General features: G+C 42.6%; 9 protein-coding genes across 13 annotated transcripts; 5 read left to right on the plus strand and 4 right to left on the minus strand.

The window, feature by feature from the left end:
- Positions 1 to 31803: 31803 nt before the first annotated feature.
- Positions 31804 to 78197, minus strand: LOC138592494 (hyccin 2-like). 2 transcript variants are annotated; one of them, XM_069663315.1, is made up of 13 exons: positions 78059 to 78197; positions 63267 to 63351; positions 57993 to 58070; positions 54383 to 54484; positions 52983 to 53162; positions 50427 to 50507; positions 47432 to 47547; positions 44496 to 44591; positions 43574 to 43690; positions 41280 to 41367; positions 41025 to 41181; positions 38852 to 39034; positions 31804 to 36153 (listed from the first exon to the last, which is right to left on the minus strand). In XM_069663315.1, the coding sequence occupies exons 3-13, from the start codon at positions 58041 to 58043 to the stop codon at positions 35471 to 35473; spliced, it is 1854 nt and encodes a 617-aa protein (XP_069519416.1). In that variant the 5' UTR covers positions 58044 to 58070; positions 63267 to 63351; positions 78059 to 78197; the 3' UTR covers positions 31804 to 35470. The 2 variants fall into 2 exon arrangements, with proteins under 2 accessions (XP_069519416.1, XP_069519415.1); XM_069663314.1 differs by lacking the exon at positions 38852 to 39034.
- Positions 78198 to 79206: 1009 nt separating this feature from the next.
- Positions 79207 to 84887, plus strand: LOC138592479 (CASP8 and FADD-like apoptosis regulator). The gene is made up of 10 exons (XM_069663298.1): positions 79207 to 79430; positions 79554 to 79849; positions 79932 to 80037; positions 80144 to 80279; positions 81295 to 81341; positions 81431 to 81500; positions 81679 to 81728; positions 81818 to 81896; positions 83186 to 83681; positions 83778 to 84887. Exons 2-10 carry the CDS (start codon positions 79557 to 79559, stop codon positions 83905 to 83907), a joined length of 1407 nt encoding a protein of 468 aa, XP_069519399.1. The 5' UTR covers positions 79207 to 79430; positions 79554 to 79556; the 3' UTR covers positions 83908 to 84887.
- Positions 84888 to 85987: 1100 nt separating this feature from the next.
- dip2a (disco-interacting protein 2 homolog A) lies at positions 85988 to 170648 on the plus strand. 2 transcript variants are annotated; one of them, XM_069662671.1, is made up of 39 exons: positions 85988 to 86463; positions 131909 to 131980; positions 137050 to 137169; positions 137254 to 137373; positions 142646 to 142918; positions 144039 to 144176; positions 148487 to 148606; positions 149664 to 149861; positions 150598 to 150689; positions 150912 to 151022; positions 151830 to 151953; positions 152041 to 152150; positions 152255 to 152357; positions 153384 to 153448; positions 154745 to 154838; positions 155356 to 155475; positions 155642 to 155756; positions 156225 to 156364; positions 157317 to 157453; positions 157591 to 157671; positions 159467 to 159594; positions 159704 to 159818; positions 159953 to 160154; positions 160269 to 160369; positions 160967 to 161047; positions 161382 to 161499; positions 161617 to 161738; positions 161882 to 161993; positions 162079 to 162188; positions 162291 to 162421; positions 162574 to 162742; positions 163034 to 163204; positions 164481 to 164510; positions 165606 to 165667; positions 165850 to 165907; positions 166029 to 166103; positions 168010 to 168184; positions 168295 to 168418; positions 168573 to 170648. In XM_069662671.1, the coding sequence occupies exons 1-39, from the start codon at positions 86340 to 86342 to the stop codon at positions 168823 to 168825; spliced, it is 4794 nt and encodes a 1597-aa protein (XP_069518772.1). In that variant the 5' UTR covers positions 85988 to 86339; the 3' UTR covers positions 168826 to 170648. The 2 variants fall into 2 exon arrangements, with proteins under 2 accessions (XP_069518772.1, XP_069518771.1); XM_069662670.1 differs by lacking the exon at positions 164481 to 164510.
- Positions 170649 to 171675: 1027 nt separating this feature from the next.
- On the minus strand, positions 171676 to 188011 carry sacs2 (sacsin molecular chaperone 2). Its single transcript, XM_069663376.1, has 7 exons — positions 187983 to 188011; positions 187553 to 187640; positions 186317 to 186428; positions 185890 to 186036; positions 184355 to 185786; positions 183568 to 183656; positions 171676 to 183459 (listed from the first exon to the last, which is right to left on the minus strand). Exons 1-7 carry the CDS (start codon positions 188009 to 188011, stop codon positions 172448 to 172450), a joined length of 12909 nt encoding a protein of 4302 aa, XP_069519477.1. The 3' UTR covers positions 171676 to 172447.
- A 2757-nt stretch (positions 188012 to 190768) lies between these two features.
- Positions 190769 to 194202, plus strand: LOC138592927 (zinc finger protein 436). Of its 3 annotated transcripts, none has more exons than XM_069663826.1 (2): positions 190769 to 190831; positions 191662 to 194202. In XM_069663826.1, exon 2 carries the CDS (start codon positions 191729 to 191731, stop codon positions 192761 to 192763), a length of 1035 nt encoding a protein of 344 aa, XP_069519927.1. In that variant the 5' UTR covers positions 190769 to 190831; positions 191662 to 191728; the 3' UTR covers positions 192764 to 194202. The 3 variants fall into 3 exon arrangements, with proteins under 3 accessions (XP_069519927.1, XP_069519925.1, XP_069519926.1); XM_069663824.1 differs by lacking the exon at positions 190769 to 190831 and adding an exon at positions 191194 to 191323; XM_069663825.1 differs by lacking the exon at positions 190769 to 190831 and adding an exon at positions 191194 to 191323 and having other exon boundaries at positions 191668 to 194202.
- On the minus strand, positions 192789 to 198601 carry prmt2 (protein arginine methyltransferase 2). Its single transcript, XM_069663823.1, has 9 exons — positions 198515 to 198601; positions 198237 to 198425; positions 197627 to 197788; positions 197032 to 197196; positions 196739 to 196914; positions 194543 to 194672; positions 194235 to 194371; positions 193813 to 193987; positions 192789 to 193656 (listed from the first exon to the last, which is right to left on the minus strand). Exons 1-9 carry the CDS (start codon positions 198599 to 198601, stop codon positions 193624 to 193626), a joined length of 1254 nt encoding a protein of 417 aa, XP_069519924.1. The 3' UTR covers positions 192789 to 193623.
- An 804-nt stretch (positions 198602 to 199405) lies between these two features.
- Positions 199406 to 203171, minus strand: ercc1 (excision repair cross-complementation group 1). Its single transcript, XM_069663564.1, has 9 exons — positions 202724 to 203171; positions 202087 to 202509; positions 201804 to 201907; positions 201473 to 201572; positions 200546 to 200622; positions 200114 to 200213; positions 199944 to 200015; positions 199682 to 199750; positions 199406 to 199590 (listed from the first exon to the last, which is right to left on the minus strand). The coding sequence occupies exons 1-9, from the start codon at positions 202781 to 202783 to the stop codon at positions 199528 to 199530; spliced, it is 1068 nt and encodes a 355-aa protein (XP_069519665.1). The 5' UTR covers positions 202784 to 203171; the 3' UTR covers positions 199406 to 199527.
- Positions 203172 to 203931: 760 nt separating this feature from the next.
- Positions 203932 to 217341, plus strand: sona (SON DNA and RNA binding protein a). Its single transcript, XM_069663618.1, has 10 exons — positions 203932 to 204053; positions 209017 to 209109; positions 209460 to 209667; positions 209952 to 210013; positions 210121 to 211959; positions 212155 to 212545; positions 212762 to 213264; positions 213458 to 213945; positions 214068 to 214160; positions 215266 to 217341. Exons 2-9 carry the CDS (start codon positions 209082 to 209084, stop codon positions 214140 to 214142), a joined length of 3594 nt encoding a protein of 1197 aa, XP_069519719.1. The 5' UTR covers positions 203932 to 204053; positions 209017 to 209081; the 3' UTR covers positions 214143 to 214160; positions 215266 to 217341.
- A 26742-nt stretch (positions 217342 to 244083) lies between these two features.
- Positions 244084 to 265750, plus strand: LOC138592182 (neuroligin-4, X-linked-like). Its single transcript, XM_069662872.1, has 9 exons — positions 244084 to 244128; positions 245354 to 246288; positions 246925 to 247077; positions 252182 to 252367; positions 252910 to 253360; positions 253907 to 254120; positions 254540 to 254664; positions 259342 to 259951; positions 262916 to 265750. Exons 2-9 carry the CDS (start codon positions 245838 to 245840, stop codon positions 263321 to 263323), a joined length of 2598 nt encoding a protein of 865 aa, XP_069518973.1. The 5' UTR covers positions 244084 to 244128; positions 245354 to 245837; the 3' UTR covers positions 263324 to 265750.
- Positions 265751 to 288358: the final 22608 nt, after the last annotated feature.

Consider the following 288358-nt stretch of genomic DNA (forward strand, 5'->3'; position numbering starts at 1 on the left):
CATAATGGAAGTAAAGCATAATAAACATTACTTTATGTGAGTAAAAAGACAAAGGCAATTATAGAATGCAAGGTTTTATTGAACAACGTGAATAAGAAAAAATACAAAACTATATGAACTGCTGGACTCGGATGAGATCGTCACAGCAGGTCCACGTGCCCTCCGACCTCTGGCTCTTGTTGAGGATCTTGAGGCAGCTTGTCTGCTGGTTCCGGGCCTCTCCTCTCCTCGCAGATTCCCCACTCTGCATCACCCCACGGCCCTGCTGCTCCTATCCTGGCAGCCCCTGGAAGGACCTGCCCTTCTCGGGGCTCTTGCACCTCCTGTGCTGGTTCCTGCTGTAGGCTGCTGCTGTCGGCCCCTGCCTCTGAAGATCCGGAACGTAGTCGGGATCTCCAACCACACTCTCCTCCAAGAAGCACCATAATTTAAAAAAAGAAAGAGCCTTTTACTTTGTGACTATATAACATAAAGTTAAAAGAAAAAAATGTTGAAGCTAAACGTCTGAACGAGAGCTAAAGTTAGCTACCGTTAGCTGACAAAACAGGTTCTCAACAAAGTTAACCTGTAAACAAAACTGCTTCAACTGCTCCTAATTTTATGACAAACGTTACCGGGACAATTCAGGCAAGGTAAGACGTTATGACAGCAAGAAAATATTAATTCTGCCGAAAAACAATGCATTTGACTGTAAACAGGCGATGAAATGCTATAATTACGATAGTAACGTTGGTAGTTCGTCAGACAACAAAATGTAACTAAATGTTACGAGGGAGGGAATTTTATTTTATACCACATGCAGAATTGAATATTATTTAATTACTGTTGGTTAGTTTTCACTTACCTGTGCCTCTGACTCTTTAAATTAGAGTGTGAGGGATCTGTAAAATATTTCGAATTTCTTCCAAACAAATTGCTCCTCAGCCCACAATTTTCACTCCACACACATAATTCTACCCTCAAAATGTTGGAAATCTTCTCCTCTAAGCAAAGTTAAGACAAACGGATTAACAGTTTTGGCACAATGAGCTTCAAAGCGACAGGAGCGTCAAAAAACTCTCCATCTACCGTAATTTTAAACTTGACTTCAACTTCCTCGGACAAACCACTTAGGAGCACTTTTGTATTTCGCTGTGGGGTCCACATATTTAGCATCACAGACATTAAAAAATTATGGTGGCCCTGAAGTGCAAATCACAACGGTAAAACAGAAAACACAACGGCAAATCAGAAAACACAACGACAAATCAGAAAACATGACGGAAAAACAGCAAACACAACGGCAAAACAGAAAACACGACGGCAAACCAGAAAACACGACGGCAAAACAGAAAACAAAACGGCAAATCAGAAAACACGACAGCAAAACAGAAAACACGACGGCAACACAGCAAACACGACGGAAAAACTGCAAACACGACGGCAAATCAGAAAACACGACGGCAAATCAGAAAACCCAACGATATTAACCAAACCGGAAAAGGTAGGTACCCTCGGGCGACATGAAACGTTGCTGATTGGTCCGTCCTTTGAACCGGAAGGACATGGTTTACATGTTATGAAAATATGAGCGCCGCCAGTGACAACGTACTCGCTGCTATTAAAGTTTACTTTGATGCAGGACATAGATATGATGTGATACTGGATACGCTGTCGACAATTCACAACATAAACATGAGAACTCTTTGCCACAGTTTTGGCAATACATCGCGGCGTGTTCCTTTCTTTCTGTTTGACTGGCGGTGTCGTCCTTCCGGTTCAAAGGACGGACCAGTCAAATCAGCGACAATTCATGTCGCACGAGGGTATCTACCTTTTCCGGTTTGGTTAATGCCATTGTTTTCTGATTTGCGGTTGTGTTTTCTCTTTTGCGGTTGTGTTTTCTGTTTTGCCGTTGTGTTTTCTGATTTGCCGTTGTGTTTGCTGTTTGCGGTTGTGTTTTCTGATTTGCCGTTGTGTTTTCTGTTTTGCGGTTGTGTTTTCTGATTTTCCGTTGTATTTTCTCATTTGCGGTTGTGTTTTCTGATTTGCCGTCGTGTTTTCTGATTTGCCGTTGTGTTTTTGGATTTGTTGTTGTGTTTTCTGATTTTCCGTTGTATTTTCTCATTTGCGGTTGTGTTTTCTGATTTGCCTTTGTGTTTTCTCTTTTGCAGTTGTGTTTTCTGATTTGCCGTCGTGTTTTCTGATTTGCCGTTGTGTTTTTGGATTTGTTGTTGTGTTTTCTGATTTACCGTTGTGTTTTCTCCTTTACCGTTGTGTTTTCTGTTTTACCGTTGTGTTTTCGGATTTGCCGTTGTGTTTTCTGATTTGCCATTGTTTTCTCTTTTGCCGTTGTGTTTTCTGATTTGCCGTTGTGTTTTCTCTTTTGCCTTTGTGTTTTCTCTTTTGCCGTGATTTGCACTTCAGGGCCACCGTAGATACTTATTACTTTTGCCCTTTAAAATGAGCACTGTTTAGAGGCAAATTTTCAGCTTTTGCTCACTTAAATCTACTGTTTTAACTGGCTAGGCTGTTTGACTGCTTGTATCTCTCTCCAGCTGTCTGTCTCTCTTTCTTTTCTCTCTCTTTTCGTTTGTTTCTTTCTCTCTCTTTCTGTATCTCTGTTTCTCTCCCTATATCTTTCTGTCTCTCTTTCTCTCCCTTTTTCTGTTTCTCTTTCTGTCTCTATCTGTTTCTCTCCCTATCTTTTTCTGTCTCTCTTTCTTTCTCCCCCTCTCTTTCTTTCTCTTTTCCCTAATTCTCTCTCCACCACTTTCAGCTTCATTTTCCTCCCTTTCAGCTTCGTCTTCCTCATTTCAGCTTCATTTTCCTTACTTTCAGCTTCTCTTCCTTACTTTCCGCTTCAACTTCCTCACCTTCAGCTTCTTCTCTCCTTTATCTTAATTTTCCTCATCTTCAGCTTCCTTTTCTTCAACTTTCAGCTTTTACGTTCTCACCTACAGCTCACTCATAATCACCTTCTGCTTACTCTTCGTCACCTCCAGTTAAAATCCAGCAAAAATATCAATAAATATATACACGTACATCACCATGGTAACCTCTGGTGTCAGGGCACACAGCTGATTGAGATTTTTTTCACTCTCTCTGTCGCATAGAAACAGACACAGCAAGTTTACCTTTATACATTTGACTTATACTCTGTTTTAAAACCTTTATGCTGACTTTATACGGCAGCTTAGCTTATTTTATATTTTTGTCTGTCCTTCTAATAGGCAAATTAAATTCCAGTTTAAAGTTCTACCATTTCTTGTGTGTAGAGCAGGTTTAAAATAACTCAAAATGTATCCAAACAAATTGCTCCTGAGCCCACAATTTTCACTCCACACACATCATTTTACCCTCAAATGTAGGAACTCTTCTCCTCTACCACTGAAAAAATTTGAAGTAAAACAGATTAACAATTTTGGCACAATGAGCTCTAAAGCAACAGGAGTGCTGAAAAACTCTCCATCTGCCACAATGTTAAATTTGACTTCAACTTCCTTGGTATACCACTTTGTTGCACTTTTGTATTTAGCTGTGGGATCCACATTTCTAGCATCACAGACATAAAAAAACCCCCACATCTACATGTTCAGCAGACTCGCTACATGCTCACAGTATCATTCTTTTGCTGATACTCATTACTTTTGCCCCTTAAGCATTAGCACTGTTTAGAGGCATGTTTTCAGTTTTTGCTCACTTAAATCTACCGTTTTAGCTGCCTAGGCTGTTTGACTGCTGATTGCTTGTATCTCTCTCCAGCTGTCTGTCTGTCTCCTCTTTCTTTCTCTCTCTCTTTCTCTCCCTATCTCTTTCTGTCTCTCTTTCTTTCTCCCCCTCTCTTTCTTTCTCTCTATTCCCCACTTCTTCCTCACCTTCAGCTATTTCCTCACCTTCAACTACTTCTTCCTCACCTTCAGCTACTTCCACACCTTCAGCTAATTCTTCCACACCTTCCTCTCTTTCCGCTTCCTCCTCATCACTTTTAACTACATTTTCCTCCATTTCAACTTGATTTTCCTCAACCTCTGCTTCTATTGCCTCACTTTCAGCTTCTTCTTCTGCACCTTCAGCTCCCTCTTCTACAGCTTCTGCTTCTTCTTCCTGACTTTGAGCTTAATTTTCCTCACATTCTGCCTAATCGTCCTCACCTTTTAGATATTTTCAACAGCTTTCTGCAGTTTATTTCACATTCCTGCATTTTCCGCAGTGTTTTGCATTTTCAGCAGTTTTTTGCAATTGCATTTCAGCCTTCAGCTTCAGCATTCCCACACATTTTCTGCAAGGAAATGCAATTTTTCTAGTTCCGTTGTTATTCTTTTATTATTCTGTACGTTTTTTGGACTTCTTTTAAAATGTTCAGCTTTTTAAGGACATTCCGGCAACTACTTTTCACATTTTTTGACTTTTATACTTTTTCAAATATTCAGCTTTTTCAACATTTTTTGTACAATGAAAACAGATGGGAAAAATCTTCAACTTCACTTCAACTCATTCAACTTTGTAATGCTACAACTTCAGCATACTTTCACTCACAGACTTCATTTTTGCCTTAAAATGTTCACAATTTGTTCTACTATTTTACTTTTATTCAGCTTTTTGCTCTCTTTTACAGTTTTTGAATCATCACTGTTTAGGTTTTATGCTGTTTTTAGCCTTTTTCAGATTTTAACATTTGTGTGTATTGCGCGGAATGTTCAGGGCTAGAGTGGAAGATTTAAAAATTAGAGTGCGAGGGATCTTAAATATTTCAAATTTCTTCCAGACAAATTGCTCCTCAGCCCACAATTTTCACTCCACACACATAATTTTACCCTCAAAATGTTGGAAATCTTCTCCTCTACCACTGATTAGGTTTTGGTCTTTCATCTTGTCCTCATCTCTCTCGTCACGGGCCTGTTCCCTCAGCTGACTCTGGCTCTCCGGGCTCATCATCCTGGGGCTGTCCAACATCTTGTCTGGCCTACGCTCCTCTGGGGGGGGGGTCCTTCCATTTCAGGTCCTTTTCCTGCAGTTAAGACCTGCTAAAGAAAATAAAAATCCAACAGAATCCTATCCACATTTTATGAATGAAATACTGTAGGAATCAAATTCACTAGGAAGGAATTAATCACTTCAAAGAGACGCTCCTACCTGACGAATGAACCCAGACTCCACTCTGATGAACCACATGTAGTGGACTTAACTTATACTTACTTAACTAATACTAACAAAACTTATAGTAACTTAAACTTAACTTATACTAACTTAACTAATACTAACAAAACTTATAGTAACTTAAATTTAACTTATACTAACTTAACTTGTATTAACGTAACTTATAACTTAAATTAACTTATACTAACTTAACTTATATTAACGTAACTTATAGTAACTTAAATTTAACTTATACTAACTTAAAGGTGTAACGAGTAGGATTCTTCTTTCTGTGGAACAGGTAGGTGCTTCTGGTAGGACAAGCTAACTGGCGGTTAGCATGCTAGCGCAAAAGGTAACCGTGATGCTGTCGGTGTTAGCTCGGCGGGGTGGGCGTGTTCTCGCACGAGAGAGTGAGAGTGAGCTTCTGGTGACAAAGAGCCCAGGAGGAGGGGCCCAGTTTGAATGTGTTGTTGATAAAATGCAAGAACAAATCCTACTTATTATACCTTTAACTTAACTTAACTTATACTAACTTAACCTATTATATCTTGTCTATATATGTGAAGGCACTTAGCTCTTCAGAGGACGCTTCAGTGGAGGGGGTCCCTCTGCCTCCCCAGCAGGTCGCTTGCGTCCGGAGCCTCCATGCTGCTGGTTCCTCTGCCTCAGAAGTCCCCACACGTCCTCCGGATCCTCGGGCTCCAGACCAGGCCACTGCTCCTCCTCTGTCAGGGTCAGGCAGGCAGGCAACCTATCTGGGGAACAGCTTACAGAGGACCAACGTGAAGAAACAGTGGTGAAACTATCAGAGGAAGAGGAGGAGGAGGAAGAGGAGCTGCAGGAGGAGCTCCAGGAGGAAGAGGAAGAAGAGCCCGAGGAGGAGGTGGGAGAGGAGCTCGAGGAGGAGCTCACCTCAAAGTCCTTGTGAAGGCTAGAGGGGGAGCCAGAGGGAGGGCGAGGAGGCGAGCCAAAGGAAGAGCAAGGAGGAGAGCCAGAGGGAAAGGGAGGAGGAGAGCAAGGAGGAGGAGAGCCAGAGGGAGAGGGAGAGGGAGGAGGAGGAGAGCCAGAGGGAGAGGGAGGGGGAGAGGTAGGAGGAGAGCGAGGAGGAGGAGAGCCAGAGGGAGAGGGAGGAGGAGATCGAGGAGGAGGAGGAGAGCCAGAGGGAGAGGGAGGGGGAGACGGAGAGGGAGGAGGAGGAGAGGGAGGGGGAGCGGGAGGAGGAGAGCAAGGAGGAGAGCCAGAGGGAGAGGGAAGAGGAGAGCCAGAGGGAGAGGACCCGGCTGCTGCTGCTGCTGCCAGAGTTAATTGGGCCGTGGACAAGGACCGAAGTCCAGGTGGCGTGCTGAGGAGGAGAGCCAGAGGAGAGCGAGGAGGAGGAGAGCCAGAGGGAGAGGGAGGAGGAGAGCGAGGAGGAGGAGGAGAGCCAGAGGGAGAGGGAGGGGGAGGAGGAGAGCCAGAGGGAGGGGGAGACGGAGAGGGAGGAGGAGGAGAAGGAGGGGGAGCGGGAGGAGGAGAGCAAGGAGGAGAGCCAGAGGGAGAGGGAAGAGGAGAGCCAGAGGGAGAGGACCCGGCTGCTGCTCCTGCCGGGACCCTCCGAAGAATCAGCCTGGGGACGGACTTACCGGGGCCGTGGATGAGGACCGAAGTCCAGGTGGCGTGCTGAGGAGGAGAGCCAGAGGGAGAGGGAGGAGGAGAGCGAGGAGAGCCAGAGGGAGAGCGGGGAGGAGAGGTAGGAGGAGAGCGAGGAGGAGGAGAGCCAGAGGTAGAGGGAGGAGGAGAGCGAGGAGGAGAAGGAGGAGAGCCAGAGGGAGAGGGAGGGGGAGAGCGAGGAGGAGGAGAGGGAGGATGAGAGCGAGGAGGCAAGCCAGAGGGACCTTCACACAGAGCTGGTAAACTGCCTTATTCTCCACATCCTGAAACTTGACTGGATAAGGAGTTGTAAGGGACAGCAGCCGCCCTCCCCCCTCTTGCCCGCCCCCCATTGCTGGGGTAACAGACAGAGAGGGAAAACTGTACTCGCACCCCTCAGTCCACTGGTCACACAGAGTCCGGTTCTTTGCAAAAACCCTTAGATGGTGTGGCAGAGCAGTACAGACCTCCTCCACCACTCTGTTGATCAGTCGTGTGGAGGTGATGTTGCTCCTCTCTCTAAGTGCTTCCACGGACGTAGCCATCAGCCTCATTAAGTGGCCCAGTTTGGTGCAGCCAGCCTCTCTCAGACTCACCCGTAGGCTGGCAGACTGCAAGATTTGAGTCTGAATGAAGCTGTTAAAAAATAAAGGCTCCTCAAACACCCACATTCCTGGAGTCTCTGTGGCACGTGTGGTCTTTAAAACTTGCCACGCCTGCAGTACTGAGCTGTAGAAAGGGGTCAGTCCAGTGAGGTCCACATCCTCAGGCTGCAACAGGAAAAGCTGCTTGTCGCAACCCCAGCGCCCAGCTCTCCTCAGCAGCAGTCGAGCTGTGTCCAGCCAGCTAGGGCCACAGTTGTAGAGCAGTCTTGGTGTTGTCCAGAGTCTAAACGAGGCGATTTTTGATGGGATGTTAACAAGTCCCTGTCCACCCTCAGCCACTGGCAGATAAAGGGCTGCTGCCTGAACCCAGTGTTTTCCAGACCAGAAGAAGTCCAGGATGACCCTCTGTATGTCCTCCATCAGGCCTCCAGGTGGAGTCAGAGGGACGAGTCTGTGCCAAAGAGTCGAGGCGACCAAGTTATTGGCGACCAGAACTCTTCCCCTATACGACAACTGCGGCAGCAACCATTTCCATTTAGACAACCGAGCGCCCCCTGCTGTCTATGCGGACAGGCAAAGCGCTTATGCCCCACATCTCCACATTCAAAACACTTCATGTGCCCTGAGCTCGCATACACCATGTAAGACCCGTCACCGTGCTTCACTCTGAATGACACCTCCAGACTTTGTGTAGGCGAGTCCAGGAACATAAACACCTGCCGCCTCAGGGACTGCACGTGCTTCAGTTTAGGATCTTTACATCGTAAACTCACAGTTTTAAAGCCGCTTGCAAACTTCCCAAACCTGCGGAGCTCGTTCTCCAGCAGCTTGTTGGGGATGAACGGCGGAACACCTGATATGGTGATCTCTCTTGACGGAGGTGGCGTCTCGGCGGACGCCATTCCTCCAGAAAACACGAGGGGAACCAAACAACCACCTGTCTCTCACAGTCAAACACTCAAAAATACTAATAAAGAGGCTTACCTGATCATGCAGTTAGAAAACAGAGGAAAATACAGGTGAAAACCAGGGACAGAAACAATTCAAAACCCGCACCACTCTCACGTCCGCGGGGAGGGAGAGCCAGAGGGAGAGAGCTAAAACTGACAAGGTCCAAAACAGTCCAGCTTTATGGACTCTATCCATCTCACTGCCGTGGGTGTGAAAGAAATTGAGAAAAAAATAACTATTGGGGCTACTATTTACAGACGTGGGACATGGGACCTGGATTTCCAGGACTGCAAGTGTACCAAGTGGTTTCCATTTGTAGTACACTTTTATTCCAGTAATATTGACCAATCACATCTCAGCAGGCTGCTGCGTTTGTAGGAAAAACAGTCTGTGTGGAGAGCAAAAGCAGACGGAACGTAATGCGTCATAATAACATCCAGGCTTCCAATCTCTATAAACAGACATCTGCATACTAACAGCTAACAATCTGTTCTAGATCTGAAATTCAACTTGAGATCAATTTCCTTGAGGTTGTGTCACGAAAGCCGTTCAGCGTTAAGATTTCCTGACGTCCTCGAATGCATCAGAAATGATCTATCCGACCTGCGTTCGACAAACGAGCATTTTAAAAAGCAGTTTCCTTCTCCTCTTGAGGACAGACCTGACAAAGCTTCATTTTTACTTCTTACTAATCTACATTATGATGTTGAAATTTCGGCAAAAGCAAGACCCATTAATTAAAGTCAATTAAAGGTTTATTTATCTGTAAACAATGCAGCACACGAAAAAGGCAGTGTTGAGTGGAAGCCCGTTTATCCCGTTTACCGGCATGTTCACCAGTGTCCGCAGAGGCTATCGTCGTTACGGGATCCGAGATTGATCGGAGGCATACCGGGGTCTCCCTCACCTGACGTTGAAGATGCAGGGGGCACGGTGGTCGATTTAAAAAACACAAAGTAAAAACAGCAGCATATATGTTAAAAAGCTCCAACAGTTTAAAATGTACTCGATACAATTAACTCAATAAACTGTATCCAGTGTTATAAAGTGGTCTTTTAAATTTCGTTGCAATTTTGAAATGATGGTTGAGCTCAGCAGTTTGCGTTACGGTGCTGATCTATCTTAATGGTGTATCTTACCTGGTCCGCTGTTTTCCGAGTCTTCTGGTTGCGTGGGCTAATGAAGAGATCTGCTTTTGAGGTTCCCTAGCCTGTAAAGGTCAAAATCATGTCTCGGATCATTTTGAACATCATGCCTCACATCTATTGCATTCGATGTATTTGTAATAGGTCTACATGAGAGAAACAGGTTTGGGCTAATATTGATGCAACGTTACACAAATGAGCAATGAATGTTAGGCTACCTAGCTAAGATATTTGGAAGTAGCGTTGGGAGTAGCGTTAGCTTAATAAAGAGTAACTTTAGAGAAAATGTAAACATGTATTTAATCAACAAGTAAAACCGCATTTATTTAACGTTTAATTATGAGATGCTTAAGTACAGTTACCTGTTAACTGTGTGGCACGAAGCCTGAACAGCGGCTACCGGAAGCAGACTCGCGTTGGTTGCTGGTAATATATTTCCCTTAAAAAAACTTTTTTTTTTTTCTTCTCGAAATTTCACGATTTAATTCTAGTAAAATTCCGACTTTATTCTCGTAATATTACGACTTTATTCTCGTAAAATCACGACTTAATTCTCGTAATATTATGACTTTATTCTCAAAATCTTAAAGTGCAGTTTTACTACAGATATTTATTAATTGTGATAATAATAATTTACCTAAAGACATCTAAGTTAAATGTGTCACAGCCAGTCAAGTGAGGAAATTGTTTCTTTCACATGATAAATGTTGGGTTGTATTTCTGAATGACTGATAAACTGAACTGAATTCAGCACTGTTGCTATTTAATGCAGTTATTTTGTTGCAAGATAAGAGGGACATTTGTTAGAAATGTAGAAAATACAGGGACACTGAGATTGCACTGCATTTACCACTGCTTCATATTTTAATGCATAGATTATTTTCAGAAGAGTAAATAGAAAGCTATTCCCCAAGAAACTTAATATATAAAAATATAAAGATGCTGTAATATGACAATTTATTAAGACGTTTCTCAGATTGGCGACTGTACAAATTATATCTAAATAGTCTTTGTGTTTTATTATCATATGTTTTGGAATAAGTTTTATGCCTAATTGATTTATTATTCCACACAATGTATCAAGATACAGTTTCTTGTCTCTTGGCAAGAAATTAATTCCTGTTTTCTTTTTTCAATAATCCACCAATCTATTAAAAGAACATTTTACAGATATGTTATTGTCTCTTGCCATGTGTCCATTGATTTGAAGGGTTCACAGCCAATACTTTAAATATGATACCGAAAAAATGATTACTGTTGGCTTACATCTAAGCTCTCAAAGTTATCATGTCAATATGTAATGTCAGCTTTGTCTCAAGTTATTTCACAGCAGTTGTTGTACTCCTGTGCAGAGAGACTGTGTCGCATTTCTGGCAAGGAAATACAAAATATCTCATCCAGCTGTTCCAGTCCAAACAGGTAAGAAATAATTCAAATGGAAAAATACACTGCCAGGCAATGGGCTTAGATTATTTTAAATTCATTATAAGCAAGTATGATTGCTATATAACGTGTATGGGAGAATTTTCATCGACATATAAAATAGGCTATATACTTAAAGTCGAGGTGAAATGAAAAATGTCATTATAATCCTTTTAGATCACATCCCCGGTAATATTGTGCATCTATTTGACAATATAGGCCAAAAAAAAAGAAAAGAAAATACATTTCTTCATATTCTTATATCAAAATCCGATAATTTTTTCTTCCGGTAAAACTAAATTTCACGTGTGCTTACGTAAGTTAGCATCAAACTATTTCAACCAAACAATCTGCAACATTTAGCCGCAGAGCACCAAGTACGCTCGGTCAGTTAGCTAGCTACTGCGCTGTGGGGAACGTCTGTCTATGCCCACTTCTCAACGATCAAATCAAATTCCTCTAATGATATGTCCCGCCTGCACGTCCTGTTTCAATAGGAAATACATCACAATACAGAAGCTAGATACTCTCGACTCTTTTGTGTTACTGCTCATGTTTAAATAACCTATGCTGGCCAAGCCAGGGTTAGAAACTCGACCCCCCTGTTTTTGTCTGGAAGTAAGAGTGCAAGCTTTAAATCATCCAGGAGGTTTGTGGGAGGGGTTGACTGGCTCGTTGTTCCACCTGTGGTCATATCAAGTCTTGGTAGCCTGAAAATAACAAACTCTAGAACCCAGTCCTTTGTGCCTGTAGACCTTCAAAGACTAGACAGCCCCCAGTCCTTAACACAAATTCAAGAGAGACTGGAGCCTTTTACTTCTTTCACAAATGATTTAATCAGAGTTTCACACTTTATAGTGAATTTGCACAGACTTTTCCTTTGTTTTTTCCCCCCATTTTTGGAATTCATGACAGGCGAAATATTTGGAAGACGGGTTTGGAAGCACTTGGGGGGGGGGGGGTCGGCTTGTTATCGCCCCTCTGTCTCAACGCTGGATGCTGCAATCATAATAGTTTTTTATAAGGAAAAAAAAGTGTGTAAGGACTCCTTGACAAGGTTGAAATATAAATAGAATTTAAAAAGAAAAACCTTTGTATCTAATAAACATTTATTTTAATATTGTTTCAGATTAAATGTGCTCTGTATTATATGTAAATATTGTACTTCAATGATTTATGGGTGAAATGATCATTATTACATTAGTTCAAAGATCCTCATTTCAGAAAATAGTGATATTTCTACTACAGAAAATCTATACATAATATTAAAATGACTCTTGAATATGCAGGTGAAACTGTTTCTCCTCTGTTGTAAATAAAGAGAATTTAGGTGAATTTTTTATTATAAAACGTTTGGTGTAGGAGAAGTCTATGAAATCCTCTTATCTAACAGGTAGTGCTGAATGCTAGCTAGCCTGTGGCTACAGATTCCTCTTACGACATAGGCAGGTAGGCGTAGACGATGCAGCGGTCTAATTCAGCCATCACTCCGAGCTCAGGTAAACCACAGGAAGACTAATGCTGGCATAGCTCCCCTCACTAGTCTCATCCATCAACATGTGTGTGAATTCACTTTAACTAACAAACAAGACAGACGACCATGTTCTGAGGACAGGGCTGACATCTGTGAGTGATAATTACTGAACTGATGCTGAACTTGTGGACAAACATTTGATACTGTGTTGAATACCAACTGACTCATGTCAGCACTTGATGGAATAAAAGCTTGAGGTGAGCGTGTTTTGAAGCACCCACATATAGGACGACTGAGGATTTTAACAGTGGGAGCCTTTCCTCCATGTGACGCCTATTAAAACAGCTTTGACAGAAGACCTGCTCCATTTGTGTTACTTTGTTAAGTGTATGTAATCAGCAGCTAAATCATTGTCTTTGTGTGTTACACTTGCATAGGCTGGAATATACCTTAGCTGGGGTCAAAGGTCATGCTTGGCTTTTTAGAGTCATATCACTGCACTGACGTTGATAGGAGTTATTAAAGGCCCCCGTCACACAGGTGTATGTCATTATCAGCTAATTAGCTCTCTGCTATGGTTATGTGAGGTATTAAACCTGAGTTCAGATTGTTATAGAGAAGGAAAAGCTGTCATTTGTCCCTCGCAGAAATATATATAACAATGACAAGTGATATTTATAACTGGTCACACTTACTCAACACCAAAAGGAAAAGAGAAAAAAGCCTGTCTTCCTTTGTCCCTGGACTCATTTAACTTGCTTAATTGAATATACGTATGTTAATCTAATATTTACCTCAAATTAAATGTAATTTACATCTTTGTTTTTTTGAATGAAAAGACATGCTAATGGCAATGACAAGTAAACTTAACACTTTGGTGGACTACACTTCACAGGTATCTAACGGCATATATCTTCCTGTGAGGCTGATCTTTGTCACTGAGACGTTGAGGAAGTGGACAGTCTCCTCCCTGATGGCATGCAGACTATCCGAGGCACGATGCAGAAACATCAGGTAAACACTTTTTACCACACACACATTAACTTTGTTATAAAAAGGTGGTTTGATGCCCTTGAGTGTTTTATCTAACCACGTTGTGTTCCTCTAGATTGTCTCTGCAAGATCAGGAGAGGGTTTCACACTATTTAACCTGTTTCACTCTTCCACCAGAGCTGAGCACACCACTTTGGACCAGTAATTATAGTTTTTAAATTTAATTTAAATTAACATTTTTAATTTAATTAAGTCTTTCTGTTTGGTTTTTGATTTCATTTTAGTTTTAGTTAGAAATTGACTCGTTTTAGTTTAGTAGTTTTTACTTAGTTTTAGTTTTAGTTTTTCCGCAATTATGAGGAAAGCCTTGATTTAAAGAAGCTGAAAAAAGTAGGATGAAAGAATGCATCAAATATGATTTACAAAACCATTGTTAAATGTCCCATATTGTGCAAAGCCATGTAATTCTTGTACACCATGAACCATTAACATTGCTTGACCCTCAGCAGAGCTCGGTGTATAAGCACCCGGGGCTGATTTTACCTGCAGTTCGTGTTGCACTGGTAATTGTAGTTTTTATTTATTTTTTTCTTTAAACTGTCGCTTCATTTTTATTTCAGTTAATGAAACTATTTTTTTGCTGCTAGTCTTATTTTTCCTTAACTATGATAACCCTGCTTGCACACATGATGATAGTGAGGACCCAGTTAGATTGATGAGAGCATATTCAGTACTGAACATACAGCTCCATTTAGTGGACGATCTTTGGTATTGTGTCGTTTAGAATTTATGATCACAGTCACTACAGGGTTAAATATTTTGTTTTGCAGGACCATTGCTGACAGATTAAATAAGGCTGTATGGTAAGAGTACCTTCATTGTTTTGTTATTTTGACACAATATTGACACATACGAAGTCTTCATTTGGAAGTCTCAAAACTCAATAAATAAATAAATGGCTTTTTGATGATAATTTACCCAAATGAATGCTTGTTTGGGCTTTAATGAACCCATCACTTTAAGTGACACTCCTTCCTTTGTTTTAAGATCTGAAATTGTTTGAGTTTGATAACTGCAGCAAAATGTTACAGCACATTAAGTCATTCATATTCTGAATACCTTCAATAATGCAGAGTTTGAATGTTACACTGTTCCACATATTTAAGGAAACCAAATAGTAACCTGATTAGAGTTTTCAACGTTTTTGACATTTATTTGAGAAGGTGTTTTTTTTGCAGCCTCGCTGTGTGAAACATTGTGCAAGTCTTGTGTTGTTGTCTCCTGACTCGTCCCTCTGCCTCTTTGGATTGTCTCCAGTTGCTTTGTGCTCTCTGCTGAAACAGACCAACATTACAAAGGTTAGTTGGATAAATACACACATGTTGCAGAATAAAAATATGTATATCTCAATGTTATACGGTTTGCCTGAGCTCAGCCTGAAATGACATAGTCTATTAAGGTTGCATCTACTGCAAGTCGTCACATCTGCTACCACCAAAAGGAAGTAATATACATGTCTGTGAATATAAATGATCTCAAGGGTCATTTCACTTCCTTTCCCAGCACCCATGGCCTGAAAATTAATGCTACATGATAAAATGACTTCTCTTCCTTACCTTGCTCTTCATGTCGTCTCTCTTGCCCTCTGCGTCCTGGGGTTGTTCCTCGTCTTTGGGCTCTTCTGGGCTCTTCTCAATCCTTTGCATCTTGGAGTTTCGTGAAGACAGACTTGAATTTGAGCACTTCCTGGATTCTCTGAAAAAGTAATAGCAGTTTTTATTAGAAACAAAGTACTATAAGAGATAAGATAGAACTTTATCAATCCCAAAGGAAAAAATGGTGTCAGATAGCTCCAAAAATACAGTAGAAAATTAGAGAAATACAAAAAAATAACTCGTATATAAGTGAATATAATAGTCTGATAATCATCTTTAAAAGTTTCATCTACTATAAATCATCACATGTGCCACCACATGAAACACTATAAATATTCTGTAACTTTAACAAGCCAGACAAAGTCTGCAAGAAAGGTTTTTAAACATTTAAGACACAGCTGCACAAATTATTCACCTTTCACTTACTAGTGTTCTCAGCGTAGCCTGCATGTCGACACGTCGCTCTCCTGTGTCTTTCAGCTGCTCCTCTGCATTTATTCCTGGATCTCCTCTTCATCAGCTGGGTAACCGTACGGTTGGAAAACGTCCCTGGATCGGAGCATCTTCTCTGCACTTTAGACTTTGTTTCTTCTGCTGCTGAGGCCAGGGAGGAGACACTGTGCTGTTCCCTCTGTGTTCACTGTCAGACTGAACAATGAGGCCGGGCTGTTTGAACCTGAAGAGAAAGGACAGTAAAGTTAGGAGACGAGCTCCAGTGGAAGAGCAGAAACTACAATGTCTAAAGAGCCATCTTTAAGGTTTGTGCAGTGATACAGGATAAGTCAAGTCAAACTTTATTTGTATAGCTCATTTAAAACAACCGCAGTTAACCGAAGTGCTGAACAGGCTCAAAGGATACAAACAGGTTAAAAGAATACAAAGTGCAAACAACAACTAAGAATAAAAGAAAAACAATAAAGTCAAGGTGTCAGGCTCAACTCAAGTCGAACGCCAACGAGAAGAGGTGTGTCTTCAGCAGTGACTTAAAGGTTTCTCGGGTCAGAGCAGTTTTTATATGAACAGGTAAGCTGTTCCAGAGTTTAGGGCCAGCCACCGCAAATGCTCGGTCGCCACAGTTTTTCTGTCTAGATCTGGGAACATCCAGGAGCATCTGATTTGTCGACCTTAGTGCTTTAACTGGAGTATGCAGATGCAGGAGTTCTGCTAGATAAGGTGGCTCCAGCCCATTTAAAACTTTAAAATCAAGCAATAACATCTTCAAAGCAATTCTAAAACGGACAGGAAGCCGATGGAGGGAGGCCAGTGCTGTTGTTATGCGATCACGCTTTCTTTTTCCAGTTAAAAGACGAGCGGCTGCATTTTGCACTAACTGCAGACAACGAAGGGACAACTGATCTAGGCCCACGACCTGAAGAGAAAGAGACCTTTCACTTACTTGTGTTCTCAGCGTAGCCTGCATGTCGACACGTCGCTCTCCTGTGTCTTTCAGCTGCTCCTCTGCATTTATTCCTGGACCTCCTCTTCATCAGCTGGGTAACCGTACGGTTGGAAAACGTCTCTGGATCGGAGCATCTTCTCTGCACTTTAGATTCTTTGTTTCTTCTGCTGCTGAGGCCAGGGAGGAGACACTGTGCTGTTCCCTCTGTGTTCACTGTCAGACTGCACAATGAGGCCGGGCTGTTTGAACCTGAAGAGAAAGGACAGTAAAGTTAGGAGACGAGCTCCAGTGGAAGAGCAGAAACTACAATGTCTAAAGAGCCATCTTTAAGGTTTGTGCAGTGATACAGGAGAATTGATGATAATGATGCATGATAAAATGACTTCTCTTCCTTACCTTACTCTTCATGTCGTCTCTCTTGCCCTCTGCGTCCTGGGGTTGTTCCTCGTCTTTGGGCTCTTCTGGGCTCTTCTCAATCCTTTCCATCTTGAAGTTTCGTGAAGACAGACTTGAATTTGAGCACTTCATGGATCCTCTGAAAAAGTTATGGCATTTTTTTTAGAAACAAAGTACTATAAGAGATAAGATAGAACCTTATTAATCCTGAAGGAAACAATAGTGTCTGATAGCTCCAAAAATACTGTAGAAAATTAGAGAAATACAAAAAAACAACTCAAATATAAGTGAAAATATAAAATATAAAGTGTATGGGTTAAAAGAAAAGCAATATTACAATAGTTATCTCTAAAAGTGGACTATACTTATGTATGTATTTAGTATAGAGCCATTCATCTTCAAGTTACCATGGTTACTCGGAGCGGTCCTTCATCTTGTCCTCATCTCTCTCGTCACGGGCCTGTTCCCTCAGCTGACTCTGGCTCTCCGGGCTCATCATCCTGGGGCTGTCCTACATCTTGTCTGGCCTACGCTCCTCTGGGGGGTGGGGGGGGGGAGATGTCCAGTTAAGACCTGCTAAAGAAAATAGAAATCAACAGAATCCGATCCACATTTTATGAATGAAATACTGTAGGAATCAAACTCACCTTTTAATGTTCCAGTAGCAACATAAAACTTAACTTATACTAACTTAAAGTTGGGGGATTCAGTGCCTTGCTCAAGGGCACCTTGACAGTGCCCAGGAAAGGAACTGGTACCTCCCCAGCTACCAGCCCCAATTCCACACTTGGTCTGTATCGGGACTTGAACCAGCCACCCTCCGGTTCTCAAGCCAAGTCCCTCCAGACTGAGCTACCATCTACCCAACTTAACTTACACTAAACTTATGCAAACTTAACTTATAGTAACTTAACTTAAACTAACTTAACTTATAGTAACTTAGCTTATACTAACAAAACTTAACTTACACTAACTTAACTTAAACTAACTTAAAGGTATAATAAGTAGGATTTTCCTGGAAATATAAAATATAGACTTTTACAAATGTAATATATTATAACTCATCACTTTTGGGCCTCTATACATGCGTGTTGGTGAGTGTGTGTGCAGACACTTGTGAGACCCCTCCCTCTGCATCTATTCTGTTGTTCTGCTTTGCACAGGACGTTTTAAGGAGGGGCGCTGTTGTGGTTCCCTGAGCCAATCACAGCGTATAGGTGAGTGTGGGAGTGGTTCAAATTAGCAACTGGGCCCCATTCAGACCGGCGAACATGGTGAAAGAGCGACGCAGAGCTGGCCTTCTTTCTGTTGGACAGGTAGGTGCCTCTGGTAGGACAGGCTAACTGGCGGTTAGCATGCTAGCGCAAAAGGTAACCGTGACGCTGTCGGTGTTAGCTCGGCGGGGTGGGCGTGTTCTCACACAAGAGAGTGAGAGAAAGCTTCTGGTGACGAGGAGCCCAGGAGGAGGGGCCCAGTTTGAATGTGTTGTTGATAAAATCCTACTTATTATACCTTTAACTAAACTTAACATATACTTAAACTTAATACTATTCTTTTTTTTTTTTTTTTAGATACTTTAGTAATCCCCGAGGGGAAGTTAAGTGTTTTCACTCCGTTATTACTAACGCATAGGCCTGAAATACACACATGCACAGACAGGACCCTATGGACATGCACATGTCAGAGTGAGGGGGCTGCACGTGGACATGCGCCCTGAGAAGTTGGGGGATTCAGTGCCTTGCTCAAGGGCACCTTGACAGTGCCCAGGAAAGGAACTGGTATCTCCCCAGCTACCAGCCCCAATTCCACACTTGGTCTGTATCGGGACTTGAACCGGCCACCCTCCGGTCCTCAAGCCAAGTCCCTCCAGACTGAGCTACCGTCTACCCAACTTAACTTACACTAAACTTATGCAAACTTAACTTAACTTATACTAACTAAACTTATAGTAACTTAACTTATACTAACTTAACCTATTCTATCTTATCTATGTGAAGGCACTTAGCTCTTCAGAGGACGCTTCGGTGGAGGGGGTCCCTCTGCCTCCCCAGCAGGTCGCTTGCGTCCGGAGCCTCCATGCTGCTGGTTCCTCTGCCTCAGAAGTCCCCACACGTCCTCCGGATCCTCGGGCTCCCGACCAGGCCACTGCTCCTCCTCCGTCAGGGTCAGGCAGGCGGGCAACCTATCTGGGGAACAGCTTACAGAGGACCAACGTGAAGAAACAGTGATGAAACTATCAGAGGAAGAGGAGGAGGAGGAAGAGGAGCTGCAGGAGGAGCTCCAGGAGGAAGAGGAAGAAGAGCCCGAGGAGGAGGTGGGAGAGGAGCTCGAGGAGGAGCTCACCTCAAAGTCCTTGTAAAAGCTAGAGGGGGAGCCAGAGGGAGGGCGAGGAGGCGAGCCAAAGGAAGAGCAAGGAGGAGAGCCAGAGGGAGAGGGAGGAGGAGAGCGAGGAGGAGGAGAGCCAGAGGGAGAGGGAGGAGGAGAGCCAGGAGGAGGAGAGCCAGAGGGAGAGGGAGGGGGAGAGCCAGGAGGAGAGTGAGGAGGAGGAGAGGGAGGGGGAGAGGGAGGAGGAGAGGGAGGAGGAGGAGAGCCAGAGGGAGAGGGAGGAGGAGAGCGAGGAGGAGAGCCAGAGGGAGAGGGAAGAGGAGAGCCAGAGGGAGGTGTGTGAGGGTGAAACCTGAGTGGGGTACCTGAGGAGGACCCGGCTGCTGCTACTGCTGCTGCCGGGAGCCTCCAAAGGTTCACCCTCAGGACGCGCATGCCAGGGACCTCGGTCCAGGTGGCGCGCTGAGGAGGAGAGCGAGGAGGTGAGCCAGAGGGAGAGGGAGGAGGAGAGCGAGGAGGAGAGCCAGAGGGAGAGGGAAGAGGAGAGCCAGAGGGAGAGGACCCGGCTGCTGCTGCTGCCGGGACCCTCCGAAGAATCAGCCTGGGGACCGACTTACCGGGGCCGTGCACGAGGACCGAAGTCCAGGTGGCGTGCTGAGGAGGAGAGCCAGAGGGAGAGCGAGGAGGAGAGCCAGAGGGAGAGGGAGGAGGAGAGCGAGGAGGAGAGCCAGAGGGAGAGCGGGGAGGAGAGCTAGAGGGAGGTGTGTGAGGGTGAAACCTGAGTGGGGTACCTGAGGAGGACCCGGCTGCTGCTACTGCTGCTGCCGGGAGCCTCCAAAGGTTCACCCTCAGGACGCGCATGCCAGGGACCTCGGTCCAGGTGGCGCGCTGAGGAGGAGAGCCAGAGGGAGAGGGAGGAGGAGAGGGAGGAGGAGAGCGGGGAGGAGAGCTAGAGGGAGGTGTGTGAGGGTGGAATCTGAGTGGGGTACCTGAGGAGGACCCGGCTGCTGCTACTGCTGCTGCCGGGAGCCTCCAAAGGTTCACCCTCAGGACGCGCATGCCAGGGACCTCGGTCCAGGTGGCGCGCTGAGGAGGAGAGCCAGAGGGAGAGGGAGGAGGAGAGCGAGGAGGAGAGCCAGAGGGAGAGGGAGGAGGAGAGCAAGGAGGCGAGCCAGAGGGAGAGGGAGGAGGAGAGCTAGAGGGAGGTGTGTGAGGGTGGAACCTGATAGGGGTACCTGAGGAGGACCCGGCTGCTGCTCCTGCTGCTGCCGGGAGCCTCCAAAGGGTCACCCTGAGGACTCGCATGCCGGGGACGGGGACCTCGGTCCAGGTGGCGCGGCGGTCGTCCTGTCGACAGAAACAAACCAAACATTTCAACCTCTCTTCTACCAAAATGACTCTGGAAAAAAGTCCTCACATCCTTAGATTTCAATTCAATAAGACTCATTTCAAAATAAAAGTCACAGATACACAAACACATGTCTTTAAGCAGTGCTTGTTTTGAACACTTGACTGTATGTTTCTGTAATTTGCTTCTCCCATTAACAAATCAAAATGCACACTTATAGAATTCCACAACTGAATCGACTGAAAGCACAATAATATCACACTGCTGTAAGTACAAAAACATGATGAAAAAGGTTTCAGTTACATTTTTTTTTACTTCTTTCAATAACTGACAGCCTGCTAAGCTATGATATATTTAACTTTGTATCCCAGTAAAAGGCCTGATGAATACACAGGTAAGAAGTTAGCTTGTATAAAGGTGATGACACAAACACCTGCCAACAGTATCATCAAGAAGATGGAGTCTCATATCATCATCCACTATTCAGCAGGATTTTATGTGTATTTAATAAAAGTAAACATTAATATCAAATCTGATACATTAATAATACCTCTGGAAAAGATACAGATGATTTCCTTTCGAACAGTATTTACATTTTCTAGTCCCTATGCGTTTCTGTCAGTTAACTTGGTGGAAAATAGATCTTGTTTGACCTGAATTTGCAACATGCATTTGAATATTAAGTCATCTAAAAACAATAAAAGATTAGTAAATAATAATCTAAATTTTGATTAACCTGAAAAGTAATGTTGCTATCTTTATAACGTGGACTCAAACATGCGGGCCTGAATGAGTTTCATGATTATTTTTGCGATATTTTATAAATCGTCCAAATATTCAAATTATTTCGTAATAAAGTTGTGTTACTGTGCACAGTCATAGTTATGTTTTGTCAAACGGCTATCAAATGAGATAAATTCACCCTTCAAAATGTCATTTAACGAACTCTTTATCACGTTAATGCATCTTTCACTTCTCAACAATAAAACAAGCGGAGAGTAAATCTCACGTCTGCCATGCGGAAACGGTTCAGCACCGTATTTTCTGACGTCTTCACCTGCCAGCCTGCAGCAGCTCTTTAAGGGTTACTATGGAGATTTGAAATGCTATTTACTTTTAACGCCGATATCAAGCTCAATTTGTTTTAGCTGACAAACTTCCGGTTTCATCAAATGTAATACATAGGCCTATAACGCATGTTAAATTCAATATAAAAAAATGACTTGGAAATTAAAAAGAGAAAAAATATACAGCTGGTGAACCGGACGTAAAAAACAATACCATTGTACAGAGACGAAGACGAACAAATTAGCAATATCATCATAATAAACACAAAGTTGAAGCCGATATAAAATAGGCCTTAGTGAATTAATAGTGTGAAAATACATTGACGTTTATTCAAATGCAAAGAAAATAAGAATGTATTCCCTTTATAGGATGGAAATATTATACCGGAATCCCAAACATGCAGATTGAAAGATAAAATGCATTTATGTTTTGGAAAACGTCCATCAAATTTGATGAATTAATCATTTAAATGCCTTAAAAGTAGCGATTATATGCGGGACTGGACCAAAATAAGTTTCATTAACACTTTGATTTTCTCTATGTAGGGCTTACTAGTTCAAAATGTACATTTTATTCGTAATATTCTGGTGTTACTGTGCACAGTCATTTACTGAGTAACGTTTTGTCAAACGGCTGTCGAATGAGATGAATTCACCCTTTAAAATGTCATTTAACAAGTCAATCATATCGTTCACGTCTCGACAGTAAAACAAGGTGTTTCTCAAAGAGTAAGTCTTACGTCTGCCATGCGGGAACAGTTCTGATCCTTGGAGAAACGTCCCGATGAAGCGTCGCTGAAGGGTCGATGAAGGGTTGATGAAGGGTCGATGAAGGTCGTTTTTCTGTAGAAATCCTTGGAAATTTTCAACTTTGAGAACCACTGCGAATATCTGCTGCCAACTCTCAATTTGTTTTGTTGAAAAGACTTGGAGTTTGTTTTTGTTCGATTAAGTACATGTTAGAATCTGTCCTGACGTCACTCACCTAAACGTTGCTATGGAGATTTCAAATAGATAACGTCCATGTCATTTTATTTAAAGGTTAATTTACTTCACATTATTCATTTATTGAAATCCCATTATCAATTTCTCTTGAATAAAAAAAATCCAAGTTGATTTTAGCTTAATTTCTGGCTCAACTACTTTTTTTAAAGATTAATGTTTTCATTGTTTACCCTATAATGTTCATTCTGTCGTCTTTGTTTGTGCATTGAATGGCTTGGCATTAATAAAAAATTAAGGCATTTCTGTTGCTGTTTTTAGTTGGAAATTAGCTGTGCTCCCAACCATGTAGGCCTGAAAGCACTCATGCTTATTTTTGATTTTTTTTTAAATTAATATCAGCAAATTAATAACAGCAGAGGCCCAAACGCATTGTGGCATATGGATTCATATGACAAACTAAAACCGTATGGCATTGCAATTAATGGCTGCATACACGGATTTAGTCAACACATAATGTGGATGGAGGCATATACAACTAACAGTGATCCCAAGGTAATCGCCGACTACTTCATAAGCACAGTCAGGCTCATTGGAGGCTGTCCACAGCGGTTGTGGGGCGACCCAGGTACTGAAAAAGGTCATGTCAGAGAAATGCAGCTGTTCCTGCGTAGAAATCATGCGGACCATCATGCAGGAGAAGGAAGCTTCATTTACGGATGCAGTACGGCAAATCAAAGGATAGAGTCATGGTGGGGGGTCCTGCGAAAACAGTGTGTACAATTTTGGATGGACATTTTTCAAACCCTCAGAGATGATGGACATTTCACAGGTAACTTCCTGGACAAAAACCTGATGCAGTTCTGCTTCCTCAACCTTATCCAGGTAATGCCTTCTTGAAATATACATATAACATAGGCTACAGTATAGACACATAGCAGTTTCTTCGGAAATGTAGGTATTTTGAATGCAATTCTTAAGTCACTGGTAAATTATCTGGTGTCAAAGTCTCCTAAAACACATTGTGACATTTGTAGACTGATCACTAGCACTTTTTTTTTAATCTTTATTCTGTCCATCAGACAGATGATTTTACCTTAAATAACAAATGGTAGGGTAAAGAAGCAGAGATGCAGTAGCGCACTGGAAAGGATATAACAATACTTCAAAGAGGGACTAAACTACAATGAAAAATTGACATGTATAAATTGTGAAAAAGAAAATTGAACATGCATCCTGTCAAAGTCAACAATGGCTGCCATGTACTGTACAGAAATACTGTATCTTAGTTTGTAATTTTGGTCAACAAAATGAAACTTTCAAGATCCCACTCAGAGTTAAATAAGGAAACTGCCTGAGTGGCTGACTCATCTTACATTCAGAACAGTACCTTTTGCTCATCAAACAAGCTGATTGTTTCCTCCGAAACACCTCGACTTCTCAAGAAAGTCACAATATCCGACAATTTCTCTGCCATCACGGACCTTTAGGGTAAAATAAACAGGAGGGCAGTTTAAAGTGAGTAAACCCAGGAGATGCAGATGAGAAGCACAAGCAGAATTAACATCTTCTCATGATTGTTTGCACCCACAAACACTTGGAAACACTGTTGACCTTGTTATTTTGAATTAAGTAAATTGTAGTTAAACGTGCGATATGCAATTTTCTGCCGCTAGAGGTCTCTGAATGAAACAATAACAGAAGAAGAAGAAGAAGAGCACAATGGCATCACTGCAGTCAGTTTCTCCCCGTTAAAATTCCCTGATGATTAAACCTGGTAAAAACATGAAATAAAGCAGTTTCACGTAAAAAAAATCTGTGTTTCTCCGACGCTATTCAGCATGCCGGCAGCTGGGGCTGGAGCCTGTCCAAAAGTCAATTTCTGGCAGACAACCACAGCACTGATGACACGATTGATCTCACTACACTCGATTAAATTTACAGATTTCTCTGGGTTTGAACATTTCAGACATTTTAATGCAGAAATATTACATACTATACGTTTAAAAGGCCACATTGCTGTTGACTTGAGAAAATGAAAGTGAAACTGGGTATCTATAGGAAAACTGTGCTTGCCTTTCAAAATGACTTATCTATGTTGTAGATGCAACTTTTATGGACCAAAAAACAAGTCATATATGAAAGAAAAATAGTGATGTACTGGATACATAGGATCAACGCAGGCTGTTTGAATTTCTATATCTGACTTTGTAAAGCAACATGTTTTAAGCAGCAGACAACAGGGGCTACAGTAGAAAGGCTGTGCCTTCTCACATCCTGTATTGCATGTTGGTAACATTGCTGCAACGCAAATTTATCTGATCACTTCTAATGTACTGTACAGTAGAAATATTCCAGAAAATATCTCAGATGCTTGTGTCTCTCTAAACTGCCCAGATATCATCACAGCTAGTCTGGCAATAGTCTGTCATACAGTCACAACCTCAGAACCTGTAGAGGCACTGCAATGCTAGTTTTGTGCCCTGTGTCTATGTAACAAAAGCAGTATCTGCACAGTCCATTCAACCAAACTATTATCTGTAGTATACAGTTTACCAACAAAATTATACTGTGACACTCCCAGTAAGCCAGCAATGTGGCAGACATACCCAGATTAAGTACTGATGAAAATACTGACAGTATAAGTCAGGTCAGTTTACCTTCACTAATGCATACCTATTACAATGCAGATCTCCCTCTCCTTCTTTTGCTACGTTTTAGCATGTAGCTCAAGGTACATGCTGCCACCACTGGAAACAGGACAGGAGAGGAGAAATATAAGGCAAAATTTCGTTAGATATTTGTTTGTGTAATTCTGCTGTCGTGTGAAAAAAGCATCTTTCACATCTCACACATTGGCTAAGAAACATACTAAAAAAAACAAAGCTAAAAACTTTAGTGTCTAAATAACGAGCTAGAACTGACAAGGTCCAAAATGGTCAAGCTTTATGGACTCTATCTATCTCATTGCCGTGGGTGTGAAAGAAATTGAGAAAAAAATAATAACTATTGGGGCTACTATTAACAGACGTGGGACATGGGACCTGGATTTCCGGGACTGCAAGTGTACCAAGTGGTTTCCATTTGTAGTACACTTGTAGTCCGGTAATATTGACCAATCACGTCTCAGGCTGCGGCGTTTGCAGGAAAAACAGTCTGTGTGGAGAGCAAATGCAGACTGAACGCAATGCGTCGTAATGACATCCAGGCTTCCAATCTCTATAAACAGACATCTGCATACTAACAGCTAACAATCTGTTCTAGATCTGAAATTCAACTTGAGATCAATTTCCTTGAGGTTGTGTCACGAAAGCCGTTCAGCGTTAAGATTTCCTGACTTCCTCGAATGCATCAGAAATTATCTATGCGACCTACGTTCAACAAACGAGCATTTTAAAAAGCAGTTTCCTTCTCCTCTTGAGGACAGACCTGACAAAGCTTCATTTTTACTTCTTACTAATCTAAATCATGATGTTGAAATTTCGGCAAAAGTAAGACCCGTTAATTAAAGTCAATAACAAGAGAAACGGTTTATTTATCTGTAAACAATGCAGCACACGAAAAGGGCAGTGTTGAGTGGAAGCCCGTTTATCCCGTTTACCGGCATGTTCACCAGTGTCCGCAGAGGCTATCGTCGTTATGGGACCCGAGATTGATCGGAGGCATACCGGGGTCTCCCTCACCTGACGTTGAAGATGCAGGGGGCACGGTGGTCGATTTAAAAAACACAATAAAGTAAAAACCGCAGCATATATGATAAAAAGCTCAAACAGTTTAAAATGTACTCAATACAATTAACTCAATAAACTGTATCCAGTGTTATAAAGTGGTCTTTTAAATTTCGTTGCAATTTTGAAATGATGGTTGGGCTCAGCAGTTCGCGTTACGGTGCTGATCTATCTTAATGGTGTATCTTACCTGGTCCGCTGTTTTCCGAGTCTTCTGGTTGCGTGGGCTAATGAAGAGATCTGCTTTTGAGGTTCCCTAGCCTGTAAAGGTCAGAATCATGTCTCGGATCATTTTGAACATCATGCCTCACATCTATTGCATTCGATGTATTTGTAATAGGCCTACATGAGAGAAACAGGTCTGGGCTAATATTGATGCAACGTTACACAAATGAGCAATGAATGTTAGGCTACCTAGCTAAGATATTTGGAAGTAGCGTTGGGAGTAGCGTTAGCTTAACAAAGAGTAACTTTAGAGAAAATGTAAACCTGTATTTAATCAACAAGTAAAACGGCATTTATTAAACGTTTAATTATGAGATGCTTAAGTACAGTTACCTGTTAACTGTGTGGCACGAAGCCTGAACAGCGGCTACCGGAAGCAGACTCGCGTTGGTTGCTGGTAATATAGTTCCCTTAAAAAAACTTTTTTTTCTTCACGAAATTTCACGATTTAATTCTAGTAAATTTCCGACTTTATTCTCGTAATATTATGACTTTATTCTCAAAATCTTAAAGTGCAGTTTTACTACAGATATTCATTAATTGTGATAATAATAATTTACCTAAAGACATCTAAGTTAAATGTGTCACAGCCTGTCAAGTGAGGAAATTGTTGCTATCATTTCTTTCACATGATAAATGTTGGGTTGTATTTCTGAATGACTGATAAAGTGGCTACACTATGTTCAAGCGTAACAGACACCTGTCCTACACCAATGTTCCACAGATATCCAGCAGAGAGGGTGGTGGAGTTGCTGTTTATGTGAAGAACCACTTTCGGGTGCATGAAAAGCAGTACATCAATAATGTGACTGACCTTGAGTTTGTGGCTTTGAAGGTTGTAGCTCCAGTGAGTGCTCTGATTGCAGCTGTGTACAGACCTCCAGACTACAGAGTGACATCATTCCTGTCCAACCTGGGAAGCCTTTTGGACTCACTGGAGATCATGGACTGTCATCATCCCATCATTGTCTGTGGCGACTTCAACGAGAATCTCTTGTCAGACTCCAGGAAGCCGATTCTTGACCTCTTTCAGTCCAAGGGAAGCGCCCAACTGATCACCTCTGCTACAACAGATAAGAACACACTGCTGGACCTCATGTTCATCTCACGACGGCAGCAATGTCTCCACTCAGGTGTCATGCAGACCTACTACAGCTACCACAACCCTGTGTACTGTGTCATGTCCTCCAACAGTGCATAAAGATGTCAGCTGGGTTTGAAAGGTCAAGAAACATTTAAAGAACTTGTGGTTAAAGTTAGACTAATATTTGAGTGAATCATTGTCTACAACTTTATAAAAAAAAAAGAAAAGAATCACTTTTTTAATAACACAACAATTTAGACTAAAATAATTATGAAGAAAAAATGTTTTTAAAGATGTATTAATAGTTTGATTTAAAAGACTAAATTATGGAAAAGTGCAATAACAAAATCATGAGTATGTTTACTAAGAGCAATGTGGAGAATATGGCAATTACTGACAGGGATTTAAATTTCAGTGGTCCACAATGATCCAGAGAAGGGGTATACTCTGTGCAGCCCGGCTTCCACACCTTGCCAGGCTGCCTCAGTCTCTCTGAGGCTGCAAGCGTGGGTGGGAGGACCAGAGTGCCCCTTCTTAACTGGACCTGACCGCATTATTCTCCCTGAAACTGACCTGCCTCTTTGCTGAGAGAAAAACACACTGCTGGACATGTTTTCATTCTGGTACGGTGATAACACGTCAGCTGTCACAACTGTGTTCCTGCAAATACTGAGGTAAGACACAAACACAGAGCATCATGTTGTGTCTGCAGCTGAACAAGGTTTACTAAAGGTTCATGTAAACATGATTATGTGCTAACACAAAATATTTGAAGACATTATTTGCTCAGCAGAATGAAATTTGGATTTGGATCTGGTACCTACCAGCTGAAACCCCACATTTTCTTTCCGCAATTTCCCTCTACTCTCTTTAGCAAGGTGGGTGGCCTTGCAGAGACTAGAACCTATGTTAAGTTTCCTTTCCTCTGTGGGGAGACACAGTTCTCCTGGAGGTGGCCTTGTAGGGACTATAACCTGTGTTAAGTTTTCTTTCCTCTGTGGGGAGACACAGTTCTCCTGGAGGTGGCCTTGTAGGGACTATAACCTGTGTTAAGTTTTCTTTCCTCTGTGGGGAGACACAGTTCTCCTGGAGGTGGCCTTGTAGGGACTATAACCTGTGTTAAGTTTTCTTTCCTCTGTGGGGAGACACAGTTCACTTGTAGGTGGCCTTGCAGAGACTGTAACCTGTGTAAGTTTCCTTTCCTCTGAGGGGAGTCACAGTTCTCCTGGAGGTGGCCATGCAGAGACTGTAACCTGTGTAAGTTTCCTTTCCTCTGAGGGGAGACACTGTGTCCACTTCGATCCTTGGCCTCACCTCCTTCAGCACTGTGAGGATCAGCTCACAACAAGCAGAATGCTGCTAAAAACTGTCAATCCACAGTGGACACATCGCTCCTGACCACTCAAAGACACAGTCTACTCACTGCTCCTCCCAGTCATTCTTCTTCAGAGGAGATAACACCTGCCCTACTTGGCCTCACCTGGCTCTGAGGTCCTGGAGAAGCTCTACACAACGACCAGACACCATGCTTGAGCAGAACAGATGCAGCACCTTCAGTCAACAGTGGGCCCTTCTCTGCTGAACCTCACAGATACATGTGTCCCCCTGCCAGTGCCTGGGTTTCTTCACAACAAAGCATTAGGTAATGTTTCTAATTCAAATTTCATATGTGCTTTTAATGTGTTATTGTGTTCATTTATTTGTTCATCTTTGTAATAATCAGTTTTATATACGGCCCTGAGCATATCATCATCATTAACATCCATGTCCTCCTTCAGGTCTTCCTCCAATGTGCTCAACCCTCTTTGATGTGAAGACAGAGAGAGCTGCGAGAGTTGAACATGTTAATGCCTTCAAAGCCTCTCTGTGTGAAGTGGCGTTGAGGTATTTGACAATTGTGTAAATGGACTGTACTTATATAGCGCTCTGCGACCACTCAAAGCTGCTTTTACACTACATATCACATTCATATGCTGCTACGTAAAGTGCCCAACTGTCAAATCAGATATCACATTCATTCATACCCATTGGCTATGCCACCGGGTTCAGTGTCTTGCCCAAGGACACTTCAACATGTAGCCTGAGGGAGCTGGGGATCGAACCTCCGACCTTGCGATTGAAAGACGACCGACTCTACCACTGAGCCACAGCCGCCCCTTACAGTTACAGGAACTACCCGGTGCCAGATCGCCCTGGCCTATTCGAGGGCCACGTCTGGCCCATGTATTTGCAACACAAGAACATCACTTACTTCCAATTGCCAGTGCACTTGCCATAGCAAACCTACCTTCTGTATTGTGACTACAGGTTGGTTGCGAAATGCAGTTTAGAGGAGTCTGAGGATTGGTAGTGCAGAGAATCCTGCATCCACTGTTGCAGACCAGCTAAGACAACATCAACAATTCAAGTTTCATATTTGAATTTAATGTTAATCTTGCCATTATTATTCAACATGTTTGAGGGTGTCATGTGTTTTTTAATTAACACATCTATTTTAATGCTAAAACAATATGTGATGAAATTGTCATTACAACTGAAGCTTCCGTTTAAATATCAGCTCAGATTCTAATCTATCAAATTAGCCAAAGTCAAAATGATCATTTGCTTTCTATTGTCTAATTGTCTTGAAACGCTATACATCTACTGGAATGTTTGTTCGAGGTTCAATGGAGACAAGCGGAGTCATAGCAGCTTGCGCCGCCCAGTGGTTTAAAGTGGAACTGTGAACAGACAGACCCAGGCAGATTGATGAGAAGGCTCTGTGCCGTCTCATAACAAGGACTGAGTGTAATTTTCCAGAGAAACATGCACTCACTAGTACGACAGATACTGCGTCTAGATAACTGTGTGAGAGTGTAGTTTAACTTTAAACAGCCTACGAGAAGCCGCGTGCGTATGGGTTGCTTTTTTTTATTTACATTTTATTTGTTTTTCACTCATTAAAGTTAACTTCCTGTCTTAAAGCTGGAGTAGGTGTAAATAGTTAAGGAGGTCAGCGTGCGGGGCCCACCAGGTCCTGTGGGGGTCAGAGGTGCACAGTAGTAGGCTTTGAGCTGCAACAGAAGTTTGTTTACGGATGTTTGAGGCAAAGTTCAGCTTTCAAGCTTCTTGCATTAATGTGCGGCAAAAGACAAACAAACCAACAGAACTGAAAGAAAAGAGCAAAAATCTCGACATTTAAATAAATGACTTCATATGATGAGTCACTTCATATTATGTCATTTCATGTTAAATTGATTCACCTGCTGAATGCTGACTGTTATTCTGGATATCCACTAGATGTCAGCACAGTCACTGATCACAGGTGTGATCACATGCTGTTGACCAGCTTATCTTTGTCTTACTATTTAACTGCAGTAAGTGGTGATTTTGAGTTAGAGTGGACAATAAAAAGTAAACACTTAAAAAACAAGATGTAAATGTGCATTTGGGGAAATTTGACAAACAAAACCCAATAGAAGTTTTCATCATAACAAACTCATAACAAAAAAGTTTACAGAGGCCAAAGTCTAAAACATTTTATTAATTAACACTGAAGCCTCTATATGAGCTAGAAAAGCCAACAAGACCATCAGCGACAAGATTGATTATGTCATTATCATTTTAAAGCCTGTAACCACCGACGGGGGGTGGGTGTCAGATGAGGCGATTAACTTCATGCTGTAAAATCAGCCTTTTTCCTATATTTTCTATGGCAAAGATTCACAGCAAGAGACACGTTTGAATGTTAAAAGAAAGAAAGATGAGATCTTACATGTGCAGGACAAGATCAGCAAAGAAATAAGAGGTACCACTTTGTCCACAAGGGTCGGCAAAATCAAAACAAACCATAAGTTCCTCGTAGGAGCTTTAATAAAAGTCGTGATTTATTGTTTGGTCTATGAAAGGTCACAAAACAGTGAAAAAAATGTTCATCAGAAATATCCTGAAATCCCAAGGTGCCATGTACAGATTAATAGTGTTGTCTGATTGTTTAACTCCAGTTTCTCTCATGGAAGAAGCTGGAATCAGACAATGTTTCGCATTTATGCTTGAAAAAATGTATTTTTCCTCATAACTTTAGCTAATTAAATCAAAACAGTAAAATAAAAAAAAATACCTCCAAAGAAATTTTGATGGCATTGAGTGCAGTTGTAACAGCTGACAGTAGTTGCTGCAGTATAATGTCCCATTAGGCAGGAGGGAATAAAATATATAGAAGACATAAAGTTAGAAAGACTGCTTTGTCTTTACCCTTTTAAATTTACTTTTCAGAGTACTCCACCAAAAAAGCAGGTCGACACTCGCGTCATTTAACGGCACAATATTTATTCAACAATATACAGATTAATTTCTCTACATCTCAGACAGTTTCTTATATTTATCTTGCTTTCCCCTTTGTACATCGTTTATTTACAAGATTTAAAATAAGTCTTTCTCTCCATTTATACAACATCAATAGTACAGTGTTATCACATCGTCCAGCAGCTTCCCTCGAAGCACTTAGATTCAACTCGTCGCTGATAATCTGTTAAGATTTCATACACGGACTGACGTCTTTGAGCCACCGAGCAGCAAACTGACAGAAGGGCTCAACATGCACCAAAAGTCTGGGTGTGGCTTTCTCTCTGTGAGGGCAGTCAGATGACGAATGGATGGTCCTCTTATTTCACCTACATGTGAGAGAGGTCCTTTTTTTCTGTAGCACCGCAAAGGGTGTGAAACAGAATGGCTGAATGGGGACACTGCTGAGGACTTGCACCTTTAAAAAGTCAGCTTGAATGCATCCGCCCCATCCCGCCCGACAAGGATCGATGAAAGCCGGGACACCAAAACAAAAGAAGGGGAAAAAATGTTGCATAGAATCAATTCTGACTTTAAGAACAGAAATTTTGGTGCTGCCGTTTTTAAAAGAAAATGTGGCTTTTTGATAAACTCCTGAGACCCTTCCAGACCCCGTAATATTTTTTGGTTTTGAAAAAAAAACAAAAACAATAAATAGCTGTACCCTTAGACTTTAACAAAAATAGCATTGTGTTGGATGTGACATCACATAGAAGTACTACTTTAAAGAGACTAAAACCCTGCATTGAGTGTATACACATTTGCACATCTATATATATCATTTCAATATCTATCTTGAGGAGAGGTGGATGGATTAAAGTGCATTATACTGTATGAAAACAAAGCCCACAGCTATCACATGCAGGACAGGAAATGAACTTTGCCCGTGCCCGACCAAGTTACAGTTTTAACTGCCTAAATTAGACTTTTTTGTGTTGATTTTTAGACATATTATTCAGACAAAATAGCGTCACAGTAAAGTTTTATCAACATTAACAGGCTGGCGTTCATTTCCCGCCCTGATCACATGCTAATAACACCAGACACCGAAGGATATTTCTCTATCCGTTACTCTAAGTCAACATACCGTACCAACATGGCTGCCGGTAACCTTTGCAGGGGCACTCTTATTAATGACATGAACACGTCACCAGTTTAAAAACAGCAAAAAGGTGCCACCCAGCTCACAGCAAAATACAGCAAATGGTAACACGGCTCGTTTTTGAGCCACACAGCACAGGGATGACAGCAGACAGACCGGGTGCGAGTGTGAACTGTAGCTACGCTCCTCTTCTTCTTCTTCCTCCTCCTCCAAAGTCCAGTCCAGCAGGAGGAGGAAGAGGAGGAGGACGAGAGGCCGAAGAGCCGACGATTGAGGCTTTTTTTTGGGCCTGTTTAAGGCTAAAGCGCACACAAGGACTCACTCGGGGGAACCGGGAGCAGCAGCTGCGAGGGTGAGGGAGCATGAGTGCGCGGAGGTTGTTCACTGCAGACTGAACTGACTTTTTATATACATTAATCATTCATCCTCGTTTTAAACAAGCACGTGAGCAAGACATGGAAGATGCAACACGACAACCGACATCCACAGTACACAGACACAGAATATACTGCTTTACACGCGAACAGCTACGTAATGATTGTGAAACTACACCGTGTCACAGACAGCTGTGGTGAGCGAAAAGAGATTCATGGCAAAGAAAAGGTGAAGCTGCATCTAAGGGCACGTTAAGCCACACGTCCAAACATCCCTTATTTCGTCCCTTTCCTTTAAAATAAGACCCATAAACAATAAAAAAAAAAGGCATTTTAACTTAAGACACCCAAGCAAAAAAATAATTCCTTAAGGAGAGGATGTGTTTTGGCACATCTGGCAAAGACAAGGATGGGACTCGGGGTTTGGCTCGCAGCAGCGCTTTGCAGGGCAACTAAACATGCAGACAAGCACGCCATGTTCAAATCACTCAGCCTGGGCGAGGAAGCACTACAGAAGGCTAGAGCTAGCACTGTGCGCAGTCGAGACGCAGGCATTTAACAGCAGAGATGATCCACCTCCATGCACATGAGGGTTCAAAAGAAATTGCACTTCAAAAGTCATTAAGTAAAGAAAGGACAAGCAGGACATTTCAGGGGGATTTAAATAATCAGGTTAATCTCAGTGTTGTTGTTTGATATATGAAACCTGAAGACAGTCGTGTTCTTGTTTTGCAGCTGTTTTTTTTTTTTTGTGCACGATGCGATTGAACTGAGAGATTCAGTCATAACTCCTCACATGAACAGCATTTCGACGGCTCTACTTTCAAACCTAACAGGCTCTTTAAATCCTGCGTCTGATTGGGAGACAGGTTTCTGAGTGGCAGGTGAACACACAATGAGGTAGAACATAATGTTTTATGAGCATCCAATCAGAGCACAGAGCGCGACACCATCGTCACACGACTGCTTGACGCGCAGTGACTCGTACAAGCCTCCAGGGGGCAGTAACTCACCGGCTCAGGAAGTGACATGGACAGCATCGACTGACAAACACGCCAACAAGTGCTTTGAGATGGAAGGACCCATTAAATGGTTTGAACCATAACAACAATCCAATATAAAACACAGTCATTGCCTTTAGCTTCAGACACAAACCTGCACATGGTTTTTTTATCCAGTTCTCGCACAAGGTTCAGCTTCATTTGATTTCAAATCAAGTCACAAGAATAAGTCGTTCCTCTCGTAGCTGCACAGTAGTGATTACCTCAGATTTGTCGAGTTAGGGGCAAGGCGAAACTTTTTCCACATTCCAGTTTGGTTTTAAAACAATCTTAGAAGTCTGATTCTGCGGATCAAATTACAATATTATCATGTCATGATTCAATAAACGGACATGGGCTGAAAAGTCCGACTGATTTTTACCGAATCATTGTCGGACTAGGAAAGAAAAACAACAAACTCTTTGGATTGTGATAAAAAAAAACATTAAAATAAATTATATTCATAATTTTTTTTTCCCTAATTAAAAACAGAAGGAAGATAACCAGCGAGAACGATTGCACGTGAGCCCGGGAATGAAAGGGAAGGAATGAAGAGAAAGAGCGATAATCCCCGCTCTCCTCCTCATGAGCGACGGTGAGTGTTATTGCTGATTTATTTTCGACTGATTCAGTCAGGAACTCCAAAAAAACAAAAGAGGTGAAATGTCATATTTCTCCTACAGCTAGCGTGGCATCCACTACGGGGGTTTTCTCTCGACGCTTCTCCTCGTGACGAGAGTTTCTGTGTGGAATGTTCCGCCTCGTCAGACGGGAGGATGCAGTGACACGCTGGACTGTAACAGCAGTTCTTCTTTCACTTCTTCTCGCTCAGTGATGCTTAACCCACCAGCAACGACTGCAGGTCATGATTGTAAGTTTAATGGATGTTAAAAGGGTGGAGACACAACTTTAAGATTCGAAGGTGTGTTCCCGCACACACAAACACACACACGCACACACACACACACTACAACACAGACACAGTAGACAGAAGTTTTCATAGAGGGGCTGTAAAGAGTTGCAGAGAAAGACTGCATGAGGATGTGTGTTATCAGCAGGTATTTTGTGTTTGTGTGTGTGTGTGCGTGTGTGTGTGTGTGTGTGTGTGTCCTGCACTGCACATTAGACCTGTGATATGATCTGCATGTTGAAGCTGGGGGAGCGGGACTGCTTGGTGAGGGGAGCTCCGGGAGAGAGGAGGTCCTGGGCGTCCTCCGGCCTGATGAGGTGCTCCTCCTTCAGGCTGATGGTGGAGTGGCGGTGGGAGCCAACTACCGGAAGCCCTCCTTCCTTGTCGGATCCCCCTGCCGCCTCCTCTCGCTCCTCGTTGCCCCCGTTCAGGTTGAAATTCATGCAGTCAAAGGACTTGCTGGAGGAGGTGCTGCCAGTCCGCACCAGCGGGGGCCCCGCGGGGAAGCTCAGGTGCTTCTTAATGGGGCTCAGCTGGATGGCGTCCAGCTTGATGCTGGCTGGAGGCGACTGCCTCTGGTGGTGCCTCCTCACGACGGCCTGGCGCTCTGCTGACATATCTGCCTGTTTCTCCGCCTCCCTCTCCCTCTCTCGCTCCTTCTCTCGCTCCTTCTCTCGCTCCTTCTCCCGCTCTCTCTCCTTGTCTCGAGACAGCCGGGCTGTGATGGCTTTCTTGATGCTGCTGCTGCTGCTGTTCAGGCTGCCACCCCTCTGGCCCACGCCGCCGCCCGGCTTGGTGCCGCTGGGCTGGCTGCTGTTGGACGCCCCGGAGGAGAAACCTTCGTCTGGGTCGTTGACGTTGAAGGAATCTTCCCCGCCGCTCATACCATCAGCATCTGAACACCGACATGCACAAGCACATACAAAGACAAAGCATGAAAGAGAAACAGAAAAGTGAGATAGGTTGGAAAATGTTGGAAATTTTAAACCTGATTCTGAACAAAACTTCTAACTTTAATGCTATAAATCCTTTTAAACAGTGCAGCAGGTTTAAAAACGTCCTTATAGGTCAATTACTATTCATGTTTAAGGATCAAAATGTAGAATAGCATAATCTCTACAGGGGTGTTAGCTGCTTGTTAACAGGGATGTAAGAGCTTGAACACCTGCTATAAACTGCATAGTGTTATGCAGAATTAGCAGCCTGCTAACAGGCTAGCACTTTAGCAGCTTCATTCCTCATTATGCACCAGAGGGACAATTCAATAGATAATGACCTTCAGCTTTGGTCATCTGTTTGTTTAGGAAGAGTAAGTTCAATAACCTGCCTCATAAAATATCACTGCTGAGAAAAAGATGTCATATTAAACATTAAAAATTAACCTCTACTAATAATTTCTTAAAAGTCTAACAGGCACAAAGTTGACATAAAAAAATCAAAAGAATAAAACTTTGAATAATCCGTCTATGTGTGAAAGCTGAAAGGGAAAAAGACGATAAATTGAGTTAGCATTTTATCAACACACAGATTTCAGGGTAAAGCCTGTTAAAAGAGGAGAGACAGAGGATCAGCTGTCTGTCTCCGTCATGCATCGTTGGGACAAGCAAAATTGGACGACAGGGGAACCGCAGGCAGCACCAGAAGAAAGAAAAGAAGAAAAAGGTCTGGACTGACATGCACATAACATGAGGAGAAGACACATGCTCTCCTGCCTCATCCCTCCTCTCTCTCTCTCTCTCTCTCTCTGTCCTGCAGCGCTGACCCAGCGGTCACATGGTTGGCCGGGCCGGGGGCCGAGACGAGCCCGCCAATCTGTGGAGAGCGCTGAGGCGAGTCCGTACACCTTATCAGATCAATGGAGCTCCAGTTAGAGCTGACAGCCAGTACGGCTAAAAGGGCCAGTCTGCGAGTCCTGCTGGGCGAAGCAATCCCGAATGAAGAGCTAAAAGTTTTCTTCAAACATGGACGCAATTAAAGGAAAGTACCAGGATTTTTTTTTTGCATGTTATTACCTCCGACTTTGCCAGAGAAAAAGACTTTCACCCATTCTACATTCCTACAACACCCAGCATGCATTGCGCCCCTCCCTCTAAAAGGACCCAGTGAGAGACGCTGGAGTGAAATACTACCGTTTTCGATGCAGGGAATGACTCGGTACAAAATCTGAAATACAACAAGAATATACCGTTGGATCGTCTAAAAAATCTTCAGGTCTGCAGTCTACATCTCAAACCTGACGATTTTGAACGAGACATGACATCGGAGGCGGGCTTCCTAGATTGAGGAAGTGTAGTTTAGCGAGCTCCCTGGCCTCCGCCAGATGGCGCATTTTATGGAGGTTTTCCAGGGCCCATTGGAGAAGGGGATAGCGTCCTCCAAAGGCACAGGGCATTTTTTCTTCCTACCATAATGGCATTAGCTCCCATTAATAGCATGATAGGACTGAGGTTGAAAATTGGCGAACTGGCCCTTTAAGGTGAGGAACAAACATGAGATTACCTTCCTCCCACTCACCTGACATCTATTGTTCAACATCTGATTTTGAAATAAGTAGAGGGGAAGTGAGCGATCAATCTACTTTAAAGTAATAACAGTTCTTCCTCATGTGGGTCTTAGATGTATTTCATATTAAGGAATATTTGACAGATGTTAATAGAAGATTATTGCAAGAAGACGGGATGGCACTTAGACAAACACTGAGCATAAAGAAAGGGGACTGAGCTGATCTTCAGTCGGAAACATGTAGCTACCACACATGAAAATAGACACACAATCGACAAGACAAAATGGGCCATATAAAAAGGTCCTAGCAGCTGAAAAGATGTTGATTTCTTCTAACCTGACCTTCTCCTTTGAAATATTAAGTGTTCTGGGGTTTCATGTTTTAGCAGAGATTTTCGAAGCTTGCCGTAGCGTGCGCATGCATGATGTAGGGCTCGTTCCCACTCACTGAGCTGAGGACAACAAACGGACCAAAAATTAGCACACACCGACTGAGAAACAAAATGGGAGGCCTCTTCCTGCAGCAGATGGGTGCTGCTGGCCTGAGTGACCCTTAACTCGTGGTGCTGGCGGTACAGAAACAAGATGTCGGGTACTTTGTGCCAGTTTTGTAAAGCTGATGTATTTTTCCTGTCTATAAATCTATAAGACCAATTAAGAAGAGTTGAGAACGCCCAAGCTGCAGGCGGGGAACTAATCATGCTCAGTGAGTGACAAGGGCAGCAGTCTAGCGTACGTTGGAGGCATGATGAGGAAAAAGAGAGGATATGACATGATGACACGGCCCATGCAAAATGGCCACTAGCCACACTTCCTTCAAACCCAGAATAGGCGACTCTTCCGCTCTTGGACGAGCTGAAAAATAGTCTGGTAGTAGAGGGGTTGTTGGCTGAGGGTCTTAGAGACTGGATGAGTTAGTATACTCTGGGGAAGTGAAGAGGCAGCCAAAATGGGAACGGCAGAGTTAACCCTCTCAAGCTGAGGAGGGGTAGAAGGAGGAGGAGGAGGAGGTGGGTTGGGAAGATACAGATCAAATGGGGCACCTCCTCCTGAGACCCTCTCTGCTCTGAGTGTCCGCCCCTGTCCCCTACCCTCGAATGTGATGGGGGGAATGATGCTGCTGCTGCTGCTGCTGTGGTGGCTGGGAGGCCGCCCTCCTGTCTCCTCTTTGGCGGCGGGGTCCCAGGGAGTGTGGTTGCTGTGGAGGTGCTGGGCGAGGCTAGGAGGATTGACGATGAGTCTCAACTCTGCACCGGTTGAGTAGTCAAAACAATCTGGGAGTCAACAACACAGACGGGGAAACGTGTTTCTTTAGTGGCAGCGAGCCTTGAGCGGTTCGGGCCTCATCTGATCATTTGTAGATTACAAGATAACGAAAAAAGGAACGCTATGGTGTTTTACAAATAATCTGCCCCACTAACTGCCCATCTTCTGGGTAAAATGGAGTCACCACTACAGGCACCATTTTGTCACGTGTTTCTCTTCAACCACAAACTTCTAATTTAACTGGTGGTACAAAGCACAGCACACATTGAATAGACAGGACGAGCAAAGAATGAGCAATAAGGAGCAGTGAGTGGCACAAGCACTGCGACACAGAGACTGTATGACCATAATAACATACAATATCTGACATGAAACACCATTTGGTTGATGCTAATGGTGTGACTGGTTTACACAGACGCATAGAGCCCGTTTACACCTGGTACTAAAATGCATGCTGGGTGATTTGATCCCAAGTGGACAGCTCGAAGTGTGGCTGTCCACACCTGGCATTAGAGTGTGTCTACACGTGAGTCTCCAGTCACTACTTGTGATAAGTTCTAACAAATTCTACATGAAAGTAGACAAGTAGCCTATATAAATTATATTATGGAAAACAACAACTGATTAAGCGTGATGCAGACTTTCAGCAGAGATAAAGAAAGGGAGAGAGAGACATGATATAAGTCAAATCCTCCTCCCTCGCTTGCAGCTATGTGCTATCTCACAGTCATCTTGTCCCTGTATGGGATTGTCCTGCATTTGAAGATGAATTACACTCTGCCTTACTGAATCAATATGAGACACGATATTTCCTATTTTGGGTATTTCAGATTTTCTTGTACAGCCTACTTTAAAGGAGCAGTTTGCCCCTGGAAAAAGCCACTGTCAGTCAAAGCTGGTGTTCTCTGTAATCGATAGAAGCAATAATATTTGAAATATGCGCCATAGCTGTGGAGCCAGTGTGCATTACGCCCCTCCCTCTGAATGGAACGGCCCAGCGAGAGACGCTGGAGTGAAATATTACCGTTTCACTGCAGGCAATGGCTCAGCGAATCCGAAATACGACGAGAATATACCGGTGGATTGTCTAAAAAAATCTTCAGGTCAGCAGTCTACATTTCCTAGATTGAGGAAGTGTAGTTTAGCGAGCTCCCTGGCCTCCGCCAGATGGCACCTTTACATAGTCTGTCGGAGGTTTTCCAGGGCCCATTGGAGAAGCGGACAGCGTCCTCCAAAGGCACAGAGCAAAATTGCATTTTTTACCTACCATAATAGCATGATAGGAATAGGTTGAAAATTGGCGAACTGGCCCTTTAACGCTCGGTTTTCACATGCTTGAATGGACAACAGATATGATAAAAGCAAAGAAGTTTGACAAGACACAAGGGAGAAGTATTAAACTAGATAAAAATGACAGGCAAGTGGTCTGTCACTATACGTCCCTGATTAAGCAGACGAGGGAATCCTTTACTGTGGACCAGGATCGTTAGCGGTTACACTGCTGGTCAGATGCACAGACCACCTCCGAATGTCGACTGGGTGATCAGATGTCAATACGTCTTGGATGCGTTCACAACTGTACTTAGACCTTTCCACCTGTCAGACAGCTCCAAGTAGAGGGATCGGATCACTCAGGATGCATCTTAATACCAGGTGTAAAGAGGGCCAGAGTCTCTTCTTATTGCTAAGGGACAAACACCAGAGAAGTCATCCTCTCACCTAATAGTTCCTTCTTGTGGATTTTCACTGATTGAAAGAAAAAAGGGAACAGCTGGTAAGTTTAAATCATCACTGAACACTGGTCTTTTTTCCTGCAAAACTTTATTGTCCCTGGCGTGCTAAATTCATAACGAGGGCGGTTAAAAAAAAAGAGTGTAATAGATCTGCTCTGCTGCCACATCTACTGAGATCTCCTCTGCACTGAGGCCTGGTTCACTTTGCTGTGTGCTGAAGCCTTGATGGAAGGGTTTCCTGTTTCCAGGGCTGCTGCAGTCTTACCCTCTCTCTTCCAGCGGTGGCGTCGTATGGAGGCGGTGGTGATGGCTGAGATGGAGATGCGGCTGATGGTGGGCGTGACCTCCACCTGGAGGACCTTGCGCCCCCGCGGCTCATTGGGGGCGCTCTCTGGCAGCGAGTTCTTCATGGCGTTTCCCAGCTGGAGTTGACGCATACACAGATGAAGATCAATGAGCAGTTTAATGATGAAACCAGGAAGGTGTGACAAGATTTGAACCCATCATTGCGGAGACTTACCAGTAGAGGCTGGGAGTAAAGCTCCAGCTGGGCTCTGTACATAATGTCCTCCAGAGCTTCCCGCCCCATCTCCCACTCTCCATTGTATCTACATAAAACAAGACAAAACAACAAATGCACGCACACCGGCATTTAATAACGTCATGTTGCAAGCTTGTTTGAGTCAACAGGAGGGTCTGAATAGATGCCTTGATGTCTGAGTCACATCCTCCTGAACTATTATTAGTTATTCAGTCATGCCTGCAGCTTCACTGAGTTTGGGACATATCCAGTCACAGTGATTATATCTCTCTGTCACACTGTGTTTGCTTTACCTGTGCTTATAATTCACAAGCTACAAAACAGAGACATTTTTAAGACGTGAAAATATATTAATACATGGGTGACATGACAACAATAGTTTCAGTCACTGCACTGGTAAACAGATGATTTTAGGGACAGCTTCTAAAAGCACTTGGAGATGAACTTTGCACACACCCAAATGAGTGAGAGCTGTGTTTATCACCTGGCTCTTTGCTAAATTGAGGGATGTCTTTATATGCAGAAAGGATGTAGCATAGCATGCGATAAAGGTAAAGCTAACATAAAGAGAAACATCACATATTAAAAAAAAAAGAAGAACTGCACAGCTGAACTGTCTTTGATGTTGTCCTGCACATGAAACGAGCACACAGCCACGGGGTTAAATGCGTGGGGTTCCCTTTAGACTCAAGATAAAAGGAGTGGAGTGAATGGGCGGGTAAAAACAGCCTCTCTGATGTTGTGAAGGCTGGAATATCGGTCCTGAATACATTTCAAACCTGATCCCGGAAAAAAATAAATAAAAAGGTTTCTATTTGTTCTGATATCCCTGCATGTCCCTCTGTCTTCTTGTGGTATTACAGTGCTGCTGCATCACCGGACATATTAACCTAAATCCCAGAGTGCCCTCGACGAGTGCCAAGGTCCCTCTGCATGTGTGGATTCATGTTTATCTGCCCCTCGCGTGAGCCTGCTCGGGCCAAGGGTGAATGTGAGAGCTCAGGATGGCACCGAGGCTGTTATTCTTACACACACACAGTCGCACACAGCTTGGGTTTTCACTCCAATCTCCTGATTGCTGCTGTGCTCCCTCATGGGGACCATGAGGCAGAATGCATTCTCATTCTCTCCTCCTCTCCTCGCTACACACCCTCCTTAACAGCAGTGACTCCAGCCGCCATCGTATCAGGGGATCCATCTCTGAGAACAAGCTGTCATCGAGGAGACGTAATCAGCTTTGCAACGACTCTCCTCGTAGGGGAAATCACCCACTCCCACAATGCACTGCCGATGTAATCAGTCTGTACAGTGGGGAGCGTCTGTCCTTGGTATGCTCTTAGGAGATTTTCGACATTAGATCACCGCAAACTGGCAAAGTGACTGCTCTCATTAGTGAAGTCCCACAGAGGCACAAAACAAAAAAAGGACGAGGAATGTAGTTTGTAGAGGCAGATTATGATAGCTCTTAAAGGAGCAGTTCGCCCCTGGAAAAAGTCACTGTCAGTCAAAGCTGGTGTTCTCTGTAATCAACGACAAGAATATACCGGTGGATCATCTAAAAAAAAGGTTTTCCAGGGCCCATTGGAGAAGCGGATAGCGTCCTCCAAAGGCACAGAGCCAAATAGCATTTTTTTCCCTTCCATAATGGCATTAGCTCCCCGTAATAGCATGATAGGACTGAGGTTGAAAATTGGCGAACTGGCCCTTTAAGGTGAGGAACAAACATGAGATTACCTTCCTCCCAATGACCTGACATCTATTGTTCAACATCTGATCTTTAAATAAGTAGAGGGGAAGTGAAATGGCATTGAAAACAGCCAGTTAAACAATACTGTCATAAATGTCTTCAATAAAAGTGCATCAAATGTGAAATGGACCCTTAAACTGTTGGACCTGCAGAGTATCCACCTGCAGCTGCAGCCCACGCAGCTTGATAGCGAGTGTAAGCCCATTGCTTGGCTGTCCAGCCCATAACTTTTGTTTTGGTCTACTCTCAGTGCTCTCATATCATTGTTTCAGCTCTTAAAGCTGTCTGAACACATCCCGCTGAGCGCCGAACAGCTGACAGACACTTAGCAACTAGTATGTGAACAAAATGGAGCATTTAGCAGTTAAAGAGTCAGATAAGTTCGTAGAAAAACAGAGCTCACAGAGAGTGAATATTGGACGTCCATTAGCCAGGTAGCCACAAACATGCACATCCAAATATTAATGTTGCTTTGTTACTGCTGAATAACTAATAAGCAAGGTATTATAAGTAATAAGATACATACATGGCATGATAAACTGCAGTCAGCATCTGCACCATGAACTCGGGGTCCAGCAGCACCCGGTTGCACGGTTCCCTCCAAAGCTTCTGCTGCTGCCTGGGGAATCCACACACACACAACCTGAGGAGGGAGAACACACACAGGGACATGAGTAGGGAGAGTGATGCCATACAGCAATAAAGAGAGGTGCTGGAAATAAAGGACACTTATTGAGATGCATCATTGTTTGCACAAGTAAGCTAGAAAATAGACATCAGATGAGCCTGGATGAGAAGAACAGTCCCCTTTCAAAATAAAATACAAGCTGTGAGCAAACCGGGCAGCATTTCAACCTCTTCACGCTCGTAGAGGTCAGGCAATGTTAGATGTTCGGAGGGGGGGAACAATGGGGCTAAACTCAAAGATTAAGTATTGTTCTTGCGCTCTGAAATCTTCACAGCCACAGTTTGCCATCTGTCTAGACTTGAACTTGCTTCAGGCGTTGTCTGTATGCTCGCTCACAGTAGGGAAAGTCTTCACATCCTGACTCGTCTCCATGCTTGTGGTGGAACAATCACAGGGCGGCGGCTCCACTACGGAGCCTCATACTGCAGATTCCACATTGATCCATTTCTCTTAACTCCGGGGCATTCCAGTGTATCCGAGACTCAAACAGGTTTCCAGCTGTTTGACGCATTCACTTGGCCAATCATAGACGAAGTGATAAAATCATACTTATCAATTCCTCATGCAACAAGGACAGTGAGTATTGAGGTCAGTGTTTGGCTGCAGGGCAGAGGAGGTGATTTAATGCTAGATTCAGGAGAGAGAGTAATGGAGTGAGGAGAGGAGACGGTGATCATAAGCTGGGTAAAGAAAGGACAAAACAGTGGGTGGAAAAAAGACTAAAAAAAGAGATGTGCTTTAAACGTGTTTTTTTTCTCACCGTGAGCTCATTCTGCAGACTGACTGGTAGGAGGATAGGGGCATGTAGACCACGGCGGAGTTGTAGCAGAGCATGAGGAAACACAGCACCTCAAACCTGCAAACACAAAACAGACACAATACTGACTCTTATTAGACTCCTACTAAAGTTGAGAACATGCATCTAAACCAGTTTTAGTTCTAATTTGTCCACTTTTGTTTTACATTCTATTCACTAAGTTTTCTGCGGCATTTTAACCGAACCGACAATTATGTTCTTCGAGCAATTTATAAACTCTGAACTGTAAAATTGTCTGCTGAGCAAACTGCTGGCCTAAGCAGCTCTCTTCATTGTGAGCTGTACTGTATGTAGATGCTAATATGCTGCAGTAATCACCCTTCAGCTCTCACACACACATCGGTTGTGTTGAGTCAGGACAAATGCAGAATGTGTGAGGCTGTGGTTTAAATCAACAGATAAATTACTTGGCAATTTCATTGTTTCTGGGATGCATTTGGGTTAACGACCACAGGGTGCTTTCAGATACATTCATTAACACATTTATACCATTATGTAGTACTGCTTTCTGTTTTAAGATTCAACAGATTGGACTCGACTCTTCCGCAATCTGCAGCCAACGATAACAGGTGTATGTTTTCAGAATTTCAGATTAAGGCAGCTAAGGTGCTCCAGTCCAGCCAGAAACCTTTGTTTATGCTTAATAATAAATGTATGTCAATGATTATACAGTAAAAAATACAAACAGTAGTAGATGTTTTTGGAACTGAAATCAGCATCAGAATTCTGTGCAACTTCTCGCATCATGATGTGTATGATGCAACTGTTAATTCCAAGTGCAAAGACGTTTATTTTTAACCCATAACAGAAGAGCGCTGTTTTAATGTGGTTTGTATTACTTGCTCATTTTTATCTACGAGATGAATCTGTTAAAAAAATGAAATGCACGAGCGCTGGTTTAGCTCAGGGCTTAAATCGCGCGTCCCATATGTGGAGGCTACAGTCCTCTGTCCTGGGTTCGACTCCAACCCTTTGCAGCGTGTCATCCCCACTCTCTCTTCCCCTGTTTCCGACATTATCCACTGTCCTATCTCTCTCAATAAAGGCACAAAAGGACAAAAAACGAAAGAAAAAATAAATAAATAAAATAAAACCTGAAAAGCCAGTTTAGCTTAGTGGTAAAATCACACATCCCCTATACAGAAGCTAGAGTCCTCAATAGTGGCCCCAGGTTCGGCTCCCACCCTCGGTCCTTTGTCGCATGTCACCCCCACTCTCTCTTGATCTGTTTTCAAATGTCCTCTCTCTCTCTCTCTCTCAATAAAGGCACGAAAGGCCAAAAAACTAAAGACAAAATAAAGAAAGAAAGAAAGTAAAGCCGGGGCGCTGATTTAGCTCAGTTGGTAGAGCAGGCAAGCCATATATGGATATATAGTCATCGATGCAGCGACCACAGTTTGACTCCCGCTCTCTGCCCTTTGCTGCATGTCATTCCCAACTCTCCAATATTTCCTGTCTATCTTCAGTGGCCCTGTCAATAAAGGCAAAATGGCCAAATAATAATAATAAAAAAAAAAGAAGCCAAAATAAATATTAGTTTTAAAATGAAGATATTCGTCTTTATCTCTTCTAGAACTGCAGGGACCTGAGAAAAGTGAATTGTTTAGAGATCAATTAACACATACTCTGTTGACTTTTTTTCTTTAAAGATAATTTTTCTGGCTTTTTGCCTTTATTTACAGGACAGCTTAAGAGAGATGGGAAAAGTGGTGAGTACAGAGTGGCTGATGACATGCACCAAACAGTCCAGGAGTCGAGCCTCAGTGTGTCGGGGACTGTAGCCTCGGTACATGGGGCGCCTGCTCTACCAACTGAGCTAAACCAGCACCCCACACTGTCGACTGAAAGCTTTACGGTCGGAAGTATCATAGACAACACTTGTGATAAAAGAGAAATGCAATGTAAATGTATTGAAACGAGAACAACACAAAACTACCTGAAACAATGAGTTTTCCCATAACAGTAGAGATCTGAAAATCGTGCGTCAGTATTTGCTGCATGTGTGATTCAGAGTGTGTGTGTGACTTCATGAAGGACGACCAGGAGGAGGACCTGGAGAGTAAAAAGGGCCATAATTGACTCTGCGCTCAGGGGGAGGTAAATGTCCTGGCTGTATATCAACAGACGGAGCTGGCATTTCTCAGGAGCTTCAGGCTTCCTTCTCATAAACACTATCTCAGGCCGAGACACACAAATGGATTTCCAGATAAGCTGTGAGGCCGGGCCCTGCTGAAATCCATTGAGTATATTTATGACGCTCTGCGCTCGTTGTAGCTTCAGCACGACGGCCACACAGAACGACCAGTCTTATCGGCGCTGCCCTGACATGATCAGCTCTGATCGCCCTGATGCGCGTCTGTCTCTCTGTGTCACTGCAAACAAAACACACGTACAAAGTGCAGCTCGGCTCGTTTTGGTGCAGCAGCAGCAGCAGCAGCAGGCATTTACCTGGCAGGATTCCAGCACACTTCATTACTATGCTAAGATTATCATTCATACAGAGCAGGGGAGCCAAAAAAGCTTTCAGGCCTGCTGAATCCGGCCAGAAGAGGCGAGGGTTATGCTCTGATCATCTTAAGAGGTCTTTTTCATCTTGTGGGGAAGGATGAAAGGTGAAAGAATCATTTTGTCTAAAAAAAATAAAATAAGGAAATGAGAGAGAATGATGACGTGCCGTCTGGTGACGCCACCTGTGTTTGATGAGGCTGAGCAGCCAACGACGCTGTCATTTCCCTGTATCCAAAAAGCAACAATGGATCCACTATACGCAACTCATTGACTAATGTCTCTAACTGCTGCAATTTAACCTCTTTGTGATGTTTGTTCAGCGTCTGAAATGACTCCCTCTCTAATAACATCTGGCAGATTCAGAGCCGTACCTGTTCTGAGCCGTGAAGGTCTCCCTCTGAGGGTGGAGGCCGCTGTACACCACTCGGATCAGGTCATGTTGACATAGCGCTCCCTCTGTCAATGCCATGGATCCCAGACTCGAAGGCTACACACACACACGCATACACGCAAAAGACAAACACAGTTAATTAAACACTTGCCCAACATGTTGGCTTTTACAGCTTGGCAGTAAATCGGCAGGGAGGATGTTGCAGGTGAAACCCAGCGGGTGTGCCCTTCAAGCTGACACACAGGGGCTTTGATGAGATCAAAAAGATTGGAGTATGAATTTATCTCCAAATAAGAAGGCCGCATCATTCTTCCATCATAAGTAATGTGTGAGCAGAGAAGAAAGTGGGAGGAGCTGATTCAGAAAGAGAGACCGGCGTGTATGCTAATGCTAAAGGCCTGGGGATACAGCCACGTGACGTGCAGAGACTTACTACAGCAGAGGAGGCATGTTGTGATTCACGCACACACACACACACACACACACACACTCACCATGCGATCTCCACACCCCCCACCCTTCCCTCCATGCTTTCTTCATTCTCTCAGCATGGCGGGAAGAGCCTCTCAAGCTTGTAATTACAGCGATAAATCGCCCTCAGCACACGCCACACACTGTAGTCTCATCAGCACTCACTAGCACTCTCACTCTAGCACCCGCTGAGGGCCGTCGTACTGGATGAAAATAAACTGTTCGCTTTTTTGCTCGGATATGAGAAGGAAAAAAAAAAAGGCTGAAAAAGTTGGAACATTGCTTCTTTCTGCTCCAAAAAACGATCCTAGGTCAGCATGTCCTGTTAAACACCTTTGTAATGAATTCCACCTCAACACAGTAATCAATAGTGTGCACTGTTTTAAGAGTCAGGTCAGAAGATGTGGGGGTGGCACAGACCGAGCATGACAGAGTGACTAAAAGAGAATTTAAGAGGATGAAAAGCAAAGTCGCCTTATTTAGAAACCACAAAGTACAAACTGTGAAAGGATTTATTCCAGGAAAGTTCGTACTTGTTTTCCTGGACGTTGCATGCTAAATATTATTTCTATCAGCATGGCTGTTCTGATACTTGGGCTGGGGAACTGGCCGATAACAAGTATCCCTCCGATAGCAGTGTGATAACGCCAAACCATCACTCCAAACTTTCCTTAAATCAGTCTCTCTTCCCGTCATGGCCTGTTCAATCCAGATCTGAACCCCATTGAAACCCTCCTCAATGTGATCAAGAGGAAGATGGATGTTTATAAGCCGTCGAAAAAAGAGCAGCTTGAAGAGTGGCATAACGTCACCTAACAGCAACATAAGTCTTTAAAGATGCATGAACACTGTAATTAAGGTTATTCAGGGGTTAATTCAGAGTTATTACACCAAATATTGATCTCTGAACTCTTCCTAAGTTAAAACATTTGTATTCTGTTGTAGGGATAGACCGATTATCGGCCGGGCCGATATGCGTCAAAATGATCGGCCTTTTTTTTTTTTTTTTTCTCTCGACGGCCGATAAGAGTTTGTTTCTTTGCAGATTTTATTTAACTTTGTTTTATTTACTTTATAAAACTTCAGGAAGTTATTTATTTATTTATTTAAATTTTCAGTTAACTTTATAAGAGATGTTGCTGACCCTGGGAACTCCCTGCGCTTTTTGTTTGTTTGTTTAATAAACGTATGCTTAAAGGCATTTAAACAAAGTTAAGTGTTGGAGTTTGTATTATTCAAAGTTTTGACGCCAATATTTTCACTTTTACTGCAAATGAATATCGGCTCCAAATATCAGTTATTGGCCTCCTTGACTACTAATAATCGGTATCGGTATCGTTATCCTGAAAAAACCATATCGGTCTATCTCTATTCTGTTGTTTAAAAATGAACCTGTTTTCTTTGCATTATTCAAGCTCTGAAATACATACATTTTTCTGCATCTTTTTGTTATCTTAACCAGCTGTCATTTTCTGCACATAAAGACCTAAAGGAGAATATTTTGTTTGGATGAAGGAAGAAATGTTGTTTACAATAAACAAATGTTCATTTAACACAAAAACAAACCTATAAATAGTAGAACCAGAGAATAACTCTTTTTTTTGCAGTGGTCTCTTAATTTTTTGCAGCGCTGTATATATATTTTAACAGCTGCATAATACTCAGATTAAACGGATGTTGCTGTTGTCGTTGTACGGCCTGGCTCAGTACACTGAAGGAAAAACAAATAGAGCACACAGAACGAGCTGAGCTAACGTTAGCGGCGGCGTGGCTCATGGCCCCGCCTGACGTCCAGCGTAGAAAAACACACCAATGAAACTGCTTTAGTATTCAAATTAAAAAAATAAACTGCCTTAAAATGTGTGATTGGAAAAACAAGCAAAGCAATAGCAAGCAGTATTTGCTAGGGGCAGTCATATATATTTGGTTGTTTAGGCTCCTGTTTTGGAGAAAACTAAACAAGTTGATGTTTTGGGGGGGTTATAAATGATGGTATCAAATCGGTGCATTGACTGGCGTCCTCGCATATACCTAAGGCATCATTTTAGGTTGTATCAGAGGCATTTCTGATACTGCATCTGAATCAGCGACACTCTAACAATTAGACTAATACACACAGAAGGACAAGAAGTGGCTCTGGGACAAAGAGGTTCTTAAGGTGTGCAGCACCCAAAGGCAGTGAGCTGGCCGTCACAGAGAGGGCTGCACAAACTTTCCTCAAAGACATTCATGGTACAAGCTTTCGGTTGCACACATAAAAAGTGACAGCACAAATAAGAGGGATAAGCCCCGGAGCTGAGGTTAATTAAAATGTGCACTGAGGAGGTGTCGTCTTCCAAATAGCCACTTAGGTTAGTCTCTGTAATGCGGCAAAAGTCAGTGGGAAGGAGAGAAAGTCAGAACAGAGAGAGAGGGGAGAGAGAGAGGGAGAGATAAAATATAAGGGGAGGGGTCGGGGAGCAGATGAGACAGACACTGATTGATAGGTCAGACAGGAGCCCCACCTCATGATATATCGATGGTTTGGACAGAGATGGGATTGTGAAGGAGAGGAGCCTGCTGTTGCCGTCTTTGTCCACGATCTCCTGCAGAACCAAACAGAGAAGGAGACAGAGGAGAAGCTTATTTTCATGAAGAGTTAGTTCATGCATTTAGCAGCATGCTGTTTACAACGTCCCTACAATCCACTGTCCCTCACATTGTATTAGTGTAAAACCATTCTGCTGCTACATGTTATTGACTCTGACAGATTAAATGTCACTGGCAGCAACCTCACCACTCAATTCCAATTTCACACAGTGAAACGTTACACAAAGATTAATGCGGCACTGAAAACGATCCCATTTCTGAACGCAATTGCCTGATTATTTCAGCCCGTCACAATCGCAGTCAAAATACTAATGAAGCTCGTTCACGGAGACGTGGAGCCGGGCATTTGTCATTTGGCAGAAAGCACTTGTTATTCTGACTTTGTTCTGTAAACCAATTACGTGCAGCTGAGAGGGATTCAAGTGGTGCGTAAGAGTTATCAAAGTAATTGTTTTTGTAGCATGTGAGCACAGCAGGCATGGGTAACTAATTGAGAGACAAATGTGTGTTTTCTTTGAGTTTATGAGAGTTTTATTTATGCAATTTATGTCAGAGTAAGAAGGTGGGGCAGATTCTGCTGCATCATTAAATACAGTTAAATGTGCTTTAACTGCAATTGCTCTTATGGTCAGGTTTTCTGTCTGTGTGGGGCCGCTGCATGTGACATAATGCAGAGAAAACAACAAACATCAGTTCATCCATCCAAGCAGCCATAATCTAGCTTTTGGACTGTGGTACCAAAAAGGCTTTATCCCTTTTATCTCCCATCGTCCCTGAACGTACAGTCGGTGCAGGCCCCGTCCTGCCCTTCACTGCCTGGTAGTATATCTCTGAATATCTGATGGCGCTGCTGAGAGCAAAGCAGCCTATCAGAGCTTAGTTGTCACTGACCATAGGCGTGAGGTCTATGAGCATGTAGTGAGTGTATGTAGCGGTATAGACAGAGTAATAAATTATGCATGGATATACCTTAAGCCATGCTGGCTGACATGGAGCTCTTCCTATTGATATCTCTGGCTCTTAGCACATTTCCCCAAGGGTGTTTCCTGGTGATGCAATCTATCCCGGGTCTATCCATTAACTGGGCTTTTCCCTGTAGATTGTCTTTAATGTCAACAGACTTGCAGCCTCACTAATGCTCCACCTCTATTAGGTCTAACGGCTTATCAGAGATTTGCATGTTAGGGTTTCTTCCTTTTCCACAGATCAGTTAGAAACTGAACAGAAACTGAACAGAAACTGAACAGAAACATATAGAGTCATCTTCATGGATGCAAAAAACAAACCGTACAGCCATTCTTCTAAAAATATCACAGATTCTATATTGGCCAGCAGCTAATCTGCATAAAGTGTTATGCAATCCTCAAAGTATGATGCTAACGCTCCTAATGAATGATGTATATGTGCTCTATGGAGAGTTGAGAGTTGGGGATCAAAACAAGGCTGGTATGTCATTTAAAAGTGTTGTGGCAGTTTAACAGCAACACCAACCTAGTTAGTTATTTTAGTGTTAAGTTCAATGACAGAAATGTAAAATTTTGGCCGTCTCTGTTCGGCATTTATGACCATAATGATTCATGTATTCATTGGTGTTATTAGGGATAAACTACGTTAATAGACATCACTGCATAAATACAGGAAGTTAAGTTAGCAATAATGCTAATTTACATCAGTAATCCCTATAGAGCTAACAAACACGAAACATGACTTAAGTGACAATATACAGTTTTATTACATGGCCTTGTTGAATACTCAATTCTTATTGGTCAATTGCAGTGTTATGCGGTCTGTTATTTCTGCATAGCAGACCGTTGCTATGTATACCAGACTGTTGCTATGGACAGAGTTCTAATCTCAGATGCTGAAAGGACGATTTAAAATCAACATTTTGTGTCAAATTATGGATTTAAAGTAAGTAGCTGTGTAATAAGCGGGATATTGTACAGCGAGCGAGTCCACTCTGTGTCGGTGTCTGGCATCATCCCATCAGGGTTAATTTTACAACAATGATCGGCTAGCTATACATGATCCCTTACATAAATATAGAATAGCAATGGTGTGATTCTGAAACCTCCTAACATCCTTTCAACTCTAGGGACACAGTTTTCAAAGGGACACTTCATATGACATCAAAATGTTGATTTAAACAACGGGGCACAATTGCAATCAATCCATTTAAAAGACAATTATTCATCAGGATAGTTTGGACGATATAGACTTTTTAGTTTTTTCACTGATCTTGTGCTGCATTTTATGCCACAGCTCTGTTTCTGCAGCCACTTTGCAGTTGCTATTTTGCATCCCTCAAGGTAACCATATGCATGCATTCGAATTGGGGATCCAAAATAGCAACCCAAAAATGTATCTCACAGCTAGCCTGTTTGTAATGCATTATTCAACTGTATATCTCTGTATAAGGTCTTGATCGTGACCTCTCAAAGCCAACTACACCTTTGAGGGCGGACACCTACCAGGTTGTAGATGCCGAGAAGGAGGGCCTCGATGCACCCGTTACTCTGCCGATCCCTGCTTGCCGTGACGCGCAGATACACCCACACCAGCTCAGGCAGGAACTGCAGGGTGAAGCGGCGCAGGCGGTCTTCAGAGCTCCTGTACAGCTCGAACAGCTGGTGGCACACTGGCTCGAGGAGCTGGATTGTAGAGGGGGGCAGAGGTTAAAGCAAATAGGTAGAGATTCTGGAGGGACAATATGGCTAATGAGTTGTTAGTTATAATGACAACTGGACATGATTCATCAAATGTATGCCAGTGAATGAGAGAAAGAGATATGCCAAACTCTATATGTCAGCAGATATACATTGAGGCAGCATCACTCCTCCACATCTCCTATTTCGCAGCATGAATGAATGTCATCCTTACTATAACACGGTGGAGTGGACAGACAGAGGGAAAGTTTTGCTGCGGGTCAATACCGGGAGGCGTGTAGGAGCAGAGGGGATAAATCACTACAATGGAAGTCTGGTCAGATGTAGTCTCAGGGGAGCCAGCAGAGCCAATGTGTTTATACTGTCCAGGGGTCAGTGAAGTGAGTGCCCACACAGCACTAATGTGTGTGTGTGTGTGTGTGTGTGTGTGTTGGACTGTGGCTGACCCTGAAATAAGCAGCTAACTCATTAATGAACTTGGCAAAGCGTTTGGACCTCCAAGTCATCAGCAAAAACACGCAACAGTCAACCAACACACTCTCTTTTTATCTCTCCATGCTGGATCGCTTGTCTGATCATTAATGGGATTGCGCAAGCAGAGCGACAACACTAATCGAATTTAGATCCCCAGTTTGCTTGATACCAAAGTTCATCCATGAAAAAATGGGGAAAAGGGGGCACAGACTGTATCATTGGGTGAAATTAAAGCCCAATGAGACGCACTGAGTGCCGCAGGCCTCTGCTCAAAATTGTGTCATTAGATAAAGAGAAAAATACTACTTTAGCCTTGCTACTAATGGAAGACATTGTGCATTAAAAATAGAGTGCTTGTGTGTCGCAGCACCTAATAATAAACTGGATTTGCGTTATATACAGTATCTGTGTTTGCATTTTTGACTTTGCATGTAGCTTTTCCAGTGTGTGCAGCATATGTTGAAAGAGCTGCGTGTGTGCCTGTGTGCATGAAACACAGTGCGTCATCTCACAGGTAAAGCGGCTGGCACTGCGCCCGTTCATCGCACTCTCTCCGAGTACAGTGTGGTCGTGTTTTAGTGTGCTTGTGTAGCCTGCAGACACAGCTGCGTGTCAGTTTCTTGCTCTGCCAACTGAGAATAAATTATATGAGTCACAACCAACACATTTCCTTGAGCTAAAAACAGCCATAACCTGGGACTCTTAGTATGCGTGTGCCCTCTGTGTATCACCTCATTGTTGGGGTCCTGGATGACTCTGTACAGTGCTGGCACCAGGGACTTCTTCAGATGAAGGCTGCCGGCGTAGCTCGGGATGCGGGTTTCTGGTAAGGACTGGAAGGAGGAGGAAGAAAGGTTTGCTGAGCTATTGCACACAATTTTTACACTTATTCACAAGACTGGATGTGTGAGACATAAGGCCTTTGCATCAGTTTTCCTTACATCCCTCCAAATAGACACCATTATTTTGTGAATGGAAAACGGCCTTTTCAAAATTAAACAGACTTGAATGACAAATACTCATCATCATCAATTCTCATCATCTTGTTGCCTTTGTTGCACCTGCTTTAAGAAGGGCACCTTAAAGGGGAGGTATAATGCTAATTTCAAGCTCCATATTTCACTCTGTGATACCTGTGATGTAGCTTAGCATCATTTACACTTAAAAAAACTCATCATTTTTCTCTCACTGGTGCTCTGTGCAGGCCCTCAAACAGCCTCTGCCTGAAACAACTCAGTCAGCTCTGTCTCTTTAAGAAACCCCGCTCTACAAGGCAGCTTTCTTCTGATTGGCCAGCTCTCTGAAGCCTGCCGAGGGGCAGAACTCTCTTTGAGGCCCGCCTCCTACCCTGTGGCAGTGTTACAGAGTTGTCAGCAAAGAGTTAACTTCACTTTTTCTATTTGAAATGAATGTCTCCCGCACTTGTCCTTTGGAAAAGTAAACACTGACGTCTTTCCTTCACAGCCACAGAAACACTTTCTACAAGGCATTCTTAACCAACTTGACGAGCAGAGCCGTTGAGCAGAGTGGTGGAGTGACAAAACATTCCGAGGCAGTCTGAGCTGCTGTGTGGGCATGTCCTAGAACTGTGCAGGGGCAGGAAGTTCTGCTGTGTCTCGGGCAGATGCCCAAATATAGAGTTCCTCCACTTTGTGACATCATAAAATGAAGCGTCTGGAGAAGTCTGTCTGAAAGCGAGCGTTCACAGCAGCCTGCGAGTTCTTTAGAAGGGGATTACTCCAACATACTTTTACCTACAGATTTGAAACTTCATCCATGTTTGGTATAGACAACATTGAAACATTGTGTCTTAAAATGTGAAACAGCATAATACCCCCTCTTTAAAGTTATCATCGGCTGTGTCTGATATCACTTCCATGTTGACTCATTCATCTCCTACATAAAAACACTCATTAGTTTACTGAACAGGGAGCAGTAACATTTAAATTTCAGACATCACTAATCATCATCATTTTGCGTCATCACTGACAGCTGCAGGAGCACATGACTGTAATAATTTGTCCTCTAACTCCACAAAAAAAAAAAAAATGAAATAACATCATTAATCATGGCCCTGGTTCTATTAAACTGCAGCCGTGACACTGTGACAGTCAGCCAGCATGAACAATACCAGGCAGGTAAAGTGAAAGTGAATATGCTCAAGATAGGGAACGACAAATAACGGTTTGAAGGCACTGAACAGTGCGGAGCGATGATATCTGACAGGCTCAGAACATCCTGGGGTGAAATTCTGTAAATGGTCAAGATTGTGTGTTTGTCTGCAGATGACAGACGGCAGAGAGATATCCTCACAGCACGGCCCAACTATGGTCATTTTGAGGACAGAACACAGTGTGCCCGGCCTGCACCACTCACACAATGAGTCATACCCATCTATTTGCCTCGCTGTTCATCATGCTCCCTTTTTCCTCTCTTTCAAATGTTTGTGTTCCTCTCCTCTGCCATCCAGTTTAAGCTTGCCTTCCCTTCACACTACGTAGATCTCACACGGGTGATATAAAATACTTAATGTACAGTGGACATTTCAGGACACGGCAGACCAAACAGGCTCAGGTCAGCTTTCATTAGTCTGTATTTTGTCCCGTTTACCCTGATGTTAGGCGTTAAAATACACCTCAAAGTAATTTAAAATAAATATTTTAAGATAGGCACGGGCACGGGACCCCAAATTACTCCCAAAGGCACAGCCATCGGCGTAGGAATGTGTGTGAATGGGATTAGGTTAGTACTGATTAGCTTAGCAGCCTCCATCATTAGTGTATAAATGTGTTTGTGAAAGGGTACATGTGACATGTAGTGTAAAGACCTAAAAAGTGTAAGTTCAGGCCATTTACAATTTAGAGGAATTGCCAATATTTGGTAGAGATAGACTGATATGGTTTTTTCAGGGCCGATATCGATACCAATTATCAGTAGTCAAGGAGGCCGATAACCGATATTTGAAGCCGATATTCATTTGCAGTAAAAGTGAAAATATTGGCGGCAAAATTTTGAAGAATACAAACTCCAACACTTAACTTTGTTTAAATGCCTTTAAGCATATGCATCAGAGCCAAAATAACCCAGTTTTAAATTGATCTCTTATCGGCCGTCGGATAAAAAAAAAAGAAAAAAAAAAAAAAAGGCCTATGACGATATGCGTCAAAATGCCGAATATCGGTCTATCCATAATATTTGGTATCCATAGGTATCAATAGGCACATCCTACTCCTTTAAGAGGAAAACTCAGCACATCTCATTAAAACTAACTAACTGCTAATGCTAATATTAGCTTGCTGTCTCTAATAGCAGTTAGCCTGAGCGCAGCCGGTCGTAAATCTGTGGGCCGCTGAGGCTCAGAGGTAGAGTCGGGGAATCGTAAGGTCGGGGGTTCGATCCCTGACAAATGTTGAAATGTCCTTGGGCAAGACACTCAACCCAAAATTGCTCCTGAAGGCAGAGCCAATGGGTATGAATGGGCATAGATCCTGATTGGCACTTTGCCATCAGTGTGCGAGTGTGAATGGGTGAATGTGACATGTAGTGTAAAAGCGCTTTGAATGGTCGGAAGACTAGAAAAGCGCTATAAAAGTACAGTTAATGTACTATTCCATTCACCTGAATTGACCAATCAAATTTGCATTATTCATGTAGACTTTTTTTGTGTGACATTCAGATATTACAGCCATGTAAAAAAGCAGGAACTACTGCTATCAACTCGACATGTTTGATTTATAGCTAGGGTTAGGTGAAGTTAATTCTACTAACAGTTTTTAAGTCTATTGTATCAGCTTATAGTGATTTAGAGACCACAACATGTCAGAGACGTTGGTCAGTTACACAAGTTGAAAGTTTACTACAATCTGCATGATGTGTGTAAAGCCGATTCTTACTTGATATGTTTTCTCGCCAAAACAAGTTTTAGTGGAAGCATGATGAGACTTAGGAGTGTCAGACATGTCTCACAGATTAAATTAAAGTGTGTGTGTTCTGAGATGGAAAAAATACTTCAGGTTTAGTTAATGTGTTGAGCCTGAACAGGAAAAGCGGTACCAGGAGTATCAGTTAACAGTGATGAAAGTAGAGCTGATACTGGCAGAGTAGAGCTGAGTCTTACCCGTCCCTAAGAACATCTTTGCTTGAATTCCTTAAATTGAATAACTATTTACAAAGGATTGAACTGTTGGAAGAAAAGAGGTGACGTGTAAAAACCTGCACGCTCAATACTCTCTTAGATCAGAGCTGTTAAGCCCACAGTTTGTGGTTTCTCTGTACAAAATGCCTCAAAAGATGACCTCCAGGAGAGCATTTCACTGACATGAGTCATGATGTGGCCTTTACCTTGAATTCTGAGAGCCATTCTTCGACAACACCGCGCTCTGAACCCAGCATCTTCTTCAGAGACCCCCCCTCGGCTGCCTGGTGGACAGAGAAACAGAGGCGTGAGCATTGAGCGGTTATTCATATCATACAGTATGTGCCTGTAATGACATGTGATGCAGTTTCTGTCCGTGATTAAGCGATTTACCATTTTCAAAGTGCACATACTACATTTTCCTGTCAACCATTTCCCAAAGAATACATTTTAAAAATCATTTCCTGTACTCAATAGGCAGAACTTAACTTGCAGAGAGCTGACCCTGCTGGAGAGGGGTATTTCTATTGGTGGTCAAAGCACAGTTGGCCTTTAATGCCCCCCAGTGTGGAAGCTATGATGCCGGCCGCACTCTTACATAAGGAGCCAATTGAGCGACCTCGCAGGACACCATTGATGTGTGATAACATCGACATAACAGGAGGTTAAATGGGATTAGGGGTTTCCCTTGTCAATTCAAATTCCAGATAATCAAGTTACAGTCTTTTTTGTCCTCAATAATAAAATAAAAACCCTCCTTAAATTAAACAAACAGCCAGCTTTTACTCACAGTATAAACTCAAACATGTTCTGATCTCCAGCTACAGTCACACTGTTATCCCTGCTCTTGTTCTCTGTGTGCAGCAGCTAAAAATAACCTCCGCAAACTGCCCAAAATAAAAAGCCATTTCTCCTTCAGACTTCATCCCATGGAAAATATTAATTATCCCATAAAAAGGCTCGCTATGAAGGAGACATGTGTCAAAGAACGTGTGTGTGTGTGTGTGTGGCTGTGTGTAGATCAGAGTGAGAGGAGGAACAGTCACAGAATAAAGTGACAGTTTGGATACAGATTGAACTTAATGCTGGGAGAGACACAGTGTGCCGGGCTGCCGAAATGACAGATAAATAATGCTTAAGATGATTTTAGAGTTTAACTTAAAGGCCAGAAATCCTTTCGCACAATGACAACCGTCAGTTAAGACTGTAACAAGTGAGCTATCTTTGCTGGCCTCTGAGAGAGCCGAGAGTTGCAGAAGAAGTGAAACAACAACCTGCTCTCTGCAATAAGAGTAAATAAAGTTTAATCTTAAAATACAGGCCACAGTGTGGAGCAAAATGTGCCATCTAAAGAGAAAGTAACGGTCACATTGGAGCCTTCAGAGCCGACAGTTATTATAACTTTTTGTGTCACTATCAATGACCTTGTCATTTCAAGGGCATTGTGCCAGTGTGTTTTCAGACACGAGTTTTTCTTACTTCTGTTACTTGTGTTCAGCTGCAACATGCTTTAGAAAGGCTTTGTTGTGGGTTTGACTTGATGGGATTAGGGATTAGGACTTACTCAATGTATTCCAATTTCAAAGTGGGAAGATCCCATTTAGCATTCGAGGCAACAGCGCTTGTTGGCTGACTGTGAGGTGTTCTTCTGCAGCCAACACAGTGATTCTGGCACCCGCATACGGCTTAGCTTGTTATTAAATTCTTCAAATGTAAATAAAATTAAGGGACAAATGTTGATTTTGGTTATTGCGAGATGCTAGACAAAATATAATTAACTCAACTGGTTAGAAACAAGCTACCTCAATGTGTACGCCTTCATACGGTCTCAATAAGTAGTCACCACATTTATGTCGCAATCAAGCATCTGACCAGTTCACTCCCCACATGTGACATGAGAGTGATGTAAATAAACTCCTCTGCAGAAGTATCTGGGTCAGTGTCCCTGGGAAACTTTCTGACACACACAAGCAAACAGGGGTGAGTAAACTCAAGCACAGAGATTAAACAGAAAGAGATATTCAGAGAGCTGAGCGGTTAAGACGCAGAGAAGTGGTCAGATTCAAGAGTAAAAAGCTGTGTAGGCACTAAATATGTATGCATGCGCAGACTTTGTCAGATTTAAGCAACCTCTGCTTAAATGTTCACTCAGAGTTACTTTTTGTGTCACGCTGTGTGTGTGCACAGTCTTAATGCTCGAATGCCAGAATGGTGACACACCCCTGTTTAATCTTATTTTGTACACCAAAGTCATTACAGGCCAGGAAGTTTACTCAGCTCTGAGGCAGCTCTGGGTTGACGTTTGACTTTCATACTGCCAGACAAAACATTTACAAATCCTGACTTTTTCTGGAAAAAAATTGTGATGAAAATACGGCAATTAAAACTGGAATCAATTCAAAGCCTGAAAGAGTGATTAAAGATTAAAACTACAAACATAATATAGTTAAATGTAATTAAAGTCCTCTTTATCGCATTATATCACACTAAATAAATAAACAGGTGGTCTCTATTGCTATGACATGTCTGTGACTCTTTTTTTAATATGAAGTTTTATTAAGATTTCAATAAAAATATTAATTTTCATCTGAGAAAACAGGCTCCACATTTTATTTAAAATTCAAGTAACAGTTTGCTCGCTCTTTGTCATCTTGGCCTTTTCTTTCAGAAGTCAAGTTGAGACTAATAACTATTTACAATATCTACATATCTACATGTGGGACCAGATTTCAATATAGGATTATACTGGTTTCAGTCTGTAGTCTGAGTTGTATTGACCAATCACGTATAAGCAGGCTTTGGTGAGTGTCTATAAACAGATATCTGCATGTAACTTCAGCTAACAATCCGTCAAAATTTTCAACTTGAGCAACAGTTTCGCTTGATGCTTTGTGACGGTCCTGGCCGTGCGTGTTCCCCTGGGCTGTGTGGTCTGCTTTTGGTCTTCTGCATTAGTATCTGCCTTCCTGGTTGCTTGGTGACTCCGCCCAACAAGGATTGCAGACCTGTTGCACCTGGATGGAAGAGCATAAAAGCCAGGTCTCCTTTGGCTTCCGTCTCTCTCCCTCCCTGGACAGCCAAGCTCCTCATTTCCTTTTTGATTGGTTTTGAATTAACACTATGGTTTAGTATTTGATTTTGAAATAAAGCTATTATTTGGTCTTCCATTAAAACTATTCTTTAAAGAAAGCCTACTGTGTGGAGCTCCTTTTATTGTCATGGCCTAAACGAGCTGGTCCTAATAACATCTGGGTCTCGAAAGCTGATCGGCGATTAGATTTCCCGACGTCCTGGAATGCATCAGAAATTATGGAGCCGACCTCAGTTCAACAAACGAGCATTTGAAAAGCTGGTTACTTCTCCTCTTGAGGACAGATGTGACAAACTTTATTTTTACTATTCTGTAATGTTGGCAAAGTTAAGAACTTTTTTTGCAGACATATCTGGAGGGGCGAATTTTGTTTCACTTCTGATCTGAACACACAGTTGCTAATTGGACTGTAAACAAAGCAGCGCACCAAAAAGGAAGTCTTGGTTGGAAGTCCTTTATCACTAAACGCTGGCTAAACCGGAATGCCCCAAAAGTTGGCTGTCACTCACAGACGCTAAACTGTAAGTCAGACATGGCCGATGGGGCCGATTCAAAATGCACCCACATCATCCGTAGGCAAAGTTTAGCTTTATACACTCAGTATTTCACACCAGTTTTTAAAGGTTGCAGTCTTAAACAAATCCACCATAAAAGCATGTGTGGTTCCCTGAATGGTGCCATAAAATGTTAAAAAACAGGCTTAAAGGAGCAAGACTCTCTGTGGCTGGAGGAGACGGAGATCACGGTCGCTGCTCGGAGCAGATGACAATCTGAAGCGGTCTAATCTCTTTGTGTGAGCGCTCTCCTTCAATCTGAGAGTGTGAATTGAAAGGCTCCATTTAGTTAGCTTGTTCAGCTCTTCATGAAAGGCTGACTCATTCATTTCCTCTGGCTTGTCAAACTGTCAAAGACGCTCTGAAGTGAAATTCTCCATCGGCAGGACAGGCTTATCAGTTACCATGGAAACTGCAGTTTAGTGACTTTCAGGCAATGGCAAATATTCACCGAAGTGACGGATTTTGAGAAAACAAATTATATCAGATCTGCTGATCAGCAGAGAATCAGGGCCAGTCAATCTGAGCAGATGTGCCATTAAACCTTCAAGTCACATGTCTCGAATTCACACAGCACAGCATGTTGAGCTACCTGGAGAAACCGCAAAGTCTGAGGTACTTTCACAAGTGGGTTGTGGTAACAGCTCTCCGTGCAAGGAGAGGCAGGTTTCAAACTAGTGTCAAATACTCAGCAATCAAGACAAAGCTCTGTGATTTTGTGTATTTCATCTCCAAAAATTAGAGATTTCTGTAATTAACTTTCACAACAACGACTGATTGCTGAAGTGACACACTGATGTTTAAAGATTTAATAAGTAGGATTTTCTTAGAAAAATAAAATATAGACTTTTACAAATATAATATAATATAAATCACCACTAATGGGCCTCTATATATGTGTGTTGGTGAGTGTGTGTGCAGACCCTTCCCTCTGCATCTATTCTGTATTTTAACTTTGCACAGGACGTTTTCAGGAGGGGCGCTGTCGTGGTTCCCTGAGCCAATCACAGCGTATAGGTGAGTGTGGGAGTGGTTCAAATTAGCAACTGGGCCCAATTCAGAATGGTGAACATGGGAGCGATGCAGAGTTGGCCTTCTTTCTCTTGGCATGCTGGTGGAAAGGTAACCATCGGTTAGCATGCTAGCGCAACAGTAACTGGCGGTTAGAAAATTCCTACTTAATATAAACACAGCCCTTTTCCATTGACTGCAATAGTTCACATGAAAATTCAAAAGTTCTGTTTTGAGCTAAAATTCGGACATTGAACACACCACATCTAACATGAGAGTTTACATGACTTTTTACTGCTGAATATTGGGACACAAGGCTTAATTTTTGATAAATCATAAATCTGATTGCATCACTAGTGGAGGGCAGTATAAAGATACAGAGTAGCAAGTTTTGTTGTCCAATAACTACTACTCCTAAAAAGCCATGTTATACATGTAACCTTAGTTAAAGTAGTGGCAGTATTTTTCTTGTCCAGTGATTGTAAACATTTAGAAAGCATTTATTTTATTTCTGCGCCTGCCATCACAATAAGTGTAGGTATAATAATAATAATAATAATCGCTGCAATTAGGTGACAAAATATGAACATATGATGGTATCAGCATCTGCAATTGGCCAGAATGAGTTGAAAAATACTGACCAAAAAATCAATACCATGCATCCCTAATATTACAAGAATCCTCCCTCAGGGGTATTTATATTAAAATATTCAATAAAGATTGATAACAGAATCTAAGTAGAAAACAAATTCTGAACGTAGGTGATCATGAATATCCATAAAATAAAATAGTATAAAGGAGTTTGAGAGTCATGCTGTGCTTACCTCAGTGTCCCAGAACTCAGATCTCCACTGGGAGAGGCGAATGGTTCTCCACAGTGTCACACATCTGTCAATCACTGAGGCTCACCTGCAACAACCAGGACAAAGAGATCCATCTGTCAGATCATCACAGGAACACTATCGTAACAAACACGGTCATCTGCATAAAACATTCACTAAACTGGGGTCATATAAAGCTTAGGCAGGTAGTCAATTTAGCATGTTAGCAAGTGTGTGTAACCAATGATGACCTCGCACGTAAGTACAATGATAACAGACTAAAGTGATACAGTCAAAATGCCAGAATCATTTTCAAAGGATAAGCTAGTATTCAGCTTTTATTACAATAAAGGTAAAGGTTATATTGCATGTCATTCCTGTTATGAGGCTGCAGAGTGACCGATTATGGGCCGTAAACTCGGCTTTACAATGAAGTTACCGTCAATACATTCAAAGATTGACAACAATATAACCGACGTAACGAGTCACAAAGGAAGGTTTAACACTTTACTTTTCTCAGAAGGTAAGGCAGTAATGTAACAAGTTACTTTTTAATGGCAGTTATCTTGTAATGTAATGAGTTACTTTTATTAACGTTACCGAATATTGGTCACCACACATCATATCTGACAATTAATTGGTAAAGACTATGTACAAAGCAGCTGACAACATCTAAACTGCAGCTGGCAACATGAAACCAAAACCAACAGATGGTTTACACCCCCTCCCCTAAACCATGCAGTTTTAACATGAGAGAGCATGACTGTGATATAAATAAGCCTCACTGTGTACAAACCAATAAAAATCATTCGGTTGCATAATAAACAAACTGTGCATTTGTTCAGCAAACTCTTTTTTTAAAAGGTTATTTTGAGGAATGGAGTAAATTTTTAAGTTTCCTATTGTTGCATAGCAACAGTCAGCTGGCCAACTTGTTGTCCTCGCCTGCTAAAAATGCATCTTGAGCATCCACACCCAAAGTATTTACTGTGTTTGGCAGACAGAGCGGAGGCTCTGAGGCCCTGAGAAGCAGACAGTGCCACATCACCGAGCCCTCCTTCTGACGACGAGCGTTTCAAACGCAGCCTTGTGGTTATCTGAAGGACTCTTACATCAGCAATTCATCACAAAGAGTCGAGGAAATTACCACGCACAAGTCCCATCTGTCTGGAAAGATGCGTATACCCTCTGTCTATTGAAAGCTGTAAAGAAGCTATTCATTCTGCTTTAGCCAGATAAAGCAGACTCATTTTGTGTGAGTCATCAAAGCCCGGGGTAACAGGGCCTCCAGGTCCAGTGAATACAGCAGAGGGAGGGATAAGGAATGAATAATACAGCATAAAGCTAAATCGGAAACATAAATATATTAGGTATAAGATGGCAAGTTAAAGGTTTGACAAGAACATATTTTAAATCTTGAGGGTGAGTTTGAAGTATCTATCCAATTTCTTCTCTTCTAGAACTTTACCAAACAGTGTAAGCAGGAGGCTTAGGATATACAGGTTTATATTCAGCTAACTATAACTGTAATATGTCTGCATTTATAAGGAAGCTGTAGTGGGAAATGTTACAAATCATTGAGCCAGGCGGTTTACTGATGACATTATTAGATTTTTGACACTTCTTTAATTTGTCAGGGAATTCACTTTAAACCAACTTTAATTTAATTAATCATTAACTCTTCAATTATTTGGCTAGAAAATGCATTATCTAGCATCTTTTGAAGGATGTATTTGAAGTCCGATTGTGTCACAGCGGCACGTCGAAGGCTATCCCGTTTCAAAGGCTACATCAGATGCGGCCGACAAATGCGTCCTCCTTTTCCCGTGCCATGAAGGATCCATCAGGTGCATCCTTCTCGGCCCATACAAATGCTCTTAATTTTACTTTAAAGAGGGGGTATGATGCTGTTTCACATTTTAAGACATACAGTATATATAATGTTACAATGATGGATGTCAAAGTTTCAAATCTGTAGGTAAAAGTATGTTGGAGTAATCCCCAGGCCTCTCCGGTCAGTTTGCAGGCTGCTGTGAACGTCAGGTTTCACACAGGTTTTTCTATCAGCAGGCTTCGGAGAGCTGGCCAATCAGAGTGAAATATAAAGCTTGAAATTAGCATAATACCCCCCTTTAAAAAAACACAAAAGGGGCCTTGAAACAAATAATCTTTAAAATAATAGGTTAAGTTACGTAGAGTTACGATAGCTAGTTTGCCCGCTAGCTACCTGTTGCTAGGCGACAGGAAGGGCGTTTGGTAACACAAGTGTAAGGGTGGGAACAGCTGGTGACACAAAAAGGAAATCCCATTTCTCCTTTCAATCCAATCTCATTTCAGTTTGGCCTGCCAGTTGGCGGTCTACGCAGGTTACAGTGACTCATCCTTTGTAGAGCCCGTCCTTCGAAGGACGCGGACCCTGAATTGAGACACAGTTTCTGTATTTCGAAGTTACAATTTAAATTACATGTACTTTTGTAGCACAAACTATTTCAGAGCAATTTTTTTATACTGGATTAAATAATATGTACACTTTAGCCTCAAATCATTCACAAACTAACTATAACAAACTGCTTTTCCTAGGTCAAACTGTGGAGTTACAATCTTCTTTTTATCTCTTATAAATCCTTCCAAATGTGCATGACTCCTGCTCACTCCTCCTCCTTTAAAAAAATCATGGTTCTGTTACAATAAGGAGGAGAGAAAGCAGGAGAGATCTACATCAATGAAGCCTCTCTGAGGACCTTTCAAAGACTACCAGGCAAGTAAAAGAGACAACACCGTTTTTACTGTCTCTGAATTGCTGAACAAGCCAGACAGCATTTTGAAGGTGCCTCAAATCATACAATGGCTGCACTGTAACAAAAGAACATGCGTTTTCTACACATGATGAGGATTTTTCCAATTGTACTATGTCCTACTTTCTGGGTACAATAATGCATAATTAGCTGGAACTGTACTGTAATGAACTACAGTGTCTTTTCTCCCCACTTTGGCCCCATTTCACCCCAGAGCCTGCGTGTCTGGTAGCAACAATGCTCCGCAGTCAGCCGTCACTGTTAGCTAAATATGTCATACACCTAATGAGGCCTGCCGAATGACAATAAGCAAATTTTCCTTCAAGCGCCGCTCTTCCTCCGTGCCGGCCCTGCTCATTGTCCCGTGGCGAGGCTCACGAGGGAATAGGAGAGTGCCGGCCCATCCTGTTTACGGCACTTCAAACCCCAAACCACAATGACATTGCTGTACGCGCTGTTTAACGCTCAGATGGTGGAAGCCAAAGCCAACACGGGCTTTGGCTTCAAGACGGAGCTGTTCTTTGTGTTTAACAACAAACTGTCATAAATATTAAAGCTAGTAGCAGCCCTCACAGAATTACCTCAGAACTCAGCTGCTAGAAGTGACACCTCTTTAGTATAGTTAACAAAATTGAACACTAATTGTCGTGAATGTAATATGCATGAGACGGTTGCTATTTTAAGACTGCATTAGTTTAAGCTAGGTGGACCTAATAAACTAGCAACAGTGTTTTATTGTTGTACAAAAGAACCTGATAGTGAGCAAATTTGCTGCACATTTTTCTTTACAACAAATATTCAAGTATTTTTCTCATTGTTTGTCCAATCTTCAGCCTAGACTCAGCAAAGGACAGAGGGACACAACATCAGCATGCCAGCAGTGTAATTCATATCATTTTAACATGTTCACCCTCTTTGTTTAGCTTGTTGGGATGCTAACAGTTTGGAGTACCAAACCGCTCCTGAACATTTCCTGACATTTACAGGTGGGCTGCATGTGTAAACACAAACGGCTGAATTTTTGACCCCGACTTTATCCAGACTTTTTCCTGCAAGCCTCCTAGTAAAATGTCAGGTAGAAGTCGGGGGCAGCCGTTGTGTGAACGCAGCAGGAAAGACTCATTCATGACAAGCGAGTGACGGGGGGCAGAGGAGGGGGTTAATTTTCACCACATGCCTTCACCGGTCTGCTCTGACTGCACACAGCAGCTCTGTTTCTCACTCCCTGTATGTTTCTGACATTGAGCTGAGGGAAAACTTTGACCTGTTGGTAGCATCAAAGGAAAAGACTGCAAAAGATGCAGTCATTGTTTAAACAAGACTAGGTCAAAACCTAGTATGCGGCTGACCACATCAGGTCAGTGTGCGCTTTTGTGGGCAATGTGTTACAAGGACTGTCCTTATGAGGCCGATGATAATGTGTTTGAAAGCAGGCGCACGTTGCGGACGTAGGTGAGGACGGTGGACGAGCAGAGGAGGAGCAGCCCCGCCTACTCCCTGAAAAAGTGTCCAGAGCCGTATAGACTAAGGCTGTGTTCGAAATGTCGTACTATATACTACATGCTATATACTGCATAGTATATAGCATGTAGTATGGAGGAGCTTTTTAAATTCATTTTGCAGTCTGCTACGCCAGGCGGAAGTAAACAATACCTGCCGTTTCTTTAGCTAAAGCGCTTTCTGCTGGAAAGCTGCTGCTGTCTGTCATTTCAACTGCCGCTGTGACGTCCCAGCGCTTTGCATTGTGGGATACAGAAGGCGCAGTAGACTGGTCCGATGCATACTGGAGATTTTCTCAGAATCAGTACGAGATTGGGGTATTCTTGGCATACTGCACACTACATTTTGGCCAAATCAGTGCATACTGCTAGTATAGTATGGCATTTCGAACACAGCAAGAGAGTCGTGTCAGTGGAGGTCCAATATGCTCCATGATCCGCCATTGTAATGTCGCATCTCTCTCTCTACGGCTCTGAAAGAACCCGTCACTCAGTCAGTTAGTCAGTCAGTCACATACAGACCCATGTGTAGGGCTGACTCCAGCGATCAGCCAAATATGGAGTTACTAACAAACATATTGTTGCATTTTTTGTTGTAATATTTTCATGTCAATTCAACAAAAGTGTTACGTTTTTCTATCTCAGTATTTACGCAAAAAAATAAAAATAAAAACATTTGCCGTAACGTATCTTTTACACTGCCGCTAATTTATACATAACTGAGAAAAGGGCCATTGAGCTGCCCAGCCAGGCAGGTACAGAGTGTAACACGTGTCGATCTAACTACTAACTAATCTCACCCTGGTAGAGATTATTGTGACTGTGTGTCACCGCTAGAATCCAAAATAGCAACAGTTTGACATTCACTTCTTCAATGGCCAAACCACTGTCTGTAAGAGCATGTGCCATTTCTTCACCTGTCCGCTCCTCTGCCAGCTGTCAGGACGTACAGGACTGACACCAGCTGCAGCATGCTAATCAACATGCTGTGCAAGTCCATAAACAAACACTAGGAGCATGCTAATCAAGGCAGCTCTATGACAGACAGCTTGTGTGCTAATCCCACACTGCTGCTGTGTTCACTGTCTGTCTGTTTATCTGCATGTCAGCTTAACAAACCTGTTTACCGGTAGTTAGGGTGCTCATTAGGTTGAAGGCTTAAGTACGACGGATGATTATTATGATAAAATAAAGCTTTTCCAACGGGTGACACTTTGCAGCTTTTGCTTACATCTACACACTAAGTAGCTGGAGTCTTATTTCAAGTTACTACTAAATGGAGGGCACCCTCAAGCACCTTACAATGCTCATCAGTCATGACAGAGAGATGAATCGCGCGGGTATCCGTAACTAAGTGACTCATTAAACCAGTGTAAACAAACGCAAGGTTAGAGCCCTGAAAAGTACAAAGAACCACACAAAACAACCAAGACAGGAGAGGAGAGCGACAGACGCGGATTACTCACAGTTAGTGTGATAAGAACCACGGTAAAAACCAAAGCCTGACATGGGGTATCATGTTGGGGCTTTCCGATTAGCACTGCTGCCATTGCTACGTTACAGACAGGAAATAACAAGTAAAATATTTGAGAGGAAATGTAACAAATTTTCCACATTTCTGCAAGTGAGTGCTCTATCATGTGGGGAAATATCATTTGGAAGAGCAATAAGTTTGCTTCAGCGTCGTCATAACAAATGCAAATGCTGCAGCCGCATTAGTCAACATGACGTGTCAGGAGATTTCCATAATACTCCAGCTGAAGACGGTGTCAGTGTGCTGCAGTCGACCTCCAAACAAGTGGTGCGATCGCAACTACAGTCTCTCTCACCAGCACCACAGCTGAAAGCAGAATATTAATCACAATTTTGGCTTCCCACAGTTAAACAAACATGACTGATGGCGATATTGACGTTTAAAATGCGTGCTCCACCTGTAGAAAACTCAGCTGCATATCAAATAAAGCGCTCCCTTAACTAACTACAGCAAGGGGCGAAAGAGGGGTTTTTGGCAACAGAGGCTGGAGTTGGTTCCTTGCTGAAAGCTTCCTTTTTTTGTCTGTTTAGCTTTAACTGGCAACTCTGCATGAACCACCATCTGTATACTAATATTTGTGAGTTAAATTATCAGACTGCATTTAGGCACAACGTGATGCTATTAAATAAATGACAGACATTTGGCAGAGGAGGAATGATGGGAGTCAAAACTATCGGATTTTAGTCCCTGTTGATTCAGCAAAGCATGGACACAATGATGTCATTGCAGTTAGGAGCTTTACCTTATGATTCCCAAGTCTGAGGTGCATCAACAACAAATGGAAGACAACGTACATGAAAAAGAGCCCAAACTATAGATATGTTGAATTTTCCAGATGCATTTCTTTAAGGCCACAAAACAGGAATCATGAGACAGCGCTCAAGCAATATACTTATATTAGTCAATATGGGTGGGAACATGTTGTGTTGCATGATGTGGAGCATGTTTCTCTCCAATAGTGACGTGCGAGTCATGAGTCAATCGTTCGAAACATAGACTCTTTTTATAGACACGCGTCCTCACCCACTTTTTCAGCACACAATCACGGGAAAACGAGCGTTACAAACCCGCGAAATGACTCGCTTTACAATCAGAACTTGATCAATTAGGTCCAAAAACAATCAGAAGACCTAGAAGAGCTGCACAATTAAATTTAATCTCCATTAATGTTAGCGTAGTGCTAAAACGGAAGTTAGCCCGATCGGGTGACGGGAGTCTTTAGTGCATGTACTGCCTGGGCCGGTGGGGGATTCAAGCTCAACTCAAGTGACACTCTTGAGTGAGTGACTCATATAAACTCAAGTTAGTAAAAGAGTGGAACCTCCCATCTCTACTCTCCAACATGTGATTTCAAACAAATAACTACAAATGTAATAAGAGTCAAATTAAGAGCATGAGTGAACTACAATCTTAACCTGCATCAACAAATTAAATTACGAAAAAATGAAAACATGTGACGACAAATGTTCTGTATATGTGTGTGTGTGTGTCTGTATCTGTCTGTCTCAACTTCTCCTCTCTGTCCTAAATGAGCAGTGCCAGGTTTCAACAGTCCAACACTGGGGATTTTTCAAGGTCAGCTTAGCTCAGTCAGCCATGAATTATTGAGCTTGAGCAAGCTCTGTGCTGTGTTGTGTTTGCGCCACTTCTGACGCTGTCCCTCTTCTTTCAAGTTTGCTCTCTGTGACACACGGCAAACTAAATATCCAACGACGACGGTGGGCGAGGACTGTTTGTTGACCCCCTGTTTGGATATTTTCTTTGTGTTAAACCTCTTTAGCAGGCAGGTCGGATCACACAGGGTCAAATACAGAGACGGTTTCTTGTTGAAAGATGCTAATGCAAGGTGGCTGCAGGCAGTGAAAGGACTTAAAGAACTTTTTGTTTCCGTACTGTGTCAAGATGTCATGCAAAACATTAAATATTGGGATATGAAAATGTTTACTTTCTTAATTGAACCCAATATATCTGCTCCAATCAGAACATTTAAATTTAGACTAACTAGTAACCGAGTTACGTCCTCAGCTGTTTAAAATTCATGTTTACAGGAATCTAGGGTACATCCATGACCACTGTGAGTTCGGTTCCAGTCTGCCAATTTGCACATAAACACGTAGCACAGCCCAAATGCATATTAAGCACAAACATCTAACACATGCGTGTGCTAATTTTGCCTGCTCTCTGCCCAAGTGTTCCTCTAACACGCTGGATATGACGTCCTCAGGGGAATTTAACTCATCCTCTTCGGTGCGTTTGTGTTTGCAGATGGATAGTCGACATGAACAGACAGACACACAAACACACACTTCATCCAGACACTTTCCCTAGGTAGAGGGATTAACTCTAATACCTGACCACAGTGAACCAGTCGGCTGTAATCTCCATCCCTGCCTCTCTGAATCGTAACAAGAACCAGCCACTCACAGGTGTAGTAGGCCGTCTGCACAGGAATAGAATGGGGTTTATTAATAGCAACGACAGCACAGGGAAATTGCCCCTATTGCATGGTTTTCTGCACAGAATGATGATGCTTTAAATATTGGTAGGCCAACAGTTGCGCACCTCAGTGAGACACCAACTGACAGGAAGGACTTCTGGAGAGTAAAGGTCAAAAACAGGCAGTTCACAGAGTCAATACGCCCCTGTGTGAATCAATAATACTGCCCTGAGAACACGTGGACACACAAAAAAGGTAATACAGGTGATAAAAACTACAGATAATAACACAGGCATAAAGAAAGAGATAGAATAGAGACAAGGATGAGAGAGTGAAAGATTGGCCACTCTTTCCTCTCTCATCCTCTCCTCCTCTCTCATAGGCCGGGCACGGGGAACTGAGGCGTACGCACATCCTGGGCTAAAATTAGATCTGCTGCAGCTGCAGGGCCAGACGTGTTGGGATGGGCCCGTGTTGCAACTCGGTACACATGTACACACACACACACACGGTTCCACCAATTAGACAGGTCGAGCTACTACACAAACCAGCACAGGTGAAAGCCAACAGCCTCCTGCCTACTTCCCCCCTGATCAAACATACAAATGGCTTTAATGTAAATGTTGTGTGTTCACATTTACATACAGGATGAACACATGCACAAACAAACATGCTGGCTTGATTAAGGCCCTCCAGAGTGCGCCACACTAACTTCACCTGCACATAATAGCACTGCCAACAAGGAGGAACAACTTGCCTTATATACGCAGGTTGCATTCGCTTCAATTGAAGCATTTAGTTTGTGATCTTATGCAGAATAAATTACAACTGTTTTGTGCACAATGTGCTATAAAAAGCGTCATAATAAGAATGCACGTGTATAGACTGCAAGTGCAACATTTGTAGCGTCTTTCAGTAACACACTTTCAATGTAAACCTTACCATTAGCTGCACCCTGAAACAGGCTAACCAACTCTGACAGCATCAGCAAAATGTTACACACATTAAAAGCCTCACAAAGGGATGGACATGCAAAACAAGAGGCATGACATGGAGGAGGATGTTTTAATGAATGCTTGGGCAGTCACAAGTTCACTGACAGTTCAGACCGCAGACACATGACCGCTAATTCTGCAGTATTTAACACAGCTGCTGACAGCGTGAGCACGGTGTATGTGTGTGTGGGGGGGGAAGCAGCTGAGCGTTTAACTTTACTCCAGAGAAACGGAGGAAAACGCTGCACTGCCATATAAGCCGCTCAGCCCTCCCGCTAACAATGGGCCACCTTGAGCTTTCGTGACATGCCAAGACCACTGCACACAGCCCACAGGCTCCGAGATCCAAAGCCAGCATGACCAAAGGATCAACAAGAGGAGGGGGAAAAAAACAGAGGAGAGTGGGTGCTAATACACCACGACCTCAGATGATGGAGGGAGGCTGCGAAACCTGCTGAATACCAAGAAAAATCAAAGCAGAGAGCTTGGCCTCTCGCTACTTCCTCCCCACCCCAGGGACTCATAATAGCTGTTAAATCAAATTGTTTCCTACAGTTTGAGAAGCAACAATAATGTGGCAGTTTTGGCTCCATTTTTCCCCCACTGCGGCAGACATACAGATATTAAACTAGCTGGACAATGGCAGAGTTCTGATAGCTGCTAAAGCCAAGCTAATACACATTAGGCATTGAGTTGTTGCCAGACTTTGGCTCGTCAATGAAACACTTAGTCACCAAAACAATATAATTCTGCAACGCAAGCTGTTCCCTCCAGGCATTTGACTGAGTTTTGACTGATCATATTTGTTCAGTAAGGTTGCATAATTTTAGAAACACACCCTCGCCCTTTTCCGCAAAGAAAGCCTCACCAAATGTAAGAAGACACATCTCTCACAGCTTCAAAGCCACCATTGTCCTTCTGTGTCTTCTCCATCATATCCCAAAACAAATAACTGGCAATAATGGAAAGGCTCCCGGAATCAACCGGGCTTTGGCACCTGTTCAACTTTAGACGGGCGCTGAGTCGTGACCAGCAAGCTGAGCAGGAGAGCAAGGAGAGTCGATCTACGGGGAGGTAAAGCCCAGCAGAGAGCTGTGGTGCTGAGAGGATGATGACCTATCTGCGCTAAAACAAACAGAACATACCGTCATAGTCATACACAGCACAACATTAAGGTGCCTGTCAGTCTCATGTAAATTGTGGGTAACAGTCTTAAGTAATAACATGAATAGATTGGACTCCTTCAAAATGCCTTATGCGATTTCTTAGTATATATGTATAAAAAATCATAAAATAACTAGCAAGAGGCTCTCATATAAACAAGTATATTTCTTCCACACAATCATTAGCTTGTTCATAGTGTGTAAAACATGTGTGATGTTCAACTACTGTAGCCATTTTGACCTCTGGGTCTCTGCTACAGAGTGACAGGGTGGGTCATTTGCAGGCTCTAGCTTCTCTGCTGCTTTTCTACAAATTAAATACTCTGTGGTTTGGTACCATTGGCCGGATACAGATCTAATCGATACATCACATAAATGTTATTCATCTGGTTTTTTATTTTGTATTACGTGTAAAAGATGCAGTTATATTTTTAGACAATATCACTTGTTGCTATTCGGAAAACGCAAGAAAAATGTGAGGTATCAACTTGGGCTACTAAAAACTGCCATAGATATTTGAATTAACAACTAATCAACTAATACTTGAAAAAGTAATCTAAAGATACCCAGACAAAGGTAGGAGTAAATTAGTTAGTGCCTTTGAAATGATAACTTATAATACATAAATTAAAAGCTATGTTAATTCTATGTGTATCCGACTAATGATTGCATATATAGATGGATCAGAATAGCCCTGTGATAGGCGCTGCCATCTTGCGATGATGACGTCATTTGGAGCCAGAGCTGTAGCCACTTCCACTAACCAAAACACACACTTAACTTATTGAGAAAAAACCCGGCAAAGCTCCCGCACATTGGAGTATTTAACAGCAGAACAGCTTCTTGTGTTGGTCTGAAGCAACTTCAATGACTGTAGTGATTGTGTTAGTTACGTCTCCTCTCGACGATCTACTCTGCTAATCCGGAACAGATCGGCTGCAGGAGCCGGATTTGTCAACAGAGCTGTCAATCATCCTTTTTACAGCATCAAATAACTAATTTAAAATAATCTTGTAGGAAAAAATGAGCACTTGGATGTAAATCAGCAGGATAATAACTAACTGTGACAGAAACCATGTTTAAAAAAAAAAAGTAGCCTATTTGGCGTGTATTTTGATTTTATAGTTTGACTCATGTCCCATCTGTTAACATGGAGGAGGCGGGCTTTATGACCAATACTGCAGCCAGTCAGCAGGGGGCGCTCGAAAATGTTTTGCCTTCACTTTTAGGGAGCTGGCACGTCTTCCATCTTTTTATACAGTCTATGTATCCCACAGATGAAACTTGGCTAAAATATTTGCTGAAAATCAGCTATTAACTATGTCCAGTAAAGAATGGTGGATTAAAGGTTAACCATTTCATCTGTAAGCACGGACTAGTGTTAATAATAAACTGCACTCTCTGAAATCAACTGCTCGTACTGTTCGGCAGAACAGTGACAACAAAGTCTTCCACCACTTCCATGGGAACCAGTTATCTCCCCCTCAGGGATAATACAGTTAATCTAACCTAATCAAAACATTCACACATGTCCAGCAAAGCCAACGATCCACTGATGCCAGCAGAGTGTAGCAGCACAGGCCACTTTTCATTTGTGAAACCACACGTAATCTTCGGTCACATGCCAACTACTGTCAAACCACATAAACAAAGACAAAGTTTGAGCTACAGCACAGTTCAAGAATGTGCCACAATGTGTTGTCTCCTTAGAGAGATTAGGGATACACTGGCAACAAGCACAGGTGGTCTTTCAGTAGCTTCCGTTTCAAGCTAACATGCTAATAATTTAATGTCTCTAGCTTCTAAAATATCAGGATTTGATGCTTTTCTTTTTTATATCATGCAACTGGTTTGTGTGGCCCAAAGCCATTTCAATGCAGGAAATATAACAGGCATTTTTCACTGTTTTCTATTGTATCGACTAAAAAATTATTTGTAGCCCAATTCACAGGTAATGTGACGAAGCATCAGCCCCCCTCCTGACATGCATTCCGCAGGACTGCCTGGATGGGAATACCATTAGCTCGGGCAATATATCCTGTGATTCCCAAATTGTGTTGCAATCAGTTGTGAGAGCATTGATTCATTTACAAACAAGAGAGTACAAACACATTATGCTGCTCCACCTCTTTGGAGTCCCCAGAGGAACAGTATGAACTCGTGTTTGGCTGACGGAGAGACAAGGCTCTGAGCAAGGAGGGGGGCCTGAGAGAGAGAGAGACATACTGTACATCATAGAGAAAGCCAACATGCAGACAGACCTCATACCTGGCAGTGCAGTGAGTCAGCAGCAACACAGCTCTCCCTGCATGCCAAGCACATATCCAGCTGATTGTCAAGATTGTCTGCTCCAAAGAAAGAGTCCACTGAAGAACATCAAGATGAGATTTTGATGCTGATAACCACAAACAACACCAAATACCACAGTCAGTTAAAGAAATGCTGGATAACCAATGTCTCCTGAGCACGACTGTGAGGTTTCTCATTTGCTGGCCTTGACAACAAACATGGCAATTCAGATTTTCTCATCTGGAAGAGGAGGACGAGCAGGGGGCTGGCTGCCTGTGTGATCCTCTGGCTCTGTGGGAGCGAGTACAGTGGAAAATAGTCCCCACTGCTAATCCATGGCAGGCTAATTACAGCTTTGATCCCTTAGGCGTGTGCATCAGCACAGGTGGGAGGGGACACACTCTGGGGCTCAATACAGTTACAGTTAGATTTGCTTTGGTTTAAAGCTGTCTCAATAAGCTCACATCTGCTGCAGATATGTGTCTAAAAACAACATTGACAGCACATGGCTCCATAAAGCACAGAGTTTGAGAAGTGAATTCAAAAACTCCATAAATAAAAAGATCTGATACATTTTAAGGCTCATGAAGGAACGTGGGCTGAGAAAGCTACCATTTATACCACCAAGGAATATAAAAAAAACTCACCTCCTGGAGACAGAGACACAGATTAAGTGGGTAAATGGAGTTCCTGTCTAAAATAGACCGCAGCTCTGATGATAGCCTAGTCCCAAAACACACGATGGCAGACAGAGCAAAGGAGGAGGAGAGAGGAGGATGAGCAGCAGCTGGCATGGAATTATCTGGATCTTTAGCTCTATATATTTGCCCATGACGCCATTATTTGAGGGGTAGTATACTTAACATGACCAATATCACTTCAAGCAGCTTTCACGTGACTTACTGAAGAAAAGATAAACTAGGCACACATAAACTGGCTTGGCACAGCAAAGAGGGATTATAATGATGTTGTCATTATGTTGCTGGTAACTCTGAGCAAGATTTAGTGTATATCACAGTATTGGGAGAAGACTGAGACCCTCTCCAGACAAAAGGTGCAGCTGTAGGCACTAGGCTTGAAAACAGCTAAAAAGATCAAATGTTTCTGGGTGAAACTGGATATGCACTGTGCACTGTGCACTCTTACCTTTGTTTACTATGGCAACTGTAAATAAACACGTCTTAGATATTTGTGAAACCCGACATTGCTAACCACATTAACCTGTGCAAACGTGTGCACATACATCTAAATGTAGTGGTCATGTAAATGAACATGGTGTGATGAGTAGCTACTAATCAGCAAGAAAACTAATGTAAAAAACAAAACAAAACAGTTTATTCTTCACCAACCTCTCAAGCCAATATGCGTTACTCAACAGAATCAGACCCAACCCATGTTATCTTTATTTACTTCGTGAAAGACGAATTAAATGAAAGTCAGAGTTGCTATTGGCAATTAAAAAGTTACAACTAATGCCTTAAAGAGTGCAAATTGACACTTCCGCTAATAATTTTCAGAATAAAACAATTTTTGAACATACAAGCTACTGCGTTAATGTGGATTTCAACCTTAAATGTCACAGAGGAAAGGGTGTAAATATATATTCCAGACCAAATGTGCAGAGGTTAACGTCAAGAAACAACCTATGTGCTGTTTAACCTTCCAGCTAGCTTAAATGTTGTCTGAATGGTTCTACGCAGCTGTTAGTTAACTGCTAACGAGCTAACGTCTGTTCTTACGTTGCCACGACAGCTTCAACCTGTACGTCAACGTTAGCTACCTTAGCTTGGCTTGCACGCCGTTAGCGTTCCTGCTCTAGTCAGCAGCTGTTGGACATCCTCATCCTTATTTATCACCAGTCGTGACCAGGCCGAAGCGGCTGACTGCCTGGCTCCAACGCTGGAGCATCTGCTCTGTGCCCGAGCTAAAGACAGTTAACACTTAAATCTGCACTGGCCCTCACCGCGGGTTTAACTTACATCAACACAACAGTGCTGATGATGTTCCAAGTCACCAGCAGCCCTTGGCTGCGACTACCTGGAAAATCCTGTGTGTTACAGCCATAAGGTAATGACAAACTCACCTTAACTGAAGCTGGTTATGGCAATGGCACGCGGTGACTGTGTCGGGGAAGTAGGGAGGTATTCACCCTGAGCGGTCACCCCGTTCGAGTATCTTTCCTCTAAATGGTCCCTCTCTCAGCGAGCTGCACCTCCGTATGATCTCCCCACACTGCAATGGTGCTCAACAGCGGGACCAGCGATTGGCCAGAGTGAGCGGAACTCGGTGCGCTTTGGTAAGCAGAAAGCACAGGCGACCTGCAGGGGGAGCAGCCGTGATGCCTTTAAAGGCTGTCGGAAAACTCAGAGTCATGCTTTGAGCGCACTTGTGCATTTACTCACAGTAAAGAAACTTTAACAACCTGATTTTACTGCATGACGGATTGAGTGTGAATCAAAAGTAGAGGAGCATCGCAAAGAAAAGAATATGAAATGAAAAATAGGAGATAGTACAAATAAAAAAGTATTAAAGTAAAAACATAAACATTATCTTAAGAGTCCCAAATTTGTAATGCCTATGTTTTATTGGTGATATGAACAACTCGCATTTCTTCATACAAATACTGTAGAAACAGTATGTTACATGATCACTCTCCCATGCGGCCAACAAAATTATAAACAAATAAACTTGTATACCATGCCAGAGAGAGTGTAAAGAAAGAAACTTGTTTTGCTAAATTTTTTTGAAATATTACTGGTGTTAATATTGTTGTATTTTAAGATATTATATTTATTGCTTTTCAGTAATGTTCCCTTTAAAATGGTTTATTATATGTAAGTAATGGCTTTCTAAATGGTTCAAAATTTCTCTATAGATCAGTAATAAGCCATTTATAATAATACATACCAGGCTGTGAAAAGTCCCACTGGCTAAATGGTGTTCATCCTATCGTTTTTGTTAAAATAGAGTTAAGGCTACATGATATGAATCCATACACAAATGTTGATGGGTTCCTCTCTCTCGAATACGCTATTTAATCTGCAGTTGTAAACCCCACATGTGATTAAGTCATTAACAAATTGTTTAAGTCCAATAGGTCGAAGTTTTAACAAATTGTCTAAGATGCTATCTGCCGCCACTGGTTTTGTGCCTTTAAGGGGGTTTTCTCTTATCAAAGCACTACCGCTTTTATACTTTCACTTTCTCTATTGCAGCTATTGTGCAGTTTTATTTAACCTAGAAGAATTTGCTTGTTATTACGTACCTATTTCGGAATCAATAGTGCATATCTATACATTTGTCAAGGGAGCAGTTCAGCGAGCTCGACGAAAAGGACTGTCGTGTGCATTTTTGCATAAAAAGGGTACTTCCCTAATCGCAGTTTTAGTTGTGCGTCATCTTTCCAACGTGTTTTTTTTTCATTCCACTTGTAAGAAGAAGTAAGAAGACGGAAGGTAGGTTAATTCATTAATCCTCTCAGTTACTGACACATTCATTGTCATATTTAGTTTATTTAGAACACGTTGTTGCTTTTGGTGAATCACCATTTAATTGCTTTCGCCTTTCCTCTACCAAAGTCCATGGCTGTTCCAGACCAACATCAGCTCCAGGTAATAAATAATATAGCAGAGGCTCTCAATAGCTGTGAACGCAGGAGGCTCTTGTACCTGTGTGGAAGTTTGGACACAGATCACACTGAGGCATGTGTGAAGGAGATGCTGTCGAAAGTGCTACGGCAGGAGAGAGGTCACCTGCTTCTGAAGGAGCTAATGGTGCGGCTGAGACGGTTTGATATCCTGAGGAAGGTGTGTAAAACCAGCAAGGATGAGATGGAGAGGACTCTGATGTACAGGCAGTGTCTGCCACGATTCAGGTAAGACATGTCTCGTATATTGTATTCATCAAAGTTGGCATACCTATGCCTCTCAAAGTAATAAGGGCTTTCTTTATTGTAGGGTATTGATGGCTAATATAAGTGAAGATATGGGCAATGATGATCTGGACAGTGTGAAGTTTTTATTAAGCAGCACATTGCCACGTGAGAAGTTGGAAAAAGCAATGGTAATGTTCGGTTTTGCTATTACTTGATGAATTTTTTAAGGGGAATTTGCAGTGTTGACTTTCACAGAAACCTAACTTCCCCATCTCTCTTTCTCTTCTGCAACAGAATTTCCTGGATGTGATCATGGAACTTGAGAAGCTGGACAAAGTTTCACCTGAAAGTGTCGACTTTGTAGAGGACTGTTTAATGAACATAAGCAGGGTGGACCTAGCGAAAAAAGTGATTACCTACAAGGCTACAGGTGAGATGGAGTTTTCTTGCACCTGTTGATACCTGAATGTTAAAAAATCCTCATGTGAGCGATGTAACATTTGTACTACATGTGAATACATTATCAGGACTAGAATTAAGCAGAATGTAAAAATGAAAATGAATGAATTACATTTTTAAGCATGTGAGTCATAACAGTGGGTTGACCATGATGTAAGACAGAACCACCCACATAACACACTGCCAGTAAGGTCGAAAAAAGGAAAGTTAATCATGCTTTACACAAAAACAGAATAGAAACCTAACATAAAAGCAACCTCTACTGCATCTTTTTATCAGTGAGAATGGCCAGCTGTGTTTTTTATTTCCCAGATTATGATGATAAGAATGATATGAAACAAAATTCATTTTATTTTCTGTTTCATTTAACTGTAAAGCATATCTTTAACATTTATACTTGACGTTATTTTACCTGATTTAAATTGTTTTAAACTCAGTATTTATTACAAGTTTTCAAAAATTCCTGTCATTATTTTTTTTAGTTTAAACATCAACAAACAAACTTGCTTTTTGTAACTTTAAAATGTAAGCTTTTCCAGTCTGCAATCTGCTTTGTCAAAGTCTCGTTACAAAGTACTTTAAGTGTTGCTTTTGTACCTTAGTGTATATTTACTTGTTGGCTGACTGCCGGAGTCAGCCCTACACATCTGTCTGTATGTGACTGACTGACTGACCGACTGACTGAGTGAGTGACGGTACTTTCAGAGCCATAGAGAGAGAGATACAACATTGCAATGGCGGATCATGGAGTATATTGGCCTCCACTGACGAGGCTCTGGATACTTTGTTCGGGGGAGTAGACGGGGCTGCTCGTCCGCTGCTCGTCCGCTGCCCTCACCTACATCCGCTGCTCACACCTGCTTTCAAACATATTGGCCTCATAAGGACAGTTCTTTTAACACATTGCCCACAAAAGTGCACATTGACCTGGTATGGTCAGCTACATACTAGGTTTTGACCTAGTTTTGTTTTTCTGTCTTTAACAGTTGCAACACATGGACATTTGCCTCAGCAGCAAAGGTGCAGACCTCCTGTGAGTATAAACAGTATGACAAGTTAACTATTATTAATTAACTTAGGACTTTTTTTAAATTAACTTTTTAAAAAACTTCTTCTCTTTAGCCTCCATTCACTGCTTCAAACAGTTCCCACACTCTTCAACAAGCAACACAAGGACAGTCCCTCCACAGTGGTAAGACAGGCTACATATGAGCAACTTCAAAGATATTTATATGTCAGATACACTGTAAATTAAAACTTATATTTGTCATGGGGCTTTATTGCTGACCTTTAAAACAGTTGGAAAGCCCCAGGCCACTCACTGTATTTCACTTTGATTCTTATATGATTGTATTACTCTTTGTCATCAGCACCAAAGAGCTTACCTGTGACTGTCTGCAGAGAGCAGAACTGTCAGGAGGTAAGGTGCCATTTTTCAGCATATTATATTTTTGAGTGTGTTTAACTACTTAAATGCACTAATTCTTTGCCTGTAACTTTGTATTACAGAGTGAACTCGACTGGTACAAATTTAACACCAATCCCAGAGGGGTTTGTGTCATCATAGACTGCGTGGGTAATGACGGAGGTGAGAGGAAATGTTCATATCTGTTCTAAGTAAACGCACCAATACCAGTTTAAAAAAGAAAGTCCTGCATTTAAAATCATAGTTAAGTAAAAGTAAAACAGTATAATCAGCAAAAGGTACTTAGAAAAAGTAAAAACATGTTTTGCAGAAAAAAGCAGTGGGGCTGGTTTAAACTACTTTATAGGAAGTTAGGTAGTTTCTACCAGTGGTTTCCAACCAAGGGGGAGGGGCCACCTTCTCACATCGATAGATAGATGTACTTTATTGATCCCAAACAGGAGAATTGGGGGTGTTACAGCAGCAAGTCATCAAAGCAAAAAACAGAGCACTGGGAAAAATATAAATACAAAGTAAATATAAATATACAGTAAGCATACCATAACACTACAAGATAGAAATATAAACATTATACCATTATAAATACATTGTACCATACTAAACTAAATATGTACATCTCAAGAAACTATATTATACGAGCTATACTATTCTAAATATGTACATCTATATAGTTTAGGATGTACATATGTATAAACTATACTAAATATGTACATCCTAAGCTGTACTATACTAAATATATGTACTCCTCAAGAAAGTATACTATTCTAAATATGTACATCCTCAATTCAATTCAAACAACTTCATTAATCCCTCCAGGGGCAATTGGTTTGGAGCAACTTATACACAAAAACCATAAGAAAACACGGCAACATACAGACAACAATAAACTATACTATAATAAATATGTACATCCTAAAGTAAACTTTATTAAATATGTACATCATAAAGTATACTATAGTACATATGTACATCCTAAAGGACACTATACTACATATGAAGGCTACATCCCAAAATGTACTATACTACATATGTACATCCTAAGTATAATATACTAAATATGTATATCTTAAAGTAAACTATACTAATATGTAAATACTAAACTATACTATAGTGCTAGTCACATGGTGAAGCTCAGGATTATTATATGATAAATTGGAGGTCAAGAAAGAAGAAACTACAAAACTACTTCTGCTACAAAAATTTGTACTGATGTTCATTTTTTCCTGTTGTGAAAAAATAGACATTTTTTAACTTGAAAAGTTCTATTAAGGAAAACATGTTATACGTTTGAAATATTAAATGAATATCTGGGTGTTAACAGTTGGTTGTACAAAAAAGCAATGAAAAGAAAGTTAGTAGCAGCCCTAGTCAAATAAGGGCTTTTCAAATGTCACTTTAGTCCCTATATCATGACAAAACTTAAATTCCGGTGTCATCTTTCCACCCCTCAGACATGTTGGAGCAGACATTCAAGGCTCTCCACTTCAACGTCTTTCTCCACAAGTGGCTGAGTGTGGGTGGCATCCTCTCTGCTCTCCGAGACACATTCAGACGTAGAGAGAACCTTCAAGGCGACGGCTTTGTCTGTTGCATCATTAGCCGGAGTACGACAAACCACCTCCTGGGTACAGACTTGAATGTTTCAGGTCTACAGTTGGACAGCATCAGGCGTCTTATCAATGCTGAGTCATGCCCCATGCTGGCTGGCAAGCCCAAACTCTTCTTCATCCAGGGGTACAGCGTCTCTGAGGATCAACCTGCTGCCAGGATGCAGCACCGGGATGAGGACCTGGAGACAGATGGGATGTCCAGATGTGATGTCATACCTACAGACGCAGATGTGTTCTGGAGTCACTGCTGGACAGATGAGGGTCAGCTGGTGCAGGGATACCACCGCTCTGTTTACCTGAAGGCTCTGACAGAGGCCCTACTGAAAGGTCAAAGGAGGTACAGATAATGCACCTTCTGTTTAGCATCTCACATTTTCTATACAAGCTATAGATTTTAAAAGCTGTAGACTAATCTATTGTTTGTCTTCCTCAGGAAAACACACATTGTTGATGTTCATACCGAAGTGAATGGGGCAATCTTTGAACACAACCAAAGGAATCCTGGAGCGAGATACAACTTTGACTTAAAACACACTCTACGGAAAGATCTTTACTTACAGTAGAACATTTATCTCCATTACTTTCTTTAAACTCTCATTACTGTCAGTAATGTATCTGTAATACATATAGTATAGTCCTTGCCAAAGAAGAACATTTGTTTAGTGTGTATACGGTGACACCTACTGGTTGTGCTAACTCAAAACAATTCTTTTTACAGAGTTCAATATTATGTGTCTTAAAGCTTAACTGGTTGTTTTAATATGTATTTATTTTATGCTTTGAAATGTTCTTTGAATTTTTTTTTGGAAGATTTATTGTCAAATTTTTGTTACAGACATACAAATGCACAAAATAAGCCCCTACTTCCAAAACCAAAAACAGGAAGTTGCTTCAAACACCACAGCCAATTAGAGCCTCCCATTAGAAACAAATGTAATTTCAAGCAATGCTAAAAAACGTCCAAAGTCCAAAAGTTGTATGAAGTAGAAGAAAACTCTGTATCTTTAAATTATATCCAACTTGCTTTGTATGTCATCGTATGTTAACATATTTTCAGTATTGAAGAATATATGTGAATAACTCTTTTCCGTCCTCTTACAGTGCAGCTAATATTATGCGCAGGTTATAGTTTTATATTTCTTTATTTAATATATCACCCTTATAGAAATGTGAAAGTAATTTGAGATGAAGAAAACACTAGATTTGATTTGTTCTATATATTTATTTCTTGTACTTACTTACTGTATTAATGCATTAATTCATTTTTATACTGATTTTGCTTTTCATTCTGATTTATCAATTTTCCTGGCTTTGTCTAGTAAATCATTCTTTAACTTGTTTTAGAAATGTGTAAATGAAAGTACTCATATTTAATATAATTACAGATATTTTTTATTCCGTACATAAGCACATTCTAGGCACCACTTTAATCTCTCTGCGGGCTGCTAGCATTTCATATACATTGAAGTGTAAGTATATGATAATAGTTTGAATTTCATTTCATTATGTTTGGCACTGGTCTTTCATTTCACACATGTCAACAATGCAGTAAAATATTTAAAATCAAAATATAGTGATCAATATGTGGGTCACATGATGTCTTTTCTGAACTTAATTTGAGTTCAGGAGGCTGGAACACATTTGTAAACCTCCCAGTGTCAAGTCATGACTGTACATGATCTGCTCACATTTCTCCTTTGGCCTCTGCAGCCCTCCTTCACTCCATCTTCACTTCTAAGTCCATATTACTGTAAGGGGTGTACAGCCAAACTGCTGCTGAATTATTGACAAATAACTGTTACGCTCATGCACCAAGGTGCACGTCACACAACCTTTTCTGCTCTTAAACACCTGATTTTAATTTCAAAACTAACTTTATACACTCATATACACATCAGACCTATTTCACTTTAACTTGCACTAATTGCTTCAAGACATTACATTTTTGCTCAATTTACCAACCACACTCTCACATTTCAACACTTTCATTTTAATACTGGTACTTCAGTATCACCCAGTGCTAACACTTAAACTTAATCTACATTAGGACTAACACATAAACTAGAACTTCAAGTTCTTTCAGCACTCCCCTCATAACTGTTATTTTTCATCTATTTGTATTTTCCCATTTTAAATGTTCTAAATGCAACACATCAGCAGAAAATACACTTACAATTTCTTGGATTCTTGGATTTGTTTTGAGAATTTTTAATACTATCTAGTATACTTTCCAGCAGTATTAGGATCGTTTTGTACTTATGGAGTGCAGTTATTCATTATTGGGTTATGTCCTTACAATGCAATACATTTTCAAACATAGCAGCGAGTAAATAAAGAATCACTAAGGCTACTGTTAAGTGCGACATCCACAATTAAAAACACCAAGTGCAAAAAAACGCCTAAAATGTGCAATAACACAGTAGTATCTCCCAAGTTACTGCATGCACTGTGGAGGCACGCAGCACTGTGATTGTGACAGTAGGAGGCAGCAAGAGGCAGCCAAGTTTTATGAGGAACATCAGGATACAGCGTGCAGCTACACTAGCACACACACAAACACAGGAGTAGGCCTCGTGAACGCGCACGGACGGGGCTGCTGTTGCTATGATGCAATGGCGACTGCGCCGTGGGAAGCGAGCGAGGAGTTGAATGAGTTCTCTCCACAGTTGAAGTGAGGCAGCCGCGGACAGTCAGGACGCCGTCAGTGCCCAGGGACAGACACGGAGACACTGGCAGGGGGGCCTGTCCTCACTACGCTACATGGAAACACACAGCCAGGTGTGTCTGCTAGCCTCACAGCTAACCATGTCATGACGGGTGGAGAGATTTCTCACACATCTGTACGACGCTGCAGCGACACCGGAGAAGCACCAACACCCTGTTTGCTCTCCCTATCCGAAACCAAGTGAGGTGGGGTTGTTGTTATTTCATTTCTGGTCGCGTTTTCCTCCTGCTGCGACTCAGTGGACCTATTTGTTCTCCGTACTGGACCACCATGGCTGAGAGAACCACCAGCGGGTTGCTAACGATGATGTTGGAGCCCACGCCGGCTGTCGCTATGACCCTGCCGGCGGAGGTCCGGGAGAAGCTGGCGGAGCTGGAGCTGGAGCTCTCTGAAGGTAAGTTGACAACAACATGCACACGAAACTACGGCACCATGTGGGAAAAGCAAGCTGTTTAATGTCTAGTGGGGTGCTTTAAACATTAAATTCTTTGACAGCTGTCAGAACCACCGCCCTTTATCTTGGCTTTGTGGCTCATGTTTGAAAACATGCCAGCCTCCCTGAAGTCCTTCTGCTACTAGTCATCCCCAAAACTGAACTTCTGCTGTAGTTCTGACCTCTTGACAGCTAACTACAGGGAACTGGTAACCTTAACTACACTGGTTAATGGGTTGCACTGTTGCGTTTCACTATAAATGTAGACTAGGTATTTATTTATTCCTGAAATATTAGAAACCACACGTTCAGTCAACAAACAAACCAGATGGCTATCTGCCTCAGCCTTAACAGCTGAGCCGACACACCCATGCTGCTGTCTAACCGGAGGATGTCTTCAGCTTTTTCAGTTTATTAAACAGGCAAATCAAGAACCAATACCATTCTCATCTTGTCTGACCAGAGGCTAGCATTATAATGGTTTCTAACTCTGAAGCGTGAAATTAAAAGGTCCTAAAGAAAGTTATAACCATGAAGTATATATATATATAAAGGCTGTCGGTATATATGAACAAATAAGGATCCCTTAGGAAAGTTTTTCCAAGGATTTTGCTAATAGTGCAGCAGATATGCACACTCTGTTGTGTGCATTAATGCTTGTTGGTGCACATCTGTCTAAGTTTAATTGCTCCTGGCTTGAGTCCACTGTTTCCCCGAATTAATATGTTTTGATATACTGTAGTACAAAAAAAAGCAGAGACGCTTTTATTCATAGTGACCAAGCATCTCCAGATCTATAAAAGGATTAGAACTTGAGTTCTGCAAACACAAGGCCATAAATAACATTTAATCTTTTTCCTTTTTGTCAGAATCACTTAATCGCTCAAGCCTACCTCTAAACCAGACTATATTTACAGCACTTACGGTCATAGTTGCTACATTTATTCATGTTAATGAAGGGATGTTTATGGGACATCAGTCCTGTTACTACCCTATAACCAACTATGACATCCCAGCATGTACCCGTACAAAGTTATTTACAATGAGACAGACATGTTCACTGTTCTATTTTTCCCCACTTCCTTATCATTTTTAGACATTTATGTAGCTGCTTGACCTCAAAGTATTTCAATATGTAAATAGACGCTCTTTTTTCCCTTCCTATTTGGTGTTAGAAGAACTTTGCTGTAACCAATCAACTGGACTCGTACAGAGTAAACAAAGCTGAGCTTATTCTCTTGTTGGTATTAAATCCTTAAATGCACAGTTACAGTGCGCTGTTAATAATGAGGGTGATAAAGAACGATACATTTGCTGCTTTTTTTTCCCACAAAGCTTTAGTTCTGTTATTTCAATGAGATCCTTTGTTAAAGTGTGATCCTCTATTTGAGCTGTTCTCACATGGTTTGGTAAAGTTATACTAATTAATGACCTACAAAAAGGCTGATTAGATTTCGAGTTTGACCCGGGGGTGTGACCATATTACTTGAAGTAACAATAGAAAACCAACTGATCCGTAGTTAAATGAAAGTCTTTCCTTTTCCTATGCTGACCGCCTGCAGTAGCACCACACCAGGGTGAGGGATAGACCAAAGGTGCACGCTTTGATAAGCACATTAACCGCCACCAAGGCCCCTAATGGGATAGCCATGTTTCCAGGAGCGGCCACCGAATTAATCTATATCTGTCCAGTTTCCTCTTCCTGCTCTCCACATGTCACATCCTGCCATGTTGGAGCCGTGATAGCAGTATCTCCCTTCTGCTTCTTTTCCAGCGTCTCTCTCTCCTTCACCATGCCTCCATATTACCTCCCTGATCAAAGAGGAGAATGTCATTGTTTCTTCTGTGGAGAGAAATCAACCTCTTTTTTTTTCCACTCTCAAATCCTATTCCTGTAAGCGGCTGTGAACTCTTCACCTCGTGACGTTGCCCTTCAGTTGCCTCCCCGTTGCATCCTGTCTCAGGATAGAATAGACGTCTGGTTTTATTGGAAGGAGATGAGAGCCTGACAATCCTGCAGGTTTTCTCTCTCCTTCTCCACGTGCTCTTCTCAGGGGGGGATTGAAAGTCAGGCATGTCTGCATCCCACTGAGGGATGCGTCTCCGTTTAATATGCGTGAGTGTGCACAAACACTGTATTATTCATGATGTTGAATAGATGTGTCATGTATGTTTTCTTAAGCAGTTTAGCAGCGGCAGTCATTGGAATAACATGAGACAAGGCAGCAGCTCAGCTCGATAATACTCCCGTGTCAGCATCTTGGGCCTGCTGATGGGACAACTAAACAATTTGTGCGCTCTTCTTGTGTTATATGAGACAGTGTTTCCTCAAGAGATGCACATATTTTCAATTTATCTTTTTATTTCTGACATAGCATGTGTCTCTACAGCTCAATAATTAGAGAAGGCTTTACTTTACAGCCTGTCTGGTGTTGCAGGATTACTAAATAATCTGAATACCTTCAATGAGTTAACCCTGGATTGGCTGTAAATGTGGAAAATGGACTAAGTGTAAGTTAAACTGCTTTTCAAGCTTTAAAGCCCCTGAAAAGTAGGCTTTAAATACATCAGATATTCCTAACTCAATAATCAACCATCAACGCGATTGTATTGTTCAATATTGCGATAAATCAACAAATGTTAAAGAGTAGCTATATCTCTTAGTTTCTGTGTCTATCTGCTGTACCTGTGTTTGCAACACATATTTCCTGAATCCAAAATGAGTCCAAAAAGTAAAAAAAAATTGACACCAATTATCGGAGGGTAGCTGACAGCTAGCTTTGGCTTCATTTGATTGCATCAGAATAGTATGAAAGCACTGCCTTTATAGGGCTCCATCCATCCATTATCTATACCGCTTATCCTGTTCAGGGTCATAGTGGGAGCCGGAGCCAATCCCAGCTGTCACTGGGCGAGAGGCGGGGTCCAATCTGGACTGGTCACCAGTAAATCACACGGCTGACACATAGAGACAGACCATTCACGCACCTGCCTATGGGCAATTTCAGAGTCACCAAGGAACTGGACGAGCATGTCTTTGGACTGTGGGAGGAAGCCGGAGTCCCAGGAGGGAACTCATGCATACACGAGAGCACGGGAAGAACATGCAAACGCCACACAGAAAGGCCGACAGGGACCTTCTTCCTGTGAGGCAACAGCATCCAATAGATAACATTTTTGTTTACTCAGTAAGAAGGCATTATCTTCTTAACACAGAATCATTTTCATATTCATTGTGTTAAATTCAAACTTTTGCGATTTGTTTATTGCGAATGGTAAATTTGCAATAACAATGAAACTGCAATTTATTGTGCAGCCATAGTGCATGGCTAGCATAGCTGATGCCTTATTATAAGTTTACGACCTGCAATGTTCTTTACTCTCACTCTATCCAGTGAAGGCAAAATATCTTCCAAAAGGTCCACATGTAAGACTCTGCTTCTCATAATAAGCGGCTGATTGAGAAAATGTGTGTTTAAGGCCTTTAATCAGCCCAGCTATGCTGCTAGCTCTGTAATCCTGCCACGTGAAACAGGTTGCTGTCTCTTTCCCCAACAATGCAGGCAGACTGAAATCCCCTCCTACCAAATTCTACACAACACAGTTATTGAAAAGGTCCTGTGGTATTTCTCAGCTGACCTGGATGCAGATGAGCGGTCAAAAAGATGGGGCGTAAAGGAGGGCAAGAAGACGGATGATCCCCATTATCTCCTGCAGGGAGGAAAGAGGGAGAGAGACGTGTCTGCTGAGTAATTCATAGACCCGCTCTATCATTCCCTGCTTCTCGTCCCTCCTCCTTTGTTTGCTCTTTAAACCCTCTGATTACAAAGTCATTTTTAGTCCAGTGCTGGTGTTTGCTGGGACTGCCAAACCCGTGGGTTGGTCATTGCGCTTGTTTTGCCTGCTCCAGTTTAGCAAACATCTCCAGGGAACATTTCAGGTTTCCGGTAGTTTAGGTGGTGCCTTGCTTGTTTGTGAGGTTTCAAGCAGGTTTGAGGTGTTTGAAGAAGATGCATCAGCTTAAATGTGGGATCTTTGCAAATTTTCTGCAAATGCATAATGAAAAAAAATCAGTTTAATGATAGGTCATTTATCATTTGTTCCTTCTCTTATCTATACTCTAGTATCACCTACTGCAATGACCTAATTTCCCCCATGAGATCATTAAAGTTACACCTTGTCTTATCACTTAGATAAGATGAAACTTTGCTCACTGTAAAAGGCAGAATGTTGTCAAGTGGAAATTGTAGTAATTAGATGCTGATGATTAAACTTTCACACCACGTCAACCCTTCTGATGGTGTTAATGGACCACTATAGCCCCTTTCCCACTGGTCAAAGAACCAGCTAACACCCGGCTTTTTTGCTTAATGGGAAAGTTTACAATGACCCGGGTCTACTGCAGAGTCATTTAAAGACCTAACCACCGTAACAACCATACTGGCCTTCATGCTGCTTACCAAAGAGTTTAATGTTCTTTGTCAAATTCAATCAATCAGTGAAATTGTATTTGTATAGCGCCAAATCATGACCAGTTATCTCAAGACACTTTACAAAAAGAGCAGGACTAGACTGTTATTCAGAGAGAGACCCACCATGCGTAGCTTTGTGCGTACTTGGGTTTACTAACCTTGTTTCTGGCACGCTTGTGACGTCAGACGGTGACGCAGCAGAAAAGAGGCCGAAAGGAGTATACTCCACTGGCAATGGGAAAAGAGACAATCGGGCATTTATTTGCAGGTCTTCCCGTGTCTGAAAAACCGGCGTCAACATGCTAATTTGAGTGGGAAAGGGGTATCAGTTTTCATATGGATTTAAAGTTCACATTGGGCTTAATTCCGGGCTAGGAAGCTCATTGTTATCAATTGTACTCTGACCTTATGATTCTGCAGCATTTGAACTCAATTTGGAGTGAGATAATTGTCACCCTTGCTTTATCCATCATTGTAGCCATACTTTAAAGGGGAGGTCTGATGCTAATTTCAAGGTTCATATTTCACTCTGTGATACCTGTGGAGTAGCTTAGCATAAGTTACAGTTTAAAAAAAAAAACAATTTTTCTCACACTGGTGCTCTGTGCAGGCCCTCATACAGCCCTCTGCCTGAAATGACTCAGTCAGCTCTGTCCCTTTAAGAAACCACGCCCCTACAGGCCCGCTTTCTTCTGATTGGCCAGCTCTCCAACGCCTCACAAAGTGCAGCGTGTAGAAAAAACTGTGTGAAACCTGGCGTTCACAGCAGGCTGCAGACTGAGCTGAGAAGCCTAGGGATTACTCCAACATACTTTTACCTACAGATTTGAAACTTCCAACATTGTAACATTAAATATATGTCTTAAAATGTGAAACAGCATGATACCCCCTCTTAAAACAGAAAGTTTGAGATTTTTCAGCTAGTTGATTTTCTCGTTGGTTTTGGTTTGCAGTAGAACCACAGTTCTGACCTAAGACCGCTATCCCTCAACCAAATATCTCCTGATCATTTGATCCTCACAAGTAAGCTGAGGCTAAAAGTAAAGTAGCCACAGAAATCTCTGCTGATCCTTGTTGGCTACAGCTTCTTTGTTATGCATGCAACACTATTTAGTTCTAATATCCCTTTAATTTCTACCTTTTTATAGCCCACTTCCCAAAATACATGAGCAGTTATGTTATATTTTCCCCGCATACCTAAAAAGCCTTAAAATATCTCTTTTAAGGTATAATTTTCCTGCCACAGAAGCACCGCACAATAACGTGCTATATTATATAGGCCTATTATACAATCAAGGTCATAGGCCTGCTAACTAGGTGGGCTAAGTTGGTAGCCTCAGTAGCGAGCAGTGTCATTAAACCTCTTTTTGGAAAGTTTACAGGAACCCCTGCTGAGCTGGCCTACAGACTTTTGTTAAGGACAGACCACTGAGTGCTTACTGATCCTGACTCATTCCTCTCTGTGGTCTCCGACTCCCACCACAGCCTCATGAAGAAACAGCGTCCACTGGGCTCACACGGAGAGAGTTCAGCCTATTGTTCAGTAGAAACAAACATTTGATGAATGTAAAATCCCATTGTACAGTAAGAGCTTTGAGAACACGTTGGATTTAGGGCAATTACAGAAGGGCCTGTGTACACGACTGCTGCTTAGCTCCGTAATAGGATCCAGAAGAGAAGAATGTTGAGCCTCGGAGCGAGCTAGCTGGCTGCTGGAGCTGCTGTAAAGTCCAGTCCGGAGATAAAGAGGCTGCTTTGCTGCGCCCCTGCCATAGTGGAGGATAGAACGTGGTGGAGGGTCATAAATATTTCAAGGGTGTGCCTCAGAGCAGAGTAGAGCTTCAGATTCTTGTGCTGCTCTCGTGTGCTTCAGCCTGTGTGTTCAGTCTGTGTGTGTTTTGTTGCTCGTGTCTCTGGGTGGAAGGTGCTTCTTCTGTACAAACCACAGAGCTGTGTTTCATTTCAGCCCAACAATGATCCAGTCATTGTCCCGGTGGTTCCACTACGTTTTGTTACCCAATACTGTAGGTCCCATCTGTTTGTTTTCTGTTCGGCAGTACTCGTCAACATCCTGTCTCCGTCTTTATAGGAGCCATGAAACTTTAATGGATTGCAGTGTGGGAATGTCACACGGAGAAATATCTCTTTTCTTTCTTTGTGTATTCAAGTGTGGATGAAACGGAGAAAAGAATGTGTCTAATTTTAGTAGCAGAAAATGTTTGCTTCCATATTTTTATTGGACAAGTGACTGTGAGGATTAGTTACAAAGCAATCAATCAATAATTGCCTACTTGGTTTTTGCTCTTATAAAACTCATTGTGAATTGAGCCCAAACGTTTTAATAGTGATTTTTAAGACTCCAATATTGTGAGGGCTTTGCTTTGAGGGCTTTTATTCTGAAAATATTATAAAGAAGATTGTTTTCCTGCATGTATTCCAACCTAATGACATTTCTTTCTCTCTCAGCTGTTCAACTGTGAAAAGTCACGACTCACTGGTGCTGTTACAGCAGTGTTTGTCACATATAAACATTGCTGCATTGCACAGTCGATGGCACAAATCACTGCACAGTCTGATCGCTCTGCCACTCTACTACAGTCCACAGCTGCTTACAGACAGCAAAGTGTGTGAGACAGAACAAAGTGCCACTTAATCAGTATCTTATACTTATCAGTGAAGCTTGATTGACACGTCATACATTTCATTAAACATTAAGTCAGCTCTGTACAATGAACATTTCCATCTTGTTTCTTGTAATACATTTTGATGTAACTTAAAAGTCTTTGTCTTTATATTAAGAGGTATCAGCAGATAAACTAGCCCCTACTTTATATCTTACATTAGGGGCTATAACTATGAACTATTTTGATAGTCGTCTAGTCATCGCTTATTGAAACGATTAAGCGACTAATCGGAAGGAGTTGCTTAATCGCTCTTATTTAGCTCTCCGCTTTTAAATTTAGTTGGAGGCTATTTTATGCATGTGCTAACTACCTTCTTCTTTATTCAAAAACAGTTAAAAGTCTTTTAATAAAACTTTGCTGCTGATTTGGCTTCTACTGATACATAAGATAAATAAAATGAGGAAGAAAAAGATGAGAAGGAGAGAAAAAGATTAAGTGTTTAAAACGAGGGACTGAAAATGTAACATGGCTGCGACTTTACTGGGAAGTTGAATGTCACAGTTGATGTTTTAAAGAGAGCTGCGTCAGGTTCTTCCTATAGCACTACAGTGTTATATGATTGTCAAAAACCAATACAACTCCTTCTTTAGACAGCTAAAGTTAGCTAGCTGAAAAGCTAATTATCGTATCTGGGCGAGTCTGCATCATCCACAAGTCCAAGTCTCTTCAAATGCTCGTGCATTACCGACATGCTCCTAATTGTGCTGCTTTACAACTCTTGCAGGCGATCCTTTTCTTTGCAGTGTTGAGGGTGAAAAGTTTTAGGATGCGACGGTGCCGCCATTTTGCTATGTTTGCTATGTCGCTTCCTGGTCGCTGTTTTGCATGCGCAACTCTTAGCAGAGATAGTGAGGATGCGAGATGGCTCACCCCTCAGCAACTTAGCTCCACTCATTGTTGCAACCCTAACTTATAAAGCCTATATCTTTGCATTTGTCTGTTGTCTTTAGTCTCCTGCAGACGACTTCCTTTAACCTTCTGATTCAGATGGCTGAATAGAACCAGGAAGTTTGTCATTTTCAAGCCCACCAGAGACCTGGACCTTTGCCCCTTTTAGAAAGACGATGCCAGCCTCCAACCAGGCCGCCATCCTGTCCATCCCGCCCCAGAAAATCCTCTCTGCGGTTGGTCGAAGCCTTCAGGAGCATTTTGCAGAGCTTGATAAAAAATCTCCTCAGGTTCGTTGCTCTTGGTGCATGTTGGTGGTGACAGTGCATGTGGCATTTGCAGCGAAGAGCCGGGCAAGTGCAGCGGGCACCGGCGCCGGCGATCTGCTGAGCAAACAAGCCGCATGCCCCACTTCAAGGACACATTACAGGATTCACCCTGCGCTGTGCAAGGCCTTCTTCTGCACAGCAGGGCTTATGTCCTGCCTCTACAGCTTTGTGGTGTTAATTGTTTGCTGTCCACTCGTCTACCTGTGTGTGTCCTCTGAACCCTCACCTTCCCTGCACCTATCTGGTGGAGACAAAGGCTTACCATGAGTGTAGGATAGCAGCTAAGGACCCCCGCACCCATCCAACTAACACAGTCACACGCATAAAGACTCCTCCTCAGATGGCTGAATTCACTCTTGCTGTGATTCATGTTCTTGCATAAGTAAAGTAACCATTTGTACTGCAGTGTTTTCAAGGTGCTGCAGGAATTACACGCAGAGAATAGAAAGGGGGTTGGTGGGTGCAGGGCTGAGGTCGCTGAGCTGTGCGGGGAGCTTTTATACTTTAGAAAGTCTTTCAGAGCCCAAGGTAGAAAAAAATCATGAATTGCGTTCGTTATATCTTTCAACTTCGAACATTTGATCCTAAATCTCTCTGTGACATTGCCTTGACTGTTTCAGTAAAGACAGCAGCTTCTTTTCAGCCGTGACACGCCGCAGCTTCTCTCATCCTCATCTTTAACGTTAATGTCATGTTTTTAATCAAGCTGTAATAAAAAGTGAGACTTCAGCGATGATCTTACAACTTGTCTAACCATCCATCTGCTCCTGCTGCTCTTTCTTCTCTTCATTAGCCTCTTATTCACAAGTGGGCTCATATTAATGGTTAAAAGCTGGCAGTGTTTTGTTGCAATAATTAATGATAATTAATTCCAGAGAGGTGTTGTAATGATGTACTGGTCAGTGCCGTAAACACCTATTAGCGTTTCTTGACCTTCTCTGGCTGGGATCTGGCAGAGGCCGGCCGGCACAGCATGTGGAGTTTATGAACTGAGCTCTATCTGCAGCTGGCCGACGAGCAGCCGTCAGTGAAAGTATGGAGGTATAAAGTAGATCCTCGCAACGCTGAAACGACTAATATGGAGTTGCTACTTTACTCAGAGTGCCAGTTTTCTTTGTTGCAAAGACGAGACGTTAAAGATAAGACCAAAGAGATGTCTGAGAAGACCATAAATAAGATTTGATTCTTCTTTCCATGTGTCGGTCTACTCAGGTGTGATGTGCACATCAAAGACAAACAGGCCCCTTTGTAGCAGCAGCAGCAGCAGGCTGCATTGTGAGTCTTCCTGGTGGAAAACAAACACACAGAAAATGTCTGGAATGTGCCGTGACCTATCAACTTCATCGCGAGGAGAGGGTTTTCCAAACCCCAACCACTGCTGGAGGGCAGAACTACACACAACAGGCCTCGCAGGTTGTCCCGCCTTTTAAAAGAACAAGGCCAAGTTCTCCCCCCACCGCTTTACCCCGCTCCCTTAGGTGTCCCAGAAGAGTACAGGAGGGAAGAGATAAAACACATCTGCGTGAGTTTTTTTTTTTTTATTGTGGGGCTTAATCCAGTTTTTTTTTTTTTTTTTTAGAATAAACTTTACCCAACCCACATACCGGAAAATGTGTTTTCAGCCTGTGTGCGCCAAGCAGGCGGACAGTTTGAGGTGAGCTCTGCTGCTGTCGCTCTGCAGAGACTTCCAGCAGTGTACCTGTACAGCCAGAAAGAGGAGAGGGAACGCGAAACAGGGCAAGTCAGGACTGAATTTAAAGCTCCCAAGGCATAACTGACAAGTCTGTTACAACATTTAACAATCACTAACTAATGCTTGTAAGACATGGGCTGTAAATCATCTGGATAAACAAACAACCATGCCTGTGTGCTTTTCTGATCAGCTCCTGGTGGTGCCTCTGGTGCATATACATTTAAAGCATCCTGGGTAAAAGGAGTACCTTGGGTTTATATAAACGTTCACTTCCAGCCAGGCTGAGTCAGTACCGTGTGAGTAGGAGATGAAGGTGCAAGTGAAGTGCCTAAAAATAAATAGAGAAACATGAACATGAATAGTAGCTTGTTGATGATATCTTATTTCTTTGCAATTTAAGCAATCATGTCCATTGGATGTGAGATTATTGTGAAATAACTGAAACAAAACACAATGACTCAAATTGTAATAGAGGTTTTATTACACCACCATGTTTAATGTTATTTTGAAGAAAAACAAACTGTCTAGAAAAGGCCTGTGCACATATTTCCATTGCATAAGGACTATGAATGCTTTTTTTTGGGACGCGTTTACTGTCACTTCTACTTCCAAATGCAGTGCTTTTAATGATCTGGCTTAAGAGTTTCCTTGTACACAACTTGCCTGATGGCCTGGCAGCTCATCTTCCGTAGTGGCTAATAGAAACTGGTCAAGACCCAAGTTACATAATTACTCATTAATGCATATAAGTATATAGTTAACCATCCATTCTTCCATTATCCATACTGTTCGGGGTCGCAAGGGTGCTGGAGCCTATCCCAGCTGTCATTGGGCGAGAGGCAGGATACACCCTGGAGCGATCACCAGTCAATCACAGGGCTCACACACAAGCCCTTTTTACACTGCGGTTGCTGCCACACTGTGTGTTTTTATGTAGCATTCTAGCATTGCAGAAGGAAAACGTGTGTGAGGTGTAAACAAACAGTGCGTGCTTCACATACGCACACATGCCGCTGTTCCGCCCTGCCGTTACTTAGACGCCGTTTCACCTCTGTGACGACCTCCGATGCCGGCTCAGAGGCGGACTTCGCCCAACCATTCCGCCTCTGTGCGTTTTACATAGAAGATGGAACGTAACAGAGGCGAAATAATCTTGAACTGGCGGTGTTTAAGGGGCTATAGAGACAGACCAAACGAGCATGTCTCTGGACTGTGAGAGGATGCTGGAGTACCCGGAGGGAACCCACGCATGCACGGGGAGAACATGCAAACTCCATACACAGAGGCCCCACACATCTGGGATAGGGTTCTAACTAGGAACCTTCTAGCTGTGAGGCGATAGAGCTAACCCTGTAGATAGTTATATAGATACTATTTCAAACTGTTTAAAACAATAGACAAAACCGTCCCAGTGCTGCTACACATACACAACAATCTTTAAGAAAGAGAGCATGTTCGATAAGTTGCATGTTGATGTTTCTCCACCTGACCTGGCGTCTGACCGACCTTAACTGTTTACCTTGTATTGTTTTTAGATTAAAGATAGCTACATGATATCTTTTTCTGCGAGTTCGACATACTTGTGGCCTTTTTATAGTCAGGTTGAACTTACTATCTAAGGGGACTGAATCCAATCTCCATTCCTGAGTAATGATGCATGAACATACTCTCTCTTACTGTATATGTTAAGAGTCAAAAGTAATCACTGTGTTGTTTTCTCTGGCTCTAACGCCAACACACCCGATGTTTCACTGATAAGGAGCTCGGAGAGGAGTGCGGTGTTGCGACTGTGCAGCTGAAGACCTCTTCTGAACCCAGCCTCTTCGCTTTAACTGCATTGAACTTAACTTTATTTAAAATGACCCCCTCACAATCTATAAACTGATCTGGGTACTGTGTAAGCCCAGTTTTGTCGCTTGTCAACACCACCCCAAGAGATTTTGAATAACCTTTTTACACAGCGTTCCTTGAGGAATCCCGGGCGCCCAGGGAGGAACAATGACTCTAAGCTGACCTGTAATCTAATAAAACACACACACACACATGCACACGTCACGTCTCAGCGCTCTTACTCACTGCATACTTGGCATAGAGGTCACAGGCCTCTGCAGTCTGCGGTCAATGCTCACGGCTGTGGTCTCGTAACGTGTGTGCCACTCGCCTCATGATGACAGTTGGAGCTCAGTTGTTGAATCTCCGAAGTCCGTCCTCCATTCCTCACAACCCCTCCCTGTCGATCCTTTTGTCTCCATCCAACAAACAATTTCCTTCCTCTTCTTGTGAAATAAACTTCCTCTGTTATTTTCTAATATTTGCAATAACCAGGGACGTCTTGAAGCCAAACATATGGTATTCAGTCTTGATTCTATTCTTTCTGTCGTTAGCAGATAGAAGCAGTCAGGTCTGAAATTCCTACAAGTGGCAGATAGCTGTTGGCAGGCCGAGTGTGTCATGGCCCTGATGACACACGCACATAAACACTTGAGTGCAAACTTCATCTTAAGGCTCACTACCGCAGCCTCCAATTCTCTGCGTAATTGGCAATTTTGTGGTGTGTGTGTGTGAGTGAGTAAGCCATATGACCTGAAAATGTGAAAGCTAACCCATGACGAGGTCGCTTCTTCCTTGTGTCCTCCTAGCTTTCTAATTTGATGAGACAAACTGCATTTAATATTACTGTTGTCATGGTAATCCAGGCCTATATTAAACCATTAGGACTGATAATCATAGTCTTTGGTTGACCAGAGAGAACGGAGAGTAGAAAGAGGCGGATACGTTTCTGCACAGCCGTCATCTATACACTCGAGTGTCAGGATATCATGTATTTTAAAACAGTATTGATTGTCAAACAAGCTCTTCGTTATTATTATTAGCCTACAAGCAAACATTTGTTTATTTACAGATATAGTACAGCTATGATAATAGTTTTTACAGGCGCTATGAATATAAATGCAGATCAAACTGTTCTGAGTGCATGAAAAAGTTGCATACATTTCTATTCTTTACACTATTAAATTTGGTTTGAGATATTGCAATATATTGCTTTGCACACTGTACAAAAAGTAACATAGGTATATTGTTACGTTGATTGTCACCTTTTAAGGGCCTGTGTCCACTAACAGTGTTTTATGCGCTGGCAGTACCTATTTTCTATACAAACCAATGCAGTTCAGCGTTTTCGGCGCTCAGCGTCCTAAGCGCAAAAACGCCCTCTGCGCCAGCTATTTTTGTCAGTGTTGTCTGTTGAAAATGGTTCAGCTTTTGGAACACCGCTGCTCGTCACTGTCACATCATCCTCACTGACCAATCAAAATCAAGAATGGGTGGGACTACCAATATCAACCTTGTCAACGACAATAGCGGATGAGAATCCATTCGTTTTTTCGAGGGTACAATTTCCAGGTGCTGCTGCTAATGCCAGGACATGATTCATTTCCATTGTTTATGTTTTCCTTGAATGAAAGCGAATGTTCATCAACAAAGCAGACAACTTTCATATCCTCACGCAACAGTAAGCACCAGTGAGAAGGGCTCTGAAATTCAGGCTGTGGACGCTGCCAGCGCAAAAAAAACGCTGTTAGTGGACACAAGCCCTTATGCTGCGTTCCAGACAACTGCGTTGCTCTGACTAGAAAAATTGCTATGGAACTCCATTCATTCCTACTTGCGAACTCGGAGCAGATTCATCTTCACAATTGAAAGTTGGAAATTTCTACAGGGAAGTTCTCGAGTTCCCGGTTTTCTGAAACTGAATCCTGACATGCCTGCTCTTCTCAATTTATGCACCTCTTACTGTAAAACTCTTTTGACTAATGAATTCCGCCAGATTATCGTAAAAGTTCTCATTATCCTATTTTTGCCTTTTCTGTACTTAAAAAAAGAGAAGTTAACTCTCATGTGTGGGAAATGTCTGCATGAATGTCTTATTGACCCATCCAAGCTATTAAAAATGTACTTAAAAAGTAAAACATCAGTGGGGGTGACCAGTCTGTTTCTATTTAAAGAGAAATTGCTTTTCAAGTCCACTCCAGACTCACAGCACGGCCTGGTTTTCTGAGGTTACACTCAGTGCTTCCAAGTCAAATCTATAAAGGGAGTTGTATTTACATGTCTGTGTCTGAAGGGTCAGCTGAAGGAGAAGAAAACAGGGAGGAAGAAAAGGAGGAGTGAGGAGGGCTGGATTAAAATTTCCCCGTACACAGAAACAGCTGGAGCATGTCAGACCTCGGGGAAATCAACATTTGCCAATTCATATTGTTGTTTTTTTAACCTGTTTGTACCAAACGAACGTGCTTTTGCCACATAGACCAAGACAGGGAACACAAGAGGCAATCGCAGGACGCTACGTCAAGGCTATCTTTTTCTGGATGACTTCCTCCTGATTATAGTTATCGTGATGCGGTAAATACCATGTTGAAACAAATGCTAAGAATTAAGGCTGTGTAGTCACAAACACTGAATCCTCATATTCACTTAGGGGAAATAGCCACAGTGTCTGCAGTAAATGTATCATGTGGTTTGCAATCAGTGTGTTTTTGTAGATGCATATTGATCAAGAATTGCAGAGTAGTAAAAATACCTTTTGGTCGTTTCTTGGTCGTTATGGAAACGTAGCACTGACACACCTTATTCTCTGAGGCAGACGACTGCACGTGCAGTTTTCTGGCTTTTAACAGCCGCTTTTATTCAATCTTGAAAGAGCTCTGCTAATAAAAGTCCGACATCTGCATATATTTCACGCATTTATATCTCACTTGTTCGAATGCATCACTTGCTGCCCCTTTGTCTTCTTCAGGAGTTGTGAGGATGAGGCCTCAGCAGGGTCGTCCTTCAGGCCTTGACCTCTGACCCGCTGTTACTGATGCTGCATGAGGATGAGGGCTGTATTCCCCGCAGGTCACAGAAGACGAATGATAGGGTAATGCAGAGCTTCAGTAGCGCTGCCATCAATCTGCCCCTTCTCTGCAGGGCAGAAGGAATCGGCCTCTGGCTGGAAAGCATGTGCCTCTGCCTGCCTGGATGAACATCTGAGACCCTCACTCTGCTCCGTTCTGTAGTTTTTTTTAACTTAGGCTTAGTTTGCATGTGTGTGTGTGTGAACATATATACACACATGTACTCCTCCTCCCCCCTTCCCTTGTGTCTAACACTGTTTGTTGAGTTAGGCTGCGGGTTTGGCCCCTTGCTTACGTGTGTGAGGATAAGTGCTAAAGCAGACCCTGCGCTCGCCGCCCTGTCTGTCTCTCTGAAAATGACCATTTATTCTTGTTCTGTTTTTTTCTTAAGGAGTGGTCGAGGATCTGGAGCTCCGAATGCCTTGCTCAGTGAAAACTGCTATTACAAGACTTAGCCGAGACAAGAGTTTGTTTTTGTCCTGGAATCGGCTGCTCTTGTTTTTGAAGTATCGGCTAACAAGTCAAACCCCACCCTTTGCAAACTAACACTCGCTCCATAAATAAGGGATAGCATGTCTGCTGAAATGGAGTGGTATTTGTTAATTGCATTGTAGAGATGGTTTCTTTCCGAACACAGAAGTTCATGCATTCCTTCAGGGAGTTTTGGAAACCTTTGGCAAGACCCTCGAGAACAGTTGTAATATCTGTGGTTTGACGTCTTTACTTCACCACTTGAATGTTGTTTACTGCAGTAGAACAGTTCGCACAGTGTCGGGCCGTCAGCCAGACTAAATTGTTACTTAATTGACTTTGAAATAGCCTATTTTTCTCGCATTGATTAAGGAACTTCTGCACAATAAGCTTCAGCCATAGCTTCCCCCCCGAGCAGTTTGAAAGTAATTCAAAGAATTCTTTGCAAATATTTAACTCAGGTCTGTTTGTGAGCAACTTCACATAATGAACTCCCAACGGGCCCGCTTGAAACTCTTTAATTTCCCTAGCGAGGCAGATGCTTCACCACATTAGCTAATAGAGGCCGATTAGCCTGCAGTGCAGTTGGCAGACAGTAATCAGCTGGCTAGTGTTACCGAGCGAGAGCCCCGTGAACAATATCTGCGCAGCTGACTCTCTCCGCCTTATCTACCGCATGTCCTGGAAGAACAGCGAGCAGCTCGGTCCGCGGGCTGCCTCACTCTGAATTCTGGGCGTATGTGGAATGCGGGGCTGAAAAAAAGGCCTGGGAGGGCTTTTTGAGACAATTCGAACAAGCATCTTATTCAGTTGTTTTCTCCCATGTAAGGGGAAGCAGCGAGAGCTGGCAGAGGACCTCAGGAGGCTGCAGAAACGGACCTCAGGCTGTTGTCTGGCAGATGTGAGCAAACAAGGCTGTTTGCTTGTGCGATATAACACACGTTATACATCATACATCAGCGGGAATCTTCACAGACAAAATGTAAATGCTCTCACCCGAGGGCTTTGCAGCGTGTTTGTCAGAAGGAAGGTGTTCGTACACTGTAGCTTCAGGACATGTCGCGTTTTCTCTCAGGCACATAACGGCATGTTTTTTTTGCAGCTGTTCATTCCTTTCCTTCTTCCCATCTCACTCACATTTTAAAGAGGCTAACCTCAGCTCACCTTAGGCTGGAAGCTACTATTTGTTTTCTGGGTTTATTTCTCCTCTGTCTGCCTGTCAGACTCCTTACTGAGACACTCAATCAGGACTCTGACCAGTGACAATAACGCTTGAGGTTTCAGCAGGGAGGATATCGATCGAGGAGTCAGAGGATTGAGGAGCAAAGCGAAAGGAGGGAACGGAGGGAAATGGGAGAAGAGAGCATGAAGCGTACATATGTGGAAGTAAATGATCGAGGGAAGATAACAAGAGATGTTGAGACGGATTTAACTTACAGAACAAAGGATGAGACGGTGAAGTAAGATGAATACATGCAGCAGGAAGTGATGTAAGGAACATACATGTGTCTTTCGTCTGAGACACTCCCCATCAGGACGTCTTCATGAATGCTGTGACTGGGGTGGAGGAGGGTCGCAACGATCCACACTGAAGTGACAAACTGGCAGCAGCAGAGAGGAGGACAGATTTAAAGTTGCAGCAGGATGATTGGCTGATTATGGTTGTGGCAAAATCTGGTTGGTTACATACTTAAAAGAGCAGACGCCCATGATCAGCTGATCAGAGATGCAGGAAGAGATAGAGAGCGATCTGAATGAATGAATGAATGAATGGATGATATTAAACAGTCTTCCTGCTTGAACTTATGCTGAGCTTCATTCGTCAACAATTGTTTCATTAATGTGATTTAGTGCATTGCATTGACTCACAGACAGACACTACCATCTGATTCATCTCTATTTATAGATTCATAGAAACGTAGAAGGGGACGTGGATTTTAGGGATGGTAAGTGTTCTGGTTTCCGTTTGTAGTACGCTTGTAGTCCGAGTAATATTGACCAATCACGAATCAGCAGGCGGCGGCGTATGCAGGGAAAACAGTCCGTGTGGAGAGCAAAAGTCCGCCTTAATGACATCCCGGCTCCCATCAGCGGCTATCTGACATATGCATGCTAACAGCTAATAGCTAACAATCTGCTCTGGATCTAAAATTCAACTGAGACAAATTCCCTTGACGAAAGCTGTTCAGCGTTCAGATTTCCCGACTTCCTCGAATGCATCAGAAATGATCGATCCAACTCCGTTCAACAAACAAGCATTTAAAAAGCAGTTTCCTTCTCCTCTTGAGGACAGACCTGACGAAGCTTCATTTTCACTTCTTACTAATCTGCATCATGATATTGAAATTTTGGCAAAGGCAAGACCCGTTACTTAAAGTAAACCACTAGAAAAACGTGTTCTTTTTCTGTAAACATGCAGCACATGGAAAAGGAAGTCTTGACTGGAAGTCGTTTATCGCTAACCGCTGGCTACACGCCCCGGCATTTTCACTTGGTATAGCCCAGAGTCTATATTGTCGTCAGACTATAGCCGATGGGATCCGAGATTGCCATCTGATTAAACAAGTTAACCCACTGAAACACTGCTGCTGCACCAAGAGGCTGGAAAATATAACTTACAGATTACAGTTATTACCTCTGCAGGTCGTAGGACAGCGATTAAGCTCGCAACTTCTTTGTAGCTGCTGAAAGTGACAACAAAACCATAAGAAAAAGTCTAAAATCAAACTTTCCAACTAATTAAATTTAGAAACCTTACCTGTACCGAACAGTAACTTACCTTTGAGTCGCTAACTTTGTGTTCAGTCAAAGAATTTGAATGGGATTAATTTGTTCTCAAGCCCTGAAGCTAGCTGAGATAAAGAGCTAACATAAAAAAAGAACGTTTCTTCAAGCCATGACACTATCCGACTGATCTGGTGTCTCACACTCATCATTACTGTACATTATGTATCACCGTACAGTAGATAGAGAGGTGTTTGTGTTACACATCAAGCCTTCAGGCCGTGACAGCTATCGGATAGGCCTGTCAATGTGTCTCTTTCAGCTCAGGTACATTACGTCGCCGTGAAAGGAGATGAGAAAGAAGCAGGAAATCACCTCCCTGTAAAATGATCGGGCTGTGAAAAATGTCTCTGCTGGGTGGTTGAATTACCTCAGCCAGCAGGTGTTTGAGATTAGTTTGCGCACAGATGAGAGGGTACAAGTAGGTCTTTGACGGTGACATCATTACTTCACAGTTTCTGGGTGTCAGTTATTTAAAAGTGTGAAACTTTAAAGGGTTTCTTGCAGCATTTTACGACTAATGAGCGTCAGCAAAGTCGGTGTAGATAATGTGTAGATGGCTGTACGGATGGATAGATGGACAATGATGTGGTGTTTTTCTCTTGCACGCTCCAGCTAACACGTGTATATGCAAGTTTGAGGCAAAATCATGTGCAAGCTGGGTCCCACAGCGCAGCACTCTTAGTCCCACAGCACATGTTGACCACTGACTGTAATGAGCCTCCTGGTCTCAGGGGACCTCCGATGCTCTGATTCTCTGTCCATTCAAGCCATTCGTGAGCTTCCTGCCTCACGTTAAGGCCTTCAGAGGAGGCTTTATCCCAGCTCGGGATGTGTGACCGAGCAGCCAAGCATCCCTGGAGCATTTCTCCTGTAAGAAGCTGTTCCCTCTTCCCCTGCTTACCCCCTACACGTGCGTGCGCTCAGTGGATGATGCTCAGCGTGTCCTGTGATTGCAGGTCGGAATGTGCACTGCGTTAACGTCTGCAAGCAAAGTCACGGGTCAGCAAGTGTCTCAGTCTGTCACCCCTCCCTCCCTCTGTATCGCTCCAGGAACTGGGCAGCCTGCCTGCAGAGAGGAGAGTTGAGGTTAGCACCGTCCTCCAAAGACTCGCAGCACTCCTGTCCTCATTGTCCTTCAATATGTAGCAAGGCCGTCTTTATTAGCCGATTAAATTACTCTTTTGTAATGATTGCTTTACTTTGTCGTTATCATTGAAGTGTCAAGCCAAGTTGAAGACATTAAAGGACGACTTCCACTGACTTTTTTCCCCCCCTTCCTGCTGTGGATCTCTTTGGATTCCTTACATCTACTTAGATGTAAGAATCCGTTCCTAGATGTTCATCACACTCACCAATGGTGACACTCCCCTTATGAATTGTTCAAGTTAGCTTAAAAAATAAGTCATGCCCTCAAGATTAGCGCAATAATGCCGTGACAATAAAGTCTGGATTTGTGAATTTTTGGGGTATTAACACTTTTATACCAATCAAGAGGTTTACCCATTTCGCAAGGATGTTTTTCACCGCTCTCCTCGAGGTATTTGGTTGAACGTTGAACTCTTGCTGCGACTAAATCTTTCATAGGACATATTCCATTTTTGGCCTCCTCGGGTGGTTGGTAGTGCAGTAAAGTCTTTTTTGGATGAGGAGTTTGCTCTGAGGTAACTGGAGTAAACAGTGTTATCAGGCAGACTGCAGGAGGAAGTGTCCGTCATCAGCTGAGCGATCAAACCTCGGCTCTCCGTCACGCGGGTATTTCCGACTACTGGATGTTGGAACGTGTTTCCTTCGGTGGAAGTCGGATATTAAAGAGGTCATGCACCGATGAGCGGGTGTACACACTTAAATTATTTAATCGCCCTTAGTGCAGGACTTTTATTTTGAAAAATCTTTCATTTAAATGAAGCTCTGCTTTCCTTATTGAATATATTGACCCCTGATGCCAAAGCAATGCAACAAACGAAACATAAAGTGAGTTTATCATTTACACCTTCACACTTCTAGCCTCTTGCACCCACTTGTTTCTTAACCTTTGAACTCTTGAGTCAACCTGCCAGCTTGGATTCATATCTCCCTTTGTGGCCGACTCGCCCTGTCCACATGCTAAGGTCATACGTGACACACACAAGAGCCCCGGGCCCTTTTATCCTCAGTCAGGGGCGGTCAGCTTCAAAGAGACTGAGGCCCGAGGTTCACCTTTTATGCCTCACCTACATAATTACACCTCAAAGCTGGAGTCCCCTCGTAGCCGTTGAACTAAAGGCCACTCGAGCCGCAGATGAGCCGTCACGGTGCCACTAAATTAACCAAAGGTCAGCGAGGTCACACCTGGCACGCAGCCTGGCCTCATGACATCAGTTCGGTGCATCAGTGTGTGCATGAGGCTAAAACAGAGGGAGAGAAGCTGCTCGGGATTAATGTTATTGAATTCTGGTGGAGGAGATTAATGGAACAGTGGTTTCATTAGGATCAAGAGCATGAAACCGTATTGCTGTATCCTCCACTTGAGAGCGCGAGAGAGGACTGCAGTGATTCTATTACAGCCTCTTACAGTCCTTCCCCTATATGTCTCCTACAGAGTCATAAAGCCTAGCCTAAACAAAAGACAGTTTCCATGTCCTCACTTCTGGCTCGAGGTGTTTCGGATGGATGTTGAACTTCTGAAAGACGAGACAAACCTACGAAACTCCCTTCAGGACACCGTGAAGGCAGACCCTAATTATTTTAAGGAGAGACGAGAAGACAGATGGAGATGAAGAAACACAAGAAGACACGCTCAGAGAAAGAAACAGGGTGAAAAAGACAAGAAATAGAGCCCAGTGTTCCTCCTCTATTGTGTGTACTTGGCAGACGTCCAGGCTGCCTTTACCCTGATGTCATCGAACATATCTCTGACCTCAGCTAGCATCTTGCCGACCAGAGTAGCACCAAACGATATGGCAACCAGATGACTATTTGCAAAATAATCCAATGACGTAGTGTTTTTTTTGTACTCCTATGTGTGGAACCTTTCTCACCATACATGGTCACAGAGAAGGATGTGTTGCCTAAAGACAATGAAAGCAGAAAAAAAACTCCGCGTGTGGTTTGTGACAGAGCCTCTGAGGTCAGGAATATGATTCACTCGTTCATCCTGAAGGAATGAATCCACAAAACATAGTTTGATGTATTTAGCAACTCAACCTTACAAGCAATGGAGTCGCAGCAAACAGTGTAACACCCAGTTAAGAAGTTACATGGAACAAAGGATTTCATTGGTTGCAGCCGGACAAACTTTACCGCTCATTCGGGGGAAAACAATCTCACCAAATTTAATGGCTGACCTGGAGCTTTCACATGATCGCCAGTTTGATAACAATAATAGAGTTTTAGATCTAGGGCCGTCACGGTAACCGCCAACCGCTGGGTGGACCAGGTGAATGTCATCACCGCTATTTTTTTTATATCATACACCCAGCTAGGTACGTCCCTTAAAATCTAAAGGGACGCAGTAAACTCTCTGTCCATGCGTCCCCGCGTTGCACCTCTTCTTTCGCATAGAGAGCGATACATTATGAACAACAAACACGTTTTAAAAATCACAGTTATCAGTAAAAGAAACTGTCATAGCACCGCTGTTTAAACCCGCTGCGCATCTAATCGGCACAGACGAGCCCGAGTGCAGTCTCACGACATGCTTGCTTAGCCGCTAAACCAACAACTAGCCAGTCATCGCGGATTTCATTTCAACAATTAAGGTTACGAACTTAGTAGTGGTTAATAACCTCGCGTTTCCACCGCTCATGCTGTGTTCACTCATGTCCATGAGGTTTTACCGCCTGGAGGACGCGCTGCAGTGCACCCGGCAGTGTGCTGGGGCGGCAGTTACAAGTGCAAGGGGACGTTAGTGTTTCACTGCGCTTAGCAACATTAAGTACCGTCACAGCCCTAGTTAGATCTTCAAATTAACTATTTTTCCTATGCACTTTTAAGACTTCTTCTCCATGTTGGTTTAAAGTCCATTCGATACCCTGGAAACAGCAGTTTGCAATCTCTATTTGCTGATGAGGATAATCTGATACGAGCTCCAACATGGCGACAAAATACAGCTTTTGTTAAGATTGTTTTCTTGTTTTCTTTTGTTTGTTGTTTGTTTTCAAGGTCAAGAATGAACTTTGAACCAGCTTCAGATTAGAATAAATGCTTGCATTTGCAGCTTCTACTCCCCCTCAGTTTATCATGCAGGTGCTTTTGAAAACACCAGCAGCACAGCTCAGTCTGTGTTTTTGTGATGTAAACACGAGTGCTTTCGGTGGCAGTTACTTGTTTTGTGTGTGTCTGGTTTGCACGTGTCTATTTTTACACCTGTCTTTTGTCTTCGTGTCTGCCTGTTTTGAGGAGAGGGCTGTCTGTGTGTGCTGTCTGAGCTGATAGCAGAGGTCTGGCCATGACTTGTGTCCCTTGTTTCCTGTTTGAGGCCTAAACACACACTCACATGCACGCTCACACCTACTTCACTCTCCTCTGCTGTGTCTCCTGTCTGTGTTTATCTAGTGTAGCCTTGCTCTCTTTCTTTACGCCACCCTCTTCTTTTTCATCTCCCGTCATCCGTCATGTGTCTCCTTTGCTTGCACCGTTTCATGGTTGATTTTAATGCGTAAGCTTCTCTGTCTATTCTCCTTCCGCCCTTTTACCCACCCTTCATTCTTCCTGCCTCCTGTCGTGCCGGCCCTTTAAGCTTTATTCAGGTCCAACTTCCTGTTGTAGTCGTTGAAAGCCGCTATAGTTATTTGTGCGTACAGCTGACCTGCAGTATTGCTACACATCCAGTCCATTGGTCCTTTTAAGGAAAGGATCCAAAGAGCTCGGGCTGCCTCGAGGAGATGTTCACTTGATGATTTATCGTAATTCCTCCTCCTCCTCTTCTATCTTATTTCTTGGGTTTCATTTTTCCAGCACATGACCGGAGTCGGCATTTGTTTATAGACTGCCGTGGAGTTGCCGTGCTGAAGATCCAGGCCCAGATAACTGCTAACAAGTCATCACTCAATAGGGATCTTTGTGGAGAAAGTAGGTCCCTTTCTTTGCTGTAATAACACACCTTATTAAACAACCCGCTGACTGGAGTTTGGAATAGTCAGATGAAATAATCAAGTCTGTCAGTTGAAGCTGCCAGACCGTGCCCTGAGTCAGAGAGCGCATGTTTACATTAGTAATCCCTGCAGCACAATGGATGTGTGTTATCCATGTCAGTCATCAGACCTGGACAGTGTGCTGCAGAGGAGATAATACCAGCTGAGTGGCAACAGCTCAGGCTTTAATGGGGATCTGCGAGGTAAGCTGCACGCTATGTAGGTTATGTCTTCATATCATGAGAATCTGGCTGGATTAGGAATTAGGATTACGCTGTTGTATGTCAAACTTCTGTCTGTACAGTGTGCACTCATGTCATGGTATTTATTCAGCATATGTGGTGCGTTGCCGTGTGCAAGGAAATGTATCTGCATTCGGATCTGCTGCGCAGCATCAGGGATGTTGTGTATGTCATGTATTTTAATTTCTTATCTTTTTGCCCACAGGCACACAGAGTAATGATGGTGGGATGTGTGTTGAAGGCCACGTAGGGGAGTGAGCATTGATTCGACAGCAGTTGGCTGCAAACTCACTCAGCTGGTTTTACTCTCAGCTAGGAGTGCAGACACGAGGAGGAAAAACACAGCCAGGTTCACAAAAGCAAACGCGACCCCCCGTTGATATCAGCAGACGGAGGGTGTGTGTAAGGTGGGGGCTTGTAAAAACGACAGCTCTGTCTGTATATGCGCACAAGAACACAGGCCAACAGATGTACGTGTGCTTATAGAAGAAAGGGGAAATGGTTTGTGAGTCATAGGTCTGCGTTAGGATCAGTGCAGGATGTGTTTTGGAAGGGAATCCCAGCATGAAACAAAGGATTAGGGCCTCTTATGTGTGTGTGTGTGTGTGTGTGTGTGTTTTAGTGACGGAGAGAATGGATATAGTGTGTTAAGTAGTATTAGTGTGCAGTTCTGTGCAGATGTGGCTGCGGGGGGCAAAGGGGGATTGTTCTGTAAGGTCATGAGTTGAAGATTTCAAAGGGGTCAAAATAAGGGGAAATTCAATGGTTTACCTTTTATTCAGTGTGGTTTTAATTATTGGTGTGTGTGCGTGTGTGTGTGTGTGGTCCTACAGCCTCTAAACCCCTCAGTGTTCCCTTTGTAGCGTGCATGCTTCTTTGTCTGCCTGCCGTATTAAGGTGCCGCCCTGTAAATAGCATGTGCAAGCAGCCATGTGGGTTTACCTGTGTGTACATGCGTCTTAACTGGTTTGTTTACATTTCCCACAGTGCGTTCAGTGTGCAAGCGTGCACGTCGTCATAGGGGATAGAGATTTGTGAGGGCGTTATGTGCAGTGTGTGTGTGTGTGTGTGAGAGAAAGAGAGAGAGGGACGTAGCCAGCAGGGCAGGTGTAAGGTGGAGTGACAGGTGGCAGCTGGGAAATGGGAGGATTTCCTCTTTTTAGCAACGGCTGATTAACTCCTGCTCCCTGCACCGTCCAGTCAGAGTGACAAGAGGTTTCCAACCAGGGATGCACACTTACATTCTTCTTCTGTGGTTTTTCAGACACACAAGCTTTCGATTAATTTAATTTTAACCGTATGAAATAGAAAAATTAGGTTAAATTAAGGTAAGATATTTGAAAAGACGTAACTAGATTGATTTTTGGACAGCAGATGTATTCAGAACTTTCTGACTACTGTTTCTCAATGTTTAGACTCAGAGGTGAGAAACAGGAAGAGAGACAATGACAGAGAGAAGGAAACAGGGCCTAATGGAGGGTTAAAATGAGCTTTTAAGGAGAGACAAGGAGGGAGGAGAAGCAGTGCAGTTGTTTGTTTTCCACGTCAGTCCTGTCAGAGGGGATCGCCCCCCGTGGGAAAAGACTCCCATATCATCAAAGAGCAGACCGATACTGTAAAACCACCACGCTGTCTCTTGTGTTAGTCACATTTTTAAACTCATTCTGATCCTAATCTGTCGTCATGTGTTTGTGTGTGCTGCTGCAGGAATCAGTTAGTCGGATCTGATTCAGTTACAGATCAATATCATCTCCTGGTGCCCCATTGTGTATCACAAAAAGCTCTCCTATTTTTCTATTCATCTCTCCGTGATGCGTGGTGTTCCCCCGGCGGCACACACACATGCTCCCTCCCTTTCTTCTCCTCGTGTGTTGACCCCGAGTCAATCAGGGTCTCTTGACCTTCCGTCACCCCGTCAGATTAGTTGCCATAATTATCACACTCCATTAAACTTCCATGAACAGCTGAGATGGCCAAGAAGTGAGGGGCCCAGCTGTCTCCTCTGCTGTCTAATCTGCAGATCCTCATCATCCTTGTGTGTGCCCCCGGTCACAACACACACACACACACACATATAGACAGGCAAACATGCACAGGATCATCTCCCCTCGTTGACACACTCTTGGCCTACAATACTTCACCTTGGTACACATGCTCACTCAAGTGGACAAAATGGGGATTAAAGTGGTCAAAGTGATTTCAGCACTTTGTTCTGGTTTCTGTTCGGTTAGCTGAGGCCGGTGACATTTAAATGTGACATTTAGCTCTAAACTGAATTTGTATAGGAAAAGTCCGGATGTAAAAGAGACATTGATGCTTGTTTAATAAAATCATCGCAGGAACAAAAGCTGAATCATGGCGATATTTTATTTGCCATGCTAGCTGCTCAGCTCAGGGGTGGTGACTTCCTCGAATGCATCAGATCGATCCAACCTCTGTTCAACAAACAGACCTGACAAAGCTTGAATTTTTACTTCTTAAAAATCTGCATCATGATGTTGAAATTTCACTAAAGGTAAGACCCGTTAATTAAAGTAAATCATAAGAAAACGGTTTCTCTTTCTGTAACAAAGCAGTGCGCGGAAAAGGAAGTCTTGACAGGAAGTCGTTTGTTGCTTACCGCCCGGCACGTTCAGCGATGTCCCCAGAGGCTATATCGTCTCACACTATAGCCAATGGGATCCGAGATTGGTTGGATTCCAATAAAATTTGGTAAAGCCATTCATGTTCACCTCAGGAAGACTTTTAATTACTTTGATGATGCCTTAACTTTAAGCTCTAGCTCTATAACCATGTCAAAATAAAATATAGTACACTTATATAATGACAAATACTTATAACATTTCAATCAGCCCTAGCTGTACTTTGTGTTTCAGCAAAGTTAGCATGCTAACCAAACAAATAAGAAGGTGAACATGCTTGATTTTGTGTTAGCATTTTGCTCATAGCACCACTCTGCCTAGTCCAGCAGCAGAGTGTTGATGTGGAACTCACTAAAGGTTAGGGGGAGATTATTTCAGTGAGAGGAAAATCTGCAGTCTATTGATTATTTCAGCAAAACAGTTTTTTCCCAGGGCTGCAGCTTTAGACCGACTGGAAACAGACAGAAAAACACTCTTTGGTTTAAAAATTTCAAACTTCTTTTTTGCATCCTCAGTCATCCCCATTGGCACGCAGAGATGTGACAAATCTCCAAACTCACAGTGACATCAGACGGCACAACACAACACTGCAGCTCCCTCTTCACTGCCTCCTACTTCCTCTTTTTTCACTCCTCGGAGAATGTACCTTGCAGACAAACACACACCCTCCTGCCCCGCTCTGCCGGCCTTGTGAAACAAGGGTCTGATTGGATGATGCGCGTCTGTCGTTACTCTGCTCTGCTTAAATCAATCTTTCCGACAGCTGCTCACGTGTCTCCCTGCTCCTGCTCGCTGTCCTGTCATCTCTCTGCTTCTCCCTCCTCGGACCTGTCTGTCCAGTGGAACTAGTTTCTCTGGGTGTTGGTGGAAGCATGTTGACCTTTCTCTTCCATTTAAAAAAAACGTGACTGTAGAGATTGTGTCATAAAAAATAAATGCAAATTGAAACGTGACTTATCCACGAGTTCTTGGTTGCACATTATGCAAATGATTGCAGAGTGAACTAAAGTGAAAGTAGGTCATAACAGAGGAGAGGAAAAATTAAACAAAAATACCACAACTAGGCTAACTGGAGCAGTCAAACAATAATAAAATACGTGTGCATGTAAGCATATTGTCAATAAAGGTGGGATTATTTGTCTTGCAGCCTTTTGGCTCTCACTTTGCTGATTGTTGACAGATTTACAGGCCGACAAAGACGCGTGTTTAAGTGTGAAATTACACTGGCATCGAACCCGCTCTTTAGAAAACAAACAGCAGATTCCAGAGTCTGAGCTCAGTTGAGTGTTTTCTATTTAAAACATGCTTTAAATAGGATGTGAGAAGGAAATGTGCGGACTGCTAAGCGATATCTGCTGGTAACCTCATTTACCCTCAAAGAGGAGAGGAGTAGGTTCCTTCTTGATACTGTATCTCCAATAACGCTGAAAGATCTGCGTCCAACTCTTTCTGATAAAGCCTGGTGATAAATTCCCACTTTTCTTGGCTATCAGCCATGCTGGGTAGATTAAGCCGAGGATGGATGGGATATTTAAGCCAGAAAAAAAAAAAAGAGGTGCACATTTCCAGGGGGTATTGTGTAGGCGTGAATCAATAAAGAGCAGTAAATAGAGTTGGCTGACATGACATATGCTGGAGCTGAGGGGCTGCCATTGCTGATTTATTCCGTCCCCTGATGGGTCGTGAATGTGATCAGTTAATCAGCAAGGATCAGGTGTCTAATCAGATGAGCTTTAATGTTCGACATGCGGCCGCCTGACTGCGCGCTGGCATCGCCCCCATCTGTGCATCTACTCGATCACGTTATCTTTACGTTCAAACCGCAGCCCTACACGCTTTCTGTTTGTGCGTCCGAGTGCAGAGCCTCCACCAGGAGCTCCTTCCTGGTTACTTGCAAACACAGCATGTGTTGTCCCGGACTCTCAGATCCACATACACACACATTCATTCCTCCCCTCGCTGTGCTCGAGACCAACAGGAAGGAGAGAGGAAACAAAGAGCCCACTTCCTGTGCGTACAGCCAGCATGCTACACAATGGAACAGGAAGTGCCTGGCAACTGTAAGAGAGGCCTATGGAGTGTGAAGGGAAGATAAAGTGGTCTCTCCATCCCCCTCTCATGTCTGTCATTTTCCATCAGCCTCTCTGTAAGGGCTCGACCTTCTTCTGTGTTTATTTTCCCTTCATGTCCTTCTCCAAAGGATAAAACACTTCCTGTTTCTCCTCTTGTCAGATTTCTTCTGTTACCAACAGCTGATGTCTAACTTTCTGTCCTTTTCTGGGTGAATACGTTTGGTCTAGTCTCTGTTGATTGGGTCTCATTCTTTCGGTGAACAATCAATCTTTTTCAGTGCTTTCACGCCCAATGTGAGACGTGCTGCTGTCACCATGGTGAACTCCGCTTAGGACGGGCAATCTTGGACAGCAGGGGACTCTGGACTCCGCAGATGCTGAAAGCCTCGCTTTAAATCACCAGTGCTGGCCTGGCTGAATCAGACTCGCATGCTGTCAAAGCCTGAAAAGCGAAGAAAAAGCCGTCGTAATGCAGACATTGAATGGCAGTAAAGACAGAAAGTTGTTTAGGTTTTTGCAACGGTGTCAATTCCTGCCCGTGCTCCCATATTTTTTTTTTTCACAACTATGGCGGCTAGAAGAGATCCACAACATGCTTCCACCCTATCATGATTCATCACCTTTCCTCCCCTCAAAACGTCCACTATTTTTACGATTGCAGGCTCCAACCCTCCCCTGGCGTTACTCTGGGGAGGCAGGTCTTTGCTCTGCTCACTTCAAAGTACATCCCCCCTCCTTTTCCCCCCCTACATACTCAATCCCTCTCTTCCTTTATTTGTATTCTCTCTCTTCTCTCCATTGTTCAATCGATATCTTTTCCCCCTTCTTTACCGTCCTTTGCACCTCTTCCCTTTCCTGCTCCCTCTTCACCCTCCGTCTCTCTTTAAGCGAATCCCACCAACTCAAACACATCAAAGGCATGTTGTCATTTACACTGGCGGGTTTCAAGCCAAGGCCAGGTACCCTCAGGAGAGGATTGTGGAAACACACTTCTGAAGAGTGTGTGGAAAAAGTAAAGGCCTATAAAAGGAGTTATGTCATTCATGGTGAAATGTATACCAGGCATTTTTTTGTGAGTAAGAGGATGGAGAACTAACAACAAGGCTATAATTTAGAATGACTTTTTTCTCTTTCTTAGTTTCCGTCTTCACAACTATTTTTAGAGGAGCTTCCTATTTTCCAGGAAACGCCATAAATCCAGTCGTCAGAGTGCCAAACACACACGGCAGGCAGCACTGAGAGGCACTGTATGGCATCTATTTTAATAGCTGCAGAACTTTGTACCACATAATATCTCCCTTCAGATGGGATTGTGCAGCAGGCCTGACTGCGGGTCTCGACAATGACATGCCTCTATTATTAAATTTCCTGTTCTGCTGCTCTGTCATGCTTTCCGTGAGAGAGTGCAAGCGACAGTTAGGAAGTCGAAAAATGGCCTGCTTTGCATATTTGATCTTTTGAATTTGGGTCCTTCAAAATAAACCGCAAGAAAAGTCTGACAAAAGTTCTTTTGTTGTAGTTGCATACTGATAAATGGGAGCGAGTTCTTTTGTCCAGTTGTTTGTAGAGGGATGAGTTGTTGTCTCCTGTCAGATCAGGACTGCACTCTGCACTATAAGGGTACGTGGCCCACGATAAAGATAATATCACGATACATCAATAAATCGCGATATCTGAGTAACTTCTTCTTTGGCCAATTAATTTCCGTTTACGCTACCCACATTCATGTCATAAGCGCCACCGCAAGGAGTCATGAAGTAGTGAAACGGTGAGTCAGGACGACAATGAATTCCCTGACCTCTACTCTGCACCCACATAAATATACGTAATGCACATTAGAACGCATGCACCCCACTCTTACACATTTATCTCTGTCCTTCAGTCAGAGGGTCGCAGGTAAAAGTCCCGTGTGCTGCGCAGATTAGTTCAGCCCTAAAGTGAGCTGTGCATTAGCATTGTAAATCCCTGTGAGGTTAGGTCACACGCTCGCATCACTCTTCTCAAAGGTACAGCGAAGAACAGACATCTGCCGCTCAGCCTGGCGTCCCTCCGTACCTCCCTCCCCAAACCTCCCTGTCTGCAATGGCCCCACATCTGCATTCTCAGCATTGCGCATAAAGGGGACAAGGCTCATTTATAGGGAAGTGCTTAACTGCGTTTGGGATCAGTAGCTGCTCTTTGTGTTCAGAGGTGTACTTTACAATCAGTGCTGGGCTCACACTGTCACACAATTAGAATAGGATACTGGTATCTTTCAAATACTGTAACATTTCTGACTCCTGTTTTTAGTCTTTTTATCCATTTTTGGAGGATATTACAACAAAAACATGTCATATTTTTTCCATTGTTTTATCAACATTGCAGTTTTTATTGTGCATTATCACTATACAGACACATGCATGACAAAATAATCCACATAACATTTCTATATGTTCTAATATAGTAGAAAAATTGAGATGCTTGTGCAGCTTTAATGGTGGTATCTGCTCTAAGCCTGCAGCAGATTGCCAACAGATTAACAGATTATATCTCTTAAAATAATAGAGATCATCCTTTCAGCACTCATAGTGCGGCGCAGATGTAAACACGCTGGTGTAAACATAAACCCACATAGAAAGATGATGGATGCCGCTCGCCTGTGCGGGTCAAGAGCCCGATACTTTGTGTGAGAGTAGCTCTTCGCTGGTGCTGCTGAAGTAAACTGATTGCTTTTTTGTTTAATAGCTTGGCCTTTGTTGAAGAGAGCTGATCACACAGAGCTCAGCCTCATTAAGAGCACACTCATTAGACACACAAACACGGTGATAGATAAGCACAGGCTGCTGCTTCTCATGCGTACAGAGACACTCTGAGGACAGGGTTTGTTTTAATCTGGGAATATCTATATATGACAGCATCAGGATGCGTCTACAAGCTGCAGGGGGGGACAAATACAGCATGTCTCACACGCTCATCACGCAGCATAGAGGTGCCCCGGGCCGTAGAGGAATTATGCTGTTAATAGTGCTGTAATGGAGTTTTATCTGTGAGAGGTTTCATGCCTGCACTCCGGTAATTACGTTTTTTTTATCATGCAAGTGACTGGACGGTCTTAAAAACAACACACAAACTTTAACCCCCCAAAAAACAGAGGGAGCTATAACTAGGAAAGGAAGAAAGGAGGATTAGGAGGCTGGATATGATGAAGGACAAAAGAGCTGCAGAGAAGTTATGGTGTGTGAACCCTCCGGCTACACATCGCTCTAGCACCCTCTGTTGGACGCATAAGATAAAAGCCCACCACTCTTTCACTGTCAGCGTGCCCTCCGCTGCGGCTGGTGCAGATGCTATCATGTAACACGATAAGCCTGTTTGACAGGAGGAGCTCTATTCCCACTGTTATCCAGCCGGGTGGAATATCAGTTTATCACAGCAAAAATGAACGCGTCACATCGGTGGGGGTCTGATTGTAAGCTCAGGGGTAGTGGACGCCCTCTTTTGTGAATATGTTGTATGTATATTTGCGTGTGTGTGGGAGCAGTTGTGGTTGGTGTGCTAGTGAGTAATGGACTCATTAGAACAGGAGCTCTGCACATGTGCTCCAGCTGGCCTGTCTCCTCATACCACCTCTGCTTCATTATTGTAGTAACCGCTGTGTGTGTGTGTGTGATAGGTGTGATATCATGTGAGTGGGCATGAGTCTGTATGTATGTAGATGATGCATTTGATGTACGTGTGTGTGTGTGTCTTTGATGTAAATGTTTAATTGGATTTATCGCAGCAGAAGTCTAGAAATGTGTGTGTGTGTTGTGTTGAGGGGGTGGATCTCAGTTTAGACTAACTTTAATGAGCTCTTTTTCTTTGTCTCACTCACACACACACTCAAACTCGCTCACACACTTTCTTTATCGTCTAAGTTAGTCCAAGTAACAATCTGTCTAAAACTCACCACAAACTCCTACACATCTTCTCACAGTGTATGTACAACAATTTTCTGTTCTTCCCCTCCTCTAATAAATATCTTGTCTGAGGGCAACCAGATGTTCCAGCCAGCCCGGGTCTCGTTAACAAGGGCCGGGGCTGCGTTGAGCCGTGGTGTTAAAATTTAAAAGGCTTAAGCCCGGACCTTGAGAGCGCTATCACTGCTCCATGTAATTGCTTGGGTACAGCGAGAGGAGCACAGTTCAGACGGATATGTGACGGAGACAGTGAAAGTGCCACATTGCTGAATTATAGATGAGCAATCACGTGAATACACAAGTGTGTAAGTATGTGCACGCGCTCACACAAACACATCTCACTATGGGAGCATATGAGTTGAGAAAAGATTCAAAAGGTTATCGGCTTTATTTGCTGCCATCTCTTTACATTTGCGTATGATCTGTGGAGGAAGGTCACCACTGCATTGATGGTGTATGCTCTTTACAATTAAGTAGAGCCAGAGGAAAAGAACAGCAGAAAGAAAGCAGTGGAAAGAGTGAAATGTGTAGGAGGCAACTAAACAGAGGAAGACAAAAAATAAAACGTGTTTGATAAGGTGTTGCTTTGCTGTAAAGTGATGGGAGCCAAATGTGTTGGAACTGTGTGTTTGTGGAGCAGAGATGGAGGCAAATGGAAAGAAGGGGAACAGATGGCGTTCGAGAGGAGGTGAGGCTTGTGGTCATTCTGTCCAGAGCCTGGTGAGATCGGCCTGTTGTACCGTTTGTCAGAAAGAGAGAGATGTGTGGTGAACCAGTGGGTGACGTTTAAAGTTTGCTGTCTGTAATCCATATGACTGAGTAAAAAACATTGTACCCCCAATAGTGCTGAAATGATTAGTTGAGTCATCATTAAAGTCTAAGCAGTTGCTGGTTCTAGCTGGTTTAATGTAAGGTTTTATTTGTGTTAAATGTTATACCCTTTGAAATTTGGGGCTTTAGGGAGTTACTGTGAAATTTGGTGTATGAGATGCACTTTTAATAATTGTATTTTCCCGTCTAAAGAGTGGGCTGCGTCCTATATACCGGTGGGACCAATATACCTGTATAAAATGCAGAGAGAGGTATGTTGTTGTGTTACGGTATTTTACCTAGACAATGGCGCTATAATCTAGCTAAAGCTTTATCAAGGACATGCGCCGTCATGATCACTAGTGCACAAACGAATAACACAAACATCTGTAAAAACAATTATAAATAACCGCAAAAGTGATTAACTACATTGCGTCAGGAACGTATTTGCAGTTCCCGTCACTGTCCATGCTTTTTTTTTGTTCAAACTTTATTGAATTCTATTTCAATATACAAAATGTATTTACATTTATTGGGGGGGTGGACAACCACGTTTGTATACATCACCAAGTTGGCTATGATCTAACAAAGAAATTCTGCAGATATGCAGACTCACGGAAAGTCCGCAATTTGGGCGTTGAAAAGTCCGCATAAAAGCCACTTGGTGATTTGGGAGTGGGACTAAGCACTCACACGCTTACTGGAAACACACCTCAAAGTCTGTGAGTCCATGAGTGTGGAGATTGGGATATAGCCAATCAAGGTTAGCGTAGGCTGAGCACAACTACCGCAGCGGTAGCTAGCAGGATTGCAAACTCGACATGGCGAAAAACAGATGGTAGGCTAAGATTTCTGGATACTTAAAATCCTCATTAGTTACAGCTCTTATTTCCAGTTGTGGCATCTTAAAAGCAATTCAGGAATTATGAATTGTACATTTTTTTAAGCCTTCTCAAATGAATTTTGTATAATAAAAGAAGAATCAAAGCAAGATTCCTTATACCTTGTTTGTCAGTTCAGTTCTTTTTGCTTGTCATGAATTGCAGACTCCACTGCATAGTTGTGGTTAAGCATATTTGTTCATTGTGTATCCACCTGCTTGCTCTGTTGACCTGCACTGATGTTGATCCTCCCGCACCTGAGTCGCCCTGCTTTGCTCTTTGTGAAGAGCTGTGTATTTTTAGAAACATACAATTACACTGGGCAGTGCTGACAAGAAATAATGGACAAATGGAGTGTTGTGTGTTGAAAAGGATAAACACAGACACAAACACGCTTTCATGTAATCACACGCCGATGCCGGCCTTCCCTCCGAGACCCGGTCATGAATCACAGGCGAGGAACAAAAGACTTTGCCGTACGGAGCACTGCTAGTTAGCCCTGGGCTCTGACATATAGATATGGATACACAAACACACACACAAACGCTCAGTCGGGGGCCATAGCCTGCATCTCTAATACCACTAAGTGTATCTGTGGTCGCGCGCTTTAATTGGATTGCCACGGTGCCCATGTGTAGATGTTTAGCTGTTTTGTGTGTTCACGCAAAGACCCTCAGTTCTCTCCCACCCCGCTATCCCTCACTATAGCAAAGGTGTTAATGTGTGTGTGCGTATATCCAAGGAGCTTAATGGCTAAGCCTGTGTCAGGCAGGGGAAAACATGGTCATTCATATGGTAATAACCAGGCAAAAAAGAAGACAATAAATCTCTCAACATCCTCTGAGACAGTACAGAGAAGGGAGCAGATCCCACAGAGCTGGAGCCTCACACGGGGCACCAGAACACTCATATCTCAAACGCCAGCGACGCAGGGTTTCTCTCCACAAAGGTACTCGCTGGAAGAGTAGTGTAGTCAGTAGCCTGAACTCTTAATTAGGGCAGTGGGTTTAAGTTTTTTTTAATACTTGTCATTGTGTCTGATGGTTTTATACACACAAGAAAGAAGTACTGATAATCTGGCAGGCTTTTGGCCCATATTTGCTTCTAACAAAGGCTTTATTTTCCAAAGAATGGCAATTTTCACCTCATTTTTAATCACAGCCTTGGTTTGTGAAAACATCAGTTTCCAGTGCATGTTATTTAACAGATCCCCTGAGGGGTGTAAAACAGTCAGACTGCATGCAGCACGTTTGGCTGAGCAGAGTTGAACAGCATCTGGACGGGCGCGTGAGATTTCCCATCAGGGCTGAGAAAATTAGATTGTTGAGTTAGAGAATAAAGATGATTGCCTGGATGGAGGACGTTTGTGAAAGTTGGTTTCACTCTGTTGATTGATTTCTTACTTTGCTCACAGTGAGCAACAGAACAACCTTGAACATCCGATTCCGGCCTTGTGATCATTTCACTTCACAGTGTGGGTCAATTGGAGTGTGAAGGCGGCTTTCAGCTCTGGGAGTTAATGCTAGAGGTTTGGAAAAAGGCAGCACTTGAATGTTGAAAAGGTGGATGGAGCTCCAGTTTATGAGTGAGCTTTTTAGGCACTAGTTCTGCTTTTAGGTCTGATCACTAAAGCTCCTCTCCCTCTGTAACTACACCATCAGCGCTGGCCAAATGACACTAGCACACATGATTTTTCCGCTGCTCAAAGGCGATGTTGAAACTGTCATCACCAGCAGAGCAGATTTACAGGCATGCCATCACAGAACTGAAGCAGCAGGGAGTACAGTAACGTTGGCACTCGTAAGTTAAACATTTAAAGTGCAGTAGTGAGTTCATGACAGCGTAGCTGGAGGCAGTAGAGGTGTTCGCTGGCTGTGAACAGATTCCTGTGTTTCATTGCGGGGTCTTTTATTCTGAGGCTCCCGCACTGGTCACGCCTGTCACACAGATGTCTTGCTCCACAAATCACACACACAATAACACATAAGCAACATGAAAGGACAATACAAAGAGAGATCTTGCATTCCTCAAAACTCTCAAGCGGGTTTAAATAATAGAACAGACTTTAATGTGCAAAAGACATGACAGTCAATAAAGATGCTTTATATCTGATTGGATCAACAGTATTATAGATTAGGCCTATTGTTTCCTGCTCATTGGTCAGGGTGGATTCATTGAGCCATATGTGCCGAGTGTGATGTTGGACAGGACCATGTGTGCCGCAGTCCGTGTAGGACAGGCGCGTGTTTACACCTCTCTGGCTGAGGGCTAGAATAGCAGCACATTGCTCAGTAACCGTTCAGCTCAGTGAAGCCGGGTATCATGCATCTGAATGGGGCAGAGATAAATACGTTTGGACTGGAGCCAGATCTCTCTCTCTCACACACACACGTTTAATATTTGTGAGTACACACATTGACAAAATGCATTCCTGGGTTATTCTAACTGTATTCTAACACGTTTGACCCCAAATTTAACCCTAAAACCAAATCATGACCCTAAAAAGGCAGTTAAAAAGCGTCCCCACTTTATAAAATGCCTTTAGACCTCACAAACAAAGACGTATAAGATCACGCACACACACAGGTGACCAGTTCAGTCTTACACAAGTGGTGTGTGTGTGTGTTCATGTGTGCACAAAGGCCTGGTTCCCCCATCTGGGTATTTGCTCTTGAGTTGATCAGCATCTGTCTCTTTGTGAGAGCTGGTGCCGGCATCGCACATGTGTGTGTGTGTGTGTGTGTGTGTGTGTGTGTGTGTGTGCCTTTGATGTGTGTGTGCGTGTACTGTATTGGTGTTTATTCGTCACTGTTAATTATGCCCCCCTCCCCCGTCTGCTCCCCAAATCAGTGCACAGCTGCAGGCCCCTCTGAGTCGAGCAGCGCTGCATCTAATGTCTTATTATTCACGCTGTCTGTCTGCTCACCAGCCATACAGAGCCCGGGGGATGGAGGGGAGATTTTGGGCTGTGTGTGCATGTGTGTGTGTGTGTGCATATGGGATGAGGGGGTTATGTATTAGCAAAGTGGTAATGGAGGGTTCGCTCAGTCTCCTAATTCGTTGGCACTACTTAATTAAAAGCGATGCGACAGTGTGATTGGAGCGCTTGATGGATGGAGACTGAGACGCCCAGGCACTCTAGGATCAGGGGTATGAGTGTGTGTGTATGTGTGTGCGTCAGCATGTGTCTGTGTGTCAAGTGAAAGGAAGAGGAAGTCATTACCTTTTAATCATATCCTCCTTTATATTATTTTTTTCCTCCTCTTTTCTTTCCTCATCCCCCCTTTTTGTCTCTAACTTCTCCCTAAAGCCTCCCCGTGTTGCCCCAACCCCCCCCCCCCCCCCCCCCTTTCCCCAGCTGGCTCTCAGTGTCAAGCTCCTTGTGTTCTTCAATCAACCCCTCTTTTCTGCAACACTTACCCTTTTTCCTCCCGTCCCCAACTGTCTTTAACCTTCCAGTAGGATGTGTGTCACAAAAATGATCCTACACTGTGCATTCATGTCATTCAGAATGACTGGAGCTGTACAAAGGAATACATCTGTAGTCACGTACTGTATTTGTTGTGGCCTTGACAGGTTTTGGCTTCATTGAAAGCCACCATACTGCTGTGTTCAGCTGAGAGCTACATCCACTATGTGATTTGGCCTGGAATCAAAGCATGATGGAAACTGGTCCACGACTGCTGTCGTGCTGTTTCCTCTTTGCTACATTAAATATAAACTCTGTGATGAGAAATGTTAATGCAATATGATGCTCCTGAATAGAACTTTCCATTTGCTAAAATTAGAGATGTTCAAGGACAACATGTATAGCATACACAACACTACAGCTTTTATAATGCACAAATCCCTGTATATAAACTGTATCTGTGTATCTCTCCCCAATATTTGCTAATGCTAGCCGTTGTTGTTGTTAGGGAAGTAAAAGTAAAGTAAAAGATCATCTGCTAATTGTATTCTGGATTTATTGATCAATCTTTCTTTTGTGTGTAAAATGTGATTGAGATAAGCACAATATAATTACAAAGGTCAAGGGGGTAAGGTGACTCAGATTGCTTGTCCGTATAAGGTCAACAGTTCCAAATATATTTAATTTACTATCATGTGACACAAGACAAACATCATATCTGAGAAGATAAAACCAACAATATTTATAAAATCAACTCAAATTATGATTAATTATCAAAGTAGTTTTTTGCGACGATCAATCAAATAACAATTTGTCTTCGAAGTTCACTGCGTTAGCACCTGTTACAGGGCTTTTCTATTCGACTTCATTACGTTGTACATTAGCGGTGGGAATTGCAGGATAACTCACGATACCATAAGCAATACATGGCCCACAATAACGATAATATCACGACACTCAATTCTGCGATAATTGATATATTGCAAAACAATCATTATGATGCATCACGATATCTGATTAACTTCTCCGGCCAATTACCGTAAAATCTGGAATATAAGTTGCACCGGAATATAAGACGCTGTCTGTTTTTGGGGGTATTTATGAATAAAAATGTGTAAGTTATGTTAACACTATTTCAATTTATTTTACTTTAATACATTCAAAACAGAATTATTGCCTGCTATCTGTTTTCGCCATGTCGACTTTGGAATCCTGTTAGCAACTGGTGCGGTAGCTAGCAGCCATCTGTAATGCTGATTGTTGCGAGGACAGGGGCTGCACTGGCAATCATGACTGCGCATGTCTGTGAGGAAGCGTTAGCTTGATTATAACGCCATCGTCTGCGTAAAATAGCATAACACAATAGAATACCTCTATCTGCATTTTATACTAGTGTATTTGTCACACCGGTATGAAAAAAAAAGTATTATATATTGCCGTATCGATATAACGTCCCACCCCATACGTGCCTACCTTTTCCCCTCAGTTAACATCATATTTAACATGTGAATGGCCTCTAATCATGTGAGCTTTCGCCGACACACAGACGGTGCTTTATTAGTTCAAGGTGACATGTTAGTTCATCTCAGCCTTTGGAAACAGAGGAGATGATCCTTTGTGTGTGTGGGCGTGTTTGTGTAGCCGCATTAGTGTGTGTGCTAGCAAGCAATAATTGAGCCTAATTATATGCAGCTATTCATTGAAACTTACTGCCACAGGGTGAATAGGTCTCTAATTTTGAAAACGAAACAATAACGCGCATACGCATTCATGCACTCTTGGGTGACGGCCCACTGGGACTGCTGTAGTACTCTATCTCTAAACTCGCAGCAGTGTTTTACCGCACATCAAAGGGCTCCTCGCTAAATCTTACCCTCGCGAAGCTTCTCCTCCACTTTTAAATTTCCCACAGAGCAATTTTAAGGTGGAAACTGTGTTTAACAGAGTTAAGAGACCATGCATTGATTTTGTCAGGCAGGTTTGATCTTGCTGTCCAGGTGTTTGTGTGCTTACATCCACCATAAAGCAGTGATATATGAATTACTTTACATTTGTAGCCTTTCAAAATTTGTGGAAAGAATAATCATAATCCTGTGGTTGCCTGCATCTGTATCTCAGCTTCTTCTTGACACTAAACAAGCTTTGCATGCTCTGTAACTTAACCTGTCCAAACACGTTTTTAACAGGCTAACAAAGCTGCTGTAGTTTTTGTACAGTGCGTGTGTGTGTGACATTGGTATGTGGGAAGGTGGGGGGCAGGGGTCTGCTTTTGACACCCTAATCCCGCAGCCTAGTTTGGCTTTGTGTGGAGACCTTAGTTGGGAGGAGAGAGAGATGGAAAGAGAGAGAGAGAGAGTGAGAAGGAGGGGGTATCAGGGGCAGTCGATTGAAGGGGAGGGGGGGACAGGAGTGCGGGGTTTGAGAGAGAGGGCGAGAGGGAGGGGAGTGATGGGAAGAGAGAGTGAGGGAGATGGTGTTCGTTCATTCTCCTGCTCTCTTCTCTGTGAAAGGAAACAAAGGATGCTGAAGGGCCTGACTTATGACAGCAGGACTTCTTAGAGTTTTCCTGTTAGCCGGTTAGCCGGTTAGCGTCCACTGACCTGCCTGCCTGTGTTCTGCCGCTGGCCTGTCCGTCTCCCTCCATCCGTCCGTACATCCCTCTCTCTCTCTCTCTGCTGAAGACGTCTTATTGGTGCTCCGCTTGCTTCCCTGGCTGCTGCATGTGAGTTTTTCTGCTTGTGTCCGTGCATGTTAAAACTATTTAATAGAGTCATGCTGTGGTCATTGCACATTATACTTTTTTCCTGCAGCTTGGTTCGTGTTTTTTGTCCTGTAGACAGTCTAATAAGCGAGACATGTGGTTAAGTCTGCTGCATGGATCTGCTCTTTCTCCCTCTAGCCCATGCTTTGCCCCTCATTCACATCTCATTTCAATCCTTTCAGCAGTGTCAGGTACATTTCTACATCTGTCAGAAGCAGTGAGTAGCACAGTCTCTAGTGTCTGCTGGAAGAATGAGAAGCATACTGCCTTCAGCTGACCGTGCACACCTGAAAAAAGCTCAATTAAACTGTCCACTACAAATATGCGCTGTCTGAGGTAAAGCTTTATCCCAATCCGCAAAGCTGACATCTATTTGCCAAGGAGCTAACGCTAAATGACAGCCGGCTACATCTGCTTTTGTTTGAGTCAACACACAAGCCTTAGAGAGCAAATGCTTGCCCTAAATATTTAGCTGTGGTTTTCTGTGGCTGAAGGGCAGACGGCTTGGTTGCTGGCTTGGCAGCAGTGTTGGCACATTGTGGGTCAGCCTGGCACAGGAACTGACATGAAGGGTGGGTGGGGCCAGCTCTCCGGCTGTCCGTCATTTAAGAAGAGAGGATTGGCAGTGAGGCAAAGACGTGAGGGATTTTATTTTTAAGGGTGAAGAAGAGTTTGGGACTGTGGATCGCATTTTTTGCTATTTACACACAATTTATGCTACAAATGTGTAGCAACCTCTGTTGACAAAGCTTTACCTCTTATCTCTTTGCTGATTTTGTCCTGTACATTCTTAAAGGAGCAGTCCGCCCCTTTTAAGAAGTCACTGTCAGTCAAAGCTGGTGTTCTCTGTAATCGATAGAAGCAATAATATTTGAAATTGGCGCTATAGCTGTGTAAAAAAAGTTGTACAAACAGCTTGTGGTTTCGCCCATTCTACATTCCTACAACACCCAGCGTGCATTGCGCCCCTCCCTCTGAAAGGAACGGCCCAGCGAGAGATGCTGAAATACCCCCGTTTTCCAGTCAAGGACATTAATCGCTGCAGGCAACGGCTCAGAGCGGTACAGAATCCGAAATACGACGAGAATATACCGGTGGTTCGTCTAAAAAATCTTCGGGTCTGCAGTCTACATTTCAAACCTGACGATTGTGAACGAGACATGACATCGGAGGCGGGCGTCCTAGATTGAGGAAGTGTAGTTTAGCAAGCTCCCTGGCCTCCGCCAGATGACGCCTTTTACATTGTCTGGTGGAGGTTTTCAAGGGCCCATTGGAGAAGCGGATAGCGTCCTCCAAATGTACAGAGCAAAATCGCATTTTTTCAACCATAACAGCATTAGCTCCCCATAATATAGCATGATAGCACTGAGGTTGAAAATCAGCGAACTGGCCCTTTAAGTGGTGGTTTTTAACATAAAATCTCATCCTGTTTTCTTGAACAGTCATATGTATCACTCACTTTAAACTCCTGCCCTGGAAAATGTAAACAAAGGCAGCGTGCAGTTAATCGCTTCGTCTGACACCTACCCCCCCACCAGCAGTTTCAGGCATTAAAAATAACTATATAGAAATAATCAATCTCGTCACTGATGGTCTGGATTGCTTTTGTAGTTCATTTAGAGTCATCATAATTAATTTCAGTCTGTTTCATAACCAACATTAAATTATCACCTACAGCTGCTAACTGTTGTAGACTCACAGCCAGGCAGGCTCCTAGGCAGTCTGCCACTCTCTCTCTAAACACACACACACACTCTCACACCTACACTAGTAGTAGAAACAGCAGCAGCAGCGAGGGCTTGACAATTGCACAGCAATATTTTGAATGTCTAAAGCCCTGCATCTGTGTGTGTTTTCCTCTCCTGCCGGCTGCCTATTAAAAAAGAACCCACAGCCAAAGTCCTTCTGTGTGTATGTGTGTGTGTTTGCATGATAGTTGAGCAAGAGTTGACATCCCTGTCCGGCTCTCTGCATCCAAAAGAAGAGAGAAAAGGTGTGTGGCCGTGTGGATGTATAAATCTTGTCCTGCTCACATTCATAATAACGCGTCTCATCAGGTGGAGCGTCACGCGATACAGTAAGCACAACCAGCCTCCCCACCTCCATTCAGAGCTTCATTATCCCTCCTTAATGTGTTTGTGCTGGCTTGTACAGGAATGTGCTGCTTCAGTATTTCCCTCCTCATTGAAGAGCTCCGTCTGGGCAGTCGTGGGGTAATTCTCTAATGGGCCTCGGTGGAGCAACAGCTCCGCTCAATAGCCATCAGTCAATTACACTCAATAGCCATCAGTCAATCGTAGTCAATAAGACAAAGCGGAGGACAGCGGGCTCTCTCGCTGTCACTGTTCAGAGTGTCACAAGATTGACCGTGTCTCTTTCCAAATTGGATTCAGTGCCGGGTGAGGGGAGTGTTTACCATAACAACATTGTGCCGTATATAAATGCCTCTGGTCTCTGGGAAATGAAGTCCTGTCGCTTAAGATAGATGGAAGTTAATGTCACAAGACGAGCTTCAATACCCTTAAAAGTTTGGACATAAGCCATGACATCCCTCTGCTCTTTCTGCTGCTGCAGGTAATTAAAGAGAAAGGTCAAAGATGACTAGAGTGCTTAGTATGCGTGGACAGTGAGCCCTTGAGGGTTGGGAGTAAGGTGAAGAGGTTAGAGTAGATGGATGGAGGTGGTTGAAGGTGGAAGTCGGCACAGGCTAGCTCCCTATGATGTTCCTTAACCCTTATGACACAACAAATACCTCCTCTCTCTCTTGTACTCTCCTCCTTTGACACATTCATTCTCAGTTTTTATTTACCCACTGCCCCCTCTCTCCACCCATGTGCTTGAGAAATAAACCCTCTTCATTTTCTTAACAGCTCAATTTCTTGTGGGGTGACAGGGGTCAAATGAAGTGTTTCCCAATATGCTGTAAACACACTGTAAACTACAGCTGGTCCCTCGCGAGGGTGCTATTTGGAAGAGGTGCTAAGCTTTCCTCATCCATCCATCCATCTCTATCTTTCCCTGCTTCCCACTATCCTCTCTCCATTCTGCTATTCCCCAGGCGGCAGGCCACATATTGACCTTTGACTCCTCCCATTTTTCCCTGTGAAAACTGTGTCAGTTTTTCAATAAGTATAGATGCACACTCTTACAGAAAATATTGCGATCTTTTGGTGCGTCTGATTTTTATGTGTTTTCCATTGTTTACCATTGAATGCCATTCCTCCATATTTAATGACAAAGCTGTTTGTTCTCAGATCAAAAGATTAGCTTCACCGAGACATAACTTGATGGATCAGTGTGTGCTAGGGGCCGCTTCGCCACGGCGGCCTCTGGCCAGAATTTGGAGCCGCTGCAGAGAATAGGCCTCTATTGTTTGGTTGTCAGGCCGGCTGGCTGCTGTGGTGCGCACACTCAGGCACGCTGGCACACACACACACAGACATATAGTGATGTACACACATACAAACAGAGACACTTATCACCAGAAAGAGTCACTGTCAGGTCAGCCGGCCCGGCCTGTGGACAGCGCTGTATTGTTGTTAGCCTCCAGCTCTCCTGGACGTTAACAGTGCAGGCATTCAGCCGTTAGTGGTGACTCAGGAGCAGCGGGCAGCACGGCCACCAGTGTGACCAACAGCACCTGCCTTTACACCAACACACTGCTGTGGTGTCAAAAGTGTGACATAACAGTGTATGAATATGAAGGTCAGAGGGAACAGAGAGTGTGCTTTCATGAGCCGATAGAGGTTAAACACATGAATAAGTACAAGAAAAAACGTATTCCCCACGGTGGGATGAAGAAATGAGATCACATGGGGAGGACTTTAATCAATTAGTTCAGATGAACTTATTGCTTTTTCACTTGACCTCAACCCTAACGACCCCCAGAGAGCCTGTATGATTCCTATTCATCAGACTTCGGTGGTATCCTCCTGTGGGAAATCTTACCTCTGAGCTCTTGCTGTGACTTTTGTGAGCATTTCCAGCTTCCTGCCAAAACAATATGTCACGTCAGTTGTCTGTTTGACTTTGACACTCCTTGCAGCCCGGCTGTTTGACTGGCATATTTTCCACGAGGCCCCTTCTCCTTCTTCCTCCTCAGCTTTGTTGTTGGTCTTTTTATTAAACATCCATCTGTAGGGGTGTTTGAGCTTGTTGGAGAGGTCATACATAGGAGCACATATATGCATGGTTTGTGTCTTTGAGGGGCCTGTCAGTCAGCCCTCTCTGAGTGAATCAATATGTCTTTTGTGTGCAAAAGAGCGAGGCCCCACCCCATTCAGCCTCAGCCCACAACTGTGTCAGATATGCAGAAACGCAATAACATCTTACATCCCCAAATCAGCCAAAAGCAGCCAAAACATTCAAGTCAATGACCTACTTCTTTTTCTTTTTAAAACGTCTCATGTGGACACGGATGTGTTTTGACATTTGTGGCATGTTGATGACAGGATAATTAAAGGATGAGTTCAGTTAAATTGTATTTTCCGGTATTCTTTCTTTTTGGAGAAAGGCTGCAAAAGTTGGTAAATGTGACTTATCGCGTCAGACAATACAAACAGTGCTGAGGTTTTGTGTTGTCAGTTTCATCTTATTCTTAGTCCTTGTAATAATAGTTAAACGCTTATTCTTGCTATGTCTACACTAACCTGCCAATACTGACAATCAGCTCTGTCGCTGCTGCAAGCTATAGACCTTGCAGCATCTACAAGCCATAATATTTACCTTATCTCTCCGTCTCCTTCTGCCCTGTTTCCCTCCATTTATCGTCGTTAAATTCCCGACTTAAAAACGCTTCTACCTCGGTATTCCTCTCAAATGAGGCCATTAAAATAACATGCTGCTAGATCTTATTTAACAGACTCTCTTCTAATTATGTGTCAGGAGACAACTGAGGCAGATTCAGTTCATGCTGACATCAGCAGTTTTTGTTCTTTTGGTTAAAACGCTGCGAGGGAAAATGTTCCAGACGCACCAGACAAACGATCTTTTAAATACCTCTTGCCTTGCCGATGTTATCACTCAAGTATTCAGTGGGATGTTCACCGCAGTAACATATCTATCATCTGACATACTTAGGTATTGCAATGTCACTTCCTGTGTAAAGGTGAGAGGGTGAGAGCTGGTCATCTGCAAGCACAAGCCTTCTCTGGTGCCCCGTGGTGCCAGTGTAACTGTGTGATCCTGAGCCATTTGTGCACACACTCACACACACACACCACCACGGCACAGCCGAGCTAATGACTCATCTCTCTGCCCCCCCCTTTCTCTCTCTCTCTGTCTGTCTGTTCCTCTGTATTTCTCTGTCTCTGTCTGAACAGGGGACATCACTCAGAAGGGCTATGAGAAGAAAAGAGGCAAGCTGTTGGCACCGTACATCCCACAGATACAAGGTAAGCCACACAGGCCTGCAGGAAATGTGCTGTTGATGTTTGCCTGTTAGCATAGCAGTTAGCATAGCATCCTTGCAAGTGCAAAGAGAATTAAGAAAAGTGTCTTTTAATGTTAATAATGAGGATTGTGAGAGTGACAAACCTTTAGCCTGCAGTAATTTGATGAAAAGTTGCTATTTTAAACAAGCTAATTGATCTACAGATAGCAGATTAAACATTATATGGTCATAAAGTTGTCTTCAACGATACAGTGGAGGCTTTTTTATCACATTTATACTTAATATGTCTCTGCTGGTGTGTCCTTGTTTCTTCGGGTCAGGACTTTAACTACAGTCCTCTGACCCTCGGGTGTGTTATTAATGCCATCGCCCTGCGTCAGCCATATATCATGGTGTTTGTAGAGGCCCAATGAATATAGGTGCTAACCAAGCGTGGACAGTAAGACGTACTGTAATAGAGTTGTAAGTAGAAGGTGCCTCTGGGGGAATGATAGCCGGTCTAGACGAGGTCTCATTATTTTTGAGTATGTTTGTGTGCTGCTCTCGTAATGCGAAAGCTAAGCTCTTAAAGGGAAGTTAACTTTTCTTACATAATGCTATCGTGGCTGTCTTGCCTTAGCAGTGGTTTTAACTTAAGAAATCAGAGCGCTAAGAAGTTTCCCAAGACTATGTTGCTACTCATTATCTGTCTTTTTCTGTTGTATGCCGCTATAAGCATGTATCAATGCAGGGTATTTTTAGCCCGAGTCAAGCAGTCAGTCCCAGCCGCCTCGGGCAGACTATAAGGTCGGGGTGGTTTGTGGCAAATCCCAGTGCAAATTTATTGTCTGAGCGCCTCGTGCTTCTCCGTCCTCTACCCGGGGTCCATGGCAGTCTTTGGTTTGGCGTGCTATCCCAACACCAAGCCTCAGTGGAAACAAGAGCCTGGCGTGGGCCGAATTCAGAGGCCTGTTATTTAGCTTGGGCGGATCATCTCCTTCATCCTGTATCTTTCTCTTCCCTCCGTCTCTGTCCTCGTTATCGTGGATTTATGTGCTTTCCTTCTGTTGTTTATTGTTAGATCCATTCAGTCTGGATACAAGAAGGGAAGTGATAGATTTAGGGCTGCAAGAGCTTTCAAGTGAGTGGGATTCTATATTTACAACACACGCTTCCAGCTGGATGAATACATGTGTTGGAAATTAATGACACATCCATCCAGTATGATGAACCGGAGGGTGAGGGTTAAACAGCTACAGGGTTGAAATAGGAGACCGATAGACTAAAGGCTTCTGAGCTCCATATAGAATTTCATAAGCTGTTTTACTGCCTTATATTTCACAGTTGTCATACTGTAGAGCTGTACATGTGCCAAGTGCAATAGAGGTTTAACATCTACAAGAGAGCTGATTAATTCCCTTTCTGTCCTCATGGTGAACTTTGAGAGCAAGTCATTTATTGAAGAGTTGACCCTGCTGGAAGTCAAATATGTCGGAGTATTTGTTAAGTAAATGTAAAGTTTATCAGCTTCAAATTGAGCTTTGTTAAGGACTCTCTTTGGTTTAAACAAACGTATGTTGTGTCTACATTCTATCTTGATTCATGGCTCTTTTTTACTACTTTTGTTTCCTGACCGTGAATGCAGCATCATCCATTCATTCACATTACCCTCATGTCAAATACCCAATGTGAACTTGTTGTAAGCCATTAACCAAGCATGTTTTCTCACAAGGAAGTGACACACAGCACACGTGCCGTCGGCCGCCGCACCGGTTAAAGTGTCAGCATCAGACAGGTGCTCAAAATTAATCAGGGCTCGCTACGAACCAATAACAACATCTGCTGTGACGGAGCACGCCTCTGATTGGCTCGGTGTGGCTTGTCTCTGAAGTGTGTTCTGCCCAGCAACCGGGTCTGGTGTCCTGGCTTGTTTTATAGACCTGTCTCCTCTGGGAGCTGGGGGAAAGGCTGTTGTGTGACCGGGCTGTCAGAGCAATATAAGGGACCAGCATATATTGATGTGTTTATTCATGCTGAGGTGATGCTGTGTGTGCGTCTGTCATACTCCATGCATTATGCGTCCTTAAACGTCCTCCTCATTAAACCTTGTGTTTGAAAATCTTGTTTTTTTGAATAGATTTAGTGAAAGCCTGTGAGAATGTCGCTCAACATTTCCCTGTGTGTGCTGCTACAGTATGAGAGTTGCTGACTGTGTGGAGCTCACTGATCCTCGCTAAGCTGCCGCTGAAAAGCCGGGAGGGCTGGCGGCTGGTTTGCTGGCCCGGTGTCTGACTGGTCAGCCAGCTAGGTGCTGGATCTAGCTGGTTGAATGTGGCATGGTACAAGACTGTCCTCAAAAGGCTTTTCTCTATTGGGTACACTTGAAAAATCAGCCACTATGTGTGGTTCAGTTGGTCACAGGTCAGCGAAGGTCGCAGCATCACAGCAACTTCAAACATGTCCACAGTCTGGTCCTAGGCAGGGCCGCCAATAAGGTAGGGGCCGAAGGAGGAACTTTGTTCATCCTAAATATGAGCAATGATAACATTTTAATTCGAACATAAATACTCACCATTTCGAGTCGATCTTTAGAATCTCAGGACCTTAGACTTCATTGTCAGCTAAAAATCAGAGCCAGACTGAAGGGACAAGCGAAAGCCCGGAGGCTAACGTTACAGGTAACCAACCAGGAGATAGTTAGCAACAGTGAATGCAACACCACACACCTACAATAATAATAATAATAATAACTTAGACTTATATAGCGCCTTTCATGGGACTCAAGGCCACTTTACAGAGTAAATAATGAGCAGACAACAGAAGAAAACAAGCAAACAAATAAGGCAGAAAGAGAAAAATAAAACCAGCACTGAAAAAAGGGGAAGGTGGTGAATTGTAGTCCAAAGGCCGTGGTGAACAGTTGGCTCTTGAGGGTGTGTTTGGTGTCCAGGGAGGCATCGTTGCGGATCTCTGCAGGCAGAGAGTTCCAGAGGGTGGGGGCCGCTGAAGGCTCAGTCCCCAACAGTTCGGAGGCGAGAGAAGAAGAATCATGTAGACTTCCTTAATTTAACCCCAACACTAAAGTATCAACCCACTTCAACTTCTGTGGATAATCATGATGTGATGCCTGTTCCTGTGCCAATATTGCCTCGGTCACTTAGTAAGCACATGATGGCTCATTCACTGAACCTGCAGGGGTCCAGCCACTTCTGTAGGCCTGTCATAGGTGCTATTAAACTACACTGTAAACCTCTCTTTTCTACAGTGTGATTATATTTGCAGTCACACTTGATCTCTGCAGGGGATGTCATGTGTTTTTATCTCAGCTTAATCAAGTTACTGTTAGTATAAGTAGGTCACTCTCTGTTCATATGAGGCCACTCATTCGGCTATAATTTAGGAATCCTCCGACTGTAATTCTAGGTTTAAATATTTCTATACAAAACTTTCTTTTCCTAGCTTTCTTTTTCCTAGCTGTTGTGGGTTTATTAATCAGTCCCACAGATATGAATTTGTCTGAATATCCCTGCTGGCTTCTATAGTTGCACTTTTTTTTGAATAATTGCTCATCTTTGTAGCCACTAAAAACACTTGAGCAGCCCTCCAAAAGTGGAGGACATCCAACAAAAGATGAACTGTATTAAGATGTACCTAAAAGATTCTATTACACTCATGCAGGTCACGCTAATGGGTGGTGCAGCAGGGGTAACCACAACAGGAGTGGAGTGGTGGCACTGGTTTGTGCATTCCAATGTGTGCAAATTTTAGCATTAGCATGCAGTAAGTCGCTCTATAGATAGAATTAGAGACAATATTTTACGTGTTTTCTAGAGATAGACCGATATGGTTTTTTCAGGGCCGATACCGATTATTAGTAGTCAAGGAGGCCGATAACCGATATTTGGAGCCGATATTCATTTGCAGTAAAAGTGAAAATATTGGCGTCAAAACTTTGAATAATACAAACTCCAACACTTAACTTTGTTTAAATGCCTTTAAGCATATGTTTATTAAACAAACAAACAAAAAGTGCAGGGAGTTCCCAGGGTCAGCAGCATCTCTTATAAAGGTAACTGAAAATTTAAATAAATAAATAACTTCCTGAAGTTTCATAAAGTAAATAAAACAAAGTTAAATCAAATTTGCAAAGAAATGAACTCTTATCGGCCGTCGGATTAAAAAATTTTTTTTTTTTTAAATAAAAAAAAAGGCCGATGCCGATATGCATCAAAATGCCGAATATCGGCGCCGATACTCGGTCTATCCCTAGTGTTTTCCCTGTATAAAACACTTGCATGAACCTAAGCCTTCGATACATGAACATCTCTTTGGTTTGTGACGTCATGTAACATATGAATATTACATATTTATATGTGCTTTTAAATCATACAGAACAGTATCTGCAATAACAAGAGGAAGATGAAGGTTTTCTGTCAATAATTAATGGACCAAGTGTAAGACTTGTGACGGCTCATGAGCATTCTCCCACAGATTAATCCTTGCATACTAATCAGTATGGGAGCACGAGAAGATGAAGTGAAGCCAGCGATAGAGGACTTCTAATGGAGCTCAAACTGTGACCTTCCTTCAGGCAGTAGTCTTGGGTTTCCCCGTCTGATTCTAACCACTAGTTACTTAATGAGAATTGCATGAACACAGGGAGGCTGGCTAGTTTGAGAGTTTAATCATTTTTGTACGCTTTAGTCAGAAGATGTTGTCTTTTTGACATTCATGGTGCTTAATCGCCTCCTCTCTGTTACGACTGTGTCATTTGCATTCGCTTCCCTTGGAAAGCTGGGAGGCGGCTGGAAATCTGCGAGAGAGGTTGGATTAATTAAAGTGAATACTTTCTCAAATCCAAGCAACTGTATTAGAAGAAAGCAGCCTTAATAGGGATTACCATTAAGCTTGTAGATACTTGATCTGGCAATACTTGGACATGGAGTGCTGCTCTGCACATTCTGCAGAGTGGATGTGCTCACATTTCTGATGTTAATATATGTGCTTATTTGGCTTCTGAGGAAAATGTAATTTAGTTGGTGTCCTCTTTTAAGCCGCCCTGTCCCTTTTTTTGGTCTCCTCTCTCTGCAGGTGTAGATCCGTCTCTACAAATTGACAACAGGATCCAGGCCTCCTCCCAAGCAGTTCTCCCAGGTTCCAAACACAACAAGTCTCGAGCGTCCAACACCCGGGATGAACGCTTCAGATCTGGTAAACACATCTCCAATGCCGCCTGACAGTTTTAAATGCTCTTCTTTTATGCTGTAGATTAACTGTGTTGATGTTTTCTCATAGATTTGCACACTGAAGCCGTCCAAGCAGCTCTGGCAAAGTACAAAGAGAGGAAGATGCCAATGCCCTCCAAGAGACGATCTGTGTTAGTTCAGTCTTCTGTCGAGGCATGCACCCCGCCAGGTGAGACCTCTGCTCCTGTAAACCCGCTGTTCACCAAGGGCAGAGTTTGTCCTGTGCACACGCAGCCCGGGTTTACGCACACACTCGCTTGTTTACACGTGTTCCCATGAGGAGCGTAGGTTGTGACACTCTGTTGTGTCCAGTGATTGAAGGTGATGTCGTTGCTACTGGAATGAAATGTGGAGTTTGATGAATGTGTCCATTCTTTGGCACTATAAAGGACTCCGTTTGCACAGTCGTGTTCCCAGGCAGGCCTTCCCACATGAGTTGCATAATGGAAACATAATCAGATTTTTAACATAGTGTTAAAATGTTGACCTTTTGCCTGCTTTGTAACAGCTTGAGTTGTGTGGGCCAGTTCATTTGAATACTTTCTGCAATCTGCTGCTTCTTTTTGACATGTGCAAAGAAAGACTTCATTGTGTCGTTCATTTCCTAAAAATATTTTCAGCATCTTCCAATCAGTCAGTGAGATATCTGTGTAGGATTTGGTAACAGAAAAACTTGCCAGCCTCTCAAAACCCTGCAGTGGTTTTATCTTTGGTGTATGAGAGTTAATTGGTGGGGGGCCTCAGAGCCTCATGTCCTGGGTAAAAAGAGAGAGGACACAGCGGTGGACCGAGTAACCGGCTTAAGAGCTCAGACGTTGGGGTTTGAACGGGAGAAGGAGGGGTCGTCTTCATGGTTGTTTTCAGTCACTCTGAGGGATCTAATGTAATCTACTGGGGGAAAGTGCTTTGCAGCAATAGATGCCAGTAGCCTTAAAGTAAGTTTGTCTGAGATTTGATCTCAAATGCCACACTTCAGGTGTATCAGAGGTAAAGGTTTTTGGCCACAGATGGCGCTGTAGAGTAATATTTTGATGAATAAGTATCCCAGTATTGTTGGATTCAACTTACAACACATATTGATACATTCTGTCCTTTTCAATCTCTTATCTGGCTAATTTGTGGCATTTTTAGACAGCCAGTCAACACAAGTTCATTCAGTACAATGGGGCCAGATTGGATGGTAAAAGACGTATTTGAACAACTTACATTAAATGTAACCAATGTGGCAATCTGTTAGAGTACAGGGTGCACAAACATTGGAACCTTTACATGTTAAACCATAAACTTTGTTATCACGGCTGTGTTAAATTCTTGATTCTGATTGGTTAACCACAGCATTCCAAGGTCTGTTATTTCTCGATAACAGACCGTTGTTATGAAGAACAGACCGTTGCTAGGGATGCAGCTCTAATCACACAATCTGGAAGACTTTATCAAATCAATCCGTCGGTAATTTTGATGTCGGTCTGTTTATAGTGTGAAAAAAATAAAAGAGACGAAACAGCGGAGAGAAAGAAATAAAGGTTTAACGATGCAAAAACTGAAGGCTACGATAGAGAGATCAACAAAACTGACATTAAACATTAACATGACACAGAACACTGTACTGGATACGGCGGTGTTTAAAGACAATGAATGGAAAAGAAAATGTCAACAGACTGACAGTGATGAGACAGAAAACCTCAGTCAGGTGTTGAGCTGATTCCTGCGGTCACGTTCACCGTGTCTTACTTCACCATCAACTGGAAATGTTTCCATTTGATGTGAGTAAAAACTGCTAGCTTAGCCCATTTTAATGTGCTAATTTTAGGAAGGCTCCAAAGTTGCTATGGACACAGCTCTACTGTGAGAGTTACAGAGTATTTTTAAACGGAAAAATGAAATATAATCATTTTTAAATTAATAAAATCATTTCCAAATCAATATTTTGGGTCAAATATTTCATTTCGTAATTAAAAAGCTGTGTAAAACGCGGGATATCACAACACATTATCCCTTACTTGAAGGTAATGCTGCTCAATTAATAGAATTTTAATTTAAGTTATGATTTTGGCTTCCAACGTTTTTTTGTTTTTTTTAATCGTGTTAAAACGCTTATTTTGCCGCACTCCATTTCGCAACACGCGTTTTGTCCTGGGATATAAATCCAGCGCATCCCTTTCCCTCAGCAGTGACCTTTTCCCCGCCCACGCTCACTCGCCAGGCTGTAGGCATGTAATTCAGTCTGAGCCAAGATGACGCAGAGAGAGCCTTTGGTCAACAATATTTATTTATATATTATATCATTTATTTTATTTATTTATTTAATTTTTACAAGTTTTTCAGTTGAATAATGTTTGAAGTTCACGAAAAAAGTTATATAAATGGTTGCTGTTCCAAAATCAATGAGTAATCGTTTTCAATAATCGGGATCTCAATAATTGACCAAAATATTGGTGATTATGGTTTTTGCCATAATGGAGCAGCCCGTTGAAGGTGAACTCTGGTACGTAGGTGGAAGACATTTGGATCAGACATTCAGAATACCTGCAAAACATTTGACATTCCCATTAGTTAAACTTTGCATTTAGTAGCAAATGTAAAATGAATGAAGTAAGATGATAGCTGCATGCTAACATTGTGAATGTGTTAGCATGCTGATAATAACATTGCTTTAAGCCCCTCTGTGCCCCCGTGTACAGCATCATAGTCTTAGTTTCAGTACAATCAGAGATCTTTATAAAAAAAATCAGTAAATGTGACATAGATGAAGGAGCTTGAACCTGGAGGCTCCAATATGTAGGGTGCCATTAGTGATTAGTACGTACCATTATGATGTTGATTTAACCAACAGAAGTGAACTGATTTTCTATACAAAAAGGTCAGTGAAACAACAAACAGCTAAGCCAAAGCTTTATTAATATACCCGTCTCTGTTTGCTCAGAACACAGTGTTTAATTGGTTTATTATTAGAATACCTGAGCTCTCTGAATCTGCTCCTATCTCTGCTTAGTCTCTCTCTCTCTTACATCCCTCCTTACCTCCATCACTTTCTCTGACTCACTCTCCACCACGTAGTCCTGTTTTTGTCTGTTTATCTGTGACTAATACCTCTTACTCTATTTCAGTTCCTTTCCACCTCTCTATTTCTACTTTGCATTTGTTCGCTGACCCCCTGCTTCCCTCTCCCTCTGTGTATGCGTGTGTCAAGGTTACTAAGATAGGGAGAGAGATTGCAGTGAGGCAGAGGAATAACAAACAGAATCATAAATGCGAGATAGCCCCCGTGAGGCCGCTGGTTGTAGAGACATTAAATTTGAAGTTGTTCTAATCAAACCTCCTCTAGCTTTCCTCGACAGCCTCTGCAAGGCCACGAGTGAGCCTGAGGAAGGTAGTGGTGATTTTAATAGCTTCTCTAATTGGTGGACTTTACTAGTAGCTACATACTGTGAGTGATTAGGACCCCGATTAATCACATGAAGGCTCATTAGTTTGGAGAGCATCATGCTGATCACACACACAGGCTAAATGTGTTTTCTAAATGTCTCCCTCTCATCCTCTCAGTGGACTATTTCCACATTATGAATTTTTGAATGGTTTGCTCACTTTAACGTAATAATTTGAGACGTGTGAATGACTTTAGGGGGCTGAAGGGAATGCTTGCTGTTTACTCCATCGATGGTGAATTATTGGAGAAAGTGTCACCTTTCTTGGTAATTTTAAAAACAGTTGTTGTTTATAACTTCTGTCTATAACTGTTCTTAAGTTGATGATCCCATTTAGCTCTTTTATCGCACTCATTACTCTACAGATCTCAGACTGGCCTGCACTCGTGTAACTTCAGTGATTCTGAATTTTAAAAGCTTGGTAGATGAAGTGTTCATTTTGAATGATCCTTACCTTGCTTTGATGTCGTTCCCATTTGGGCTATTTTTGCTCTGACCAACTGCTCACAGTTGCCTCAAGGGAGAGACGGTGAAATCATCAGTGACTGGGTTTGAGTCCAAGCCATGTTGACATGAGCAAACACGACGCTTGTTTTATGTTTTCTCTTAGAAATACATTAAATTTGGTTTGGCTACTTCAGTCTGTGCATGTGTTGTGTTCAAGTGTAAATAGAATGTTTATTGACATTGTACAGGTGTATACAGTGAAATCACACATGGGCACACACAAGTTCAAAACATGCATACATACCAATGACTGTATAAATAGATGGACGACGCATCTCCATCTGCTCTCATTGTACGTAATAGATGCCAAAATAGCCCCCATCATAGGAGCTGCCATCTTGCGCTGGTGGCAACATTTGGAAACAGAGTTTCTTCTTGTGTTGGTCTGAAGCAGACGTTCACTGTAGTGATTGTTTTAGTTACGTCTCCTCTCACTGTTCCTCCTCTACTCTGCTAATCCAGAACTGATCGGCTGCAGGAGCCGTATTTGTCAACAGAGCTGTCAATCATCCTTTTTACAGCATCAAATAATTAATTAAAAATACACTTGTCAGAAAAATTAACACTTGGACATAAATCAGCAGGATTATAACTAGCTATAATGACAGAAACCATGTTTGAGAAAAATGTATTTGACATGTATTTTGATTTTATAGTTTGACTCATCTTCCATCTGTTAACATGGAGGAGGCGGGCTTTATGACCTATACTGGAGCCAGTCAGCAGGGGGTGCTCAACATGTTTTGGCTTCATTTTTAGGGAGCTGTCCTGTCGTCCATCTTTTTTATACCGTCTATGATACACACATACACACAGAACCTCGTATTGCATAGATACATTGCACTTTTATAGTAAATAAGATAAAATAACTATTGCACTTGGGGAAAATAAAGACTGTAAAATTCACAGTATTGTACAATGCGTTGTCTATGACGCCCTTGTGCGGTGCAGTGCAGTGTTCAGTGTGGTGATGGTCATTTTGCAGCAGGCATAATGGTTTCAGTCAATAATATGTGAATGTACATACACACACAAAAATGAAAACCCTCACATCCTTTCTGTCTTGAACATCCAGAAGTCAGCAATAAGATTCATGAGATGTTAGCACTACTTTATGTATAAAAATTGTTTAGTTTATAACATTTCTCTTTTCACTTTATCATTCATATATTGTATAATTGTAGTTTCCGTGGGCTGTCTATGCCTGATTGTAAGTGTAGGTACTTTTGTAGGCAATCAAATATCAACTACATACTCGACCAGTGAAGCCATAAGGTATTTAAAGGCCAGCATCTCCCACCCTAACAAGCTACATCTCCATCAAAATCATCTGGCCATCCCTCTACCTTATATGTACTCTCTGCAGTATGTATAAGTAGAATAAAGGATCATCAGCATACACAATAAACCCTGCAGTCATATTGCTCATTTTCTTGATGACATTGTAGACAGCCCCATGTTTTTTTCCCACTTTTGTGACGCTGCCCCTTCTTGACCTGTCAAACACAGACACCTCCTCAGCGTCAGAAGACGAGGGCTCGCTGCGCCGGCAGGGACGTCTGGCCACCTCAACGCCCTACCAGGGCCACGGCCACCCGGCCGTTGAGCACTGGTTTAACCGTGTCATCCAGGGTTCGTCCACTTCATCCTCCGCGTCATCCACCTCATCCCACCCGGGAGGGAGATCTGTCACCACCACCACCAACACCACTGCCCACGCGGCCCTCAACGCCAACGCCGCAGCTACCGCACTGGCGGACCTTATGGCACACACCCAGCTAGGTCAGTGACACAGACACACACGTCATCACATCTCATTTGGCCGATGTGTATGCTCATGTCACATTTTCATAGATGAAGCGCTGTTATTCAGTTAGTCCTGAGGTGAATACCTCCTTTTTTTCTTCTCTGGGAAATGTTAATATGTGTAGTTTGGTTGTGAGACGATAATCATAATAGGAAGTTATTGTAGAACAAGAATGAGAAAATGTTTGATGCCGAGCGAGGAAAAAGTATTGGAAGCTTTAAATTGTTTTCTCAGCATTCTCAGCAATCATTTGTGCCGGTACGAAGCTGGTAAGAATCCTGATTTGAATTTTATTGGGGTAACCCTGATGGTAAAATTAGATTCACAAACCTTTTACAATATTGAATTCCTCCATCTATTTATATACATGAATCATAGCGTTGCATTGTTTCTGCATTCTATTATAACATCCCAATCATAGATTTTTTAAAATGTGATATTTTAATCTGTGTAATGTCACTCAGACAGACACACATCTGCTGCAGGCGAGGCCGCATCTCCCTCAATAACACAAACGTACTTAATGAAACAGGACAAGCAAGCAACAGAGTTTAATTCATATCTCTCTAGTTAGTCGCCTCCGTCTGCCATCTCACTGTCATCCAGTCATGTGAAAGGCTTCACAGCCACTTCCTCGTCAAAACTCCCCCTCTTGTAGCCATCGAGCGTCACAAGCTAGTTAATGAGATTCAGTGGATTTATCTCCATCCGTCTCCCCGCAGCAGCAAAGTGAAACGGCGTCTTGCTCGTGTATGTGTGTGTGTGTGTGTTCATGTGTGTCTCTAAGTGTTGCCGGCAGAAGGATATCCTATTAGGATGGAGCTGTCTGATTTCTGACCAGCTCGTCTCCCCTCAAGGTTGCTGTCGTAAAGTAGCGGCGGTGACTGAAGGAAGCTGTAAATAAATCTCTCGTATTATCCTGTAACTCGGCCTCTCAAACTTTGACTCAATCTGTCATTCACTCCATGACGAGTAGACCATCATAGATGAGCTGTCAGATCGGTTATTTTTTTAAGATTTTTATTTAGCTACGATCACCCGAAATAAGGCCTGGCGTTTGACCTTGTAAACCCCCTGACGCCCCACTCACCACAGATAACCACTCAGCGCCCCCCGACGTGACGGGGCTGTCGGAGCGCTCCTCGCTTCACGCAGAGCGGCCCCAGGTGGCCTCAGTGCGAGGCGTTTCCCGCGGCTACAACCACCACACCAGCGTCATGGAGACTGCAGATGGTGAGTTTCCTGCTCAATCACACACACACACACACACACACACACACACACATAAACACCGTCACCTCCCTTTCCCTTTCTCCCCTGCTGTCTGTCCCTCTGTCCTCTCATCAGTCAGTCTGTCTCAGACTGGCACAAGCTGCTGACTGACCCTCCTGTGTTGCCATGGTAACATTGCACCTCTCCAAAAACCCCGTCTGAAACGACACGTGTCTACCTTAATGCCTAATATGTCATTGACACAACGACAACACATAATCAATAATGATTAAACGAGGGACGATGTTTTTTTTTCAGAGTGCTAAAAAAGGAAATAAATCCTCATTAAGGCAGAGCTGTAAACATATTATTAGAGGCACTCAGTTGTTGTCGTGTTGTTTGTGAATCAGTGCATAAAATGAACAGCCCCCAAACATCATTCATCATTCAAACAGTACCGTCTACCATGCACCCAGTATTGGGAATCAGATGCAGTGCAGTGTAGCGTGGTGTAGCGATGGCTAGCCTGTGAGATCAGACGTAGATGATGTGTCATGTGACATAATCAGTGCTCAAACCCAGATGTTGTATGAAAGACGGATGCACCAAGTTTATTTTCTTCACATAGTTACCTCGGAAGACAATCTGGTCGACCATCCTGTGAAAGCAGCGCCAATGTATTCCTGTCACCCTTCCATCTCCATTCATTCAACATCACAGCTAAAAACACTGCTTTGAATTAATGTCCAATGCGTGCTAAGCTAGCAGCCAGAAAACTAGAGCACAGCTCGAGCAGAGCTATTTTCCTCCTGCCATCCATCCTCTTTCATTAAGAAGGTGTCTGAGTTTTAAACCGGTCCACCTCGCTGACACTTAGAGAGGAAGGGATTTGTTAAATCTGTGGATGTAAACTGTTATTTTTATCCTTTTTGTCTGGCTGCTTGGTGTTCAAGATCTTTCAAACCCTTATTCCTTATGCAAGTTTTCCCACGTGGATCATTAAAAAGTGACAAAAATAACTGAAACAGCATCAAATCCCTTTATTGTCATGCACAACAACAGTCTGTCTGAGTTTGTCTTATGAATATTCTCACCTCACATTTGGCTGCTGGTCGGCTGCACACATTCACACGTTCACACACATTCACTCAAGTTAGCAGGGCTTTTTCATTGACGTCCCGATGTGTCTCTCCTCCAGGCTGTGAGTGGAGAGGTGAAGGATCCCTCAGTTTAACGGATGGTATTTATAACAGCTCCTCCAGCTCTGTGGCAGTCTGCTGTATGTGCACTCTGCTGCGTGTGCATTTGTGTTTGTGTGTGTTTCTGCCTTCGCCTCAACTGTCAGGTCTCGCGCCCGCCCCAAACCGTGTGAGATTTCCAAAAATATATGCAAAGCTGCAGAGAATCCAGTCAGTAGATTCACGTGTCTGTATGTGTGTGTATGTGTTACTGAATGTGTTGCAAAGGCTTTATTATCTGTAGCATCTCTAAGCATTGTCTAACATGAATACTCTTCTGTTACTGTGTGGTGTAGCTGTTCAGTCAGGGTTGTGAATAATTAGCATGTTGACATTCTGGTTTCTGCTCTCACACTGAGACACTAAGTCTCGTCAGTTTATGTTTCTCACTGTATTCTGTGACACGAGCTTGTTAGCCTGAAGCCACACGCGGGTTCAGCCGTCTGGCGCTGTGGCCATTTCAATAACAACTCATAGCTGGGTGTAGAAATCAAGCAACACAGTTACTTTGGTTCCATCTGTACTCAAATACTGACGCTGTATGTTTTTGTTTCTTGATCGAGCACGCAATAGTGGATAGTGTGGTGCATTTTTGTCAACAAATCCCATGAAAAGCAACAATTTGAATACCAAGTGCTGTCTGGGTACACAAAGCCTGATATAGCTTCTTCCTTTGTGCCACTGGACTCCATCGTCATCACAACGATGAGCCACTCTGTCGCTCTGAGTCACATGTTTCTAAATTAGGACAAACAAGGGCATTGGAGTTTATTTTAAGTAAATCCGCCATACGCTGCACCATATGTTCTAAAGCACCAAAAGTGTATTAATTCGCTGCTGAAAATAGTCCCCAACAAGTGCTATATTTCCTTGTTTTATAAAACCTTAATGACCCATCAACACCAGAGGGTACTGACGACTCTCAAGCCGCTTTCCCACTGGTCAAAAAACCTGCTAACACCCGCTAACACCCAGCTTTTTGGCTTAATGGGGAAGGCTACAGTCGGCATTCAGACCTGGGTCAAGTGACTCTGAAGAAGACCCTGGTAACTATCGCCTCAGCTCTGAACGGCATTGATGGGAACACAAAACCCAGGTCGACATGCTAATCCCCCCCCACCTTTCCGGCGCAATGCTACGCTCCGTCAGTAACTTCTGCGACTCCTTGTCATCTCAGCTACGAATTTCGCCTGTCCCCGTCCAAGCAGCTCTCGAACATCGTTCTAAATTTGTCACCATACACAGACTAAATGGGTAATGGATACAATAGAGACCTAACCGCCGTAACAGCTTCACTGTTTACAAACCCTGTTTCGGGCGCGTTTGTGACGTCAGATGGTGACGCAGCAGAAAAGAGGCCGACAGGAGTATACTCCACTGGCAATGGGAAAAGAGACAATCATTTATAAGTGGGGCTTTTCGTGTGTGAAAAACCTGCGTCAACGTAGCATACGTTAGCATACTAATGACCTACTAGCTCTGTCCACCAGTCAGTTTAGAACTGAAGAAGACTTTCGGATCAGAGGTGAAACGTCTTCAAGAACTTCAACCAAGTCCAGTTGCCTTTCGGATTAAGCTTAGAATTACCATGACCTGGATGACGGAGAACTTTCACAGGCATAAAACCCACAATGCCTTGCTGTTTTAGTAAATAAACCGACATATTGTGAACCGCTTTTAAAACATTCTTCTTCATTTTGAGGAGGAACGAGTTTGGCTTGGGGCTTAAAAACCACAGACCGTGTAGAGGTTTCAAAAGTAAAAAAGAGAAACATCATCAGTTTTAGGTTATTTGGCTTTTTATTGGAAAGGACAGTGAAGAGTGACAGGAAATATGGGGAAGAGAGAGTGGGGATGACATGCACCAAGGGGCCGTGAGTCGGAGTTGAACCCATGCGTTGAGAATATTGCCTCTCTACATGGGGGCGCCTGCTCTACCGACTGAGCTAAACTGGCACCTGCAGTTTTGGTCTTTTAGTAGCAATTGTTAACAATATGAAAATGTTAGACCTGGGATGGCATAAGCCCATGTTCGACAACAGTAACTCAGCGCTGTGAATGGATAAAATATGAAGTCATGGAAATGTTAATTACAGTCATCGCAGGGCAGGTCCCGGTTGGTTGGGATATTAATGATCAGGAGGCTTGAGTGGGTGGGGTTCAGGGCCCTCAGATGTTGTCCTGTGTGTCTGGGGCTTTCTAATTGGCCCATCAGGTGCAGCGCTGACCCCCACACGTCTAACTCCCTGTACATCTGTCACTGCACGAGGAGGCAGAGTCTGGCTGAGACGGGCTTATTATAGTAAGATAGATCAGGCCGGCCGTGTGCAGCTGTGGCCTTCGTCTCCTGTGGCTGTCTGGAATGTCTGACGAAGACCACCCCTCCCAAACTAAGTATGAATTCATATGGAGGAAACGATGTCCGGTAATGGTTGGAGTTGGCACATACTCATGTCCAAAATTAGAGGGACATTTCTTTGATCCTAACTCTGCTGTTTGTCTCTTTTCTCTCAAAGGTCCATATCTCTGCTATTTTAATTAGCATTTTAGCATACATGTTAACGATCTGCCTAGCCTTTAGCCTCCCACAGTTATAATTTTTGCAGAGCGTAACGAAACAGAGACCTTTTCAGACATCCCTTGAATCACTAACTTCAAAGAGAAAAGCTTTGTTGCTAGGCAGCAGGCTAGGGGGCTCCTCATTTCCTGCTTTATTTGACCTGCGAGGCTTGTCACTGACAGTATCTTGATGGAAGGACTGTAACCTTTGACCTCCAGGTGACAGTAGAGGATCTAAAGGTCTGCTGTTGCGTTGTCCTGCTGCAGTGTGAGTCCCAGCTGGTTGTGCTCTGTCTCACTAGAACTCCACACTGACCTTTTCTCCTTTATCTGTTCTCCCTTCATCCATCCTTCTTTCACTTTATCAATCTCTCAATCTGTCCTCATATATTTCTCCTCTACTGTATCTCCTGCCTGCTTACATCTATTACATACTCTCCCTTTTCCATGCCTGCTTTTCTCCATATCCTTGTCTTGCCATGTTTATATCCCCTCTCCTTCCTTCTTCTCATCCCCTCTGATTTCATTGTGTAGGTGTTCCAGTCAACAGTCGTGTCTCCTCCAAAATCCAGCAGCTGCTCAACACCCTGAAGAGACCGAAGCGGCCGCCGTTGCGAGAGTTCTTCGTCGACGACTTTGAGGAGCTTTTGGGTGGTAAGCTGGCCTGGAAGTAATAACATTGCTTCTATTAAAACAATAAATCATGAAAAAGCATCACACTTTCTGCGGCGTGATCAGCATACTGATCAGAGGCTTCTGCAGTTAAAGGAACCATGATATTTTGAATGTGACAGCCACGTACGCTTCAAGTCATTTTTTGCAGTGTTCTTTGGATTTTTCCAGCTTCAAAATGTATCAAATACTTGTCGAGATAAAAATGTCACACTGACCTCGCCACACCTCACAAATACACAGTCATGGTACACTTTTAGAACATTGGGTGTTATTTTGCAGCAGAGACCACCAGGTGTGTAAGGGGAGCGGAAATAATGGGCACAGAAACACCCTCAAACACACACACGTTCAGTGGACCAGCCCTGTGTAACCATTTCCTCCATTCCAACCAGCCCTTCGTGGTTCGGGTGGTACTCTGCCAGGCTGAACAAACACAGTGAAAATGAATAAGCAGCAGGAATAGTAATACATCAGCAGGTAATTGTGAAACCTCCCCGACTCTGGCACACAAACTGTGGCATGGCAAGCATCGGCGTGAGCAGAAAAACACACAGAGCTGAAATGACAGCCGGCTGGACTCTATTCGTGAGATAGGCTGTTTTGTTTGGCTGGGACCTTTTTTGCCAGTTCAGGTAAACAGTTCTGGATATCACTAAACCAGAGAGTCCAGGAGAGAGTGAAGGGAAGATAGTGGTGGAGAGATAGAAATCAAATCAAAGGGCAAGTAGGTTGTTTGAAGGATGGATGAAGAGAGAAACTCAAAGGAGTTGGTTTCCGAGGTGACTGACAAAGACGCGACACATCCCACCTTTTGTCCTCCTCTTTCATCACTCCAATCTCATTATTTTCATTCCCTTTATCACCCTGCCTTGCTTTAAGAAAGTTGTGTAATTCGCAAATTCTTCATAATTCTCATAACATAATGAGACGTATCTTTCCCAAATAGCTGTTAGCACCAGTACACCAGCTCCTCCTGCTTTGTTGCTCTACATGCCACCTTCAAACTGACGTCCTATCTCTTTCTTCATGTATTTAGTCCAACAGCCAGATCCAAACCAGCCAAAGCCAGAAGGCCAGCAGATGAGTCCCCTCGAAGGAGAGCCTGTAGGGGTGGTCAACAAGTGGCCTCCCTCCTTACCAGCGGCCTTACAGCGGTGGGGCACCACTCAGCCTAAGAGCCCGTGTCTGACGGCGCTCGACAACTCTGGCAAGCCCGTCTACACGCTCACCTACGGTAGGGATCACATTCATATATTCTTTTTGGGTTTCTCTCTAGAAATATTTGTACAAATAAGTGTATGTTTGACACAATGACTGCGTATATAGATGAACGACGCGTCTCCATCTGCTCTCATTGAACGAAATTGAAGCCAAAACAGCCCCCGTGATAGGCGCTGCCATCGCTGTTGACGTCGTTTGGATCCAGAGTTGTGCAGTAGAGATCGGCGGGTGGAGCCACCGTAGCCACTTCTGCTAACCAAAACACACTTAAACAGCAATTTAACAGCAGAACAGCTTCTTGTGTTGGTCTGAAGCAGACGTTCACAGATATGGAAACTTCAATGACTGCAGTGATTGTTTTAGTTACGTCTCCTCTCACCGTTCCTCCTCTACTCTGCTCATCCGGAGCAGATCGGCTGCAGGAGCCATATTTGTCAACAGAGCTGTCAATCATCATTTTTACAGCATCAGATAACACAAAAATGAACACTAGAACAGAAATCAGCATGATAATAACTAACTATAATGACAGAAACCATGTTTGAGAAAAATGTATTTGACGTGTATTTAGATTTTATAGTTTGACTCATGTCCCATCTGTTAACATGGAGGAGGCGGGCTTTATGACCTGTACTGCAGCCAGTCAGCAGGGGGCGCTCAACATGTTTTGGCTTCACATTTCGGGAGCTGTCATGTCGTCCATCTTTTTATACAGTCTGTGGTTTGACGCTGTTTGTTCACCTCTGTAGGTAAGCTATGGACCCGCAGTCAGAAGCTGGCCTACACCCTCCTCAACAAGCTGAGCACCAGAAACGAGCCTCTGCTGATGCCTGGAGACAGAGTAAGTCGTGAGATCAAACTGTGGTCAGTTGTTACATTCCTTGTTGCACGCTGAGGCGTCTCAAAGGACTTTCAGAGTGCAACAGTAGAATAAGCTGATTTTCTTAACCGCCGGTATAACCAGCAGCTAAAGATGCAAAGCCTGGATTCATACCAGTTCTTTTACTTCAAACAGGAACTGTGTAACATATGATGACACATCCTGTGTGTGATACACCTGCAGGTTGCACTTGTTTTCCCCAACAACGACCCTGTGATGTTCATGGTGGCGTTCTACGGCTGCCTCCTGGCAGAGCTGGTACCTGTGCCTATCGAAGTGCCGCTGACCCGGAAGGTAAACGGCAAATACATAATCTCCTTGGAGTGTGACAACATCTTTCACGTGTGCTACACAACCAGTGAGGAGCGGCAGTGACCCCTGCTGGACATACGACCCCTAAATGATCAAAGGGGAGAATGTGCACAGTTGCTTCTATGTTAATGTGTAATCCTGTGATAATCACAGAGCGTTATGATACATTGCAGCTTTCAGCACATCCATCAGCTCAAACTCACATTAGTTACACACTCTGAATAGTAATGCCTGTTCTTCATTGTCTTTTATAAGCATGCAGTCTGCAGATGCTGTGTTGTAATAAATGGGATTTGAGTGAGGTGAAATGATGTGTAGCTCCAGTCAAAATATTAGATCACAGGCCGAGTCCCTCTCTCTTCTCTCTGTCTGCCAACACATTTCCCTCCCTCTCTCTTTTCTTCTTCTTTTCCCTTTTTCTTCCTCGTTCTTTCTTTAATCCCATCCAATATCTCCTTTCTGCACAGTGTGGTTTGCTCAGCATGCGTCTAGTTTTTAGCTAATTTGGACAGCCAATCAAATATGAGTGAGAGCGTGTCAGATCTTGGGCTTTGATGCTCAGCAGTTGAGATTTTAATAGCGATTGGCCGCCACTCTGCTTTCTCACCTGCTGATGCTTTGATGCACGATGCTCCGAGGTTTCATTGCCCTTCTTTCTCTCCCTGCTACTATTCCCACATTCCCTTAAAGCTTTTATCGTCTGAATTGTATTGTTTTAATAAATGGTTGTTGGAGTGATACTGTTTCCAAAGTTTACCAGTACAAACTTCATCCTCTTTGGTCCTCCAGGATGCAGGAAGTCAACAGATCGGCTTTCTGTTGGGCAGCTGTGGCGTCACGTTGGCGCTGACCACCGACGCTTGTCAGAAAGGCTTGCCTAAAGCACAAACAGGGGAGGTAGCTACTTTCAAAGGTACAGCCTGTTTTATATTTTCCTTTTGACTGCCTGTCTGTATTGTTTGATTTGTTTTGAAGTGACTTCATGTGTCTGTCTCGGCAGGCTGGCCGAGGTTGCTGTGGTTTGTGACGGATGGGAAACACGTCGTGAAGCCTCCTAAAGACTGGTATCCTCCTATACGGGAAGCCAGTAACGACATAGCATACATAGAGGTAAGTGTATTTCTTTGATGCTCACTCTTTTTTCATATTCTTTATATCTCATTGTTTTGGAATTATACTGTTCAAATGTTTTATGTGTTTTTTTTTACCTGCAGTATAAAACCAGCAAGGAAGGAAGCACCATGGGGATCACAGTGTCCCATTCAGCCATGCTGGCTCACTGTCACGCCCTCACACAGGCCTGCGGCTACACTGAAGGTGAGGAGGACACTCTGTCTCTACTGATACATGATTCATCTCTGTGTTTTCTCAGCCATTTTCGGACAGAAAGTTTTATAAACTGCAGCTAAAGAAGGAGAAAGTAGAGAGAGAGATGATCTGATCCAACGGAAGAGCTACCGTAGCTCAAACCGCTCAAAAAGTGAATGCTAGTTCTGATAGAAAGGTGTCAGAACACACAGTGCATCGCAGTTTCTTGTGTATGGGGCTGCGTATCGGCAGAGTAGTCAGGGTGCCCACGCTGACGCCCGGTCCACCATCGAAAGCACCTACATTGGGCATGAGAGTGTCAGAACTGGACCCCGAAGCAATGGAAGAAGGTGGCCTGGTCTGATGACATCATGTTTTCTTTTACATCATGTGGACGACCGGGTGCGTGTGCATCGCTTACCTGGGGAAGGCATGGCACCAGGATGCACTATATATGATACATGATTCATGTCTGTGTTTTCTCAGCCATTTTCTGACAGAAAGTTTTATAAACTGCAGCTAAAGAAGGAGAAAGTAGAGAGAGAGGCGAAGAAAAGGACAGCCAGCTTAAGGAAAAATTAAAATGGGAATATGCAAGTCAAATATTTATGGAATAGCTGTTTTTTTCGTATTGATCCTGCAGGTTAGATAATGTAGAATTAATTCATCTATGACATTACCGAACTTCCCCTTAGAGATCCCAGAGTGTAATTACAGCCCAGAATGATAAATGCAGCCGCTCAGCTGGATGTGTCTCTCTCCGTCAGACCTGGGTCAGGTCTGCTTAAAATGAAAGAGAACATAAGGCACCTCCTTTACTCCAGTGTCCCAGTTTAGCTCTAAATAACTCCTAACTGCAACACCAGACCCTTGAGACTCTCCGGGGCTGTTTCTGAGTCTGAGTTTCACTCAATCCTGCTACAATCATTTAATTATTTTGTGTTTAAATTAATAGGATGATGTGTGATTGCTCCAGTGAAGAATGTCAGAGAGAATGGCTCCTAATCTTTGTAAAATCTGCTCTTTGATTCGCAGCTGAGACCATAACCAACGTGCTGGACTTCAAGAGAGAAGCGGGATTATGGCATGGTGTTCTTACTGTGAGTGAAGCTAAATGGATGCTTATATAAACTAAAATATAAGAGATCTGTGCTCAGTTTGCTGTTAAAGTGTCAGATTTTTCTGACTGACTTCGTTCCTCTGAAGGCTTTCCTGAAGGCCAGAAACATCTTATCATAACTCAAGAGATTGGAAGCTGTAAATATATCCAGTTTCTTCTAACACAACTGGTTTTAAACATTTACATAAGTTACATAAAGCGCATACACCGATCAGCAATAACATTATGACCACTGACAGGTCAGTGCCTACCAAAAGTGGTCCAAGGAAGGAAAACCAGTGAACCAGCGACAGGGTCATGTGCGGCCAAGGCTCATTGATACGCGTGGGGAGGGAAGATTTGCAGTGATCTGATCCAACAGAAGAGCTACCGTAGCTCAAACCGCTCAAAAAGTGAATGTTGGTTCTGATAGAAAGGTGTCAGAACACACAGTGCATCGCAGTTTGTTGCATATGGGGCTGCGTATCGGCAGAGTAGTCAGGGTGCCCACGCTGACGCCCTGTCCACCACAGAAAGCACCTACAACGGGCATGAGAGCATCAGAACTGGACCCCGAAGCAATGGAAGAAGGTGGCCTGGTCTGATGACATCATGTTTTTTTTTTACATCATGTGGACGACTGGGTGCGTGTGCATCGCTTACCTAGGGAAGGCATGGCACCAGGATGCACTATGGGAAGAAGGTGAGCCGGCGGAGGCGGTGTGATGCCTTGGGCAATGTTCTACTGGGAAACCTTGGGTCCTACCATTCACGTGGATGTTCCTTGGACTTTTACTTTCAATGGTTCATGTATGGTTTGAGGAACACGACGAGTTCAAGGTGTTGACTTGGCCTCCAAATTCCCCAGATCTTAATCCAATCGAGCATCTGTGGGATGTGCTGGACAAACAAGTCAGATCCATGGAGGCCCCACCTCGCAACTTACAGGACTTGAATCTGCTGCTCACGTCCTCACAATACCTCAGCACACCTTCAGAGGTCTAGTGGAGTCCATGCCACGACTGGTCAGGGCTGTTTTGATGGCAAAAGGGGGGGCCTACACAATATTAAGCAGGTGGTGATAATGTTATGGCTGATCGGTGTGTATGACCTGCTAATGCATGTTTGAATTCCTAAAATGACACAGCAGTAGCACGAACATGCTTCCTTTATACTCTCAGCAGGAGGTGATCAACACTTGTCCTGACTCGCAGCATGTTTGCAGTGCCATCATGTAGCTACGCAACAACATGACATATTTTGGTGCTTACGCGATGCTTGTTTCTCGTCATGGCAGAGTGTCATGAATCGGATGCACGTGATCAGCATTCCTTACTCCCTGATGAAAGTCAACCCCCTGTCCTGGATACAGAAGGTTCACACATACAAAGGTGAGTCGACCTTCACATTTGTCAGCGCCGGTTTCATGATGAAGGATTTAGTGCAGGATCGTGCGAAGTGATGTTATCTATTACACACAAAGGAGCACACATTCAAGACAGCATGAAGTAATAAATAACCCAACATTTTGTTATTATTTTAGTGTCTGTTAGACCGAGCTCGACTCCCAGAGAGAGTCTGCTTCTTGTAACACTTTTGATTCCCGCTGCATATTTGACAGGCCTTGATGGATTAAAGCAATACTTTGTTGGACTCATTGATTTCTAGTTCATCAGTATAAGCCCTGTGGAGTTCGAGGACAGGTGGCCTGCTGCACTGAATCAAAGCCGTGTCATCTGTCTCCGGTCTGAGCTTAGCTGAGTCACCTGTTGGCAGCGGAGTCCCACCGTGCTGCTTCTCACTGTCACATTTCGTGATCTGTGATTGACTGTCAATCTGGACGACAGAAGTGTTGATTGAGGGACTCTATTGTGAGCCTGTCTCTTTGTCTTTGCGTCCCCTGCGCAGCGCGGGTTGCTGTGGTGAAGTCGAGGGACATGCACTGGTCCCTGCTGGCCCAGAGAGACCAGAGAGACATCAGCCTGAGCTCGCTGCGCATGCTCATCGTTGCAGACGGCGCTAACCCATGTGAGTCCGCCAGCAGATTCTCATCCAATACAATAACCTCACAGACGCCCTGAGGCCACAAGAGATGATCATTGATTTGTTTTGTTTGTGTTAGCTTGTATATCTGTTTGACTCGCTTTGAATGTGTGTAATATGTGTGTGTATGTGCGTGTGTGTGTTACCACAGGGTCGATATCCTCCTGCGACGCCTTCCTCAACGTGTTTCAGGCACGTGGGCTGCGACCTGAGGTGATCTGTCCATGTGCCAGCTCCTCAGAAGCCATGACTGTCGCCATCCGGAGGTTAGCTGCTGTTACTGCACCTTGTGTTCACAAAAGGAGCTTGCACACTTTTCATTACCGTGCCAATGTATCACACATCATATGAAATATGAGCTGGATCCTGCAGGCGGGGGAGGGATGCTTGTTTTTCCTAAACACAGAGATAAACTGGAGGATTTCACAGCTTTCCACTGATCACAAGGCTCAGTCAAAGGCAGGATTAGCATGGCAGACTGACTAAATAGACAAACTGGTTTTATTTATAGAATAAAGGCCTTTTTTGTCAAATATGTGAGCGTCTAGAAATGTTGTAATGGATCCAAAGTCTGTATCTCACAGATCCACATTGCAGTCATAGTCTGTTTCCTTTTAGGATGTCAGTGCTTAGACAGTGCTGAGTCGGCTATTCAAAGCTGTATTAACTACAAGTTTGCCCATGTGTATCATGGTGTTCAGTGATAACAAGTGTATTTGCAATAATGTCTGCAGGCCTCCAGAGATGAGTGTTCCTCCTCCGGGGAAGGCGGTGCTGTCTATGGGAGGCCTGAGCCACAGTGTGATCCGTGTGGACACGGAGGAGAAACTCTCTGTCCTGACAGTCCAGGATGTGGGACAGGTCATGCCTGGAGGTACAGTACGCTGCCCTGCTTATTAACATTTGGTCATTAAAGATATAATCTCCAAGATTCATTTAAATAAATGTCTGTTAAGTCACTATCTATCGCTGAATGAGGTAAGACAATGGTTGAGCCTATGGCCCACTGATGAAAGCCTTTGCATTTGCAGTACAAGTATTATTACGGACTGGGTGTCTGCGGCGACATGCGTGGAAAAATTCACAAGTGGTTCCCAGTTAGTGACACGTTTCCCATCACCCAGCAGTGGTTGGTCTGCCAGAGAGGGTAGGCGGAGCTAAGCAGCCGCTTTTCCCGGTCTCTGCAAGTGTTGCGAGTAAACAGTAATCTACTATGGCTGAACAAACAAAGAAAAGATCGATGACTACAGATACAACTTCAATAATAAGTGAAAATCCAAAGAAAAAGAAACAAATTTGACGCTCAGATGAAGGAAAACAGTCTCAAAAGGAAAGCGACCGTCAGAGAGGAAAATCAAGAGTTACAACCGTAACAAAGCTGTACTGTAGGCGTCTGGTTGTCTGAAACATATGCGCCTGCAATTACCTTTTATCGCCATTAGGTGCCACCAAACAAACCAAAACTCTAGATCTAGGTGAAATAATTTTCATGTTGACACGACAGGGTGTATGCAGAGAATTGATTTGATACGATTATTTAGGATATTGCTGAAAAGAAAGTTAAATCTTGCTTTCATCTATATGTTGACATTGAAATTATTTCAATATTTCACCCCGTTTTATTTAATAGATAACTAGCTTCTGTTGGTGTTTATGACAAACATCAGGCGGCTCAAAGACATCCAGTTTATACCTTAATGAATAATTTAAAACAAAAGTAAAAAGCCACTTTGAATAAGAAGTCCAAACAGAAACCTGTAAAGCAACTGAGACACGTACTTTAAAGTATATTGTCTAACCCCTTGCTGTGATGTTTGTGTCTCCAGCTGTGGTCTGTGTGGTGCGAGTGGATGGGACCCCCTACATCTGTCAGACCGACGAGGTGGGAGAGATCTGTGTTAGCTCAGGTAGCACAGGCGTGGCTTACTACGGCCTGCCTGGCATGACCAAGAACGTCTTTGAGGTTAGTGTCTTCTTTCTGGAAGTGCTCAAGTTTGTTCATTAAATTCTCTGTTATTTCATTTATATGTGTTTTAGGAAAGAAAATTATGTTTGTTGTACTTGGTTCATTGTTTTAACGAGTGTTGCGTCTTCTTTCAGACGATCCCTGTGGTATCATCTGGGCTTCCCATCAGTGACAGACCCTTTACCAGGACTTCACTGCTGGGCTTTGTGGGACCCGTAAGTTCAGCCTCAGTAATGTGCCGTCTGTCAGGAAAGGGGTGGGGGTGGGACGCAGGTGCAGACCCAGGGGTGTCTCAAAGTTATCCCAGAGGGATAACCACAAAATCGCAGGAGCGATAGATTGGAAAGGGGAGGAAAAAGACAACGAAACTGTATAGAGCCGCTACAGGCTTCCTTAATGAAATTAAGCACTAAAATGATTAACTAAATCACCGCTGCCAAGCAGCTGACTCAAAACCAAAATTGTCCAGGAGACCCAGAAAACTCGAAGCTAAAGGCAAAGGCTGCCAGGGAGGCCTTTGATAACTCAAAAGGCTGGAGTCACACAAACTCTCCAGCACCCCAAATTATTCCCTGGGAAACAGGCAATTGACCACAAATACACACAAAGTTCTGAGTTGGTGTTTGCAGATACACACACAACTAGAGAAGCCACATGGAGAACCTCTCACTACCTCTGAAGGTGAGATAATGAGTCAGCCCAGGGCACTGGAGACTCAGGGTATATGAAGACTCCCCACACCTGGGCTTAATCAAAGCCAATCAGTGCCAACACACCTGATTGCAGTGAGTTGATTCTTTCACCACTCTCACAGGGCCGAAAGGTTGAGTGCCCTCACAGCCGTCTTTAACCTTACTTACTTTGATGTCGTACAGCATTACGATGTTTAAACATATTAGCTCTTAAAGACCCAGCAGGCTGTTAAAGTTGTTTTTTGCAGCACCTGCTTCTTAAGGAAATATCTGCTTAGTTCTGAGATATTATATAATAATGCATTAATCTGTAATAATCAGTGTTATGCTTTTTATATTCCCAGTTAACTCAATCTATCCCTCTTGCACATAAAGTGTCACACAAACATTTAGATGTATCAAGCAAAGCAGATGTTTTTAGTTTTTGTGCTCGTGGAAATTTTTCATTCAGTTTCATTCAAGCATAAATCTATTCCAGAAACTACATCCCAGTTATCCCCTGTGGACTCGATTGGGACTATTTCCAGTTGTAAACTGTAGTTTGAATGAAAACTGTTGACAGGTGTCATGGTCGGCTCAAAACCGATGACAAATAACGGGAGGTAAACAGGAGTTTCTTCACAACAGTAATTAATTTATTGTGACTTAACACAAAAATGATCAAATGAACCAACAATATGAGGTGTGGGAGTCAGTAAGTCAGCGGTGCTAGTGTGTGGGCATGAGTGAGGTTATGCGGTGTGGGGTGTTGTATGGAAACATAATATTAAAGAGCGTAGCCTAGTGGGGAGCATACAGTTCTCCAACTCCCGCCCAAGACAGATTGAGGGACGTTTAAATAGGGTTGGGAACACCGGGCCCAGGTGTTCCCAATCTTGATGACACGACCACACCCACTGGCATCTGAAACACAAACTGTAAAGAGCTACCAAGCAACCACAAGGTGGGGTCGTCACACAGGGAGGTCTGAAAACATTGTGTTGTTACTTTAGACACCTGTCACACTTTTACACTACAAATCCATCACAAGCTGATTAATCCAGGATCAAATGACAAAGAGTGACGCAAAAATTGTGGGATAACTTTACCAGACTGATCATCAGTAAACTAAAGGTGGTGTTTTTTTTATTCCTGAAATCAAAGCACAGTTTATTTTTAAGGACATTACAACTCACAGATATTAAACAGTTGAAGCAAACCTTTTGAAATCCTGAATTTAAAGCCTAATATTACCTCGCGTCTCGGCTGTAATAATGCACACTTTATCTGTTTGAAAGATCTACCTAATGAACGGTTTGTGCTTTATTTTTCCCATCAGGACAGCCTTGTGTTTGTTGTGGGGAAGATGGACGGGCTGATGGTGGTCAGTGGGCGGAGACACAATGCTGATGACGTGGTTGCTACAGCACTGGCAGTGGAGCCCATGAAGTTTGTGTACAGGGGGAGGTAAAGATAGACACACTGCACACTCTCCACATATCTATCTCTGAAAGTGAGCTGTTTGATTGAATGCGTACAGTCCAGCAGTAACAGCGCTATATCTGTTGTGTTGCAGGATAGCAGTGTTTTCTGTGTCTGTGCTGCATGACGAGAGGATCGTTGTGGTGGCCGAGCAGAGACCGGACGCCTCTGAGGAGGACAGCTTCCAGTGGATGAGCCGCGTCCTTCAGGTGCAGTCTTTTTTCACATTTCAACACATTAAATAAAAAGCATGAATACAGGAGAGTGAAAACATCCCCTCAGTTTCTTACTTAGACTTAAAAAAAGGACCTCTTCAATTTCTGTGTTCTCCGTCTGTCTCCAGGCCATAGACAGCATCCACCAGGTCGGCGTGTACTGCCTGGCACTGGTGCCCGCCAATACGCTTCCTAAGGCTCCCCTGGGTGGCATCCACATATCTGAGACAAAACAGCGCTTCCTGGAGGGCGCCTTGCACCCCTGCAACGTCCTCATGTGCCCTCACACGTGTGTCACCAACCTGCCCAAGCCCAGACAGAAACAGCCAGGTAGACCACCATGTGTTTACCTATTATCTTAATTTTTCCAATTGCTATGTTTATATTATTGCTGATAGGGATGTTGGCTCTAACTGATGATACTAATGTTGTTGTATTGAACAGAGGTCAGTCCTGCTTCTATGATAGTGGGGAACCTGGTGGCAGGAAAGAGGATAGCACAGGCCTGCGGGAGAGACGTGGCTCAGCTAGAGGACAACGAACAGGCACGTAAAGTAGAAGAATCTCACACACATCACCTGCACACATACACTGCAGACACAGGTAAGGTTTTTGCTCCCTACTGTCACTTTGTGGCTAAATAGTTGCTGTGTAATTCAGACTCTGCTTTTATCGCACCCAAGACTCACATATACTGTTCCCCATCAGTATATGATTAGACTTTAATCATAAGACATATATATAATGTTACAATGTTAGATGTCAATACTAAACGTGGGTGATGTTTCAAATCTGTAGGTAAAAGTATGTTGGAGTAATCCCCAGGATTCTCAGCTCAGTCTGCAGGCGGCTGTGAACGCCAGGTTTCACACAGTTTTTTCTACACGCTGCACTGGCTGACGTCACAAAGTGCAGCCCAATCAGAAGAAAGCGGGCTTGTAGGGGCGGGGTTTCTTAAACAGACAGAGCTGACTGAATCAGGCAGAGGCTGTATGAGGGCCTGCACAGAGCACCAGTGTGAGAAAAATGAGTTTTAACTGTAAATGATGTTAAGCTACTCCACAGGTATCACAGAGTGAAATATGAACCTTGAAATTAGCATAATACCCCCCCTTTAAAGTTGTATTTTTTCTCTCCTATAGTTCCTGTACATACAAGATGTGCTGCAGTGGAGAGCTCAGGCCACTCCAGACCATCCTCTGTTCCTTGTTCTCAATGCGAAGGTACTGCCTGGATTATCAACTTCCTTTTGCAATGGCAAATTATAATCTGATGTTAATTTTCTGAAAACTTTTTGTAGATGAGACAGTAAGATTGTTCTTGCATTTTTTGGTTGATTTAGTTAATTTCAAACCTGTTAAATTAACGTACTTATTGTCCAAAAACTTTCTTGGTTTGCAAAATTTAATGCAAGGGACTAATGCAACAGGAGATATTAAAGCAAAAGCTACCCTGATAGACATACATATGTTGGTTTTATCATAGGGATAATAAAGAATAACCATTGTTTGTTGTGTGTAGAGTGATGTTAGTGTACACTTATCTTTTGCCCCTCAGGGTACGGTGGCTAGCACAGCTTCCTGCCTGCAGCTGCACAAGCGGGCGGAGCGGGTGGCTGCAGCACTGATGGGACGCCTCAACACTGGAGACCACGTTGCCCTCGTCTACCCGCCAGGTAAATGGCGCTATTACTACTATTTTATTTCTCCTTTCAGTTCTCCCTTTCAAGCGTCACAGCTTTATCTCCACTGGCCCTGTTTGCAGTCTTTAAGTCTTTCTGTCAAATGTGCAGGAATCGACCTGATTGCCACCTTCTACGGCTGCCTGTACGCTGGCTGTGTGCCCGTCACTGTCAGACCCCCGCACCCACAGAACCTGGCAACAACCCTGCCAACTGTCAAGATGATCGTGGAGGTAACAGAGTCCGCTGACCTGAGTCAAAATGCTTACTTAACCCCTCTCTGTACAGTAATTACCATCATTAAACCTGGTATATGTGTTTTCAAATGGACATGTTTAAATGTTGTAAAAGTAACTTACATGTCTGTGTGTTCCAGGTCAGTAAATCGGTCTGTATCCTCACCACTCAAGCAATAACGAAGCTGCTGAAGTCCAAAGAGGCGGCTGCTGCTGTGGACATCAAGAGCTGGCCCATGGTGCTGGACACAGGTGAGTTTTATACACATACTCAACACGTTGCCACCAAAGAGCAGCCTTTTAAAAAACACTACTAATCCCTCCGTTCATCCTCCAGATGACCTCCCAAGGAAGAAGAGCCCCCAGATGTACAAGCCCCCGACCCCAGAGATGTTAGCTTACCTGGACTTCAGTGTGTCCACAACAGGCATCTTAGCAGGGGTCAAAGTATGTGGGATATGTTTCCTGTAATCACAACCTAAAAATATAAAAACACAGTAGGATTAGTTTTGATGCATCCTTCATCTCTCTTTGTGTCACCTCCACTAGATGTCTCACGCTGCCACCAGTGCCTTGTGTCGCTCCATCAAGCTGCAGTGTGAGCTCTACCCTTCTCGGCAGATCGCCATCTGTTTGGACCCGTACTGCGGCCTGGGCTTCGCTCTCTGGTGCCTGTGCAGGTAAACCAGCACCTCTTAAATGAATGAGAGTAAATGCATAAAAGCTTCTGTGTTAAAGAGCCTTTGCTAGATACTTGACTTGACTCCTTTATGGAGCATGTCACTTTCTTCCATCTCAGCCTCTCTGTCTGCTTTTGTGTTTCATGTTTCAGTGTGTACTCGGGCCACCAGTCCATCCTGGTCCCCCCTCTGGAGCTGGAGAGCAATGCATCTCTGTGGCTCGCCGCAGTCAGCCAGTACAAAGTGCGCGTCACCTTCTGCTCGTACTCGGTCATGGAGATGTGCACCAAAGGCCTGGGCTCACAGACCGAAGCACTGCGGGTCAGTTTGAGGTGTTGAGTGGTGTCACTGGAGAAGCAACGAGCTGCAGCATTTCAATTATACTTCAATGAATCCTTTTCTCTGCTGTGCAAATGCTGCAGCTCCTTTATTGAATAACAGTCAGGGCCCTCACGTGTGTCTGTGTGCTGATCACTGTCTGCAACACTTTAGATTGAGACCTCAATTTACACTCCTACAGTCATCTCTGCAAATCGATAACATTTTCACACAATTTGCACTTAAAAGTCTTTTTCGTTTTTCCTGATCCAACTCTCCTTTCTCCCATTCCAGTTGCGAAATGTCAACCTGTCTTGCGTGCGGACATGCATGGTGGTAGCAGAGGAGAGGCCCCGCATAGCACTCACTCAGTCTTTCTCAAAGATCTTCAAGGACTTGGGGCTCTCGCCACGCGCCGTCAGCACCACATTCGGCTGCAGGGTGAATGTGGCGATATGTTTGCAGGTAAGCAGCTGGTGGAGGACAGAGAAGGAGGAGGAGGAGGAGGAGGAAAGGAGGGATGGGGAGGTCACTATTTTTGGGGACATATAAAGGTAACAAATCAAATAAACAACCCTTAAAAAAAGCGTAGGATTTGCAGCACTTTAAATGATAGTGTTGGTGATGATGAATTAAAAGTGGCTTTTTACAGCTGGGTCCATCCAGGAAGTTGCGATGTTGCTTTCCTGCAAATTGCCGCAACTTTTTCTTGAACTTGCAAGTTTGGCCAACTGCCCCAACTTTACTGCACATTGTACCAATCATCCTATTTCTGCACATGTATGAAGTAATTTACAGACAGCTCATCCATTCTAACTAAGCTCCGTTGTGATCGTCTCACTTTCATGGGCTACCTCATTCAGCATCTGTCTACAGTGTCTTTATGGAGACTCTATACAGTGAATCTGTGATAATAAAGCCAATACTTGATGTCTTCTTGTGATTATGTATCCATGTTTCTGTGCTTAAAAATGTTAACCGTCCACTTAGATGTAGATGTAGATTCTCCTTTGCGCATATTGATAGCACTGAATGTGCACATGCAGTGCCAAATAAGCATTTCATGGCTTTTGACTTAAGTATCATTCAGTTGTTACACATTTTATTTGGCATCTTGACAAGGAAATCGACTGGAAGTGATGTCAGAGGACAAACAGCTCACTCAGCCAATAAGTGGCTTTGTTGGAGCGTGTGTCCAACTGGCTCACAGTAGATGTGTAATGTGTTTAACTGAAAAAAAGCCTTTAAAACAGGCCACAACAATCACAAACAATGCCTGTGAAATCCTGGAGAGACCGCTAGAAGCTCACTATAAAGAAAAAGTGCACAATGGAGACGATCTGACAGTTACAGGATAAGTATATAATCATGTAGACTGATTGATTTGTGGAGTCAATAAACAGACGAAAAACAGTCAAATGTTTTTACATGAACAAAAAGTACAACTGTATTAATTATCAGTTATATTTTAAGTAAAGATGGAGTGCAAAGGTTTGGAGAGCAGAAAGGCTTTAAATTCCATATATGTTAAGGTTTTGAACAAGAGGAAAAAATCCATGCACCTGTGATTTGCTTCTAAGTCGGACCATTTTTTCAGTTCTCCTGTGGCCCCTTTCTGTTCTAGTTCATCTCTTCCTCCCTGTCACTGGTGATTTTATTCATGTGGGAAATGTGTGCATGTCTGTCCACGTATATAAACACATATATATTTGTATTTATCTGTCCCGCCCTGTCCCGGCAGCCCAACAGGTTAGGGAAACTGGCTGAGCAGGTAACTGTAGGAGAAGAGTTGCTGTGTGTCCACTGGGCTGCTGCTGGGTCTATGTGTGTGTGTGTCTGTGTGTTCATGTGTGTGTTTATCTTGCATGACTTTTGAACATGCTTAACCGTAATTCACTGATTATTTGACTTTTGCCTAGTCTGTTAATTTTAGCCCAGTCCGGCTTTGACCATTGCTTTAGGATTTGTATGTAATGTGATGCTGCATTACACCACGAGCTGGCATCATAATGTATTATGCCGTATTAATAATGTGAAACAAACATTAATGTACCAAAAGAACCGGTTATGTATGTTTGTGTTTGTTTAGATACGGTTATAGATTATTTCTCCGTTTATAGACATTTCTTTGACAGTGAACTAGAGACGTTATTTTACACTCTGGATTGGAACTTGCTAACAAATACTACATAGTTTTGACTCTGGCGTTTAATTGGACAAGCCAGCATGTCAATCAGGTTCCTAAAAGCAAAATGTTTCATTGTAGTGGCATTTTTATTTATGTGAATAAAGCTTTCTTTTTGGCAGAGACTAATCTCTGGATCGAGTCTTGTTGGTGTTTGTTGATGTCGCTGAAACCTCTGCTCATTAAATCCGCCCACCGCTCAGTGTTTGGCTTTGACCTCGCAGACGACAAACCCCCGACTCATTGCTCGCTTATGCACTGGCTACACCCTGGCAAAGGAGTGATGGTAACCTTGATGTGTTGTGCCTAGTCTTCACGCAGTAATGATGACAAATCTCAAAGCCTAAAGAATCAATACGTGAGAAATCTGGACGTTTAACCGAAATTAATGAGCCTAGTTATTTTTTTATTAAGCTATAGTTCATTAATCATTTCTTTTAGCTTTTCCAAACCATGAAAACAAACTGGCAACATCAGAGCAGGAGAACTCTTACAGTGTCTTTGGTCCTAACCATCGTGGCCTGGCTGGTTGGCTTCTGGCTGCCCCCCCCCCCCCCCCCTGCTTTGTCAACAGTTGTATCATGAGCAGCTCCCACCTCCCTCAACTCAACCAACAGCATTCGTGTCAGAGTTTTAGGAATCCGATTTTTGACGCATGTTCTTCTGCTTGTTTTTCTCCAGGGCACAGCTGGACCCGACCCCACTACTGTGTACGTGGACATGAGAGCTCTACGGCATGACAGGTAGGGGGCGCTGCTGCAGCTGTGGGGACTGTGACCGCTGACGATATGAGTTCTCTTTGGGATATAAAAGTGACATGGTTTCACAGTCTGATGCATTGTGTGATACTGACATTTGTTCTCTTACTTCACTAGAATTCTTAATCTTTTGAAGTTTTCACACTCCTTTTATTTCCTGTTTTCAGGGTTCGTCTGGTCGAGAAAGGATCGCCACACAGTCTGCCACTGATGGAGTCCGGGAAGGTACGGCATCATGTAAACATGCGCTCCAACGCTACAAACAGCTGTGATGTTATGCCGCATAGAGTTTACATTTTTCTGAAGCTGTCATGGTTATTTGAGCCGTTGCTGTCTGCTGTTGTAGATCCTACCAGGAGTGAAGGTGATCATCGCCAACACGGAGACGAAAGGACCTTTGGGAGACTCACACCTAGGAGAGGTAACGTCACCTGAGGTTTTCAGAGCAGACTTGTTTTCCCATCTTCTGTTTGACCTGACAAGCAATGTGTGTGTTTACGTGTGCATGAGTTATAAGGTTAAAGCTTTCTGCAGACAACTGATCTCTTAAACTTCATATTAGTGACACCCAGTTTCTGTAATTCCTTCAAGATATTTAAACAACCTGGTTTGCTCTGCTGGATTTAGAGTCATCCTTATTACACAGGTTTTATAATGATGCTCTGGGAGCCAGAAATGAGGAGAATGCACAAAGAGCTTGCTTCAAATAATATTTAATACGAGCTATGTTCATCCGCACAGTTCTAATCAGATGATTTATTTGTGTGTTCAGGTGCATGAAAAAGACTTAAAGGATAACTTTGGGATTTTTCAACCTAGACCCTATTTTCCCATGTGTTTGTGTGTAAGTGACAAGTGGAGACAACAATTATTGAAATCGATAATTGTAACCAAGTCTCGCTCGCGGAGAAGTCTCGCGCTGAAATCTCGCGCGAGACCGTAGTTGTTGCAGGAAGAAGGAGAGAGGAGTGAGAGAAGACGAAGACGAAGAGGGAGAAGTGCCGTTTGTTGTGTTGGAGTACAGAAAGCGTTGCTCTGTGCTATCTAAAAGATTGTCATGGCTGAAGATCCTCTCTCCCTCTTCGTCTTCGTCTTCTCTCACTCCTCTCTTCTTCTTCTTGCAACAACTACGGTCTCCCGCGAGACTTCTCCGTGAGTGAGACTTGTGCTGTGTCCGAAACCGCATACTAACGTACTGCCTACTACATACTCAAACAGTATGTACTGCATACTGCCTACTAACCTGACTATTAGGATGCTGGTGGCATCATACTCAGAGCCGTCTTCTCCGTATCACGTGACTTAATCGTTTACGTATGTCCGGTCTGATCTCTGGTCCATCTCCGCCATAGTAGAAGCTGAATAGCCGCAATGCATTTTGGGGCGGTTGAGTACAACCAGTGAGCTACCGTCTCGTACTCAAATATCCGGGCCAATCTAGTATACATCCGGGCATTTCTCGCATACACAAAATTGCATACTATGAGATGGGAACGCATGACATACTCAATTTTACGTCACGGTTAGTATGATTAGTATGATTGTATGCGGTTTCGGACACACCGCTGGTTACAGACAACAACAGAGAGCATGAGGTAAAGCAGCATGGCTGCCACAGTGTTGTCAGACACTTATTAAAATGATCTGAGCCTGTCAAAACAAGCGCTTTTAGTGGCTGTATATTGGCGTATGTCCCGTGCCCCGTTTAGTTACATTGTATCTCATTTCGCAGCTGCCGGCCGGTGCTCCCTCCCTGAATACTGGATCGATTTCAATAATTGTTGTCTCCACTTGTCACTTACACACAAACGCATGGGACAATAGGGTCTAGGTTGAAAAATCCCTAAGTTATCCTTTAAGACAGGGCAGCTGAATGAAAGGAAATAATAAATCATCCTATATTCCCTTTGTAAGAAACAAAGCTGCTCTCTCTACAGCAGAGGTCTCCAACCCCGCTCCTGGAGAGCTACCTTCCTGCATGTTTTAGGCTTCTCCATACTCAAACACACCTAATTTGAATGTTTTGCTCATTATTAATCCCCTGGGACGCTTCAGTTGGGTGATAATGAGCAGATCATTCGAATCAGGTGTGTTAGAGTAGAGAGAAACCTAAAACATGCAGAAAGGTGGCTCTACAGGAGCAGGGTTAGAGACCCCTGCTCTACAGAGTCAGACTTACAGTAACCATCTTGCTAAAGTTTAACCAAACACTGTCTGATTTCTCTGGTCTGTTATGTAAATGTAAAAAATATTGCAACATGAGAGCTACAGTTGTGCACGATCAACCATTAAAGAGTTACCAACTGCCATTATCCTGTGTGTAACAGGTCTGGGTGAGCAGCCCTCACAATGCAACAGGCTACTACACAGTTTATGGCGAGGAGGCGTTGCATGCCGACCACTTCAACACCAAGCTGAGCTTTGGTGACACGCAGAGTGTTTGGGCGAGGACGGGCTACCTGGGCTTCCTGCGGCGCACTGAGCTGACTGACGCCAGTGGAGGTGAGAGTCTTTGCTGCTTATTTAAAGTCTTACATTATTTTCTCTCTTAAATCTTGAATTTCTTTAGGTATCAGATACAAAGTGACACATCTGTTTATGTGTAATCTCAGAGCGCCATGACGCCCTCTATGTGGTGGGCTCTCTTGATGAGACTCTGGAGCTGAGGGGGATGAGGTATCATCCTATTGACATCGAGACCTCTGTTATCCGTTCGCACAAGAGCATAGCTGAATGGTGAGAAATTTACACCAATTATTGATCACTACATTATTACTATTAATTATGTAATCAGAACATTATCCATTTTATATGACATGTTCTCTCCTCTTATATCTGTTCTTTTGGTTTCTGTTCTCTCCATACCTCCGTCACCTCTTCCTCCCTCCAGTGCGGTGTTCACTTGGACCAACCTCCTGGTGGTGGTCGTGGAGCTCGAGGGATCCGAGCAGGAGGCCCTGGACCTGGTGGCCCTGGTCACCAACGTTGTGCTGGAGGAGCACTACCTCATTGTAGGGGTGGTGGTGGTGGTCGACCCTGGCGTCATCCCCATCAACTCCCGAGGGGAGAAGCAACGCATGCACCTCAGAGACGGATTCCTGGCCGACCAGCTGGACCCCATATATGTGGCTTACAACATGTGAGAGTCCTGCTGCAGGAGGTTTAACCCGACATGTGGCTTATCACGCAACAGGAGACGGCAGGACAGTACACATGGGGGCTTCTCATTGTTGCAGCCCTCATGTTGCTGCTGTTAAAAGAGAGCAAGCTGCCCTCTTTTATCAGTGGAAAGAAACGTGGATGCAAAGCTTCACGGCAGAGAGATTGACAAAAACCTCATGTCTGTTTCTCCCTGTGATTTCTTGATTCAACAAATGTTTTAAAGGCGTTTTGTCTTTGTTGAAGCGAGTTTTGTATGTGCGATAGAACGTCTGACTCCATAAAACAAGGACACGACAGCAGTACAAGCAGGTGGTTAAGTTATAAAACTACACTGTGCCATTAACGGACTTTACTTTGTCAATATCAAATATGATTGTTGGTTGTGTTTGCCATACCCTCGTGCCATAGAACAGGACTGATGCCAGTACCCTAACCCCGGTTCAAACATGCTCTACCTTGTTTCGTGTTCACAGAGCCTCCTGTGCCAGTGCAAGTCGTACACTGTTCATGGAAGAAGCCTCTCTCAGTACAGTTACATCCCATCTGTGAGAGCTGCTAGAGTGAACCCTGATTTTAAGTGTTCAGATCATGTCATTACATCAACAACAAAGCACACAGCAGCGATATAGGAGGGGCAGTAAGTGTTATCTGTTGCTCATTTTTCAGCAGTAGTGCTTTAGTTCGTAGTGTCAGTAACAGATCGCTTAGAAAATAATGTTGTGGTTTGACTCACTTGTTCTTTTCTAAATCTAAAACGTGTAGGTTAGTTTTTGTTTCATCTGAACAAAATGCAATATGTGTGATGTTAAAGATGTTGCTCTGAATGACAGCAGACAGTAAGTGCCGATCATTTGAAGTCACGACACGGCGAGAGATATAAACGTTGCTTACTATTAGCAATGCGCCAAATGATATGAATTAAGCCTTAAGTGTTTTTTCAGACGCCTGCTCCTATCCCAGCTCCTCTTTAACTTAATTTAAGTTTATCAGCTGTTGGATAGGGAGAGGATATGCAGAAGGAGGTTAGGTGTGGTAGATCCTGCTCTTATTGCACCCAAAGTCTTGATCTAAGATGATTATACTTGATCCTAACATCCAGCCATTACAAACACACTCTTATTTTTTAATACCTGCCTCTTCTCAGTAGTGTCGAATGTGTGTTTTATAGCAAAAGGCTGGAAGAAACTGTAGCTGATATGGTTTTGATGCAGGCTGTCACAGCTTCATTTTGAGTGCCATAAGGTTGAATGAGAGTTGAAAAATGTTTGTTGCATGTGCTGTATGAGGAAAATGTCTTATATGCTCGTAACACCTTAACCTTCCACCTTATCACATTGACTTTGTAAAGATACACTTCACTGTTTGCTTCTTTTTCTATGTGCACATCCCTTCAGAACCAGGCTCGAGCCTGCTGTAAGTATGTACAGGTTTTGTGTAAATTATTAATAGAAGGAGGAGACATCAGGAATGCAAAGACTGAATCTGGTATATATGTGAATTTCTCCCTCACAAACAAAAAATATTTGAATTCTATTCTCATGTGTGGACATTTGGAAGAGACACGAAAAGCCTTTTTATAGAATGAAAGTACAGCAGGAGCTGACCACATCCAGGGTGAGACGAAGCACACTCCGAGCACAAGGAGAAGACAGTTCGGCTCTGGTGAGTGCTGAGATGTCACATCCTCCAGAGCAAACTTTTGTTGTTACAATAAGGAAAGATACATTTGTCTGATATATGGTTAGCTGTCATTATTTTCATAACATGATTTCTTAATGAATAAAAAAGTGCTTTTAACTTGAAATGTTTGTCTTCACTTGAAACTGAACAGCCAGGCTCCCAGTTCAGTAGTATGTTTAAAGTTATGGTAAATGTCATGTCATTAAAACCCAGGTAGTTTTGGTTCTAAATGCTGCAATCAGAAGTCCCAATGAACTCAAATTGTTAAGCTCAATCAGTGTATGTATTGTAAAAAAAACCCCACATAGGTAGGTTCAGTAGTCTGGCTGCTCGGACAGCTGCTCAGGCTGAAGGTGGGCAGGGCTAAAATGTTATTGCATACAAACAGTATTTATTTTCTTATTTTACCCTGGTATAGATCCTGTGTTTGCATTAAAATACACTTTTACACTATCTTCTCGGCTTTTATTAAGATATATTTACTTTCACTTCCGTGTCATCTGTCTTTATCTTTTCTTTGTCCAACCAAAAAATACCAATATTTGACCGTTTGAATTGCCTTTGTTGTATATCGACTCTGACAACAGAAAGAATAAAATGGCTCTGTCTAACAAATTTTGGTTTAAAACAAATAAAAGGAAAAAAAAATCAAATAAAACAAAAATCTTTATTGTTCATTATCCCTTAAAATTTTACCGTTTTAACTACTTCTGGTGCAACATTGCCGCAACTTTTACAGATGCCATATTGCTCTAAAATGTTATTTTAGCCTGCAGATTTAATTGGTCTTAAATATTGGTCATACTTAATATTGCAGAAATATCCTTTAAACATCTGGTAGGTTGTAAAAAAAACCTGTATATGATCAGTATGACAGAATTAGGAGTGTTAAGATTTAAAAAACAGGAAACCCAGAGGTGCAGAGGTATGTATGCTAATTAAATAAAGCCATAATACGCAATCACTATCCAATGCCTTGCTGATCATAGTATTCTTAGTTAGTTTTTCAGTCATGAAAAAGGACACAGGAAGTAAAAATGACAAATTCACTAGATATCGTTACAAAGCATCACATTTTACTTTGGTAAAATAACTATGAAACAGAAATTGCAGTTTAATCACTTTTATTTTGACACATTTCAAAGGTTCAGGTAATCAAACTGGCAAGAAGAATTATTGTGCCTTGTCCAAACAAAGTATAACAGCGATTATATGTATCCTCAGCGAGTAGTTATAAATGATAACAAACCATAACAAGGTTGTGCAGGGATTACACTGCTCTAAGTCTACAACATTGCTAAATAACTGTGAATATGCATTTTCATAACAAAGTCATACAGTAATTAGATTGGTCCTCATTGAGAATCTATTTTTACAACAAAGAAAAAAAACAACTACTCATATTTGAATTTTCATAATAGAATCAAAAAGCTTTTATAATGATCATGTGAGTAGTTATACTACGTCACTATAACTACTGTGAGTAATAAGTACAACATTACAAAAAAAACCTTCATTTATATTAAAGTGATACAGTAATCAGAATAGAAAACAATGCCTTTGTCATTGGACCTTGTACATTGTATTGGTCACCAATGAATAGTTATGTAAATAACATGGAAAAAAACCCTTTAATTATTAATTTTCTGAACAAAGTCAAACATTGATCGATCATCAGTGAGTGGTTATAACACTGTTTGAAAGACTTGTAATAAATGTTTACAACATTGAAAAAATTATGATAGATATATTTTCATTACAATTTCCTTTAGTGACCCATGTGTTGGCCTTCAGTGAATAATCTTTATTAGAAAAACCTTTTTCATTCTGTTTCTCATGTTTCAATCGCACACCATGATTACCTTTACAAACATTTCAACAACAAAAAAAAGACAACATGACATGCCTGTTTGGCTTGAATCCCTAATCCACATATGCCTCAACTTTACTGAGAAGCTCGGCTGCCTTGTTAATTGCTGGCATTTCATTCTCTGTCTTGAACTGCCCGTTTGGAATATGAGGAAATTGGTGGCAGTTAGGATACTGCGTCTTTTTGGCATCCACTCCGAGCATCTTCAGATTTCTAACCATTTCAGGCAAAACTTTCAGTTGGAGGTTATAGCGGGAAACTTGTGTAGCCATGGCGGAAATACAGCTGCTGGTGGGACGTTGCCCATGTCTTTTGTACGCTGCAGCTATAAGAGACTTTTCCACTGCTTGATGGACTTTGAACAGACACCACTCTGTGCTCCCAGCGCCAGCGTCTTTGTGAGCTGCACTGAGATCACAGCGAGCCTGTCTACACCAGCGCTGGGCCTCTTCTCTGTTTGGCCTCGGGACGTTTTCATTATGGGTCCAAAAGTTGTAGGAATTGTGTCCTCTAGAGTAACTCTCTCGACTGTTTCTGTGACGCCTCGCCTCCTGATCCCATTGCTGATAGAAGTTGCTGAAGTTTGAGAAGTTGAAATTTGAATTTCCGCCTTGATACGACGAGCCTGCAGTTTTGCCACTGCCTTTGCCTTTGCTGAGCTCTTCAATTCTATTCTGCAAGTATTTGAATGCCTCGGTGGCCAGTGATGTGTAGTCTGGGTTTTTGTCAGGGTGCCATCTCAGGTACAGTCGTTTGATGGCTTTATTCCTCTCCTCCTCAGGAAGAGTCCAGATCTCTGCTAAGCATTTGTCAATTTCCCTTTTAGCTTCATCAATAGAGGTGGGTGAGGATCTTGTAGATGAAGAGCTTGGTGTTGATGGATAAGAAGAATGTGGCACAGCTCCTGCTAGTGGCACCAACTCCATACAAGAAGCCTCTGCAGACGTGCAAGTTGCCCCTTTAGGTTCTGGTTTGGTTTGACGTTTAAACTGAAACAGGTCAAGACAGCTGACTTCAGTTGGCTCATCTTCTCCAATGTTTATTTTGTATCGTCGTAAATATTGTCCAGAGTGACCAGGCAGTTCTTCAACAATAATGGCATAAATGTACTTGTCGTTAGTGCTGTAGCCAACGTATTCCCCCTCTTCAAAGTTATTGAGGATGTTCATGTCCAAGGAATCATGCCATTCCTCTGGAATAGCTGTCCCAGGAGTTGGTGGGTCAAAGCGGAAACTTTTAGTTTTGGCACTGTCATGGATCTCATACTTAGCCAGAAGTTTCTGAACATCTTGCAGAGTTTCACACGTGAGAAGTTGTCCGATGGCTGGGATGTGATTTAATGCAACTCTGTTATCTAAAAGTGAATTAATCTCCCGTGCCAATGTCATGTTGATGTCAAATAACACTTTGAGAAGCATATCGTCGTGGTGTTTTAAGTAAAAAACGCAACCTTGTTGCTCTTGTTTGACATAAACATCTGTTTTAGTGGCAGTTTGGTGAAGTGGCTGTTTATCCACCCAAAGCTCAGTTTTCAGGTTTTCGCAGCAGATAATCTGAATACTGCCAAAAGTCTTCTTGCACATGTCAGCAGCATCTTCTTCTGTTATGTCTCCCTTAGACTGCTCTCTAATAAGACAAATCAGTCCATGTGTAAACACTCCAGAAGTAAGATGTTTGTCAAACCATCCACGAAATGCACATTCAGTCACAAACTCGCACGGCTGCATGTGTGATTCCACTATTTTCTCCTCTGTGTATTGAGTTAGCATTTTTGGCTGGAATTTTTGAGGCATCAATTGCAGCAACTGGTAATGCTCATAGAGGTCACTGCCCAAATGGCATTCACTGAGCTTCTCAAGCAAGAGGAACTTATCATTCAGTGCTCCTTCTAACCTTTTGGTCTCAAACACTGTGTCATTGTAGTAGAGTGTGCATGATGGGTATAATTTGCCATCTACTGCAGGAAGATATAGAGACTTTACATCGTCAACAAGGGACTGATTTCCTTGAGATCGGATTAACTTAAAAAGCTGCTGAACAGCCCTTTTCACAGTTTTCTGTTGGTTTGGGTTTAGTTGTGGTTTATCATGGGAATCTGCATTAACAGCTCTTAGAACATTACAATACTGCACTGCAGTAGGTTGGTCATTTACACCAATTTTCTTGAAGAACTCTTCGAACTTGACATCCTGTGGAGAAATAATGTACAAATATGGCCTGAACTCTTGGTGATGCTTGAATGAAAAAGACGTATCATCAGACCTCACAAGTTCTTTGTCTCTTTCAACCAACACGACAGGAAGACCAGCCAGTTTTTGGCCTTCAAACTTGCTTGCTTGTAGGTAAGCGTAGGAACTTCGAAACACTCCAGCACGGATTTTGATCAAGTGGTCAGTGTCACAGGGCGACTGGCAGATGTTGCTCATGTTACTGGTTATACAGTTTGAAGGTGGTTGTTGATGAGCTCCAGCTTTTTCCATCTTTTCCAGGAGCTTCTTTGACTTAAATAGTAGATGTATAATTGGCATCGAAGACCAAATCAGTTCTTGATGCATGGGATCACTTTCAATCAAAGATCCTTTGATTTTAACAGCAGTTCTTTCAGCAGCAAATGGTTGGTGATAGTCGCACAGTTCCTTTTTAATTTTCACAGGAAAAATGAACTTGATGTCAGCTATGCTCTCCAGCAAATTGTCCACTTTGTTAAAGTCGTTACTCACTAAAGACAAGACTTCAGTGAAAAGCAATGATGATTTTCGTTTCAACTCTTCAAGTGGACCATTTCCTTGCACTTCTGATTCTATCTGGTGAGCAAATTTTATGATGTCATCTTTCGACACAATGTGCCTCATTCCAAGTTCTCTGAGTAACTGTTTTGGATCTCCTTGTGTTTGCAGATTTCCTTCACACAACTCCGTCCAAAATCTCTCAGGCACGAATTTCTCTTGGGGCAACATTTTCTTGTATAGCTCGACACTGTCATCAAAGTAGTATGATGCCGTCTCCAATTTCCCTTGAGAATTGCGAATCAGTTTCACTGTCTTCAATGAGGAGATGATTTTGTCCTTGTACTGACAATAATTGAAATTGTGCTGTGGCGACAGCAACAGTTTTAGGCATTGAAGCATTTGCTTCTCTGTGAGTGTGTGTACAACAGGCAGAATGAACTTCATGAAATACTCCAAATCATTCAGCATTTGAATGTTCAGTATTTGTGACAGCATGATGTTTTCTGGGTTGTTTTGAAGACAGATACTGGTGCTGTGGTGCAGGAGAAACAAATCTGGAAATGATCTTGAACATGTGCTGTTGAGGATAAATACCTGTTGTCCATCAATCGTCACTCTGCTACCTTTTATTGTTTCAAATAATGGTAAAGATTTCAGCTTTCTCTGATAATCTTGTTTGTCTTTGGACTTGGATTCACCAGACTGCAAGAAAACCTGAAGCTCTTTCATTTGAACAGTGGAAAGCTGGGAAAACTCTGAGTGCTTAATCTTGGAGAGCTGGTCCAACATGGAGCTTTTATCATTCACATCCAAAAGTTCAGGGTGTAGAACTAAACATCCCTGTACTTGTTGTACCTTAGAGAAGAATACACTGTCCAGCTTCATGAAACCAAGTTTAAAGAGGATGCTTGATATGTCTGTATCTTTGGCAAACTGAATCACACTTTGCATGTCCTTCATTGCTAGCAGGAAGTGCTTGTTGTTTGACCTTGGACACACAACTGGTAGAATGCAGGAGTCATTGAATTGCTGCTTCAAATCATTCATTGACAGACTTGACTTTGACAGTTCGTCACCGCTAGATGTTGCAGGTTTGATTTGGCTTGTTAAGAACCACCAAAGTAATTTCAGCCAATTCAACATTGGCTCGTTTGGGACATGGAGGCCACTGTGTGGATCAATTTCACATTTCTGAAGATGTTGCTTAATTAAAGGCTTCAGATATCCTGCTGCACAGGGAACTGTTATACTTTTGACAAAGTTTAAAGTTTGCAGAACACTACTGTGCTCTTTGTTGGTCTGATGATCTGCAAATTGGTCCTCATTGCCAGCAAACAGACTGTCATATCTTGATATCAGCTTGGGAGATTTGGAGTTAAACACTCTCAAAACTTTATCTCTCGTGAGAAGAAGTGGAAGCCCTTCAAGTAAACTACAATGATCCTTTGTGAGTTTTTTATAGGCGAGGTCTTTCAAGCAGTAACCCAAGAGCTTTGAACATCTTGTTTCATCTCTGATCAGGGTGGAGGTTATGGGCAGGGGTAATTGACTGTCTGTGTGGGCTGGGTCATTGAGGGGTTTCTCCCTCAGGAAAGTCAGCACAGTTGAAGGATTCACATCTTTCACTTGAATGCCAGCAGCTTTGAAACCATTCCAAACTTTTTGCATTGTCGTGGAAAAAGGAACCAATGCCATTCCGAGTTCTTCCAAAATGGGATTAATCTCATCATATACTGAGTGTGTCATGTACAGTGCCTTGGTTGGTTCAGTTTTACTGATGTCACACCAGTCGAAAGAGTATTCCCTTATTTCTCGCTCTGCAGCTTTACGTGTTGAACTCTTCAACACTGGAATCACTTTAAGGCCTCTCTCTTTGATTGATCTGTATACTTCATGTATCATTTCATGCCACTCCTGAACAACATCCTTGGTCACAGATGGCCAAAAGCACAAGTACGAGCTACTGAAGCATGACTCCATTTGTGCAAGAGGGACCTTCTTATTAGCAATCTTACGGCTGATGTAATGAAGGAAATCTGCATACAGGGGAGCAATTACATTCAGTTTCAAAGATTCATTCCAGTCAGATTTTTGACTCTGCCCATCTTCTTTCCATAGACTTCTTCTGGCAGAATCTACCTCAAAGTTTGCATTGACATGCACTGGCAGTCCAGTTTTCCCTGGCAAAGGAAGTGAACAAAAGGCTTCTCCATCGAAATCTAGGCAGCTGGATGGTGCAGGACTTGAAGTTGTACCAATCTTTGAGCTCACACGAGCTGCTATTGCTGCTTGGGGAAGTTTCTCAGACTCTTTTATTGCTTTTTGCACACTGTTTTTAAGTGAGCCAAACTGTTCAGCAATGATCCACTTACTTTGCATTTTAGCTGATGTTGAAATCACAGTTCCATAAATGGCTTTGTGTGGCGTTGTTGGTTTGTCTGACTGCAGTGCTTGTAGTCTGAGTTTTACAAAAGAATCTTTTTCTTCAATGCTACTTTGTGGCACAGTTTTTTCAACTGCAAAGATGGTTTTCAGTTCCCCTGAGTGTTCATTGATTTCATGGACTTCTATTTTGCAGATGTTTTTCAAAAACAGAATGAGTCCTTCAGGATTTTCAGAGAGGGCAGAGCAAAGTTCTTCCATGTCACGTTCAGTGACTCCCTGCTGTGATATTTTAGAGCTGTTTGCCATGGTACCTGTCCTTAGAGGTAATCTGAACATTGTGCCATCCTTAAGAGGAAATTTGTCAGGCAGAAATGATCTGTAGACATCAATGATCATGTTCTTGAAAGGGTCTGCTAGCTTATAGCCAGTGCCTGATGGTGGTTTGTCTGACGGACTTTCAATGAATTTTTGATTGGGATCAGAAATGCAGAGTAGTTCATCTCCAGTGAGGATTGCAGGGCAGTCAGTGAGATGGTACACAGAGTTGAATCCAACTCCGTATTTTCCTGTCTTTCCTGGAGAGTTGTGCTTTCCTCCTTCTCCCAGCTGTTGAATGCCTTTCAGGTCAGCATCAGAAAAGACCTTGTTGTTGAACACACACAGTGCTGGACCCTGCAGACTGTTCCATCTCTTTCCAAATGTTTTTTCTTTGCCATGCTGTCGTTTATCCCAAACAAAATGAATTTCTGTTGCTTCTGCATCATCAGCATTTTGGATAAGCTCTTTCAGGATATCCTTTTTTGCTGGATAGGCTGAAATTATGTTCGCAATACGAACAGTTAGTTGTTCCTGCTGTTCAAAATGAAACGCAAATGGAGACATGTTCTCAACTACGTGGTTTTGCAGGGTATGATGCCTAGTTGTTTTGATTCCAAAGTGGCGAGCCATTGCACGTGCGATGTTCTTGTGACATAATGTGACACCTGAAGCCACTTCAGGCAACCATGGGCTGTCGTTGTAAAACATCTCACTTGCAGGTTGTAAAACACCATGTTCATTGGGTATTAGGAAGTCATCTGTTGTTTTTTCATGGGCTTCGTATATTCCTTTGTTTAAAATTGTGAGGCAAATGGATAGATCACTCTTTGGTAGGGGCGTGTTGCCATGCTGAGAGTGCAGTCTCTGAAGCACAGTTAGAAACTGACTGCTTGTAAAATGTTCTGTAATACCGACGCTTTCCCAGAGCCTCTTAAACAAACTATAGGCAGGTGGAAGAACATAAAGGTAGGGTTTTGCTTCAAATTGCTCATTTTCTGCCACACAGTTCACATTTACAAATGTGCTGCCAACAAGAATGAATGGGAATGATTTTGCTCTCTGTGAAATGAAGGTGGAATCACCAGAATCCAGAAGCCAGTGATCAAGAAACTTATAGCATTCATATGCTATCTCCCGAAGCATGGATCCGTCAGTGCATTTAGATTGCTTACATGCTTCTTGCAGCTGCTGAAACACTTGCTCAGGGCTTGGACTGTCATGAACTCCCAAAAATTTTAGGACTGGATCATTGTTGTGTATTTTCAAATTGGTATTATCCAGCACTGGTTGTTTCATGTTAACAAGAAGTGCGCAGTTGTCACTAAAAATATCAGTGGGTCTTTTAAGAGTTACATTTCTTTCCATTTTTGTAACACCAGGTTCAAGTGCAGGGAGAAATTCCATCCTCCTCAGTGTTTCCCAGAGGACTGTAGAGTCTTCATCATACATGTGACTCTTCATAAGCTCAAGAAGGCACTTCAAATGCCCATATGCTTTCTTTTTGTCAATGCTCCAGGTTTTGGTGATTGTGCCTGCTTTCTCTGTGATGTCTTCCAAAGGGAGATTATCATTTGCCATTCCAAGCTCCATCAAGCGTTGAATCCTTTTGGGAGCGCAAAAGTCCTTTTTGGTGCCACCAAGCAGGCGTCCTTCCTCTGGATCAAAAAGACAGGCCACTTTCCCTGACGGATTCACAAGTTTCTTGATATACTGGAGCTGCCCGCCTGTTGTGGGGATGCATGGATAGCGGACCAGTAGATTGTCAATTTCTTTGATGTTTAGGTCAATAGCATGCAACACAAGAGTGTTTGTAATTTGAGGGTCCATGGTACCAAGGTTGTTAAACACTGCTTCTTGGTAAAACTTTTCCCAGTCCCATGTTCTGTTCTGTAGGACCTTTTCTAGGCCAGCCTGTCTGAAGCTATTTCTTAACCACATTGGAAGGGGAACAACATGGTTGTTTGCTTTTGCATTTTTCTTGCACACCTGCATTGCAAGTTGACTGATCTCTTTGTCCTCTTCAATACTCTCGTGAAGGAATATTGCATTGTTCATTGAGCACCAATGTTCTCCATCGCTAAAGAGCTCTGGGCCAATGTTTTGCTGGGCAATGGCAGTGTAAAATGCATCCACCAGAGGCTTGAACGTTTCACTCACTTTCTCTCTATCAGGCCAAAAGGTGTGATACTGGTAATGTTCCAGTTGTTTGTCTTCAGACATTTTTTTAAGTACCAACAGTGCATCCACATATGCGGTCCTTACAGGATCCTGAAGAAGGGCTTTGTTCCAGTCATGTTTCACTCCACTCTCCCACAGACCTTTTCGGTTGCTCGTCACTGCAAATGTTCCGTTTACATTGACTGGGAGACCTGTTTGAATAGACAGAGGAAGGAAGCAAAATGCCTGTCCAACCAGATCTGTTTGTAAAGGAGTCAGTTTCTTTGTTTCTGGATCATTTTGCAAAGGCACAGCAATTCCTCCAATGGGTAAAGAGAATGTGGCTTTTTTGTTTTCCTGCAGGGCCATTTGCAAAGACTGATGTGTACCAAAACAGTTATACAGGAGCCAGGACTGGACTTTGGTTACACCAGATTGCTCACTTGTCATTTGGACAACATTGACATTGCAGCAGTCAATAACCTCTTTGCATTTTCCATCAAGTTTCTTTAATGATTTCTCAGCTTTAATCTGCAGTGACACACTAGTTTCATCTGGAATCCTTATTGTGCTCATAGTGGTCTTGGAGACAGTGATGACAGTATTTATTTCGTCATCTCTTGGTGGAGTTGATACATTATTCGCTATATTTTGTAGAGATAATGTATTGATGTTCTTCAGAAAAAGCAGATGAGTTTGTGAATTCCTGGTAAAGTCCTGTTGAAAAGTGAGAATATTGTCTCTGAGGTACACCTTTGAGCTTATCTCTGACTTCAGGGCCTCTTCTTCAGTTCGGAAAGGAAGTTTGATCAGAGTGCCTGGATAGGGTTCAGGGAGACATTGTCCGGTGAAATTACAGTCAAAGATGCGTTCATATGGCCCAAACTGACCAGGAAACCAATGAAAAAGACGCTGCTGAGAGAGATCCAGCTTGATTCCTGGATTTGATTTATGTTTGATGTGTTTCTTTAGATGAGTTACATTTGGGTCAAGTATGAGAAGACTGTTGCCACTGAGGATAGAAGGAATGTCTGTCACATGATATACCGTATTGAATCCAAGTCCAAACTTTCCAATTTTTTCTACCTTGTTTTCCTTTGAGGCTGCGCCAACTCTGACAATGTTTTCCCAGTCCTCAGCTGTGAACTGTTCATTATTAAATGCCCAAAGACAAGGTCCCTGACAAAGGGTCATGTCAGGGTCAATGAGACTTTCAGGGGCATCTTTGTGCACTCTGAAATCCATCAAGAACTTGCAAGCATTTGCCCCAGCATCCTCTGCATTTTGAATGAGCTCTTTAAAGATGTCACTTTCTTCATCATACTCTTTAAGAATGTTTTTAATCCTTGTTGTTATCGGTTCAGATTGTCCAAACTGTTCTATTCCCACCAACTCTGGAGCAAGGATATGGGAACTCAGAAATCGGATGTTCAGCCATTCTGCCGTTGCTTTTGGGATTTCCTCGTGAATGACGAAAATGTCCTCCTGGCTGTGTTTCAGCTCTTTCAACCCACTTTTGCTTACGTCACAGAAGACTGTTTCTGACAGGGGTTTAAGGGTATATTGTTCACCTTCTGTGAGGACTGGCACTGGGATGTCATCCACAACTCTCTTCCTCTCTCTCCAAAGCCAGTTAAGAATTTCTATGGCCATTTTTAACTCAGAGGAATTTGCACATGGCTGTTTCCTTCCTTCAACAGTTTGCTGGATAGAATGAAGAATGCCAATAATTTCTTCATCTGACAGCGATGTTCTCAGGCCAAACTTCTGGAGCAATGTCTTGTAGGGCAGAAATTCATTTGGCACCTTCCCAATGGAAGAGCTCAGGTCTAGATTCGGTGGGTATTGTAGAACCAGATCCTGTGGTGATACAAACTGGTCGCAGCTCCAAAGCCAGCGTGTGTCCTTGTTCATTATCTTTGTAAATTCAGCGATGTGGTCTTGCATGTGTTTGTAAATGCTATGCAACTTCTTTTTGAAATCTGAATTTGTGTCAGGATCGGCCATTTTCTCTGCTTTTGATTTCAAGACTGACAAATTCTCTATTACTTTTTCAGGTGGGGGTAGACGTTTGAGACCAAGTCTGCTGCTAACTCTGTCACTGAACTCTCCCACCAGAGGCATCACATGCCCAACAATGTCCTTGTACATGGAATGTCTCATTTCATCCGGACAGAAGAAACACCTTTTCTGAGGTTTGTCATTGCAGGGCTTTTTGCCATTATCAGGTTCTGGTACCCATTTTAGCGTTTTGAAGCGATCAAGCTGCTGAAGAGAAAACTTTGACAGTAGATCATTGGTATCCAGCATCTTCAAAAGGACCCGAGCGCTTTTGCGAGCCTCTGTTTGGGAGACGACCTGCTGTTTTTCAATCAGTGTGGCAGCGTGTATCAAGTGATCTGGTGACACATCTGCTTCTTTATTCTGCAATCCGAGATCTGTTAGGCTCTTAAGCATCTGTGATGTTTGAGTGAATAAAGGTGGGGGAAAGAAATCTGACTCAAAGATGTCTTTAAAGGTTTGAATCCTTGGATCAAAAAAGCTTGAGGTCTTTTTCAGGTCTCCATTCACTCCAATAAAGCTCAGGTCTTTACATCTGCGTTTCAAGGTCTGATTTTGAGAGAAAAGGATATTTCCATGCTGTAAAATCCAAGTCATGATTTTCTCAATGTCTTCTTTTTTGCAAGTTCCCCTCTCAATACAGTCAATGAGGAGATTGACTGCTTCAGCTGTGTCCAAGAGGTTAATTTTGAGCAGCTGTAACAGTCTGCGATCAGCTTCAGTTGCACACTGCACAACTGAATCAGGCATAGGGAACTCTGTTGGTACTGTTAGACCAGAAATAAGAAGCACAGCCTGTTTTGTTTTCGCTGCAACACAGGATCCTTTCATGGTTTGGAACAGAGGCAACTGTAAGAGTAAATCTTTCTCAGTGGCTGAAAGAGAATTAAGACGAGACAGATAATCTTTCAGTTCTTCTCGTGCTTCATGAGAGGTCGTCATGAGTTCCCTGATGAGATTCTGAGAACCTAAATTCTCAAAGATTTTCATGACACTTGTTGGAGATGGGCACAATACATACGAGTCTAGGTCTTCGTGCTTGAGACACTCGTTTCCTCTCACCACTGTGCCACCGACCTTGTTCACCAACTGAGCTATTTTTTCTGGCAGGTTTATCTGTTTGCTCTTCTGAAAAATGAGAGTTGTATTCTTCTGTAGTCTTGCTAGTGATACAGGTTGACCATGAGACAGGGGACTAACCGGTACTAAAGGCATTCCAGTGAATTTACTTAACTCTTTGAAGTGCGTGTTGAGAAATTTCCAGAATTCTTGGAGCCAGTCTAAAGGTGGATGTTGACTGCTGCTGGTGTCCCAGGTAACAAGCCCTGTTCTCTTCTGTTCCCAGTCCTGTGGCAAATATCTCCTTGTATATTCAGCCACCTGTTCTGCATCAATGTTGATGACCTTGAAAATTTCTGAAAGACAGATTTGTGAAAAATCAAATATTTAGATATGTATCACCTGGACATGCATATGACCTATGTTAATGACTTTTAAAACGCTATATGCCATGACATTCCTACTTTTTCTGGCAAGTTCCTTCAGATGGTCACTGCAAACTGGACTGAGATCATCGGGGATGAAGAGGTGCTTGCAGCATGGCAGAAGGACTCTGCACACAAAAAAGGTTCATTTGTTGTGCATGTATAACAACAAGTACATGTGCATACATTTATGCATATTGAGTCACCAAAAATTGGCACTTTTACAATCTAAATCCAAACCAACAGAAATAAACTTAATTACAATATTTGAACGATTTCCTTAATATCAGTACAAAGCAGTTTGAAGTTGTTAAGGTCCTACAGCTGAATAGCTCCTTTTACATTGACAGTTCAACACGTGATTATTACGCTTCTGTTACGTCTTGTCTTCTATGTTAAACACATGGAGGCCAAATGGTGGCGTGAAGTCGTTTCGCCTTTGAGTCGGCATTGGAGGTAGTAACAGAGGCTAAATGGCGGAGCCAGCAGGGCGTGTGCGTGTAGGTGAAGCATGAGCTGTTTGTTCACGCCGACGTTGCATGGTCAAATGACTAATGGCAAAGGCGGCATGACACCGTAGCTTCGTTACGGTGCTGTGGCGGGATCGCGATGTAAAAAGGGCTCTTGTAAGTCCACTTTTTTGTCAGTCATCAATTATTCATTTAATACAATAGAAAAAACAATTAAATAGTAATTGTGGAAGTGATTTTTTTGCTTGTGTTCAACAGTGTTAAATAGCAGAAACCTGTTGAAATAAAACATCTCAAGGTTCCAATACCAAACACAAATTTAGCCATAATGGTAAAGCCAAAAATAAGAAGCCTACCTTGGAAATAGATCGCTGTCGATTAAAGCAGTGTCATCCTCTCTGTCTGTGAAAGATCTGAAAGAGCCATCATTGAGGGGAAGCAACTGAAGACCCTTGAGTTCTTTGTATTTTCCATCACTCAAAGCGTACTCCAAAAGGAAGAGTTTGTCGTCTTTTGAGATGTTGTGCACGCCGATCCTGTGGAGAATGTCCCTTAGGAACTTTGGAGTCACTTGTTTAAGAGTGTTGTGGTGTGGGTAAGCCTCATTTATAGCTCTTGTAACACTCTCTGGTAATGTGACAAGATTTTCTCCACAGGAAACCAAGGTTCTCTTTATGGCGGTCAGTATGTCAGAGCTTGTTGGACCATTGCAGGGGAACACAGCTTCTGATGGGGTAATGAACTTTTTCTCATCTTTGTCCAAAGAGAGGACGGCCACATTCTGTCCGAATAAGTGATGAAGAACATCCAGGGCAACGGCATACCATTTTTCTCTGTGCTTTATCTTGGCGATATCTGGCCACAGGTCATAAACAGAGGAGACAGGCAGAAGAGATTCTTGGGCGAGTTTGATAGCATCCTGAATGATCATGACGTATGCCTTTGGAAGCACCTCATTCATCAGCATTTCATTCCACACAGCATGTTCGTCATGTTTCTGGTCTTCCTCTTGCCATTTGATTTGTCTTCTGTTGTCAGTGAGGCCAAAGCATGCATTGACATATACCGGGAATCCGGTCTTGTTGGATTCATTGTTTGGAAGGGGGAGAAAGCAGCTCAGTCTACTCTCCCTGCTGTCCCTCTTCACACCACAAGGAAAGGCCAAGTCAACTTGGGGAAAAAAGCTCAACTTTTTTGCAAGCGAATCGAGATCTTCTACATTTCCCTCTTTCATCGTGCATGTTGTCACAAGCCACTTTGTTTCTTTGTGGTCTTCTGAGTCCAGGGATATCAGTTTGAACCTTGTCGAACCCTCAATCATTGACTGGTCTTCTGATTCCAAAATGACATCTGTTGGGACTGAGGATTTCACTTCCAGTCTGGTGTTTACAGTGCCATGTACATTGATATGTATCAAGGACACAGAGGACACGTTTTTCAGGAACAGGAGGCTTAACTCTGCATCTGCAATGAAGCTATCAAAAAGCTCAACCACCTTCTCAGAGTCATAAAGATTGTCTGAAATTTCTGATGGCCTGTTACGCAAGGGGAACCTGAAGATCGTCCCGTCAAAGTGCTGATCCTCTGTGATGACTTCTGACCAGTCTTGTCTACTTACGAGTGAAACAATATCTCGAAAGGGTTGAAACTGATCACGCATATTCATCAGAGCTTCTTGGTGTTCTTCATCATCCAAAGACCACAAGAAACCGCCATTTCTTTCTCCAAATATTTTTTCTTGAGGGTCCATGAAGCCAAGGTGCTCAGAACTGAAAATACTTGGCACATCTGTGAAATTGAAACAAATATTTTGCCATGAACCAGACATGTTCTCTAAGGATCTAAAGTTGGACTGCAACTTCTGGGTATATGGTAAGCAAATTAGTTTCACCTGTTATGTGGTAAACAGAGTTGAAGCCGATTCCAAACCTCCCAACTTTGTTTGGGTCATTGCGCTTTACACTCCTCCCCGCCATCTGAATTCCCTTCCAGTCATCATTGGTGAAGGCTGCGTTGTTGTAGGCGTAGAGAGCAGGACCTTTAGTAGAAGGAAAAAATGTTATTTATACATCAGTGTGTTTTCTATTCTCTCTGTTCTGAATGCTTTTTAAAATTATGTCTCAGCAGGGTAGAAATGCTACAGAGGCTAAGGCATTCCTTTAATAAATCATTCGAATGTAGGTTTTTATGATCAACAGACTAGTGTAAATCCATCTGATAACATAATGGAGATACTATCCTACATCTGTGAAATTAAATAGTAACTGATGTTGATATCCTCCCTAAAAACACTGCTCTTCTCTGATGATCTTGCATACCTTGGTATTCTCCCAAGTCATCGGTCCAAAGGCTCTCTGCCCCATAGCTTCTCTCATCATGGATGAAAACCACTTCTGTGGCTTGAGCATCATCTGCATTTTGAATGAGCTCCTGATGACCAAAGAAAAAAACATTAACAAAACTTAGCAGACCAAAGGTAAAACTAAAGGTCCCATGTTCTTCTGCACAACTGCCACACAGGTGTTTTCAGTATATTGTCTGGTTTAAGACTGCCTCACTGGTCCGGTCAGGAGGGAAACATACCCTTATACCATTCTTGTTGATGAATAAAGTGACATCGTGTTACTTCAAGCAAATGTCCTGTCCCAGTTTACACGAATCTAGAGGGTCTAATTAGATGGAACAATTGAAAACACCTGTGTGGGTATGCAGAGCCTTCATTTATCTATGAAGGCATGGACATTCACAGGCACGTGGACATTCTTCAAATTGACACAACTCAATGAAACACAATCATAATCCATTATATTAGTTGAGCCTGTGTTATATAAGTCAAAAGTCCACAGTGAGAAAGGTCTAATGTATGTTAACATCACAAAAAAACAACAGTATAATGGTCCACCAAAATGACCAGCAGGTGGCGGTGCATAAGAGGAAATATTTCTTCTACAATTCATTCAGTTAACAGCCTTAAGTAGAGTCCTGTCAAAACAATGTTACATAAATGTCAATACCTAAAAATACCTAATGCAACTTGTGTTTAGAGTGCAGGGAGACATTTAAGATTACCTGGAAGAAAACATGAAGTTTCGCTCTTATTTTAAACATTCCCCATGTTTTAAATAAGAGTGAAAGTGTGGTCATGGTTTCTTGTTTTCTACGTCATGTGGCTGAAATGAGTTTTTAATAAACACTGTAAAAAGTGACCCTTAAAAAACTTCCCTGCCAAAAGCTTTTTCACAAGTATTCACCGATCTTCATGTGATGAAATGTGTTTTTAAGGGACTTTAAAACATATCCTGAACAAAGTTTAATGCAAAAAGCAACCGGACTGGGTTGAAGTTCTTGAAGACGTTTCGCCTCTCATTTAATATTCTGAAAGAACTATTTTTTTTACCTGTTCTTAGGTCATTGACACAGGAGACAAAACTAATCACAAAATGGTTCACCATTGTGATGTTTTTTCAACTTGCCTCTCAGATTGTTGTAGAACTGTGTAAAGTACAATGTGAATTGTATATACAGTTGTTTTAATAACCAGTATTTGTACCAACCTTCAAAATTTGTCCACCATCTGGATATCGACGCAGAATATCCTGCAGGTAGTCAATGAAGGGCGGTGCTGTTGCCCCGAAGGAGGTTCTAAACAGTGCAGGAGAGTCAAAGAAACAAATGTAAAATTTCAAATCCACACAGTCAAGTCCTCCTTATCAAATAAGAATAGTGATGACCTGGAGGAAGAGTAAGATATATTTGACTTATATATTAAGCCTTTAAGTTTAGGTGCTTTACTTGAAAGTAGACTTTTTGTTTGGGTGTTGGCCAATAAAATGGATTCAGAGCTGTAATACTGACAAGAATAGCCTATGTGACTTTGACTCCTTATACACAAAGCATTATGTAAAAGGGATACAAAAAGACACTTGTTTTATCTAATGGCAATGAATGTATGAATCAAGCCAACTTGATCAAAGTTCTTCTCACCGAGTTTTTTTCTTGGCCTTGGAACTCATCCTTCCTGGCTCTGATGCTGTAAGACAGTCAAGAAACTGTGAGAAACACAAAGCTGTAGGCCCAAGGACTTCCAACTGGCACTTTGTTTTTATAAAACACAACATGTATGTCTTACGAACACAATTACAGTTACAATAATTAATAATAATAATAATAATAATATATTACAATAATTACAATCACAGCTTGTTAAAGAAGAAACTATGAGATATGGAATTAGAAGACTAGCATACTCATGGATGAGAAGTTACCTTGATGATAGATATCAATATAAATAATGTTAAAGAGTTTTACACTGGTAATGAAATAGACTGAGATTAATTCTGATGTCTCTATATGACCTACGAAAGCAAACCAGACCATCAGCGACAAGACTGATTATTTTATTTTATTTTATAGCCATTATTAATGCCTGAAACCGCTGGTGGGGTGTAGGTATCAGACGAAGCAATTAACTGCACGCTGCCTTTGTTTACATTATATTAAAAATATATAAAGTGAGTGATACATATGACTGTTGAAGAAAGCAGGATGGGATATTTTGTTAAAAAATCACCACTTAAGCATGCACAGGACAAAACAAGCAAAGAAATAAGAGGTACAGCTTTGTCCACAGGGGGCGCCAAAATCAACACAAACCGAAAGTTCCTCACAGGAGCTTTAAATCATAATTTTTGAAGGTCACTGGTGGGGTTCCACTATAGACTGTATAAATAATGGCTGTAGTCTAAATGACATCACCCACTGGTTTCTGAAGAAGCATTTTGAAGCCCGAATTGCACCGGCGCTGGCGGTCGGCATTGGAAATGCTGGAGCACATACTTCTTGCACAGCAAGAAAGTTCCATAAATCTCACTTGAGAGATTATTAGTCTGAATTTTGCAATAAAAAATCCCCAAAAGACTCCAACAACACAAACAGGCGAAGTCAAATTCAGTTACTGCTGATTTAGCAGACAGTTAGCAGTATCCAACTGTCAATCAAGTGAGCCGGCCCCTATGATTTAAGGCCAGGGTTGCCTGGTCTGTGTGACAAAACCAGCCCAATGGCCAATAAAAACCAGCCCAATACTAGAACTCAAAATATACTTCTGCCAGACCATATACACTGCTTTTAATATCCAACAGCATTGCTATCAGTGCCAAATGCATTATATAATACACAGATTGACTAAACTCAGACGGTCATAGAGATGGGTGAGAGGAGGATGTTATCAAAACTGGCATCTATCATGGACAACTCTTCTCACCCACTGCATGAGACTGCTGGGGCTTTAAGCAGCTCCTTTAGCAGCAGACTGCAACACCCGTATTACACCTATAATACTAAAAATAAAGGATTTCTATTTATAGATAGCCTATTATTCATGTAATTTGCATGCAATACAGGTCTAGTGGACAACAATTTCCACCTGCAGCAACTGATTACACAAAACCTATACTGCTATAGGAAAAGTTTAGAACAGTTTCTGAACAAATTGGAAAGGGAATTATTAATGTATTATAAAAGTAGGCTTTTAAATAAGTGGTTTGATAGTAATAAGTTATCGTTGAATCTGAGCAAAAACTAAGTTTATCATTTTTGGCAACCAGCAAATCAAAGATCAAGTTAAAATCCTGATAAACAACATTGAAATTAAAAAAAAGGGTGTATGAAAATACATGTTCCATAAACTCTGTTAAAGCCACATATAAAGAATGTTTACCTAAAATGTCAAAAATCATTGCCATATTATATAAAACTAAGGATTTTTTTAATCAGAGCTCAATATAAACTATATTGTTCTCATTGTACTGTATATTCCCTAATGTGTGGAGGTACAGGGAAACAGTATGTCAGTATGAAATTAGGGGAACAGGTTATTTAAAAGTAAAAATAATAATAATGGCAAGGCCAAATATAAAGCAGAGTGTATCTGTCAAAGGGGCAAACATCTGGAGCAGTGTGAGTTGACAATGTGTAGTTAACTTTATTCATTTAGAAATGTTTAAAAAGGTAATTAAAAATATACAATTATGCTATAATCTTGACTATTTAGTCTTTTATTCTTGTTTGTGTCTGTCTTTGTCTGCCCAACACGTTTTTTAATCATTGTTTAATAGGCCATACATACATACAAGTTTATATGAAAAAAATGAAAAAAATGCAGTGAAGTCATCGAATATAAAATATGGCTCATGTTGAACTTTTCTCCCCACTCCGGATGTTCTGATTTAGATTTTAATTCAGTCACTGGAGGTTCTTATATTACATTTCTGACATTTCTTCTCAATTGCTCCAATAGTACTAAAGCAGTATTGTTTTAGTATATTCATAAGCTTCTCTGGCGGAAGCTGAGGCGTGCCGCATCCCCGCATCTTTATTATAAGGATTAATGATGCCAACATCAAAGCAGGAAATGGGCGAAAAGGCCGAAATAACTGCATGAATACACACAGAAAAAAGTAAGTAAATTCCCACATAACGACATATTAGTATGAAAAATACGATACGTCAACGAGGATACAGATGCGAATAATGAAAGTAAATAAAAAAATAGTAAAATTATATTACCTGAGTCATGTCAGTCTGAGAGTCGCATCTGCTCCGCTTTTTTTCAAGTTCTGAAAGACATTATGTGTCATTAGCTCTTCTGTTTATAAAAGCTCCGGATGTCCAGCCCCCAAACAACACGATTACCACATCACAATCATTTCTTTCGTTTTCCTCTGAAGTTCAGTCATGCAGCTTACTTTGTTCGAAACGAAACTTAGTGTGGCAGCGACGCCAATGCTTAACGTCGTTTCTTCAGCCCACTAGAAAAAAACGAAACTCTTCTGGTAAGAGGAATCTCGTTGTTTCCGTGGATGAGTTCAGATGAGTCCATTGTCAAAAATAACTAACATTAGGCATTTTAAGGCACATTAAGTCCAACTACAAAAATCGCAGTACAGGCCACCATATTACCGTAATAATTGTCTTCACACTGATCTAACACAAAATAGGCCTATATAGACTATAACTAAAGCAATTTTTGTAATGGATGCTGCACATTGAACTTAAACATTGCATTTTCTTCATCATATTTGTGCCTTTATTGACCCTTCGACATTATTGCATAGAAATACAGTTATTCCGCCGCTCGCTAGATGCTGCTGCAGCGCTTTAGAGGCAGAAAAACCAGCAGCCTCCTGCAGGAAAACGCAGGCAGATGAAAAGCTTTTCTACAGACAATCACCCCGTTGTTATCCGGCTGTGTTAATGTGATGTTTAACTGCGCTTCGGGATATTACTTCGAAATGATGCACATTGTTTTAAGAAGAATAAATACGGTATGTTAAGTCTTTGTTTGTGATCTGTTGTTGATCGCATCCTGACACAACCTGCTTATTGTATAGGGCGAGCTGAGGCCTATAATACAGATGTTTGTTTGTCAAGTAAGCTAGTGTATTTCTGGTTTTACAGGATTGCTTGCCAGTAAATGTCTGCCTGATCAGTTCATCAGACCCATGCTTTAGATTATCGTGCACTGACGTACAGTACGGCGTCAGTAAATAGCATTAAAAAGATAAGGTAATCCGGAAGTAGTTTTTATTTTGATAGGAATAAAGCTAATGATGCTACTGTGCATTCTTTCCTTCGCTGCAGCATTGTTAAACTGTTTTGTCAGTTGCAGGTGACCCCATGATGTGTGCAAGGATGACACCACCCCTCTCCCTCTGGTAGCAGATAGCACTATGTTGGATAAAACCAGTGATAAGGGAGAACAGACTGTGCAGTGCACAGACTGTGGATGCAGTTTCATCCCACCACAGTCTGACTCTGACCCTGATTCAGCCAACACGGCAGCCTCTCCTAAACAGCAGAATGTGCACAAAGCAGACGATCCTGTTAAGTGTCAATCCTGCCAGGCAGGTAGCAGCCTCTCCAATGGTCGACGCCCACATCGGCGCATCCGCCTGGACCCTCACAGCTGCAGCCTGTGCTCTAAAACCTTCATCTCCTCTGCCCACCTGACCCTTCACCTGGCCTCTCACAACAAGGAGAGGAAGTTCAGATGTAGCACCTGCGGAAAGTACTTCCATCAGTCCTCCCACCTGATGGCACACAAGTTAATCCACAGCGGGGACAGGCCGTTTAAATGCCCAGATTGTGGCAAGACCTTTGGGCGTGCCTCACATCTGAAGACCCACCGTCGGCTCCACACAGGCGAGAAGCCCTTCCAGTGCACCTACTGTGACAAGTCATTCACACAGAAGGCCGGGCTCCTGGCACATGTGCGTCTGCACACAGGGGAGCGGCCCTACAAGTGTGAGCAGTGCGGAGAGGGTTTTCGCTCTTTGTCCACCCTGCTCTCTCACAAGGCTCAAGAGTCCACTGGGCACGCCAAGCCAGCATCGGCACCACTGCCCAACCAGTCTCAGAAGACACAAAGTAGCTCAGAGGACCTGAAGTGTGGTGTCTGCTGCCGCACCTTTGTACGATCATCATACATCAGGCTGCACATTCGCCTCAACAAAGGACAGCGGCCTTATCATTGCAAAGTGTGCAACAAAACCTTTGTCAAGCTGGATACATTTGTGAACCACTGTGATAAACACTTACGGCAGAAAAGGGATAAAAACAAAGAGGTTAAATACAAAGTTGTTAAACCTCCCCTGTTTGTCCCACTCTCCAGGCCTCCTTCTCCTGAGTCCTTACCTGCTCAGCCTTCACCCTCCGAGGTCAACACACGCTCCAGAGCAAAAGCAAAGAGTAAAACTGAGCCATGACCCAGAGGAGTGGTCTTTAACTGAGAAATGAGTCTGCCGTAGCACGTTATAACAAATAGAAGGCAGTCATGTTGTGTCGTGTTTAAAGCCATTTATACAAAAAACATCTCACACACAACTTAGATGTTTTCACATTTTTAGAGAAAGGGACATGAAGCAAATTTTTAGTTGAATCACTCAAAAACTAAGAGTACTAAGTTATTAAATGTTATCATGAATGATTATTTATCTCAATACTACATTGTTGTTTTATTATGTATATTTAAGCTCACAAGACTTATTAAAATTGGTACGAGTATCATCTCTATAATGTAGATTGTTCAATTTGAATATAAAAAAATAATTATATCTCTAACCATTATAATTGATGGTTAATGTGTTGAGCCGTTTGGCATGTAAAGCACTTGTACAAAGTACAAATGATGTAAATGATACACCTATTGTAAAACAATATGCACAAAGTAAAAATTAAGAAAGTATAGTGTGGAGGATATTTTTCATGTTGCACCTTGAGACAACAAATATGTTTTTGATTATTGTGAGCACTGTCTTCTCTAAGCCTTTCATGCCTTCCAGCCCTGTAAGCATTTGTGTCAATGTCACAGTAATGCTACACTGTTTATTTTTATCATGTACCTAATACTTGTATCTCCTCTTGTAACATTGTTCATGGCGTGCTGCATCGCTTAGGTTTGTAGTTATCAGGCTGTTGGACTGTATGTCCCGCCTTGTTTGACAGTCACATTCACATAAATATGACATCACACGTTATTCCAGGTCAGCAGCAGCTCCCAGCTGATACCTCACTGACCCCACATAAGATGTGTTACTGTTGATTTCCACCGCAGATTGGGCATCTGTCACCTCCACATGGGGAAAGTCTTTGTCCCAACCTATGGACAGAGAAAAAACAAGTGAACTCTTAGTGGCAAAAGCATGTATGAAATTCACTTTGCAAGAGATGCTACTTTAATGTACAAAAGTCTGATTGGGTAACATCAATTAATCGCTCGGATAAGGAGTGTAGAAAGTGAAGATGTGATGTTTGCCTTGCAGTTTTCGGTCTCCTCTGTGCTGCTGTTAATGTTCCAGTGCAGCGTAACGGTCATATGGCGTCTCCAGACGGGGTTCCTGCGCAGGACAATGGTTCCACTGATGGTGTCCTCTGCACACACACTAACTGGCCTGTCCAGCATGAACAGAGTCTGCTTCCAGTGTGTCGGCCTGAAGAGAAAAAAGTCAATTTAATAGTGTAATACATTACATTTGTCATTTACAGACACAAAAAGACATTGTATTTAAAGTTGAAAGTATTTGTATTTATGGCCCACTAATTTTGATTATTTGTATGATGTGTATTGGCATGTGTAATTTGTTTCAAGAGCTAAGGCGCACTTTTATCAGTGAATAAACTATCCTTTGTTTATGTTGCTACAGAATCAATGTCTTTCTCCTTTATTTTAAGCTTTACTCAGAGTTAGGTCCAGTGTTCAGCTCCACTGCTGCACCTCCTGTCTCCAGGCTCTCGAAATGAACCGTGAACCAGGCGGTGAATCCATGGAAAACGCCAGGCTTCTCCACATCAAAATGAAACTTAGCCTGTATTTCCTGAGAAATGAAACAGAGAGCTATCTTAGAACCCAGTAGGATAAGATAAAATCCTTTATTCGTCCTACAACTAAAAATATTAATAATCCTAAAGAATATGTACGGATCTAATAAGATTATAAACAGACCAAGATGGAATTTCTATTAAAGAAACACACACAGGTGCAGTACCTCCAGGTCTTTGACTTGCAGAGTGTACATGTCCAGGCATATGACATCGCAGGGAGCAGAAAGGCAGTCATCAGGCTCGATGAGGTGGCTGAACTTTGGCTTGGTGAAGAACTCCTGCTGTGCCAAGGGCCTGCGGAGATGAAACCACACTTAACACATGAGTAGATTAGCTTGTGGCTACAGAGATCTCATGTGACTCAAGAGGTAAAACTAACTAATAATTAGATGACTAATGTTTTTCTCAGTGTTTATTATGTTAATTTCAACTCTCAAAAGAATGTTGTGTTATCTGTGTTTGAATATAAATATTTTGCAACAGGACTGATGATGAACCTGTTTGTGCTTTGAGTCACAATTAGGTAGCAAACTATGCGTCACTATCATGAATTTGTGTCAGACGTGGAAAAAGTAACTGCTAAAGCTTTCAGAACCGAAGCCTAAAACATTTCAGAGGTTTGTAGTATAATTTCTTTTACTTATCTTATGACCACAGCTCATCTTTGCCTGTGCAGCTTTCCTGTGTGCATGTTAGCAAAATAGTTTGACGGTCTTTTCTGCACTTCCTAATTCCACTGTTTGACATATTGACCAATATGTAAAGATCCAACTTTGTGGTCTCTTTACACATGTGTATCATAACTTTGAATCTTTTAATGTTGATTACAAACAAGGTTTTTAAAAGGTGTGTGCAGGGGGTGCGAACTCCATATTCTAGTGTCAGGCACTTAATAAAGTTTTTAGAAAACCTTGATATGTTTGCTCTGATAAACACCAGAGTACAGTGACACATGAACACCTGATCCAGGTTTCTAGTCATTTTTAGCTTTTTGCGAAGGTGAGTCATGGACTCAATGATTTAGTCAGCTAAATAAAGATGTGATAGTTTAAGATCTCTTGATGAAAAGGAATGATAAGGAGTGGCTGAGACGTGGGTGAGTCACAACGCAAAGACAGAAAGATCATCAGAAACCTGTATACTGGTAATATCCAGTAAATCTGGTTTATTGTTTTCTATGTAATCGAGACCAGGCTAAGACGCAAAACCAGGATACAAATATGTTAGTCATGCACTTTATGAGATGCAGCTAAAAGCACCTGAAAATGTATTAAGTGGACTTTGAGGTAAGTAACTATTTCCTTTTATGCTTCTTAAATACAAATTCAACAAAAACATTCACACTGGATTTATTTTGAAAATGTGCATAATGAAGGATGCATGTAAAGAATAAAGGATGTGATTTTTTGTTTTTATAGAAATGTATGTAGTGTCTATAGGCTACATTCAGACTGCAGGCAACCCTGGCCTAAATCCAATTTTTTGCTTATATGCGTTTTTTTTTCATTGTGTGAACAGCACAAATGACATGGAATGTGATCTTTTCAAATCGGATTTGGTCCATTTCATATGTGGTCCTAAATTAGATACAGGTCCGATGTTTTGCAGTGCAAACTGAGTTTAAACTGTCATACGGAATTCATGCGACTTTTACGTCACTATCGATCGACATTCGGCACAATTCTGTGCTGACGGGAGTCAACCTGTAAATATAAACATGGGAGACAGCTCCGACTCCGCGTCCACACACACCTCTGTACTGAAGTGGCAGCCATTGCTCTTTCTCTTTATCCTCGTCCTCGTTATCATTTGCTGTCGAATTCGCTGGCTTCCACGACGCATCAATTTATACATGAGACCGTAAACGCTGACTTCCATGGCATCCATGTTTTTTTTACGTATGACAGCGTGCTGCACCTAGTTTTTGTTATTGTTCTTTTGTGCATGCGGGTCAGTTCATTTTGAAACAATGTGAATTGAGCACTAAGGCTCGCAGTGTGAAAGTAGCCTTTAAGTCATTTGTATGTACATAAATGAGTGTGTGTTGTGTATTTGACAGTAAAGTACTGAGGAGTAAAGAGTCACTTTTGCAATTAATATGGTAATAAATCTGTTGCTCACAGCCAATGTGATGTACGTAAAATTAGAATTTAATTGTACTCACACATATCTGTCAGCCAGCTTAATGTGAAAAAAGCACACAAAAAACAGCATCACTCCCAGGCTACACGGATCAGATGCACTCAACGTTTAAACTTCACTTCTGAGAGCAAAATCTTTAGAATGATGATGTTAGTAGCAGAAAAGTCTGACAAATGATGATGTTCATTAAGGAAAGCTGACAAACAAACAGCTCTTACTGAAGAGGAGTAAAGTCCAGGCCATAGGGTCGCTCCCAGAAGGACATTTTCTCTGCATAATAGCTGTGGGCCTGACACGGCACCAGGGTGAGGGCAGCAGATGAGGGCCACATGACGCCACCTTCCCTAAGCCAGCGATCCCTAGCCAGAAGAACTGACTCCACCATGAACTCAAACTGCAACATAAGGAGCAAACAAAACCTTGACATGCTAAGATAAAGCATCAAAAGTAGGAAGAATCTTCACTACATATCTGACATCATCGGTATCGACATTGGCAGTGTCATTATTACCAGCAAGCAGTTTCCCATCCACTCAGACACCAAGACGTCCACCTGCTCAGGTAGCTCGATCTCCTCAGCTCGCGCCTGGAGCACGGTGACCACCTCCTCACAGCTGTTCTGCTTCACCAGTTGTCTGGTGTAATCTGCCATGGAGCTCGCCTCTACAGCATACACCTACAACAACACAGATAAAAACATGTAGAGTGTACTGTTTGTATCATGTAGCAGCACTTCTTGTCCAGCAGATGGGAGTGGAAGTGCACAAATGTTTGATACGGTAAGTTGTAGGCAGAGATTTGAACATTTGTAGAGAAAAATAAATTGTCTTGTTTTTCTGATTTGAGTGTTACTTTATTTGAGTGTTATAGATGGGCTGACGAATTGTTGATACTTAAAGGGAAACTCCAATATGAGTCATATTAAGTTTTTAATCACAATATAATTGCAAATGAAATCCCAAAAATTGGACTGGATCTGAGCTGTGGTCCAACAGAGTGTGATTCAAATGTCTATCCATTGCAGAGTGCATAACCAGCAGCAGGATTGTGTGAAAGAGCTTCAGTGTTTGAGTAACTTCCCTCACCATCCAGAGTGTTTACATTACCAATGAAGGCTGTGCCAGCTGAGCGCAGAATAGGCTGATGATTCCAGTCCCACAGCCGAGATCCATCACCACCTTATTCCTCAGAGAAGCGCTGTTGCTGAGAATAACTTGCCGGTACGCCTCAGTGCGGCTCTTATCTGACAGCATCTCCAAGTGAAGCCTCTGTATGATGAAGAAAATATTAATACAGCAGCCGCTCATTAATACCAAAGCAAAAACGTATCAAATTGCTATGCCTGTGCCTTAATTGACAAACAAAGGTTTTAAGATGGATATTGGCATTTTTGAATAAAATTAATAGAGAAAAAAGGACAGAAAGTTAATGTTTTCTTATATATTTTTCTTCATTTAGGTTATGTGCATACCCTATAATAAGTTGCATTCTATTCAAAGCATGCCTCCAGTTATTTTTAAGTCCCCTACCTTCAGTGCAACATGACAATCACAACGCAACTTTATTTTTTTTACCGGGAAAGACTAATGGTTGCGTCAGTAGGTGCTTCAGACTTTCAGAAAATAAAAAGTTTTGTTTATTATGCTTCTCAAGTGTTACATTAAGCTTTTAATTGGCAATGCATGCAAAACAGTAAGATGCTTTAACGTTTCTAACCAGTGTCCCATAACTTCCGAAGTATTCTTCGTCTTGCCATGGGTCCTCCGGGCTGGTGTCCTCCTCCTCAGCATCCTTGCTTAAATAGCTTGCAGGGACATAACCTATGACCCCGTTCAGCTCTGCCCACCACCACTCTGACGAAGCCTTTGTGTGCACGAGCAGTCTGTCCCCGCTGCTAAAGCTAAGCTGCAGTGACATAAAGAAAAGTTAGAACTAGCCCCTTGAACTCAACACTTTACTTTGAAGTTGTGCAGACTTCTCTTTAGGTCTCTAACCTGCTCGCTATCACTGCCAGTAAAATCAGACCGGGCAAAATACTCTTCAGGAGATGCATCCTCCTCATCCACTTTCTCGGTCTGCATATCTGACGGCAGATGTTTCAACTATCCAGGGGTTTGGTTTGCTTGAAGAAACCGGTCAAACCTCTTCGCGACACAGAAATACACAAAAACTGCTAACTTGTGAAATGCGCGGTAAAGCATCAGCCAAACACTTCGACTGGCGTGGATATCGTGAACGCTTCCTGTTTTGACGTCAGTTGAAGTAACTGTGCCTTCACGCGCAGTCGGAAATAACGGAAGCAAGCATGAATGAACTTCTAAGCACGACTTCTGTTTTTGTTTCTGTACTTGATCATGTAAATAAGTCAAAACATGTGCCAGTTATGGCACTACATTTTGTAGCACAAATTTGTGGAAGCTTCCTCACTGTATCCATGTTTACGATGATGTAATAATGATATTGTAATCATGCATATTTATGATGTTATCAAAATTTTCTTTCTCGTTTTGCTGCCATAGCAAATTTAATTTACAATGTGTCCTCTCTGTTACTAATTTACAGCTTATTTCAAAGCCCCTGAAGTCAATTTGTGACTAGTTTACTTTTATATCGCAAAAGTGTGACTTTTGGAGAAGCACCTGAAGGCACCACAACAGAGAACAGACATCCTTTTAAAGTTTTTGATAGTATCGACCTCTTATTACACTTATATTTTGCACATATAAGAGATTCAATATGATTATTCAAATTGGCAGTATTTGAAATGCTATTGCATACTTGAATTATTATTATACAGTAGATTAGTTATCCAAGTCTGACCATATTTAGTGCTCATCAAAATGCTTATTTCAATGCTGTTAGTGAAAATATGGTGCACTACACAGTACAAAAAACAGTTTATTTTCATTTCAAAATAAATTTAACAATGCACAAATAGTATCACACAATAATTTGATAAGAACAGTATCAGTGTGTAGCTCAGTTGAAGAGTTCATTTCAAGAAGTATCAGCCTTCTTTTATCTTGGACTTGAGGAAGGGTTTATGGAGCACATCATAGAGACGCCTTGCCTGGAATTACAAAATGTTATCATGGTTATTGAAGAGATGTTTCCTTCAGAGTTTTCATATGGTGCACATAGTATACTGTATTTATACTAACTTTTTGTGGTCCAAGGCCTGGACAGAGAACCAAGTCTTCCTTAGAGGCACTGATGATTCCTTCTATGGACTGTAAAAAAAATACAAGAAATTCATCATCTCAGATCATTCCCTCTGAGAACATCACTTGATAAAATGAAAGTAGAGTAACAAGATTAATTTGGAGTCCACTATCAAATCAGGCTGTGGATATGTCTCTGCATTTACACTGATAATAGTGTAGCATCTATTTGAGGATGAATTTTCGCTGTAGTAGTACTCACAGAGAAAGTGGACAGCAAGGTAATGGCATCAGTCTTATTTATAGACTTCACAGTGGTCAGGCAATCTGTAACCTGAAAAAACCCCAATTCATTCAGCATTGTAGATTTTGGAAAACACATAAAAACAGCAATGGAACCCATAATCTAAAAAACAGGTTGTATCCACACACCTTTGAAAGATAGTTTTTTTCAACTTGCTCCTTCAGTAAGTCTGCTGGTTTATTTTCATATGACTTGTACGTTTCCAGGTAACGCCCTGCCTCTTCTGGACTGTCAAATCAACATGGAGAGAATATTAGTATTATTTCTTCTATTAAATCATTTTGTATGATAATTTTCTGATCCATTGTTCCCAAATCAACTGAAAAATAGCATTTTATGAATGTTACAACGAAATGCACAAAGAAAAGACATCAGCTAACCATTTTAAAAAATGTAAAGCCACATTAAATAATACTTTAAAAAAAACAACTCATCTTCTAATAACACACTTTTCAGGCAGCAAGGCCAGGATGGTAAGCATTTACAATTGTTTCCAAGACACTCTGTTTTATATCTGTGTCCAGTAACAAACTGTTCAGTCTAATCTGTTGGTGGTTTACCTCCAAGCCAAGATGAGAGTGCAGTCAGCCATGATGCAGATGCGAGCCAGTTCCTTCAACGCATGATGAGGATCTTTCTGTGATGACAAAGCAATGTCAGAGAGAACAACTACATTAATCTTTAAAGCCTCATAACTGAAAGTTAGATTTGTTTCACAGAGAGATGCCTTGTTTTTTTTAGTTGTTTTCAGTTTAAAGACACTGAATGAAAATACTTTTTTATACAGTGTCTAGTGTTTGTCCACTCTGGCATGTATATTCTCCAACATGCAGTAGTGAGACTGCCTCCAGCTGAACACTTCAGACTTCAATTGTTAGCGAAACTAATTAAATTGAGGCGAGATTGACAAATTAAAAGTTCTGCGTGGATAGCTTACATGAAAGCTCTCCTTTAACAAGTAATGCTTTGAACAGGCTGTTACGCTTGGTAAAATATAAGATTACTGAATGATTTAATCCTTGTTAACACTGAGATGACTTATCTTTGCACTGTTTTAGTTAACAAGCCAGCCTACAAAAGTGTACAAGCATTTCATGTCTCTTATGTTTTCAATGAGCTTTAAAGCCTATTTTTGCATTTGTATTTTCAGCTAGTCAGTTGTGTGTAAGGGTTTAGCAATTAAATCAACTTAATTCTTCTTCTATAATAACTTATAAATGCAAGGACATTAAAAAGTGATGTGTATTAGAAATGGGTGGAGTCCTAAGAAACTTATGGAAGCTTAGAAAGCAGGAGCACAGAGGGTTACACAAATCATGATTACAATTTGGTCAGATTTGATATAGAAATATAAATCAATTAAGATATGATTACATTGGATCCAATGATAAACTGATTAACGGGGTCTGCTTTTTAGGTACCCGCAAAGTTGGATACATGACGTACTAAAAAAAAAAAGAGTATCATACTGCAGGAGGTTAACTTACCACATCTACTTGTACCAGTAACACTCGCAGGGTGAAAGTCTGTCCCAGCTGTTTGAGACGCTCATGGATATAGTTTGGATTCAGATTGTGATACCTCAGACTTTAATCCATAAAACAAACAGAGAACAGAAGAGATAAAGAATATAAAAATCCACTTTTGTACACCAAATATTAATAGAAAATAAATGTTCATCAAAAAGAATGTGTTGTTTATGACAACACACCATGAGGAAAATGCTACAGACAAAGCACACATCAATTACTCCTCTATGTACACATGCGAACACTACTTCTTGATGATAATACACGCTATTGTTTTGACAAAACTCACCTGAGGAAGAGAGCACAAGTTGTCAGGCCCAAGACATAGTCTGGCGCCACATCTCCAAACTCCCAAGGGGCACTCCTCACAAACTTCAGAATGGGATTTCCCCTCTGAACAGATAAAAACAAATATATGGATGACAATGTCGCTGTGCAAGTAAACTTTACTACGTAACCTTATTTTGTGAGTGCAAATGGGAGCAAGAATGTGCAGAAAATGGATGAATGGTTGAGGAGCAGGGTTGATGTCCTGTACAAAATCATACAGGCACATACATTTAGATTCATACCTGTCGAGGACTGACAATAATGCTGCTCCCGGACCCTACTGGTTTTGGACCTAAGCTGAGGCTTGGATCTGGCTCTTGACGGTTCCCCTCTTTTTGGTCTGTACCAGCCACCTGTGCCTCCTCAGTCTTCTTAACTTTTTCAGATCCACTGTCTGTCCCGTTAGCAATGTCCTGAACCGAGTCACATCCTCCTGAATGTAAGTCTTTCTGCTTCTGATTGGTAACTGCAGCACTTTCAGTCCTGAGAGCTTTGAAGGGACTTTCTCTTTGAGGGGGAGTAGCCACATTACTTTTACTTTGGACGATATAGTCTGCATAAGACAAGGGCTGACCAACAGGCTCAGCAGCAGGCGTTGCTGAAGATGAAGTTGAGGCTGAGTTGTTTTGTCCTCCTTTTAATGTAGACTGAAACTGCGGCTTTGGCTGAAATACAATCACATGCAAATCCTGTTACACCGAGAGCAGAGGATTATGCGATCGTTTTTGCAAAACACTGGCGTCTTGAAAAGCTAGCTCGACTGTGTGTCTTTAAGTTGGTCGGGTAGTTTGAAATTTAAATTTGTGAATACATGCTGGAAAGTTAGCTAACTAGCTAACTTATTCTAACCGTCGTAGAAACTGTCAGCAAAATACCAACCGGTGTCCTTTCTTTGGTGAAAGCAGTGTCGTCCAAGTTGATGTTAAATCTCTTCTTCATGTCTTATTAATGATGAAGAGTAAACAAATCCCACTTACTAGGGAGGGTTTTTTTTTTGGAACGTCGTAGTGACAACTACTGTCAGGTAAAAAAAAACTACAAGTAAATACAATACGACTTCCGGTCTCTTCTTCCTCTTCTCTGAGTTTTAATGGCGGTTGGCAAATCGTCTTAAAGGCACAATACCGCCACCTACTGGACTGGTGTGTGGAGTAAATTGGCAGGAAAGAAACAATGACAAAAACAATGAAATCCTCTCTATAATTCCGGTTTCTTTTGAGAACTTGACTAGATGACTGCGAACCTTATATGACTGCGAACCTTATATGACGTTTTTCCAAGTTGATTCCCCAATGTAATAATGCGTTTTTCATGCGTTAGCTCTGATTTTAATTCCCTCCTTTGCTCATCATACGCTTTGCAATCTATTGTTTCCGGTTTATTACAGTATGCATAGTCCGACTTCCTGCCCCGAATCCTTCAGAATAAAATCACCCTATCTGCACATAATTTTTTTTAATTAAGATTTTTAGCAAGAGACATGTCTATCAAAGCCATGTGTATAAACGGCAAGAAAACAAATTCACATGTGCTCAATGTCTGTAACTTATTCCCTAGGTGTTCTGTACTACCTATGACTTAACCCCTTTTCAACTGTGATCACTAAAAACAAACGCCAAACAAATGTATTGCATATGGTTATGATTTATGAACAAACAGATTAGATTACTTGACAAATCTGTAAACTATGTGATTTGTATCAGATGTGGTTCCATCCACTGAAATTTAAAGTATACATAAAACCAGAGATAAGAGAGGAAAAACTCAGCAATTTAAAAGGTTTCTCTCTGGACCGGAGTATGGAACAAGTAGATAAAGACGATGTATATATATATTTAAAAAAAAAAAGAGACAAATTGGGTTGGGTGATTAAAAAACCTGAGTGCAATAAAAGACGAGATGCATACACGGCATTATTCTCAGTTAAACACTCACATGTGCAAGTTTTGGCAAATAAAGAGATGATGGGTCATCAATGTTACTGTTTATGATTAGTTACCTTGGAGCGTTGAGTTGCCTAGGATACGGTGACGCCGCCATTGAAACCGCGAAGCATGGCATGTTGGGATACTTCCCCCCATCATGGCGGATCGGGTAGTTGGCTAACTTTAACGGTTAGCATATTGAACGGTTGTTTTGTTTTATACATTGTTAGACTGCAGTCATCTGGCTTTTTCTACACGGGGATCTGATACAGAACAGAAACTGGGTAATTATATGTTACAGTATCGACTACTGTGCTGAGCGAACGATCTTGCTTTGCTGAAATAGTACTATACTGGCTAGTTAGATAGCTACGAGCATGCTAACTTAGCTAGCGGTAATGTCCTAGCTGTAATCGAGCTGGCAGTTGTTTGCCGCTCAGGCCGCGCCGCTCAGGCAGCATGTTTAGTTTAACAGTTTAGAAATTGTCGAACTCCGAAAACAATGTACGTTGTAAGAAATATCAGCTTCTTAAAAGAAGAAACAGATATGTGAAGTTAAGCTATGGCGAGCTCCGTTGGTTGTATTGATCTTGCATTGAATGTGACGCTAGCTGTGCAGTGCAGGCCCTGTGATTAGCATTACCTAACATGTAAATGAAGTGGCTGCTGCTGCTTTAAACTTTTTTCTCTTCCTGCTTCTGTTACCTGTTAAGTTTTTGCCTACGAATGAATAATTTGATTTTTGTATAAGTGACCAGGGTGACACTTAACTTCACGTTAGCTAAAGTCACTTGAAACCTGAAATAACATGTTGGCACCGTGTCTATGATGGCTAGCTTTAGCATTAGCTAACTGAAGCGCCAATGTTCACTAGCAAGACGGACTGGATAACAAACCTTACATGATGTTATCTTAAAACTTTAGTGTGGTTCTTTACCAAAAGGTAATTTTTGAAATGTACCTTAGATGAGTTTATCGTTACATTTATTGTCGTCCTTATAAATAAATATTGCAGTGGTGTGTTTGCATGGCCAATGTTTGTAAGCATCAGTGCTACTCACATGTGATTAAACTATAATTATGTAGAAATGGTATCAGGGCTAATACTGGCTGTATTGAAGCTTTAAAGTAGAGATGTTTCGGTCCTGAACGATTCGTTCAAAAAGAACGAATCTTTTCAGTGAACGGAATGATCCGTTCACTTTCAAGCATCAAAGTCGTTCCTTTCGTTCACTTGGCTCCCCACTTCTTCTTTTAGGAAACCAGACTGATTGATGTTAGCACGAGCCAATTGCGTTTCAGAGGAGGGCTGTTTGTATCACATCTAATGTATCAAATCACCATCATTGGTTAGGAGAACGACTGAACGTATCATCGTTCATGAACGAGTGACAGTGACTGAACGTATCGCTTGACCGAATCTCTCTCTCTCTCTCTCTCTCTCTCTCTCTCTCTCTCTCTCTCTCTCTCTCTCTCTCTCGTTCACTGAACGAAGCGACCTGATTAGGTGCATCTGTACATACAAGTCAATTCACAGACTCAGACTCTGATTAAATATATTACATCATCAGGCCCTGTGAATATATAAGGAGCCTCATTCACCTCCGTTAAACTTTAAAAACAACATATCATAAAAACGGTGATGCAGACTCGCGGCGCTGAGAGGGAGAGAGCATCTGCACAGAGGGAGGGGGGGAGCGGGTCATCGCGGACTGAAGTGATGACGAGATATAAAAGTTTGATCATAAAGCCTGATCATCTACAGCTCTGTGTAAAATATATGTAGTACACAGCGGACTGCAGTCTCTGTTGACAGACAGATCTGAACACAGGTCCACGTTATTAAACGTCTGTGTTCTCCCCGCGCTGCGTTATAAACTATGATGAACTGATCGCACAATGAAGTTGTAGTCTTCGTATTTTATTTTATGTATTGTGTTTTGTACAGATATGGACGTATGTGTCTGAAATAAAGAAATAAAGTAAAGTACAATACTAGAAACGATATTACAACAGCTCAAAAATAAACTGACACAACAACAAGATGAGATAACACATGAATGTTTATTTTTATATAAATATAATATTTTCTTTTTAATATAGTTGGGCCAAGTAACTGTTATTTTGTGATGATTGAACAAGAAGACCAGTAATGCAATGGGAGCCGTATTGTTCGTGAACGAGTGAGAGTGAGTTACGGGTAAACCGGAAATGTCACTGAACGACCTGGTGAACGAATGTAATGAACGAATCGTTCAGCTGAACGAGATCCGAAGATCCGGGTCACTGAAGTGAACGAGAGTTGACATCTCTACTTTAAAGTCGAGCTGAAACGGCATTTCGACAGTATCTAGCTTCCGTATCGTGACCTATTTCCGAGTGAAACAGGACGTGCAGGCGGGACATATCATTAGAGGGATTTGATTTGATCGTTGAGAAGTGGGCGTAGACAGACGTTCTCCACAGCGCAGTAGCTAGCTAACTGACCGAGTGTTCTTGGTGCTCTGCGGCTAAATGTTGCAGATTGATTGGTTGAAATAGTTTGATGCTAACTTACGTAAGCACGCGTGAAATTTAGTTTTACCCGAAGAAAAAATGATCGGATTTTGATATAAGAATACGAAGAAATGGATTTTCTGTATTTTGTTTTGCCTATATTGTCAAATAGATGACACAACATTACCGGGGATGTAATCTAAAAGGATTAAAATGACATTTTTCAATTCAACTCGACTTTAAGATTGTAGGCTAATTCATTTATTTTGTTAAACACAGGCTTTAGCCCTTTAAAAAAAAAAATTAAATCTTGCGATACATTAACGCTCACTGGACTTTCTATTGTCTGCACACTGCACTTTTTTAAATTTTGTAATGCAAGCTTTTTGCACTCACCAATATCCTGCACATCTGTACAGTACCTGTTGTACATATTTTGTATTATACGAATTGATTTTTCACGTTTTTATTGTAGTTCTGTGTTAATTGTTCTGCACCAAAACACCAAAACAAATTCCTTGTATGTGTAAACCTACTTGGCAAAAAACCCTGATTCTGATTATTCTGATCTGATATAACTAGCCTAACTGTATGTGATAGGCTTAAAGCTACAAAAAAATAATTGTTGATTCATTAAACTGTCTCAAAGAGATCTCCATCAATTTGTAATGTATGTTTTGGAGGTAGGAAATATTTGTTTTAAATGGTATAGTTTCATTACCAATCTTTAAGTATCATGAAAAAAAAGATATTTACGGATTTTTTTTGCACTAACAATCCTGCCATACCACTATGGGAGGTGCTGCATGGAATGCAACATTTTGTTGTGTTAGGAAGGGGGTCTGATTGGGTTTGTGCCATTGACTGTTACTACCAGGGGTCCGTTTCAGAAAGCGGGTTTAGTGAAAACCCTGGGTTTGTTAACCCCGAAATGAAGGAAACCTCGGGTTTGCCGTTTCAGAAAGAGAGGTAACTTTAACTCTGAGTTGGTTACCATGGTAACTGTGTCTGTGAACCTAACCTGGTCGGGAGCAGGTTTTCTTCAGGAAACTCAGAGTTTGGCTCTGTCTCCTCCCTCTAGAATGTAAAACCCTCATTCGACTTCCTCATTCATTCAGCCCGTCTCACTCGTGTGTTTGAGCGGTTACAAAAAAAACCAAAACGTTGCGTCTCTGTGCTGCTCTGACCCCTTTGCAAAAGTATTTTATAATTATGATAAAAAAATCAAAAGACAAATTTGTGTCAAAGTCATCATTTTTAGATTTTTCACCACTTCTGCCGAGAGCACTCAAATAAGACGCCGTAAGTTATTGGATTTTATTTTTTAACACAATTCAGTTTAATCAACATAAATTATAATGTATATGAAGTCAGCATCATGTTAGGGATAAAGCTAATGCACATTAAAACAGCCACTGAATTATATTTAATTAGTTTAATATTTAAAATATGATTGAAGTGAGGTTCAGCCATGAGCCCATTTTGCCTGCGCCTAAACTTTGAATGATGTTCTGGTATTTTATTTTTAACTGCTTCCATGTACTTTTTTCTCCCGCTGGATTTCTCCTAAATTAATATAAATTTGAACTTCCGGTCGTGATTAAGTATTAAAGATATACCAGTTAAAAAATAGACCAGTTCAAACTTGCGAGTTTACTCGAGCAGCAGTTTCTTCCCACGCCGCTTCTCTCTCTTTTGCAGCTGCAGCCGTGTTACTTTATTTTTCTTAAAACATGCTCCTATTCGCTGAACGTCCGCATGAGGATTTCGAGCTCCACTGGGGTGATGTAGGAGGACCTCTTTTTGTGTACCGTTGCCATGTTGAATCGTGGTATCGGGGGGGCTCCATTAATGGTTGCAGTAGCATCGCAGACACATGCCACTTTTCCCTTATGCCTCACATTTTACTTAATTGAATCTGCCTTTTTTCTCTTTCTCTATAATATTCTAGAAACTAATCATAATGTGTGTTTACAGACTGTTTAATCAAAAGCACACATTCATTTGTTTTCTCTCAGTAATCTCGTCAGTTTAGATCTTGGTGCTGAGACAACTTGGTTTGGACAGTTTTTTTGGGGGCTGTAGTTTGTGGTACTGCTTGGTTAACTGAGAGGTACATATAGTAACATGACTGCACAGCTTTAATCATGTCCAAAAAACAAACAGTCTTATAAAGCTCCTTTGTACCCCTTCCTACATGCTTTGGGGAAAATGGCGGGACCACAGCAGCATGGCATGGTTATTCTCTTCTGTGAGGCTGTAGTGCAAACGCATCCCATCATGGCTTGATGTAGCATTGACTGCTAAATTGGACAAAAAGAGCGTTTGATACTAGGGCTGAACAATTTTGAAAAATATCTAATTGTGATTATTGCAATTTCGATATGATATGCAATATTAAAGGGAATTATTTTTACATCATTATTCTCATTTTCATTGAAAAACATATTGAAATGATTATAGTGTGTTTTTTGCAGGGATCTGTACCAAACAAAGATATTTGATACTTGCGTCTGTGTATGATGTGTTGGCCAGAACATATCTGCTGCACAATATTTAAATGAAAAGTGTATTTTGACACACATTTTACCTTTAAAAAATATTGCGCCTCCTTCGATAAAATTTCGATTAATTGTTCAGCCCTACTTGATTTAGCTAAATTTTGCTTTAACATGGCTATGAAAACTTCTTGTGTTAATGCTCCATTCTCTGTTGCCTCGTTCCAATATGTTGTGTTTTGTTTTTTGCCAGTGTTGAGCACGGGAGCAGCACACCAGTGACACCAGGACCTTTTCAAAATTAGGGGCACGGGCACAATGGAATGTGCAGTGCACATTCCCTCAGGTGAGTGATGGAGAGGACATTTTTATCATTTTTATCCATTTTGATTTTACTTTCTCTTACTATTGTTTTCCTACAGTTTTACATTTAACAAAATAATGTTCATAACACTTTAGAATAACATTCTGTTGTTATCCATTATTATTTAAAACACAGGCTAAAACTTGCATTATGATGAAATGGCACCAATTGGGGTTTTTTCTCCACTTTTTATGGGAGAAATATAATTATATTATTATTTGACTCTTTCTGTACATTCAAGATGCACAGGAACAGCGTTTGGAAATTACTTTCTCTATGTTATGGTTTTGCTGAAAACGTGTGTAATCTGAAAAATTGCCTTTTCTGTGCAGGTGAGGATGAGGCACCTGAGAAAGATGACGTGAACGCAAAGGAAGGAAATGAGCCACCCCACAAGAAAAACAAGAAGCACAGAAAACACAAGAGCAAGAAGAAGAAGAGGAAGAGGAAGGGGGAAAAGGAAAGTAGTTCAGAATCTGGTGCTGATTCGGATGCAGAGCCACAACCTCCAGCAAGACCTGTCAGGACCACCAGAGCCAGGTTAGAATAAATACATTTCAATTAGAATGCTTTGCGTATCGTAAATGTACTGTTGTCTGAGACTCAATCAACCTCATTAGTTTCTACATTATATACAAACATTTATAAAATCATTGTTCATGCTGTTTAGATATGAAACTCAGGCCAAAGTTTTTAATTAATGAATGACCATTACAAAATGTGTTTCTATTTTCTAATTCAACAACAGCAGAGAATAAGATTCGGTCGAATCTTGGCAATTTTCTGGTGTTCAATTTTGTGTTTATGTTTCATTTTATTTCTAGTGCCAGACTGGCAGCAGCTGCAGGATCTGGAGACCATGCTGGGCAGAAGGATGTCATTACAGGTAGGATATTCCAACATACAAACATTATTTTTCTTTCCATTATAGTGGTGGATTCTGTGGATGATTGCCCTGTTTAATTTATAAAATATCTTAATTCCTCATCTCAGATCGTGTGGAAACGGAGGTTGATTCAAAATCCAAAAGACACAAAAGACACGCTGCCAAGAAGAAGAAAAAGAAGAAGAAGAAGGATGAAAAACAAGAAAAATCTCGCTCCCCGTCTGAAAGCAGCTCAGCTTCAGTTTCTGAGTCTGATGGTGAAGGAGGCAAAGGGGCTGGTGATAGCAAGTACTCTCCAGCTGCAGCATCTGACTTCCAAGAACCACTGTCCAAACTGGTTCCAAAAAGCAAACGAGGGGAGGAACAGGCAGTTCCCATCCTTACACAGGAACCTGAAATGCTTGGATTGAAGAAGGAAGAGCTTTCAGACATGGATGTTGGAGGGAAGGCTGGTAACACCAATGGATCCGAAAAGGATATGAAGGCACCCTCTGCAGGCCAGGATGAGATAAAACATACAGCTACACTTAAGGATAAGACCGAGGGTAGTCATGCTGAGGGTGCATTCAGCCATGCCCAAGAGCTCCCTGACATCATCCCTAAACAGGAAGGTGCTACCCCAAGAGATGACCCAGTCCTAAAAGATCAGGCCAATTCAGTTCAGAGGGCAATAGCCAAGGAATGCGATTCATCCGGGTCCCGTTCTCCTTCCCCCTCCAGGGGCTTAGACATTAATAGGTCTGGGTTAAGTCCTAGTCGTTCACCAACGCATAGTCCCACTAGGCTGCAGTCTGATAGTCATACGGCAGCAATTAAAGAACGGTCAAGAAGCCATTCCAGATCAACCTCAAAGGGAAAGCTTTCTTTAACTCCTCTAAAGAATCGGCAGCTGTCCCGCTCTCTGTCCCGCTCTCAATCCCCTAAATCTAGAAGGAAGTCACTCTCCCCATCCCCCAAATCTGCCAAGCGAGCTACCCGTCAGTCACGGTCCACCTCTCGCTCCCTCACTCCGAAGAAGGTTTCAAAGCCTCCAAGGAAGTCTAAGTCTCCTAAAGGGCGCAGGAGCTCCTTGTCTGTTTCCCCAAAGCGACGCAAAAGTTCCCACTCTCCTAAAAGAAAGCTGTCACGATCCCCTAAACGCGGCGGGCGTAGGTCCCCCTCTTTATCTCGGTCTCCAAGGCGAAGTCGAAGGTCAGAGTCGCGTCCCCGTGGCGGCACAAGACGCTCAAGATCCCGCTCACTTAGACGAGGGGGTCCAGTTGGAAGGCGTTCACGGTCACGTTCTGTCAATAGAACCCGTCGTTCCCATTCTAGATCAAGACGTGTCGCCCGTCGCTCTAGGTCGCGGTCACCAGCAAGGCGTGCAGGAGGCAGGCGCTCCAGAAGCCGATCCTTGTCTCGCCGTAGGCGATCACCACCACCCAGATCCCGACGCTCACGCTCCAGGTCATTCCGCAGGAGCAGGCGGACTAGATCACGGTCCATTGTTGTCCTTAAGCGCAGCCGTCGCTCCAGATCCAGGAGTCCCCGCAAACGGACCAAATCTAGAACCCCTCCCTCAAGGCGACGGTCTAAGTCACCAGTCAGGAGGCGCTCACGGTCTCCTGCCAGGAGAAACCGTTCTCCACCCAGGTCTGGCAAACGCTCCAAATCCCGCTCATTGTCTCGTAGGCATCGGTCAAAGTCAAACTCACCACTACCTGGCAAGAAGAGATCCAAATCTCCTAGGAAGGGCAGAAGGAGGTCAAAGTCTAAATCTGTCTCCGCAGGCTTGAACAGATCTAAGTCCAGGTCTGACTCAAGTGATGCACGCTCTGAGAGCTCCTCCCCAGCCAGATCCACATGTTCTTCTCCTGTCAAAGAGAAGAAGCCTTTATCTCCAAAGGCAGACCAGACAGCTGGTGTGAAGGCTGCTGGAGAAAGTGGAGGACTTTCAGCTCCAGCAGGTCAGAGCCTTTACATTGCACAATGATGTAACTTGATTTGGTTTCTTAAATTGCTGTATTTGCTCATTTATAAAAAAAGTGTAGGCATCAACTTTTGTAATTTCTAAGAACTGGTGAATGATATTTGCAAATCAACTTGATGTGTAAATTTATCACAAGTGGAACATTCTTTGTCATTTAACACATATCTTGCAGGTGCGTGGAAACCTATGCCCATTGCAGCTGCCTCTAGCCCCCAGGCTGTGAGCTCCTCAGATAAGTTGCTGGCTCAGACGCTTGCTCCCAACCATGAAAAGGAACAGCAAGAGCATGCCATGTCATCCAATGAACGAGACGTTTCCAGGTCCAGATCTGGTTCCAGAGAGCCTGGTACTGGTCCAGATGGGTCAGAGGGCTCAGACGAAGAAGAGGTTTCTACCTCACCAGTTAAAGTGGTCCCTAAACACCAGAGAAGCTCCTCAGGTTCAGCTTCTCCAGGTGTGCAGAAGAAGCAGCTGTCACCAATGGTTCGTAGGAAACTTTCACGCTCAACCTCATCGCCTCGACGATCAGCATCCAAGTCGACATCCAGGAAGAAGCAGTCCAGGTTTGTTGTGTGTGACTGTGCTGGTCCTTCAAGAATCACTGTTCTGTTGGTCTGTAAAGGGCATTAAATTAAGTTACTGTGCAGTCTGAATAAAAGACCTTATGAAATGATGGAAAGGCATCTTATCACATTAGTATGTGTAATTAACAAATTAAGTATCTTGTAACATTGTGCTTAAAACAAATATTCATCAGTGTCATCATACTTTTTCCGCAGGTCTAAGTCTCCAGTGAGAAAAAGAGAATCTGTCTCTCCAGCAGAGAGGAAGAAGCGACGGTCTAAATCCCGGAGTCCTGCTCGGCGGCGGAGGTCCCGTAAGCGTTCCAACTCCAAGTCAAGAACCAGAATCCGCCGGTCAAAGTCCCCAAACCGCAAGAGGCGATCCAGAACTCGTTCACCCAACACCCGTGGGAGGAGGAGGTCCAAATCCACAGACCGAAACAAGCGATCCAAGAGTCGGTCCACAGGTCGGAGAAAAAGGTCCAGATCAGGAGATAGAGGCAGGCGGTCAAGGTCTCGATCCATTGATCGCAGACGCAGGTCTAGGTCGAGGGGTCGGGGGAGACGCCCGGTGTTTCGCAGTCGTTCATTTGACAGACGGGACAGGTGGAAAAGGGAACCAAGCCACTCTCCCGTTCTCATTCTCCGCAAACAGCGGCGCTCAGGGTCCCGGACAAGACGCAGCACCAGCAAGACTCCTCCACGGCTCACTGAACTGGGTAAAACATTTGGATAGAGATGACAATTTCAACAATTACAATTTTACTGTTATTTTTTTTTTTTTACCAGTTATTTCTCTCAAATGTTTTCTACCTGTAATTCTAGCATGCTTAATCTTGCACCTTTTCCACTCCCTGTACCCACTCTTTGTCCTGTTTTTTTCCTCACCTCTCTGGCTTTTTTCCCCCTCAGATAAGGACCAGTTGTTGGAGATAGCCAAAGCTAACGCTGCTGCCATGTGTGCTAAGGCGGGGGTGCCCATTCCTGAGAGTCTACGGCCGAAAGCCATCCTCCAGCTCCCTCTCCCCACTCCATCTCCTACCCCACTGTCCTTACCTCTGCCTTTACCTCTCCCAATGGGCATGGGGATGCCAAACATGCCGAATATGCCCAACATGGGTCCAATGGGGCTACCCAATATTCCAGGAATGCCCAGTATGTCCAACATCACCATGAGTGCTGCCATGGCAAGTATGACAGCAGCGACTATGACAGCTGCCTTGACCAACATGGGTGCCCTGGCTGCCATGCCTCCTCTTGCCCCACTTCCCACCATCACTAACAAGCCTCCCCCAAGCCTCGCTCCCCCAGCACCAACCCTTAACCTGGACCACATCGAGGAAGTGAAGAGGAAAGTCACTCAGCAGGCTAACATCCACACCATCAAGGAGCTCACTGAGGTAAATTTCAGGATGGGAGGTTTTTTCAGTATTTTAATGAAAAATGTATTGCAGAATGAGTAATGTGGTGTTGTTGGTTATGTGCCAACTTAAAGCTATTGATTTGTTCTTCTCTGTTGTAGAAGTGTAAGATGATTGCAAATAGCAAGGAGGAGATGGCCATCGCTAAACCCCATGTCTCAGACGATGAAAGTTAAAACTGCAAAGCCCTCAAGGTAAAAGGATTTTCTTTAATCTTTTATTTCTGTGTTTAAGTCTCTGTCTTCGTCTTTATTATAATGCGTTATACATTTTCTTTGCATTGACATGAAGTGTTTTTCTTTTTCTTTTGGCCTAGCAATCCCACTGTAACCCTCTTTTTTGATCGTCCATTTCTCTTCCCTACATCCTCTATCATTTATATTAATGATTAATTAAGCCATTTATCTGTGACTTGTTAAAATACAATCAACCAATTCATTATTTGAGATGACTTTTTTCCACTCCAATTTCCTCATATATTTAATCTGTTTAATGACCCACACCAACTCCTTAGCCTGCCGATCATTTTACATGTTTGCTGATTTGAAGATTATTATTAAGCATTAGAATGACTACTTCTGCAGTCCCCTTATACAGTGACTGCAAGTTGTCATTTAATTCATTCAGGATTTGTGAGTAGCTTAAAGGGGGGGTATTATGCTAATTTCAAGATTCATTAATCACTCTGTGATACCTGTGGAGTAGCTTAGCATCATTTACAGTTTAAAAAACTTTTTCTCACACTGGTGCTCTGTGCAGGCCCTCATACAGCCTCTGCCTGAAACCACTCAGTCAGCTCTGTCCCTTTTAAGAAACCCCGCCCCTACAAGCCCACTCTGATTGGCTCGCTCTCCGAAGCCTGCTGAGGCTGCACTTTGTGACGTCACAAACCTGACGTTCACAACAGCCTGCAGACTGAGCTGAGAAGCCTGGGGATTACTCCAACATACTTTTACCCACAGATCTGAAACTTCAACGTTTAGTATGAACGTCCAACATTGTAACATTATATATATGTCTTAAAATGTGTAACAGCATAATACCCACTCTTTATGGAATTACCAGACACACATCTTTACTGAAACACAGAAAATTATTGTGCTTGTTTTTGCCATAAATAAGTCAAACTGATGAGCCATAGCTCCCTCTCTCTTTTACTATTCACATAATTTCCCCTTCCTTCATGTCAGCCTTTACTTTTATTACTATAATTACTTGTTTCTTTCTAAATAGTACAAGCTAACTAGATAAAATGGTCCAACTTATGTTAACCTTTTCTGTACGTGTGTCTGCTCACAGCCTCTCCCCTCAGAGGAGTGAAGGAAAATGTAAAAACGCTCTACAGGAGGACTTCCCTTCCCACGGTTCCCTTTGGCTGCCAGATGACCTGACTGAGCCACATAAGAAGAAGCAGCGCACCCTAGTTGTCACATTTACAATATAGGAGCACCCGAACCAGCCACTGCCCCTCTCAGCTCCCCAGTTTGTTTCTGTCTGTGTGAGAGAGAAAGAGAGAGAGAGAGAGACGGTCACCTGTGATACCACTGACAAAACTGGACACACTGACATGTGTGCACAGTTTTCTGACTGTACGTTATGTATAGTGAGTAAGCGTGTGTGTGAGAATTGTGAATGAGTGCGCGTGTGTGTATATAGTGACTTTCACCACCAACTCCTCAGTGTTGCTGCTTATTTAAGCAGTCGCTGTTGTAATGAATGAAGAGGAAACAAACCAAACTAACAAGTGTTTTTGTAAAAGATTAGTTTCTCTAAATTACTTTTATGCTTTCTTAAAGAATTGTGTTAAGTGGAGACTGCCTCCCTGTCCTGCTGTATTCCCCTCAGTTGTCCCTAATCCCTGGTTTTATAAACAAATAATGCAGACAACATTTTGGTAGAGACCTCACATGTGATTTATTTTTTTCCCCACAAGGCAAGCCTGACAACATGTAGTGCATCCTCGAACAGGGTGTCAGATAGTATTGCTCTGAAGGAAAGGTATAACTGAATATATTGCCTGCAAATCGCCTTCATTCACAAAACATAATTAATTCGGTAAGCACTGCCCCGGGTGTGATTCTTTTCCCTTCTATTTTAATAGCACCAAGCTAATCTTTCACTCTAACCTGCACCTTTATGTGGGTTTGTTGGGATTCTCCTCCAAATTGGAAACATGTTTGCTGTAGATTGAAATGGACATTTCATCTGCCACAGCAGTGGTTTCATACTGTAAGGTACAATTTAACATAGGATCAAACAAAAGTATGCAATTAGTACCTGCTGCCTATTTCAATTATATCATTTTAGAAGACATTCAAAGTTCTGTTTTTTGTGATTTGGGGTCATGTTTGAAAGAAATGCTGGGTGACTTCTGTTTTAGAGCTCCCAGATATTTGAGAGAGTTAAGAGTGATAATCCAAAATCCAGATCACAACTAACTCTGATTTAAAGGACCTTGAACGAACAAGCTTAAACTGTAATAACTTTTTGTTTTCCTGCTAAGATAGACAAGCGAAGAAATGCAACTCCCCTCACATTTCAATCTGTAAATGGAGGTTATTATTACTTGTTTAGGTTTACATTTCAACCTCCCGTGTGATTGGGTATCAGCCATTTAAAAAAATCCTCTTGCTTTTGCCTTTCTGTTGCTGTTTTCAATATTAAAACATAATTTCAGTGTCATTTTTTTTTTTTTTTTAGACGCACACATGCAGGACACAATTCATGTCCTGGTGGCGACTAATGACTTGTAATTGTTATTGAATTAAATGTAGAAAGTTGAGTAATTTCCTGAACTGTGCCATTTGTGTGTTAGACAATCAGGTTCTCGAGATGCTTTTTTTTTTTTTTTTATAGAAAGAATAACCACATAATATGTAAACATCTGCAGCTGCATATTCAGGAGGCAAATTGGAGAGAATTGTTATGTGTTAATGAATAACCCAACAAGCCCTTTTCATTTAACCCACTGATACAGCCTTACTTGATGTTCCCCTGACCAGCAGTTGCTGGTCTGCGTCTATGTTAATGGGGTCTGTGTTTGGCTGACTAAAGAACAAAGATGAAATTGGTGCTTTTCGGAGTGCTGGCAGGGATATTTTGTTTCTTAATAAAGAGGGATTCTCTTTATTGTCCCCACACACCCAGGGCAGTGCAACTGTGGAAAATACTGTGGCAGGTTTTTGTCAACTACAACCACACTGTCTCTGTACCAACAGTCTTGAACAGTTCAATTTATCCCCTGACATGGTCTTTAGCTATTTTAATGACAAAAAAAAAAGCATTTTAGATCCCTTTTTTTGGTCATTTGAGAATGACATCGCTTGCTTTGTACATAAATGTGTTTATGGTTAATAAAACATTGATCTGTATAAACTTGTGTCCTTCTGTGTTATGTTCACTCCAGTCCAGAGAGAGAGGGAGAGATACACATAATCAAAGGACAGATGATGGGACGTTCAAAACTGATCCGCTGTGTTCCGTCATACACGCTGTTCCATAAAGACCTTGTAAATAGGAGCTGTGGGAGCCATCAGAGTAACTTCCACACCCCCACAGAGGAGAGGTGTAGAGCTCTTAAAACTCGGCCTGCATTTCCCGGGTCAAGGCTGGGATAATAGTCCTCACTACCAGGAAGGACCGCTGAGCAATGGTGCTAGTGGACCCTGGTAGCTTTCATCCTGCCAGTGATCCGCCAGTGGTGCACTGCTCTCGCACTGAAGGGGTTCTGGATTAACACCAGAGGGGACTTAGTCCCCCGCTGGCAGGACAGACTCTTAAAGAAGCTTCAGAGCTCTTCCTCTCTGTTGCAGCTCTTTCTCTTTATCCCCTTTTATTTCTCTCAAATTATGTCACCTACTATGGTATACGTTAATATTTCATTACGTGCAGTTTATTAACTGCTACACTAAACATCCCTACATCCTTCTCTTGGCTAATATTGCTGCATCAGTTATGTGTTAGACACAGGAAAGTGGGCACATGCATGGCAATCTGCTATAACAACACTTATCTATAAAGAAGGTAAGGATGATGCACAGTGCCCATACAGGCCTATATCGCTTCTTAATACGGACTACAAAATAATATCAGCAATATGAAGAATTTCTTGTGCAAATACTGTGTTGTTTAATGAATGCCATCAGTGCTGAATGAACTCGAGTTTCATTTTCATCAGAACTGGTGAGAGAAGAGTCTAAATGTTTTATCAAACTCTCCATCCAGTCCCCTCTTTTAGGAAGAGGCCAAACTGTTTCCAATGAGCAACACAGAGAAGTAGATACTGTAGATTTAGAAATGTTAACTCTGGAGCTTGGGTGTTCATTAAAATCACCCCAGTTATTAACTCATTTTTCTTACACTTACTTTACAGATCATGTCAGAATCCTTTAATGATCTAAACATATACATCAGATCCTAAATTATAATCAATACCAAGTTTGCCACGTATCAGTCGTCTTCTTCAAACTGTTGTTCAGTGTGACATTGTCCTGTGTTTAAAATTAGACTGCACCGCCAGGTGTGAATGAGGTCACAGAATAGATGTCACTTGAAGTGACATTGGCCCAGTGGAAGAGGAAGTGAAAGAACTGTTTTCATATGCAATGAATAGGGGTGTGACCAAAAATCGATACAGACACAATATATCGTCCTGACTGGTGCAATACAAAAATCGATATGCTGGCGGCAAATATCGATGTTTTAATTGACAAATATATGGCGCTCTAAACACAATTCCCTGCGATTTTGAGTCGCAAAGTCTTTGATGGAGTAACAAAGATGGAGTCACTACTTCAAGGCTCCTCACGGTGGCGCTAATGACATGAATCAGGGTAACATGAATGGAAATTAATTGGCTGAAGAAGTTAATCAGATATCGTGATGTATCATTAGATAATTGTCTTGCAATATATCAATTATCTCAGAATCACTGTATCGTGATATTATGGTTATCATGGGCCATGTATCGCGCATCCTATTGTGAGTTACCCTGCGATTCCCACCCCTAGTAATGAAATTCTTGATAACAGAGACAGAGACAACACAACAGGTCTGGACGAATTACCTATTTCCAATGTGTGCTTGTGTGAAAGCCTTTTGTATTTTTGCATATTTTTATAAAATGAGTATCTGAAGTGGGCTGATGCCATTATTTCATTTCCTGCATCCTTGGATGATAAACAAGTCCTTTCAGAAAATATTTCACACCATAAAATCTCTGCAGTAATGAAACCTTCCTACAAGTGGTGCACTTTCTCTTTGTATCCATTTTGCTTTTATTGTGGAAGTCAGGGCTGAACTGTCTCTTCACAAAAAGGGCCTTAAAATGTAAAGCTCTAACAGACTGTCACAGTGGTAAAGTACGTAAAGTATAAGGGCTGTGACAAACTTAATATGTAGTTGACACTTTCTCTGCAAGAAGAGGACCTAGTGCACGAGGAGGCTTAAAGGGCCGCATTCTGTACGTTTTTGTACTGAATTGGATAAAAAAAACTCTCCACAATGAGTTTGTGCCTTTGTTTTCATCATAAAGTTTAAAAAGCATTTCACTAGCATACACTTGGATAAAAAACATAATGGATTAAGGTATCAGGACTTTGATCAGTGCCACGGATCCTTTTTGTCTTTCAATGAAACAAAGACAAAACAAGACTAGCATGCGGCTGACCGCATCAGGTCAATGTGCGCTTTTGTGGGCAATGTGTTACCAGGACTGTCCTCATGAGGCCTATGACAACGTGTACGAAAGCAGGTGCGCGCTGCGGACATAGGTGAGGGGACAGTGGACGGCCACCTACTCCCCCAAGCAAAGTATCCAGAGCCGTATAGACAGAGAGTCGCGTCAGTGGAGGTCCAATATGCTCCATGATCCGCCATTGCGATGTCGCAACTCTCTCGCTCTCTACGGCTGTGAAAGTACCGTCACTCAGTCAATCAGTCAGTCAGTTTTTTCATGTGTGGACACGATGTAAATTGTTTTAATTTTCAACAAGTGAAAATAAGTCTGGGTGGCAGGTGGAGCAGTGGTTAGCACTGTCGCCTTACAGCAAGAAGGTTCCTGGTAGAATCCTACTTAAGCCAGCCCCAGGCCTTCCTTTTTTTTTTTTTTACTTTTTCCCTCTTATAAACATAAAACATACAACACTGTTAAGAAATCCTTGACAGAGGGCTCTTTCTGATTTTTTCCCCACAATCTTTACACGTACACCTGTACACATCATAAAATATATATATTTAAGTACAGCATAACTGCAGTCCATCTTCATTTGCATTTGTGTAGACTTGTTTTAGTCACTGGGTCCATTGAGTGTGCGTTGGTGCATGCACTTTCTCCTAGCAATCATTAGAATTATATATAATATACATCTTAGGTCTTTGTTGGTTACATGCAGGGGTGGCTCTCTAAGTAGGAACAACATAGGATCGGGCCGGGGCCCTTCTGTGTGGAGTTTTTATGTTCTCCCCATGTCTGTGTGGGTTACCTCCAAGTACTCCGGCTTCCTCCTGCAGTCAAAGACATGCTCGTTAGGTTCATTTTGACTCTTAAATTGCCAGTATGTGTGGACGGTTGTATGAAGCTCAGTCAGGATGACTATATTTTGCATGCTGGTTCTATTGGTAATACTTCATATGTTTTGCTCACAGTCCTCTCATGCATGATCGCTCACTCTGCCTGCAGTCGTAAGCTGTTCTCATCACCTGGTCACATCTGTCCAATGGCACGCCAACACTCCCTCCCTGTCACATTGTTGCCGTTGTTTTTCCAGTTCGTTCATGCCATCCCAATGCATGATCCTCCATCTCCCGATCTCCACCCGAGTTTCATCATTAGCGTCATCATCTCATCAGCACTAAGATGACATCATTGGCCAACACCTCCATCACCAGTGTCCAGACTCCATGGGGGGATATACTTTATCTTGCTGCTGCTCAGGTCTGACAATCATCATGTGTAGAGTCCAAAGACAAAACTAACTATTTATCCTAACTTCATTTACTTCTATATGTCAACCCTGTGATTGACTGGCAACCTGTCCAGGGTGTACCCCACCTCTCACCCAATGACAGATTTAATATCAACAAAACATCCAGCTAAACCAGGAATTAGGAAAAGTCTGCTCTCCAAAAAAAGTACATTACCCTCCCCTGTTTCTGACCCTCCTTCCTACATAATAATCTTTGTCCAGTCCCTGAGGACAAAAAAAAACAGCAACAAATGTCCTCATTAGAAATGCAGAGCCAGTATTTTAGTTTCCAATATTGCTTCCTTAATTACTATGTGTGGGTAATCTGCATTAACTGCAATCTCTGAGAGAGTTACTCTTTTTTTAAAATATTCCAGACCAATTACAATCATTTCATTTGCGGGCTGTAATTACATTAATCAGCAATTACAGTTACAGGCCTTCCTGCCAGTGTCTGCATGTGCGCTTGTTTATACACAGCAGTCACATTTACATGCATGTGGGTTGCATACTGAGCAGCCAGTGAGTCATTGGACTCAGCAGATCAATGGCTGTCGGTCGATGGATGGCTGAGTGCTTTGCAACGACCACCCAGTCCAAGCACCCTACACACTCTGTCAGGCCGCCAGGAAAGGAGGTCACACACTCAAATTTCCTCTCACTCCTCCTGGCTTTCCATTTTCAAAATACAGTTTTCTCTCGCAGCGTTTCAACACACACACACACGCACACGCGCACACACAAGGGATAAGCCGATGAATTCAGGCTGTGTTGGGGTTCTGGATCAGAGTGGAACTTGTTTCACTACAATGTGAGACAGACTAACGAAGACAACAGAGACAGCGAAATGAAAAGGAGAAAAGAGGATTTGAGAAAAAAGGGAGGTTCGACGAGATAAAAGCTGACGAGAGAAAGAAGAGAAACAGAGAGAAAGAGAGGGAAAACTGACAACAAAAAAGGAAGTAAGATGCCAAATTTTGTGGAGGAGGATTTGGAGCACTGCATATAGAAGCAAGCGAGCTGCGTCTGGAGTTGTGAAAGTGCACGCACTGGTCAGGGGAGTACAATAAAGGTTGTGACTTTGACTGTGCTTGTCGGTTTATTGTACTGTCAAAAATGTGTGCGTGCAGATTTCAGTTCAAGTGTGTGTGTCAGCGTCCTTGACAGGGCAGAATCCTGCCAAACTGAAATGACGTAAAACCCGGAGCGTCTGCTGCAAAAACAAACTGCGAACATGAACGTCTACACGTTTGAAGACACACATGTTGCATGCGGTCATGAATAACTCATGAGGGCACTGAGAAGCAACTATAGATTCATTTATGGATGAGTGAAGTTAACCCATTTGAAATATTCATGCGAGCGGAGAAGGCAAAATGCAATATCAAAATATGCTTCTCATTTCCCTTTGCAGATTGAAAATTTAAATATGTATTAGTTTGCACATTTGCAAAGAATATTAAAATGTTAAGAGGATACTCTTCAAAGATGTCCCCAAACTTATGATTCCAATTCAAACGGAGGCTCAAATGCTGCACAAGAGGCGCACATACACATGCACCGATCAGCCATAACATTATGACCACTGACAGGTAAGGTGAATAACATTGATTATCTTTACAATGGCCCCTGTCAGTGGGTGGGATATGTTAGGCAGCAAGTGAACCCTTTGTCCTCGAAGTTGGTGTGTTGGATGCAGGAAAAATGGGCAAGCGCAAGGATGTGAGCGACTTTGACAAGGTCCAAATTGTGATGATAGAATGACTCTTGTGGGGTGTTCCCGGTCTGCAGGGGTCAGGACCTACCAAAAGTGGTCCAAGGAAGGAAAACAAGTGGACCGACGGCAGGGTCATGGGCGGCCAAGGTATTATGCTTATTTCAAGCTTTATATTTCACTCTGTGATACCTGTGGACTAGCTTAGCATAATTTACAGTTAAACAAACTCATCATTTTTCTCACACTGGTGCTCTGTGCAGGCCCTCATACAGCCTCTGCCTGAAACGACTCAGTCAGCTCTGTCCCTTTAAGAAACCCCGCCCCTACAAGCCCACTTTCTTCTGATTGGCCAGCTCTCTGAAGCCTGCTTGTTTATGATAGATTGGCATCTCTTGGTTTTCGAAAGACGCAGGTTTTGTGTTATAGGTTCCCTCCCTTCTTTTTCCTGGGTTTTATTTAATTGTGACTCCCCTCATCCCCTACCCACCTTCAGGGAACGTAACAATATGTTTGTGCGTTGTATTTCTAATTCTATATCCAATGTATCTCCTAAATTTCCCCCTGGAGATAAAGTATTTGAAATGTGGCTTCTACTCATCTTAGCTGGACTCAGACTTGGGTCATGGCACTTCATCCATGAAGGCCGGGGGAGATGCAGGTCGCTGTCGCCGAGTCGACCTATGAAGTCAGCCGGGAAGACGGATGCTTCCTGACTGTAGCACGGAGTGGTGTGAATGATGAGAACATCGAGGTCCTATGGAAGAGTGAGTGTGTGTGTCTGACTGATCCAAATGATTCATATCTATATATGGAGAAAGCAAGTGTTCTGTAAGTCAGAGATCCAAGAAAGTGTGTGTGTGTGTGTGAGGTTGTGTGTTTTTGTGCTCAATAAATACAGCTGCCTGTTTTGCGCATGTATGTGTGCATTTGTCTCTCTCCTTGTGTTTGTGTGTGTGTGTGTGTGTGTTTGCGTGACAGCCAGGGGAATGTATATGTTAGTTCCAGTCCATTGCTTGAGACTGAGCACAGAGGTAGAGCTGTGTGTGTTTGTGGATTGTGTGCGAGTGAGTGTGTGGGTTGTCTGTCACAGGAATGGAGGGAGAAACCATGATGATGTCGACAAAGATCAAGATAGATCAAGGTTAATAGGTGTGTGTGTGTGTGTGTGTGTTTGTGTGTAGCTGCAGGGAAGGAAAGTTCCTCTTGTGTCTACACCGATTAACAAAGCACGTCTTCAAACATCAGAAGTAAGACTCACCGGTAACTGATTTGTGTTTAATCCTCATGCATTACATTTTAACCGTGTGATAATGTGAAATAAGTGCCATAAATCCCCCTGGATGTCACCTAAACCATCATCCTATCCTACCTGCAGCCACACACAGCTCAGACAGTGTGTGTGTGTTGTCATATGTAGTGGAGTTTTCAGTCTAGTGCTCACACCTAAGCCCCTAACCTGACTGTTGAGATGTGTGTACTGTAGAGTCATGGATGTTCCACTCCATCGCCCATGTTAGGGCGAACAGTGGGAATATCAAGAGTGTGTGTCTCTCACAAACCGATGTAAGGTCATGATACAACAAGGAGGAGTGGTGCAACTGTGTGTGTGTAAGTGTGTGTGTATGCTTGCAGCTTGTAAGATCTAGTTCATCGCTCATGCTGACGCGCACAACAAAAGCATTAAGGCAGAGTGATGTTGGCGTTTGTGTGTGTGTGAGCATGCATGTTCAAGCATGCAAGGAACAACACAGGAGCAGCTGCCATTTCATACTGGTGCTTTGACAGTTACCTGTATGTATTTCCTCTCTATTGCTTGAGTATTAATGCTCTTAATATATTCAGATTGGCTGCTGACTCATTCAAAACTCACAGAAACAATAAATTAATTAGGGTTTATTATTTGAATGGAGCAGGCTGCTAGAACGTTATGAACAATGTAAGAGTTAAAACGTAGGTGGGGACAGAAATATCCAGGTCTCAAATCGTACCCACCTACAACAGTCTAATCAAATATTGAAAATCTGCAACTTGCTGATCAAATATTCATACTAGCCACGGGGCTGTGGAGTACTCACATTAGTTAGTTGAGTGGTCTCCCTGGCTTACTGAGAGATCAAAAGTTCTATTCCTGGTTAAACTAGTGTTATCCTTCTAAAGTGAACCCTTTTGGTTCACCCATTCAATAGTACACACATCAATCTCATTAACAGAGAGTTATCAGCTAAAAAATATGGTTTGGTGTTTTGATTACGTTCATTTTCTAATATTTTGTCAGTATTATGGTATTAATTAAATTGTGGAAAGTCACAGGAAAGATGGGGACAGGGAGGGTTGAGGGTTATTACTGTTTTATCTTGGCTTAATTAGGTATTATACATCAGGGAGAAATGACAAAAGACAGAGAGGAAGGGATAACAAAGGTAATGAGCCAGACTTGAACCCACCTTATGAACCCACGGTGAATGGCCTCACATAATAACTTCTTCCATGGGCCTATTATTTGAGCTTCTCATCATGTAGAGACTGTTGTAACCTAGCCGATATTATCCCATCCCACATATTCTATCCTATCTTTTCCTTTCCTATCCCATCCTACTCCTTCCTATCTCATCCAATCCTTTCCAATCCTACTGCATCCCATTGTGTTGTATCCTATCCTACTGTATCCGATCTCGTCCTATCCTATCCTATCCTATCCAACAGTATCCCATCCGATCCCATCCTAGCCCACAGTATCCCATTCTATCCCATCCTATCCAACAGTATCCCATCCGATCCCATTCTATCCCACAGTATCCCATTCTATCCATTCCCATTCCATCCTATCCCATACTATCCTCTCCTATCCTGCCAGGCCAGCCCATCCTATCATATAGTATCCATCCAAACCCATCTCATTCTCTCCTCGTATCGTATTGTATCCTATCCTATCCTATCCTGTCCCATCCCATCATATTCTGTCCTATGCCATTCTATCTTATCCTATCCTGCCAGGCCAGGCCAGCCCAGGCCATCCCATCCTATCATATAGTACCCATCCAAACCCATCTCATTCTCTCCTCCTATCGTATCGTATCGTATCGTATCGTATCGTATTGTATCCTATCCTATCCTATCCGATCTCATCCTACCCCATCCCATCCTTTTCCATCCCATCCTTTTCCATCCCATCCCATCCCATCCCAGCCCATCCTATCCTTTCTTATCACCTCCCACATCCTATTTAATCATAGCATCAGATCATAGCATTCACATAAACGTAAGGTGTTCTAACCCTAACACTAACCCTTACTCTTTTACAGTTATACACTGTGTTTAACTGCATTGGGTGTCTTGTTTGCAGGCCGCCTGTTTAGCTCAGATGTAATTTGACACAAAACACTGACTTCAAACATTTTATTCTTGTAAGTATGTTACAAGAATACAGTTGCTGGCTTGAGATGTTTTCTTAGTGCAGCAGAAATGACAAATGTCTCCTCCCAATCTTTTCTCAATGGACCACACTTGGCACGTTGTATTCATGCGAGGTGTTAAACGCTGACTCACGTTAACCAACAGCAACAAACATTTTCACTCTGCTGCCGTCCTGAGACTTCAACTCTGACTGTACTTGTTCACATTTTTATACATGACAGCTCTTTTAGAGCTAACTCACTGTTCCCTGACATGGCAAGACAGCCAAGAAATATATGTTTGCGCCTGCTGCTACATGCATTAATTATGGCTTCCATGTAAAATAGATTAGATCTGCAACTTCATTGAGTGGTTGCGGCAGTTGTGGAGTTCACAGCTCACATTACTTAGCCTCCTACTCCAGTCCAACAAAATATAGTTATATATTTAACGAAGCCAAACCAAGAAATGCCTTTCATTTTAGTTACTTTGGTTTGTTGGATGTTACATCCCTTATCAGAGGCGGCCAACTCTGCAGAGCCAGATGAGACGTTATATTTTACACAGAGAGCTACTATATGTGTGTTTCGACAACTGTTAAATCCCCTTTGAGTTTGTAAGTGTCTCCAACAACACAGTTGCTGTGTAACAAAGAGTTCAGAAAGGGGTGACTTGTCATTGTTTTTGCTTTTCTTCAATTTTTCTGCAGGACATGTTCGACTTTGAGAATACTGTTAGCTCGTCGTCCAGTGTTTGCCACTTTTGATTGCTGGTCTTATGACATCACTGACCTGTATTTACTGTTCTAGTAGTTTTACGAGATGTGAACTCACAATAAGTCTCATCCATGCGTTATGTATCAGTCCCTTTGATATGACACATAATTTAAGTCTGAGGCTGTCTCCACAAGTAAGGATGTTTAGTCCCAGGCTTTTAGCTCGGGAGCTCTTATCTGTGTCAGTGGAAAGAGAGCTCTGCTTCAAAGGCTATTATCGAACTTTAGCCCTGAAGTGTTGTGCTTATTAGCCAACTGACAAACAATCTATGGCGAAAGGACTCACAGAAAATACAATACAAGCAGGAACTCTTTTCTTCTTTTTTTAAAAAAGTCATCATCATCAAGTATGCTGCTTATAACGGTGACACTTCAGGGGTTGCTTGGAGGATTTCAAGATTTTTATCCCACCTAGGACTAATGGGCCACATCAGTCTGTGGTGTTCAGTGTGTCTTTTTTTTGTGACCTGTTTTGTTACCTTTTTTCTCTGTCCATGATTTACTGCTTTTCCCATACATACATTTTACACTTTAACAGCACTTTATACATACGAATAGGATATGCTGCATCAACATCAACAAATAGACTTCCATCCATCCATTACCTATGCCGTTTATCCTGTTCAGGGTCGCGGCGGGGCTGAAGCCAATCCCAGCTGTCACTGGGCAAGAGGTGGGGTACACCCTGGACTGATCGCCAGTCAATCACAGGGCTGGCGGATATAGACAGACAACCTTGAACAACCATGAACCTAACGAGCATGTCTTTAGACTGTGGGAGAAAGCCGGAGTACCCACACATGCACGGGAAGAACATGCAAACACCACACAGAAAGGTCCACTTTGTCCGTCTGGGATCCGAGCTAGGAACCTTCTAGGTGTGAGGCGAGGCACCACCGTGCAGCCCTGCAAACAGACTTGTTGGTGTTATTAATGATCTCCCTTGCCTGGCTCTGGACCTTTCTGCTAGCTCAAAGTTGACTGATTAGTCTTACATCATGTCATGAATCAGGGTTTGGGTTGAAAAGAATCCAGTAAGTCCAATCAGCGCCGCGGTTTAGCCTTAGCTGTGTTGACGCTCTTGTCAAGCTGTGTGTCAGAACAAAGTATGATTTATAACAACAATGGTGACAGCTTTAGAGAAGACAACCATTTCCCAATGACGTCAGGTCTCTACCTCATCTAAACCTGTTGCTGACCTCTCTCCGTGCACAGAAACTCAATGGATATGAACTGCGTCATCTCTTTCTGTTGGTAAGACCAACAACTCCTCCTTCATGCATGTCAAATTAGATTGTTTGAAAAAAGATGTGAGTGTTTTCTGATCAGCTCTCCCTTTAGCTAAGCTTCGGTTAATTCTAGCAGACTGAAACTGTTTGATTCTGGTAGAAAGATCACTTTAATGGGAAAAACAACAGCTTGACTGTTTACAGTGGATGTGACGCAAATAGCAGAGTCTAGTGCCAAAGTCATACACTTTGTTCTCTGTAATGACAATTATAATTTACTTGATTATTCATGTTTGAACAATCAAACAGTGCTGTAATTTTTCTGGTGAAGACAATCTTTAAAGACTTTCATGTGATATGAAAATGATGACATTTTTTTTTTTATTCACAGCCAAAGTCTTTAAATAATAATGCAAAAATAACATTTCTGATTATCCTTATAAATTACAGACCATTTTTTCCACCGCTGTCATTTGTTGGAGATCTTGAATTGACATTAATATTTGCCGGAGTCTGTGCGTCTGTGAGTGTCGCCTCAAACTGACACTTTCAACAGCTCCTCCTGGGTTTGGCAGAATGTTAAATAAACCAACTGTTAACAGTTTATTAATCTTTAAATTACTGCCATTTCATCTGCTTAAAAAACTAATTTCCATTATAATAACCCATGTGTGGAAGGAGGGGAACATTTTTCCAGTTAAGCTTTTCAGCCTGTGAAGGGACTAATTCTGGAAAATTGTCATCAAGCGCGGCTGCTTTGCAGGTCAAAGGTCACTCGGGTCTGTGACTTCATTTCGGAGGGAAATAAGTGAATGGCAGGAGCTGCAGCTCAATTAGGCAGCCGTATTCGGTGGAAATTCATTTTGCCCTACTCGATTCACATGATGGGAAAATAAGAATAGCACTTCACAGTAAATTTAAGCGATCATGTTTGATTATTTTCTTCGCTGCTGCTTTGAGTGAATTAGGTCTCTGCCTGCCGGTAACTTCCTGCAGTGCCGTGTGTTTTGTTGTGTTGTGTCCTGTGTGTCTCCCTCCTGTGTCTTTGCTCTTACCTTCCTAATAGGCAGCTGATGGTGATTAAGCTCAGCTGTTCCAACTCGCTAATCAGGATGGAGGAGATTTAGTCAGAGCTGGTGGGTCATCCAGCTGCAGTTGTACGACAGTGCCGTGCATTAGTGTTCTCGGAGGTATGCTGTTATTTTCCACGTGTGCTTCACTGTTTCTTTGATGATTATAATTTTAATCATTTTTTCTTTTTTGATTGTTAAATAAGATTGTTTTACTCGGTTTTTAACTCACGTTTGCCTTGGTTTATAATTTAATTACTTCCTATTTCCCTACTTTTCCCCTGGGTTGAATTTAATTGTTACTCTCCTCGTCTCATGGACAGTCTGGGGGAATATAACACTGCCAATACATTTAAGAGCTTTTTATATTTAGGATTTATTTTTTTCCATCTCTACAAGCATGAATTCTTTTTCCTTCATAATTCTGAAGCAGAACAGCACATGCAAAAAGCTATTTTGTATGTTCCCTGCTGTAACATGTTGCTTTTATCCATTGGTTTGTGGAGCATTTTAAAAACCTGGATTTTGGCAGTTTGGCAGCCATCTTGTTTTTTTCAGCAAAGAAGTGAGACCAGACGTGACCATATATGGGCGAAGGTTCGGAGCTAGAGAGTTAATAGTTATTACACAACAGTTAGTTCTGACAAAGTAATGTGATTGGACAAGAGGTTTTCCATGAGTGCTGCTATCTGAATATCGAATTACTGGGACTTTTCACTCTATTCACTCAACCAGGTGTTCTGAATACTGTTAATTAACATCACAGCAGGCCGTATACGTCTACATTAATCAAGCTGGTACCTCTGAATCACACAGCAGACTCTTATTTCACTGGCTGATGATAAATTAAAACCTACATACATAAAACATAAGAGCAGCTGCTCTGTGGTAACCTGTAGACACAGAGTGCAGGAGAATGTTTGGGTTGCTTGGCAACAACAGTCCAGTTTCAGTTAAGTTGTGGGACTAGTTGAGTTGGTGGAGGCAATAATAATTGCTGTTGATTATACTTCTATTTGCCTCTTGTATAACTGTTGTATAATTAGCCAGTGCTCGTGCTAGCTCGGTCAGTAAGGCGCATTTGTATTATATGCTGTAGAAAAACAGGGAATAATCCAAAACTGTAAAAGAGCCAACTCTTTGGTGTGCTTTAAAATACAACAGAGAGCTGAAAAAAGGCATTTTTTATTTTGCCGTGGTATGCTTAGACAATCCCAAGGTAACCATACCTTAAAGTATATGAGGCATCACTGCAGTTTTACCGTAAATAGGGCAGAAAAAATACAAAAAGAAACTCCATGCTTTATTGAAGATGATAATCTCGGCTGAAAAGTCGTTGGGAAAATGTTTTATGAGGTAAAAATGTGAGAAGTTATTTTCTCATTAACATCTATACAATTGAACTTGCTTTTGCAAACAGCCGAGTCGCCCCCTGCTGGCCATTAGAAAGAGTGCTGGGTTTAAGGCACTAATACTGGTTTCACTCATGTGCATTTATGTGTGTGTGTGCTGTTTTCCTGCTGCACATGTGTCTGAGTGTGACTGATAGGCTGAAGGCCTTAGACGTGACTGCTGGTCGCCGTAGAAACATCACAGGATGGGATGGACGAGGCACTCATGGCCACATTGGAGATGATCTACTATTGGACAAGTAAGGCCCTTTAGTGCTAACTATGCTCAGGGTGTGCTTGTGGCTTCAAGGTTGGTTTGCACACACACACACACGCACACACACACACAAACACAAATGAAATCATTAAGGTGAGGTCATCCAGCAGCATCATTGATCACCCCTCCTCTTCCTCCTCCCCCCTAAGGCTCTGATCAAAACCTGCTAAGTATCACAAAACTAGATAATGTATTGTGTTTGTGATTCATGTGATAATGTGACGCTTGGAGTATAAAAGACCTCCACAGGGTCCCATCCCTTTCGTTCAGAAACTCCAGACTTAACAGCCTCCCTAATTGAAAATCTTTCCTTCAACAAGAATCCAAATTATGACGGTAATTCTGTTAGAACACAGTTTAAGTAAACACAGCATGAGGTGTGCAGCTTCTGCATAAATTCATACTGATTTGACAAATTGGACTTGATGCACTGTTTTCACACGGGGGGAACTGAAACACAGACTCATGCACAGTCACACAGAGCCGCATGAGACAGGCAGAAGAGAATGGAGACATCTCTAAGTTAAGAGACAGGATTTCACTGACACTCCTGGAGGCTTTGTCACCTCGCCCCGCGCCTATAGGTGCTCTGATTGAACAGCTGTCGTATCAATTCAGGGGCCAGAGCGGCGGCTATTTGTTCCTTTGGCAATAAATCTCCTGACACAGACAAAGAGGGAAACGCACGTACATGTGAAACGCCCTCTTGCCATGCACTCACTGCTTCAATGCAGTGTTCTCGTTGAGCGGACACATGTAGTCGCAGACACATACTTTGAAAATAGAGAAGCTTCTACCTCTGAGCAGTGAGGGCTTCCGTCTCTGCTCTATACGAGATGACAGCAGGAGGCCGCTTTAGGGCTGCATACATCAATTTCAGGCACTGTGCTTTTACATGGCCTTTTTTGTGCAACATTTTGGGAAAAGCAAAATGACTATCATTGGGTTATGAGGGACAAAACAATTCCATAGGTTGCAGGTGTGACAGAATTATTGTTGTATAACGGCGCTGACACTCATGCAATACACACAATAATCATTCTGTGGTTCGGGGAATTGGTGAATATGTTGTAAAAACGCCATCAAAAAGTTCAATCTGTTTGTTTTCGGCCTTCCATTTTCAGGCTCCAATTGATCAGTCAGTCAGACAGTTGTTCAGTAAATTGATCAATCAATCAATAAACTGATAATGGAGTTAGAATTCTGGAACCATTCTTGACAAATCACCGCTCACGTGTCCGATTTGTGTAAGTAAAACCAAATGAAAATTCAATCTGATCATTAGAGAAAGTTGCTGATTTACTGCAAAAATTATACTAAGCCTCTGTTTATCTCATGTGTGAAAAATAACAGAAAAAACCCTTTAAAAATCACTGTTCACATCTCTGTCTGGTGCTCCTTATTGGCTGTAGCCTCCGCCCAAACCGGCCCTCAGAGAACGAACAATTACAGGGCTTTTATTTTCACACAACACAAGCATGCTGCAGACATGTCAATTTCCTCACAGCCTCTGGATATACGTTCACTCCGGTGCTGCGAGTCAATCAATACCCATCCTCACCTGTGTAATATCCATATCCTCTGAACTGTGATCACAGTACTTTCACAGAACTGATTGATCCATCGCTTTCCCTCGAAAACACCTTATTGTTTTCCGTCGCTCACCTCTGCTAATTGCTTTTCACTTTACCCCCACATCCTCACCCCCTCTATTAGCTCCCCCACTTCTCCCCTCTTTCTCCGATTCTCCGTTTATCACCCTGCGTCCTCTCTCTCCCTCGTTTCCTACTATCCTTCCTCCTCCAGTTTTATCCTTGGTTGCCCTCTTGTTCTTTCCTCCTCATTCCTCATTTCCATGTCACGCTCCCCCTCCGTCTGACATCTGTCTTTTGCTCCCCAATTATTGTCACCCCCCTTTCCCTCCCCTGCTAACACTAATCTGACGTGAGAATACCAACACAGACTGGTGCTGTGTGCAGGCGTGTGTGCACTCTAAAGCCAAATTTTTCAGAGTTGCCCTTTCACACATGTCCCTCACAGTGGGATATTTTCTCTGTCGGACGGAGGGGTCTCATGGGGCAAGACATGACGCAAAAAGTTTAGCATTTTGCAGACTTGCTATTATTGTCTTGTAAATGATCCTTCTTTTTCAACCTTGGATGTTTTTAACCATCCTGTTATGTGTTGCTTTTCTGGTTTCGTACTGGTTGCATGCTAATATTGTAGCGTTGCGGGGTAACTAGAAGGATGGAGGAAGAACGAGGAAGAGGCGATGTGCGTTGCTAGCTCAACAGAGCCAAGATTTATTTCCTTGCCGCAGCCACAGCTAACCCAAGGTTGAGGTGTCCCTGAAACAAGAACAAATAGTTTGGCTAACTGCTTTTCCCGCTTGACTCTCGCTCGCTCTACATGCGTCCAGGCACGTTGGAAGTAGGGGTGTGGGTGGTGTGACAGCACCCCCTATCGACATCACCAGTTTGTCCAGGATTGTCCCAGTTTCAAGCTGGGAGTCCAGAGTCCAGAGTTTTTAACATTCACTACCAAATTGTCCCAGTTTTCACCACAGTTAAAATAATAGTAATATACTGTACTGGTTTTCAGCGCTTACTTCCCACCAACCCAATCAAAAGACACCACGCGTCTGAATTCAACACAGATTTGTCTATATGTGTGTCACTCAATCAATGTGTCGTTGTCAGGGCCGTTGCTATGGCGCGTGTGGCTGGATTTTTTGTATAGTTTTGGCTATTTGTCAGATGATTCAATTGTTCACAAGAGCACAAAGTTCTTTATACATCTAGGCTCTTAATTTTGCTCTCAACGTTCACCAGATTGATGCATTTAACACAGCACCTCCTCCCAGAAAATAGTTCCAACGTCCCTGCCTTATTCTTCCCAGAACGCCGAGCTCCGGCTTAAAAGTAGCTTTATATCAATAACTTCTTCTTCCCTCCCCCGGAATTACTTCTCAGCCAATTACCCACTACGGTGAACACCTCCCTCAATAAACAACTGCAAAACACAAGCAGGTAAACAACATTTGCACCCACTTGCTCGCGATGAATGTTCCTGACTATTACCTGCTGCGTTCGCACATCGGCTCACCCCAACTTCTTGCGGGCTGAAAATTCAGTTGTTTGCACGTTCTGCCCACCCGGACAATGTCGGGAAATTTTCAGGAGTACAGCGCATGTGTGCAGAGGGTTTTAGTGTGTGTACCAGTGCTGCTTGCACCATTACATCACACAAGCTTTCAACCTGCACAAGTGCAAGACCTCCGAGCTGGACTGCTCTGCAAAGAAAATCAGTGACTTCATATCCGACCCAGGCCTACACAAATGTGGGTGAGTGTAGGAGACATCAATTGAAATCCAGAATAAAGCAAACTTTGGCACAGAGAAGCGTGCAAATGGAAGCCAGAAAACTATTACTTACAGGAAACAATAGTTTGCTGTTGGGTAGTAGTACGTGGGTGTCGATATGAATTATGCTGTATTATACCCACTCACTACATTCCTGTGTTGTCCAGTGATGACACAACACGGCCGATAAATTACAGCTAATGAGGCAGAACCTTCAGCCGATCTAAATAAATCCTTGAGTGAATTCAAATTTACGCCTTTGTTTTAACTTCCATTACACACTTTTCAATAACGATTACTGCAGATTTAATGTTATTGTTACTGAGGACAGATATACCTTCACGCCATCACATCACATTACCCAGTTTACCCAGTTTAAAGACTCAATGTGAAGCGCGCTTTAGGTGCATTGTGATTCTAAACTAGATCACTTTTAGGAAGTTTGATACCCGGCGCTTGTTACTTAACTAGGTTCATGCATGTGGGAGTCTTTTTCCAAGTGTAGGAAGATATTTCTTCCTACAACGTTCAACACCTTCTCTGTCCTCTCTCCTCTCTTCTGCTGTAACTTTAGCGTGTTTTATAATCAAGCCCTGTTCCACTTTCAATATGCCGGTCTGCACGTCAGTCCCCCCATTTCATCATTCCAGAGAGTGTGTCAGAATTTGGTCCAAACTACAAACCCATGAAGCGATGGAAGCTGGAAGACCGGCCATTATTTTCTCCATGGCTTCCTCCTTATAGTGGGTGTTAGTGTTGCATGTCCCCTGCAGACAGTTTCCTCATGTACAGTATATTTGGAGTTCGTCCATGTCTTCCATCGGCCCTCGGTTTCTACTTGTGTGTCCTTTGTTTCCTTCAAAGGAAAGTTCTTTTTGACAAAGCACTTTGTGACAAGTGCTTTATAAATAAATCTGACTTGATTTGACTGCCCAGCCATGTAATATGATGGGAGGGATAAAAATACTCCTTAAAGCACGGCTACACACGTTAACAATGGTCAGGGAGACATGCGGGAGGAGAGAGGCTCTCAGACAGCATTATGCAGGTTGACTGAAAATTATAATTGGAACTTTGAGGACGATATGACATCACATGTCAAGAGGGTACACAGGAAATGTAGAGAGCAGTGGTGCATCACTATGACGTCTGATTAAGAGAAAAGGACCAATAAAGACTGCTTAATGGGTTATAACACAATGTCCAGCATTTTTTGGCTTTCCCTTGCCGCACACTTCCCTTCATACATATTTTTTTTCCTTTAGGGATTTTAAAATAACTTGAATCAAACACCTGCCATTGTCACGGTTCTGCTCCACTGCTCAACTGGGGCCTTTCTCAAACCGGACCCTCCCCACTCACACTCACGTTTGACGTCACACTCACAGCTGAATGAGTTGAGCTGAGCTGAGCACCCTATGTCAAAGTGAAGGGATTAAATACAGCGCCGCAGCTTTAAGACGAACTCCCCTGATTCCGGCGGAGACAGAAAATGTGTGTAACCATAAAAGCACTTTCATTTGTACAGAACTTTAATTTACAGCTCGTCTCTCATTTCATGACAAACATAACACACTGTTGCACCCATAGGCTGTATATAAAGATGGCCGACGCGTCTCCATCTACTCTTGTACGAAATTGAAGCCAAAATATGCATATGCAGAGGTTTTGGACAGCACTCAATGCGGTGGACCCTCCACGCAAGAGTGCAAATGGAGTGGAAGTATGTCAGGAGTGGTTTGGTTATCTCCCCACCTCTGCTCCACTCTGCCTGCCAGCCACTCCCACCTCGTCAGCTAACCCTGCTCACCTGTGTGCTCAGCTGCTTTCTGTCTCCAATCAAGCCAGGATATAAGGCTCTCCTGCTCACTCACTCATAGCTAGATTGTTCTTTGCCCCCTCATGCAAGACTCCTATGACCCGCCTGCCTCGTCAGAATCCTTGAAATAGCCTCGGCCTTCAGTCCTTGACCATGAGTTCTGCCTCTGCGTTCCTGATTTCTGTCTGCCTCTCCCCTTGGCTGAATGCTGTTCCCCTTCAATGACACTACAGTGTGAGTTTTATCACCAGTGGATTCCTGTGGCTCAGACTCTCACTGTGTTGCCACACTTTTGCAGTGTGTGCGTCCTGTGTACTCTTATTTGCTGGCTCCTCGACTCTCCACGTGCCTGCCACTTACCTTCCGCCAACCATGTCTCCTGCCTGCCTTCACAGTACTGTTGCATTTCTATGGACTGTTGTGTGAGTGTGTGTGTTTGTGCCATCACCTACTGCCCGAACTCCCAGACATGTCCAAAGCCTTTAATGTCTCTAGCCTGAAGACTGAATTGAACTGTGCTAATACTTGTGCTAATACTATGCAAAGCGTAGTACATATCATATAAAAAAGTTTAAAATTAAATGAGGAATCATATGTATATACGTAAATAAATTGGCCTTGTTGTCCTCACTAAAAACATGTGATAACTTGGGTATGTTGGTTATACCGAGTAATGAAAGAGTTAAAGATAGGTGGTGTGTTTCAAAGAGCAGAAAAAGTGTTTAAGACATTAATGAATATTTTAAGGGAGAGTGGGAGGTGTAGGAGGAACGGTTGAACTGAAAGAGAGTTAGGCTGCTGAGAGACGGAGAGATAATTCAATAGACGAGCAGAGCAAATGTGTTTGAGGAGAGACAGAAAAGCTGGAGGGACGGGAGATGAATGAATGCCGGACTAATCTGGACTAAGCGAAGGAGAGAACAACTGACGGTAATTTAATAAGATGGATGAATGGACAAATAGATGCATTGTGCAATTTTCAAAAAATCCCTAAACCTGCACAGTGTTTTTATGTGTGTAAGTGTGTGTGTGTGTATTTCACAGATGAATTTAAATGGTTTGGAAAAGGCATGATAAAGGAGGACGGGCTAAAACAAGTTAAGACTGATGAGGTCTGCAGACGTAGGCAGAGAAAACTAGGATGGAAAACAAATAAACTATATCATTAGTAAAGTCTATAAGACAGTGGTTAAAAATGAATAAGTTGAGGTTAATTTTTGCCTTAGTGTCACACATGAGCAGCACTTGAGCTAACCACGGTGCTTTGGCCTGAGAGCAGTAGAAGACCAGATGTGTCAGTGCAGCATCAAGACACTGCATATAGACCAAAATGACTCATGAAGGGGTGCCGATAGATAAATGCACTACACTTATATAGTCAAAGTGCTTTTACACTACATGTCACATTCACCCTTTCACACACATTCACACACACTGATGGCAGAGGCTGCTACGCAAAGTGGTCAATTCCATTGACTAAGTGACCGGGGGCATTTTTGGGTTCAGTGTCTTGCCCAAGGACACTTCGACATATGACTGTAGCCGTCAGGGATTGAACATCAACTTTACGATTGAGAGACAACTGACTCTACCACTTAGCCACAGCCGCCCCAACAGAGCACAAATATCCTGTGCACGCCATTGGCTGTGATGACCAATGTTGGGTAACGTTACTTTTAAAAGTAACACGTTCCGTTACAAGATTACTGCCATTAAAAAGTAACTCTTTGTGTTACTGTGTTAGCTACTGAGAAAAATAACGTGTTAGATTACTTTTGCGTTACCAAACATTAAACCCCATTTGTGACTCTTTACACGTCACTTATATTGTCAGGACAGCGTGCAGCCTACTGTGTGTCTAGCTGTACCTCAGCGTTCAATTTAAGTACAGTAGTGTTCTAACTATAGGCTACTCCCCGAATCACACTGAGCTCCACTTCTATGCTGATGATTATCCGCTGTATTACGTACATCATACATTTTGGGGGTTATTTTAGACTGATAGATACTGCAGTGATTTAAAACCAGAGATTCAATTGGACTTTCTTTACCCACTAAGAGTAATTTGGCTTTGAGAAAAGCAATTGTCCAACCCTGGACTTTGGCAATTTCCAATCTTGGTGAAAGGACTTCTTTAAACTGCCACAGAGTTCCATTGTTCAAATTGTTTGTATCAGATTAAACTAGACAAAAAACTGAATAAACAAGTAGAGAAATAGATCTATGCTTTCACACTGGTGTTGGAAAACTGAATAATACAATTAAGCCATGAACCCTTTTATAATGCTCTTTGACATATTTAAAAATGCTTTGTACCTCTAAAAAAAATGTAATTATTGGGACATGTATGGCAAGAGTTTGAGTCACAAAGACACAAAGAAAGGTATCAGTGAATGGGTAATGGAAACATTTTCAAAGCAGACTTTAAGTGACTATGCTGCTTGTGCATTAGTTCTGCTGACAACAATAGAGGACTATTACAGTTGGGTTGTCAAGTACGAATCCTCATTGCACAAGAAGTCCTCCAAATGTAATGACAGAACAGGCCATTGGTTCATGGATGGATTTGTAATTTTCAGGCACTTTGTCGTCAAAGATGTTGGTTCTCTCGGAGGACATTCTCTAATTACAATAACAAATGAACATTTGACTGTTCTGTGTTGGACAGTGCTCTCCACTGCCATCATCAAATCACCATAAAGACAATGGGTCCTATCTTACACATGGTACATTGCTGTCTTGAGAACCCAGAAAAAGACTATGCCATAGACCAACAAAAACCTGGTCTAACGTCTATGGCGCAGTATTTTCCTGGTATATAATGGACGCTTTAGAAAGATAGGAAGATGGCCATATAAGTGCTCAACGCACTTCCACCTTAAAGCTCCCGTGAGGAACTTTTGGTTTGTGTTGATTGTGGCGCCCCCTGTGGACAAAGTTGTACCTCTTCTCTATTTGCTGATTTTGTCCTGTACATGCTTAAGTGGTGTTTTTTAACAAATCCTCAAACAAAACAAAATCTCATCCTGCTTTCTTTAACAGTCATATGTATCACTCACTTTAAATGTGTGCCCTGGCTTCGTCTGACACCTACCCCCCGCCTGCAGTTTCAGGCATTAAAAATAACTATATAGAAATAATCAATCTTGCCGCTGATCGTCTGGTTTTTCTTTTGTAGGTCATATAGAGTAATCAGGATTAATTTCAGTCTGTTTCATAACCACTGCAAAACTCCTCACAGGAGCTTTAGTTGTTAAACGTGCTAATCCTCAGTTAAATATCAGCACGTTTGCTGATACATTCAAATTGAGTTCTTTAGTGAGACATAGGGCTGGGATACGGAGAGCTTTTGTTTCCCCCGTCTCTTGACATCTTTATATTCCTGTCCGAATGAGGCCGAGGACGCGCTCACCGCTACCTCTTACATGACTGTTTCACCTCAGGGAGATCCCTGCTTGAGCCCCACACGGGCCAAAACTTTAGCCCCAGACCGAGATGACACAATTGGTTTTATCCATGTAACAACCACAACACATCTATGAATAATCAAGGGACTAAATACAACCCATTTGAACCCTGCACCTCACTTTGCACCCAGATTTTGCACTGCTTAACTAGCAAAAGGTAGTCAGACATGCCCTATTAAGCCCTATTTGCACAGGACTAGTATTACCTAGGGACCTCATGTGATTTAGAAATGACCCCTCACGTCTGTGTTTCGTTCGCATTTGCACAGGGTAAGCAAAGTCTGTATTTTACTACAATTTACAGATGTTATTGCCCAGGATATGATTGAAAATGGCAATGGCTATTACGTGCGTAATGGAGACTGAACAGTTTGTGTTCATATTGTTGGTGATGGGTGCTGGTTTGGCTCAGCAGTTAAATCAGCGACCATTTACAGAGGCTATAGTCTTCGATGCAACGGCCCTGGGTTTAACTCCCACCCTTGGCCTTTTGCCGCATGTCATCCCACTCTCATTTCCGGAACTATCCACTATCCTCTCTCCAAATAAAGGCATAAAAAAGCCAGTATCTGTGGTCATGATTGTCGTTGGCAGAGGTAGTTATGTTTAAGCATTACAATAAATCTAGCTCCTTTTTGCGCGAGTGTGTTAGTGCTTGTGTTTCTGCGTGTATTCGAAAGGAGCGCGCATCAGAGTGCGCATGATGGAGAGTTTAGGGTCAGTTTCGAGGTGGAGTTTTTGGGCTCGTGCAGGAATCTCAATGTGATGAAGCAGGCGTGTAAGATGTAGCAGTGAGCGTTTCCTCGTCTTCTGGCATCACCAGAGTGGCTTTATTCCAAAAGGACTATAAAGGTGTCAGGAGAAGAGACATGTCAGCGTGTCCGCTATAGGCATAATGATACTATTAATAGGATACCGCAGATAGTAATAAATGTTATCTTTAAAGGCGTTTATTTTGAGGTTTCAATCTTGTGATTGATTTGAGTTTGCTCTTTCTGCAAACGGGTCCACCATGCGCACCCAAAATGCTGTCGAAACTTTTGTTTATAATTTCCACCGCAGCCTCCATGAATCTCGCCCGGGAAAGGGGCAGGAAAAGACACGGAGATAACAAAAACATTACAGAAAAAAAAAAATTAAACCCTAAATTAAGGCAATGTTGATTCGCACAGGACTAATATTACCAAATTACTTTTGTGTTTGCCAAAATGTGGTGGGTAGTTTGCGTTGAGTTTTTACTTAAAGACGAGATGAAACAGAATTTCGAGAGTATCTAGCTTCCGTATCGTGACGTATGTCCAAGTGAAACAGGACGTGCAGGCGGGACATATCATTAGAGGGATTTGATTTGATCGTTGAGAAGTGGGCGTAGACAGACGTTCTCCACAGCGCAGTAGCTAGCTAACTGACCGAGCGTTCTTGGTGCTCTGCAGCTAAATGTTGATTGATTGACAGGTGAATGTCATAATACTATTGGTTGGTACTATAGCTTACGTAAGCACACGTGATATTTTGTTTTACAGGAAGAAAAAATGATCGGATACGAAGAAATTGATTTTCTGTATTTTTTTGGCCTATATTCTTAAATAGATGCACAATATTACCGGGGATGTGATCTAAAAGGATTAAAATGACATTTTTCATTTCACCTTGACTTTAACAAATTATGGACACGGCTGATTCGCTGGGGATTAAGATCACAGTTATTATTATTATTACAAATTACTACAGGTCCCCAGGTAATACTAGTCCCATGCGGATAGGGCTTTAGACTGGGCGGCATGCGATTTAGACGGTGCGCTTTAGATCATTTAAATAAGACCCGATATCTCTTGGAATTAGGTTGTTTCTACACTGGACATCTTACCAAGATGCTGTCTGCTGGTTTTTCCATGAGATTGTCACTCGCTATTAGACTTAGGCTATTTTACTCACTAAAGAACACAGCCTTTTATTTTCTTGTATGTTTGTCATGAATGATATTGAGGCCATCTGAAATGACCTTATTGGTAATTTTACTTATGCAATTGTCTAAAATTTATTTTGATAATTGTACATTATGTGACGGGATCTCCACTGCCAGTTGTTCACATACTGATACACTATGAACCCGACAGGACCTTTGTTGAAGCACAATGGTTTCCCGTCCTCACATCCAGATTTAATTGCTTGTAAGTAAACAAGCTAGGGTCCAGGTTCACGTCCAGTCAGTTGCGCACATCTAAACACTTCAACAGGAAATAAACTCTTCCTAAAACGGTCTGTATTCTGACAAAACAAAAGCATTGTTTGGTCGCTGGCACCTTCTTATTTCCCCCTGAATCCATTTCAAATCCAACTCTGATGCTGCTTTTGGTGTTTTATCCAGATAAGAGACGATTGGTGTCATCTTTTATCTGAGCTCGACCTTTGTGCAACTTTCTTCGCAAATCATCATGTTTACTTCAGCTTGGTAAAATAACAGAGAGGATCAAGCAAGCTTTCAAAGCTGTCGCCGATCCTGTGAAGCCTTATTTATCTTTCACAACTAAGAAGATGCGATACGTCTCTAGATAGTTCAAGTTGTTGTAGCTTATTTTTATGCTCTCACATTCACAGCTTGGCAGTTTTAAAGTCATACCTCAGATTTTCTTGATAACTTCTTTGCTCTATTCAGGCCTAACCTTTAGCTACAGCTCTAACCTTTTAATCCGGTATGAGCCTGAGCACAGCCTCGGATACTCATGCGGGGCTTTTTGGCAGCCTGGGTTAAAAAGAATGAGTGGCAGGGCTTTTGCTGTAGGGGGCCCCGTGGCTTTGTGAGCCATAAGTCAGTGTCATCCTTCACCTCTGCCTCTCACCTCCTCTTTGCCTTATGAGAAAAGATACAACCTGGACAACCTGTTTAAGAAGAGGGGGGGAAATAGAGAGGGTGGGCAGGGGAGACATGCAGTGGGCTGTCTGAGGGGCAGGCGCTGGTTTAGCTCAGCGGTTAAGGCGTGCACCCCATATAGAGGCTCAACCCTTGACACAGCGACCCAAGGTACGACTCTGACCCTCTGCATGCCATACCCACTCTCTCTTCCCTCATTTCCAACTCTATCCACTGTCTACCATTGTAATAAGTGTGCCACAAGCATGCAGGGCATTTCTACTACATAGGCTGTTTTGGGCCTTTGCATGGAGTGGGAGTTTGCATGTTCTTCCCCATGCATGTGTGGGTTCTCTCATGACATGACATGCTTGTTAGGTCAATTGCTGACTCTAAATTTCTAGTAGGTGTGAGTGTGAGCGGGAAAGGCCATTCCAGGGTGTACCCCGCCTCTCCCTGCCTCTCACCCAATGACAGCTGGGATAGGCTCATGTCCCCCCTGAGACCCTGAACAGGATAAGCGGTATAGATAATGGATGGATTGAATAATATTGGATCTCTGTAAATAAAAATAAAAAAAGAGTACAGTCTTGACCCGCTCATTATGAGACGTGTCCTGATGCAACTTTTGCATTTTCTCTAGGGTATCATAGCGGCATCCAAGAAGTTTTGACTTTTGTAGTTTTTTATTTTTTTATATGGGGGCATTGGGGCAACCGGGTGCCCGCCACTGTCTACCAGTGGTAGAGGACAACACAGAGGAATTATCAGACCAGTTCACGGGCAGACAGAGAGGCAGACAAAGAGATGGATAGAGAGATGGACGGGAGATTGTTAAGGAGAAGAATAGAAAGTTCTGAATGCTGCTGCGGCAGGCTGTGCTGACGTGAGGAGTGTTCCCAAACACAGTTAGTAGCGACTGCAGACCCACTGCATTACCATACACACATGCACGCACACACACACTCACACAAATGCTGGGCCTGAGGGAGAAAGGCTGCTGGCAGGCAGCGCTGAAGAATGGCAACAAAATCTCCTGTTCCGGTCCTGAAGAGGTCACTGCTACCCCGCACCATTTGTTAATGTGCGAAGGTGTGTGTTGGTGTGCAAAGCATGTGTTTGTGTGAGAGGATGCAGTCAGCGTTTTCCATGTGTTTAATTGGACTGTGCATATATGTTTTTTTAAGTGTAGTGGGACCTTCTACAGGTGTGTGTGGAGCCATGTGTGTTTATGCACTAATGTGTGCTCCTGTGTGTGTGTGTGTGTGTTCCCCTGCACAGGTCGGCCCTCTTCTCTCCTTTCCTCTCCTCCATTCCCTTCTTCCCTCCAGTCTGCGCTTCCTCACAGGAGCTAGGTGCGTATCATTGGATCAGTAGCTGCTGCCTGCCACACTGTCCAATCGCATCTAGGGAGAGAAAGGGAGAGAAAGAGACACAGGGAAAGGGAGAGAGAGGCTGCGCGCGAGAGAGAGAGAGATGGGGGAGGGAGGAGAAAGAAAGGAAGAGAGGGAGATTGATTATTTGAACGTCCTGGGCCTGGCATTCCTCGGAGAAACACTTACATTTTTACTACAGCCAAAACGTCTCTTTTTCTGCTCTTTCTCGGACTGAAGGCTCGGGGCTTGTTTTGTTTTTTTCCTCTTGTTTCTTTTTTTGGGGGTTATTCTCACCCAGGAGACGTACCAACGCCACCACCACCAGCAGCAGCAGCAGCAGAGGAATATCTCCCAATATCCCATCCCGGGCACGTCGGATAAGCTGCAGCAGCGAAAACACGAGGCGAATATTGCGGTGGACGGGAACGGGAACATGCTTCGCGGGATTTCACACCTCTCGCCCTGGCTTGGTACGGTAGGCTAAAGACTATTTATCCTGCATTTTGTCATTTGATTTTTTCCCCCCTCTCTGCAGCGAGGTTGCAGGTTGAGGCTTTGCAATTCAGTGTGTGTGTGTGTGTGTGTGTGTGTGTGTGTGTGTTTTGCCGTAGTCAGCTTCAGACAGCGTATTCTAACTCACAAGCGTTTTTTTCTACACTTGCTCTTTTATTTTTTGCTCCCCCCTCCTGTTTTTCCTCTAATAAGCACACAGAGCAGCTTTTATCTTGTCCTTTCTGTATGAAAATATAAAAGGGGAGGGCTGGCAGGCGGGTTTGCCTTGATAAATGGAGCGTTATTCATCAGCGTGTGTGTGATCACCACTGGAATGTTAACTAGCACCTTGGACAGCCGACACCAATACAGTCTAACACGGGAGGAGCGATAGCGCTGATCAATTCTTCACTTTTAATATCTTAGTGCGGGTATATGGGTTTGTTGGATGTGTGCGCGTGCTAACACGGAAATTAATGTTGCTCTCTCTGCGCGCGCGCGCGCGCGTGTGTATGTGTTAATATTCTGCCCTAAGGCCCTTAGAGAGAGATAGCGGTGTCGACTGGGGAGCAGCTGTGTGTGTGAGAGAGTGTGTGTAAGCATGTAGAGATCAAGAAAGTCATCTTTGGAGGAGAGAAAAAGCTGTGTGTGTGTGTGTGTGTTTTATTGGAGGGTAAGAGATAATGAAGAACAAAGTGTGTGTATGTGTGTGTGTGTGTGCGTGCGTGTCACAGGCTTCCTACCTTATGCTACATGCAGGTCAGGAGCCCCACGGTGTATCCAGGGTTTAATTAAGCGTGTGACGTGACTCTCAACCACCCCCACTCCACCCACCCTTACCGGGTCCTGTGATCATGTGAAACTGTGTAGTGAGGATGTGACATATGTCTGCAGCTCATACAGGACACACATACACACACACAGAGACGCACACACAAGCCATTTGTGTGTCTGACACAGCAGCCCTGACAGTCTGACACAGAGTTAAGCTGAGCGGACAACATCTCGTTTGCCCTATCTATCGCTCTCATATCTATTTTTAACGTGAACAGCAGCGAGGTGGCACAGCCCATTCTCCTGATGGGATGTGTAATTTGGTGTGTGACGTTTTATTTATCTTACACTGCGATTATTCTAATGAAGACTAATTAAATCCTCTCCCCCGCTTTTCTTTCTCTCTGCCTCTCTTTTTCTCTTTTCCAGGAGGCACTTTGGGCTTGTTATGGGGGTGACCGGAAGGAGAGAGTGACAGAGGAACAGTGATGCTACTGTTTACATAACGAGAGACTAACGCACACACCACACACACGCACACACACACACACGCTCAAATCGCCAGTACAGGACATACACACTGGCTTTAAACACTTCCACACATACATACACACGCAGACACATATTCAAGGGACTCGCTGACTGAGTCACTACACACTCAGAGGCACAGAATCACTGACTCACACGCAGGATCAAACACACAAACAAACACACACACACACAAGAGGGAAAGGTTGTTTTTTAAGAGCCAGGATTGTGTGTCGTTTGTGTGCTATGGGCCAAACTGAGCAGCAGCTGTGTGTGAGTGTTGGATACCTCTGAAGGGTCAACCAAGCCGTAACCCTCGCCCTTCCTGATCCCATTTTCCTCCCCTCGCTTCCTTCATTTCCCAGTTACCCCTAAACGCACCATCATGTCCAAGCTGAGGACCAGGAGAACTCCCTCTCTGGGGTTTCAATCCCTCCTCCTCTCCCTCTGCCTCTCCCTTTCCCTCTCTCCGGACCCCTCCTCGGCGCAGCAGACTGTGCCCGTCATCTCCACGGCGCAGGGCCGCATCCGTGGCATGTTGACCCCGCTGCCCTCAGACCTCCTGGGGCCCGTCATACAGTACCTGGGAGTACCTTACGCGAGGCCTCCCACGGGGGACCGGCGCTTCCAGCCGCCCGAGCCTCCTCTACCCTGGCCGGGGATAAGAAACGTGACACAGTTTGCTCCCGTGTGCCCGCAGTCGCTGGATGAGAGGAGCATGCTTGGAGATATGATGCCGTCCTGGCTCACGGCGAACCTGGATATAGCGGCCACGTACCTCACTCACCAGAGCGAGGATTGTCTCTACCTCAATATCTACGTGCCCACAGAGGACGGTGAGTGAACCTAAACATAGATTCTCTCAGGGGAGAGGGTGAATAAATGTGCGTGCAGGGTTAGAATCAGGATTGCATGTTCATTTTTGCGTGAAGTCAAAACAGAGCAGAAACAAAATGCTACTTGTGCGACCGCAAGGTGAGTTTGAGGGTAATTTGGCTGCGAAATATGATTAAAACATGAAAGTATCCTGTCAGGTCGCAGGCTCACCCTTGTTAAATAAATAAATACGCTTTTATTTTGAAAATGGATGCCCCCCCAGACCAGTTCCACCCCCCTCCCCCCCTTTTACGCGCCCCTGGCTGAACCAACACTTAATATGCAGACACCTGCGTCAGTCGCCGAGGGGGTTACTCCTTTACTTGTGGAGGAAAGTGGGAAGGACAGAGGCTCACTCATGCATACATATTGGTTCATGCACATTCATGTGACCCTACACACACACACACACACACGCAACGGCAAGCACGAACACTCCCACAGCCTCATTCATATCCACCTGCATAGAAATGACGCTAGGAATAGACAAAGCATATGGAAGAAAAGAAGTCTATCTATCTATCTATCTATCTATCTATCTATCTATCTATCCATCTATCTATCTAATCATCCATCCTTCCTCTCTTTTTCCGCAGACATCCACGAGGAGGGGGGTCAGCGGCCGGTGATGGTCTACGTCCACGGGGGCTCGTACACAGAAGGCACGGGGAACATGATGGATGGCAGCGTGCTGGCAAGCTACGGCAACGTCATTGTCATAACCCTCAACTATCGCCTCGGAGTGCTGGGTAAAATAATATATCTCCTATATCTGTATCTAATTTGCTCAACACTGCAGTGCTTTATGGTAATAATATGAGTGTATATGCGTTTAGTATGGCTGTAGTTGCATTTTAAAATAGACCCCTGTGTCCTTAACATGTTAACGCATGCTTCCATAATTTAATCATTTTTCATCCCACTGCATTATTCTGCTTTCATATTGATAGATGCATGCATTTGGTACCTTTAAGGTTTATGCCTACTATATAAAGCTCTTTATTTGAGACGCCAAACACTTGTAACTAGAGAGCAATCTCAAGTGAAACTAGAATGGCGCTCGGAGAGAACAGACCTCAAACAAGTCTGGTCTTTAATATGCAAATATGCAAGTGCAACCCCTATATATGTCCTAATATATTTCCAAAGCTATAATAAATCATGCAGTGTCTAGCTGTGTCATCTCAGCTGTGCATCTGTTACGCAACTCTTACAGTTCTTCTTGCTTTGGCACATTACTCCAAACTAATGTCCTCAGCACTGTAGATGCATTCCCCAAAGCAGCTCACACATGCCAACAAACACCATATTTCACCCGCACAAGGCTGTAACTCACCCACAACCTTAAATCCCAACTTCCGAAATGTGTTAATGAATAAGTCATTGCAACAGAAATGCCATGTTCTTCTGAGACTGTGTAAAACACAGCTCCCCTAAAAGTTAGATGTTTTGTCAGAGCCACAGCTGAAGTGTGTTCTTCATCTTGTCCTTCGTGTTTTCACTGACGCTGCATGCCGACTCTCGACCAGACTGTTGTTTTCCTGAAGCTCACTGAAAGCTGTCGTGTATCCCAGTTAAAACTCCTCAGATGCTGGATTTAAAAGTCTGAGGTTTCACGTTCCAATTTGTAAAACAAGAGTCAAGTCAGTTTTTCTTTATGTAGCGCCAAAGCACAACATCTGATGGCAATTTAAACAGAAAACAGGCCAAGACTGTACTGTTTTTATGTCAACATAAGAGCACTTAAATTGGCATGCAACATGAGGAACACAATTGTATTTTCCCCGCTATGGTCACACAATATTTCACAATACAGTAAACAGAAAAAAAATGACTAAAAATGTACATGCAAAGCACCAAAATATGTAACCTATCAATACCAAAAAAAAACACTGACTACATTGACTATTTTGCACATTACACAAGAAAAGAATTAAAAGCAACCATCTGAGAGTAAGACATAAGCTATTTTAATCACAAAGACATGTATGACCATTAATTATCTTGTTTTTGACAGCTGTGCTGAATCGTTAAGTGCTTAAACATTTGGTAATGAAGGAGGTGAAAATGCGTTTGAGGATTGAGCCAAAGCAACTGGGAAATACTGTAATTCTGATATTTCACATACTTAACATGACATGCAGAAAGCATTTATTATGTAAGTTATAATGTATAGTGACGAGTTGTTAGAGTGGACTGGAACCCCGACAGGGTGAGTGAATGCTGTGTCCATAGCAACGGTTAACTCTGGCCTTCTTAGTAAGTTAGTAAGACAAGTTGAACAGGACTGCAGGAATCAGCGCAACACCAGGTCTCGTCACTGTCAGAGTCTGTTGACATTTCCTTTTCCTTTCAACGTCTTTAAACACCGCCATAACCCGTACTGTGATATGATCAAAATTCGTCCTCCGGATTGTGTGATTTGAGCCGCATCCCTAGCAACGGTCTGTTCTTCATAGCAACAGTCTGCTATCGAGAAGTAACGGACCTCGGAATGCCGTAATTTACCAATCAGAATGAAGTATTTAATACGGCCGTGTAATAAAACGTAGGAATGTACACATATGAAATGCTTCGACTGAATTATCATCCTGAACTTTACAGCTTGTTTTTGTGGTTTGTGGCTCACATCAGCTGCTTCTTGTTCGTATGACATTCAGTATTCATCGCTTTTTTGCAAGTCTGATTTGCTATTAATTGCTTCATCCAGAATGTCTAGAATGACTTGTGATTCAGATCTATGAATGTTTTCGGTAAAAAAAATTACATGTAAAAGCTATTTCTTTTAAATACACATGTACTCTTGCTCCTTCACATTTACATTGTATTCACCATCTGGATTCCTGAGTGTTACGACAAGCCAAAAATACGACAAACAGTTTGTGTTTTTACCCAGAGTGCCGCTTTGCTTTTTTTGGAGTGAGAACATGTTCAGTATGGGTGTCCCTAGTGGAAATAAATCCCCTGAAGCCAATTTTTTCCACTACTAGCACTGACTCAAATCTGATCCTTTTTACCTCCATGACTCTCTGACTCATTGCTCTCTGAACGGGGAAAATCTGATTCCCGGAGGTTTTCTAATTTTAGACCGTCATGCAAAGCTCACAGGCTGAATAAATAGAATATCTTAGAGTCCTGGCATTTTGGCTTTTTTTGTGGCTGTAATCATCAACATCATGAGGCCTGATCGTGGCCACAGGAGGGTTAAAAAGCTGCTTTAAAGGCATCATTTACTTACCACACTGAGGCCATAAGTGCTGAGCTGCATATTGATTGCTAAGTCACATGCAGGAGCTGAATTTCATTCTATTTGGAGGGTTAACTCGTACGCTTACTCTCATTAGGAATTGCCCTCTATTAGTAATTCATATGAAGACATTAATTAAAATATGTCAGCGGGTTAATAAGATGCGCATACAGCTTTCATCATTAGTGGTAACACTTTACATAAGTGTACAAATACTATACTTAAAGAAGGCCGGTAATCCTGCACTGATGCATGACTCATGATGATTTAATGCATAATTATCAGTTTTTTCCAAATGCTCTGAGATATTTCTCAGCACTGAAGGCACGTGCTGCAAGACACTATGTTTATATACCTGCAAAAGGCTGTAACTAACCTGAAACGAGGAGTGGGAATTGCAGGGTTGCTCACGATATGATACGATACGCAATACTTGGCCCACGATAACGATAATATCATGATACAGCTATTCTGGGATAATTTATATATTGTATATATTATATATATCGCAAGCAACTGTACATTATTATTCCTTAACTATTGATCTGAACAGTGAACTGTGAAGTAATCAAACAAAGTCATCGTGACTTGATCGTCTACTTATGGTGAATTCATGATATATCCCACCTAATTTTACCATCTAATCATTATGCATTAATTAAGCATTTCTGTAGTATATATTTGTACACTTATAGTACAATGTTACCATATTGTTTTTTTTAGCCTATTTAGCAATGTTAAAGATGATTTCACCCATCGTCCATTATCACTTATCTGCCTGGTTTTGTGGATTAAAAAGGAAACATGCATTTGATAAAGTGTATTTATTCCACAGCTGTGTTAAATACTTGATTCTGATTGGTTAATTACAGCATTCCGAGGTCTGTTATTTCTCGATAGCAGACCGTTGCTATGAATAACAGACCGTTGCTAGGGATGCGTCTCAAATCACACAATCCGAACTTTAATCATATCAGTCCTCTGAAAGAAGTCAGTAAATTTGACGTCGAAAATATAATCATTTTTAAATTCATAAAATCATTTCAATATCAATATTTGGTGTCAAATGATTGATTTCCTGAGTTAAAAGTTGTGTAATAAGCGGGATAATGTGTAGTGAGCAGGTTGTTATCGCTGAGGAACCCCTTCATTGTGAGACAAGACTGCTCCGATAACAACCTGCTCACTATACATTATCCCTTACACAGATTGACCAATCAGAATGTACAGCATTTTAAGAGAGCAAGATAAAGGATGCAATCTTACTTTGGCTGCTACTTACTCTATAAATATTTCAGTGCAGTTATTTTGTTTTCTATCTGCATACAGATTCAGCCCGTTTAGCAGAACATGTGTGCACACAAAGCCCCTCAATACTGTATGAGATGTTTCTCTTCCAGAGGGAAGGTCGCTGCGAGGTCCTCCTTTAATTAGATAGAGTATGTTTCTGAAAATTGAATGGGGTAGAGTTGAAGTCAGTTAAAAAGGTTAAAACATTCAACCAAAAAATATTGATCAGGATTTACACGACCCATGCTGCCTTTAAAATGCTTTAATTCGATTTTATAAGGTGGCATAAATCTGCATGGGCTTGGTGGGTGAATCTTGGGGATGAAGTTGCTACAAGTGTCATAACATAACTGTATATTTAGCTTTGTTTCTTTTTTGTCATCTCCATCCTCCACGTTTTTACCAACTCATGACCATCATCACCGCCATCATTATCATCCATCATCACGTGCGGCTGTGTCCTCTTCTTCCTCCTCATCATCATTATTGTCACCATAAGTTGGATGCATTAGGTGAGTCCATGTATGCAAAGCAGTGCGCAATTTTAGCTAATCTAATTTTAATCTGCTGTAATTGGGTTTTATTTGTATGTAAATATAAATAATATAGACATAAATAGAAGCATTTAACCAAATGTTAATACCAAAGCACATCGTATAGTATTTATGAAGGCATACAGACGCTGTTATTACTGTCACATTAATGAAATATCCCTAAAATGTTCTTTTTGCATGAGAGAAATTTCTGGCAAATTGCACATAAGTGATGAAATGTATTACTTTCACAGCCCTGCCTTTTTGCTCATTATACTCTTATGTGCTCAGGGCCAGCTCGAGGTTCACAGAAATTAGCGTCTGCAGTAATGAGATATACAGTGGTGGAGTGAGCCATTAGGATCCTTTGTGTTTACTTTACAACGTCAGCAGAAAAGGGAATAAGGGATAGTAGCTGCTTTTGTACCTGCGTGTGTGTGTGTGCTTTTACTGTGTGTGCATTCACCCACATGAATATGGATGTTCCTCGTTGATTTGATCCCATTTTTCATACATTTTCTTTTCAACGTATTGTAAACTAAACTCATGCATAATTGATTTTAACGGTGGGATTATCATGACGTGTAGATGTCCAAACAATCAGCTCCTTGTGTGTTTGTTAAATGAAGAGGTTCTATTTGTTAAAAGTGTTTGATCGACTGATTTTTCACAGTTTGCTCAATTCTCTCCACAGCAATTACGCCTCGATTAAGTCCTTAAACCAAAGTCATTTTTGTTCTTCCATATGTAATAACAACGTCTCTCTTTCTTGTCTGCCTGCAGGGTTTCTAAGTACAGGTGATCAGGCAGCCAAAGGGAACTACGGCTTGCTGGATCAGATTCAGGCCCTGCGCTGGGTGAAGGAGAACATTGCGGCATTCGGTGGAGACCCAAGCAGGGTCACGGTGTTTGGATCTGGGGCCGGAGCGTCGTGTGTCAGCCTGCTCACCTTGTCTCACTACTCGGAGGGTAAGGAAGAATGATGGACACAACCCTGCTTATTCAGCTTAAATTATGCAGCAGAAATGTGGAAGGTTCTTTGCACACAGTGAGAATAGGCAGGTAGACAGTTGGGCACCTATGGTGGTTAAGGTGGATGATCTTTAGGGTTATGAAACCTTTCAAGGTTCTCCAGTGGAGCGATACAGACTTAATTTACTGGTATAAATGCCTGAATAAGCCTTTTTATCCTCTGAATAATACAGCCTGACTCATATAACTAAGAGCTGCATTATTTAAAACCTTTAACCCTTTCCTTCTTGAACCTGCTGCTCTCACAATGACCTGTCATCCTTGTGAATTATGCATCCCTGGGAGTTCAGTGTTTTGTTGCTTGTTTTGCTTCTGTTTGTGTGCACAACCCTCCAAGTGTGCAATCATATGGTTGTGCATTCATGCGTACAAGTGTGGGTGCATGTGCATCCATAAATGTATACATGCGAGCGCCTCGGTGTATTGGCTTCATTATACACCCTTATTTGCATACATGTGTGTGTTCATGTGTGTCTCAGACCTGTTCCACAGAGCCATAATCCAGAGCGGCAGCGCTTTAGCCAGTTGGGCCGTCAACTACCAGCCCAGCAAGTACGCCCGGCAGCTCGGCGAGAGGGTGGGCTGCGGCATCGACGACAGCACCCAACTGGTCGCCTGCCTCCAGGGCCGGAGTTACCGGGAGCTCGTGGAGCAGAACGTAACGCCGGCCAAGTATCACACGGCTTTTGCCCCCGTGATTGATGGCGATGTCATACCGGATGACCCCCAGATTCTGATGGAGCAGGGAGAGTTTCTGAACTACGACGTGATGCTGGGAGTTAACCAGGGCGAGGGTGTGAAGTTTGTGGAGGGCATTGTGGACTCAGAGGACGGTGTCACGGCTGAGGACTTTGACTTTGCTGTGTCAGACTTTGTGGATAGCTTGTATGGATACCCAGAGGGCCGCGATACACTGAGAGAGAGCATAAGGTGAGTGAGTCTGGGAATGTCTGATCTGGGTACCTGCCGTTTTTCCGAGAGTTAGTTGAGAATATTAATACCTCTCCCATGTCTCCCATGTTAGTTAAATGGTAGATGGACTGTACTAATAGAGAGCCTTACAACCACTCAAACATGTCACATTTATCCTTTCACACACACATTCATATGCTAATCCAGTGCCATGCCTTTTGGCAATTTGGGGTTCAGTATCTTGCCTAAGGATACTTCGTCATGTAGGCAGGAGGAGGTGGGAATCAAACTGCCAACCTTCCAATTAGAGGCCGCCCCACTTTACCTCTGAGCCACAGTCGCCCCTTGTTAATTATGAAGCTTTGGCCAGGTGCAAGTTCGCTAAGCTTATCCTAAAACTGGGAAACAACTAGCGTTGCTCTGTCATGCTTGTAGTTGTATGTTTGAATACGCACATGTATTTTGACATACTTTAAGACCATTAAATAATTGTTAATACATTGGTTGACAGAAAAAGGACTTTATATTAATTGATTAACCAATGGCTATTTTTACACACTAAAGGTTCATGTACACAGACTGGGCGGATCGCGACAATTCGGAAACGCGGCGGAAGACCCTGGTAGCGTTATTCACAGACCACCAATGGGTCGCGCCAGCGATCGCCACAGCTGACCTCCACGCTCAGTACGGATCCCCCACCTACTTCTACTCCTTTTACCACCACTGCCAGAGCGACGCCACGCCTCCCTGGGCTGACTCCGCCCATGGTGACGAGGTAAGATGTTGGCGCCATGATGCATAGTTTTCGGCAACAACATTTGTGACATTTACAGTAAAAAGTGCGTCTAAAATCAGGCCATTTCTAATGTTTGTGGAAAAGTGATACACTTAGTAGTCCTGTGTTCAGCTCAGTGACTGTGTGTGTGTGTGTGCATGCATTTGTAGTTAGTATTTGTGGGTGTTGATTTAGGCCAGATAATGTGTCAAAATGAAGATGAATTTAGTGACCCGAGTTTAGGTTCACTGCAAATACCCATGAGGCTATTTCCGTCTCCACTGGGATGAGGTTAGAGTTTGACGTAATTCAGTTATGGGTCCGGTTACTGTCAAGAGAATGAATGTAATCTGTTTGCCTTGACAGTGAAGCATCCTAAATTTGTCTGTGACTTTGTGCGTGTGTGTGTGTGTGTGTAGGTGCCCTATGTGTTCGGCGTGCCCATGGTGGGACCCACTGATCTGTTCAACTGTAACTTCTCCAAGAACGACGTGATGCTGAGCGCTGTAGTCATGACTTACTGGACCAACTTCGCCAAGACTGGGTGAGCAACTAAAATGTGTACTGATGCGAGGCGTTGATTTTAGAAGGGCAATCTTGTTGTTTTGTCTGACAATGCTATATAGAGAAAATCCAGAAAACACAGCAGAGCCTCAGCATGATTTCTTCTCTTTATGTCTGCCTTTTTAGACACAAAAATCAATTTCTAATTACTGCTAATAATATCAAATCCCCACCCACACGTGGACACTGCCCAAGTTAGCGAATGAAAGTCAGGCTATTCAATCACATTTCGAAATGTTAGATAAAATGCACAGCTGTCAGTAAATCAGTTGTTCTTCATCCTTTTATCTATGACTCTGTGCAGAAACAAAGTTTTGGCAACACAGTGTGGTGTTGCTGTAACGGTGCGCCGCTCACTATCGATTTTACAGGAACAAACCTGCTCAAAGCTCAAAGTAAGACAGCCAAGACTCAAGTATGGTGTCGGCAAACAAACCACATAGTGCCTCTGCACTTTAAACTACTTGATATATGTTCTTCATGTTTACTTGTTGGACTGTTGATAGTAAAGTGGGCACAGAGTGGAGTTATCTGGCAGTGTTCTCAGAGAAAGATGGCAGTAAAACATACCAGAAGAGATTTTATGCAGACTTAAGCAAATGTATTCCCTACATATGGTGTTCAAATTAAGCTGTTTTGCATTTGTTAAATACAGTTATGGAAAAATGCATTGGGCCAAATTGGTAGGAAATGCATGCAGGAGACAAATTAGCCTCAATCTATCTCGCTGTCAAGATAATAACCTCTCAATAGCAGTAGTAGAAATATCTTTTTCAGAATTATGAGGTGTCATTTGAAATGTTAGTTTAAAAACGACTGAAGATTCAATTTAATGATGTATTTAAGGACAACACTGGAGCTTCAGAGCAACAAAAATAATGAGCTCACAGGCAAAGGATGTGTTATTATAATGTCTTTTCCTTCCTCTTTTCCTCTGATGTCTGACGAGGAGACAGGGCTTTGGAAACAATCATGAAAGCAGCACTGCAGACTAAATTTGGCACACGGTGCACACAGGTTCTCTGTCATGTCAATTTCCTGACAAGGCTTTTCTTCTTTGGACCTCGGCAGAGAACGTTAAAGAACCTCTGCTCTTGACAAAGTCCTTGAGGAAAGCGAATGTAATGTCCCTAAAGAAGAATGAAGGATTGGCCACTGCTTGATAAATCTTTTCTTCTCTCCTGTCTCCTCTCCCCTTCCCTTCTCTTTCTGCACCCTCATTTGGCCAAAACCGTCCTACAGATAGAGAGCTTATTCAATATGTTAAATCAAAATGAAAATCATCTGCCAGTGGCTCAAAAGGCTTTTAGAGATCCAATTAATTAATTGAAAGTGAAATGATCTGCCAGGAGCAAAGAAAACTACAGTTGTTGTAGAAAGGATCCACATTAAAACTTAAAAAACCCGACAGTCCGGCCCGATAAGAGTACCTTTTATCTGTCCACTGTGACATGATATACAAGATAAAAGTAATTGTCGAGGATGGACCCTCTGTTTGCAGTGCTCGAAGTGAGTAATTACCCGTAATTAATCCAATCGAGACTCACTCCGCTGAGACCTCCTCAGATTTACACAGACATCTGTAGTCTAGACCTTGATCTAAATCACCACAGAGCCTCGCTATCTCACAACAACCAGAATTAGGACAGAGCTCTCACAAATTTGAGCGTAGCAGTAGAAAAACGGTCTAAAACATGGGTGCAAGCAATCACATAGCTCAAGTTAGCAGTTGCCTAGACAGGTAAATAAATAATAAACACAGCCACTGTGACATCACCCAGTATCTTTGTCGACTGTTGTTTTGAAGCCTCGAGTTAGACATACTGTCCGGCACCAGGCCTCTGAAAAGCGACCGTAAAAGGGATAAAATACAGTGACAGTTCTGAACCTAATAAATGTCTTTTAGTCTCATAATATTCCACTGTTTACATGGCAGGCTGGGATATGTCTATTTGCTTTAAATATTTGCCCTAGTGCTTAGCATTGCTGGTGGATGTAAGTGCTAACAATTAGCATTTCCTATTAGCTTGAGCAGTCCAAAGGCAACTCAGAGTAGACCCTGTTGTATGAAATAATGGACAAAGCCACTATAATGTCTATTATTGGTTTGTCGACTGCTGTTTTAAAGTTATCTTACTGGTGGCAGCCATATTGGTTTTCTGGGGCCTGAAGTTATTTTGACGTGAGGGGTGAGGGGTTAGCATATGCCGAGATATCAAAGCTAAGCTAGTCTACATCTGTGGCAAATTTTTTAGCTGATGAATGAGCTAGTTTACTATCATGTTTCCCACAGAATTAGATTAGTTTTGTGGTGGTAGCTGCTGACCAGGGCTGTTTATTTATCAGGCTAAAAAAGCTAACAGAGCTTGTGAAACGTAGCGGACTCGCCGCTTGCTAGCCGAACCTCTGGTGAGAAAGCAGCGGTTGAACAATACCTGCCAGATAACTTCAAATAACCCGTTTCCTCATCTCTAAGGCCTGCTGTCTTCTCTGCTGGGAAATGCCAACAACATTCTGATTCCCCATGCAAGGGCAGCCACTTTAAACTAATGTATGACAAACACTGAACAAGCTAACAAGCTAGGTTTAGCGAGCGAAGTATACCTCTTAATAGGTGCTAAAACATAAGAGATAAAGATAATACTTGAATTACAGTCACAGAAAGTGCTTGACCACAGACATGTTGGACGCCCAGGTAGTCCCATAAACCACACCATATTATTTGTGATTTTTGAATAAAAAATCCCTAAAAGGCATCACTCAAACCCGGCCAACAGGTCAAGTTCAGTGACTGAATTAGCTAAGGTGACACCTAACAGACAGCTAGCAGCACCAACCTGTCTCTCACAGTGACCTTGTCCGTAATTATTCATAACTTTAAGCCTTCACATTACTTAAACTGGTGAGTTTTATAATAATTCACACCACGTACAGTTGTCATGAATAGAGACAGCCTGCAGAGGAAACTCACCGAGGAGGGATGAGAACATTTCCGTGTTCCCTTCGATTATCAGAGGGGACCTTTCTCCGAGGAAAGATTTCACTTGGTTGAGAGTGCCTCAGATGGTGATGGAACTCTGCGACAGCTCAATTTATCGGGGAGGATATGATTCTCCCTGATGTATGTTTTGTAAGCCTCAGTGTGGGCGTGTAAATCCTCAGCTGCTCTGTGTGTTTGCGTGCCGGTAGGTCTTTACGCTCGCTGCTTTTTTGTGCTCTTCATAAGGTGTTGATTGACAAGTGAGCACATAGCGTGTAACTGGCAAGTCTGTTTAGATGAGCTGCTGTTTCATTTACATCATTTTCGCTGTCGGCAGAAATAAACGGATAAATCAACAAATATACGCCTGTCCGTATATGTCAGAGGAGTGATATTTCAGGAGATTTTCACGATACCACAACACACATTTAACTCCAATGAAGATCCCTGACAGTTTAATGTTTGCCAGAGGGGCAAATATCCACACATTGTTCAATCTGCAGGAGTTTGGGTGCATTTACTGAGGCATATAAACTGGACACAAATCAATGATCTGCAACTAAATCCCCTTTGGGCTATGTTTACAGGAAAGTAAAACTTGTTTTTCCTTTAATTTTTTTTTTTGCCACTGGATTGTCTTCTGTTGATATTGATTAGAGAGATGTGTGCCAGCGCTGGTGAAACTCTTGGCCTGCATGAGGGAGAACTCACTCCTCGGAGGACGTAGGCAGCTGAGAAATGTTTCAGCAGCGTTGTGAGCAGTAGTGTAGGCAGAGAGCACAGTGTGGATGGAAAATCAGGATAACGTTGATTACACTGAAATAATTTCATTCTGGTCTAATGATTCAATCAGCTGTCTTTCATAGGAGAGCAGTTCAGTCATCATTGATGCCCTGAAGCCAGTTTTTATCTAGCAGTCAAAAAGAGACTGTCAACAGTAACCACGCAATGTTATGGGTAAGGTTATTAAGGCCATCAAAAGACAATCTATTTGTGAAATATAACACCGGGGCAAGCGTTGAGTTTCTCAACATATGATGGAGGCCCGGTGACCTTTATCTGCTGTACAAACACATTTCAACGCTGATGGGAAAAAATGTGCTGGCTGGCTGTACTAACACGGTTTCATCAGAGGTGTTTGACCAAAGCAAGCAAAGAGCAGCAGGCCTTACAAACCTGTACGTGTCTGTCTCAAATTGTTTGAGTATCTTCCAGTCTAATAGTTACATACAAGCCAGCTCGAGCAACAGATGACACAGACACAGCCACTTCATGGCAGAGTTTGTGTTTTAAATATGATCCTTGAATGTAAATATGTGTGGGGACACCCTGCCTTTCTTCGCAGTTTATTTAGTCCTTTGTATATCATGTGTGAGTGTTTTAAGCTGTCAAGGTGCTCAGAGATGCTGTGATTTACTCCAAAACTGTTTTTTTATATATATATTTTTATGTTCTTTTTTTTCTCCCTGTGTTTCTTTTATTGTTTGATCACAGCTATTTGTAGTACAACATGTTCTGAGGGCATAAAAAGCAATGTCTTGCCAAACACAAATAATTAATCCCTCCTTTTTGCTTTCTATAAATTATAAAAAAAACTGAAACCTTACATAACCACCACAACCACACGCAGCCCACCTAGATGTGAATAAATAACTCACTGTGTTTCACTCTTCCCAGTGACCCAAACCAGCCGGTTCCTCAAGATACCAAGTTCATCCACACTAAGCCTAACCGATTTGAAGAAGTGGCCTGGTCTAAGTACACACCTAAAGAGCAGCTGTACCTCCACATCGGCCTGAAGCCGCGTGTCAGAGACCACTACCGTGCCACCAAAATCTCCTTCTGGCTCCAGTTGGTCCCTCACCTGCATCATGTCAACGAGCTCCTCCAATCAGTGTCATCATTCACACATAGTCCCTCTCCCCAGGATGACACTCCTTACTCATACACCAAGCGACTAGCAAAAGGTTGGCCGCCAAGCAGCACACGCCATCCAGGGTCACAAGGAGGCACTCCACAGCCGCCGGAGGCTGCTTTAGGCCAGGGTGGGGGGGAAGAGGGGGTCCGTGTACCGAATGAGGACTACTCAACCGAACTCTCAGTGACGATTGCGGTGGGAGCGTCACTGTTGTTTCTTAACATCCTTGCATTCGCCGCTCTGCTGTACAAAAAGGACAAGAGGCGCCTGGAGCATCGTCGGCCACGTCCTCTTCCTCCACCGAGACGAGACATCACAGCTGCGGATGTTGCCGCCCACTTGCAGGGGGAGGGGCTGATGTCATTACAGGTAAGTCATGTTTTTCAAAACTCCGCTAACGTGACATCACTTTTGGTTTTGTCAATTGTCTTTTGAAGAGTCTTGATTCCCAAGCATTGGCTGCTACAAATGTATAAATGTATTGTAAATTCTGAACAAGCCAATAAGTGTGGCAAGTGCAGCATACCTGTTCATTAGTACATATCAATAATACCTGAAAAGCTGGAGCAGCCTTCTTGGGTGGTCTGTTAGTACAATAAACCGCACAGCAGGCAAAATTATTTGTCTGATATTTGAAGGAAAATAATCCCTAAAAGCACACGTCACTCATATTTTAAGCATTAAAGACCAGCTCCAGTCATGTTTTGAGACATATAAAATGCCTTCTTGAAAGAATAAATCGTGTCTGATATGTTTTTTTCTGCAAAATACGTTTAATTACCTTGTAAAAATCCTCCCAAGGCATCTCCTCCTTCTCCCTCATTAAAAATTCTTGAATCTACATAGACCCCGCCCACTATTCAAATTTACGCCCGGCCCCTCTGCCGCGAAAACAAAACACGTCTCTGCTATCGTTTAGTGGCAACTTGTTGAAACTTAGCTTGAAATTTAGTAATTTTATTAATGTAGTAACATTAACGGTAGTTGTCAGGTAGTTGCAAAAATTCCGATGATAACAGCTGACTCGCGCATCCCAGAAATGGTTGCCATAGGTTGCACATAATGATATGCATAGCATCACCCCGTCCATTAACGGGATTGGCTCCTTAGGTTTGTGATGTGTCAAACCTGCCAATCTGAAAACGTGTTGTTCAGCCTGTCCTTGGTACACTGCAGTTTAAAAGCAGACAGGCCCAGCCATGGAGATGACTGTTTATGTTGTCCCTGAGATGTCTTGTAGCACATGAGAAACACCACATGGAGATGTTTACAGAGTTAGGAGGGGGTCTTTAACATAACTTAATTGGGTGAGTACTACTGAAATTCACCCTCTCTACAGAGACAAAGAGAAATTAGCTATAGAGACCAAAACGTTTTTTGTACCAGGCTGTAAACATGTTTAATTCTGCTTTAAGGTTTGGTATTTTAATATGGGGCCTAATGGGGATTGACTCACTTTTGGAGCCAGCCTCAAGTGGCCACTGGAGAAACTGAAGTTTTTGGCACTTCCTCATTGGCCTAATCTCAAAGCCCCGGAGGTTGTTGCTTGGTTTTTGTGTAATTCTTAGCATGTGTGTGCCTCGTGTATAGTGTCTGTCTGATTCTGCAGTTACATAAATTAAAATGATATTAAATGATAGCAACACGTATAGTAAGCTTAAGAAAACTAAAGCCAGTTGAGAATGTTTGAACCGCAGTGAAGTTTCCTTTAGAGCACATCTGTTCAACACAGCCTGTCATCAGCAGACATTATGAGCGTGAGAATGTGTGTGTCTGCCTCTGTGTTTTGATGCATGTGCGTGTGTGAGCTGTGTCCAATTGCCTGAATTGCCTCCAATTGCCTCCAATTCATCTGCTGACTATTTGGCCTCTTTTGAGCTCTTTTAGCTGCTCTGAAATCTCCCACAGTGACTGCTAAATGTCAGATCTCTTTTGTAGCTGACAAATCCTCTTAATTGGAAACTGAACTGCAGTAATGTAGCTCAACAGTGCAGCTGCTTTTGTAATGCTGTTTTATTTATTTTAAATGTCACTTCTTCTCATGTGGTGTTATGTGCCATTTTGCACACCAATGGTTGATCTGGTGTGACAAGCAAACATCAAGCACAGTCTTTTCTTAGTAGCATTAATTATTGTGGTGTACTCTATTCTTGTGTAATACATATTTCTGAATAGGGAAAACTAAAGCCTAGCAGAGGATGTCGCACTTAGTCAAAACGATGTGCTTTAAATGATGATGAGAATTAGGGGTGATCTACTTTTAATTTCATTTAGACTGTATTTGGTTTGAAGCTTTGGCTGGTTTCACTGCCAGATGCCGTCTCTCTCAAACAGATCTGACAGTAGTAAACCCCGACTTACCGCGGGAATTCTGACTCTTTGTAGATAATTTTACTCATTTAAATATGTCATGTTGGGATTTCAATATTAGTGTTCCTCTTGATGAAATTAAAGCTTACAGAGAGCTATATTTGTGGAGTAGTTTGGGTGATCGACAGGTGACACTTAGACACAGATTGTTGTTGAGTTGTTGCCAGTTGACTTTAGACTTTTTCAGTTGATTGTGATTATTTCACATGACTTATGCTAAATGGTATTACAGTACAAACATAATGAGCTCGTAGTTGTTATTTCACAGATGTTTTGTCCGATAGATATATAACAGCTGCACAGTTTTTCAATTGGAACCTGGTTTAACCGAAACAATAAGTTCCTTATTTGATTAGTCAAGTGACTGGAAATAAATCAGCAACAATTTTTTTTTAATGAGAATAATTTTCGGCAAAATACGTTTAATTATCTTGTAAAAATCCTCCCAAGAAATCGCCTCCTTCTCCCTCATTAAAAACTCCCGAATCTGCATAGTCCCCGCCCACTATGCACATTTCCAACCGGCCCCTCCGTCACGAAACAAAACACGTCTCTGACATCATTTAGTGTCAGCTTGTTGAAATGTAGTAATTAGTAGCAGTAACGTTAACCTTAGTAGCCACTAGTGAGTTTGCAAAAATTACGATGACTGTTACAGCTGGCTCACGCATCGCCAAAGTGGTTGCCATAGGTTGCACATAATGATATGCATAGCATCACCCCGTCCATTAACGGGATTGGCTCGTTAGGCGTCTCTGAAAACGCATGTCTTGTAGCACATGAGAAACACCACAGATTAAACACTTGATTTTCACTAGAGCGGGTCTTTAAGGACTCATTGATTAACTGAGAAAATATTTGTTAGATGATTGAAAATATGACTTTTTTGGGAGTTGAGCGTGATTTCAGTTTCTTTTTCTTAAATTTTACTCCTCATTGTCTTCCATCCATCCACCCTTTTAGGTCAAGCAGCTGGAGTGCGATGCTGCGTCAGCAGACGAGAGGAACAACGCCCACCACCACCACACTCTGGACACGCTGGACGCCCTGGACGGCCTGGACACCCAGGACATCTACAGCACCCTGGACACAGTGCGCCTCACCTGCCCGCCTGATTACACTCTCACCCTGCGCCGCTCACCTGACGACGTCCCCCTCATGACCTCTCTGACCCCGGGATCACTGCCTGTGACCCCTGGGTCGCACCCTGTTACCCCGGCAACGCCGATGACCCCCATGACGCCTGGATCCGTTGTGGGGATGAGGATGGGGCATCCGCACCAGGGATACACACATCATAGCCCATATAGTAATACACATTTGCCACACACACACATCTCCACGCACACACACTCCACCACGCGTGTATAACCGCAGCAAGATACAGAGACATAATCACAACACACACACACATACACACATAGTAAAACACATACACACCACACACACATAAAACAAAGGACTTAAATACCTCTACTAATTACCCTGCAGGATTGTTACAGACGGAGAGAGAGAGAGACATTTTCAGTAACAGGATGAAGAGACAGACAGCTGTGTGTTGCATGTCGGGGAACTGAAGACAAACTGGATCCTGGGAGATGCAGTTCTATGCATCATTTGCTCATAACGTGGAACAAGACGAGCCGAGACATCCATCAAGTGTCTCGATTCCTGCTTTGGATATTAAACCTTCTGCTTTTTCTACACCTGAGGAGGAAGAGGAGGCGCGCTGTGGCGAAATAAAAAAGGGTCAGTTACGGATCAGTTTACATCTCCTACTGTCCCTGTGCTGCACAGTGAAGCAGTGCTGGGCCGGAGCAGAAGCAGACGCAGATGCAGAACTGAGCTAAGAAGTACCACACACAGACTGCTGATGTCAACTTGAACAACCTGTGAAATGTGAATGTAGCATTTTTTCCATTAAAAGATCAAAGGCCCTATCTGCCAAGGATCAAACTAAGCTGAGGAGAAAATAACAAAATTTCAGCACGAGAGGGATGTAAAAACAGACAGAGAGGAAGAAGGGGATCAAAACAAACAACAGTAGCTGAAGGAAAAGTTGGTCTGATGGTGGGAAAGAGATTAAGATTGAGGAGGGATTTATCAGATGTGAGGGCTAGGAAGACGAAGTGAGATGAAGTGATATGGAAAACACAGGAATGGAAAGTGTGCCAAGAGACGGAAATTAGCTTCAGAAGAAGAGAGGGCCTCTGAAGTGTTGTCAGACTGTCTGAAGAATCACTCTAACCAGCTATGTGTTCAACTCTTGTAAATAGAATGGAAAGATACAGATGATATATTATGATTTATAGCATTTACCTGCTCTTGCATTAAAACATGACTTATTTAACCACATTATTGCTTTCATTTCAGATATTTACTATATAATTGTATAGATGTCCTGAAGCAAGGCTGGTTGTCTTTCTATCTCACCCGCTGTAGTATGTACACAGTACCTTTATTTAAAGGCTATATTTGCTATGCACAGTCATTTCAATGATTCTTAACTATGTAAACATCAAGATACTTGTTTAGTAGTTAACTATAAGACATTTTCACACCATCCTGTCTATTTGTTTGACCATGGGATGATGAGCTAGTACTGTGTAGATAATGCAATAATGGTTTGATGATTGAGCACCAGCCAAAAACCATGACCTTTAACCCTTTCAACCTTCCCTGTTCTCCTTTCCCCCCTTGTCCCTTTAATTCTTCGTAAAGGCCTTTCCCTTAAATCCTTATAAACTAACTAATGTCATCACACAGGAAAAGGTGGTGATGATTCAGGTGCTCCCAAGTCACACCATGTTACAAAAATGTCAAGATTGTTTTTTTTTCCGTGTTTGTCTGACCTTTTATGTTTCACACCTTTCTGTGGGCCCCGTGACCTAACGCTCACTGAAACCTCGCCGCTCTAAAGGCATCTATCAAAATAAGTGGTGTTTTACACATAATCTCATTCCCTTTCTCTTTAACTAAGACGTTTGTCGATTTATTGTACACAAATTGGATTAATTTAGCCTGAGTCGATTTGAGAGGGAATAAGCTTTGTGTGGTATTTTACAGACTACTAACTGGAGGAATATGTTTTTAAATTCTCGCCATGATAAGCTTTAGAGGATGTGAAATTAATTATTCAAACTCGTTTTTCAGCTTACACTGAGGGCTTGACGGCGGTAGTTTTTACCGCTATGTGTCACCATAATAAGATTCCCAGCATTCATAAAATCTGTTTCAACCAATTCATGTGACAGAGCTGCCGTACTGTCATGGCTGCCACTAAAAATAGTCAAATTCTGTCTATCTGGCTGCTGTTACTATCTGGCAACCAAACAACCAACTCTCAAACCTAAGATTTGAAGCTGTCACTCAACCAAAGGCCGTATCCCTGTAATTGTAATTTCCTGTTTCACCCTCTATTCCCGCTCCCCTTTCTACCCGTACCTGTCCCCTCCACCCCTCTCCTACCCTCCCAGCCTCATCTGTGTGACTACATGCAGCTTTGTCACAGTGAGGCCTATTTAACCTCCTCTCATCCTAAGTAACTTCTTCATGAGAGATTTTAGTTTTAATGTCAACAGAATACATGAAAAATGAAAGCCGAAAAATTTGTGGATGGCAAGCAAAGAACTTTTACAAAATGATATAAAAACAACATTTAATGGATGTTTGATTGACTGAATATTTTTTTCATATGGGTTTATTGACTCAGCGGATGGCTGGATTGTGTCAAGCATAAAACATTTCTGCTGCATTTTTGAAAAATAAAAATATCAGTATTTTACAATTTATGAGCAATTTAAATGTCTTGTATGTCTCAATTCTGAATATTTATAGTTGTGTTGTTCCTTCATTTGTTTTAACTTGGACTTTGTTTTTTCCATTGGAAGATTTATTGTGATGTTCAAAGAAATAGTTTGACATTTTGGGAGATACATATTTGCTTTCTTGTAAAGAGATAGATGAGAGAGAACCTCCCTCATTCAGACAGATGATTATGAAGCTTTAGCTAGGAGACGGTTAGCTTAAATTAGCTTAAACACTATAGGCTAAGCAGGGGGAAAGTAGCAAGCCTGGCTCTCTAAAGCTAACAAGTGCTACCTCCCAGCTACTTAAGACCAAACCAATTATTATATTGTGTTTTATTTAGGCCTATACAGAAATAATCATGTGGTGATATATGAAGTCATGTGCTAAGCTATTTAGCAGCCAACATGAGGAAGTCACTGCATCTTTCTCAGAATTTAGCCTCAAAAGCTCGTCATTTTTAAGCCTTAGCTTTGTATATTTTGATAAAACATGTTTCTGAATATTTAGAGGTGCACTGGGGCAAACTACTTTATCTTTAAACACAGCAAGCTAACTGCTGTGCTAAGGTTTAGCTAATTGGCAGCTAGCTGAATTTGTACAGACATGATAGTTTTATCAATCTTCTCTTCAACTCTCAGCAAGAAACTTTTCTTTTAATTTTATAAAATAATTCCATATTGGTTATCTTTACCTTTCTCTTTAATGCATATGTTGTATAATTACTGAAGCCACTGCAGCAAAATCGGAAGACATTACTGTAAATCATCAGGGACCAGCAGCCCCTGCCAGCTGGCCAAGGAGACCCTGTGAGATGTGAATGAACCAAATTCATGGCTGACTTCCAGCACAGATTGATGTCTCCTACATTGTGTCCCCACTCTAATCCCATTAACTAGATATAACTGCAGTTAATTTGATTTATGGCAAGACAACACATTAGAAAGCAAGAGTTCAAGTCATGATGACCAGGTGTTTTTTTTTGTTTTCCGTCAACTGGTGCAGAGAGAGACGAGTGTCGGTGCGAAGGCCTGATAAATCACTTGTACATTGGCGGTTCAATTTGAGATTTTAAGGACTGCTGGCAACACGGTGGATTACTTTTTACTTAATCAGAACTCACTTGGAAACAGGAACACATTTTCCGACAGTTTAGTTGAACATCTTTTTGAACATCTTTTTCTTGAATGGTGGCAACTTGATTAAGGTTTTTTTAAAAGGATAAATTATGGAGGTGGAGAAGTCTCTCTGCTAAGTGCAGCCCAGAAATGATGTGTGCACTGAGACGTGTCCAGATGGTGAGGAGTGGAACACTTTCATAGATATCTTAACTATTCAAAAACTGAATGTGAAGCACCTGGAGGCTATTTCAAGGTATTGTTTGGCAGCGTGTGATGACTGCTAAATCTCAAGCATTTATTGCTAGTGTAGAGCGTTAGCTAATTTAATACCTGTTGAGATATAAAGTGCTTTTATCGAAAGCGTTTTTGTCCACAAGCTAATCTTCAGGGGAAAGTTCACTGTTCTTTATGTGAGATGCTGTTAACATGATCAGGGAGTCTATACTCTCTATTTTGTGACAAAGATTTAATAATCACAACTTGCCTGTCTGGTCGCGTACCCTACTTACCACCTAAAGGGGAAGAAATTACCTCAAAAGACAAAAGAGAAGGTATTTGCGACACCTTCTGAATTAGATGTTTTACTCGCTTGGTTTAACAAAGACTGAACATGGACATTGTTTCATCGACACAGAGAGTTAACCGCCATGTGGCTGTATGTTGGCACAGTGATGCCTTGATTTAAATGCTAATAAGCTTCCAAACATGCTGACAAGGACAATGCTAAAATGCTGATGTTTAACAGGCATGGTGTTTGCCATGTCTGCTGTTTGGTTTGTTATCAACGCTAGCATTAATTAGCATCAAAAACAGATTAAAGCTGAAGCAGATGAAATTGGCCGGCTGTTTACGTGTTAGCATGCTAATATAAATAAGCATCAAACAGGAAGTACAGATAAAGTCAATGGAATTGGCGGGCTGTTTAACGTGTTAGCATGCTAATATAAATAAATATCAAACAGGAAGTACAGATAAAGTCAATGGAATTGGCGGGCTGTTTAACGTGTTAGCATGCTAATATAAATAAATATCAAACAGGAAGTACTGCTGAAACAGATAAATTTGGCTGGCTGTTTAGCGCGTTAGCATTCTAACACTAATGAGCATCAAACAGGAAGTACAGCCAAGGTAGATGGAAGTGGCTGGCTGTTTAGTGTGTTAGCATGCTAACATAACTTAGCATCAAACAGGAAGTACAGCCAATGTAGATGGAAGTGGCTGGCTATTTAGTGTATTAGCATGCTAACATAACTCAGCATCAAACAGAAAGAGTGAACTGAAGCAGATGGGAATGGCATTTCCCATCGTGGCAGCTTTGTAGGTACTTGGTCATGCGACAAAGTATTGGATAAATTCAAATAATTGACATCATGATAGCACTTGAAATTTTTTTATAATTAATAAAATATTGTAATTGTTTCAGTACAGATACACTGCCAACATTGGTCACATGAAGAAGACACTTGAGGCCTCTGATTTGTGCGCATTATCTCTGCTTGGTTGCATCCTGTTGCTGAATAACCGTGACAATGTCAACTCCTCCTGCTGAATGAGTAGGGAGGGCGGGAGGAAGATAAAGCTTTAAAAAAAAAAAAAGTAGTTGAGCATGGAAATATTGAAAGAGGAGTAGAATTGGTGGATGCCTGATGAATGATAATGTGACACGGAGAGTGGGAGTGAATGAGATAATGTAAAGGAGAAGCAAATAAAGGACGCGTGGAAGGAGGAGAGGAGGGTGACAGATAAGGGGAACTCATTAAGGAATGGAACACAGCCTGCCTGGTTGTTTATTGGCTGGCAGGCTCATTGTGCTTAATCACTCCTGCCAAGTCACACACGCGAATGCATTCTTGAACACACACACTCTTGCATACCAATTCATACACACCCACTCAATGCATGTACACACAAAAACCAACACACACACTACTGCATGCCTCGTAGCAACTTGAGTCACTGAATCGTTTTCTCCGTGGCCTTCATCGCTCTCTTCCTCTCTCACTACTACACTATCCTCCTCTTATCTCCTCACAGTCCCCTCTCCTCCTCCTCCCTGCTTTCCTCCTGTTGTTCCTCTCACTATCACAATCTTTCTCCCAATTCCTTCACCCCCCCCTCCTCTCCTCCTCTCCTCCTCTCCTCCTCTCCTCTTGTCTGGATGGCTTCCCTCTTATCTAACAACCTTGAGATGATCTTCAAAGCGTCATTGCGGGGGCGTGCATGTGAGGTCACAGCGTCTCCGGTTCGCTCTTCTCCTCTTTTCTCATCTGCCTGCGCCTCTCTCCTTCCACTCCTCCTCTCCTTTCCTCTCGGCTGCACTTCACTATTCTCTTTTTTTGGGCTTCCTTCTTCCATCTAATCTGCCCTCCTCCTCCTTGTCCTCCTCCTTTCTCTCTGTCTCTTGCATCCTTTACTTTTTGTCATCTCACACTCCATTTCTCTCCTCCTCTCGTAACATCTATCTCCACCTCATCTGGCCTCATCTCTTCTTGTCTGAATTTTGCTTCATCTCTGCTACGTGCGTCCCCCTTCTCTTCCCAGTTTTCCTCTCTCTTTCTCTGTCTCCCCTTCCCCCCATCCTTCTCCTCCTCCTCCTCCTCCTCCCACTGCGGTCTCCCCCTCCTGTTTTTACCCAACTCATTTACTTCCCTACTCCCTCTTTTCATCCCTCCCTCTCCTCATCTAAGAATCTATGAGAAGAGGTGACACAAGGTTCCTTTGTCGTGCGTGTGTGTAAACGCCTGTTGTTGCACGTGTCTGGGTTTTTGAGTGTGGGTGTGTGGTTGCCGGGACGTTACACGCCTAAATGTCTTTAAAGCGGCCGAGAGCCCTGCAGTGTTTTCGCTCTCTAATTAATTAAGCGTGGGATGCTTCAGTCTGTTTATTGCTTGTCTGTCTCACTTTGCTTTTGGTGCGCTGACCATCTGTCTCACTCTCAGCCTTCCACTGTGGATGACTCTACCTGTTTCTCTATGCGCTGTCTCTCCCTTCTCTGTCTCCCCCCCCCCTTTCCCTTCCACCTGTCTCTCTCTTTGATTGTATGCTCCGTCAGACTCCTCTCTGTGGGAGAATTGCTACATAATTCAGTCCTCACTGATGCCCGCTGCTTTTCATGAAAGAGCGTAAACAACAGCAGTAACACAGGCGGTCCAGCTGAGGTCAGCATTGTTCCTGATAAATTAAGAGCAGGAAATGATGCCTTAGGGCATGATAGAGATGCTTAGAGAGATCTTAGGGCAGAACTTCACTTTTTAAAAAGCCTTAATGTGCTAATTTTGTTTATTTTAGTGCATGATAATTATGGGATCACAGAGGCGCTGGTGCATGGAGGATATGGGGAAATGATGTTTTTCATCCATGTGAATTGTTGCCTTAAAGAGCAGCTGGTTCACCCTACCAGAAGAATCACACCATTTAAACCATAGTTTGGTGCCTGTTCTTCTAAGTCTGTGTCATTTGTGTTGCTGCAGCTTGTAAAATATTAGAGAGAGAATTGTAGTGATAATAAATACTTCTACAAATAATGTTTATTTACAACAAACAATGATGGAACGTCAGAAGAATGTCGCCTCAAAATGTCCTTGTTTCATTTTTACAGACTCTCTGCACAGATTGAAAATACCTCTTCTGTCCCTTGCTATTCTTTCTTTTCCTAAGTAGGGTGGAGAGTGAGATAGACACATGAAACTGGAGCTTTTGTGCGTGCACATGTGTGTGTGTGTGTGTGCATGTGTGTTATCATTGGCCTGTGATATCGCTCAGACAGGAAGGAAGTTTGGCTTTTCAGCGTTGACTTTCTGCACTGCAAAAACTGTCTTGACTAACACACAGAGAGAGAGAGAGAGAGAGAGAGAGAGAGAGAGAGAGAGAGAGAGAGAAGGCCCAGTATCAGGGTGTGAACTGTTAGTGGGTCTGTGAAGATAAAATCTGACAGTCTCACACCCTTCAGACACTCTGGTTGATCCTTTTGCAGGCAGAAAAATAAAGTGATTTTATGTATTTTCAGACACTAAAGTTCCTCACAACTACATTTAACAACAATAATAATAATAATAATAATATTACAGGGCCACAAAGGGTGTTCCACATTAACAGTTAACAGATTATAAATAAAATAAATCTGAGCTCCATATGACCAACACAAATTAGACTCATGCAGACCACGCTATATAAAGCAGCACCATGAGCCATCATGTCTGCAAACCAGCCCCAAGTCCTTTTACAATGTGACCTCCTGTGTCACGCTGAAGCCACAGTTTGTCTGGCTGCTTGTGTTGTGTTTACTATCGCAGTGCATCTCCCTCTGGCTCTCATTTATTATTTTCCAGCATGTTCGCTGCATTAAAATGAGCCGAAATACCTGGTGTAGAGTGTCAATGCAGAATACATCCCATTGTTATTGTCCAAGTTATTTCTACCACCTTAGCCAATGGGATGTGAGAGCAACTCCATTCAAGCTTCCTGCATTTTTCCACCTTAAAAGCTGTATCATCCCCATCCTCTTAGTTACACTGGTGACCTGTCTTACGACACAGCACCCTCAGCTTGGACTAGGGCTGGTCTGGCTGCATTGGAAGGGGTCAGGGATGGGGACACTGGGCTGCTGAGCCTGAAGCTGCATCTGTTGTGCCTGGCACAAGCAGGGCAGGGACATCTTATTTAGTATGAACAGCTCACTAAAAGTTGTCCTGCATAGATCAAATGTTGGCAAGAGGAGGAGCAAAGACAAGCTTGAAGCTTGTTTGCATGGAAAGAAGACAAATGTCTGCATGCTGCAAATGTATGCACATTAACTCATTTATGTACGCAAATCGCAGTGGAGCATCCTGGATGCTTGAAGAGGCTGCACGGGGGTGCAGTGGTTAGTGCTGTTGCCTCACGGTTAGAAGGCTACTGGATCGAACCCCAGTTCTGATGCATTGGGCCTTTCTATGTGGAGTTTGCATGTTCTCCCCGTACATGTATGCGCGCCCTCCAGGTACTCCAGCTTTCTCCCTAAGTCCAAAGACATGCTCGTTAGGTTAAATGGTGACTCTAAATTGCCCGTAGGTGTGAATGTGAGCGTGAAAGGTTGTCTGTCTCTATATGTCAGCCCTGTGATTGACTGGTGATCAGTCCAGGCCCCGCCTCTCGCCCTATGACATCTGGGATAGGCTCCAGCCCCCCTGAACATGATAATGGCTAATCAATGGATGGATGCTTGAAGATTACATGATTTCTTTTTCTGCTGTTTTAAAGGACACAAAAGTTGCACAATGTTTTTTAAATTGTTTTTGTTGGTGAATGCATAATATGTAAATAATATTATTTAATTCAATATGGATGAAGCTAACAGGTTTACATTTTACTTTTTCCAATAAAACATATTAAATAATTCAGACCTGTAGCTCTGTCATACATGTAATACCTGGCTAGAATGGCCCCCTTCAGGAGCCCACTGTTCGCATTTCTAGCAATGCACCCAAGTCTCTGTTTGATGGCTGTTTGCAAATGGCTCCACACAAATAAGGCACAGGCACTCATCTTCATCTGATAAAGAGGCATCTGGAGTCTTTCTTTTTATACATTCCTTTACAGGGTTTAAGTTTTAGTTTTTTTCCCAATGTTTTTGTGCCCCCTTCACTGGTGTGTCAGTGAAAACAGCATCTTTTATGTATTTTTTTTACTTGGCTGGCAGACTTATGGCTTAATGTCCTCTGGGGTTTCAGGTGTTGCTGGCAAAGGTGAAGTGGCAATAATGGGCAAAACATGGTAAGATGGCCTGGGTCCGGAGATTCGAGACATAGGATGGGGCAAATTCTGTTTCTTTTCCCTGTGGAAAGGTGAAACTACTGTCACCTGAAAGCAGATCTGATCTAATCTTAAATGGGAAAGCAGCCAGATGATACCAAATTGCTGCAATCCAAAGAATGTCATAGATTGTAATTGTTGCCCCAGGGTTGTTCGTCATCCAAGATTATGTGCCTATAAATGGTTCTGCACAAAAGTTGCAGCCAATTCGAGCAGTGGGGTGGGAAGGAGAGCATACTGGCCATTTTATTTGCCAAATTTTGGCCCATCAATGAATAAATTAGAGCTATGGTTGTCCCCAAGAAGAAAGCATCCCATTCCTCCAAACACTTGGCATATTAAACAAAATAAGTAAATCCACAAAATGTGTTCCTTCATCCAGTGTTTTGCTCCTCCACCTGGAAGAGTTTTTCCTCCACAAGTGGTCCATTGTTGAGGAAGTGATCATTGAAGATCGCCCAAGGGAAGAAGAAATAGGGGGAAATATTGCTCTCTTTTCCTGACACCACATATGCTAAACTTACCGTACCCCCAATGGCCACCAATTGGTCCAGTTTCTGCACGATCCATATTCCAGATGTCCCGTTCCCAGTGAATGTCAGCCCAACACCTTCTCCAGATTGTCAGAGAAAGTCTTGAAATTCTCCCTGGCACTTGCTCTTGCAAGGGTACTTCAGAGAGAGAGCTTCGGGTACTGCTTAAAGGAGACTGTAAAGCACTCACTTCTGCCTTTTTAAGCCCAGGCTGGTGGAAACTTCATCTCTGGTGCCACAGCAAATCCATACACAAGCTTTCCCACCTCAGTGGGCGATGAACCAAAATAGATGTTAGCTAATCTTGTACGGTACTGCTCAAACTGCAGCTGGAGGTTTGGCCTCTAAAAACCTGCTGTTGGAAAGGCCCTGGTTTCTGTCTCACAGTATCAATCCAGAAAACGATATGATTGATTTATTGAAAGCTTTAGCTGCCTCACTGCTCTTAACATAACATCAGGTGGTGTTTTGCCATTTGGGTTTTGCCATCGCTTTTTCTTTTGTAATTCCTGACAATCGCTTACTCTACCTTTCCAGTCTTTTTTCCTGTCCTTCTTTAAAAACACTAACAAAATAAAAAAGTCTGACAACAGTTGAAAACAGACTTTCTGTGTTCTTGTGTGGTTCGTGAGAAAGTTGCCCGATGTAACTTACGGCCTAAATAACAGTAGAGAAGTTGACCCAAACTACCGTGTTGGCTAGCGTGCGCTACTTGCTAAAGTTAGCTTAAATCTGGACGTTAGCAAAAAAGACGTTTCTCTCCTCTCCCACGGACAAATGACATCTTACCCATGAAACAAGATGCCTCAGTCTCCTTCATCTTAAAACATGTTCTGCAAAAATTGCTTTCACTCCTAACCTTGTTCACGCAAACGTGCAGAACCGCTCCTTTTCACTCACTGGAGCTGCTTTTGTCGCCTAACAGCGTTAGCTCATTATCTACCCAGCATGTTGAGCTGCTGTAACCCTCACTATTCTCTGTGAGAGGACTTTCAAACAAACGCCTCTGCTTGTCCAGTCTGCTCATGTTCAGACAGATGAGACGAACAGAATCACTTAAACAGTTGGCCAGGTATTGTATCGTCTGAGTGCTGATTCACTCCACAGATGCGCAGCCACAGTCCACTGAGACTCATGTATTCCTAATTTTATCTCTCCTGCTCCAGACCTGCACACAGGCACCTACACTGTTGTGTATGGTATGTGCATTTAGCTGTGTGCACTAGGCCTGTGTGTGCTTGTGTGGGTTTTCTGGTTCAGTGTGTGTGTGTTATGTAAAGTAAACCCAGGTGTCTCTCTGAGCTGTGATGTAACTGGTTAGTTTGCTCACAGCTGGGAGGGATAGATAACTACCTGGATGTGTGTGTGTGTTAACCTGCGTGTGTATATTCTCTCTGCACTCTGGATGTGTTCTAAGATTAGCTGATCGTTGTTGGACAGGATTCCCATTTGACCTCGTAAAGTTTCTCAGGCAAACTGGACAAAAAGTGCTCAGCTGCTTTAACTTGAGGCCCCTGAATATACCTGACTGTTTGCTTTGCCTTATTGTCATTGTACAGCTGTACAATGAAATTAGGTGCTTCTCCTCAGTGGTTAATACAGTATAAAAGCAGCATTGCACATTGTCTTCATATAAATTAATCACAGCCTAATCTTCATTTTAGTTCTTTCATGGCATTTGGATAGAAACTGTTCAAAAACGTGGAGTTGCGGGACTTAATAGACTCATATCTCCTACCAGAGGGCAACAGAGTGAAGAGGTGGTTTCCAGGGTGCGATGAATCTTACATTCTGTTTATTGCCCAACACATGGAGTTTTGATGTCCTCAAGCGAATGTAGTTGTCACAAGTGGGACCCAGTTAGTGACGTGTTTCCCATCACCCAGCAGTGGTTGGTCTGTCAGAGAGGGTAGGCGTAGCAAAGCGGCTGCTTTTATGCTCTCTGCAAGTGTTGCGAGTAAACAGTAATCTACTATGGCTGAACAAACAAAGAAAAAAGCGATGACTACAGATACAACTTCAAAAATAAGTGAAAATCCAAAGAAAAAGAAACAAATTCGACGCTCAGATGAAGGCAGACAGTCTGAAAAGGAAAGCGACCGTCAGCGAGGAAAATCAAGAATTACAACCAGAGCCAACCGTGGACGTCACACACGCAACACTGTTTGGATATCTGGGAAGTGTGCTCCCGCAATTACCGTTTATCACCATAGGTGCCGCCAAAGACAACGAAAGTGAGATCTTCGCAATTACAACTTTAATGACTCTTGCTGCAGTACAGCTAGTATACCACACCAGGATGCCATAGGTGATAATGCAACAGGGTGGCTCTTCTCAAAGCCCACAGGAAGTAGAGACGCTGCTGTGCCTTCTTCACCAGAGATGTGTTTGCAGTTTAAGTGAGGTCCTGGGAGATGTGTGGGTCTAAAAACTTATATGAGGTCACTCTCTCTACTTTTTCTCCTCTGATGTGAAGAGAGGCAGGTTCCTCTTTTGCTCCTTTGTTTGGAGCTTAAAACAGGCCTCTTAAGGTTAATTAAGCAATTCTCAAGAATAGAATTTAACAATAAAGTGCTTCACGATAAAAAATAAAGTAACAGACATAAAACCAAGACTTAAAATGATTGGGTAGCTGTGTAGTAGAGACATGTGGACATGGTCAATCAACATCTTTCTCTAGCTAATTGGAGTACCTGGATATTAAGGGGTTCAATGTGTATAATCGCTTCCTTTTATCTTAGCTGAGGTACTTTTCCAAGCTCCCTACAAATTCAGTTAAATGCCTTTCTTGACCTCATGATGTTTCCAATTAAGGTCAAGCTTGTTAAAAATCCAAAAAGGACATAATTCACTTCAGACTAATAAGACACAGCCTGTGTTTCTCGAACACATTTTTCATTCTTGGCAGCTCCAAAAGCAGCATGCGCCTTTATCTGTGTCAGTAAGCTGTTCACTTCTCACAGTTTAACATCTTCTTCTTGGTGGCTGCAGGAAATGAGAAAAATGTTTCCCGGCTTCTGTTGCTGAGTGCAGCTTTGTCGGAGTAATTTTGTATTCCGCTCTTCAGTTTTGATGGTTATGCTGATATGACTTCCCACCAGTGCAGGAGCTCAGCACCGGAATATTAATAATGAGAACAAACAGGGTGAATCTGCACTTTTCCAATTAAGGAGGAGACGACAGTGCAGCTCTGCTTTGTGATTTTGGTATTTAAGACAAGACTTTTTTTGTGTGTAATTCTGCTTTATTTAAATCCTATTCATAACACACCCATGCATGCTCATCTGAGACTTTAAATGTGTGTTTTTTGGGGTGTAACAGTCAATTAGTATCCAACAGGACGGCTACTGTTTGGATGCGATCGAGCAACGCAAGAGGTTCATAGCAAGCTAAACAGAAGAGAAAGAGTCTGAAAGTTGCAGATAATGACTTTCTCAGTGTTTGCTCCACTGTGTGTGTGCGTGCGCGTGTGTTTCCAAGTAACTGTATCTTTACAGATGTCAGGGGTCTAACCCGGTTGTCCTCTCCTGCAGGGGTCAAACTCATATTCTCCGTCTTCTTTGATGTTCACGTCCTCTCAGTCTCCCCCCTCCTCCCCCTCCTCTCGTTACGTCTGACACAGCAGCACGCTGGGAGAATGGCAATTTTTCATCTCACCATCTCGCTCCCTGTGACTGTTTTGTTCCTCTGCCTCCATTCTCTCTGTCTGGCTTTTCTTTATTGCCTGCCCTCTCCCCTGCTCTCTTGACCAGACGGGTTTCACAGAACCAATATTTTTTAGCTTTGAATGTGCATCTGTCCTCGTCCAGGCAGGAATGTCGGCCTGCTCCTCTCTCTCTCCGCTCTGTCTCTGCCTGTCTGTCTGCCTCTGAGCACTGAATAGAGTCAATAGAGTTCTCGTATATCTGCTTCAACAAATCCACTTGTCTGTTTCTTCTAGAGGTCAGAGGTCATATCCACATCTGCCGATTGTTTAACAAATTCACAAATCATTTTTACACATCTCGTTTCATCCCTCTTCTTGCTCCTCTCTCTATCTCTGAGAAACCTCATGGACTCTCACTGCAGGTGTGTCGAGGCCGGCAGAGGCCAGGCCATGGGCGTCAAACAGGTGTGTGTCAGCAAGAAAGTGTGTTTGTAAAAGTGTAACTGTCAGAAGGGCATTCTGGGGGCGTGTTTTTCTGGAGGCTGTTTATGTTTTAGCTCTGACATTAGTGACTCTCAAAGTACCCCTCAAAGTACAAACTACCACCTTTGTTCCCAATAAACTCCTAACTATGCTGCTGTGTGTCCGTGCATGCTAGTCGGCTTGTGCAGCAGAAATACATGCGCTCATGTGGTTGTGTTTGCATGAGTTTGTCTATCAGCATGCGTTTCTTTTGGTTAAATGTGTGCGTGCTATCGCTGCAGCAGTGGAATAGCCATGAGTCTGGGAATGTTGCTCTTCTTGCAGCCAAAAAGCTTCATGTAACTGTTTTACCACTCGTACAAAAACAGTTGTCTCTTTCTGTGTGTAAAACTGCGTTCAGGCTTACGGGTGGTTTGATATCCGCTGGCTGGGGAAACGCTTAGACAAACAGCTCTCTCTGCAGGGAAACGTTTGTCTCTTACTGGAATCAATGGCCTGCTTAGAATAATCATCCTTCATCTGAGTTTCATCTTCAGCATTGCACAATTTTAGGCTGCAATGTGCTCTGTCAGGAAAAATATAGTTGCAATATTTTAGAGCGAAGAGAGAAAAATAGCTTTTAGAGACAAACACATACATTAAAATAGATCCCAATGATAACACTCTGCATCATGGTGTGCATCTCTGCAGACAGGCTTCTCCTCCTCCTCCATAAAGTGTCATCAGTGAAACAGAAATGAATTTTAAAAAGGATCAATATCAAAGAGCAAGCGTCTTAGAATTATGCCTGTAAACAATACAGCAACAGTTTAAAGTCATTAGAAATAGATAAGATGCTTCTTTTTACATCAAATCTCATCAGAATATCCAGAGACTTTTTTCTGTGGCACCAAAGAACCAGTTTTTACTTTTATTCTTAAGGTAACTTTCTGACTTCTGATTTATGGAATCCCTGTGACCGTAACCTTGGCCTGCTTTATTATACCTCAGCTTTTCTCCAGATGGCTTCCTCCATCAACCAGTCCATCACGAACCCAGCATGCCTGTAATTCAGAGGGAATAACCATTGTAGCATTAGCATTTGGACAGCAGTAGTTCACCCTGGAGAGACAAGTAAATGATGTAAGGATGAATAGTTACGATAATGATGATGTGGTGATGAGTTTGTGTTTGGCGCTTAGGCTCCACATATGGTGATCAAAGGGTGTCTGCCCTGAGCAGCAGCAAGTATATATCCCCTCTGAAGTTAAGACACTGGTGATGAAGCTGAAGATGATGTGACGGCCTGCGTGGTTTAGATATAGATACTAATGTGCGTCATCTTTGAGGTGCCAGGACAGCTGATTGACATGTCCTCCAAGATCTGGAGCACCTGGGCCCATTGCTCCACAGGATAAAAAAGCCCAGCTTCCTGCCTGACATCTCTCTCTCTCTACCTGATCAGCGTCTGCACCTCTTTTGTGTTCGCTCAAAACACAATCTCTTGTGAGAGGCACACACCATCATTGTTATTGTCTATTTACTTTGTAATAAATAACTTATTTTTTTTGGCAGTCCATGTCCGGTCCCAACTTTGTCATGACTTGTGGGCCTGGTTATGACAATGAAATCTGGGCAGTGTTGGGGCATGAATGAATCTCTCAATTGGAAGGTTGGCGGTTCGATCCCTGACTGCCACAGTCTACATGTTGAAGTGTCCTTGGTGTCAGCAAGACATTCAAATTGCTCCATTGCCATCGGTGTAGGAATCTGCATTGATCTTGATTGGAGATTGGCATGGTAGTCTTTGCCATCGGTGTGTAAAATAATGAATGTGACAGAAGTGTAAAAGCTCTTTGAGTGGTCTGAAGAGTTAAAAAATCACTCTGTAAATCCATTTAAATGGAGGCAGAGAAAAACCATGTTCAAAAAGATAGCAACAAATAATAGGCCAACAATGACTGTGTTGCAGTACCATTGGACGGATGTGACCAGTGTGCGCACAGTATGGTTTGAGATATGAACAATAGAACTAACATGCAAAATATAGTCATGAACTTTCACTAGAGCTTCATTATGCAAGTATTAAGAGGGGAGGGGTGATGTGACCATGGGGGGTTGCTGTGTTACCCTATTGCGAGCATGATTAGTGTCGGCTGAATGTGCTAGAGGGTCTCGGTTGATGTTGACCTGGGGTTTGCAGGTCTTTGATATCGAGATTAACTCAAACAAAACAGTAACAAAAAACAAAAAAGTCAGAGCAGGGAGGAGGTTGGGGTGAATGAGTGAGTCACACACAGGACTTTTACCAAAGTCATTGGTCCTGTGGAAAGGTACGCATGAATCTCAACATTGACTTATTATAATCTCACAAACCATGATCTCTTACCAAGCCTCATGTGGAAATGCGTGTGAGATGACCTTTGGTTACAAAGTAACAGTGGCCTCCTGAGTGTAAGAGAAAGAGCAGAAATGTGCAGATCTAGGGTTACAATCGTGGGTCCTCTTCTGTGGAGTCCACCCTGTTGGAAAGATATCTTTGTACAGTGGCCCAGAATGGACAAAACAAACACTGGCTCCAGATAGAGCCTTTTGCAAGTTACATTTTTTCCTTTTGTGTGCTTGGAATGGGACAGTGATCAAACCACGCATGCAACTCATAATATCAAATCACAACATATGAAACAAAATGAAAGTGAAAGAATGAAGATGCTTTTGGCTGTCTCTTCGGGTAACATGACCCTTGCATTACAGGTCGTAGCCGTCTACTGAGAGTCACATATTGGCATTCACTGACTCTGACTGAGAACTTCACTGGTGTGATATTTACCTTCGAAAGCACCAAACCAGCAAACTGTGCTCGGTGCATCAAATAGAAAAAAGATTCCTCAGACTAAGATGTTTATTCTGCTCATGAAATATGAACTGTGTTTGTTCGAGGCTCTTCCTAAGGTGTTGTGGACTCGCTCCATGTCAGTATATAGCTGTTAAAGGTCAAAGGTCAGGTGTACGGAGGGAAAGGCTGACTTTTGAAGTGAAGACTTCTTGTCTGTCTGTCTTTTCATCCTGTCTGGCTCCCTGACCTTTCATCAATCAATCCGACCACCGTCCACTTGACTGAACCTCTTTCTGTTTCTTTCTGCAGTGTGTGCGACCATGGTGACGTTTGTGTTGACTCGCGCTCCACCTCGAGAGGTGAAGAGGCCTCAGAGAGGCTGAAGGATCCACTGATTCAATTTTCCATTTTCAGAACGGTTTCATATTTCACCGATATTTTGTCTAGAGCGTATCAGATGATTAAAAATAAATTGGCCAGTTTTCTCTGGCCCTGACTTCAGTGTGACGAGGAAGTGTGCGTTTGGATCAGATATTGGATTAGACAGTAGTCCCTCATGAGATGTTTTTTCTTTAATTATTTCCACACCACTTAATCTGCATGGAAACTTTAACCTCTTTCATATAATGGAAAAAAGCAGCGGAGAGGAAGCGCAAGAAGAGAAAGATTAATTAAATTTGGATTAGGCATCAGTTCATGGAAGCACTGGTGCATGTATGCGTGTTGGAGCGGGCTCGGCCGTTAATGTGAACCGGATATTTGGCTCCGACCCTCCCTGCGGCTCAGGCGTCACTCCAGAACGACACGACATCCAACACACACACAAATCTGAGCTGAGATTTTTATTCAATAACACATGGCACAGGGTGTGTCCAAAAGTCTCCGGGTGAGACTCAGACGATGAAATTAAATCTTAATTTCCTTATTAATTTCTAAAATGTTAAATAAACATCCAAAAAGGAAACGATCATAACACGTAGTAAATCCTTTGTCATGCTACTTTATTGAAGAGATGAAAAGTAAAGACTTTCCCCTCTGGACTGCATGTGCTTGTTGTTTGTAGGCAAAACACACAACCAAACCGAACCAGGCTAAGCAGGGCCACACCAGACGAAAGCAAGCACACTGGATTAAGCCGCACAGTTGTGTTTGTGTGCGTGTTGGCATGTGTATATTTTATGTTCATAAAATGCAGAACGATAAGTACGACTCTCTTTGTAGACAAAAGTGTTTGCATATGTACATTCGCATGTGTTTACCCTGTCTTAATACCTGTTTGTGTGTGTGTGTGCAGCAGCAGGGACATGCTCCCTCTGCCTGAAAGTGTTTCCGTGTGTCAGTAATTATTATTCTGTAGGTGGTCACACAGAGGCCAGAGGGGATGTTTATAGTATTACCTGTACGGCTGTGTGTGTGTTTGCGTGAATGTGTGTGTTGGTAAGGGGGTCAGGTTCTGTTTGTTGAGGTTGTTTGTCTATATATCTGTGTGTTGGATTATAAAGTTGAGTTGTTCCGGCTGTGTGCTCAAATGTTTGTTGCCCGTGTGTGCGTTTGTGTACAACCTTATATAATGTGTGTGTGTGTGTGTGCGTGTGTGTGTTTCCTGGCCATGGAGCAGTCTATTGGTACCTGGGGATCAGTGATCAGTGTTATTGCTACCAGCAGCTCTGGACAAACAGCCGAACAGTGGACTCATTCATTCTGAACAAGAGCTGTGTACGTCAGTGAGGTGCGAGTTCACATACTAACACTCGCAGTTTTCTCGTGAATACTGATGCAGTAACGCTCTAAAGGCATGAATTTAACAAGGGGTGTGTATCTCTCCCTTTGAAGACGATCCAATATACATGGGTTGTAACGCGATTCGTGAGCGATATAAATTGATTTCAAACAGATATACTATTTTCACTTGATGGAACGTTGGAAAATAGCTCCTAAAACAAAGTAATAGATTCTTACTAATGGCACAAATTTGAGCCAAATAAACCACAAAACAAGATGGGAAAAACACTGTTGGGCAGAGCTCAGTTGGGCAGTTGTTGGGCAGTGCCTGCTAAGGTAGGAGAGCAATGAGCATGCATAAGTGTTCAAATATTAATAATGAAAACAAAAATAAAACAGCATTTCAAAGCATCCATTGTCATTGCTGCGGTTGTCACTAGGGATGCACGATATTATCGGCATGTTATCGGTATCAGCCGATATTGGCTTAAAAATGAAATATCGACTAACTAACTGCCGATATAATTAAACGATAAAATAATGGGCTGCTGCATACTTGATTAAATGCCCGACCTCGGCACAATGTCCCCGGCGCGAAGAAGACCTGCGCGTCTACCTGCAGCATGAGGGAGTTAGAAGCCAAAATGTCCGTGGTGTGGAAGTTTTTTAAAGTGTCCGAAATAGATAGCAAAACTGCTATTTGCAATGACTGCTCAGCTTCGGTGATGCGAGGAGGAGCCAAGGCAAAGTCTTTCAACACTACAAACTTGATTTACCATCTCAAGACCCGTCACCCCGACCGTTGTAACAAATGTGATAAGAGTATCACCATTATACTGTACGGTAATTCCAATACAGAAGAGAGTTGATGATCTCTGCTATTAGGTGTGCGGGAAAAAAATATCGGTATCGGTAATCGGCTAAATGAGTTGTAAAATATCGGCATATCGGATATCGGCAAAAAATCCAATACCGTGCATCCCTAGTTGTCACACATGGATTGGTTGCACACGACGCCCAGGCATTGGGAGTTATTGTTTAATTTGGTTCCTTAATTTGATTTACATTGCTGACACGCAGGTAGAAACAGGCAGGAATAGACTCAGGCCATTTCTACACGTACACAGGTTTTCCCTCCTGCGTTTAAATTAAAAAAAAAAACCCGTCCACACAAGCATGGTTATAAAAAAATCCACGTCCAAATGAAAACCCCAAAACACAGAAAAACAGAAACGTTGTCATGAGAATGCCACACCAACCAGCGGCGATATAATTAGTGCATCCCGACGCCTCTATTTCTCAATATAGTGGACATAGTATGTGTAAACCAGTACAAAGTTCTGTTAGCAAGGTTAGAGGCATCTTTGTTTATGTCATGTCTGTCATTTTGCAAGGAATGTCGCCTTTTGGGAGGCCTCTCAAAGGAGATAATGGCGCCTAACATCACAAGCCAAAAATGTTGCTTACCTGTCTACACGTCTCTGTGGAGTTTTTAAAAGTCTTCACCCTGTCTGGAGTTCTACAAAAGATCTGTTTGCAGTGACCTAAAACGGTGACGAAGTGCCCAAACACAGAGAAAAAGCTGCATTTTGAAAAATACCTGCGAGTAGACATGGCCTCAGTACAGATAATTATAGGCTAGAGCCTGGACTGGGCCTGGGGCTCTGGCTGGGTGAGCCGAACAGGGCGAGTGTGATACGATGAAGGCACTCACTAATGCAACAGTTCAAAGGAGGGCAATGATACCGTAAAGCAGCAGGCAGAAGCCGTGGTCCAGAACCAGGTGAGCACTCAGCTGAAGCCAACAATCCAGCAGGACGGAGATAGGAAGGTAAAGTCGGGCCCAGGCGCAGATTTGGGAAGCAAGCAGGTGTGAGTTCACAGGATGCACACAATGATGAGTGTGGCAACATGTCAGAGTCTCTGAGCCACAGGGAACCACAGGTAAGTTGACAGGAAAACTCTCACAGTTGTGTCATCTCAGGGAAACACCAAACAGCAGCACTCTAGAACGCTAAAGCGGAATTTGTGGTCAGGGACAGCAGGTCGAGGCGATTCCCGGGATTTTGACAAGGAAGGCAGGTCAGAGGCAAGCGGGGTCAGCAACAGGGAATCAGTCCAAAAACGAGTGCTGGAGAGTCGTGCATGAGGTGGCAAAGAACAATTTGCCAAAGAGAGTGGGCCCAGGTGAGCTGAGTTAACTAATGAGGTGGGCACGGCAGAGGTGAGGTGAGTGGAAAATTACTGATGCTGTGCTCCAGACAACTGGGAACTCGAGAACTTCCCAGTAGAAATTTCCAACTTCCGAACTGTGTAGTCGGGGTAGACTAATCTGCTCCGAGTTCACAAGTAGGAACTCCGACTTTGAATGGCTTCCATAGCAATTTTTCTAGTCAGAGGTCGGAAAAAAATTAGACTTTCAAGTTGTCTGGAATGCAGAATGAGACCCAGAGAGCAGAGCTGTGACATGCTCTTAGCCCACATAGGTTTCGCCCTGCCGTCTTACCAGGTGAGGGTTAATATTGGTCTTGCTGCCTTTGTACTTAATCACTTTTCAACAAAGCATACAAGTGGACAGACTTTCTGTTTTCTCCTTGCAAGCCTCCTAACACTAACATTACTCTTATAAAAGGTAAAAAGTCAGACTTGGACATTGGAGACGCTGAGCACAGTGTGCAGATTAATAGCAATTCTTTATTAAACTGATTTATAACTTTAGAGTCGGGCCATCAAATGGTTCGTATTACTTCCAAATACCGATGCAGTCGCATCTTTCACTTTAAATCTTTGCAGCCCTAATTTTAACAACAAATCATATTGCTGTCTTGACATGTTTTTCTCATCACAGTTCCAGCAGCAGACCTCGTGTCTATTTTAGGACTTTAACAGCACAGATCTGATCCGTCTTTGGCCATCCAAACAGACACAAAGTGGTTTCTTCCAGTTTAATATGCCAGGAGATAATCAGATCTGTGCTATAACTTGTTTTTGGCTTGATCCAGATTGAACACAAGTGCTTATTTTATCAGCAGATCTGTTCCTGGTGGCAAACGAAAGCTGGTCAGAGTGTCAGGCTGAGCGACTGATGTAAGTTACATAACCACAATCAAAGTCGAGTGCTTTACACATACTCTCCTTGGCGGTCGTCATAGCAACATGGATTTAGATGAGGGAGAAGCCCTTACATTTTCAATGATTTTACCATCCTGGGACCTCGTGTAAGTGTGTGTGTGTGTGTGTGTGTGTGTCAGCAGGATTGATGATCCCTTGGTTTTTTCATTCAGGCGGAGGGCAGCTTAAAATCACTCTGCAGCTGAAAATCTCACAGTTCACTTGTTGATGAATGTTTCATGTGTATTTAATGTTTATTTAATCAGCCAGAAGCTGTTAATATTTATTTATGTCTACCATTTGTCTTTTTCTTTTACTTCTCTCTGTTTAGTCTCCAAAAAGCTACATCCATCACATTTACTGTGGGTGTTCATTGTTCCCGTGAGGGTTTCTAATCTTTGTGAAAGTAATTGTTTTGCTGCTGAGGGCCAAAGTAAAGCAGGATTTCAAGAACGCTAAAGAAGCCCAACAATTTAAAGCGTGAAATTTCGAGCAGCAACGTTTTGGAAAACCTCTTGACGAACCTGTGAATCCGTAGCTTGTTTGTCACAGTGGACGCTCCATTAGTGAGATCCAGAACTGCTCCCGCCATGGGGAGTTTTCCGTCGTGTTTTTCAAAGGTCATTCTTTGAGAACAGATTGGAGGGAAGTGTGCTCTTTATCGTGGGGGCAGGAGACTGTGAGTCAGTGGACGCAGGGCTTTGATGATCTCATAAAACCAAGAGCAAAATCTGGTGAGGATTACTCAGATGTAGAAGGTTTAATTAATCTCTTTGGGTCACATCTCAAATTTGGCACAAACACACCGCTAATGCTAAGAGTCCAGAATCCACTTGCCACCTGTTGTGAACACTTACAAATAAGCTACAAAAAAATCAGAAGAAACGTTTTTTGTCATTCGTAAGCTGGTGCTAGTCCATGCACAACTTCTAAAAGTATAAGGAGTATTTGGTCTTGTCCAAACATGTTAGCGTTAGCATCATACTTGCTCATGATCAGAAAACGTTAATAAAATGTGCCGCGGTCCAGCAATGAATCCTCTTTCCTGTAGCTGCCTAGCATTAAGCCTAATGGCGATATCTTACTCATATGGGAGGTAAATATGAAGCTACACCCAACCGCCGGTTAGCTTAACTTAGCACAAAGATTGTAAGCAGGAGGGAGAAGCTAAGCTAGCAAACGTCGTGCTCTAGTCTCATACTTACTGTACAGACATGAGTGACGTATCAATCTTTTCATCCAGTTCTGGGCAAGGAAGCCAAAAGGCATGTGTCCCATTATATCAAACTATTCTTTCAAATCCTCTGGTAGTTTTTTAAATTCTGTAGCATGTTTTTATGTTTATCACCAAGCTAGCCATGATGTTTACCTTGTTATTCAGCTGGGTGTTGTCATCAGTCTTTTCTCTTCAGCTCTCTTCTGAAAGCCACTTTTCAAGCCAATGCCAAGTTTTCGATGAATCAGCAAATCAATTCCGTGCTGCACTGTGGTGAGTCGATCTCTATAGCCGCTTGTGTCCTCTATAGCATGGTCAATAGTGATAGCATTGCTCAGACCCAATTTGCATACTTAATGTGCGACACTCTCTTTGAAGGTAATTTGAGAAACAAACGTAGAAATTTATACTACACGACTCCTGTAAATGAGGAGGATAGAAAAGTAGAAATTCAGATCATTTCTGAATGAGAAGGAGCTCGAATAAGATGACAAACTAACATGAATACAGTTTCCTCAAGCATTAAGGGATTTAGTTTGTATACTGAGGGATCAGACTCGACTTTGCTGTCAATGTTCTAGTCAACAAAACATTATGTATAGCATGCTGACAAGTTCACTGTATAAAAAGATTGACGACATGACAGCTCCCTAAAAGTGAAGCCAAAACATTTGGAGTGCCCCCTGCTGACTGGCTGCAGTACAGGTCATAAAGCCTGCCTCCTCCATGTTAACAGATGGGACATGAGTCAAACTATAAAATCAAAATACACGCCATATAAAGTTTCAGTCTTTATAGTTAGTTCTTATCATGCTGATTTACATCCAAGTGTTCATTTTTCTGACAATTTTAGTTTTAACTTGATGCTGTAAAAAGGGGCAGACACCATGATTGACAGCTCTGTTGACAAATCCGGCTCCTGCAGCCGATCTGTTCCCATTTAGCATTAGGATTGGCGAGAGGAGAAGTTACTAAAACAATCACTACAGTCATTGAAGTTTACATATCTGTGAACATCTGCTTCAGACCAACACAAGAAGCTGCTCTTGTGTTAAATATGCCGACTCTTTCAGAGCGTAACCAATTTTTAAAAAGCTCTAAAATGTTTTTACAATATCATATTTGGCCTTCATTTTTATCAGGAACTGTGATTTTTTGTGGCTATGATGACTTTTTATGCATACACTCTGGTTGTTAATAAGTGATGAGTCCAGGGACCAAGAACAGTGTCCTGAGTCAACATTTTATTTCCTGCACTAAAAAATAATCACCAGCACGAGTCTGATCCAGATCCTGTATTCCGCCAAGAAAGCGACTTCTCTCTGTCTATTTACATGTTTGCGGCCAAGCTCGAGCTACCATCTATCCACCACATGAAGAGAAAGGGGATATGTGGGAAATCCTGCAGAATTTCCTGTTTGTGGCGTTTCCTTTGCACCACCGACACACGAGCAGCCCGGGCGTTTTATGAAGGCCTCTGTATACATTCAGTGGGAGCCTGATTCAGAGTGTGTCGGTCCCACATGTGCACACGCTCATTATCTATATGTGTGTTTGTGTACATGTGGATATATGAGCGCTCGTGCGTGTGTGTATTTTATGGAGGTTTCTGGGTTTACTCTGCCTTTCATTTAGTGTTTAGCTGTTTCTCTCCCATTGTAAAATCTATGCAGTAAGTGGATGCACATGTGAAACAAACTTTCTATAGGGAGAGAGAGAGAGAGGTAGACTCAGCACTGCCTGTGCAAAAACTCAATCAATCAGCTTAAAAAGGGAAAAAAAAGTATGTGAATCAATCTGTTACAAACAGGTAAACTTCAATGTTATTTAAAAAATACAAGACAAATCAAAGGCAGATAATCTGGGAGCTATAAGCAACCAGACAGGAAGGAAGACATTAACAGTTTGGTGGACATACACAAACCTGGCAACCATAGTTTTGCCAATAGCACAAGATGGAGACATGTGAGTCTGTACACAGACAACTAGGATGTTAACCAAATTGTAACTTAAATACAAATAATTTAACACAGTCTGAGACCAGAACAAATTTCCTTTGGTAATAATGGAATATTATAACCTAGGGAAAATCGACATAGAAATAAGAGTAGTGGATTATCAGATTATGTCACAGGCTGAGAGAAAATGGCTTAAACAACACA

Source organism: Semicossyphus pulcher, unplaced genomic scaffold (genome assembly GCF_022749685.1).
Source record: "Semicossyphus pulcher isolate SPU_LCO1_2020_fin unplaced genomic scaffold, fSemPul1.0.p SCAF_15, whole genome shotgun sequence".
NCBI lineage: Eukaryota > Metazoa > Chordata > Actinopteri > Labriformes > Labridae > Semicossyphus > Semicossyphus pulcher.

Bases quoted from the DNA above. Each gene is read 5' to 3' on its own strand.
- LOC138592494 (XM_069663315.1), bottom strand. From the start codon at position 58,043: ATGCTGGGTTCAGAGCGCGGTGTTGTCGAAGAATGGCTCTCAGAATTC. The intron at 41,368-43,573 runs GTATGTATCTTA...TGTTTTATGTAG, and splicing joins ACTGCAGTTTATCATGCCAT to ATACAATGGAGAGTGGGAGA. The intron at 36,154-38,851 runs GTAGGGGACAGG...GTCGGTGTTCAG, and splicing joins TCCCCCCATCACATTCGAGG to ATGCTGATGGTATGAGCGGC.
- ercc1 (XM_069663564.1), bottom strand. From the start codon at position 202,783: ATGAAGAAGAGATTTAACATCAACTTGGACGACACTGCTTTCACCAAA. The intron at 201,908-202,086 runs GTATGAATCTAA...TTATCTGTTCAG, and splicing joins TTATTGTCAGTCCTCGACAG to AGGGGAAATCCCATTCTGAA. The intron at 200,214-200,545 runs GTAAACCACCAA...TTGATTTGACAG, and splicing joins ACTCTCATCTTGGCTTGGAG to TCCAGAAGAGGCAGGGCGTT.
- sona (XM_069663618.1), top strand. From the start codon at position 209,082: ATGGAATGTGCAGTGCACATTCCCTCAG. The intron at 210,014-210,120 runs GTAGGATATTCC...TCCTCATCTCAG, and splicing joins GCAGAAGGATGTCATTACAG to ATCGTGTGGAAACGGAGGTT. The intron at 213,946-214,067 runs GTAAATTTCAGG...TCTCTGTTGTAG, and splicing joins CCATCAAGGAGCTCACTGAG to AAGTGTAAGATGATTGCAAA.
- LOC138592479 (XM_069663298.1), top strand. From the start codon at position 79,557: ATGGCTGTTCCAGACCAACATCAGCTCCAGGTAATAAATAATATAGCA. The intron at 80,038-80,143 runs GTAATGTTCGGT...CTTCTGCAACAG, and splicing joins AGAAGTTGGAAAAAGCAATG to AATTTCCTGGATGTGATCAT. The intron at 83,682-83,777 runs GTACAGATAATG...TGTCTTCCTCAG, and splicing joins CTACTGAAAGGTCAAAGGAG to GAAAACACACATTGTTGATG.
- dip2a (XM_069662671.1), top strand. From the start codon at position 86,340: ATGGCTGAGAGAACCACCAGCGGGTTGCTAACGATGATGTTGGAGCCC. The intron at 159,595-159,703 runs GTAAAGATAGAC...GTTGTGTTGCAG, and splicing joins AAGTTTGTGTACAGGGGGAG to GATAGCAGTGTTTTCTGTGT. The intron at 160,370-160,966 runs GCACGTAAAGTA...TCTCTCCTATAG, and splicing joins AGCTAGAGGACAACGAACAG to TTCCTGTACATACAAGATGT.
- prmt2 (XM_069663823.1), bottom strand. From the start codon at position 198,601: ATGCAGACCGAGAAAGTGGATGAGGAGGATGCATCTCCTGAAGAGTAT. The intron at 196,915-197,031 runs GTAATAATGACA...CTTATGTTGCAG, and splicing joins GGATGGGAAACTGCTTGCTG to TTTGAGTTCATGGTGGAGTC. The intron at 194,372-194,542 runs GTACTGCACCTG...TTCATTTCTCAG, and splicing joins TGCAAGTCAAAGACCTGGAG to GAAATACAGGCTAAGTTTCA.
- sacs2 (XM_069663376.1), bottom strand. From the start codon at position 188,011: ATGAGTTCCAAGGCCAAGAAAAAAACTCG. The intron at 185,787-185,889 runs GTGAAACTAATT...TCAATTTCACAG, and splicing joins CTCTGTTTACCACATAACAG to ATGTGCCAAGTATTTTCAGT. The intron at 183,460-183,567 runs GTAGGAATGTCA...TCTGTCTTTCAG, and splicing joins GAAGGAACTTGCCAGAAAAA to AAATTTTCAAGGTCATCAAC.
- LOC138592182 (XM_069662872.1), top strand. From the start codon at position 245,838: ATGTCCAAGCTGAGGACCAGGAGAACTCCCTCTCTGGGGTTTCAATCC. The intron at 252,368-252,909 runs GTAAGGAAGAAT...TGTGTGTCTCAG, and splicing joins CTTGTCTCACTACTCGGAGG to ACCTGTTCCACAGAGCCATA. The intron at 254,665-259,341 runs GTGAGCAACTAA...CACTCTTCCCAG, and splicing joins ACCAACTTCGCCAAGACTGG to TGACCCAAACCAGCCGGTTC.
- LOC138592927 (XM_069663826.1), top strand. From the start codon at position 191,729: ATGTTGGATAAAACCAGTGATAAGGGAGAACAGACTGTGCAGTGCACA.